Source organism: Corvus moneduloides, chromosome 3 (genome assembly GCF_009650955.1).
Source record: "Corvus moneduloides isolate bCorMon1 chromosome 3, bCorMon1.pri, whole genome shotgun sequence".
Lineage (NCBI taxonomy): Eukaryota > Metazoa > Chordata > Aves > Passeriformes > Corvidae > Corvus > Corvus moneduloides.
In genome coordinates this window covers 72,817,815-73,075,118 of record NC_045478.1, presented here as the reverse complement: position 1 = coordinate 73,075,118, position 257,304 = coordinate 72,817,815, and the positions used below count along the sequence as shown (strand labels likewise).

Sequence of the window (257,304 nt, the reverse complement as noted above, 5' to 3'; positions counted from 1 at the left end):
TTATAATTTACTGTTTCTTTCACACTTTTCACAAATTTTTGTGTTTGAAATAAACAGACATCCTCTGTTTATTTCAAACACAAAACTAGACACTGGATCTCTATCCTTCAGACAAAGGGGCAAAATGTAACTTCATCTGTCCTCTTAACAAATCCTAGGCAATGAAAAAGGAGGGGAAAATAAACTGTTAACTATGATGGTAACAACTGTTTACAGCAACTTTGTATGGAAGCAAATTTTCTGTGCTCTGATAAAGTAACAAGACTAAAACAATACAACTCATCTCATAATACTGGCTATCCTATCTGTGCAAGGGCTACACCCTAGCTTCTTGGTAAGATTTGAAGCTTCAGCAGCAATAAGACAAGATTTTCTTTCTGTTAGTGATCTACTTTACTCCAAGTTTATTCAAAAATATGTCTACAAGGCCATGAAAAGGGATGAACCCTTGTTGGCTGTGCTCTATTGATATAAGCATTTTCTATCTTGGGGACGAGCTACTGGCATACAAATACTCAGGTTTATGACTACATGGATAAAGCTTCCAGACAGAAGCTGGTTTATATCATGTTAGAATGGCATGGAGCCATACTACACACACACATAGGGAGCACACGTGTCTCAGTCACACTCAAAAGAAGCATCTCTGGCACATAACCTTCTACTTCCTGCTGGTTAGAGCACAGTTTGTGAGAGTACTGCAGTTAATATTGAAAGAAAGTATGCTTTTACTTTTTCTTAAAAGGAAAAAACTACTAATGCTGGGAACATTCTATTTTTTCAGTTTATATCTGATTCACACATACATCACTCTTAGGCAATTTTCTGAAAACATATCAGAAAAGTCAATAAATTTAATGTACTATTCCAAACATTTAAATTGAACATATATCAAACAGCTATGTCCAACTTTTGTAGCTTCTTTCTATGAATTTGCTTCAAAGCGTTCATGAGACACTTTTAACACTATTAACTTTGAGAATAAGGAATAAATGTATTTTTCTTCACCTGTTAACTTCAGATGTTTATCATCAGATTTAATTCAAAGTACAGCTCAGAATTTTTGATAAGAAATACTGTATTTGAAGAATGAGCCTCATAATACTGATTTGGAAGATTTTTTAACACTAAGTATACATCATACTCTTTCCAGTCATGGCTGGGCAGAGGGTACTTCTTAGAGATGGGTCATGAGGAACAGACCTTGTTTAGTATTTTGATTCTTTATTTACCTCCCAAAAGATACTACAATATGGCAAACCAGTAACAATAATACATGAAAGCCTGCTGACTCTGCACTACTTTGAAAAAAACAACAACAAAACCAAACCTCAAGCAGGAATGAATATAGTGTCAAACACTGACACAGGCTTAATTAAGAAGCAAGAATTCCCCTCTTGCCTGAATACAACTTAGCACAGAATCAGTCAGGCTGGGAGGGACCACAGTGGGTCACTTGGTTCAACCTCCCTGGTCCAACCTCCCTGGTCAGGTAGGACCATACTAGAGCACATGGCACAGGATTGCATCCAGATGGTTCTTGAATATCACCAGGAGGGAGACTCCACATCCTCTCTGGGCAATCCATTCCAGTGCTCAGCCACCTGCGCAGTGAAGTTCTTCCTTATGTTCAGGTGGAATTTCCTGTGCATCAGTTTCTGCCCTTTGCCTCTTGTTCTACTGCTTATCCCCTCCCAGGTGTTAAGGTTGTGCACCCAAATCGATTCAAATAAAAACTAGCTAGAAGCATGCACTTCTTCAGCAATTAAGAGAAACAAAAGAATGATGAGCAGTGCATTCGTCAGACCTGGCCCAAATGACCCCAAACTACTGATCATCCTGTGGTATAACTACAGTAGCCCATATCACGAAGGAAACACCACACTGAAGTCCCGAGACAGCAGTCTGGCTTTGCATCTGGTCTGAACACACCTCTTCAGGGGTCAGGTTTCACTGCACTGTTGTTACATATAAATTTTGATAAAATCATGGTCAAACTGTAGCCTGTGGGAGCCCACAAACATACTTTATTAAGGTACTTGTTCTACCTTACCTAGTCTTGTACTACTCTGATAAAGAGTCACAAATTTTGATGTGACCAAATACATCACCCAACACAAGTACTACCTGTTTATCTTGCACAAAAAGTAAACGGCTTCATTTAAAAATGTGCATCTCCTGTTACATAAGTCATACTGTACCATTATGGTAACACAGATGGGCCTAAACTAATCTACCTTCTCAGAAGATCCTACAATGAGTAGCTAAGCAAACAATAGCAGCCTGCTGTCACTCAGAGGGGTTCCTTTCTAAACACCACTCCAGAGCTCTTTTGGCCAGTGTCCTAGACCGCAACTTTTTGTGCAAATGTCTGAGAAAAATTGTTTAGCAGGACATTATCTATTAAAAGCCAGCACATTACCTTCTACCAGTGAGGTTTCTTCATCTGTTTATCATGTACCAGTCATTTTTCCATGCCCTCACACTGCCAAGCTCACACAGCCAGGCTCAACAGGCTGCTGCTGCCACCTGCCGGAAGAGCTTTACTCTCCTTTCTCCACCACAAAAACTTCTCTGGATCTTCTGCTCACTGGACACTTGAGAAGGGGAAGTCCATTTGCTAGGTGATCAGAAAGTGATTATCTGGCAGGTAATGGGCAGCCTGAGTTTGTCTATAGCAAATGGAGCTGGTTAGAAGAGGGACCTGAGAAGTGCCAGTACAAGCCCACGTGTAGGGGAAGATACACTTCATTTGTTAACAGGAGGGAATTCTTAGACTGGTACTGTATTACTTCCAGTGACAACAAGTAGAATGACTGCTGAACTCCCAGAGCCAACTACCATGTTGCTAGTTATAAATAAAGCCACCTACTGTTATCATCAACAAAACTAACCATATCAATGTTGCTTACAGAAACCATAAAAGTTGGTTTCTCAAAGCCCACCACTTCCATACACGTTTAAAGACACCTGGGGCCTTTGAAAGTAAAACTCTTAGCTGACTTTAGGTACCTTCTAGAATTCTTGGTCTTGCATCACTTTGCAATGAAAATATATAGTCTGAAGTACTGAATTAATATGAAGTAAAGATCACATATATTTGATTTCAAACTTCCAATGAATCTCCAAGGAGTTGAAACAAACTACTCCATTGTTAGCAACTGTGTTAACACCCATCAGTCAGGTAAAAGAACAGAAAACCAATTTATCTGTCCACTAAATTCCTTCACATTTGAATTAAGTCCTCTGAAGTTGCAAGTGAAGTAAGGCAGGAAGCATGAACAAAGTAACTGAGCTGTACAGGTAATTCATAAAGATAACAGCTTCAAGCTTAGCACCAGAGTGCCATGGCGATGCATTAGCTTAGATCTGTATTTCATCACTCAATTGTGAAAACCCTTCAGAATACCAAATTTTCAGCTGGGTAGTTTTACGTTTTTAACTTTACGACAAATGTCATTTTACATTAATTGTAGTCATCAGCAGCATGAAGCTGACTGGAAGTGTTCGGAATGTCAGTTTTAAAAGTAAGAAACAGTCATCCATACAGATGACCATCTATAAATAGGCTCTCGTTTTCTGAAAGACTTCAGAAGAAAATCTGAAAGAAGAAAGAGAGGATTCTTATCAGTACAATTTCTTTTCCTTTCTTACACTTTGTTTCATTCAAAATAATCAGCAGTTATGTCAGCTGTGTTCTTCAGCCCTGAAGGACAGAAGATTGTGTTTTAAGAATATTCAAATTCTATCTTCAGGACTGGGCAGCACTAGGCAGCTCACTGCAGAACCACTGGAGTTGGCAGAGTGCTTCTTTTCCCACTTATTCCTGCCATCTCTTCATGTACATCCTACCAGTGAACAAAAAAATATATTTAGAAACCAACACTTTAATCACCCTACATCCCTTTTTGTCTAATCTCTCATCCATTAAAGAGCAATCTTGCCACAGACAGCAAGACCAAACCAGGTAAAGATGTAGTCTGAAATAGGTCTGGCACTGTAGGCTGGAAGAAAATGTTAAAAACAGGTACAGAAAGAGCACAGTGCAGATTCCCTTGTAGGACACTCAGGTATATAAAGAAAGGAGGAGAAAGGTCCTGAGAAACACCCCACTAATGAGAAAAAAAATCTCACACAGCAGATACCCAGTTTAAACTGCAGATCTTCATTTCCAGTAGGCATCATCTGTCCCTCTCCAGTCTTTGACTGCCTCTGTTGTGTTCCTTTACCTTACATTGATACAAACTCTACAAAGGATTGTATAAAACTACAGCATTCTCTATTTTAAAGTCCATATGCCTGCCTACAATGACTTGTTGATCCAGTTCTTGGCAATTACATCTGCTCTTGAAAGGTAAGTTTTACTGCCTTCTCTGATAAAACTTTTATCTACCGCAAAACATACAACACCAGCATAACAAGACTCAAAGCTCAGGCTCTCCCCCTCTAATTCCAGCATTTACAACATCCTAAATTTCATTCTTTAGGACCAAGAAAGATGCGGCTGAGCTGCCAGGAGAAAACTGCTACCTACATGAAGCTGTACGATGCATTTAACATGTAGGGGATAATAACAACAAGGAAGTCCCATTTTTGTCAAGAAAAAAAGTAAACATGATCCTAACCAAGAAAAGAGGAGCAAAAATTTCAGAACAGATTATCAGAGAACACTCCCCAATGCACACACAGACTCATGCTCCTCACTTGCTGTTTGCTCAAATAAAAGCGAATGCCTGCTTTTTATGCATGACATTAAAGGCAAAAACCAAATACCTGAAAGCTATAAACATGGTCCCTTAACAGAGCAAAGGTACTTATAATATCACTATCCCTAACTGCTGAAGAAAAAGGAAAGAAATCAAAAAACTCCCTCCTTATGAACATCTGTGCCAATCAGGCTTCTTAAAAAAAAAAAAAAAAGTTAAAATATTGGTGTCAAGAATCTACCAATTCCTTTCACTCATTTAAAAAGTGAAGAAAGAACTTTGAATTGGAACTGTCATAAGATGTGAATCTAACCGTAAAAGATATCCATTGAATTATTTAAGCCTAATCGAAAACCAGTTTGTTCAGAATATCCAGGCAGAAAATTAGGTTCTCCAGCTTTTCAAAGAAAACAGTCTGTCTTTACACCATTCACACAGACCATATTTCCCTTTGCTCAAGAACAGCTTCAATTAAAATTTTTCATTGCAGATAATAACCATTTCAAAACGTTCATAACTACACTTCAATCCAGAAAATAAAGTCAGTATACTAAAATGTTTCATACATCAGTTAAAGTAAACCACAAAAAACTGTTATACGTGTCACAATTTAAATTTTTTATCGAACTGAAAGACAGAAGTCAAAGAAAATCAGGTTTTTTGCTAAGGCAGAATTTTTGATTACGTAGAAAATGATTGGCTAATGCTATCAGTCATACGCTTCTCTTACTTTAATGACATATAAAGCAGATTTGTTCTAACAGAGGCAAACAGCTTTGGTTATTTTAAGGATTTGGGGACATTTCCACCCAGGTGTTTATTCATGGGGGTCATCTGAGAACGGCAAGATCAAAGATACAGTAATAACCAAACATACAATTAAAAGATATGCTTGATGATAGAATAGAACAGATCTTCTGCGCATTGCTGTACTTCATTTTACCCATATTTTCCTGAGAAAACGGATACAATTATTAAAGAAAATTCCTTGAATTTTTTTGCTAGGCTTCTAATCCAAAGTAAACTATTCTTATTTCATTTTGCCATGCTTCAAAGTTTTTGCAATTCCACTTGAAACTGGGACAGTAGGACAAACCTCAAGGCAGCATCAAATGTAACTCTTTCACTCTTCTCTGGCATAACCACTAATACCTTGTCCTGCACACTCCAAAATGTTAAAATCTCTTATTGTTAACTCCCATTCCATAGAGGTGGGTAGGTGGAAAGAGGCTAATGAGCAAAGAAAAGTATCCACCCACTCTTTGGAAGTACAACGATCATTTTCTAAACACTTCCACCTTTCATAGTATGATGATATCACCTATCACTACCAAGAGTCAAAACAGTAAAATGTGCACCCACTATCAAACCCTTGGGTACTGCTTAGAAAGCCCCATAATCCTACTTCCCACACAAACAGATGCAAGCAGAATGGAAGGTCTGAAGCAGCTGGGCCAGGGAATATCTAGTTAGATAACTAAGCACCCAAGTACCATGAGCTCCAACTTCCCTCCTGTTCCCTAATCACAAACCAAGTAACTATAGGGCAACTTCTACTTCCTTCTCATTTACGCTGCATGAGTCATCCTGAGAAACATCTCAGTTTATTTCATGAACTTTGAGATTTGATTTAATTTCCCAGCAACCCTCACGGTATTCTCTCCTGGTCACAGAGCACAGAGGATTGTGTCTTACACACACTTTTACTTCTGGGTTCATTGAATACTTTCCTTTACTTCTGGGCTGGCTCAGTATTTTCTTTTCCATTCCTCCACTCTTTACAAAGCTCAAACAATTTCCTTAATTGATGGGAGAGGTGCCACTGGTAAGTCCAGTGTTTGCGTAAATACGTACTGGAAGCCAGGCTGGCAAAACAATAAATTCCTTTTTCATCTTAATCAAGGGCTTGACTTGTTTACCAATATATCATTTACTCACAGTGTTTTAATGACAGTAAGGCTGGGTATTTCAGCCACTCCTTAAAATGCTGTTCCAAAACAACTCAATACTGCCACTGTCATTCCTCCTGTTCCCAGGCATGCATTACCCCTCTCCCTCCCCTCCTGTGAGTGCCCAATTCTGGCACTCATCTGATTCTGCAGCAAGCCAGTTCATGGAGCAAAATCGGGAGAGGGAATAATGTCGTGGCAATTTTCTGCTAGTTTAGCTTTGAGTCAGATGAATGCCAGGGTGAACACAGGGAAAGAAGAAGAGACAACTTACACAGATTTACAGACCACACCCTTAACATTTCCTAAGGACAATCTTGGAGAGGGGAGAAAAATCAAGGTTGTACTCAACACTAAAATAGACTTTTCTGATTTTACATTACCTTAGCACTAGAATAAACATTAAAAAATCTAAAAACCTAGCCCAATCACACAAAGCTGCCTCTGGCAGCTGTTACAAACAAGCAACAATGCAGGCCCATAGGATAAGAGGAAGGAGGAAATATACAAGTGCTAGAGAAGCAATGCAAAAGGGTAAGTAACAGCAAACCACTTCCTTCAATTGGTAGCAGCTAACTGGAAACAACTGTGTCAAAAGGCGGTACCTGAAGTGAGAGGCAGTGGAGAAGTTTCAGAAAGATTGGTAGGACAACACCAAGAGAGAACCTCCCACCAAGAGTTAAAACACCTTTAGCTATTTAACACAGTACCATAAACAAAAGAATGGCCACGGAACTCCCCTTTTCTGTCAATCGCCTTCTCTAGAGGGGCGATTGAGGCCCTTGGATACAAAGGGTGTCCATATTAGGAAGAGACTTGCAGCTGGGCTGCCATAGTTTTAGGCTAACAGAGCTTTACTTTGTATCTGCAGTTATCTTCACCTGTGAAACTGCACTGGCAGAAATCCCAGGGGTAATGGTGGAGGACTTTTGACAGCTGCCAGGAAAAAGGGGAAAGAAAGGGTGAAGTGTAGTCATGGAAAACTAGTTGTTGTTTTCTCTTTCTTCTCTGTTAGTTCCCAAACCAACACATATAAGGACAAACCCAAGAGCACGACTGCAATATTTGGGAGGATGCCTCTAGTTTCCACTTATTTTCTGCCAAATTCATAGCAGTAGACAAAAATAAACAAAAATCCATCCATTAACCTGGAGAGAACCCTCCACCAACACCAAGATGAGGTAACAGACACTGATAGGCACAAGTCAAATAGAAATACTCATGGTGGTGCCCATACAACTTGGTTTTCCTATGGCTTTTCTTCCAAGGCCCTATTTGATGCACAAAGACAGAAAAGTAACAGACAGATGTCTAAGCAGCTATTCCTCTAGCTCCCAGTTAGTTTCCCATACTTACCTTCTTCTACAATAAGATACAGATTTACAATCAAGGAACTCACAATATGTAATTTTGAAATTTGCTATTTTTTTCTAGGTTTCCCATGTTTCACTATGAACTGTTGTCAAGGAATATAAGCGTGCTAGCTGTTCTCCATCCTTTTGTTAAAGAAAAAAAGATGTGATCACTGCACTTGATGTTATGTAAGGGACTAATAACACTGATCCTTTTTTCTGCATTTTACTCCACACAGGATTTGGGAGAAGGAGATCAAAAAGAAAGGGGAGAGGAAATCCGGGAAGAGCTGAAATGTCTCCAGCGTTCACAGCTTCTCAGTACCTATTGTTTCCTGCTGTTACAACCTGTAATAGACGACCACTAGCCCTTTTACAAAGTAACCTATCATCTACTTTTTTCCTACCTTAACCTAAAAACCCTTACAAGAACCCTGACGCTAGCTGCATACTAACAAGACAACTAGCTACTCAAAAGGAAGAAATTGTAAGTAACCTGCTCTGAAAAAGGTGGACAAGGAAAGTAACAGAGTGAAGTTGAGAAAAAACAGAAAAGATGTCTCATGGCACCAGGTGAGTAAAGAGCTTTTAGCCTTGTAAGGTCTTCCACTTTGTCACTTCACCTGGGAAGAAGAAAGACTCTCACAATAGCAGTAAGATTTACACAAGACTAAAATTCGCCAAAAAAAAATCCAGATGACTTGCAACTAAGATTTTGTCCTTGTGTGATCCCTATTCCAGGCGCTCTCCTGTAAACTGCAAACAGAGAAGCAGAAGAAAAGTGCAGAAATAAACCATTTCTACTCAGAGTTTGACTTGCCACGGTATTTTCTGGACATTGTATCAGCTGGTAGCCTTTTATTAAGAAAAAAATAATTGAAAATATAAAAGGTACATACAACTAAGAAGAACTGTTAAACCTTGGTGTTTATCTTCTCACCAGAGATACAGCCAGATAGTGGGAATTTTCAGGAAACTAAAGAGAGCTGAGATAGTATTTATAAAATTAAATATTAAATTAAATCTTAAATTTAATATTCATAAAAATAAATATTAAACAAGTCCATGGTGGTAATTCTGCTAGTCCAGATAGCTCTTCACAGCTTTGACATACTAACGCATTTCTTGCATTTGCAACAAAGATAAGAGGCCTGTTAATAGAAGTAGACCAGCTTTTGAAAGATAAAATGAACAGTGTCACACAGATAAAGAGGCAAAGGATTTGTAATTATCTGGCTCTGTATTTCACGAGAATTCAATTTTTCACTCATCCCAATTTTCTAATGCTTGTCCTGCAAAAATAGTAAGCCATTGGTTACAGGCAGGCATAATTAAAAAATGCAGATGGGGACTTTTCAGAGGAACTGGCAAGAATCAAGATATAAAAAAAACCCCTCATGCCTTAATTTTGTGATATCACCACCATTTTCGCCCATAAATAAATAGCAAATTAAGTACTATTCCTTCCAATTACATATAGTTTCATTCTCACAAGAGATTCAGAAAGGATGACAAACGAGTGACAATGAATTCTTAAGTTCACAAGGCAAACAAAGCTGCACTGCTAGGCTTCTCCTAAATCAATTTAAAATCCTAGTCAATCCATATATACCAGAAAACAAAGCTGCAACAGCCAGAGAAGCTAGCAACAGTAAAACATAAAATGAGAAAGGGCTTTTGAAATCAGTGAATTTTGACAGTCTGCATAGAGTAGGCATTCTGCAGCATTCATTGATATAATGGTGTAAGGTGATGACTTGCCCTTATCACAAACAGGCAGCAGCCTGAAGTCACACAGACAATGCTGAAATACTATTTCGTCCCAGACTCTTAAAACTTCAAACATGAAGACAACTTTCTTTTTAACTAACAAGATCCCATGCTAGTATAACTCCAAATATTTTTCTAGCTGAAGTATTCCTTTCAGTATAACCTGTATTACGTTGAGGCAAGTTGCAGGTCTCAATCTCATTTGTGTTGGCAAGAATTTCCCCACTCATTGATGGGGAGTGGAAAAAACATTCCAGAGAGTTGCCCCTGGCTCTGCACTGAAGAAACGTAAGCTTCAGTTTGGCCTGTTCTTTTGGCCAGTTTCAACAGGAAGGAAGCCTGTAGCTCCATCAACTCTGGTAACACCATTAGGTGGGACTTTAAGATACTCTCTTGTCATAGCAGAACTACTGGCAACCAAAACCCGTAAGAAATCAAACAAAACCAATATAACAAACACAACCAAGAAAACCAGAAAGAAATCACAGCCTAAGCTTTAGCTTGAAAAAGTTGTTAGTATCTGCCAGCCTAGAATCTGAATGTGCAGGCCAGATTAGCAACTACTGTTGAGTTCTGAAGTCCATCCAAAACCAGCAGCTGAAAGAAAGAGAACACCTACACACTAGTTTTTATTTACTCATCTTCAAATGAAGCTTTATATTCATTGATATGTTTGAATAGCAGATTGTAATTTAAGAGATTCACTAGTTTTCTCTTATAACTACTAAAGGTTACAAAAGGCTCCAACTCTGGGCCACAAATAATGCTCCCTTGTAGTACACAGGTGAAATATGAACATCTTTACAAAACATCTGCTTTGCTATCCTATTTTAACCACACTTTTCCTCAAGAGTCAACAAGTTCTGCACCTTTTCTAAACAATTCTCTCAATCTCTCTTTCCATAGTTTACATAACTCATTGCACTTATCTATTGGCCACACTTCCACAAGTTTCAATAGGACCTCAATTTCCTACTGCACTGCAAAACTGGACTACAGCATTTAAAGATCAGAAAACCTTGGAAAAAACTAGCCGTTTTTATTGACAAAGACTGCTAGGATTCTTGCAGGCACCATCACTTAAAACTAATTAAAATACATCTGCTGAAAGCATTTAAGACACCTTGATTACGTCCAGATAAGAGGAGAAAAATTACTGTTACCACCTTTCATCCAGGCAGGTCACTAGTGAAGCTTTTACACTGTGGCAGAATCCACATACGTCAGTTCTGTGGTGAAGTTAGTTCAACTAATTCCTGTTCTACTTTTTGAAAGGCTAGCTTTTAATTTACACCATTTCAGTATTTCAGCTGGTGACTCTGTGAACAGCTGCAGTGCCACAGTGTGTAGAGATAATTCCCTGAACTGGTCTTCCTGCTTCTCTGTCATAGGACCACTCTTAGGTCTACAGTTTCATGAGGGACTTTCATCACCCACAATACCAGCTTAATGAACTCTGATTTCTTCTATATATCTATTCTTCTGGTTTTTCTACCATATCTCAGTTTTGCAGAAAAACCTATTTGTGGGCTCATACTAAAACCACACCAGTGAACTCAGGGGAAAGGACGGCAAATCCATGCCCTGTCACTGATGTAGCACAAACCAACCCCCTAAGTGTGAAGTTACAGGAGACTACCAAACTGATCTAACAGCTCCTTGGCGCCCCAGGGTTGGTCTCACCCCACAAGATCACCTAATTTAAATAGCAATCTGATTAATTTTCTAACCACCCATACATAAACTGCCCTGGCTCACAGACAGATGAGACCGGAACAAGGGACCAGCTGCTTGTGTCAGTGAAAGCAATCTTCCCTGTTCAGTCACAGCAAAATATCAGTGGCCCCTGATGCTCACAAACACTCATGTTTTTCCATTTTTTTGCTCTAAACCTCCTATCTCAAAGCCATTTTGTTGTATTACTCCAAGAGTAATTAATTTATACAGAAATATATGGATAAAATAGCGAAAGCATTCCTTTCATGGCAGCACAGGCATATTTTTGTATCAATAAACCAAAACTACTCACTCAAGGTTACAGCTCTTGCAGAGAAATAACACCATTCTGCACATGTAACTGCACCACACCAGCAAGCTCCGTATGCAGACTGCTGCATTATGGAAGGATGACACTCTTTCATTCATCCAAAATTATGCAGCCATGCTGGCACCTTTCCCAGCTTTGACAAGATCAATATCATCAGAATAGTGAAGATACCACATTGTAAAACTGGTATTTTTCCTCCACAGTATATGTATGAAAGCACTACTGGGAGAAACTATATTTTCCTTTTGATCTGGAAACCACAGGGGTTTTCAGCCCCATGCAGGGGAAAAAAAAGCAAATAATGGGTATTTTCTCTGAACCTTGCTGCTTAACTCATCACCTGCTAGACACAAGAGACTGGAAAGAACAGGAATTTCCACAATCCAAGTGACAGTTTTCACCTGCTGCTTACAATTTATTTTACTCTCCTTCACCAGATATTTGGCAAGAGGAACAAAAAAAAGTGTTGCCCTTTATGCACGGAAAAGAAAGATCAAAATGTGCTTTTTGTAGAGGTGCAAAAATGAATCCTTTAGCAACCTTTTTTACACATACATTCATACTAAGTCTTAACTCAGATACACAACAAAACAAATTGTATTTATTAAGACACTGCTTATGGTTAAATTTTCCTTGTATTCAACTCATGCTCCAAAGAAATAAAAAGTTCTCAATCTGAGTGAAGTCCCAAGTGTGTCACAGATACGATCCAGTGTGATAACCTTCGACTCTCGGCTTTGACACATCGACCTCTACCCTCAACAGCTACCAATGAATACAAGCTAATGAGGGTCTAGCTCAAGTAATTTCGTAACTCTTCTATGAATTTTCCAGACAAATATTAAAAGTCATGTCAAAACACCACTAAATGAATTACAGCTATCAAAGACAGTTTTAATTAATTTTTAAAAATTGGGACAATTTAAAAATGACTGGAGAACTAACACACCTAATAAATGAAAGGTAACAAAAATGCTTTGCTAAATGTCTTTGTCTAATCCAATACATGTACCTAGGTAAACAAACTTACTATTCATGGGACTGCAAACTCTTCTAGGATAGACTTATTTAATAAATATTTATACACTGCCTTGCACGGAAGAGTCTAATCCAGGTTAAACTCTAGTCAACACAATATAATAATCTGGTATTGGCAGTTATTCCAGTAAGACAGTTTTAAATATACAGCTTGTAACATGCATACAAAATAATCTTATCCCCATTTACCAAAGACAAGAGTAGTACTTAAAACAAAAAGAGAGCAAGACACTAGATTTTTACTGCTTTGCACTTACCAACCTAAAATGCCTTTTTAAGCACACTTTTGCTGAGCCCCTGGAGATTGTCTGTTCCCAGGCTTAAGGCTGTTAGACTTAAGAAGGCTCTTTAAGAAAAATAACCTACGATTCCCTTTAAAAAAAAAAAAAAAGCTTGTTCAACAAATGGGAAGTTACAGTTTGAACCATTTGAATGAACTGAAAGAAATCCAAGTACAGAACTCAAGACCTTTTTTTTTCTATTGCTCTCTCAGGAAAGCCTAAATGAAGCAGGGGCAAACTTAGCAGTGATACTCTGAAGAAGAGACAAAATGGGAATGAAATGCAAACTGCTGAATGGATCTCTTAAGAAAAGTATCCAAGAACGATTAGAATAAAAAAGAATGACAAAGTGTAAACAAGAGTGCACTAATGCTTCAGCTATAAAGTACAGATCAGCATGCCTAGGCAAGGTAAAGGCAGAGGATATGAATGAACATATTTCTTCTTTTTAGCTCACCTACACATATGATAGGATGTCAGTAAAAAGGTGGTTGAAGGAGATAAATTCTGCATGGCACAGATTTGTCGAAGAGTAAAGAAAAAATAAACAGAAAAAACAAAAAAAAAAAACTATGAATGCTGTAAAAAGACAGGAGAGTACTGCAAAAAGAGATCTGTAGCACAGCACGAATGCAGGAAGGGGAGACTTCAGTTCTTAAGAATTTAAACACAAAATGAATTGACGAAAGTTACAATTACAGACCACACTGTACAACTTACATATTCTTTTAATTGTGTGCTTTTTTCCCTATACATAGGTGAAACAGTTCATTTTTTTCTACCTAGGGAAATCAGGCTTACAACTTACACATGGAAAGACTTTTCTGCATTTCTAGCCTTCAGTACAAAACAGAAATCAACTTCCAAAACCCCAACAACTTCAGGAAAAGAAATTATTTATCTGAATGTACGTGTCAGTGACAGCTTCTGAGGCACCAGATCAGTAACTAGTGTCTGTGGGGTAGTTAAATTTTGAAACTTACTGTATTTTTTTAGTTACTTTACCCTGTTAAAAAAGACATTCTGAGAACACATTGATAAATGGATGGATCAGCAAGAGATTTTACACACAGTGCGATTTCCTTTGAAAAATGCATTCTAAAACCCTAGCTTTGACAGTCTCTAAGAGTTATACCCTAAATATATTTATGCTTGATCTTTGTACAACTAACTTATGAAAACACCTGATAACAGCAAAGCACATTCTTGAACAATAAAGACATGCTGCAGCAAATAAAAAGGTTGCTGTTAAAGAGTATTTCTCATCTGCCAGTGATTTCTTATCAATTTCTTCTAGCATTGCAGACAAAATAGAGGCGTACCAGGCAAATACTTATTTCAAGACTCAAAAAATTCCATAAAATCTTCAGTCTGTAATAAATCTATATTAAAAAGCAAATAATTTCAGGCTTACTAAAACAATTTGATACTACCATGGCTCACCTTCACAAATAAATTAGTTAGACCTGGGAGTACATCACATGTACCACTGCATGCAACAGCCCACAGAGAGATGACTGAGTTACACTACCAGCATGCAACCAACATGCAAGTCACATTATCTAAAGAAACTGTAGCTATACATGATGTAATGATAAAATAATGCTTTTGATAATGTATTTTGAAAAAAACATACATGTCTTATACACTTATGTAACTCCTCCCTTACTCATGCACGTTCTTGTCCCATGCTGCTTCATGCACTGTGTCAGTCTGGGCACTCCTGTTGAATCTGACCCACACAAACACACGAGCAGGCACAGCTCAAGAGGCTCTGTAATGAGTGGAAGCAACAACATCACCAAACATCGCTTTTTTTTTTTTTTCAGTCTTCATCTTCTTAAGAACCTATTTTAATGAGATTTTTGTTTAGGGCACTGATCCATAAATAGCAAAATGTATAAAGTCCCATTTCCCATAGATTTTTTTTTCTGTCTCAGCCATGCCCCGGTGTTCCAATTAATCACATTCCACCTCTATCCCAGATGCCTATTATCTTACCACTCTCCTTCAAGCACTAGCCACAATATACTTAACCTCTCATGTCCTTTAACTGCTGACTGAAAAAAAGAGTACTGCACATCATACATGGTTCTTACCCCACAGACAACTGGCAGCTAAGTACAGGTAACTGCTAAGTTCATGCAAAACTTTCCCCTAAAGAGATGATCTTAATGAAGCCATCAACTTCAACAAGTTTCACTTTTGTTCAACATTATTACAATGTAAATCTTTCACACCTTGCCCCTTGGCTAATTTCTTTGCCGGAATTTTGATGAGCTCAAAATTTACTGAGATACAAGATTAAAGGAAATACGATTGCTCAAGATTTGTGACTTTAGAAAAGCAAATTAAAGACACTTTATACACTACACAAATATACAAAACCAGCAACTATTTCTTAAAAAAAACCCAAAACACAAAGAATAGATGCATCTCAACATCTTGTCCACAGAAGAACAGCTGATTCTGAACTCCTGAACTGCAAAAATTTATTTTCTAGCATGTCCGGTTAACTAAGGTTTCTTAAAGAAATTGCATTTATGTGGGTTTTTTTCTTTTTAATAAGGATTTGCACCCTCTGATCAATTTCAAGTGCATTTTAAAGGATGTATAAAATCTCACAGATAAAAAGGATTCTACAAATTTTGTGAAAACTGGTAGCTTTGTAGAAAAAAGTAACTTGAATTCATGCTTTCAATGAGAGTAAAAGCAGGTGGAATCCTGCCTTCTCTATTGGCAGCCCCAGAACACCCACCAGCCAGCACTACACAGCACCAGATCCGATTAATTTTGGAACAAGCATAAGATACTTTGAATTTAAGTGTTAATCTACCTTAAGTTAATCATCAAAGTAGAGAGCATATAAAGTGGCTTTGTCCCATTTTTAGTAAATTCTAGCAAACCTAACAATATCATGACTAATAGGTACACAGTCCTGGTTGCTTGGGTGATTATTTTTTAAAAACTCATAAATATAACCTACGGTTTTCTTCTGCCACGGAGTATTCCTAAGTTAATGCTTTGCTAAACACTAAAGGGAGCACAAGGTTTAAATCCCTGCTGAAACACAGATTTTTAAATAACAGAAAAATTGTTCATAGTACAACCAGGATCTGAATGAGTTTTAAAACACTCATCATTAAAGACAATGAAATCTGATCTTCATCTGTGCTCAGAACAGAAAGGAACTACATATTTTGAATATTGCTACAAAAATTGGTTCCACATAGCATTTTTCTAAGAGTATAATGCGTATTTTAAACAAAAAAAATCTTCTTCTGGTAAAATTCTCTGACTAGGTATTAACTTACAATTCATTTAGCGCATTACCAAATTATGCTTGACTTCCTGCAACCAATGAAAAAAATTAATACATTCTAAAAACATTAACTATTTAATTGCACCTATGGCAACAAGAACATCCCAAGTGATGCCATTCATCCAGCAACAGTCATGTTCCAAGAATATTGGGATACTATACACAAACCCCACAGATCTTTTAACTTTACTTATGTCAAGCTATTTCACTTGGTTTCACTAGAATTCAATTACTACCAATTAAGGAACACCACCTAAAGGCAGTGTAACACAAACCAGAAAACTCAGTAAACATCTGTATAGCATTTGCAGTAATTTCTTGATTGAAAGTTGAGCTTGCTAATCCGTTCAATAAAAATAAATCCCTAATTTTACTATAATTAGGATAAAGGTCTACAAAAACTTCTGTCAGGGAAAGCATCAATATTATGCCAGTGATTTTTTTGTAAGCATTCTCAAGAGAGGGTGAAACTGAAACAACTATTATACTGAAAAACCCCTGATGACATTGAAGAGTTTATAAAAAAATATTATCCAATTGTAAATCTGACAGCTTTCTTGCTTTCACAGTTGCATTTAAATATGTGGAATCCAAATCAGAACAGGTTGCTAAGCAGGGTTCAAGATACCTTAGAGCATCCAGCAGCATTTCTCCTCCTTGAAACAGAAAGCACACACTTGCCCAGTTGAGATAACCTACTACACCACTAAAGTGAGAAAAACCCAACTTGAATCACTGTATACATTCGTGGTAAAAAAGTTAACTTCCATTTCAAACATTTAAATATTTGAGTTTTGAATACAGGTTTAAAAAAATCCAGTTCCGAATCACTGGAATTTTTGTTCTGTTTTCTGTAAAAGCACCAACAGCAACATCGTTCAGCATTCCACTTGCAGCAGTTCAGAAAAGATCAGCCTGATCCCGCAGTCCTAAATTTACAGTCATTTCATAAACCTGAGGTCACATTTGATCAACCTATTTCTTCCAGTGTTTCCAGCCATGGAGATCATGATAAAGAGGAGGCACTTGCAACGGGATGAACAGTAACTTAGTCTTATGTTTCAAAGTACGCTCTCACAAAGAAGTAGTTTGCCAATAGTTCTTTAAGCTGCCTAGCAAAAAAAAAAAAAGTTTGCTGAGAATAATCTCTTCAAAAGATGACAGCTTTAATTCTACAAGGCTCAAAAAACATACTGGTTACCTATTACACCAAAAACCATTACAAAACAACACAAGACCTAGGCCTTCAAAAAAATGTCATGGTGAGGAAAACCACTATCATCTTCTGTTCTGTCACTGGTGGAAAAGAGAAGTTTCTACCAGGACACTGTCACAGGAAGAGTGCCCAATTTTCAAGAATTCTATTATTGTATCAGCAGATATAAAGGAAAAGAGTAGAACCTTTTGACTTCTCCTGTATTGAGAAAGATAATGGTTTGCATTTCAAAGTCTTGAAAAGCAGGCATAAGCAAGGGTAGCATAGCACAGCATAGCAAGATGGCACTGCCCCCACATGTAATGATAGGGATGATGAAGCTTTACCAAGCATCTCTTAAACACAAAATTGGGATGACCCAGACTGAGTAACTCCCCCAACCACCTTCCTTACCTCTTCCCCTTTGCAGGCTCTCTCCCCTGTGAAACAACATGAGAAAAACCACCCAGGTCTCCTGAGTTTTTTACAAGAAATTGAGACTCAACTCAGGGTCCATTCTGCTGCAGCACAAACCAAGGTACTATCTACAGATAAGCATCCCCAAGTTTAACATGTGGATCACAGCCACAAATGACTGAAATTTTCATTTAAAATAGAGAGCAGAAATCACTGAAGCTGATGACATGTCTCTCCTAATGTGTCAGTGGAACTTCCCTCTTGCCAAAAGCAGGTATCAGAATTCTGGGGTTTGACAAAATCCCGTTACAACAGTATAGGTAAGGAACAAATAATTGAAATATGCATGTGAAACACAAGTGCCTAGTTATATGGCAAATCAATAGCTAAGCTGAAACTTATTCCTGATTTCAGCAAATTGTGGCCAGTTGTGAATATAATGCTATTGCTACAGTATCATTAGCCCTCCTTATAAAGTAGTGCATGAACAGTACCATTTTGGTGGGTAAAATTAGGACACGAACTAATCTGAATAGTCTAAGAGAAAGACTCTGACTTACGCTGATGTTTAGAAGGCAGATGTTAGAGTATTGAAATTTATATGCAGTACCATTTTCAGTGTTCTACAGGTGAACTCCAGAAACTGCTCTATTCAGTCTGTATCAGACATCCCAAACTTATGATGACTAGAAAACCACACCTGAAACCCACTCCTTGCCAAGATGCATCCCTTTGGAATTCCTTTTTTATGTATGTGCTTACTATCATTAATACAGGAACACCCACACGTCTTGGGAACACACCAGGCGCTGCCGAGCCACCAGGCACAGCACAAAGAACACCAGGCTCCTACCCTGAAGGCCTTGCTACATCTAACAGGACTGAGCATTCAGACTTTTCATACGAGCCTTCCAATGAATGAGACAGAGTACTACACACCTCTGCACAGCGTTCCCATGTCTCTCAGAAACCAGAAAAAGGGAAGAAAATGAGAAACAGTATGCATCTCCTCTCTGCAAACCCCCTCTTATCAGAACCATTTCAAGAATTTCTACTTGACAATTAAATTGACTCAAATAATAGAAACCAACGTCCTAAATATACTATATATGGAATCGAGCCCAGCCAGCCCCCGCAAAGGCACGGAGCACCAAAACTCACACCTCAGACACTCGGGTACTCATCCTCAAATGGCGGAGTCTCGCCCAGCGCACTCACACCTGTCACCTGCCAGGCGCCGGGCCAGCCCCTCCCTCCCTCTCTCTCTCCCCCTCCCTCCCGCAGCCAGGCGAGCCCGCTGGCAGCTCCCGCCCCTCCCCGGGCAGCCGCAGCCCCCCGATCCCTCCCCGCGCCGGGGAGCTCCAGCGACTCGCGAAGGAAAAGAAGTTTCCATCTCTCGCTGAACGCCCCGCTGCGCGGTCGCTTCCCTTCCCGTCCCTGCTCTCCCACCCCGCCCCGGCACGCCGGCACGAGCGGGGTGCCGGGGCTGCTCCCTCCCCGCGCGCAGGCCTTCCCTGCCCTCCTCACCCTGGCACAGTCCAGGGCGCGCAGAGCGGCCGCGGGAGCCCCGGGCCCCCGCCCCTGCCGGCCCCCCGCGCCTCTCCCTGCAGCCCCCCGCGGATGGGACCAGGAAACCGGCCCGGGGAGCCGCCACCAGGCCCGCCTCGGCGGGGTCAGCCTTACCCTGCTGCCGCTTCTCCTCCTCCTCCTCCGCCTCCTCCTCCGCCGCCGCCTCCCCCACCACCACGGCAGCAGCCGCCGCCACTACCGCCACCAGCGCCGCCGCCGCCTCCGCCCGGCAGGGGAGACCCCGCCGACCCGACCCTCTCCGCAGCCTCCCGCCGCCGCCGTTCCGCTCCGGGGGGGGAGGAGGAGTAGGAGGAGGAAGGAGGAGTAGGAGGAAGGAGAGCAGGGGGGTCCGTGCTGCCGCGGCGGCGGGCGGGGCGGGGCGGGGTGGGGTGGGGGTGTGTGAGGGTGTGTGTGCGGTGGCTGTGGCGGCGCCGCTCCCGCTCAGCCGGAGCCGCCGCTGGGGCCGCGCGCCGCTCCCGGCCCCCTCCCCCCGCGCTCGCTGCGCTCCGAATCAAAATAGAGCGACAATATGGCGGCGGCGGCCCCAGCATCGCGAGACCGCGCCGCGAGCGCTAACGGGGATGCGCCGCGCGCCAATGGGCGCCGGGGCGGGGGCAGCGCGGGGGCGGGGCCTCCCCAGGCTCCGCCCGCGGGGCGGGGCGGGGGTGGGGACGGGGCCGGCGCCTCAGCGCTGCCGGAGCGCCGGCGGGACAGCAGCGGGACACGGGGATGCGCGGGCACCCACAGCGGCCCCTTCCTGCCCTGCCGCCACTGCTCCGCCGGGCCCGGCGCCAGAGGAGGGAGAGGGGGAAGCGGCGGTGGCGGGTAGGTGGGCTGCCCGCCTGGAAAGCGAGCAGGGTCTGAAATGGCTGAGGAAGGAAGGGCAGCATCTGCAAGGGGAAAAAAAGCCCTAAGAAAATGATTATTAATTGAAGCCCTCCCCCCCCCCCCCCCCCAGTTTATATTCGAAACGGTTGTTTCGAGGGGTTTGCCAGACGCTTTCTAGCAGAAATAGCAGCCCTTTCTCCACTTTACACAGAGTACGTGATTTCCATCATCCCTCTGAGGTAGAGCTTTAACTAATTATCTCCCCAAAATGCCGCCAGGCGGGCGGGGCCCGGTATGCTGGTGAATCCCTCTTCCCCTCTCAGCTCCACCAACACCTGCAGAAGGGGTCCCTGGCCCAGTCCACGACAGACATCCTTAATTTTAGTCGGGTATCCAAGCAGGTCTTTGTATTTCTGTAATTTGGGAAGTTTTGTCTTAAATGAAAAGACAAGTTTCTCATGATTTTGTAAAATCATCCAGTAAATCAGATGGGTTTCAGGGTTGTGATACCTTATACTGTCTACTTCTTGCTCTTTCTGAATTTCCTTTCTCCCTGCAGTGAGCAGGTGCTGTCCATGTTCTCTAACAACAGACAGTCCATCCATCCATTCTTGAGTCATCTTACTCTGAAAAATACAGTCAGACACAAAAATAATTTTAAAGTAATGTTTATCATCTATAGCAAAGGGAAACTGTCTGAAATCCTACAACCTAGAATGGGCCTGGCAAGGAATGGGATGTGCTGAAGCTTTCATTTCCCCATACAGTGGGACTGTGCTGGAATCAATAGAGAGAAAGATTTTCTCCGCCACCTTAAGTCCCAGAGGCACCAGTAATTTCCAGCACACGCCAGCGTGTGAGAGGTACTACAAAATGGCCAGGCCATAATAATTTCAAACCGTTAAACTATCCCTTGCGGTACCCATTTCAGTGGTGTGACAAGAGAGAGCTGCACTTTCTCTGCAAGACCTCAGCTGTTAGACTGGCCAATTAACAATTGCAACAGCGAATGACATAAACTAATAAAAAAATCTAGTATCCTGTAGGCAGGAACTAAATTACTTGTGACAATTTAGGCTAAATGTTCTGTTACAAAAAATAAAGTCAACTTTGCCATTGAAACAATGGTTATTTGCAGCAATGATTGAAAATAAATTTTACGAATGAAAGCATTAACAAGTGAAAAAAATCCCTCTCAACTGCATTTAGTTAAAGCTGTCAGAATCCCAAGGGTGGCAACTGCAAGGACTGACTGCTTGCAGTAGGCAGGGAGAGAGAGAATACTACACCAAGGAGTCTAATAGTGAGTTGTTATGCTGTGGGGGAGGGGGGAAATAGATAAAAGGAGAAGAGGAAGACATTTTTTTTTTCCCTCACAAAATGTGGAAATGTAGGGGGGGGTGTGTGTATGTATATAGATTCCAATAAGAATCAGTTGTTTTCATAAGCTGCAACAGAGAAGTCTGCAGTTCTTTTGTACATCAGCAGCATGGAGCATGAAATGCATGTGTTCAAAGCTTCTTACTCAGCCTATCTTGTGTCAAGCTTATACAGGGTTGAGAGTCACTGATACTTGTTTGTTCGTTGTAAATAAAACAGTATTTTCCCAACTGAGTATTTTCCCAAAATGAGACAGTCCATTACAAAAATAAGTAATGGGGCATCTAGAAAGAAGATGCAGTGGGAACATCAGATCACAGCTGTACCAGGGTTTGCCTCACTCTAAATGTCCAGGTACATTAATCAAACCTTTCTCTTTCAAGAGAGACCACTGTGCTGTAGGCAGTTCATGGTCTGCCTGGTCATTGCTCAAGCACCCTGCTCTTCAGCACTTCCAGCACAACTGTTTCAAACTTTGTTAAGCCATTCCTGACCTCTCAGACAGATAGGATGATATACTTACACAAATACGTTTCGTGCGCAAGAAACTTAGTTTATTTTGCTAAGTTTAATACCAAGTTAAATATTTGACCCTTTTGCCTACAGTTGCTAAAACAGGGATTTACCACAGGAAAGTGAGACCACCTCTCAATGTGCTATCAGCAGCATTTACTGCAATGCTTAAGCACTGGGATCATGATAGTGAGCTGTACCATCCCTTCCCCCCTTTTCCAGGCTCCCCACACCACATCTATGTCTGAGCCTGTTGCTAAAGTAGCTCTTCTCTCCTCCTATAGCAGCTAATTTTGAATCAGTTTTTAACACTTTTGCAAAATCAAAAAAACAGCTATTTAGGAAATTAGGTTTTTGTACTGAGATTCAGAAATGAACTGTTTCCCTATATATCTGAAACAAGAACTAGGCAGATCTAACAGTAAATTCTGTGTGTAACTCTTACTGTGGGGCAAATCAAAGCTCAGTCACCAATGAGGCACAGGCCTTGCTTCTTTCCCTGAAGATTTGAGAGATTACCCACCTTTTTGCCATAAAAGGTATGAGTTCATGTTTTTTAAACTTTCATCAGACTGTTTATATTTTTCCCTGCTAGAAAATGAAATCTTAAATAGGATTGGGGAATTATTCTAACCATATTGTAAGAAAAGCTATTTCTACAAAGTACAGTCAATTTCATTAGCTTGCTACTGACTATTCTGATGCTGAAATTTCCTGAAAATGCTCTTTAGAAAAGGTAAGAGGATGAGTCCAGTTAAAATCCACAACAACTGGCATAATTATTTCTGAAATTGAGTTTAAAAGTCATCCTCCACAGCAGAAGAAGGTAGCATTGGCAGCTTTAAAGACACTTTTCCATTGAACATTGAACTGGCAATTTTTTTTTTGTTCTTCTAGATAGGAGGTCTGTCAGTCCTATTGGGAGGGTGACAAAAACAGAAGTAGCATTCATTGGCCAAGGACAGTCCTTGCAAGCTCCTAGTCTGAGGCTGCAACCACAGCTTCTCCTACAAAAACAATTAGAATTTAAATTAATGACATGACAAGGAAATACAGAAATTCACCTTATTTCACAAGAAATTTCACACGCTGTACTTCTCCCATTCCATGTGGAAGTTACCAGCTGTGTGCAGTTACGAAAAGCTGTTGTGCCCTGATGTTTTGCTTTGCAATCTGCAGAACACAAAAAGCTCCTGCTATTAATGTTGAGACTCCCTCCTTTTCCAGGTTGCTGCCATCCTTTCTGAAAGATAGCACCAGCTTTTTCACTTCCCAACAGCTCATCTATTTAGGAGTAAAGCGCAAACATGACATTTGAGATAAGGATGTGATTAAGAGGTGCCTTAGTGGTTCATGAGTTCTAGCAGCTTCACAAGATTTGGATAAGGCCTTTGCTGAAGGAAAATCCACTGAGATTTTGAGGACAGCCAGCCTACCAAGGCTTTTCTATTGTAAAAGCATAGGGACCTGTGTTACAGTGGAGCATTATTGTAGTCTATTTATTAAAATGACATACAGAAATAGCATGTTTTTGAGACTTGGTAAGTTTGGTTTTTTTAATGCAGTAAAAAGCCACACTTGTTTATATTGATCATGAGCACCTTAGGAGAATGTTTACACTTGAAGGAAGATATCTTTGTCTACCCAAAGCAATTCTGAAGTTTTTTTTAAAAAATTGTTTTAAAACTGGGAAAGATGGTCATATTAAATCAATCATATGAGTAAGTAGGGAAAAGTGCATCCTTGACACATCTTTCAGTGCTCTGAATAAGAGAATTACAAGTGTGTGAATAAAAGCTCATATGTTCATATGACATACAATTGAGTCAGTGTCTACTCGGGAGACAAATTTAGTATTACTTAATGATCCCATAAACCTTTTTATTAAACTATTTTATGATAATTCAGTGACATAAAATATAAAAAGCCAAGACCATTTGAGGCTTCAAAATACTTCAGGAGAAACACAGATTATGTTTCTTTCCAAATCCACTGTTTCCTATGCTATGTGGGAAATGGAGTAGAAAGTAATGATAAAAACTTATTTACACTTTTCTTAAGATTTATATAATACTGGTATATAGTTGCTGCATGTCTCTAGGGTCTTGATCAGCAAGACACCTTTAGTCTCTTGCTAAGGTCCATCTTTATTTGAATACCTTTCAATCACTTGCTTAAACTTTATGCTGTGTTGAAACCTGAGACAAAGAAAGGGTTTAAGTGTTTCTGGACAGGTATAACTCGCTGAGTTGAGACAGGAAACCTACCTTGAAGTCCAAACAAATGACTTCCCTGTTCCAGATACAAATCAGGCATGAATATTTTTATAGTAAAAACCCTTGCAGAATGTCTTACAGCTCTTTCTTTTCCTAGCTACTGATTTTAACCTCTTCTGTCTCAGTGACTTCAGCCACATCCCTTTCCTTTACACATTTTATAAATGTGAGAAGTGAGAGTGCAAACTGCAATATACTTAATCTTATTATATGTTAACACGCAAGGTGCAATAATTATATTGTGTTTAAATTTCCCTAAATGTGCAGGAGGCTGTTGGTAGGCGGCTAGTATATTTTAAAAAATAACCTGAAGTACTCTCTAAACCTAAATGTTTCATGGTATTAGATTTCTCCGTTTCCTTCTGGCCTTCTGCCCCACTGCTGTAATTACCTTAACTTATCACCCAATAATAAAACTCTCTGAACAAATCCTGTGCCTGCTATTAAGGAAAATTAAAGCTTAGTACAAATTCTCTGCATTCTTTCTTCTCTTTAGCGGCAGTACTTGACAGCTTGCATGGTACAAATGAAACAACAAAGCCCTTAAGCCATCCCACATTGAAAAAAAAGGCTACTCAGAGCTTTCTAATGCTGATAGGTATCAGAGTCAATTTTGAAGAAGAGGGGTACTGGATCCCCCTTTTCAGTGGAAAACTCACTGGTGTAACAAAACAGAATCGGTCATGTGAGCTTATATACGCACTGTACCAGTTTGTTTCCTTCTGGGTCTCATGCAAGCCCTTGTAAGGAGAAGGCAGCTCTGATTCCAGGTCCATTATGTCCTAGAACTGTCTGAGATTGCCAGCAGAAGTGAAAATTGCAGGAATACATTTCACTATGTAACCAGTTGTCCTCTAGCTAGTCCATCAGAATCCTCAAGTTCCTGTTCTACTTGTGTGACTTTCGAGTTCCAGATTGAGCTATGTGTCAGTCATAATCTCCCATGGTTTCACCTTTCTGTGGGAAAAGATCACTTGTGTGTACCCACAGTTAAAAATTTCTCCGTATCATAGGACAAAACATTAAGAAATACTAAACTTCCAAATCATCAGTGCACTAGCATTAAGAAAGGTCATCTCTTTGCCAAGGTAAAATTCTCAATACAACTAGGAAAACCAATACAGAAAAGAAGGTGGTCATTTGTGAAAACAATCAGCTACCACCGCAGCTGTTTTCAGCTATGACAATGTCACACAGAGGTAGAAGAGGAAATTGTGGTAAGTTTGTTAGGAGATGCATGACATACATATTTAAAGGAATGCATTCACGTCCAAAAAATTTAGTGTTAAGTTGTTAGCACTTTTTTCATCTCAAGATCTTCTGATACATAACAAAATACCTTAAAACTCCACAAAACTCTGTTCTTCTTTCAAGAGGGCGTCCATTCTACAAAATACACACAGCCCTCTAGATCACAGCCCAGAAACTGTAACCCCAGCTAAGCCAAACACGAATTTGTACTTAGATTTAGGCATAGGAAAGTTTTGTTGGCTTTATTCAACTCGCTTAAAATTAAGCATATGTTTTAACACTTTACTGGATTAGGGCCCATGTCAGCAAAATAAATTTCTTGGGAAGAAGTAATAAAAATGTAGGTTGCAGTGAGGGACAGCAGAACCATTCACAGTTACAGAAGCTTTAAAACACTGGCTGGTATTTATATATTTAGAAAAGAAATCAGGCATTAAACAAAACATTTTAGATAGCAAACTAATTAGTCTGCTACAGAAGCACTTTTTTTAAATTTTTCATTTGAAGAAAAACTTTTTTTGCATCCTTGGATCCCCAAAAGCAAATTGATTTGCGCATCAAGGAAAAACACTTTTTGCAAGCACAAGTTTCAAATGCAATTTTCCCACTGTTTAGTGACAGCCTCACTGTTCCAGATATACCATTGCATTCCTTGGAGAAGAGGACAGACAGGAGGCCAAGCTTTTTAAGCACAGTTTCATTACACACATGCACCTGAATTTGCTCATTCAGGTGTATATAATTGCAAATACACTATAAATGTCAGCTAATTAATTCTCTTGTATGCATTGTGCACTGATGTGTATTTATTTTTAATGCTAAGAATCTCTCTGAATATTTGATGTTGTAGGTCTGTCCTTTAGAGAGAACTTACATCATTCTCAAAACCAAAAGGAATACAATTCTACCAGACTGTGTCCATGTTAATTTTAATTTTTCCAGCAAAACCTTTCTGTTGCTAACAACAGTGGGGCAAAGTATGAATTCTAGTGTAGCTATGGCATTTAAAGCACAGGGCTATCTGTCATCGTTCAGAACTGCTCTATCTTGTGTGAAGGGCCACACACCCTTCAGGAAACACAGACCAGGGAAGGGCAGTGCTGGACTTGCCCTCTATGCAATGAAGCAACACTTGGATTGAATTGAGCTCTGTCTTGGGTGGATGATGAGCAAGTCAAGAGTTTATGGGTTGGGTTTAAAGAGCAGACTGATAAGGGTGACCCTGTGTGGGTGTTTGCTGCAGGCCATCTAATCATGGGGATGAAGTAGATGAGGCCTTTTACAGGCAATTGGAAGCAGCCACAAAGTCACAGGCATTGGTTCTTGTGGGGGACTTCGACCACCCTGACATCTGCTGGAGGAACAATATGGCAAAGCACAAACAGTCCAGAGGGTTTCTGGAAAGTGTTGACCGCAACTTCCTGACACAGGTGCTATAAGAAAAAACGAGTAATGGTGAGCTGTTCGACCACGTACTAGCAAAGAGGGAAGGTTTTGCTGCAGATGTGAGGGTTGGGGGCAGCCTTGGCTACAGCGGCCATGAGATTCAGTGTGTTGCATGGAGGAAGAAAGGCAGCAAGTAAGAATGAACTGTGCGCTTCAGGAGAGCTAACTTTCAGTGGCCTTCTTGGAAGAATCCCATGGGAACTGGTCGTGCAGGGAATATAGTTCCAAGACAGCTAGTCAATATTCAAGCACCACTTCCTCCAACCTCAAGGACAGTGTATCCTTAAGAGCAAGGATCATAGAATCATATAGGTTGGAAAAGACCTCTTGGATCATTGAATCCAACTGTTAACTATCACTCACAAGTCCAGCATTAAACCTTGTCCATAAGCACCAGATCTACATATTTTTTGAATTTCAAGGGACAATTCTGTCACTTCCCTGGGTTGCCTGTTCCAATCCTTGACGACCCTTTCACTGAAGAAATTTTTCCTAATATCCGATTTAAACCTCCACTGGTGCAACTTGAGGCCATTTCCTCTTATCCTATCACTTGTTACCTGGGAGAAGAGATCAGCCCCCCTGTCTATAGCCTCATTTAAGGTAGTCATAAAGTGTGATAAACCTCCATTTCTCCAGACTAAACAACCCCTGCTCCCTCAGCTGTTCCTCATAGGACTTGTGCTCCAGATCCTTCACCAGTTTTATTTGCAGAAATTGATGCATGGGAATTTCCACCTGAACATGACAAAGAACTTCCTTACTCTGCAGGTGACTGAGCACTGGAACAGGTTGCCCAGAGAGGTTGTGAAGTCTCCCTCCTGGTGATATTCAAGAAGTGTCTGGACACAATCCTGTGCCATGTGTTCTAGGACGACCCTGCTTGAGCAGGGAGGTTGGACAAGATGACCCCCTGTGGTCCCTTCCAACCTGACCCAACTCTATGATTTTGTGATTCTGTACTTTGAAGCACCAGTGGTCACAGCAGGATTCTGCATTAATACTTAGGCTGTTCCCAGCAGCAGTGGAGCTGTACCAGGAACCCTCTCACTAATATCCTTGCACAGAAAATGTGTTAGACTTCCACAGTAAGTGTAATCTACTCCTTTAGCATTGCTTCACACCTGAATCACCAGGCAATGAATGTGCATTGTATTTTCTGCCTTTTCAAAGGGAAAAACCTTTATTCAGAAAACATCATAATTTGTTTTCAAATTAGGTCTTTTACTGATCTTTAGTAGCTTTGTCCTTGTAGCCAGTCTTCCAAAAGTGCAAGGTTGCTGAGTGCACAGCCTGCAAGTGTTTGTGCTCATTCTGCATTCCCAGCTACAGCCCCAGAGCCCATTGAACAGTTTCAGATAGACACATTTCTAGTTCAGGATTTTTTCAGAAAATAAGTGTCTGGGCTGACAGTGGTGTCCTTACAAAAGGGAAGAATGAAGATGGATCTAATCTCACCCTTTTGACACATGAGGGAATCCGTTGGAAACACCAGCCTTGAGGCACAGGCAAAACAGGTTTCATTACTCCACTGTTAATAAATTCCTGATTTCATGGGGTTTCACAGATCTGGATCCACAGTCTTCTTTTCATATCTTATTTGCATGGCCCACTGCTTAGTGAAGACCTGGTCATGGTCCCAATGCCCTACAGAATAAACAAACAAACAAACATTAAACAGTAAATTTATTGACTGCATGAAACTTATGAGACCACAGATGGCAAGAAAAAATGGCTCCAAAGGAATGTTTTGTCCATTAAAAAAAAAAAATAAAAATCCAGCCTTCTTCCTACCTCTTATGTCAGAGGTTGCCTTTTCTTCAAAATTCACCTCTTCACCAACTCTTCTGAGGTCCTGTGTTGATTTCTGCAGTGTTGTATACAGATACCATTAATCAGGTTAAAGTTTTTAATAATTTTTAAAATTGCACACTTCTAGTAAACCCCAGAGCCAGCTGTTCAGCTGGACACAAGCACTGTGCAATCCGTAATATCATGGAGAATAATGACATATGAGTCACGTCTCAATTCCACTGTATGGCTGTCATCTGCTACTGTTGAACAGGAGACCTGAATGCAAATTAGAATTGTGCAGGTTTTGTGCTGAGATGGGACTGCAAAGAAGCCTTAGCACTTACCTGCACATTGGCTGAGAGTGTGGGAGAAAGGAAAGTTTGATTTGTTGGCAACAGCAGCAATGTTGAGGCTAAGTCAAGCTGAGCAGCCAAGCTAAGATGTGCTGACCTGTAAGAGAAACCAGCCCCAGGGAGCAGGCTAAGGTACGGCATGGCCGGAATCACAGTTCAGGTTCACCAACAGTTAACTCAGCACTGTGTATTTAAAAGAGCTGTAGTAATGGAACCATAAAAACTCCCACCAGTTGAGATCTCAGTTTGGGAGCTTCCTAATGCATGACATATTTTAAAGTTTAATCATCAGCCCTTCTCCAATCAAAACTCCTACTCATTTGAGTTAATCTTTGTCAGAATCTGTCCCAGTAGTAGGCAACGCTCTGCAGTTAAAGCAAAAATAAGTTTCTAATCCCAGAAATGAAGTTCTGAAATAGTCTTCCACCAGTAATGGTGAGTGAAAACTAGTTTAAAAATGTAATAAAATGTAATAAACATGTATTACTGCAGCTTTGTGGAACAACGTGCAATGAACCATAGAAGTCTCATCTGGTTCAATTTCCTAACTACCAAAATCAAGTACCTAGTAGTAATCTGAAATTTGTACATGCATTGAACTGTTATTGATTAAAATAATTGTCACTAAATATTTATTTTAGCGAGACCATCATCCTCAGGAAAAAAAAAAGAGAAGGTTTAAACCAATGTTAGTAACTTTTTTTATACATCATTTTTCAGCTTGCTTATAAATACTTGATGCCCAAAAGCATAAACAGACTTTGTTTCTAATTTAGAAAGTTTCATCTTATTTTTTAGGAGTAGTGTTTCCATCCAGAAATCTCGCTGGAGTACTATGCGCAAATTTTCGTTCTGAATAAGGAAGGCCTACAAAGGCAATGCATGCATTAAATTGCCAAAGAACCTGTGCATTTTTGAGGCAATAAATATTCGAGTAATTAGTGTGTTTCAAAGGAACTTTGGGATTTTACAAATCAGTATTTTTATATCTAAACTAGCTTTTATGCATCAGCTTATATAGGAGAGAAGAAACTCCAAAATAAAATACAGGAAAGGACTCAGAAAAGAAAGCAGGTTTTAGTTATTGTTTTGATTATGATTATCCTAACCCTGAAAAAAAAACCAAATGAAGATCACAAGAAAACAAAACAGATGTGAAAACTGTTAAACGACGGTGTTAGGGTAATGCAGCTGAGACTCATAAGGTACCTGCATAAAGAACAAGTAACACATGTGCTGCACAAGAGTTGAGTATTAAAATATCTAAGTCAAGATGTCCGAAATAATTGGTTTCTTTTTGGTTGTTCATCTGTGATAAAACATTAATTTATCCAGCTTTTAGTTTATGAATGTGTAAGTCATTAATTTTGAGTTGTGATTTCATCTAATTTAATCTACAGCCTTTCTCATACCTGCAGCATAAGTCAATTTGTAGTTTGCAGCTTAGACAATGCAGCTTCAAAAAAAGAATTATACAGAACACATGGCCATGTAACTGGGCAATTTAACTACAAGTGCTCTCTGTTTCTTTGAGGCATGACAAATTATAAAAGAAAATTATATATATGTAGTCACCACGAAGCAATGTAGTCATGAAAAAACAATACCGGGTATCATTTCAGAGCGGAACCAAATAGAAATATTGTAAAAGGGAGGAGAAAAAAATTGTAGCAAAGTGTGTAATTTTCTGCTGAAATGAAAGAACATGCAATCTTCAATGATGCAATAAAATAATAGTGTACAGTGTTAAAATACCATGCATTGCAATAAAGGAGTTGGCTTGCAGATACTACACCTACGTTTCCTGTAAGGTGTTTTGTATTGCAGTTGTCTCTCTCAGAATAAGAACTTTCATGGATATCTTGGGAGAAACAGTGCCTTTTATTCATATGGATTTGTAATTCCTAGAGAAACAGTAAAAAGTGGACAATTTTGAAACTGCAATAATTTGATAAAACTTTTGAAGAAAAAAATTAGGGTATTACATTGGGAAGTACTTTTAGCAGTATTGTGGTGGCATGACTTCTAGGCACTGAAATTAGGCTGAAAATAGCTATTGAAATACAGTAGAGTTCAGTATCCATATCAGTTTATGTCTTCTTCAGATAATCCAGTGCCCTTCCTTTAAATATGCAGATCAGATAATCACTGTGTTCAAATGTACTCTTAAAACATTTTGCTGAGCAGAGCTCCAGTGTCCCTGTAATGTAGCTGGCAGAGATACCTTCTGATATGGTTACTTGGCTAAGTATTAAGTTCATACAACTTTTAAGCTTTGTACTTAAAGGAAAATATCAGTAGTTTGAAAAAAAAACAAAACACCACCTTGTTTAAGAAACCAGTTATGTATATTAAGAAGCCTCATTACTGTGTTTTTTAAACAAATAATAAACTTTTTAAACTCCACAAAAGTCAGCAGAGCTGTGAGCATTAATTCCTGGTTTAGTGCTAGGTAAGAGAGCATTTCAAATGTAAATCTGAAGGCTCTTGGTCCTTGACCTTGTGGAGCTGACTAGTGTAGATTGTAGTGAGGTCTTGTGTTCATGGCATAATAACTCCAGGTATTATTGGGCAAAATTGTTCAGAACATCATCCTGGCTGCAATGCTATGCAGACCACCCTGCGCAAGCAGGAACTCTTCCATCTGCCTTATAATAACCCATGCAGAAGTTGAGGCAGGAACACAAAGCTGCAGGAAGTATCAAGCAGCAGTTTGTGGTGCACAGCTACAACCACAGCTGGCTCTACAGCCCATCTCAAAATAGAGCCCTCATTAATCAAGATAATTTTATGAGCAGAGTTCTTTCCTGTCTCTACTCAACACATGGTACCTGGACTGTGGTGGCAACAGGTGCCTTAAAGATACCCTACTTAAGAGTGATCAACAGATACTGAAAGCAGTACCATGTGTCTTTTAATCATGTTGCATAATGCCCAGCAGTTACCTATGTGTGATCTAAAGCAAGTACTGTTTATATTCCTGCCCTGGCAAGGTAAAGGGGGCATTGTCATATCTTTCTGGTAAAAACAGAAAATAAGAAGTAAGCAACAGGTTTCTGTCAGGTGTAATGCCTGAAATACTGTTAATAAAGTCATTTACTGAGGATTGTAATTCCTAACATTTTTGTTCTGTAGGAAGATGTCTACCTTTAAAGTATTTACTTATTCCTGTGGTAAGAAAATTAAGTGCCATCCACCTAACTCAGAGACGTTACAAATGCCTTAATGAAAAGGCAAGCACTAGGACAGCACAGCAACAAACTGATTTGTTACAAGCAAATCTATGTGTAGAAAAACCTCTTCAAAACCACAAACAGCAGCAGAATTAACCTGGGTAAAGGCTGGGTCCTTCCCCCTGCTGCAAAACAGGTTCATTGGAATGCATGAAGAAAACCTGGTCCTGAATGGAAGCACATTGGGAGCATGGAGCCATTGCCTTTTGGCATGCATACAACACAAAACAACCTGAAAACAGAACCCCCCCTTGTCTCAACAACAGCAGAAGCTGGGAAGTAGGTCAAATGCAACACTGCATTATTTCAAAATGCGTAACAGTTCCATTGCATGAATATTTTTTCTCTTCCATGATACTCTCAATGTAACATTTCTCCCTTCTACTAGAAAAAATTACAACTATTACTAGAATTCCTTTGGTTTCCAATATGTGGAAAACAAAAGAAATTAAATATTCTACTCATGCTTACTGGTTTATTTCTACCAGGGTATTCTCCCTAGTAAGTTCCACTCTTCCACAAAGTTTCAATCTGATATTGAAATTTATGAACAAACAACTGTCCTTGTTATTTGTGCTTCTATGTTTCCCTTTAAAACTCAAAACCTCTGCCTTTTAATTTTATGGAGGTTTTTTTTTTTTCTTATTAACAGCTTATTTAAAACATTTCTACTGAGGGCCAGTTCTTGCTGATCACTCACATTAGTTTGTTTCAGTTCTTTGTTTCGAAAGTGCCTAGCTGGTCCATGTTCTCATCTTCATGAAATGATCCTTTTCTAAAACAGGAAGAACTTCAGAGTAAGCAGTGTCATATTAGGCTTTACAAAGAAGAGTAAAGTCAGCAAGATACAGAAAGTAATCTTGCCCTGCTCAGCACTGGCTTAAGTGAACCTTTCTAGACAGTGAGTGCAACAAAAGCATTGCAATAGCTGGAGTAGTTCACACAGTTCCACCTTTGGAGACATCTACAAAGAGCTTAATGTACAAACATGTGTCAGGAATGCTGTAGGGTATAGTTCATCCCTCAGGGAATAGATTAAAATGCTTCTCTAAGTCCCTCTCCAGGCCTATTTCTATTACATGTAATTCTGGTTATACAATAAAAATGTGTATTAAAAATGCAAATGTTTTTATTAGTTTATCATAATTTTTATCCTTGTGATCAACTCGTTTATCTATTTAAAACACTACCATGTTAGAGATATGCAAAAGAATGCTGTCCAATGTAAACAGAAAAAACATCTGCATTCTTACAGAGTCCTATGGCTCACAAAAGGTTATACCTCTCTTCTCTACATCTTCCTTCAGAGTAACAGGTGATAAAGGAACAAGTCACTTCATTTTTTAATGTTATTTTTCATAACATTAATTTCTTAATGTTATTTGGTATTAGAAACTATTATCTCAAGCATTATCAGTTAGAAGACTGGTCAACAAGTATCCCAGTTCCTGTATTCCAGTTTATAAAAAAGGATTGGAAAGGATCGCCTGGTTCATCAAGACTGTGTCCCTGTTACCACAGTCAGCCTTGTAGTCTATAATTTATCAAACTTCAATTTGTTTGCAAAGTTCTGTCTTAAAATGCTACTTCCATTATACTGACTAGGCAGCTGTTCCCCTCTCCTCTGATGTTTCAAAATTTCTGATGTTTTCTAAATATATTTATTTAGGGCAGTTTGTACTACTGCACTCTTGTGCCAGTACTGACTTTCATGTTTCTGTCCACCAGAGAGGGAGATAGCAATCCTAACCTCTCTTTGGTTTTAGGTTAAATTTTTTTTGCCTCTTCTTTACCCAGTCCATTAGCTACCTTTCATTTTCTCCTACTAATTTTCATCTTTAATACATTAATTTTTCTTTTCCTTGATGTGTTCTTCAACATCCAAAGCAGTTGGTTCTAATGCTTTCCTTATCAGCAAGACCTTTACCACTGGTAAAGATATATACCTCATCACTATTATATAATCTATTCCTAAAGTATATGTTGGATCTTATTTTAAATTTTTCTCAATATCTTTGGTTATATTTCCTTCAATATTTACCAGTCTTGCAGAGGGTTGAGATATGATCAATGGATCCAACTGTTTACATTGTAGTCTTGCTTCATCCTAATTATAGGCACATGTTTGCTATTTATGCCCTTTCCTTACTATCTGACCAAGTCAGAGCCTCTTATTCAAAATCTTTACTTTTGGATCCCATTTCACATGCTAGTTCTTCAAATATAGCGATTATTTTAATTTATTATCTCTGCCCCACCCTTCAAATGAGCATATTCAGGTCTTTCAACTTTGCTGCTATCTTAGGTGTTCTCATTTTCATTTCTCAGTGTTGAACGCCCTTCTCCTTAAATGATTTATTTCTCAGTAGCTTAGAGGCAATACAATTTCTTACCTCTACTTTTACTCCCTTTACTTGTTTCCATGCGCTCTCTCTCCTCAAATTGTTGGTTATCGGCACTTATTTAAACCAGCGGACACAGCTCCATTTTGTGTAGTAGCCTACAGCACTCACCAGGAAAGAATCGACTAGGATGTGGAGTCCTCCTCAGCCAGGGAGGGCCCAAGTCATTCCTACATGCATGCTCTGATCACCCATGCCACTACAGGAAATTCTAATGTAGGGCCTCCTGCATCCCACCTGGTTCCTGAGTTACTGCATAGTTCAAACAAAAAAAAAAACCAACCTTCTTCTTGGCAGCCAAAGTGGAAGGAGAAAGAAAGAGCTTGTGTTTAGAGCCCAGTATCAGAGGTTTTGGCAGAGGTGATATCTGAGGTGTAGTCCCCAGGCTGGTAGTGCATTTCACTCTGAGGGAGAGCAGTACACAGCACTGGCTGTCTGTACCAGCTCTTTATGGATCAGATGCACAGAAGTGGATGATGCAAGATGAGATTCACAACAAAACACTGAATGAATGGTAAATCTCAATCCCATTCACAGTTCAGTGCCAAATGATGGTGAGGAAGAGAGAAACCTGGCACTGTGGTGTAAATTAGCCTGCCTTCAGATGGAGAGGCAGGCAAAGAAACTTACCAAATTACTTCATTAGCAACAATTTGCTGATAAAACAAATTCAACAGAACTTAAAGAGAAGCTTTATGGCTGTGGACTACATGACTTTTCTAACCACTTCAAACTCCCTAACCTCTGCAGCTTGCCTGTCTGTAAAGGAGCAGTATCACCCTAGCAGACTTTATGTAACTGCTACTCAATATTGCATTAAGCTTCCTCCATCTGACATGTAAAACTTCCACCTGCTCAGTCACCCAAGTCCTGACTTGAACTAATGACTTTTGATACTGCTGGGCTATATTTGCTCCCAGCAGGCTGATAACAAAGTGTACAGAGGATTACCTGATCCAATTTATGCTATAGTCTGAGATGATAATTATTTTACACTGGCTGGTTTTACTTAGCAGCAGAATCAGTTTAAGTTTGTTGCTGTCTAGAGAAGAAGGAAAATGCAAATGCAGTGAGAAAATCATGTGCTGTGGTGTTTTAAAATGCCAGAGAGCCACTACTGTATCATTAGCTATAATTTTAAGCTTTGACAATGCTGTCAATGAGCCTTGGTATTTTGTCATTGCTGTACTATTTGAAAAAATCTGTTCCTCTCCATTGGCTTCTTCTTTCATCTCTGTGGTTGGCAGCCTTGTTATTTGTTTTTCTCTCTAATGGAAATTCTAGAACTACTGGTAGGAAGAAAAGTATCGCTATGAAAAAGACACGATTCTCCCTCCTTAAACACATCTCTCTTTCTCTCTGTTTAAAAATTAAGACTTTACAATGTAAATGAACACTGCTTCCTCCCCCTCCCAATTTGTTCCAAAGGCAACAGGAGCTTTTAAGACCTGTTTCTCCCTAGACTTACCACTGATACAATTTTGCATCACTGTGAAAAGTTTGTTTCTGTCCACTCCCTTCTTTTTTGCACAGAGATGTCTTCACAAATCTCCTGTTATCAGGCAGTGCTGAGAGTAGAGCAACTGTGGAGTCTCTTAATGCCAGGAAAGATGATCGAGTTTGCAGTGATAATGTGGAGGAATAAACAAAACATTGTAGCATGCTTTAAAGATTCATTCCTGCACTGCCTTTGAGCATTTTCTGTGCCTGATCCACACAAAATAAGTATAAAATAGGCCAGCAAGTACAAGATAAGTCTGTGTATTCCACTAGGGCAGAATAAAGCAACTCACAGGCTTTCTGTTTAAGCAGTTGTAATGCCCTGGTTACCAGGGAGGTTTCCAAGCTTCTGAATCTGGCAATTTTTTTTACTACTGTTATGCTTATTTAATCTTGCATTATTTTATTTAATCTTTGATCGATGCTCTAATCTACCCCGCCCCTCCCTTAATGCGTGTCCTGTTCCTGCTACTGTATGCAGAATCAGCTTTCTGGGCGTTTCCTCAAAACATACCACACAGCTCACCTTGCTACGTGTAGATAACTCCATCTGCTCCAAAACAACTTGTATCTAAAGAGAAGTGAAGAGACAAAGAGCTCCATTCGCCTTGCTAGAAGTTGGTCACTGGAAATCCATACCAGCAGATCCACAGACCAGAAGATCCTTGAGAAAAAGTGGATCTGGCACTGCTGTGCTGAATTCAGTGTATCCATGTGAAACCAAGCCTCTCAGACGACCAGGGATACCTGCCTGGGGAATTCAGGTTGGGGTTACAAGGAAGCAGCTGTGGAGAAGCTCAACTGCACCAGTGGCAGCCATCCTGAGCAGATGTCAGCAGAACCAGAAAACCCTGGTTTTTCACCCGGGCTTCCTCAGGTGTGTTTTGTGGATGGCTCATTAAATTCCACTTCAGCAATGTTTTGCACTTTTCTTTTTGTATGTGGCACTGTACCAAAGGAGCAACATTTTTTAGTCGGTCTAGGAACTGCAGAAGAGAGGTGGGGTAGAATGTGGCAGCATCACCCTGGCTTCTCCTGCCTCCCAGGTCGTATACTGGTGTGCACTCAGCAGGGATTTTACCCACAGTCCAAGGGTCCAGTCCCCAGTGGATACCCTAAATTCAGTTCTTCCAAAGAGCAACTGGATACTTCAGTTCTGATTCACAGCTAATTGGATAACCAAAAGAATAAGCACAAACCTTGCAGGTGGCTTTAAGCCCATCCTTGGGACTTTGACTGGGGTGTGAAAATTTCCAAGAAAATGTAGAAAACAGAAGTTCAGGAAAAATGAGATGGCATCATGCAGAAAATGACACAAAGTCACATGCCTGAGTGCTAGATTTCATCATCAGGGCTCCAATTTAGATTACAAGTTTGGTGATACTTTAGGTAACCACACAATTCACTATTCCCAAAGTTCTCCTGCCCCCATTCTCAGGAAGAATATGAACAACAGGCAGATAGGATTAAAACAAGTAGTGTGTAATGAAAGCCAACTTATTCTGTTGATATTAGCAAGGACTTCATATGGAAAGATTTTATCTTGTCAGAAAAAGAGTTTTGTGCCCAGGTTACTTCTAAACTGTAGCATACATCTATGTCCCATACAAAATGGCGTGTCTGTAACCAAGGGCCAGAATGAGTATTTAAGAGAGAAAAACATAAACACATCAGTGTGAAAGAAAAGGACTGGGGAATAAGAAAAATAGTTAGCTTTCCATTCCTAGAGGCACAATGAAACTAAGTGCTTTGCATGAGCTACCCTGTCAATAGCTTAAAAAGATTAGGAGCGGGGCATTCTTTTTGTGCACGCGACCTTTTCAGCAGCTTGGCAAATAAAATAAATAAAGAGAATAGGCCAACCCCAGAGGTGGGTTTATATTTAAACACAAAGTTTACATTCAAGTTCCTAGGAGAAGAGTTGGAACAATGTGATGATGTGATGTAAGCTTGGATCTTCTAATTAAGATCAAATTGCATAGTATTTTTAGACTTTAAAACTACATGTTTTGACCCAAAATGCAGTTCAAGTTTTCTCTTGGATCTATTGTGAATTATTAGCACTTGACATTCTATAAACTGGGCCTGGCGTAGACTTCAATGGACATAAACCCAGAGTCAGAGTGGGGCTGCTGGGTAGGGTTTTTTCTCTTTTCAGTAAACACAGATTTATAATGTGCCAAAAATTCTACAGATCTCTTCAGTCCAAAGTCAAGGGGGAGGCTTTCAAAACATTCTAGGCTTTTTTATTTGAGCCACCTCGTAGCTTTTTGTGTAGGCATTCCTTCCCAGCAAATAGCACAAGAGCTAGCATGCTGAACAAATAAATACAAAAAGGTTACTGAGTGTATAACACTTTCCCTCCAAGCAGCCTTCTACCTCGCATGCACACACTGCAGGTTTGAATTGTAAGTGTAATTTAATTCCCACAAAACATACCAAACAAGGCCTGCAAGGATTCAGAAAAAAAATATTATTGAGTCATGGCAACTTGTTTCATGCATGAGCTTACTGAAGATATAAAGGCTCCAAAAATAACTTCTGCTTGTTGAAACCTTCGTTTAAACCTCACCTTAACATTCGCAAGGAGCTCCTGTGCATCTTGACCCCTCCACAAGGAAAGATTGAAAGATTACTCATGGAAACAGCAAGTTCATCTTCTTGTGAGATTTTCTGACTTGCAGTAAGTTTCTAATAAATGTACCTAGCCCTAGTGGCATCTTGTTCATTGCTGTGGTTTTACACCTGAGGCAAACATGAGGCAATAAGGCAAATAGTCCTGTGCAGTAAGGTAAGGTTTTTTTCCCTAATCTTAAACATGTAAGGCAGAGTTCATCTCTTTAAAAGTGAAAAAACCAAACAGTTCTAACAAAAAAGTTGCTTTGGACATGCTTTTTGCTAGCATACATCATGTTTCACTTACAGTGTTACAAAGCCACGCCGCTCAATCTCAAAAACCAAGCTCACTTTTTCATAACTTCCCTTCTCTGAAGCAGGTAAACAAATCCAAGGAATTAAAACTACCTGCCACTTAGCCTAAGTGGACTTGGTTCACTGTAGTAGAAAGATGAACCTTTGTGCCATAAAAGTGATATACTTTTGGGCTCCTAAGGACTACACCAGCAGTTTTCAGCTTAAAAAAAGAGAGAAATAGAAGCGTCATTACAACAGTGTTTCACAGTACCATATCCATCCACAAGGTTCACAGCCAGTTCAAGTCCAATGAGAAGCGGTGATCTGTAGCACACTATGCATTGTCATGCAGCAAAAGCCACTTCCTCATGTACATGCCCAGAGCCCTGTTCTGGCTTGCACAGGAAGAGAGGTGAATGGGTTAAACCTCTATTTCCACTGCTTCTCAATGAGGTTATATGAAGGCTGAAGGTCTTAATGAAGTTTTTCTAAGGTTTTATGTCAGACATTGGCTTCTTTTTTTTTTATATGGTTCACAAATGGAATTCAATCTTTGGAAAAAATATTTTTGTAGAGCTTAAAACATAGATGGTTAGAAGAATCTGACCTAGATTTGAAGATTTCATGTGGAATTGATAAAAGCAGACTCTTCTTGCCTTTTCTTCCTGCTGTGAAAGTGGAACTGGGAATTCACTGGATGTGACAAAGATCCTTTATCTATTACCTAAGCACATTCACCATCTCCTCTTTCTCCAAGAGACCATTCTCTCCACATGTCTGCTTGTTTGGATGGTGGACATCATTGACAGGGCAGGCGTGACTGGCAGAGGAAATTCTCTATTGCAGCAGTCACACAATATGATACACCCAGTGACAGCCTTTGAGACAGTGGCTGTATGCACAGGAAATCCTTAATGTTTAGGGTTTGTTGTTACATTTTCCCATGAAACCAGAAATGAAAGAAGACATAGTTACCAAAAACCTTTTTAACTTAGCCTTATGATCTAGAAATTCACTGTTAATCTGGGATTTGAAAAGAATTAGTAATATGTCAGATGATACAGGTATATATAAATCCTACACTTTTAATTATCTCTGTGTTCACTCCTATACTGTGAATTTTCAGAATAAGGACTGGTAGGGACCTATCACAGTGCAGCACAGACATTTAGAAGAAGTGGTATCCTTGGTTAAGGGGTAAAGATGTATCTTAAGGATGTGAGATCTAAACCATTTTTTGCCTGTCAGTAAACGTACATACTGCCACTAGTATCTTGGGACAGATTTCTCACCTCTTTTGCCATGTTAGTGTTGTTCAATGATTTCTTGCACTACTTTCTCTACACTAGTTTTAGGTTTCATTTATTTTCTCACCTTGTGTATTTCCCAAGGCTCAAGCTGCTATTCTTCCATTAAACAACAAAAATATTAATATTATTTTAATTTTCCATTCTCTCTCCATTTGTCTTCTGTTCTCAACTTCATTTCTTCCCACTGTGTTTTCTACTTCCCATTTCTCTGTCTCAGTTCCTGGCCTCCATCTCATCCCAGTCTGTAATCTTAGCTTCTTTTCCTTCCCTCACCCCTTGCTTTCACAGCCTCTCTTCTTGACTTTAGCTCAGTCCATTGTCACTTCAACAAACCTGCTAAGCTCTCTGAGGATACATAAATATATATGCACACACACTTTGTTGCCTGATAGCCATAGCTTATCTTTGGGTTCCCCCCATTCTCCATTACTATTTCACCTGATCTTTGGGACTCGTAAATGAGCTAAGGAGGCTGGTTCTGAAAGTACCCTTAAAAAAACCCCTCACTCTTCCCCTTCCACAGACTGCAGCTTTTGCCTGTCAGAGTTGTCTTTCAGCCTGTTAGCATGCAGATAACCTGCTCCCTGATCTGCTGTACCGTGGTGGTAGAAGTCTCTCCTCAAGTGGTACCTTACACAATAACCACATTCAAAGGAATGTGTGGGAAACACATACTTTCTCCCGAGATGAGATTTTCTAGGGTTTCTGATCCATGCAAACAAAGCATTAGCTATGAAATAGTCTAGTCCATCGTTCACATCAGTTCTTGTTGTCTCTCTTAAATGATCCAAGTCATCTGCTTGCGTTTGTCCACTCGCTGTGTCCTCAAGCCCTGGACTCCCTGGAAAGGCTCTACTGTGCCTGGCTGCAGTGGGAGCATCCCTACTACCATGACTACGAATGCCCATTGCTCTCTTGCCATGTTCATCTCAGCTATTCAGAAATGAAGGCCACCCCAAGAAGAATTAGTAGCCCCCAAATTGATCCTTTGAGCTCAGTGTAAATACAGCCGGGTGGGAGAGAGAGCTGGATCTAGTCCTTAATCAGGCAGTGAGCACAGTAGTGTAGCTAAGTATAGAAGCCACTTAGTTTACAGTACAGTGACCCAATAATTATGCAAGATAATACTGTATGCACTTAGCTCGCCTGTACCATTCAGAGCACTTGCCAATAATACATGAGCATATTGCATTATCTCCTTCCCCAGCTCAGGGCTCTCTATAAACAGTTTGTTTTTCTCCCAAGATTGCTGGAGCTATGGCACAGAGCCCTGTCTAGGTATATTTAACCCCACGGATCATTCCAACATGCTTCTTTAAAAGAAGATCGTATTGTTTTTCCTGCTTTCCATTTTTGTAAGCCTAGGCTTTGGCCAGAGGGTACTCTACATATCTGGCTGTAAATAGACTGCTTGGAGCCAAGCAATGTGGTGCCTTGACTAATTTCAGCATTCACTTAAGCTAAATTATTTACGATACTCTCTGCACAGGCTTTTCTCTGTTGTTGTTGTTGTTTTAATGTTGTAATCTCAGCCAGAATAAAGGCATAATTTGCATGCATTTTCAGCTACTGCAGTAGCTAACACATGGCTCTGAAAACTGAAGCCAACTACAATATATTTGAAGTTTGAACTGAGTGGCCAGAAAGGGGAAATCTTGACATGCCACTAAATCATGTCCCTAATGGTGAGAAAACTTAACATTTTTACTTAAGCAGCTGAAACAACATCAGAAACATTTTCCAATGATACAGTTATTCACTTGTATCGAGCTCATCACCTTTGCTGCAAGAACGTAAATCAGGAGGATGTTAAGCTGGGAATGGTCTATTTTCACCTCTATGCTGATATTATGAGTCCAAGTTCATCACCAGCAGAGCGCGTCTCCATAGTCAGGAGAATGTAAAACACCGCACAGGCAGAGGGAAGAAATACAGCTGCGTTTTAAGGAGCCTCTGAGTTTCCAGCAGGCACAAGGCATAACAGATAAGAAAGAGAATAAAAGTTAGAAGGGAGCGCAGAGCAGAGAGGTACCTCCTTCTCCACCAGCTGGTGGCTTGCCAAAGAAAACAACAGAAGTGGGGATTAGAGTTTGCAAGGTTGCGCATTAGAAGAGGGCTACCTATTCCCTGCCTTTTCTCCTCTGAAAAGCTGCCATGTGGGGAGAAACATTCCTTTTATTATTTATGGGGACAGCCACTGTTGTTTATTATGCTCATGTTACTATGCTACATGCCAAGTACAGGCCCTCTTTTTCACAGAGAGGTTTTTCTTTATACAGAGGGGGGAAAAAAAGAAATGTAACACGCACCCCCCCCCCCCCCCCCATTTGTAGGATTGGTGAGGAAATTAAAGTCAGGGTAGTTAAAGGAGGTCTTTCTACAGAGTTGTGATTTTGCTTAGAAAGGTGGCAGAAGCAGAGCATTGCAGTGGCCTGACACCATCGTGCTCTGAGGGATTAGCAGGAGATCTGCTTCAAGAGCATTTCTGTTTGCCCCAGCACTGCTCAAGCAATCACATCCCTTAACAGCCCAAGGAGTGGAGAACTCACAGCAGAAGAAAGATTAAACAACCCATAATCTGAACATCAGTATTTGTACAGCTTGTAGGAGATGGATATTTTTCCCCCCCTCTGGGTTTGGAGCAATGTTGATAGGAAAGAAAGAAAAACAAGTCTATTCCTCACCCCCTTTATATTTTTTTCAAGGCAGCTGAAGGACAGCTGACCTATTTTCTGAGTTCAGCAATAGAGCAGGCTCCTCAGCACCTGATCACTTCTTTGTGCCTGTCCCCTGAAGCATGTTTAATACTGAAAGGCCTGGCCCTGGTCAGTGACTGCAAAGGAGGAAACCCTCGGCTGCACTTGGACTGCAGCCTTCGTACTGAATGCAGGCAAGGATTTGAAACAATCCACTGAATGCGAAGTAAATCCCAAGGCAAAGGGAAGGGAAACCAAGCAACAGTACTTTCTGTGGTAGATGGCAGTTCACAAACTGCCTACAGCTGGGGGAAATTGCTAGTTCAATTCTCCCATGTTTAATGTGATTACTGGTACTGGTTCATAGGCTTAATTTCATTCCTTTGAATTCCTTTCCACTAACAAAAACAAAACAATCAAACAGAAAAAAGGTACTATAAAATCTCTTTCAAAATACAGAATATAAATGTATTTTTCAAACAAGGAAACTTCACTCATTCTGTCTTCAGTGTTTTTCTTATTTTTAACCAAATTATACACAGAAAAATCTTATTCTGAAGAATAGATCTAGCATGTTGCAAAAAAGGAAGAGAACTCTTTCTCCTTTCCCGATGGGGTTTTAAAAGATAACACTGACAGATGCTCCTTGAGTTTAGAATCTAGGAATTAAATATTTGGATATAGGAGACAGCAGCAAGATAATATATTTGCAGTGGCCAGGTAAAAACCTGACTTAGTTGGATGGTGAGACAGTACAACTCTATCCTATGAACAAAACTCCAGACTTCAGCATTGCAGCTCCCACACAGAAGCTTGGCTCTTCCAGGAAGGGATAAGAGAGCAAACACATTAAAAGAGCGAAAAGACCCCTATCTCACACATAATTTTTCAGACTTTAGCCTTAAAATACAGGATATAGCCACTTAGTTCTGTTTCAGAAACCGTTTATTGCTTCACAATTGGCGTAGAATAAGATGCTGAGCAAACATTTTCCTGTTTATCAGCAACATAAATACCATGTGACAACAGCAATACTTCAGGTGGAGCCTTTTTCTTTATTGGGCATGGTTTGAGTCACAGGACAATTCCCAAGAGCCAAAAGAAACATACCGTAAAGAAATATATTCCAACAAATTGCATTTTTCGTGCTACAAGGCCGCTATATAACCACTGTAAACAAACTATGGGTTTAACAAGCCAATTTACCCTTGTTTGCAGTAAGTTGCTGAGCTTACTTGGATTTCATCCTTAATACAGTATTAACAGTTGTTGCAAACAATGTATTTAATGCCTTCTCAAGGCAGGTTATTGAATCAAAAAGAATGATAACTTTCCATGCCCTTTCAGACTTGCTGTGGCAAATTTTGCAGATATGGTTTCTTTCATGGAAAGAACATGGATGTTCTATTTTTTGTTTTTCTCATAAAGAAGCAGAAACAATTGCTTTGTTATAAACAAAACATCTGATATATGGCAATGCAATACTGCTCTCCTAGTGCCTGTACTGCCCTCCAATCCTGTTGCAGAACGCGGTTTTACTTGCTGATTTTATTACCTGTTAAATATATATTTTCTGTCACTGAGACTGTCCATCTGACTTAGTTTACAGCTCACTCTGCAGCTACTTCATTATTTAAACATTTATAATTCTGTTTGCCAATAATTGTCTCCATGTTTCTAATTTGTTAATTAACATTTATAACATATCATATTTTACTTATTGTTGGCTTAATTTACATTGAATAAACCATAAACTGTTCTTACCAGTTATCAGTTTAGCTCATTACAGGATTCATGTTATGCCATTGTTGACATAAAGCCACAGTTAATGATTCACTTCATTCCCTTCAGCTTCACCACCATGGCAGGCATGGAGTTATTCTCCTGCTGTTGGTATCCCTGACTGCACAGCCCTGTCCAAGCCAGACATTATTCAGCAGGTTTAAAGATGAATTATTTTCCAGAGATCTTTTTTGCATCATCATCATATTCTTTCATCCCCTCTCTGTCCTCACCTAATGAGCATCACACCAAGTCCATTAGCTTCCAGGGAATTACTTTTATTTATATCAGGAGACATCTGGGCTTTGTGATCTCTACCCTCCTGCTGCATCCCAACATTCATGTCTCACTCCAGTGCCCCAGCAGCCTTAGTTTCTTTACTCCTTCATTTCCTCCTTCTTCAGGCTTACTTCTGGCTTTCCCCACTTGTTTTACCAGCTGAGCCCTCACAGTCCTGCCCAGCGCCACTTTTACTGCAAAACCATTGACCCCTGTGTTATTCAGTCCTGACATTTCTACCTGTATTCCTTCTACTCAACCATTTCATAAGATTTGTAGTTACTGTATTCTAATAGAGGGTGTCTGCAGCCTCTTAAAACCTTCCTTCCCAACCTCTGTGTATTTAAAAAAATCACAGATATAATTTCTGCTGTACTATCTGAGATTATCTTCCCTCCAAGTAATTAGACTGTCTCACACAGAAGAAGTGAGTAGGTAAGGAAATCTCTTCCCAGCCTCAGTGGACCTGATACCTTCCCTCCTTCCACTAAATTTCATCACTTCTCTCTCAATCCCTCCACACTCTCAAAATAGTACAAGACCACACACTTCTCCTCTAAGTCCTCCCAAACTTTATCCACTGGTATAACTGGTTTTCTAACTTCTTTTTTGTTTGTTTAAGCTTCAAATCTGCGTAAGTTCTTGCCTTCACAAACCCTTTCCCTTATTAAAGCCCCATGTTGGTGACTCCTACTAAAGCACTCACTAGGACAGAAATGTACCCAGGCTCCCAGAACAGTGGCTGGACCTTGCCCTTCCAGCCTAAGTCCTTCCTGTCCCTGCAGAGGGGGTGACACACTGTGGGGTGGCCATCAAACTCAGCACACCTGCTGATGCCAGGCTCCAAATTTCATGCCCAGTTGGGCTGCTGGGGTACTGTTCACGCTCCCCAAACCCACAGTCCGAAGGTACAGAACACATCTTCTCCAGAATCCGGTCACTGGCCACTTCTGCAGGATGAATAAAAGCCTTTATTTTGTCTGAGAAATACCCCTTTCTACTCCAAGAAGAAGGGATAAAATGGTATCCCCACAGCATGCAGACCTGAGTCTTTGCCAGCAGTTTTTCAAAATCCTCCCTGGTTGTGTTTGCTCATAAACGTACCCCAAAGCCTGGATGTGATTTTACTGTATTGCACTTCCTGGCTCCAGGTCGGCTGACTGTGTGCTGGGATTCCTGATGGAAGCAATGGTATCAGCTTGTCTGTTTGTAAATCGTGCTGCAGCATGTCCTTACGATCGTCATGGGGATGATCTGGGCACCACTACAGTACTAATAAATGGTCAGTAATAATAAAAATAAAGGAATAAACTATAAACAAATAGCAGCAGCAGGAGCTGGCAAGAGTCAAGAGACATGAATGTTTTCTTTTCTTTGACTTTTTATTAAACTTAGTAAAAAAATTGCATATGAGGAATCTTTTCCAGCAGAAAATGCCTCTTTTTTTTTGCTTTTCCCAGAGTGAAAACTCAGCAAACAGAAACACAAATGCTCCTACACCACCATATTCAAACTTAGTCGATTCACAGGTTTGTTCATTTACTGAAACAAACCACTTTAGGCAAATGCAAGCATTTAATGGGATTTTAAAGGTGATCCTTTAAAAAAGTTTAATAAAAATTATAAAAATTAAGAAACCTCAAAACTTAATAATTTTATATACTGTCACACAGACCCAGTTGCACAGCTTCTGCTAAAAATTGGCAACCTCTTTGAATACAAAAGTGTATGTGCATGTGTACTTATACATGTATAAATATATACAAATACCTACATGTACTTAACTGTTTCATGGCCTTTAAAAAATGTCACGAACCTCTCAGATGCCAAAATTCACTGCACTTGTCCTGAAGCAAAGTCTCTGGAAAGATAGCACCTGTCAAGCACTCACACTCTGACTATCACGGGGTATATAGAGCCCAAATCGGTTGGTATCTGTCAAAAGTTCATCTGTCTTGAAATGGAAATGATAAATGCGTGGCTACACTGAAACAAGAGCTGCTGTTTTTTCACTCCATTTTGCAAAGTGCTTCAGTTTGCAGCTTTTCTTGCAGCAGAACCCTGTGAGGGCCACCCATCAGCCAGGCTCTGCTCTGTGAGAGTGGTGCCTTTTCCCCAGAAGAACAGTAGTAATTTATTCAGTGGGAATTGACCAGTTGAACTAGCCTATTGGGCATGGACTTCACCCCATTTGAAAGCTTTCCCCACAGGCTGTCATCAGCATATCTATCTCAAAGCAGCCTTAAGTGACTACTTCATCTCATATCTGAGCCTTGTTTGGAAGGGCTTCTCCAGAAAAATCCCACACAACCAATTTTCTGTTACCAGGCACACATTGTCAGAGATATTCCATGTTTTCCAGGAGCTCTGGACACCAAAGAAAAAGTTACAGAAGTGAAGAATTTTACATTTGCAATGTGAGGATATAGACCACGTCAGTAAACCCAAAACCCCAACCAAAATTAAGAGTAGAATTCAGTTCATCAAACTGCTTCCTAGTTAATCTTCTTTTATTAGAGCACAAACACAGCAGATCTTCATATGTGAGGCATCTCTGGGAACCCCTGTGGCTGAAGGCCTTTACTGCCATAAATTTGTATCTCTGCACTAGGTATGTTACTTCCCTGGCTCCTTCACCACATGCCCCTTTAAAAGCTGTGCTTCTTCCCTAATACCACTTTGCAGCACCTATTTTCTGCTCTGAAATGACATATTTCACCCCTCAGCTGCACCTCTTGGCTCACATCTAGTTTTTGGTCCTTGTAGAGGACAAGGCAGCTGTGATGAAAGTATGATCACAGCAGCTGCTACTTAAGAATCTGGGAGACAAATGAAGATTATCTGAAAAAAAATCATTTCAAAACCCACCATCTCTTGGTTACACATTATGAAATTACAAATAAAATATAAAAAAAACTTAATCCCAAACATAGTGGCTATAGATACCTGCAAGCTGAGATGAGCTGGGGCAACCCCCAAAGCTGGAGGCATCTGGGTATCCCATAGGACAAAGTGTCAGTGTCTTGAAGGCTAGGATCCCCAGGTGCTGAGTTTTAGGGAAATCCCTCCTGTAAGTACAGACCAGCTCCTCCTTAGCAGTCTGAATGCAGCAGAAATGGTCTTTTGCTTGGGGAAACCAGGTTGCCACACATTCTAAACATATATTAAAAAGGACTTTTGTAAGGCTATACCCTCATTTTTGAATAGTTAAAGCGTATGACTAAGGAATAGGATCTAATTCTCATAATTATTATGTGAAGATACATGGCTTAGTTTCTTGTAACCATTTCTTCAAAACGGAGCCACCGAAACTATTTTTAAAAAACCTTTTAAAAGTAAGTTGAGTAATTTAACAGGGGATCTGCTTATTTCAAAGACTTTGAACCCAAAAAGTTACCCTAAAAGAAAAGCTAGTTTTCACAGCCACAATTATGCTACATGGGTCCTAGAGGAAACCAAGGCAAAAGGCAGCAGCCCAGCATCAATGCAGCCACCCCATTCTGGGGCAGACAAACCCATACAGTGTGAATTTGAGCTGGTGTTTACCACTTGGCTCTGGAATAATAATTTCAAGTTAAGGTTATTACACTGTTTGTATATAGCAAGAAAATACTTCAGGAAAGACTCTTAAAGCAATTTAAGAACACTGAGCTTCCAGGGAGCCCTGTGAAATTCCTGTTAAGAGTTTTGGAGATAATGAAGCAAGGTGCTGTAAGTTTAAATTACTCATTCATCATCACGTAAGTTATTTAGCAGCAGAAGCCCAAAACCCAGAACCCTTTCTGATACCTGGTAAGCCTGTAACAAATGTTATGAGATGACAGAGGGTTCCTGAGGCAGGGGCCAGGAGCTGATAAGGCAAGAGTTGCATTCCAGCCCCCTATCTCGTGTTTACTTCAATCTGATCACTGGGCAGCATTCTTTCTAACGGAAGGAACAAAGTGCAAATCTCCTTCTTTCCTTCATTCTTAAGGGCCAGGCTCCGTTTCTTCATGTTCTGGGCAGAACATAGAGGTTTACCTTATCAGGAGAAATTCCCATGTGGCACAGCCTGACAAAGAGCTCAGCCATGTACAACGTGCAGTCATGTGCTGCAGTGAGAGGAAGAGCTGGTGGAAGGTGCACTACTCTGCAATATCTCAGGGACAGATAATACTGTAATGACAACAAAATCAAGTCTGAATGGTCTGGAAGCTTTATTGAGTTGTAACAGAGCTCTCCAGTTGGGGTAATGTGGTGACAGAGTTTGCATGGTCTTCATAGTTCAGAGCATTCCCCAGTGTCTCAGCCTGTGCCAGGCAAACAATGCATGTTTTAAACTCTCTGGAAAATGCTTTCCATGTCAAAGTCACTGGCCAGGGTTTCCCACTCTGTTTCTTGAATGCAGAAAGGGATGGCCTCTCCTACTGGTAGCAGAAATAATCTTGGCCTTATGAGGAATTGTTTTTCTCAGAGCTGTCAGGAAACCTCAGCAAAAGCATTGGCACCCTGGAAAGGTCTGAGGCAAAGGCCATGCTGCTGTTAATGTGTTCAGACAGTGCCAGCCCCTCGCAGAGCAGGAGGTGCTGAGCGTCTCAGGACATCTGTTGGAGGACATGAAGGCTCTCACCAGCCCCGGGTCCTGACATGCACTCTTGCGTGCAGTGGATCCAACTGGTTTGGTTGATCTCACTGTATCCATAGTCTACAAGAGCTTTTCCTCAGCTGGGAAGAAATTCTCCTACTTAAAGTTCTGTTGTGGCTCCTTTTCAGGACCAGCACTGGAAGCCCCTGCCTGCATCACAGCATGATGCAGTCACTTATATCTGCCCATCCTCTATCTAAATAAGTCCCCATATCAGCTACTGTGTCCCAGCCAGAAAGGAATGATGTTTTGGTTTAATTAATGTGGTACATATTTGCTACTCTTTGTGGATTTTTGTCAGTTTATCTCTGTGAGAGGGGAGACCTAACTTTTCATCTGTACTTGAGTCTGCAGAGATTGGATTCCATTTCAGCAGGAGTCTGCAGGCTCGTGCAACACTGATAAATAATTAGGCACATTGGAAAGTGCAAAGAGCAGCAATTTTCCTTTCAGATTGTACAGTGGTATCTGCCAGTCTTTTCCAAATGTGGACACAGGTAGAATGCTCTAAAAACAATGGCAACTGCATATTCCTAATACCCTTTGAAAAAGTCTACAATATCATCTGTTAAAAAGCATCTGGAAAATCCACCTTAAAAAAGCCACACCAATGAAATGGCCTGCCAAGCTGCAGCTTCCCGATCCTTCCATTATAAAGAAATTTGCTTATGGTGCAATTTATGTAGGCTCCATATTCCAGCAAAAATACATCAAGTTGTATCAGGTTACTAGAATCAGTCCTAAAGCAACTGTTTCCTAGAAGGGGAGGATAAAAAAATGAAGCAGCAGCTTGCTTCACACTCAGTAAGTTGTTGTGACACTGATCTCTCAGGAAGGCAACAGGAACGTGAGAAATGATGGTGGGTTTTTGGTTGGGTTTCTTTTTTGTTTGTTTCCTTATGAAAACCTAATGTGGTGACTAAAAGCAGAGGAAACACCCACTTTCCAAAACTGAACTGTTACCAGTTTTTCACCAAGGACGATGTCTCTGGCCAGCAGTCTATCTGCCATAACAAAACAATGACAGTAGTAATACCCTTCCCTCTTCTTTATGAAATTTATTGGAAAAAAACTTTGTTATATGTTAATCTTCAAACACCCTTGTTTGAGAGCTTTGATGACCAAAATGTTTTGACCCTCTATTTGGGGTCAAAGAAGCTTCCTGAAAGAAGATCTAATACTGCAACATCCCACTCACCATGGATAAACTTGTGTTCTGTCTTCCAGCAGAAACTCACCATTTCAAAGACATGATCTGACATAAAAGTAAAGAAAGGGTTTACATCTTTTGCTGAACTGCTTAGGTATTACTGTAAGGGAAGCAAATATTAGCAGAAGCCAATGCAGCTGCTACAGAGGGTTAGTGGGGTTTTTTTAAAAGAAGCTACATAGATGCATGAAACAAAACTAAACCACATGTTCAGTTAGTGGGAGTTAAAAAGTTTCACTAGAATCCACAACCATATATTCATCAGCTGAAAACACCAATTTTTATACAGGGAGTTTTTCCTTACTTTCCCCACTTTTCTGGGGCAGAAACAGCAAGCTCAGATGAAAACTTGAGCCCAGACAGTTCTTTATTTCAGAGATTAACCTGAGTACCAGAAGAGTACTGTTACACAAAGTGGAAGTGACCTACTTAATGACTGTGACTGATTTCCCTCTTTCTTTAGGCTGGTAGTTAGCTGCCATGCCCCCATTCCCCTCACTCCCCGAGGAAGGGATCTTGTTTTGCTGAGTGTATGTGTATAGCTTTAAATATGAGGCACTGCAAAATGTTCTCTGGAGACAAGGGTGAACCTGAGGTATCTGGAGCTACATAAAACTTCAGCTTCACAGGAGTCTCATTTCAGCAGACAGTAATTCTGCAGTTATACAGATGTGTATTATATTGTCCTACAGCATAAATCTAGGCAGGCATGTGCTTGTTTAGAACATTTTAAAACATTAGATCTGCAGAAGATACTGGCTCGTCTACTTTCTCAGCTGATGTGATCACCTGCTCCCATTACTTGACTTCTTGAGCAGTAAGAACAAGGTGATCCTGAAGAGTTGACACCCATGAGAGGTATTTCATTTACAAACTGGTAACAGCAGTTGAACTTTTAGAGTTGATGCTGCATTATGAGTTAGGATAAATGTGAGTAGGAGCATGACACTGGTCAGAAAACATGAACGAGGCTGCAGCCTGCTTGTGCTATCCAAAATTGCCCGTGACTTTTATTCCTGTGGCCACTAGATCCTAAACGTGCCTTTTAGTTTCAGGATACCTCACTGTAATCCTCTCATGAATAGTCATTATACATGCAGAGGAAGAGATTACAAAAAACATGGTTGACTCACATCAATCTAAGGCCTGGCACACTGCAAACTCATTAAGGAATAGCTCTCCAAACTTCCCACACAAATACTTGCCATGTGTGACTCTGCCCTTTCTGAGACTCCCAACCTGCCACTGTGACTTGCAGCTGGGTACCCTGTTCTTCCCTCACATCCAGGCCTTCCACTCCCCCATATAAACTCTCAGGAACCCACCATGTCCTTGGCCTGACCTGGTCTCTGTCTTGCCACCACAACGACTAGGGGGGCACCATCTATTCTGCTGAGCTGTACAGCCACAGATCTGTTATTGCTGGCAGACCCAGGGATGGGGCTGGGTTCCCCCTTGCACAGCTGTCTGTGCCTCAGAGTGGAATGGTCAGAATCTCTGCATCATGTCCTATGCACACAGTCCTTTCAAAACCAAAAGGAAAAGAAAGGCATTTGTATACTTCTCTCTCTTGTTCATCTGGACCCATTGCTTTAAATAGGTACTGAGAGAGTCTTTAGTACTTTCCAGACTAAAAATAGGTAAAAGCCAAGACTAGGGGCTAGAACAGCCTTACAACAACCAGTGGCATTACACGGCACTAAACTGAATGAACTAAGAATTTAAAAATCTGTATGTCTCTTGAAGTTTTTCACTAAAAGAGTGCCTGTGAACACAGTTACTTTCTTATGTTCGCATATATTTACCAGCTAATTTCCTACATGCAATTTACCTTTTTAGGAGTCTGTGTATGATATAAGATTGAATTGTCTTACAGTATTTACAAAATTGCTACAAAACACCATATCATATGGTAAAATCACCTCTCCATTTCAGTTTCTCTTTCTGCCAGTGCTTCATGCTTCTTTATCTCATCTCCAGGAACCCTTTCTGAAGAGCTTAATTATTCTATCCTTCTCTGATGACCACAGCAATCTCCTCTATGGATCATTTCTTCCAGTCATACCCTGTGCAACTCTTAAGATATTTAACATTAAAGCTAAATAAAAACAAAACGAAAAGGAAACTAACCCTAAAAACACGGCCAGGGACTTCTCTTTACGTGGTGCTCTTTCACCACATACGTTTAGTGCCAAGCTGGTCTTAAAATAAACTTCCGTTGATGGTTTATATCCTCCACCCCCTGCCAGATAGCTCCCTCTTATCAGCATCTTTCATTCTTCAGCTGAGTTTTTAGATATCATATAATATAAGCATCTAATTAAAAAGCAATCAAGTTAAAATACTTAATCACTGAGTAAAATGTGTAAGAGCCTATGCTGAGAGTGTGAGAATTCAGAGATTGGCAAAGTGCTAAGAAAAGCAGATACACAACCAAGCCTCAGTGATGGGTTTAGTGATATTTTCAAAGTGATAGTTTCAAAGACCTTCTCAGAGGAGATTTTGTTGCAATACAGAAAGTTCCTGAGCTGCTAAACTGAGAGAAAGCCTGAAAAAAGGACCTTTTCTGCCAGCACATAGCAGGCAAGAAGGAATTTTGTTTCCAAATGCTTTTATTTCTGTTTTGTCTCACTCTAAGTTTTATCTGTTTTTCAAGCTACGGGATCCAGTTTCTGTTAAAATAAAACTTGAGTTTGTATTTTAAAGCTCTTTTACAGTTTTGAGAACACCCAACTTAAGAAAAAGGTTTACCCAGATCTGCCTCAACATTCTAGCCAACTTGGAGTCCTATCACACCACCTTAGGCTGTGAGGAACACACCCATCTTCAGTGGAAAGTAACAAGAAATAAGCGTTTCTAAATGCCACACTTCATCAAAATGCCTTGCAACTTGTGACAGGCATCTGTGTCTCGCCTTCAAAGAGCTGCAGTGTTTTTGCTTGGGGAAGAGACACTTGCTTCCTCTGGAGAAACAGGACATAGATTCTGTCTCAAAACTTTCAGAATAACCAAGATACAATACTGTACAAAGCACACATCAACCTTTACGTCTGCATTTACTTGCATGACTCTTACTGATCTTTGCTATCACATGAGGTTTGTATCTTGTATTACAGCAGGGAATTGGAATAAGAAGCATAGGAAAAAGGTCATTGGAAGAATGAACAGATGAATCAAATGGCTTATTCAGCCAGTTAAAGACAATGGGTCTGGGTCTTACAATGCCATTTTTGCACAGAAAGACAAAATGATGACCCCGGTTGCCTGATACACTACACAATTCCTCAATTTGTAAACATGGACTCATTTGTACTGGGCTCATCACCATCATATTTGACTTTCAGAGCCTTTTTTTTTTAATTTTTACTTGGCAGCAGCATATCCAGTTCAAAGAATGGCTGGGAGTTTTCCATTTGTTAACTGAAAAGAATATGCCTTTTTAATACATCTGCATTAAGGTGCAACAGAAATATAAAACTAATTCAGGTAGAAAGGGACCTTTGGACCACCCCACCTCTGCTGCACAAAGCAGGGTAACTTTTAAGGTTTCTTAAAGCTTCATCCAGTTAAGTTTGGAAAACCTCAAAGGATGCATGTCATTTCAGTTAGGAGTTCCCTGTTCCAAAGCCAGGCCCCTGCCAGGACTAGGAATTTCTGAGTATTCCTACTCCAAAGAGATTTTTGAAGATCAAACAAACATGAAGCTCCTTCACAGTGCTCTACGACAGCCTCCCATGGTACCCTGAAGAAGATGAAATCTGCTCTCGTAAAGACCAATAGTATCACCCTGTCGTTCTTTCTTTCCTTATAGGCTTAAATTTTATCATCTCATGGTCACAGTAATGTCAAATTGTAATGTAAAGGCAGGTTGCCAGGTAAACAGTAGAACAGCCACAATATCAGCTTATTTCATTGTTTCAAGGCAATCCTGTATAATGCAAATATCAGACACATAAAAGCATTACCATGATGCGATGCCAATGAGAGTGACTAGTATATATCTTCCTATTACTTGTCAGTCCAGTTTTACCTTGCAAGTTTTACCCTGCAATGAAATAGTTAACAACACTAAACTGTATATTGCTTCATGATTTAAGTAATGACATGCCATCAAGATGAATGGCAAAAATTCAGATCTTTGAAGATCTTGCTCCACCTGCCTCTGGACGCCTTTGTATTGCTTATCTTTGGCTTGCACTTTCACAGCCATCCTTACAGTCATTTGAGGGCCAGCAGGATGTTTGTGAAACATTAAAGCCAGAGGGTAGAGGACAAAGTAGCATCCTCTGTGGGACAGATTTATCTGGTGCTGCCTGTGAGCCAGCCCAAACTGCCCACACAGTATGTGTCCACAAGATTTGTTCACTTCTCCTGGGTCATATACTCCCTTGCTCCTCCCTCCATCTCCTATAGTTTTTCAGAATTGCTTTTAGAGCCATTTGTACAGATGGAACAGCAGAAAAACTACACTTAGAACAGATACGGCATTATCTCACTTGTGAAAATAAACACATGGGTACGTGCTTCTATATGTATGCACATTCAAGTTTAATTCCGTGATTCTTGTTTTCCTGCCTTCCCACTCCTGCCTTGTTGACATCCATATAGATATTGCCATTAACAATAGTTCAGAAACTAGTGAGTGTGAGTTTATGAATAGAATTTCATTGCTGTGCTATTTTGTCAGTTGTCAGTACTTCATTTTACATGCCATCCATAACATCTCCAAACCAGAATCTGATTGACTGAGTATGTTATGGTGTCAGCTAATAATAACTATTCCGTTTTAGACACATAAACCATTGATGCTAAGGTGTGGTCCTAACAAGGAGTTTGAGGAAATCAAGGTCTTGATTTGATCAGAGCAGGGAGTTACAGCCAAAACACTTCTAACCTTTTCTTCAGTTTGCCAAACAAGATGTTGCTGTATTTGGACAGCCAGGCAAAAAACCATCTAGAATTTCAAGTTACTTCCAGTGTATATACCACACATAAACCAAAACGCAAACATTATGAAATAGGAAATAAAAGCAGGAGAAATTCCCAATAGCATCCTGAAAAATATTGACAGCTCAACCTTTCATGCTTCCTCTCAAAGTGGAAGAAAAGCAGTCTGTTAAGAAGTAGCTTAGTAGACTGCCAGCTCCTTTTCTCTCTTTCCACACTGTGGCTGAGATCTTAAAAGTTATTCAGGCACCTGACTCTCATTTGAACAGCTCTGGGGGGTCTGGGCTGTGGTTTCTTCTGTCAGGGTCATGTAGATCTCTTTCAAGTTCCTCTTTTTTTATTGACGTTCATAATTTACTGTTTGAATTAATTACTGTTATATTTAACACAGCAGCATTTGGTTTAGCCAGTGCAGAGCTCTACTGATTATACAGACACAGGCTCTCCTCCTTCCCTCATCCCTCAGTGTGACTGAGTGGTGCCCCTGCAGCCTTCCCAAGTCCCATGGTAACCACAGACAGATCGAAATCCCCAACTTTAAAGAGGTGTCAGCTGTCCCCACAACCCACCTCTGTCAATGCAATAATCATGATCTGTTTTGCTCCCAGCAGCCCACAAAATGCTTCATCTACATCTTCAGCTCTCATCCACTGCATCACTCACAACTTTCAAATCTAGTATTGTAACATGATCCTTTGAGCAATTGCTATTGCTTTAAAAACCAATTTATTCCATATTCAAGTGCCTCTAAACTCCCATAATATTAAGATTGGTGCCTACACATTAAACTCTCATTGCTAAAAAAGGTCTCAGAAAACTCTCTGGTTACACGTTCAAGCTGGTGCAAAAACAGTGAAAAGAGAAAAGAGAGAGGCACATTCAAACTACACTTAATAGTCTATCTTCCCAAACTGAAAAATTCCCTCTGTTCTAAGTTAAAGACAAGCAGTTCCCAACACACTTGTGCAGTATAATGGCCATTCAAAAGCTCTTTCTTATCATTACCCAGTGTAAAGTGCTGATCTTTCGCAGCAGTTCTGAAAACAGAAAGTAGAAAGTTTTAAGACATTTTTAAATACACTTAATACAGTATTGCAGTTGTTGGATGAATTTAAACTATGAGGGAGGTACAGTAACTCCATTCCCTGAGCATTTGAATCTCACTGAATAGTTCAAGAGTTCAGAGGAACAAGGGCTTACACAAAGCCCATCTGTCTGTCAGGCCTCTCCCCAGGTACCCTTGAATCTGGTGGTCAATTTCAATCATGTTTGACAGAGCAGAAGCCTCTTAAAACCAGTTTCACAGCAATCCATGTGGGAAGAGGAAAGGGGGAAAGAGAGGCACCCCAAACCAGTGCACTTCCATTTAGCAAGGAAGAGGCAAGCAGAAGCCAGCCCTTACCCTGCGGCTTTGATGGGCATGCAGTTCTAGACTTCTCCTTGCACACACAGCCTCTTGCTCACCTATCTGGTAAAAGTGGCAAATGGTGAGAATATGAGGAAATATTTGAGTTGAGGAGCAGGATAAAGTGAAATTATCACTGTAAGGGAAGATACTGAGGACATAGGATGAAGCAGAGGTTTAAGAGAACCAGAGAAAGAATCATTCTGGGGACATGGGAAGAGCCTGGGGATATTGTTATGGGGAAGTCTTCAGATGCCAAGAAGAAGACAGGGTCATTTTGGTCTAGACTATAGGAGTCTTGCAGTTATGTGGGAAACCAGAGCTCCAAATTTATGTCTCTTACAGCTCAGTGTGGAGTGTACTAACATGCACGGAGATAACTTAGGACCTCATGAAAAGGATTCAGTCACTCACTCGTGGGATTTCACTGTATTAGAAACAGGACTGATTTCAAAGCTAGACCTAAATATATAACTACATTGATACAGGGGCTTGGCCTTGATACTACTTTTAACCACTCCAAATGGCCTGAGGTACAGTTCCCCACCCCATCACACTTCACTGTCCAACTCAAACTATCCACATGGCCTTCCAGCTACTGTGTGACAAGGACTCTTAGTCAGGCCTCCTCAACCATTTTTATGCTCCTAAATGTATGTCCTGGGGTCATGACACCACACAGGCTGGTTGCTCCCTGAGGCAGGGTGATCCAGGAGGATATGGGAACCCAGAGCTAGCAGGACCCAGCCTCCCCAAACAAGGCCCGTCCACAGCACCCAAAGGAGGCAAGCAAGACAAACCTGGAGACGATAGCTGGAACCAGCCAAGAGCCCAGGTCATGAGGCAGTATCATGGTGATGAAACAGAGCTGAGGTCAAGCTGGAAATTTGGTCCATAGGTCAGGGTTAAGATTAAGGTCCAATGATGGCCCATCTGTCTGAAAGGTCCACAACAACCAGGCTGGACCAAGCCAGGATATCAGGCTGCTGGTTGAAGTCTGGATCAATTAGGCCCATAGTGGAAAAAGGTGTAGCCACAGACATGGATAAGAGAGTAGCACACCTCCCTTACTGCTCAGCCAGAGCCTGATAGCCCTGGGTTGAGTTGAAATGGGGCTTCTTGCCCCTGTGGGTGTGGATGTGGCTGTGGCTGGAAGCTCCAGCTGAGGTTGATCAAGGCTTATTAGTGCACTCAGGGGCCCAGCATATGCAAACTTAATGAAGAAGATGGGACATAGCTCAAAATGGTGGCACAGGCTATTTGAATCTCTTCAGGAATTACAAATAGCCAGTGACAATACCCCACAAACAACAAATACATTATTCTGGCCCAGAGGCTTGTGTGGCCAGGCTGAAAACGTGCATTGAGGATGGCTCGCTGCAGGGGTGGGAGTTGCATTCTTCTGCTCACGCTGTTGTTGTCTTTGCATGTCCCCTGTGAAAACATACTGGGAAAAGCAGGGCTAGTGTCTCGTTAGGTTTAAGAACTTCCTCAGACCTATCTGAGTCTTACTTGAGAGAAAATAAAAAAACCAAGAAGCCCACTTCAAAGACCCAATGTGCTGAAAACACACACATACAACACACATGCACCCATGGTTTATTGAACTTGGATCTACAAATGTAGATCCTATGTGAGGCAAAGCAGACAAGGGTCTCTTCTTGGGACTGCTTTTCTACTGCAGTTCATTTTGATGTCTACTGAAAGGATGAGAATTATATCCATACTGTGAGAGTGATTATGCCAGCTAGTTGATGATATGAAAGTGACTAAGTTGTAGCTTTTGCTTTCCCAGTGTGAGCTCCAGAAATGTGAGAAAATTCAGGGTGAGCTGAATTGCTTATTCTGTTATTTAAAGTGCCATGTCTCCCTGTCAGCCAAACTCGGGGCTCAGCAGAGTGCTCACTATCCACCCTCTGTGCAATACTCATAAATGTTGCAATCAATATAAAATTTGGGACGTGTGGGCAATACTGGAAGGTAAAAATATTCTTTCTTTGCCAGATATATGTTAATTGGTTGTTTCATTTTGCACATATGGGACAGTAAAATGTATTTGTTTTCTTGCCAATAAAAGAACATTTTCCTAACTCCTTCATCACAAGGTATCTACGAAAGGAGAAGGCTCTGATGTTTCCTGTTGGATTTATGGTTTACATTACAATTCATACACAAATGCTTTTTGGCATCTAAATCCTGAGCTAGAAGTATTTTTAAAATTATGTCCTGAAATAGGAACTTCAGAACACTGTGTCGGCATCTGGCAGATATCTCAAGAGTGTCATGAACTATTACTACTTGAGGAACTTGGCAGGCACTCCATGAGCCTTGTGTACCTTACAAGTGTGTAGGAGTCCAGCTTAATCATTGAGCATCTGTATAGCTGGGCTCTGTAATGGGCATATGTCCACCCATCAACCTCAAAAACATGTGGTGGTATGTCTGGATTTCACAGGATACATCTGAGCCCCTGAGGAATGAAGGCTGCTCAAACACTAGTGACAGCAGCCCACTATTTTATAAAAGCAAGCATTTCCTCGGGACAAACCTTGAATCACTAATCAGTCTCACTGCTCAAAGAATTTGGCATGTGTGTTTCCATCCCCATGTGTTTTACAAAGTGCTGATACACATGCTAAGGCTGAAGGCCCTTTATAAAGTGTTTGGGATCTCATGTACAGTAGTGTTTCCTGGTAGGAGAGCACAGTAAGCATTTCTGGGGCCCTTGGTGAGGTACTAGGAAAGCAAGTGGGACCCTGGTGGTGACCACCATTCTTGCTCCAGGATGGAAGAGGTTCTCACCCCTGGTAAAAAGTGGCACCATGGCGGGACTTTGCCCCAATCTAATTGACATTGTAGCCATGCTTCATGACCGCTCAAGAGCAGTAGCAGTGTGTTTGTAGAACAAAATTTGCCTGTAAAGCAGGTTTAAAAATGTCTGCTTAGTGAGGCCTTCAAAGAGGTCTTTTGGTGGGAGTTTTATAAGTGATGTCCTTCAGAACATCTCTGGTCTGCAAACATGCTCTTTCTGGACAAACATTTGCTGCTTTAAGAAGACACACATGTACCATACACTTGCCGACAGTTAATGACAAGACAAGACTTTTACCATTTTTGAGGGTCTTCATGGAAAAAGTTGCATAAGTCTACACAAAAATGTTAATATTTTTTCATGGTGTACTCATAATTCCAGCACAGAAACCACATAGCTCCAGCACAGAAAACAATGGCTTTGGCACTGCCTGAGCCAAGGAACTAAGAGCTGCAAACCCAGGAGCCCCACTGGGGCGAGCAGTAGCACCAGAGACCCAGGAAGGGGAGTTGAGGCAGATCACCAGTTTCAGCCTGGGCATGCATGCCATCGCAAAGCATAAGACAGCTTTCCTCAAATGCCTCAGTGACACTTGATTGCTGTGTCTTCTGTTTTTTTAACAGAGCATAGAAATCCCCCAAACTGGGAAGACTCTGAAGTGCAAAGGACGAAGTATAGACTGTCAGTCCCAGAGCCCACCTCCCGCAGAGAGCAGGAGAGCAGTACAAAACCAAAGTATTGGAAAGATAGGGCACACAGTGAGAGGTGAGTGCTCCTCTCAGTCCTTATTTAAGATGTTGCTGAAGCTGAGTGCCTTATCTGACCCATCCTCTCCAGCAGGCGCCAGTCTCTGTCCTGGGGCTGTCCAGTCTTTCCAGTAGTTGAAATGAAACAGAATGCTCCTGGTGTCTGTCTCTGGGCCTGAGCTTCCGGGACCAGGCAGGAGGACTTGTCCCCTGCAAACCCTTGGCTCTGGCATTTATTGCTTCTTGACACAGAGTTTGAACAGTTGTAGAATGTGTCGCAAGACAAAACTTTTAACTCTGGAGTTTATTTAATTTGACACTGGGTGAGGCCTTTATTCTACATCCTTCTTTAGCAGATAGAAATGTGTTTGGTCTGTATTAATTTTTTGTTCTGTACCAATGGTTGGCATTGATTAGTTTCATTTTATTCACTACAAATGTTAAAATAAACAAACCAAGGTCCCAAGTGGTGGTCAGGGATTTTGCCAGACCACGGGAAGTAGTGGGCCCCGAGAGGCTCTGAAAACCACCCAGAGAAAGATCTGCACCAAGCAGGGATAATAATCTGTTCCAGAAGCTAGAAAATATTTTCCAGGAGACTTGGCAATTGTGGCTTAAGATGGAGAAAGAGAGAAAGAGAACGATGGATAGAGAGAAATTGCCCTTTTCCCAGGACAAATGGAGAAGTCTGGGAAAAGAAAAGCTCCGGCTATTGCAGGGTACTCGGCCACAAGGAGAGATTGCCTTTGCATCTCCAGAGATGCAGAGAGAGTTCTTTGCCCACCTGTGGAGTCCAGACAGGCAAAAGCTGGAAGAAGTCTTTGTTTACAAGAGAGATGACAAATAAGGCTGGTAGATAAGAATTGAAAAACTTAAACTAACCTGTACCAGCCTCTTAGATACACAAAATGATGGCTAGAGAAGTCAGTAAATCATCTGGTCTGAATTTCCTGAAGCCAGTTAAGTTTCAGTCCTTGGGATGGGCCATTAGGTTTTGGACAGTCTTTCCCATAAGGAGCCAAATGACTTGTCTAACAGAAACTCATCATTTAGAAATGCCTGGAGATTTGATGTGATGATAGTTTGATATAAAGAACCAACCACTTTCTTTGGCAATTTGTTTTAATGCCTACTCTCATTGTTAAACATTTCTGATCATTTTCTCATTTGAAGGTGCCAGGCTTCCATTTCCAGCTATTGGCATTTGTTGCACATTTCTCTGCTAGATTAAGAGCTCCTTCATCCATGACATTTCCTGCCAGGAAACATCCTCTGTAATCAAATAATTTCTCACTTTTTATAAGCCTTGATTAACTCAACAGACTGTGTTCTCCAAGTCTTTGCTATGGCCTTTTTCTCTAGGCCCTGCACAATGTTTTGGCTGTTTTCCACACCCATGCCAATATTTCAACAGCCTCCTAAAACTGTGGGCATTGAAACAGTATCTCTAATACTGTACACAGAGATAAAAGCACATCCCTGCTCAAACTGGATTGGGGTAGCAAACTCTTCTGTTTCTGTGATTTTTTTCAGTCGCTGTCAGAAGCTGGCCTGGATTCCTTTTACTAATGAGGTCCCACTCCCCTAGGTGCTTGGATGGTGTCTCCTGCTCACATGCTTCAAGTCATAATGATCACCTGACTTGGTTTCAAAGGTCAAATCATCAAGGACATTTGTGAAGTTTTTATCTCTTTTTACAGCAGAGATCAGTCGTGTGCCTCTCACCTGAAGAGTTTCTTGCCAACGTTGGGAGATCAATTCTGCCTTGGTCTTGCCTGTGACCTACAGCTGATGATTAAGATGCTGTAGTCAAACCACAACTTAACTGCTTGTTGGTTCAGTCTGGTTATACCTCAGCAGCACTGAGTAACTTGCTGCATACAGATGGCTGCCTGAAGGGAACCAGCAAGCGAGCTCTCTGGAGGGGCTTCAAGCACGACGTTAATCCCTTTGGAACAAACCACACAGACATCGTGTATCATTAGTTTCTTGCAAGAATGCTATCTTGTAAATCAGTGTAGACTTCTAGAGACTATGTTCCCATTTAATTTCATTAACAATTCATTTTTCTGCTGCCTAGGATCCCTTTTCAGGCACACCAAGCTTCAGTGCTGTAAAGTATGCTGATGACCTACTGTGATGTTGGCTGAACACTCTGCATTGTTCTAGTGTCCTTCTGGTGTTTCAGGATTCAGTAAAAATGAATATTTCGAGGCCAGGATCGGCTCCGTCATCTCTGTAGGTCTCTTGACTGCAAGTTTTCTAGATCTGCTGTTTTTCAAAAAAATTAATTCTGAGTCAGTGTGTTTTAATATAGTCCTGCTTCATGAGTGGAAAGAAGGCATTCATGCTCATTAGCTTTCTGGCTTCCACATACAGTTAAGAACAGAAAAAAATCTATCTTTTCTACATGACAATTAATAATTTTATAATTTTTATCTATCAAAGGGCCACTTACTTCTTTTAGTATGCCTTGCATCCTCGCAAAGTAGTCACATTGTTGCTTATGACACAAATATGGCTGCCCCACTCTTACCTGACTTCAGCTGCTTTTTACATCTTCCATGTTGCCTAGCCTCCAAATACCTTTCTCTTTCTCTTATCAATGCATAGTTAATTTCACTTGAGTATTTCTCCTGATGACTGGAGAAAATTTTCTGAGAGACATTAAAATATTCATACAGTCTGCAGTTTTGGCGTCTGGGTCATGCTCAAAAAAACCCTGTGTTTTTCAGTAAAAAATTCAGGCTCTTTTGTGATGTGCTCTGCTTTTCACTGAATTTTGAAAACCTAAATGAGAGCGAGTGTTGCAACTGTATGGATCACCGTCGATCAGCTTTTGGTGCTAGTTTATTTTCTTTTAATTCAAGATTTCTTACTCTCTTCAGTTTTATATGAACATGTATACATTTGCCTTTAAGTTAGTCATATTTAGTCTTCTGACTATTTTTTTCCTCCCAATTCCTCTCAGTTCCAGGAAATGTTTTTTTATGAAAATATGCCTACGACTCATCAGCAGTGTCTTCCATTTACTCCTACTGAGTATCATGCTGCTACAGGCAGGCTACTATCAAGTTTCATCCAGTGACTAATTACCTTTCTCTAGTATAAAGAAACCGAAAGATTTACCTCTTTGGGCACAATACCCTTTTGTTAGAAATTCTTTTCAGACAAAGATTATCTTGTAAGGAAATCTTACCTCTTCATAACTTTTTAAAAAATAAAGCAGTTAATCATACCTGCTCCTCCTCAGCCCTTCAAAAGTTTCCATCTGCGGCCTTCTGCTGGAAACAAGAGCAAAATGGGAGGAGGAGGGATAGAGGCAAACAGATGGAGTAAGACTGACTGAGAGACAGACAGTGAATGTCCCATATGGACACTCTTCTCAACCCTAATCTATTGCCTCTATTTACCCCAAGCCCTGTTTACTTCACACTCCATGTTATTAAAAACTCAAAGCAGTATTGCTTAGACTATTTTCAGTGTTGAAAGCATCTTCTTCAGTGTACAAATCTCTGACACTGTTGCAATTAAACATCATGAGGGATATAGTATTCTGATTATAACTCCCCTGATTGCCCTGCGCAATGCAGGGTTTTTGGTTTTGTGTTTCCTGTAACAAACTATTCTTATCAGAATGGGGAGAACTTAAAAAAAGCCTGTTGCTGTTTACTTGTGTCTGAGCTTTAAGCCCCCATACTGGAAAGCAGAAGAAATAGAAAATGTAATGTAGTTCATCCAAATTTTTGTGTAAATAGACAGAGCTGTCCCGTGATGCCTCTGGCTAAATACTTTCCTTAGTTGCTGATGAAATTGAACATATAATTGTCTCCTGTACCCTGCATATCAATATTTTTTCTACCATGGTGATGATAGTTAGGGAGTCGTTAAATTCAAAAACAGGAACATAACTGGATAAATAAACCTACAGGATCCCAACCCATAAAGAATTGGTATCCAGGTGTTCTGCCAACTCAAACTGAAAATGTTTGTTTAAGAAAAGGACTTGTATTTCTTGTTCTGTGCCAGGCCCCTCAGTAATTATGTTCCAATACAAAACTCTTCATTCACCAATGCCATGCACATGTCATGTGGAGCTCTTGCAAAACCCTTGAGTAGTCCTGAGCTCAGTAACAAGCATAAGCTTGAGCCGTCCAATGCAGGTTTAACTGGAGCCAGAAGAAGCAGAAGTGAGTAGGTGATACGAAAGAGAAGGGAGACAGGATAAAAGGTATAATTCAGGTACAAGGCAGCTGAAAGTAAAGAACTTGTGGAGAAAACAAAGCAGCAAATAACCTTAGATCCCAGCACAAGGTCACCTCCAAAGGAGAGGACTGCATCCCACACAACTGCTGACTAATGATTCACACTGACATGGCCAGAGAACACTCAAACACTCACATCCGGACAACTGTCTGGTTGACAGGACTCCACAGAGGAGGAATCAAAGCCAGGAATCCCACTGCCAATTGCAGATGTACGATTGCATTCTTCTCCTTCCCTCCTTCCTAAATCCTGAAGGCAGCAGGATGGGCAGGTGACAGCAGGCATGCCATCTGAGATGGTTATTTTATTGCTGAAAAATGGAGGGGTATTTTGAAGCAAAGATTGGGGTGGCCAAAACTGAAGGTACTGGGGAGACTTGTCAGAGCCAATGAAGCCCTGTAACAATCCCTTACGCCAAGTATTTTGCACTTCCAAAGTAATCACAGAGCTATATCCATGAATGCACATAGAGTGTCTGCAGGGCCTTGCCACAGGAATAAGGAAGGAAGGGAAAGTCACTTACTGTGGGACCAACAGTGTTTGCTGTCTGGCAGATACGGCCTAAAACAAGCCTGGAATTGAGAAATTTATCTGTTGTGCCATTTTTGTTTGTTTTAAGAAGCATTTGCCAAAGAAGATGCCACATTGCCAGGAAATGACTGCTTGACATGATACCATATTTTCTGCTGAGTTGTTCTGGACAAGTGACTGGACTGAATGCCTAGCTCCACGAAAACAATCGAGATCAGGCCTCCTGATACAAGGGAGCCATGTTCCATAAACACAGGCTGCTTTTGAAAAATATTTATGAAGGTACAGTAAGCATAAGTGACACTAGAAAGACTGGTGCCAGGAAGGTTTCTAACCTGTGTTGTTAAGCTTTTCTCAACATAAACCTCTTCATTGCATCCCAGTGCAACACATATGTGGGAACAGCCACTTTCTCTCCTTGTTTCACATGAAGCTGCTCTCTGAGCTAGATTCCAGGCACAGGGTGGTCCCTAGAAGATCCCAGGAAGAAGATTTCTCTATGCTGCATTAGGGGCAGAATTCGGCCCATTCAGTAGTGGGGTAGAAAGCTGGGCAAGCACACAGGCACACCTTTGCTTGGTGCTTTCTTTTGGCTGGTCCCTCGGAAGAATGTAAACAATTGCTGACCAAGATAAGCACGGAGAGAAACCTGCTGATGGACATATGGATATACCTGCGCTGCCTATAAAGGGAGGCAGCACGACTTGTTTACTTCCACCCTGTGTGAGTGAGCTGTCGAGTCCCAGCTGCGCTTGTAGAGACAGTCCCACACCAGTGTGGATGGAACCCACACTGTGCTTCTTGTATGTGCCTCACAGGCTCCACATCAGCTTCCTCCCCTATGTGCTGTAGCTAAATCCCAAAGAGCCTACCAGTGCTCTCTCATGGGCCAAACACAGCCATTCCTATGGGAACCACCTGCAAGCTACTATCCACATCCACAGGGAAAGAAAGACCTTGCACTGTAAAGGAGTAAGAAAGATGTTTGTCTGCCCTTTAAGGATACAATACTTATTAGCAAAGCAGGGGTAAAAAGACTATATTTTGATCAAAGCAAGGCTCACTGCTTTGTAAAACATGAACTGAGTTTCTCTTGCTAACAATTTTCATAGGATCTGTTTGGGGCATATCTATCACATTTTCTGTAAGTTGCTAAAGATGTACCAATCCACCATAGAGGCTGGTTCTGACACAGTTTCCTTCTCATAGCTCAGTCATCACATGGAAAAAAACACAAAAAATCTCTTTTCAAGATTAGTGCACTCATGATGTCCAAGGAGATAAAACATTTAACTGGCATATAGTAAGAGTAAGAATGAATATGGTTGTGTATTTTGTATCTTTTTCACATCTTGTTCGGAGTGAAAGAAGAGTTGAGTGCTTTCTTGTGTTTCACAATAACTTCAAGGAGAAGGAGATAGTTAGATTTGACCTGCTTCATCAGGAGTCAGCGATTTCTGAAAATGTTGTTTGGCTAGTTTGCTCCAGTGGCTTATTTGGCTCGCTATGAAAAACGATCATTTACACATAAACTTGGCAAATGTCAATTGCTTCCATTCTTGTCTAGGAAGTTTTATTGCACTCTTGAGAAGCGTGGCAGTTGGGTGAATAAGGCCTTTTAAGTCCCACTGGCAGCACAGAAGGCGCTAAATTTGCCCTCTACCAAAGAGCAGCAATTTTCACGATTCTTAGAAGCTGATCTTTCACTCAGTCTTGAAGGCATGTCCAAGAAGCCCTGCTGGATTGTTATTCCCAGATTCTGAGATAACAGCTTTGAGGCGACAGCAAGTGCCTGCTGGTATGGAGCATCAGGCAGGGGCATGTGGTGGGAGCAGCATAGGTTGGGCAGGTAGAGCAGGCCACATGAGCTGCACATTCCAGAGGACTGGAGGTGCAGGCACTGGAACATGAGTGACAAAAGGGTAAGACACCCATGCTGAGAGGGACAGACACCTCCATCTGCTCAGCAGAGAGATCAGCTGCATAAGACCATGGGCTGGTATCAGTCTGTCTCCTCTGCTACTTGGGTCTTTCTGAGCTAAACGTGGCGCTGGCAGGCAAATGGAGTCCCTGGGAAAAATAGAGGGAAAAAGCTTCACTGGATTTAGCAGTTGGCTTTCAACCCTTGTGCACAGTAAGATTTCTTCCTGATACTATTTTAACAACTCAGCAAACATAAACCAAATAAGCAGAGGAAATACAGAGAATTTCCGAGGTTATCTAGAAATGAAATGCAAGCAGTGGTGTCTGTGGGGGAGGAAGCAGCCTTCTGTTGTAGCAGCTCCTGCAATTTGGTTAGCATTTGGAAGGCTCCAGTCCAATCCCTGCTCTGTCACACCAGGGTTTACTGGTATGTCTGAGATGTCAGTGAAGAGCTCACAGGCCAGATCCCAGCCCTGGGACTACTTCTGACTCCCAGCAGTTTCTTGTTTTTGATGGAAGTAAAGGGAATAGGAGCCAGAGCAGCAATGTGAGCCATTGTGACTCTGAGAATGAGGAAACTGTTACCACAACAATGGTGGAAAAATATTTTTGATGCCAGCATCAACTATAAAAATAAAAGTTTTGTTGGGGCACAAATTTGATGGTCCTCTAGGATGAGTATGCTACAAAAAAATACAGCGATAAGAAATTACTGACTGCGTTGCTTGAGATGGCACATGGAGAAGGGAGAAGGCAAGAGAGGTAATGTTAATAAATCATTGTCCTGTCCAGCGGGCTTCCATTATTCATAGAGAAGGGCAATTACGAAGGCATACCACTGTCCCGCTTCCAAAGTTTAACATTCCTGTTTGATATCTGATCTAGCAAACAGTGTTAGGAGGTATCCAAGCAGCATGCACAGCACTTTAAATGATTAAGGGAGCAAAGTGCTTGGGCACGTTGGCATTCTAGGCCATAGCTCTCTGGCAATTAAAGACATACATACATACGTGTCTCCTTAGGTATTTATTCATACAACCCAAACTTGTTTTCACTGAGAAGGGAAAAACCACATTCCAGGCTCAGTGTTGAAGTCGATGTGAAGTCTGAAGCTGATGCATCCCTGAAACAGGTAGGCTTATGCCGCCAAAATCAGAAGCTGCCTCCACTTCTTTCATTTCTAAAGCGATGATGGTGCTCCCACTGGACTCCAGCTCTCCAGATCTAGGGAAAGGTCACTGAAATATTGGCAAGATCGAGTGGGCAGTTCAGACACATTCACCTCCTCACCCTCCACAAATAACAGGCTGGTTGGCTCCAAATCCAGGACTCTAATCCTATGGGACAGATTCCAACCTAGAGATACTTTGTGCCCAACTCATTGAGTGTAATGCCTACTCCTGAAAATAAACCACAAAGCTACAAGATTACTTCAGCACAAAATTTCAAATACTTCAATTTCTGCATTAGCACATGTGCCCTCCTGTTTCCCATGATCATTGGAGGGCTGACCATGAATTAGAAACAAAAATATTTTATGTGATTGCATGTTTGCCCATCATAACCTCATTTCTGCAATGGTTCCAGTAACCTCTGATAAATTGGAGAACGTTGTGCCATGGGTCGGAGCATTAACACTTACCTGGAATGCTTCAAACAGATCTTGGGTATGAGCCTGGCATCCTACCTTGGCTCTGAAGCCCAGCTACAAAATAGGGATATAAAGACTGATCTGACTCACTCAAGTGTGCATTTCTCTGTGTGTGATGCAAAACACAGCACCAACACTGGGGTTAACATCTTCTAGTGTTGTACACTGGCAAGTGAGAAGGGAGTTAGATGGACTTATTGAGATAGATTTTTATAAATATGTACTGGCCACAGAGTCCAACTGACTGGAGAACCCAGTATGAACTGGGAGCTGAAACATCACATTGGCTTTCCTGACTTTTAGACTTACATTTTTATTTATGGTTTGAATCACCTTCTTCTCCCCAGAGTATGGTCAGGGTTTAATCACTGCGAAGAACAGGACACTCAGAGTAGCTCTAGCACTGACTGGGTAAGGATAAAAGCCAGGCAAGCTTTGCAGGGAGAGGTACTTACTCTGTAATTTTCTTCTGCTTTTGAATGTTTCAACTTTCCATGCCACTTCTGGGTCACTTACCAAACCTCTTGTGGGTTCAAAACTAATTTACAGAGCAGAGGGAGAGAGAGCTTCCAGGAACCAGCATCTCTGTATCACAGGTCAAATGCTGCTGCTCCTTTCATCAGTAGCATGGCCCTTCCCTTGTTGCTGTGCTCTGCAAGGGAACCTGGAGTGGAAATACACAGATGGACATACAGGGTTTCAGCCTGCTAACTCTGAACTCGTTAAAGCTGATGAATGCCTTTCACAGTACCTCACATCAGCTTGGGTTGTCAAACTCATAGCTAAAGGTTGTCATTGATTCTCTGACCAAGACATCCATTTCATCCAGCTGCTACATCTTTCCTGTGGTTTTTGAGGAGGACCCATAGAAAAGCCTCCTTCCCGTGGAAAGACCCACTGATCTACCTGGCCTGTGTTTATTCCCCTTAGTCTGTCTGTTGCAGATATCCTCTTCCTCACTATTTTAGCACAAGAAAGCACAGGGCTGACTCTACTCTGAGGGACAACGTCTGGTCCATATCAGCAAAAACCAACAGTGGAGATCAGTGGAAGCAGATGCCAATAGAGCCTTCATCTCCTTGGCATTCGCAGCCACTGATGACTTGTCAGGGTGAGCTGGAACTTTTGGCTGAACTATCACAGAGAAACACTGCCATGCAGCACCTGAAGGGAAAGTTTTTGTGATTCTAGAGACGAAGCCATAGGTGCAGCATCTCATATCTGAACAGGATATGCAGTCTAACCCAAAACAACTGCAAAATATGGACTGTCCATGCCAAGCCTTTATGTTCACTGGACACGTTCATGCATGCAGATGTGCATGCATGCATCCAAACACTGCTAATAAAACAGGATTAGTTTTCATACAAAACACTAAATTGAAGAAGAACCCTTTCATTATTCTTAGGCTCAGAAAAAATCTCCCTGAAAGTCTTAATTGTGGCTAACCTACTGTTCAAGATCAGTAACCCTGTCATTGGGTATTTATTTCTCTGTTGTATAGTGGTACCACTGCTTCTACTGTGAGGTGCACAGTGCAATCAATAGATGAAGACCTAGTCCATGCTGCTGTAAATTGTAGATGTTCTGTGCTTGGGAGCTCAGGGCACACTGCTGAGCTTTGTCTGCTGAAACCCCTAACAGAACTGCCTGTGTTTTAACAGAAAGCAAACCATTTTGAGTTATCCTGACTCTTTCATGCCCCAGGAAAAGGTGCTGGTTTATACCTCATTTTCTCCAGTCAAGCAGCTTGTTCTGCAAACTAGCCTCTGAGCACTTCTGTTTTAACCACTGCTGACCTCTGAACCCCCCCAGTATTCACTCAGTGGATATTTGGAATGCCTAAGTGAAATGTACCTAGGAGGAATGCAGGTATGAGAACTTTATTCCAGGCTGCAGATTATTAAATGATTTTACCCAGCTGACAGTGGCAATTTGGTTTTCATCACTCAACATCCTTGCCTCAGAAGAACAAATGCACAAATTGAATTTTGGCAATGTGCACCAGAGCTCCATTCCAGAAGATGTTTATTAGCTGTCTTACCAGCCAAAGAGCAGAAAGAGGCTTTTCAGAGAGGTTGCATCCTGTCCTCTTGAGCAATCCTTGAGTTATTATCTCAAGATCTCACATTTAAAATACTGTAATAAATGAAATTATTCATCAGGAAATGGGCAGTCAGTCCATGGTCACCTTCTGGTATCTCTGACTGTTCTCAGGGGGGGCAGGCTCAGTGAGTCTCTGATTTGAACATGGAAACCTTTTCCTTTTTTTACAGCTGTAATAGACTCATTGTGGCAGTGAAGATCTGTCTGGACTGGCTGTACTTTCTTGGAGGTATAGGCTCAATATTTTCCCCACAGCTGTGAAGAGTATTTGCAAGGTCTTCTCTCTCCACCATCCTGGAGACTGGACTCCCTTAATCCACCTTTACCTTGGATGGGCTTTCCACAGTCTGGTGAAGTGCCACCATCTGACCAGAGTTTCCCAGGCCTAGATAAAAGCTCCACTGCCAGGCACCAATACCCCAGCTTGGCACACATCAAATTGTTTTTGATGTCTTTTGAAAGAACACATGGCAAGATAAGGAAGATCAGGAGGAGCTGACATTCTGGCTCCTGGATTACCTGGAGTGTGCAGCTTGGTGCAAGGAAGGACTTTGTGTCTTCTATCTAATAAGGCAGGAAACAGCCTTTTCTGAAAGGAGGGTTATGGGATCGCTTCAGTGAGGCCAGAATTTTACCCTTCTGCTTCTGGAAGCACCCTGTGAAAGAAGCTGCAACTGGAGATGTGCTCAGGTGAGAAACAAGGCTGCTCCACTACTGCTCCTACACCAGGGATAGCAGTGGGCTGAAGGCACAATGGGAGCTGCCAGCCTGCTGCATCGTTTTCAGCTGAGGAGATCCCTTCCTCAGGTCCTGCTCAGTGAGCTCCATGTTTCCAGACTGGGTGCAGAAGTCATCATATTTTCCTAGAAATAATTTTCATAAGGAAAGGACTTTATGGAAAAACTGCATGCAATTGACTGATGCTACCAACACCTGTCATTCTATTTATGTCTCTTTTTAACATCTCTTTACACAATGCTTATATAGCACAATCTCTATTCTACAATAACCTTCCTAAAAGCTAACCTTTGCCAAGAAATTTCACTCAGCCACATGCAGAAATAACCAGATAAATCTCCAGCAGAAAGGGATGAACTTTTCTTTGTACTTTTTGGTGGCTTGAAAGGTTCTCTCTGACCTTAACATCCAGGTGGATGCCAGCATCTTATGAAGAGAGAGGGAAGTTCTCAACACGCTTTCTGCCCATGGGCACACTCCGATGCATGAAGGACAGCCAAGCCTCTGACCACTGCAGCTCCTCACAGTGAATGACAGCTCTACCTGCTTGGGAATGTGCTGAATTTCTCTGTCCTGATCAATTACATCCCACCTGCTGTGAATGACTGACCCCCTGAGCCATTAGGGGCAGGACAGCACTGTTTTCCTGCAAGGGTCAACATTACTTCTTTTTCCCAAACCAAATTCCAAATCTTGACTCGTAGCTTACACTAATTTATAGTAACCTAAACAGCAAGACTCACAAAAGTCTTGCTTTAATTTAAATTAAATGCAAGTGAAACAACTTGTTCTTGAGCTACAGCGATATTAGCGTGTTAGTAATTCTATATGAATTAAATCCATGCAATGCAAGCAAGTACTTTGCCTCCTTCCTGATAAAGCAGTTTTAACATGTTCTTCTGTTAGGCTTTTGCTGAAGATGAGACTTTAAAAAACCTCCATAGCTATTCAGATCATCTGCCTCAGTGCAACTGAGCTCTGTGATTCCCCTTTCCTGGTCCTGACAACAGAATCTCTTTTGCTTGTTACTCTTCGCTTTGTAGCTGCTGGTATCAACTACCGAAACTATGCCAGCTTCTCCAAAGTAGGTCTTGTTGGTAGCTTGTCACAGTTCAGTGGTGACATGAAAGCCTGCATTTTGGAGCAAGTTAAAATGCTATGTGATATTTAGGGAGCCTTTGTCCTTTAACTCATATCTGTTTGTCATTGCACTTAGGCAGCTATTTTGGATACAGCACAAAATGGTTGTTTCTGTAGGAGGCCTGAAGTCCTGAATTCTTGCTGCTTGTTTCTGCTGTGCCATGGTGGAAGATGCTGTTGGGCCTTGCCCTGCCCAGGTGAATCCAATACTTGCAGGTAGCTCTAGCTCTCTAGCTGCTGCATGCATCTGTGCCCTTCTTTCCGTAGTTCTTTCCATTCCTTTTCCCCCATGCTTCCGGCCCACATTCAGACTCTGTCTTATATCGCCCATGTCCAGGATCACTTTTTAAGCAGCCTCCAGGTGACCCAGGTCCTCAGCTCTCTCTAAGGTCTGTAGAGAGGCTGTTGTGACAGCCCTATACCTCTTGTGACAGTTGTTTCTCAATCCCACTTTCAAAATCCAAACAATCCTCCTTGACTCTCTCTTTTCTGTGGTCCCCTATCTCCATCTCAGGCATACAGTGCTACTTCCATGCTGCTCCTTAGCTCATGGCCTCCAAAGGACTGGCAGAAGAAGGCAGCAGTAAAAGGGCACTGCAGGGCGTGCCCCTCAGCAAACAGGATAGCTGATCCCATGATCCCATGGGGCACCTCTTCCACCAAATGGATTCGATGACAAAAAAGGAAAAAAAAAATCCCTTTAAGACCTGCACCCTGCAGAGAGAGAACAACCAGCTGCCCAGGTCCTCCCTTCTGTCATCCCTGCAGGCCTGGAGACAGGCTCCAACATAGAGAAGCTGGAGATAGAGGCTAATGGAAAAGGAGAACCAAAGCCCTCTTCCTCTGTTCTGTTTATCCCAGAAGCCATGAAATATGTGCCTTTCAAAGACAGACATTGCTAACACATTCCTTCACTAATACAAATTAGTGTAGGCCCCACACCAGATCCTTCTGGTAAAATCACTGTATTGTCTTAGCTTCTGCTTCAATAGGACTCTCCAAGGTCTCAGATGCTGGCAAATTGCTTGTAGCACTCAGTGCCTTTGCTGCATGGTGGGTGAGAGGAGTGGCTGCTCCACCCAGATCCATTTCACTACAGCATTTCCATTGTCATGTCAGGAAAACTACAAGCAAAACAAAACACCTTTCAGCACAAATTCTTTTTGTTATCAGGCAATTGTATTTGCCAAAATGTCCAAGCAAGAGACAATCAATGCCACAGCTTGGGTGTTGCCTCTGGAATTTGGAAGGATGAAATCACCACACATCCCACCACCGCAGTGACCACCCTGCTCTCTTTGAGACATTTCTGACTAGGCTCATATGATGTAGCTGCCTCCAATTAGAAGGGACTGGGATCAGTGAATCAGGAGGTCACTTCCAGTCCTGCAGCCCTTAAATAGTATGGAAAGAGTTACTCTGAGCTTGCCAGTAGAAAGCAAGGGTAATTGTTAAAAATGGCTCAGGGCCTGGAAGTGTGTGACGAGGGCAGGAGACGGGAGATTCTGGTCCCAGCTGCTGCTTAACTCAAGTCATTAGTTTTGGTGATCTTTAATACCACTGCCCTTTATGATCTGAGTAGGTTTGTCCCCTGGGAGCGATGGCTCTTCCCAGCCTCTGCAAGGCCCTGTGATCTCTGTGTATATTGACTCATGCTGGCTACTGGCAGTCAGTCTGGGTCAGCAGCAACACACAGACTGAGTGACTCAGTGCCACTAGAAGTGGCCAGTAGCTGGAGTTGTATCAGTTGCTCTCCTAGGTCAAGATGGATATTCTTGTGACATATGTAATTTTTCTCTCTCCTGCACTCTGATTCTGTCCTGGGAACATCTCCTTGTAGGATGCAATAGGCACCATTGCATCTTCTGTCCAACCCTCTGCAGGGCAGTTAGAGACTCAGGAGTATGCTTGTGTATTGCAATTAATTGGGAAGGCTGCTTTAGGAGCCTTTGCTTCTTCAAAACAAACACAAAAGCCAAGTAGTCTAATCGACTATCACAAAATAAAGCCCTTCCCTTCTTTCCCACATGCACAGCCAATATTAAGTAACATCCTCTTGTCCAAACTGGGACAGATCCCTGTTCACCTTGGGCACATGGAGCCTTGAAGTAACTTTCTTACACAGGATATTAGACCAAAAGTACTTATGCAGACAAATGTTTATATGGATGTGTTTATGTTCACACATAACTATGCAGCAGTGAGGCATATTATGGTCTTGTCCTCTCTCTGTCTCCAACAAAGACTGCCTTTAATGTCTCAGTGATGTACCAAGTCAATGTTTACATCCCACTCTATTGTGAAAGCAACTGTGTGATGTCTGACAGCAGTCTTTCCTGTCTGTTATAAGCAGCACCAAAAACTGATTTTCATTTCCTTATAGAAGAAGCCCACATTTGTGCTCCCCAAAGGCAAAAAAAATGGTGCAAAATGTGTTTCCCAAGGAGTAATTTCTGGGCATGATATGATGCCAGCCTGGAGCCCTGATGCTGAAAATTGTTCTGTAAGTTATTACAGCAAGTTCCTCCTTTAGCCTGCAGCTGAGAGCACATACTAGTAACTCAGCAGAGTAATACATGTGGTAAGATATTCAGTAATATTCAGCTTTACCCAGGCATTCCTTCTCCTCTGTTTTTCTACAGAGTTCCCCTTCTTCTTACAGTTAAGCCTGGACATATTTTTCTATTTTAAATTTTCCAATGATTTGTACAAGAGAGTATTAAATTGCTAAAGGGCATATTAAGTATTACTGCTCTGTTAAACTTGAATGAAGCAATGCAAGTCTGGAAAGCATTTAATCTGCATCCCGATAAGGAAACTTTCTTCGCCAAATCTGACATTCCTTTGCACTAATCACCTACGTGAAAGAACTGCCTCTAATTCTTTTATTCTTTCAACTTTCTCGCCCCAGAACTAAAACCAGCTGCAGACTTCCCCTTCTTTAGGCACCATATAATTTAAAACCCTTTTCACAGCCTTCAGAGGAAGGTGTGCAGGAGCTGGACGCTGTAGAGGCTGCAGATCTGTCCACATGGCCTCACTGGAGCACCCCTTGCTTACATTTTTCCAGGTTTTTTGGTTTTTTTTTAGTTGGAAAATGAGCACATAGCACAGTCAGCTCTGAGGAGGGCTCGTGGTGAGTATGTGGAAGCTGTACCAAGAAAAGACATACGGCAGTGAATGCAGGGGGAGGAGACCAAACCAAGTCATCCAAAATTGCCTGGGAAAGCTTGGAGATTTAATACTGAATATTGTTTTTTAACCTATTCTTTAAAAACTGGTCTTTTACTTGAAAAGCCCACAGGTCATCTCCAGGGTGATTGACCTCCTTAATTTGATCCACAGGGGTAGTGGCCATTGGATTAGGCTCCATGAGGACAGAATTTGTGAAATGTGAAACCATTACAGTGGCAAGGTAAGGTGACAAATCAGTTTTGATGGATGACAACTCTTCTAGATGGCTTTGCTTTGCATTTCAGTTTCTTCTGGTACTGTATCCCTTCACTGCATCTGTCCTTCTCACTTGCTGCACCTTCTTGCCTCACAGAGCTGTTCTGGTCTGTCTGCTGCATGCTACATTTATGTTTAGCATATTAAATGAACTAAGTCAGGAAGATTATGAAACCCATTTCAACAGAGATTTCAATCCTTATGAGAAGCCTGTATAAACTTTCAGACCTGCTGATAAAACAGCAAAGAGAAAACCTCCAGGTCTCTATGATGAAAGCTCCAGCTTTCTCATACCATATGATAAATAGCCTTATTATAGTTAGCACTTCTTGCCCATGGTAGCCTCTTGCACAGCCCTTGACTCACTCCTGATCCTCACCTGGAGGGAAAGGGTGACAATGGCAGAGCATGTACACAGCTACACTGTACCTGCTGCCATGCTTCTGGAACTGCTCCTAACAACTGCTCATCCACTTGACAGCCTGCCCAGCCATGTGCCACTGTACCCAGGTACCACCAGGGTACTCAGCCTCATGCCCAGGAGGAGCTGGGGAACAAGAGAGGAGGATTAGCAGGCAGAGGAGATGATGGCGTGTCTGCCAGGCAGCAGGAAGATAGGACACCACCTTTTATTCAGGAGGAGAGGAGGACAAATGGTGAAGGCAAAATAGAAGCTACAGGATTGATGGTTGAGTCCTGGAGCCTAGAGAGAGGAAATTGTGTGTCCTTCTCCGTTAAAGTGAACGTACAGTAAAGGGTACCCATGCTGTGTGCCAGACTGGCAGGACAGAAAAGGAAAGCCAGTCCGTGTGAAGAGGGCAAGTACTGTATTGACAGCGGGAGCACAAGGCTCCTCATACTTTTCTGATGACACGTTTCAGCCCAGATCAAGCTCTTTAGGAGTGAGCTGCCTCATGTGTCACAACCCTCAAATCCTTGGCCTCTGCACTGAGACTACCAACGAGAATGCCAGCTATGATGGTGGGTTTATTTTCACTGGACTGAATGGACTTCCCTCTCATTCCACAGAGAGCACGAGACAGCTGTAAGTTAGCAACAGCTTTTCCTTGGAGAGGGGCCCGAGGCATAAGATTTAAACCACCTAATCTCTCTCTGTGCCCATGTCCCAGAATCCATGTTCTGTCTGGACGAAAATAGCGAGTTCACCTAATGAAAACTGCACATACCCCTTAAGGTGCTGCTGGAGGAGAGGTAATGGGAAAGGGGGAAAATGTGGGAGAAGGCTCCTGTCTCAAGTGAAGGAAGAGATCCAAGTTCCCACTCCTGAAGTGAAGACTGGGTATGTCATGTGCTTCTAAATGTGCCCAGCAAAGCTGGGATTATGATAGTGAATGATCTCTCAAGAGAGCGATAAGGTTTGGGCTATTAATCTTTTTTTGGGCTTTGATGTCACCAGAAGAAAGGTACCATCTGTGTCGAAGTTTATTTTTTTCTTCCCACAGCCAAAAGTCAATGGGAATACGGTTTTGCAGGTTTGATGTTTGTTCATCAAAGGTTGTTACAGCCCCAGCTTGAAAACAACTTTTCGCAGCTTCGGTTTCTTTGGTTAGCTTTTGAAAGCAAGCTGTGTATTATCATTTCAGTACTCAGCAATGCGCTTCCTCCCTCTTCCTCTCTCCTCCAGCGTACCTGGCCTTTGCCCAGATCTCGAGACGCGGCCACTCCCTGGTTTTCATCTTCTAATATCCCGCCACATCTCACACCACCTCCCGCCTGGAATCTCTTGCACTCCTCGGTGCCTGAGCGCTCGCTGCCAGCCAGAACCTCTCGTTGGGCTGCCCGGCTCCGTCGCGGCCCTCTCGGGCAGTTCCCTTCCTCTGGCACCCCGCCGCTTCCCCCGCAGGTGCCCTCGGGGCGCAGCCGCGGAGCCAGCGCCGACAGCGAGCCCCGGGCGCTGCTCCGGAGCGGGAGCGCTCCCGGCGCTGCTCCACCTGCCCGTGCCGGGCCCGGGCGGGGATGGCCGCGGCCGCGGCTCCCTCTAGTGCCCGCCCGGCTCCGGGCACGGGCCAAGCCCGCTGGGAGCCGGCATCGCCCCCCGGCAGCTTCGCCCCGCCGGCTGTGCCTCAGCGGGCACCGCGTTTCTGCCCGGAGAGCACGGCTGGGGACACCGGCTCTTTCCTCCAAGGCAGGAATTCCGGGGAAAAAATAGAGTCCACCCCAAAAGCCCTGGGGGAAAGGAAGACCTTCACCTCTTGCATGAAGAATCATTTGTTCAGTTTCCCCTGCTTCTCATTATAAAAGCTATTTTTCCAAAAACAGGATGTTGGGCCAGGGGAGGTAATATAAACAGATGCATTCTTTGAAAGCTTGCGGTGCATTTTTGCGGAGCACAGGCTCTGCAATGGAAATGCAGAGACCCACGAGGTATGGGAACAAGGGACCGCAGCAGCAGGAGGAAAAACCCTTCCTCTGACAAAAGTGAATCAGCCCAGCGCCTCCCTTGGCTTTAGTACTTTTTGTTGAGAAGCAGAGGGCACAAGGTTGAGATAGAGAGGTGAAGAAAAACTTTAAACAAAGCTGATATTGGTAGCTTGCTAGAAGAAAGCTTAAATCAGTATTTTTGGCAGCCTTGCTTCCTTTTAAAAATATGCTGCATTAGTTGATTTACACCAGCACTGACCTTTGATGACCAGAAAGAAAAAGTACGAACAGATTCCATCTCTACTCATTTCCCTCAGACTGGCTCCAGCACCTGAAAGCCAGTGACTGCCAGGGTTATTAAGCAGTTTCACCTGGATCCATCACTTCATCTGGGCACAGGTTGAAACTTTTCCCCGTTGCTGTGTGCTCCTTTTATCAGGTGTGGGCTTTTCACAAAGTGTGCCCCCACCATCAGGGGCAGGAAAGGTGGAACCAGAGGCTGTGACTGGTCTCTCTGACAGCTCCCTTATGGATATCCAGCTGCTCAATACCTGCACCAGGAGCAGCTTTCCTCAACCCCTCTTGTACAGGGTTCTGCTCCTTATACCCTGCCATGCATATCACCTCTTTTTTGGTTTCTCTGCTCTGATCTCTAAACTTCTCTTAAACCTTTTAGAAGCAAAACCCTTCTCTGTTTCGTTCTAACCCCCCTGTGGAGTTCTGGAGGGCCATGGTGTTTTGAAGCTATGCACATACACTTGCTTATGTTCCTATACAGGGCACAAACCAAACCCATGCTGACTGTGCCACTGCAGTGCTATGGTGGGAACTTGCCATTGCTGCGTAGCCAGGCTGGTTTTGCTCCCCTTGGTTGTTTCAGATTGTGATCCCGTTTATGGTGGCACCTTCATGCAGGTTCCACTGGCCCTGAACAAAATCACCATTTAGAGAGTCTCCAAGCCTGCAGTCCCGACAGTCAATGCAGTGGTTCCCCAGGAATGAGCTACCAAGTGCTGGTGCAAGGTTCTGGGCTTGTCCACACCGTTTCTCTGCCAGATCTCGCCTTGAGCAATGCAAATGGGAATGATGAGTAAGGGAGTAATACCTTTTGACTCGCTGGACTAAAGCAAACTACTTTTGGAAGGACAGGCTGGAAAAAGCAATGGATACTTGGGTTTGGTTTGGCTTGGTAATTTTTTCGGTTTCATCTAAACTGAAATGAGTGGCATGCACTGGAGAGGAAGGAAGAAGGGAAAGCTGGCTGTTCCCAGGCATTGAGCACTGCAGTCTAGGCCGCCTCAGCAAGAGGCTTCTGCAGTTTAACCTGCACTTATCCCCTTCTTGCACAAGGCTTCCTCTGCATGCAAAGCATCTTTTTTTTCTGAATCTACTGTTTCAATTGAACACTGGGAAGTAAACACAACATTATTATCATTACTATTTGTAATTACTATTACTATTTGACCTTAAATATTGCTGGTAAGAGGAGTCTTCAGCAATATGACGTGTTGGCTTCACAGTACATAAGGGCTGGCCAAAACCTGAAGGGCTATTCTGAAGAAGGTGGGGATTACCTATCCTGTTTCAAATTACTTTTCCCAGCTCACTATCTGATAGGATCACAATGAAGTTTTTCTCATGGAAAATCTCCCCAGGGAAATTCTCAGGACCTCCTTTTTATTTCCAACAACTAGTGCAAAGTCCCCAAGTGGTTTAGAGAGCTACATTCAGCTGTCTTCCAGTGGTGCCCATGCTCCTTTCTGAGCCTGGGAATGAAAGAGAAGGAGGGAGGTGGAGGGTGAAGTGCTGGAAGCATTGAGCAGTTGCACCTCAGCTGGATTGTGAGGAGTCTGGGGCACTTTCCACAGGGACTGGTGGGAGGCAGAGGAGCACAACTCCTCCCTGAACAGACTGTGTGTGAGGCAAACAGTGCAGGCATTTGGGTTTGCATAGTCTGGCTCCACTGCAGCTATTGTGATCTCTGTTATTCAGGAATTCTACAAAACCGTACCAATTCTCATAAAAGTTTTGCAGAGTAGATAAATACTACACTCCAGCATTGGCGGTGAGGGGAAAAGGAAAGCTTTAAGCAATTAGGCTGGGCCACACAGTGATTCGGCAGCAGGCGGGGCCGCCAGCTGCACAGGGCTCCCAAGGCGTCCTCATCTGCCGCCTGCCACAGCACCGGCACGGCCCCATGGCCCGGCAGCTCTGCAGGGGGGGCCGGGGGGGGACACTGCAGCACCACATCCCTCTTTTAGGGGAAGGAAGGGTCTGATCTTCCTTATGTTAGCAGGAGCAGCAGCTTTTGGAAAAGATGCTGACCTGCAGCTAGATGTGTTTTCCCTTGATTGCCCCAGTAAGCTTTGCTATCTATTTTGCACTTTTCTATTTTATAGAGAAGTTAGTCTTAACTTTGGTCAGAGCCGTTCTTGGCCAAGGTTTTGCTGATGCCTCTGTTCCCTTTCCTGTGGTGAGAACAGAGAAATGGGTTGGGTCTCATCTCACCTTCCTTGCCAGAGCTGGCTGACATAGTGCTCTACCTACAAGAGACGAAAATGCTTTAGGCTCCTTTGGGTTGACCAGTCCATGTCCACGACAATTTAGAGAAAGTTTGAGAAGAAGCCTTGGCCCCTGGACAAAAAGAGGACATTGTATTTTCTTTTTGAGAAGTAAAAAGCTTTTTTAACTCAGAAGATACTGTTTTGGAAAATCAGAGCTGACTGCATTCTAATTCCATCTCCTTCTCCCCATTTTGGAGTGATAAAGCATGCATGATGCTGCTTGACACTGATATTTTTAAGACAAAGTAGAGGTCAAATTTGCTGAATGTTTTCCAAATTCCAGTGAGGTTTATCACAAAGAGCCCCATGCACAGACCCAAGTGGTGTGACTGACAAGGGCTGGATTGTGGAGTCACTAGAAGGCTCAGTTTCCAGACAGTGCTGATGGCTCAAATCATGTTCTTTGGGGCAAAACCTGATGGAAAGCTACAACCATGCAGAGGGACTCCAGGGAGCTTTCCTGGCTAAGTTTCTGACACGAAACTCCATTGTGAGTAGCTGAGTTTTCATGCTTCAAGGAGCAGCACTGTCCTCTACCAGCACCATCCTGCCTAGGTCTGATAGAAAGAGCTTGGAACCCAGCCCCTGTGGGGCAGGCAGGAGGCTGCTGCTTTCCCTCCCCTGCACCCTGACATCTCCCCTGGATCTCTGTAGCTTCTATGGAAGAGAAGCACTGCTAGGTTTTCTTTGCCAGCTTCCTGTCCAAAAAGTGCAGGAAAAAAGTTTCTTTCCCAAGTGCTGACAAGACTAGCAGAAACTTGTCCAAGGGAGATTGGCAGAAGTGCCCACTAGCACGCCACGATTGAGAAACCGGCTCCGTTTCCCCCACCCCACTCAGACACCAGCCCCAGGGCTGCTGCTGACACCGAGTGCCTCTGCTCACATTGGAGGACTGACACTATGGAGACTTCTTTGCACCCTGATGGGCTTACCTGCCAGTGCATTTCAGCCTCCCGGCCCAAAGCCAGAGGGGACGGATTTGGTATTGCTAAGCCTCAGTTATTTCAACAGAGACAGGCCAGCACCCGCCCTAATACTCAGAAGAGAAACTAGATCTGGAGCAGGAATGAAGCCGACATCTGCAAGGTGGGCTCAAAATCAAAAGCCTTCCCCCAGTACCAAAGTTCAGAGCAAGACTCAGCAGCTTGTGCATCTCCACAGACACTTGGACAGAGCATTGTCCACATCTGCGCAACCTTCCTTAAGATGCTTCCCAGAAGACATAGGCAAAAGTTTTAACAATGTGTGCTGTCCAGGTAAGGGAAGGACAGGGAAGAGATGAGAGGAAAGCACCAGAGCTCTCAGGTGAGAGGCATATGCCCCTGCCCAGTCAGTAGAAGCTATCACAAGTTCAGGTTTATGAGTACATCAGACAAAACCGACTACTTGGTGAGCTGTGTGAGAGCTGTCTTTTCACTCCGTTGTAGTTGCTGAACAGCGAGGCATTGCATCTTGTTCTGGGTTTTTAAGCACTGTGGAAAACCAAACAAAAACACAACTTAGACCACATACATGAACAGAGGTCTGATAAATTTTCAGGTAGGCTACAAGTGCCATATATAGCAGGAGAAAATGTGACCATATTCTTGTGAATGGCTAAATTTACAAGATGTGACTTCATCTATCTGCTTATCTGCTTATCTGCTCTTAACTGCTACAGGAACACTGTTCCCAAACATAAAGCCACCTTACACCATACCATTTCTACAGGTGTTTATTATGCAACTGAACAGATAACTTGGAATTAATCTTTGTCCTAAAAGGAAATAAATGGTCTGCTGAAGGGCTAAAACATAATTTGTATTTAGGCAGTTAACTGAAAGGTGTTCCCAGTTTTAAGGAAAAGACTCCAAGTAACTAAAATTTTCCATGGTTGTTTTGCCTTCTGAAATTTAGGGCTGATCTTACAGCAGAAAAGAAAGTTCAAGAATTAAGACACTTGGCTAAATTATCATCAGTTCTTTTTCACAGCCTTACTGCGTGACATTTGGAATATCACTTACCCACTTACTGTATCCATTCCCACTGTATGAAATGGCGGTAACAGCACTTCTTTACCTCCACTGTGGATCAAAAGGATAAGCATTTTAATCATTTTCCAAGATGCTCAGACAATATGGTTAGTGAAGAAATAGGCTACACAGACTGACCTCGGGAAATACAGCAAATACAGCCAAATACAGAATGGAGAAAGTGAAAATGGAAAAGGCTCACAGCTCTTCTGTGAAGCACAGGTGCCTCATTGCTGCTTCTGTTAACACGTTTATCCAGCATGATCTTGAGAATCTTGTCTTCTTTGAGGAGTCAGAGACTAACAACTGCAGCTGACTTCCTCTCCCTGCACTTCCCACCACAAACTAGATAGGAGGTTCCAAGAAGAGAAATCCCTGTGTGCTGCGGGAAGCCATACCCTGGACTGTCACTCTTGTGTCTCGTACGAACTGTAACCACCTCTGTTTCTTTCCTGCACCTAACCTGGACATGATCATCAGTTCAACACTGGGACATGCAATCGGCTTTTGCTACCTGACAATGGTCCCGTGACCCCTGAGGTTATCCAAAGTCTCCTGTAGTAAACTGGAGAACTACAGGAATACTTTCCCTTGTGGCACAGTAACTAAATATTACTCTGCCTGTTAGCAGCAACACTGTGCCAAGGATTTGTTTCACTCTGCTTGTCACTTGCACTTGGAGAGAGGTTTGCTGAAGGATCAAATCCATGTCTCTGATGAGCTCCTGCACATCAGATACAGGAACAGGCTGTGTGCTTATGCTCTGCCAAGTTTCTGAGGTGAAGTGGCAATTTAAAAGCATATGGAGAAAATAAAAAAATCAGTACTGTCCTGCTAACAGTACAAATCACAAATGTGAAGCAGCATTTGATTTTGAAGCACCATCTCAAGTTTTCCAGATAAGTCAAAGCCACAGAGTGAGCAGCTTGTATGCCACTTTTGCTGGTTACTCCATATCATCCTTGTGTTTAGACCATTAATCTTAACTCTGAACAGCATCACCTCTATGTATTCCTGCTAATCTCTACTTTTCACAGCGCCAATTGCCCTGCAGTATAGCTGAATTCTTTAGTTGTATTTTTTTTTTTGCCCATTGCCTCCAAAGAAGGGGACAGAAAGATGACAAAAGTCTGCATAAAGCACACTCCTATGTGCCTGCCTGGCAGCAGTGTTACTAACTTACCCTTTCAGCCACAATCAGTTAAATACAAAACCAACTCACATTCTTCCTTTACACACTCAGAAAAGGAAATCCATGTGTTTATACTCAAAATCCACATTAAAATAAACCAACGGTCAAATCTTGCCATCTTACAGTGTCTGAAAAGCCAAATTTGTACTTGCAGAAAGCTTTTTCCTTCCCCCATCCCACTGCCCCAACAACAACCTTCCTGCAGGCTCTTCCAAGATGACAGGGTCAGACATCGGTGCCGAGACACAACCATTACAGTGTGCTGGTGCTCTCATTACACACACCCTGATTTTATAAAGCTTACAACTGAGATTCGACATCCACTGCACGCTGCAGCTTGGCACATAACGCCATTTCCAGACAAACCAAAGAAAACTTATGACTGTTTCTCAGCTGTGAGACATCAGGAATTGATTTATGCTGGTTGCAATTTAACCTGCAACCTTCAAACTTCCCATCCACTTTAAATATTTTGCAGGGAAATTTTTTTACCCTCCAGTGGCCATTTCTTATGGAGTTGCCTTCCAGCACCTTTCCTGCCATACCTGTGGGTACTTGAGCAGAGCCTAACTTTGCAAACCCTCCCTTGGGACAGACCCTGCAAAAGTGGTTCCGATGATTCCAATGCCAGTAGACACGCACTTCCAAGGCTTGGTAACACCCCTGTGTTTCCCACGGAACCTGCATATGGAGGTCTATACGAAGCAACACTTAGTTATTTACTCTGGTCTTGGCTCATGCAAGCAGAGTGATCAACAGTGTTCTATGTAACTGTTAGCTGAACTCCTTGCAAAAATGGCAGAGTCCTCAAAAATAAAACAGAAGGAATGCTGTGGTACTGTATTATAATATTTTAGCTCTCAAAAATGTTGCTGCGTTTTAGGCTAATGTTCTAACATCACAGATGTTCCCTTTCTTAGAATGGAGGGAAAGATCAGAGCACCATTACTCTCAGCTGGGAATTAGAGGTCTTTATTTTTTAAGAGAATGTAGATTTTTATTCTTTGGCAGACAATGTTTTTTCATTTGATAAGAGGACAAAAGTTGGCATGCAGTGTGGTTTCCCTTTTTAGTCAAAAAACGTACCTGTACATTCAATATTATTGTATCAAATATTGAAAGGAGGAAAAATTCCATGGCTTGAACTCACAGACATGTTTTCCAACATTTAAAATTTGTGGCTTTGCTCATGTGTTTATGATAAAATGTACCATTCTATATCATAACATTCAAATGATTCATCAAAGATTCAATGATAAAAGAATTGCAAAGAAACTGGAATGCTTTAAATACACCATCAGGTTCATGTACTTTCAGTTCCGCCGAGCTACTTCTCTACATACAAGCAGGAAACACTTGAGATACTTGGACTTAGCCCTGCATCACCAACAAAATTTATGCGGAAGAGAAGTAAATTGAACAGAAACAAAAAATGGCACAATTCGTCATTGTCACTTGAAACTTAAGACTAAAATTTATTTTTTTCCAGAATGCTGCATTTAAACAACAGTTTAAACAACTCTCTTTAGTGTGAAAGCACTGATACTTCACTTCCATTGTAACACCACGCTGACTGCTGGAGCTTTTATGCCTGGCCATCAAATACCATATCCAGTAAAAATGCAGTGTATGGAGACTAAGTTGTTTCTCTCCTGGATAAAACTTCTACTTAGAAGCCACAGAGCACTGGACAATGTACTTCAATGTACTGACCACCCACCTCAGGTGAGTAAAACAATTCTGACTTCACTCTCACAGGTTCAGATAGTTTAGGAGATGCAATAACCCAGGAGCAACCTGCTCCAGTCTCACTGCTCAAGTATGACTTTCAGAGGATGCCTTGTGCTGAATCCAACCCTGTTCTGTTGGGTGCAACTCCAGCATCCTACCCACAGCCACTGTATCCAGGCAGGAAAACTAGTGTAAGCAAGAGGACTATGGCGCCAGGAAGAAATGTGCAAGTTTTATTTTTAAACATCGCTGGACTGAAAAATAAACTCATATGGCTTATTGATATTTCAGGAGATAGTAGTGAATAAGTTAAAGAAGATTCATTCCAAAACATACGTTGCTTCATTTATAACTAAGCTAATGTACATATATATTTTCTTATTTTCTTAAGTGTTGAACAGCCACCTTTTTCCCCCCCACAAAGATCTCCAAGTACATGCATGGCACTTCCTACAAAGCTGTCATGGGCTAGAGGCTTACAAACAGTGATTTTTTTTTTTTTAATAAGAAATATTCATCAGACCCAAATATAATCATTTAAACCAACTTCTTCCTGAGCAACTTAGAATTTGGAATGTGCTGAAAAGTTTCAATAAATAAGTCAAAGATTAACCAGCTTAAAATGTACCTTTTAAAAGTTAAGCAAAATATATTTCATGACAGAGGAATAGGCCATAGGATCAGGAATATTAGATGCTATGTGCCAGATAAATTTAAGAATTGCCATTTGAGGAGGAGAGGCCAGGTTGATTGTTACGAAAATACAACAATATTAAAACCTAGCGAGTAAATCATTAAGCAGCTTTTGTATTTCGATTATAAGTAGTGATGGCTGAAGACACCATTAAATAAACAGATAGAAACAGACTTTACTGTAAGCAGCAGTGAACTTGCAGGAAGGGTGAATGGTGTTAAGTGACTATACTCTGTTAAAACATTGGCAGAAAAAGGATTCAAACAGAATTTCAGAAACATGAGAATACTAGTTTTCTTTCCAAAATATAACAACTCCACAGTGTGTAAACTAATCATTACTCTTTCAATGTAATTTCATAGAAACCACTTAAAATATACAATGCAGCAGATTCATATTTTAGCTAATATGTTAGTTACTATCTGTGCCATTTTCAGCTTTCTTTAATGTGCTCCCCCACAGTAGTGCACTGCTACCACCAGCCTGGGATGTTAATAATGAATCTTCTTCCTAGTATTTTCTGTAAGTTAGCATCTTGTCTCAACTCTTCTTTATTTTCATTCTCTGTATATAGGTAAAGACTGAGCAGTGAAGAAGACCATAATGTTTATTGGCTCTCAGCAGGCTCATGGAAGGGAAAACCTTTGGAAAGCCCATTTCAGCTGATCCCGAGTTTATATGCTTCATCCATCACAAAATAACTTTTACTTGTTATAGCAAACTGAAGTATGACCTTGCAGATGGCAGCCATGGAATAGGAACCAAAAATTTTCTGGTAGGTGTTTTGAGAAAGGATGCGAGATAGACAGAGGTGGATTGTCCTCATCCTGGCAAGCAACTGCAACATCTTGTACCTGCTTCTTTCCTGTGCTCTAGGGACAGGAATTTATTGCTCTTATTCTCTATTAGTCCAGCTTTTTCTGGCAACATAAGAGGCCAAGGCCTCATCAAGACCCCAAACTCCCCCCTATTCTGCTGTGAAGCAGAAGGACAAAGAGCTGGGCCCAGGGCTGCCTGCAGGTCTGTCACTTCTGCACCACCAGCGCTGGCAGGCTGCCCAAGAGCCAGCATGCCACACGTCACAGGGAACCCCACCCCAGGGACACCCACCCGAATAACAACAGCACCTCACATATTGGTGCTACTTCTCTTTCCCCTCCCAGCTTCCACCGATCCCCTTTCTAGTGTTAGCAGATAATATTTGTAGTGATTAACAAGGGCAACTTTCACAGTGACTCTCTTAACCACCTATCACTGAATCGGCTTTGGTTTCAGAGAATACATCTTCTATTTGTTTGATGATTCTGAAGTATTTCAACTAGAGAAGCTGTGTATGTTCATATTGTTAATTTTCCTTCTAGGCACGCTAAAAGTAGGAGTCTGGTGTTTGTGCTGGTGGGGATGCTGTGTTCAGCTTCAGATGTGAACAACTAAATTCTGCAGCTGCAGAAATACAGGTTGTACTTAATAGGAGTTCCAGATCATCTGAGTTTTTTAATGAGCAGCTTTTTCTGTATCTCTTTGGATTTGTGACCCAAAAGAATAACAAAAATCTAAAAATACCATTCTTGAACATAAACCCCACGTTACACCTTTTCCTTTAGAGTCTAATAGAAACATACTCAACTGCTGAAACAAAGCCCTGCCTGGCCCTTTTAATTTGTTGTTGCCATTCACCGACCTGGTAACTCTTCCCACTCTATGAACTAGAAGGGTTTACCAAAAACAATCTGGTTCCTGTAACTTGCCTTACACTCACTAGTATTGATTTGGCAGAATAGCAGCCTCTCTCCTCCAGCACAGGTGATTTGAGGAGCTGTTACCTAGCCCCTTTCTGAGCCCGTTATCCTTGGATTCACAGACACAGCAATGGCTCTGACCATAACACTGGGATACCAGGGTGCTTTGGACAAAAAGAGGCACTCTTCCCAAATGGCTCACTGCCTGTAGTTCCACTTGCTCGTAGTTAATGCCACAGTGTTATGCCACAAAGACTTGTTTCTGAAGAGAGAGAAAAGAATCTGTAAAAGTTACTTTTCAAGAATGCTAATCTACTCTCTATTTTTATACTAATTTTGCAGGTTCCCAAAGGACTCCTGTGTATTCCAGAAGTTATTTTGTGACAGATGGTAGATACTTCTCTCTTGAACTATGCTATAGCAAGGATGCTATAGAGCCAACACTGTATAATGAATCAAACCTGCAAAATCAGGTATCTCCCAAAGGCTCCAGCATGTGGGAATGGTCTGTTTTGTTCCATTTCAAATCCGCTGCACGTTAACCCAGTTCCTTAAGGAATTACTTTTCATAATAATTAAAAAAAATCTTAAGAAAGCTGGAGGGGTCACCAGAAGAGAAAGGACAGCTCTTCCATCCATCACCTTTTATAGATATCCTCTAGCCACTTTTCATCATCTTCTTCCTCATCATCTATTGGTTCCTCAGTTTCCAGGGGAGAAGGGATGAAGAACTCAGGTCTGGGACGTGGTTTCCTGATATGAGACTTCAGTCCAAACTTGCGCTTTAGCAGGTGGAATTGTTCTTTGACATAGTAATAAAACTCATATTCATATCTCATGCGTTGGTAGAGGATCTGTATTGCTTCTGGAGAGGGGACGGTCTTTTTCACTGTCACAGTCAGATTGCCAAGTTTCCTATGTTCTGTAAAGAAAGAACAACAAGCAACATGGTGGGTGCTGATCAGCAAGACCACACGTAAACTTTTAATTTAAAACATTAAGGCATGGCCCTACTACATTACTGATACAAATGAGTTGCTTTAATAATGGATTTACTTTTAACAGGATATGAAAAAATACAGATGTTTGAATTCAGGCTTGCATGTTTAAATATGGCTAGTTCATACAGGTCATTTGGCTTGTCTGCAGTCACTGAAGATCTTAATTGTCACTGGTTATGAGAAAATGCAAACCACATCATATGAATTATGAGCATAAGCATATCAGTAGAGAAACCCACAATCTTGCCTAGCTTTGGAAATTTTGTCAGGCACACCACCGAGCTTAACTAACCAATTATTTCCTATGTGGCATATGGTGACCTGTCTCATTTGTGCTTTATTATAGTTCAAATATTAACAGGTATTTGTCAACCTGAATCCTTCGGCAGCACCGAAGGATTGTTGGCAACACCACATGACACCCCAGGAGCAACTGTGCCTGTTAACTTTCTTGTCCTGTTATGCCTGTTAATGGAACTAGACTCATCTTCCTGTCATGCCCTGGAAGATTTCACTACTTTTTTGCTCACCTGACAACTTTTGCTTTGGTAAACTGAAATACAAACCTTTTATTGCTGATAAAGAATTAGAGTTACTAACAAAAATACTGAATTGTCTCTTTGCCTTCTCTCTCAGTAGATAGTAGAGCCTACCATTAGAGATGAATGTATTTGAATGAGGTGTAAAGCAAACTCTGAAGGCAATCATTTTGCTCTTTTCTAGATGGCAATAGGCTGCCTGAGCATCCTAAGTATTTTCATCCTGAGTATATAACACGAGAACCTGTATCTTCTTGTAACAGCAGTTCTTCAAGTCAGAAGTATCCAAAAGGGTCAGGCCATGACGGATGGCAAAGAAAAAGCTTACATGGAGGAAGCAGACAACAAAGAACATTTCACGTTTCCAACTGGCAGCAACCACCCTCAATTCCAGAGGGACTCCTTGAATCAGAATGTGATCTTACCATGGGCAGAGTTCTGCTCATGTGAGCAGAACAAATGGAGGTCTTCTGAAGCACCTACCAGCAAAGCTTAACATATGCTTAACATCTCTAGAGAAACATGTTTTCATAATTGCTTACGCATAAAGCTAAGGGATGCAGCGATGGTTCCTAGCAGGAAAAGTAAGCTGTTCTTGGGATCCCACAAGCAATATGTTTATCCAAGAGAAATAATCAAGAAGAGCTTTTTAGGGAAGAGAGGAATTTTAAACAAAGAAAAACCCTTTTATCCCAAGAGGTAATAAAATATGAGTAAGTCCATCTAGCAAGCAGAACAGCAATGATCTTCAGACAAAAAGCTGGTACAAGATTTTAAATCTTGAAAAGTACAACAGATGGGCAGAGAACAGCAGTGAACATGAACTGCTTTCTTTAAATTTTGAAAGATTAATATTCATAGAGCTGGAGGTATCAACACTTGCAAATAAATTTGATTTTCAGTCTGTGGACACACATTTTCCTCCTTCAGAGTGAAGGAAAACAAGGAACATTTTAATAATACTACATGAGACCAATGCTCTGGGCTGAACATGCTCTTACTCACTGGACTTCATTGTGTCACACCCACCTGGTGCAGAAGAAAAAAGTTATATCTGAAATAACTATATCTGAAATAGTCAGTTGTGCTTATCAACTCCAGCAGAGTAATTTGAAATGTAGGAAGAATGATACAAAGAGAAGATATGTTGAGTAGCTTACCCAATGCAACACTGTTCTAAATCACGAAGTATTTAAAGCATTAATTCTATTTTGCATCTATACTTTTAATTCTTTCTCTAAAGGAACAATGGTTTTTATTAATTGGTAACTATTAAAACATACTACTGTGTAATTAAATGAAACTTTTACACCAAAGTTAGTAGTTCTTTACACTGAAATCTGTCTCTACTCATATATCTAAGTAATTAAACAATTGATTACACAGAGTTCTCTGTTCTTTAGTTACAGTGATGTATGGTGAAACATGCTGTATATTTACTGACTGTTTATCAATTTGCTCAGTTTATTTAGATAGTAGTGAAATGACTAAAATATACAAAAACAGAAAGAAAGATGCAATTTTTAACATGCTATTTATCTAAGAAAAAGTGTAGAGGGAGGATCAGGAAATGCTGAATTTCAAACAGACATTAGCATACAAAGCCAGGACCTGTAGTTAGTGAATAGTGTGAAATATTTTTGGTGAAAATGTCTGGGTTCCCCAAGAGCTTATTCTGGTCTGCACCACCTTTACTCATAGACCGGAATAGACTAATAAATGTCTTATCTTCTTAAATTTTCAGTCAAGTTGTTCAAGTTACCTTCAAATTGCCATTGATGGCTATGAAATGACTACACTCCAGGAAGGCCACTGTACTTAGTCTGTCCCAGGGTGAGAAGAAAACTTTCTTATGATTATTGAGCACTTCAAGACATTCCTCTTTCTTGTGCTTAGCTGATAGCTCCTGCCAGCTTTACGGTCTGGTTTTCTTTACAAATTCAGCAGCAAATATACACTACTAAATATTGCATTTATTAGCTTAAGCCTTTATACTGCTTGCCAACTTCGTTTTTATTTTACGTAAGTTATTTCTGTTACAGAAAACTCCATTTAGCTCACTGGAAAAAGCTCTTTACTTATACGGTCCCTCCAGGACTCTAAGTGGGGAAAGCCACTTTCACAGCTCCAGCTCCCTTTGGTGGCTGCTTCTCTCAGCAGAGAGAGGCACTTGTGCTTAGCCCAGGAACGCTGCCAATGATGACAAGGTGAAAAGCATGAGACTGTTTTCTTTGGGGGGCAGTCTGTGGGGGCAGGAGTGGCCAAAGGCAATGTCCTGGTGGTGTGCCAGGCAGGGAGCAGCCCGGTGCTCCATGCCACCCTCGCAGCACAATACACTCCTCTGAATTTTCTGTTGCAATGGCACAGGGGTTTCTGGATGTGTGCAATTCTCTGCTCTGTGCACACACCTATGTCTACAGAAGGACACATACGAACAGACAGAAACACCCACACTCTGGAAGGCTGCAGGGGCAGTGTAAATTTTCTGGCTCCTGTTTGCCTTGCAGCACAATCATCAGAACTGCAGAGCATGAAGAGCTGTGAGGTGTGGGTTGTTGGATGGCGTGAGTTGGGCCTGCGCCTGGCTGCAGGCTCAGCCTTTTGATAAAACAAGTGAACTCTGCTTTTTTTTGTACCTGAACTTTATTTAGACTGTGTTTTAATCTTAAATACTCTTAAAAGGCTCTCTAATACAAATATGGATGAAATCACAAAACTGCCCCTTGAGGTCACCTCAACCACCTCTTCTCATCATAGAAGCAAAATGGAAAATTAGATCTGGCTTAAAGCCAAAATACCAATCTGCATATGCTGCATAAACCCAGCTGGCCCACCAAAGGACCCCCATTTTATGACCTTTGAGACAGCTAACCACATGGAGGGCAACAAACTACACCATTTACTTCTCAGGGTTATTTTTTTTTTAAATGTGTTTGCTTTGGCATTCTTTTAAATTGCTAGAAGAATGTACTATACAGCAATGCAACCCCCCAGTGCAGCCTGCTCATACCTTGAATTAAAACTAAACTGGTACGTAGATAGGAATGAAGAAAATTAAATTCTTTTGGGTTACCAGTTGATGAGCATTTACTGTTACTTTCCACACTCTCACTTTTTTTTTTTTTAAAACTAAGAAAAGGACATTACTCACTGGAGCAATCCAAACCATAGGGAAAAGTGAGTTTTCTAACTTGTGGCTCAAAAAACCTTGAATTGCCATATTTAGACAAAATGATCCTAAAGGCATTCTCCACCTCAGAAGAGCTCTTCAGAATGATGTGCTCTCCAGTGTCCTCCTGTTTTGGGGGGTGCCATGCCGAGGCTGCTCCTCAGCGCTGCTCCTGGATGAAGCCACAGGGAGCCCAGTGCCCCTGGGGGGCCCATGTGGAAGAGGTGAGCCAGGCTGGAGGCAGCTCAGGGTGGCTGCAGGCCAGCAGAACTGTGGGTTTGCTGGGCTAACGCCGCGGTGCAAGAACGCCACGCTGAGCTGTGCTGCGCTGCTCTCATGGCTGTGCGAGCACGACGGCTGTCACAGATACAGCAAACTCATTTCCTGCAACCACACACGGAGGCCCCGCGTTTCCATCGTATGCAGCCGAGCTACAGCACATACCTACTTCTCCAGAGTTTTAAATGGAAATAAACGTATGTCACTGTGGTTAGATGTGACGTACAAAGGGGCGAGGGTTTCTGCTTGATCTGCCTCTCGTTGCTGCAGTGCCAACCAGGGCTCTTATGGCTACACTAGAAAGATCTCCCCCAGAATATTAAACTGCAGCTTAGCAAAGAATTTTCCAATACAACTGATTTGCTTTTCAAACTCAAAATTTTTATCCTGGCTCTTGAAGGATATCTGGAAAAGGACAGTGTGGGGAGAACTGATGAGACACTGATGTGCTGGGCTCACATGTCTTTCCAATGGCCACAGGGTTAGTGCTGCTCAGGAGTCTTGGTCCAGGGCAGGTCCCTGGATCCAAGCTGGAGGAGGGATGGTGTGCTGCAGCCACACTCTGCGATGGAGCACCTTGCTTGGGCTCATGTTTGTTAATGGGAAGCAGGGACGTTGGAGAAAACCTAACAGAGACACCCGCCAGACAGAAATATATTAAAAATCAAAACTGATAGAAAAGTTAAGTAGCAATTTGTCCCACAGCATCTACCAACTTTATCTGAAATACTGTGAATCCCAGTTACTAACCTCTTCACTGCTAGTTTACTCTCCTCTCGGTTATTCACACCAACAAAATACGGTGTAAGTTGTAACAACATGTAGATAAAGATTAGACCGCCATGTGCATACTGGGGACTTATGCCAGGCTCACAGCAATGCTTGCTTTGTTTTAGCACTTCTGTCCTGTATTACTGTGCTGCTTTGCTGCCATGGAACAACTCCCAACTCCAGGGGATTACGAGAACTCTCACACAGTGGCACACAGCCATTTCCTATCTCCTAAAGGTCAGGTATGAAACTCTCTGAAAGAGCAGCGCTCCAGAGGTCACGGAAACTCCCAAAACTTCAGGGACCTGCAATCCTAGGAAATGGAACGTCCTATTATTTTTCAAACAGGGATCTTGGGAGCAAATACACCAGACTGTAATTAGCACAGATACTAAAATTATGGCTGTCAGTGACAGAGATGGAACGAGGTGAGACAGCAATGGTCCTTCTTCTTTCTTACCACTACAATGAATAAAGAAACTGGAGGAAAGAATAGTCTCCCTGTTAACCTTATATAATTTCATTATTTATATTAACATAGACAAAATGCAGGAAGCTCTGACAATGATAAGCTGGCAGAGAAAAATTGAGGGATGCCTAAACAGAGATTAGCTAGGAAGAGCTCAAACAGATAATCTGAATGACGTGCAGTCAAAAAACTACTAATGTTCCAGGATGTAAACACCAAGGAGGCATGACATAAAATCACAGCAAGGAAGAAAAAATGAAGAAAAAAGAAAAAAGAGGTAGCGATAAGTGATAAATGTAAGAAGTACCTTGGTCTGATAAGGCCACAAATAACAAACATCTTCCTACACCATGCAAGTAACATATATTTGGAAAATATTGCAGAAGTCAACACTGCACTGGTCTGGCTGTCAACTGGACAATGCAACAGCAATACGCATTCAACAATGCTCTTACATACTACTTGAGCTGTTAAAGGCATTACATCACTATTATGAAACACTTGCCATACAACAAACTCAGCAATACAAATATATAACTTTCCCCAGTTACCACTCTCTGAAGTCTCTTCTCCAACCAGTGTATTTATCATGAAATCTCTAACTCTCCTCCTGGAAACATCACAGTGCTGTGCCTTTGCTCCTATGAGTTCAGAACTGTGGATCCAACAACATGGATTTCCAGCTGCATGGGACACCTCAGCCAACCTTCCTGTACCACACATTGCCTCTGATGCTGCCCTCACCCTGGAAATGTGCTGTATCTCACATAAGATCAGATAACAAATCTCAGCAGGATCTTCTAATAGACGCCCTCCTTTGGTGCATTTTAATATTGTATTCCCAGTTCAGGTAGGTTAATGCAGAAGAAAAAGAAAAGTTGAAAAATAACCCACACTGGTAGAATGAACAGGCAGATTCTTATGAGAATGTGGTCAGGTACTTTTATAGCCATTAAGCAACTTTTAAGTTGAACTAGACAGAGTTGGAGGTGCCAAAACCAAAGTCATCTGCAGAGGAAATGCCAGGATTGTCTAGTTTGAGTTGCCGAAAGAACTGCTATGGTTGCAGCTCATATGCAATTTCTAATGTATTTTTTATAGCTGTTTAAGGGTTACTGAATGAATCCAGTCAAATCTGGATCTGACAAAACCACAATTTAAAAATAGCTTCTTACAGATCGCTTGTGAACAGGGCTGCATAGTAGGTTATGCAGATACTAACATTATTACTTTACTGCAGAGACAAGAGAGAGCTGCAGTGACCGAGACAAATTTCAGCAGCGCTTATGAGCAGGAAAAGCTTCACCACAGCTATGTAATGCAGAAAATCTGCAGAGATATAGCCCAGGACCTGAGAATCTAGAGCAGGCATCTTGCCTTTGTGCTTCGAGTCATGGTAGGCTGCTATCTGTGATTTTTGTCCACAAAAAGGAAATGATGAAGAGGCGTGCTGTGCAAGCTAAGATGTCCAAGAGGGATGGAGAGAGGTGGAGGTATCTTTATTTCCATATATAGTATTGGTAAGTGAAACACTGGCATATAGCATCCAGTTTTGTAACCACATCCTAAATCAGACAGACTATGAAAACAGCCTCAGAATGAACACTGGGGTTGAAAGGGACACTTTGGAGAAAGATGATAAATTTGTTCTGGTCAGCTTACCAAAAAAAGATGATTGAGAGGTGACTTGTTTATAGCATCTGCATATTTTCATGGTGAGAAAACTATGGGTACTGAAGAGTTGGAAGCAGGAACCAGACAAATGGGGACTGGAAGCATGGCACTGCTTTTTTAAAGCGGTGAAGGTAATTGATTGTTAGTACAAAACAAACACAGTTGATTTGCTATCACTTGAAAATTTTGCATCAATGCTGGATAACTTAATGAACTCCAGATACTGGTCTCTATGCAGAAGAGAGACTCTGTGGCCTGGAGCACATAGGAAGCCAAGCTCAATGATCCAATGATCCATTTAAGTCTTTCACAGATGCAAGTTTCGAACGTCTTGCTTGTGTCAGCTTCCAAATCAGAAGCACCACATGCAAAAGACTTTTTGTCACTGCTTTTCAGATATCTCAGTGTGAATGTCATTTTTGGAAGATGTCTGGACACCCAATTTGCGACCTTTTCCACTTTTTTACTGTTCAAACCTAGTGGTCACCACCCTCTAGTACTAGGCCTTGCAGGAATGGGAAATAATCCTACATTTAAAAAAAAAAAGTTGAGATCATGGCCTTAAAAATTGTTAGTTCTAAGTGCAGGCTCTTAGCCTCTTAGACTTAAGCCTAAGTCTTCCAAGAGCATACATATGACTGCTTATTTCTTTATATAACTACTGAAATGAAAAATGAAAGCAAAAATACTATGATGCAAGTAATGTCCAGTAATAAAATTTATGCACTGCCAAGGTAAAATCACAACTGGTATGAGAGACAGTACTGGGAAGATGAGTGGTACTGTAAGAAAGCTGCTATTAAAATGGGGGGGAAAAAGGTGCTATTGGTTCTTTTCTCCCTTGTGAGAAAGATGCCAGTTCTAAGAAGATTTTCTCCCAACCATGTCTGCACACAGACAACTGAAAGCCCCAAAATGGTTTTATTTCTTATTATTTCAAGTTACAGGCAGTCAAGAGAAAATTGTCTCTTTTGCCCTTAGGTTCTTTTGTGTATAATGAGTGACTGAAGGCAGCCAGGGGCCGAGACACTGCTGAAGAAGGAAGAATGCTACCAGAGCAGAAACAACACACTGTTCCTTTCAAGTTCACCCCCTCCTGGCCCACAGCCCGACTGCCTTGGCCAGCTGCCAGGAGATCGGGACAAAGACTTCCTCCTCTGGCCAAAATCGAGGAAAAGGGTCTGTTGTTTAACACAGGCAGACTTGTTTCAGCAAGAGAAAAAAATAAAAAGAAGGGGAATTATATTAACTAGAAGCCCTGGGAGAGGAGAGTAATCTCATAGTGTGGCTAATGCAATTCTCACCCTGTTCTTTTCCTGGAGAGGGAACATCCTGATTTTCTACTGTTCAGACTACAAGGCAAAGTATAATGTCCCAACAGGGCTAAGCCCTAAGGCTGCCAGGGTCTTCACGTCCCCTGAGGTCACTATGAACCAGAAACAAGAATGCATCTTTCCTCCTTCCAGGAAGATCCAGGTAACACACTCTGCCCTCCACGCCTCCACGAATAAGCTCAAGTGAAGGGTGAGTGTCCTCACTCACGGAAAGACGGTAATTCCTATGCACCCAGCAGACCTCCAAGAGTCTGACAGATAGATAAGCCAAACCTTTAGGTATCTCGGGACTTCACATTGACCAAAGATACTGCTGGATTTCCACAATGGCATCAAACCCAAGTCAAGGTGAATTCATGCCTTGGCTTTTCACTGCCTCTGTTACAGAGCCTGCAGCTGTGTCGGCAATGAGGAACCTGGGACACCTGGGATTTGCTGCAATTTGAGAGTTTGTGTCTGTCCTGGAAATCTTGGAGGCAGATGCTGTTACAGAAGTTACAGAGATACACTGGCTCTTCATGCCAACCTCAGCACTTCTTTAGCAGTGTAGCTACAGGCAAGGAAAGGGGGCTTGGAAAAGGCAGAAGAAAATCCCTAGGTCTGGGGTGACCTGTTTGATCCTGAGCACCAAAGTGCTCCCTCAGAGGCTGTATCACAGGATGTAGTGTCTCAGTGACCTGTGGCAGTAGACTTCCCCTGGCAATGCTTTATATGCACAAGAGCTTTTGGAAGCAGACCCCAACTCAAGGATAAGTATGATTTTAATCTGTTTGGGTTAATATAAATGAATATAGGACATTTTTAGGTGCTTAGAAGCTGTTCAAACACTATCAAGATTTACACATGCATGTACTTGCTCTGTATTCCAGGCAATATATTTTCTTCCGGAAGGAGTGTGGAAATAGCATTTCTGACATACTTATGAGACCAAGATCTTTGAAGATAAAGGCTTTCCTATGCACCCTATGCATCTGTCCCAGCCAGTAGCAAAGACAGCTGCCTCTGCAGTAACACTCACCTGTCTTCAGTCACTGACACAATCAGCTCCAGCACACCTTTTACCATTCTTGCTTGTGTGTCAGCACCCGGAACAATCCATTGAGGAAACAGAGCTTGCTCAATGATCTTTTAAAATTCAACCTCCATTTAACATTAATGTGCAGACAGGGAAGAGATACATGGGCACATCGTTCTGCCATCTATCACCTTGTTTACAGGAAGTAGCCTTAACTCTACTGCTTATTAAAGAACTGAGCTGAGTACTCTGAAAGCGCACATGAATCGGAATGAGAGACATACCGGGTATGAAAAGCCATTGCTCCTGCACTTAATCCTGCAAATTGTCTTATGTCTGCAGTATTTCAACCAGTAGTTTCATGCCAGTGTTAGAGAGACTGGCTAGTATCAAAGTTTCCAGGATAGTCTGCACATTAGTTTAATGACAATACTAGACCTGACATAATGACTACCATGCTTCAAAGTTACACTGCACAAACCTTTCCCTTGTGATTAACAAAACAGGAGATAAAATGACCTGCTGTCTTTTTCCATTTCAGTGTTTACGGACACTTATAAATGTTAACACCTCAGAATAAGAATAAAATGAGACAGAAACCAGGAAGGATGTGACAGCAATTAGGAAAAGCTCTACAAGATAAATCAATTTTGGGAGGGAACGAGGTTACTAAAAGGAACACTAAATGTGCAACAACCTAGGCTTTTGTTGAAGAACATTGCAATTTTCTACATCGCAGTCTTCAGGAGAGGTGGAATAAAGGCACTCAACATTACTCGCAAGACATGCAATGTTAAAAGTTTTATCAAGATAAAGAGAGAAACGTGTTGAGGCAGGCTGCTGCCCTAGTAAGCAGTCAAGCACCCATGCGGCCATCTGCTCTCACAGTGGGAGAATGGAGACACCAGGAAGAACAAAAGCAAGAAAACTCGTGGGTAGAGATAAGAACAGTTTAATCTGAAGGAGGTGGGGAGGGAGGGAGTGATGTAAACGACAGCCCTTACCACATTCCCCAGTCAGTGCATAAGCAATGGCCAACCTAGAAGCCAAAGATCCCACTCCTTCCTCCACCTCTACTTTTATTGATTACTGAACATGTTGTTATACGGTATGAAATATCTCTCTGATCAGTCTGGGTCAGTTGTCCTGGCTGTGTCCCCTCCCAACCTCTTGCCCATCCCCAGCCTACTGACCAAAGGGCAGAGTGACAAGAAGAGAAGGCATTGATGCTGTGAATGATGCTGTGAATTACAGATGAGTTCTGGAAGTAAATTTAACTTATCTGATAACATAACACAACACAGAAAATACCATTAAGAACCAAAAGTCAACATTTCAGGGCCCAATTTCAACACCTATTCCTCTTAACAACAAATCTGAGCCTGAATCTACAAAATCCTATTTAATTTGCTAAGCTTATTAGAAGAATTTTTTTTTTAATACAGAGTATTTTAATGAAGTTCTGTGGAAAACATGATGAAAAAGTTATCTGAGAGAACAGTACACTCAGGGTTTCCATAGTAAGAAAAACAATGAAAAAATAATCAAGCCAACTTTAGACAGGCCTGTCCAAAAAAATAAAAAAATCACCTCTGGGAGGCTCAGTGTACATTTATGTAGAAGGGACAGTGACCGTGTTGGATGTGTATGTGCACTTAAACATAACAACAGGGCTCTGAGGCACATGTTTTCACCCAGGCTCAGGGCTCAGTGGGTGACCAATGCACACAATCAGGTTTTGTCTTAGAATCATAGAATCATTAAGGTTGGAAAAGACCTCCAAGTTCACTGAGTTCAACCTTTGACTGAACACATCATGTCAACTAAATCATAGTGCTAAGTACCACATTCAGTCTTTCCTTGAACACTTCCAGGGACAATGACTCCACCACTTCCCTGGGACATTTCTTCCAATGCTCAAATACCCTTTCAGTGAAGAAAATTTTCCTGATGTCCAACCTGAACTGTCCCTGGTGCAACTTAAGGCCATTTCCTCTTGTCCTGTCGCTGGTTCCCTGGGAGAAGAGACCGACCTGGCTACAACCTCCTTCCAGGTAGTTGTAGAGAGTGGTTAAGGTCTCCCCTGAGCCTTCTTTACTCCCGGTTAAACACGCCCAGCTCCCCCAGCTGCTCCTCATATGACTTACCCTCTCTAAACCTTTCACAAGCTCTCTTGCCCTTCTCTGGACATGCTCCAGCACCTCAGTGTCTTTCTTGCAATGAGGGGCCCAGAACTGGACACAGCACTCGAGGTGCGGCCTCACCAGTACTGGTGAGTACAGGGGGACAGTCACTGCCCATGTCCTGCTGGCCATGCTACATCTAATCCAGGCCAGGATACCATTGGCCTTCCTGCCCACCTGGGCACACACTGGCTCATGTTAAGCCAGCTGTTGAACCACCATGCTCAGGTACTTCTCTGCTGGGCAACTTTCCAGCCAAAAAAATCTATTGGGGAGGTTGTCCTCTGCAACTGAGTGTGCAGCTTTGGGAGAGACACACATGGAGCTATTGAGGGAGGAAGGGGACACCTGGCCTAACCAGTCCAAGAAGTAGAACCAACCCTGGCAATCAGTGGGGTGACAGATGCCTCAGCTAGATTGCCTTCACATCCAGTTTTAGTGCTGAGTATGCAGGTCCCAGTACCCAATTCAATGTCTGGATGGGGCCAAGTTCTCCAGTAAACCCATGCGTGCTAGGAGTATGAAATTGTGACTCTGAGCTCTTTAAAAACACATTCCTCACAGGCTACTCTAGTATGTCCAGTGACTGTGGTCACCAGATTCTAAATAAACAAAGTAACCTGGGCACATCACATTCAGCTGGAACTTCATCCATCGGCTTGCCATAATGGCTGACAGCATTTCTGGCACATTCCCAGAGCATTTAATTTTATTAAGTACATTTACTGAAGAAACAAAAACCCTTAAACTGAGCAAATATAGAGTCCTCATAAATGTAACTAGTTTTTTTTTTTTCATTTTGTTTGAGTAACAGTGGGAAATGAAAAACTGCAAGGCTAAAGGAAGTGAAGGGACTATTTATATAGCATGGGAAAAATTAAACTGAGATTCAACACTTTAAAGTGGGTGACATCTGTTTATCAAAATACTTCTGTTGTATCTTTTGCTTTTTGTCTTTTCCTGCTAAGAAACAAGGATGCAGTGCTAGATTCGTCCTTTGATTTTAGCAGCAATCTGGGCAAGTTCTGCCACTATTTCAAAATCAAAATATTGATCTGGCATTGCCAATTGCTAGTAAAATATACTAACGTATCATGTGCCATTTCTTCACTAAATTACTCACACATGTATATACAGTATGAAAAGATGTGTGGGACTAGGAGGTTTTCCCTTTTTGCACATGAGATACAAAGAGGCTATGCACTTAACTTCTTATTACTTTTGAACAAGTGGGATGCACACCAAGATGTGGTCTGAAAGGGTAACTGAAGCAGTCTGTGAACTGAGCAGCTGAATTAAGCAGGAATTCAAACCACTGATTTCTACAAGTAGCTTGCAAAAACATGCACCAAGGAAAATAATTTTCAATGATTCAAAGCAGAACCTTTGGCTAAGTGGTAAGTCTGCCCTTAAAATAGGCTAAATAAGGTGTTCTGCAAATGCACAAAGTACTGGGGCCTGCCAGGGACCCAATACCATATTCTACCACCAGCAGAAGGCAGTGCTAAGTAAAATCTGAAATTTAATATACAGACAGATATGCTTTGCAGTTTCACTGCTCTTCTGTTAGTAAAAGTTCAAGATGAACTGGGCTGACATTTTTGGTAAGCTGTTTGGTAATGGGTAAGACAACACTTCTTGCTATCAGCCACTTGCATTGGCGTGTCTGCACCAAACAGGCAAAGTTGTACAAGATGCAATTTTTTCTTGTTATTTTCAACTAATAAGAGCTAAGAATAGCTGACTACAAAAGGGGTTTATTGTCCTCCAGGAGCTGTTCTTGGTATATCTGGATGAATACGCATGTATATCAGGATGTGTGTATATGTATGCCCACCACAATAATGTATTTCTTTCAAGGGCTTGGACTAAGAGCACTCATCTCACGCTTTTTCACTACTCTGACTGGAAAGAACAATTTGCCACTTGCAAACAAAACAGACAAAAAAATATTAACACAAGAACTCTGTTTCATTGCACTTATGAAGAATACACACCCTCCATGCTAAGCATCTCACCTGGTCATTAGAGAAAATCAGTGAATTGGTTTGGCACACAAAGTCATGAGCTAGACTAAGTACCCAAATTCGGGAAAGAATATGAACTCTTCAAAATGCTATTTGGTGTGGAAACCTAGAATGCAGAGAATATTTCTCTGTTTTGAAAGGTTTTACCCCCCTGGACAGTACTGGTTTTGGCCTTTGTCCATGGGAAAATTTGCCTAGCCTCTGGGAAGAATTTGAATCTGCAGTGGTGTGAATTAGGTGATAGAATACTATGTGAGATTATCACAGGGTGAAAAATTTAGAGTTTTTAGGTCTATTTGCATAGTAAATAGAGAGAAGTAGAAAACCTCAAAATGGAGGATAAGTTGTAGTTAAAAGCTTCTCTCTCCTTCTTCACTAACTCCGTATTTTGCAGCAATAGTGGTTTGGGATGATTGGATACAGAATCCCGCAGTTCCTGTCTATATGATTTAGGAATTTGTTGGACATTGGTAAAAAAGTGAAAATATCTTGTGTTTTAAGTTTTCATTGGGTAATTTACCTTTAAAAAGGCTGTGAGATCTTGATAAGTTGTCGTCTTGCTGCATTCTCTGCTCTGTGCTATGTCTAAGCCATGCCAATGGCTTGTACTCCTTAGATAAGAATTAATAAACACCTACCTGGAGACTGAGAAGCATGAAGTCCCATTTGCCTCCTTTTTTCTCCTGGCAAAAATCTACACGTCTCCCCCATCAGGGAAGACAACAATTAATGATGCGGACAGCATTATTCGGTATCCAGGATTCCCAGCTTATGTCCTGACTCTAATAGCTTTTAATTACCATCAGAGACTCAAAATTTACCACTGAGTTTACCACTTACTGAATTAAATTAAGAATGGGAATAGACAGGATAAGAATCTAGACTGGAAAAAACCCCACACCTGAAATATCCACAAATGCTGAAATAATAACCCTAAGGAAGATGTGGAAAGCATGTGATACTTCTGTGGTGAAACTGGACAAACACTAGTCCCTATGAACCAGGTTTCAGTGCAGAAAGACAGACTGAGGACTTCTCGAACACTGAAACACAAGCCGTGCACAGAGAAAGACCGGAGATATATCTCACATGTGCTGATCCAAAACTCTTGGAGAGAATACGGAGGAAGCAACTGGTGAAATTACCTCACTGCCAAATACCTGAGCAGGTTTGTTCAACCATCATCCCTTACCCCAGCTGGTCCTGCCATGCTTCAAGATCCCTTCATAGTTTTACTGTCCAAAATCCTTCCCCAGGTTCCCCATCTTCTGCAGTTCACTCTCTAGCAGTTGCTTTGGTCACCATGCAGGGGTTTCTTGAGAGTTTACTAGAATAGATCTTCCTCTTCATTCACCTCCTTTGCTCTTGGTAATGGAGTCCTGGGCTTCTGCTGTGTTTCTGTGCACCACAGGGAACTAAGGTCATAGACTTTGTTCCTGGAATCACTGCAGGAAAATACAGCGGGGTGCTAAAAAAACCCCAAGTGAAGCCCACAAGAAACCCCCAAACAATTCCACCAAAACTTAAATAGGACTCAATGATGCACAGATCTCTCTATTGGATAGGCAAGGAAAGCATTAAGAAGGATGACATAAACTTTGTTTTCATATGCATACTTCATCCTTGCTCCTACAAACACTACTGCATGTCAACTCCTAGCCAGCATCCTTCTCTACCCTACTGTGTACTGTATACAGCACAAGTGAGGAATATTCCTGCTGATGAACTCCAGACAGCCACTCAGGGCACCAAACAACCCCCAGAGAGATGAACAGCCATTTAACTCTCTTCACTGATCATGCAGAGAGTTCAGCTCCCCAGTACATAATTTGAGCAGTGCCATTAAATAATGTCAATATCCAGTGAAGTAAGCCAGGTTTGTCTGAAGACCCTTCAAGGACAGTCAGACTACTGTGAAATAGGCAGAGCACTTATGGAACAGTAGAGTGGAAGAAAACTTCAAAATAAAAATAAGACTTCAATGTCCAGAAAATATTTAGTGGTTTTTAGGCTAAAACAGAGTTTTCTGTGAATATTTGCATTCAGTGTTTTAAATAAATTTGCTTTGGCTATGCTGTCACTTCTGTCATTTCCAATTTCCACTAGCTTTTGGAAGATGTATATTATGTATCAGTCACCCATTAATTCCACACTCTCATTTTATGTAACAGAAAAAGCATGTTCGTGTCCAAGCAGTAAACGTCCAAACTTGCTAACATCCTGAAAGCCACAGGAGCACAGCTCTGCAAAGCACTGGGGGCTCTGGCCGACTGTGTGCACCCGTGGCTCCCTGCATGCACCAAATATTCTGCTGCAGCAACATCCGTGTGCTCCCTGTCCCTGTCTTCCCTCCCCATGGGCCCAACACAACCAGCCACTGGACTCTCCCAGTAACTTCTGCCGTGCTTCTTTCCAGTGAGAAAGAAGCAAAACCTTCTGTCCTCGCTTCTTTTTTAGATCCAACAGTATTCTTTATCAACCTCCTTTTTCCCCCTTCCACTGCACAAAAACTAAGAGATCAAATCATGTAGCTGATGGCTTGGAAATTAATCGAAGCAGTCAAGAAGCAGGAGAAGCAGAGACAAGACAACCAAACAGTTTTTGTTCTAAGCCCTACATTTGCATGCTCTGCAACGCCGAAGATGTGATACCCATAACGACTTACAGGTACACGTGTACCCCAAGAACAGAAATACATCACACAGCAACACAACTTCACAGGCCCTGCAAAATTCAGTTGAAGGGAACAAAATGGAAGAAGACGAACCTCATTCAAAATTTCCATTACACAAAAGGTATTAGATAGAATCATATTGCAAAAGGCACAACAGGATATATTATTTTATCATTAATCTGTCAGAACGCAAGAATTTAGGGTTTTTCTTATGCTGGATGCATAGAGCTGAATAATCCCATATTACAGGGAAGCCAGATCAGAAACAACAGCCATGAGGAAAGCAAACTGATTGTGAAGAGAGTATTTCAGGGCCTGAGAACAGAGCAGGAGTGCTTGCGTGGGCAGACAACAGATGCCGCTCCAGACTTTCAGCAAACAGCAGAGCAGGGAGGGATGGGTAAATGCTGGTATTTACTTGCTGTTTTAACTTAAGCAACTGGAGGAAGATAACAATTTAAGACACTGCCCCCTGGATAGCTTTTGTATTTCTCCTGAGTCTTCAATTATTATATTTTTCTCTCTCTTCAATATCCTCATTTCCCCTGAGTATGCACTGACCAGCAACTTGCATTCCCTAGAAATCCTCCCACTAGCTATCTGGAAAGAAATTTATGCTAGAGGGCATAACACTCTTCTAACATGTAGATGCCTTTAAAACCACAAGTCATCTTCAGAAACCAAATTGAACAGAGGTGCATAAAGAATTCCTCCAAGACCTATTCTGGAGGCAAGTGGATTCAGCCAACTCACAAACATCAGCAGTAATTTCAATTCAGTAAGCATGTTTGGCATTCTCAAACCTTCACCCAAACCACACACCTCTTTGCACGTGCACTTCTTTTAAAAATACTTTTTCTTGGTCTGTTTTTGTGCTCACTTTTTGCCCTCAGCCTGCATGATAAGAATTTTCTGGGTGAACCCTGGAGAACTGAGCAGACCAAACACTAATTCTCATATGGAATTTATTTAGAGGAGGAGAAAAAAAATCCCTTAAGTTGAGTAGTTACGTTATTTTGAACTGGTTTTGTATTTTATGCGTACATAGCGGAGCTGGAATTTCAGGGCTGGCTTTTGTTTGCATTCATCATGAAACATTTGTTATATGAGCTGCTGCTACTGCTACCAAAACAGCTGCTGCTCACTGCTGGAAAACCAGAGGCCAACTCAACAGTTTCTTTCTTTCTCTGGTAAGTCTAGCTGGAAAATGAGGCCTGGTGTGTCTGCAGAAAATTACCTTTCTTTGGCTTCACTGTCATCCTTGCCACCTTTTGCTTGCCCAGAATGCAAACTTGAAAGAGAACAGATAAATCAGAACAAGAGCAGGCATGTTCTGATGCTCCTGAATCACCTACCATTAAACACAAATCAGAAGTACAGCTGCGTGAACTCCCTGCTTTGCAGCTAGGGCAGCACCTCAGATGTGAATGTCTTTCCTTCAGCTGCTCTTGAGATTCAGCCAGGATTTAGCCCTTCTGTCCTGCATTATCATTTTCTGCCATCTGGAAAAATTGAGTCATGACTTGATCTAGCTTTGCATAAAAATTTCTTCAGTAGGAGACTGCTTCCCTGTGCAGAGAAAAATACCCACCCATCTGACAATCTGTGCACTTTCCTACCAAGCTCCACACAGATCAGGACCCAGAGCATCTGTGGACTGCAGCTCTGAGTGCTGAGGACAGACCTTCTCAACTGCACATGAGATGAATTTTAATGCTTTGCTTTATTATGATTCGTAGACCACTTCAGTGTTGTTTTTGTTGCTTCCTGATAACTTCATATCAGCACTGACCTCTCTTACCTCAGTCATACCTTTTTAAGAGAACATTTATCCCAGGCTGCACCATAGTCCCTGTGAGACTTCCTTGTTTTTTTCAAAGTAAGGGGACACTACCAGACAATGCATGCCTACCTCTTTCACCAGCTTTATCCTGCAGGAGAACATTCTTTCTCCTATCCTCACAACTGGTTTTCTTAAAGAGCTTTTAGACAGAGATCTTGCTGAAAAATCACACCTGTACCATCTCATATCCCTGTGCTTGCTACGTCCTTCAAGGAAGTAGTTGATTTTTGAGGTTTTACAAATGCCATACTGACTTTTCCCAACTGTCTGTTAATCACATCCTCAATATATTATAGTTCCTCCCAGTACATCAATTTGATTTTTTCATCTGTTATGTCTAGGTGACAATTGCAGCCCTCTAAAAGCTTGGGAGTCATCTTAACTATTCTTCCAAAATAGCTGCAGATTGAATCAGGGGACATACCACAGAGGTGGCGATTTCAGTTTCAAAGAAATCCTTGATGAATGCTAGCTCTCACAGCAGCATCCCTAACACTGCCAAGGACTCAAGAGAGCTGTGGAGTAAAAAATGCCACACCCTAACAGTTACCTGTATTATAGATGGCATTTGCAAGTAACTGAGAAGATATTCAAATGGAGTGCAGATAGCTGTACTAGTTTGAAAACAAACCAGTGGGAGGCACTAAGTCAGAATAACAATTTAATGGCAATTAAAGAAAAGGGAAAAAAAAAAAAAAAAAAAAAAAAGGTAAAAGAAAACACTGTCAAAGTGACAGAGTCAAGGTACAACCTGACACCCTGTTAGGCAGGGTGGTGGTAGCAGTCTGGTAGAATGGTGGCTGCAGTCCTCTGAAGCAGTGATCCTGTAGTAAAACAGTCTGCTCTTCCTCAGGAAGTCCAATGGTGGCTGTGTAGCTCCTGTCCTCTGGAAATCTAGTGGGAAGCCAGTCTCTCTGGTGTTCAGCCTCAGCTTATATCCACGATGGGATGCTTGGTTCCTCCCTCTGGGTGGAGCATCTCACAATGGGGTAACGAGTCATGAGGCAAAGTGTTGATTAGGCTCATTAACAGAAGATAGTCCGGAGGGAGTTATCTCTGAGTCAGGCGGCAGGACAATGATGGGCCATTAAGAGAAAGATAGTCCGGGGGGAGGAGGCAAGGAAACACTGCCCCACCTGATTTCAACAGCTGATGGGGATGGTAATAGAATACACTGCAACCCAGGACATTATCCACCCCTTATTCTATTACCATCTACATTATCCCAAATCAATACCTTCTTAAACTCTAAAACACACATACATATATATATATATATATATATACACAGTGAAACCTACACACCGTTCTCACCTAAGATTAGGTCTCCTTGTGGTACACAACGGGTTTCCCCATCTTTCTGCATTACCCACCAAGTGCAACCAGGTCCTTGAGCAAAGACAATCCCACGGATGGGTTTGTCTTTGCCTGAGGTGGGATTAATCCAAACAGTCTTTCCTAAAATACCTCTCAGGTGTACCGCAGGGACTCTATCTCCATCCACTGTGTGCAAGGGTTCAGACTCGGCAGGACCAGCTCGATTGATGGACCCTCGGGTATTGACTATCCAGGTGGCCTTTGCTAAGTTCACTTCCCAATTTTTGAAGGTCCCCCCACCAAGTGCCTTTAGGGTAGTTTTAAGTAGTCCATTGCAGCGTTCAACTTTTCCAGCAGCTGGTGCATGATAAGGAATATGATATATCCATTCGATACCGTGTTCTCTGGCCTAGGTGTTGATGAGGCTGTTCTTAAAATGAGTCTCGTTGTCTGACTCGATCCTATCAGGGGTGCCATGTCTCCACAGGACTTGCTTTTCCAGGCCCAGGATGGTGTTCCGGGCTGTAGCATGAGGCACAGGGTAGGTCTCCAGCCATCCAGTGGTTGCTTCAACCATGGTCAACACGTAGTGCTTGCCTTGGCGGGTTTGGGGAAGGGTGATGTAGTCAACTTGCCAGGCTTCATCATACCTGTACTTTGACCATCGTCCACCATACCACAGAGGCTTCACCCGCTTGGCGTGTTTGATTGCAGCACAGGTCTCACAACTGTGGATGACCTGTGAGATGCTGTCCATGGAAAGGTCCACCCCTCGGTCACGGGCCCATCGGTATGTTGCATCTCTCCCCTGATGACCAGAGGCATCATGGGCCCAACGAGCTAGGAATAATTCTCCCTTGTGCTGCCAGTCCAGATCCACCTGTGATACTTTCACCTTGGCAGCTCGGTCCACCTGCTCGTTGTTGCGATGCTCTTCATTAGCCCGACTCTTGGGTACGTGCGCATCCACGTGTCGAACCTTCACGGTCAGCTTCTCTACTCGGGCGGCGATGTCCTGCCAAATCTCAGCAGCCCAGATGGGTTTCCCTCTGCGCTGCCAGTTGGCTTTTCTCCAGCGATCCAGCCATCCCCAAAGAGCATTAGCTACCATCCATGAGTCGGTGTAGAGATAGAGCCTCGGCCACTTCTCTCGTTCAGCGATATCCAAAGCCAGCTGGACGGCTTTAAGCTCTGCAACCTGACTCGATCCACCTTGTCCCTCGGTAGCTTGTGCAACTCGTCGTGTGGGGCTCCATACTGCAGCTTTCCACTTCCGGTTAGCGCCTACAATTCGGCAGGAACCATCAGTGAAGAGGGCATAACGTCTTTCAGTCTCCGGTAGCTCATTATATGGTGGGGCTTCCTCAGCACGAGTCACTTGCTCTTCCTCTTCTTCAGAGGATAATCCAAAAGTCTCACCTTCAGGCCAGTTTGTTATAATTTCTAGAATCCCAGGGCGATTCGGGTTTCCAATACGGGCACGCTGTGTGATGAGGGCGATCCACTTGCTCCATGTGGTGTCGGTGGCATGATGCGTGGAAGGAACCTTTCCCTTGAACATCCAACCCAGCACCGGTAGTCGGGGTGCCAGAAGCAACTGTGCTTCAGTGCCAATTACCTCTGAGGCAGCTTGGACTCCTTCATAGGCTGCCAAGATTTCCTTCTCTGTGGGAGTGTAGTTAGCTTCAGACCCTCTGTAGCTTCGGCTCCAGAATCCCAGTGGTCGGCCACGAGTCTCACCAGGCACCTTCTGCCAGAGGCTCCAGGACAGACCATTGTTCCCGGCTGCAGAGTAGAGCACGTTCTTCACCTCTGGTCCTGTCCTGACTGGGCCAAGGGCTACCGCATGAGCGATTTCCTGCTTGATCTGGGCAAAGGCCTGCTGCTGTTCGGGGCCCCAGTGGAAATCATTCTTCTTGCGGGTAACCAGGTAGAGAGGGCTCACGATCTGGCTGTACTCAGGAATGTGCATCCTCCAGAAACCTATGGCGCCTAGGAAAGCTTGTGTTTCCTTCTTGCTGGTCGGTGGAGACATCGCAGTGATCTTATTGATGACCTCAGTGGGAATCTGACGTCGTCCATCTTGCCACTTTACTCCCAGGAACTGGATCTCTTGGGCAGGTCCCTTGACTTTGCTCCTTTTGATGGCAAAGCCAGCTTCCAGGAGAATCTGGATGATTTTCTCTCCTTTCTCAAACACTTCCTTTGCTGTGTTTCCCCACACGATGATGTCATCGATGTATTGCAGATGTTCTGGAGCCTCACCCTTTTCCAATGCAGTCTGGATCAGTCCATGGCAAATGGTGGGACTGTGCTTCCACCCCTGGGGCAGTCGGTTCCAGGTGTATTGCACACCCTTCCAGGTAAAAGCAAACTGGGGCCTGCATTCTGCTGCCAAAGGAATGGAGAAGAAGGCATTGGCAATGTCAATAGTGGCATACCACTTCGCTGCTTTGGACTCCAGCTCGTACTGAAGTTCCAACATGTCCGGCACAGCGGCGCTCAATGGTGGCGTGACCTCATTCAGGCTACGGTAGTCCACCGTCAGCCTCCATTCTCCACTGGACTTACGCACTGGCCATATAGGGCTGTTGAAAGGTGAATGGACCTTGCTGACCACCCCCTGGCTCTCCAGTTTGCGAATCATCTCATGGATGGGAACCACAGAGTCTCTGTCGGTGCGGTATTGCCGACGGTGCACTGTTGCTGTGGCGATTGGCACCTGTTGTTCTGCAACTCTTAGCAGTCCCACGGCAGAGGGGTCATCTGAGAGGCCAGGCAATGTACTCAGTTGTCTGATATCTTCTGTCTCCACAGCAGCTATCCCAAAAGCCCAACGATGTCCTTTTGGGTCCTTGAAATATCTATTTCTGAGATAGTCTATGCCGAGAATGCACGGGGCCTCCGGGCCAGTCACGATGGGGTGTTTCTGCCACTCGTTCCCAGTTAAACTCACTTCAGCTTCCAGTACAGTCAGCTGCTGGGATCCTCCTGTCACCCCAGAAATAGAAATGGGTTCTGCTCCCACATACCTTGATGGCATCAGAGTACATTGAGCACCGGTGTCAACCAAAGCCGTGTATCTTTGTGGGTCAGGTGTGCCAGGCCATCGGACCCACACAGTCCAAAAGACCCGATTCTCCCTTTCCTCTACCTGGCTAGAGGCAGGGCCCCTCTATTCCTGGTCATGTTGCATGTTGCTCCCTTCCGGTGAATACGTTCCTGAGGTCCCTTCAAGAGGATCGGTCATATTATCATTCCGGTACCGTCTGGAGTTCTGTGTGCGGGAGACCGGAGCAATGTTGACTCTAGATGCGCTTCTTGTGGTAGTTGTCCCTCTTTTTAGTTCACGTACCCGAGCTGCTAAGGAGGAGGTGGGTTTTCCATCCCACTTACTCATGTCTTCTCCATGTTCCTGAAGGAAAAACCAGAGGTTACCTCGTGGGGTGTATCCTCTCTCCCTGGTTGGGGGTCGCCGGCTCCTAATGGCAGAGACTCTTGTTGGTTCTGGTGAGATCTGGTAAATCTCTTCCTTAAGTTCCTTTTTCAATTTCTGATGGCCTTCTTCAATCAAGCTCCGGACTTGCTCAGCCAAAAGACTTGTTTCCACGGATGAGACATGGGTGCGAAACGGGGCTGTGACGGTGTCCTCGTAAATCCTCAGTTTGTTGACCAAGACGCCCACCCTGTCCTCGCCTTCCCTCCATTGCAGCGTTGCCAGGTAACGGGAGTATATCTCTGGTCCAAGGCGTGCGAACCTCAACCACATCTGTGACGTGCACTGGACACCATCTGGGCTCTTAGGAAATCTCTCATCTTCTGAGAAAATGATCTCCAGCACAGCCAATTCCCTCAGGCACCGGATACCTTGTTCCATTGTGCTCCATTTTCCTTGGTGCACCTGGAGGTCTTCTTTACAAAGGTACCTGTCCCTTACACTTGTAAGCAGTCGCCGCCAGAGGCTGAGGGTTTCTTGGGTTCTCCCGATCCCCTGGTCAATGACCACATCCCGGGACAGAGATCCCAGTTGCCTGGCCTCACTTCCGTCCAGAATGGTGTCATTGGCTGCAGCGTCCCAGATGCGGAGCAGCCAGGTCAGGATAGACTCGTTTGTCTGGCGGGTGAATTCCCTCCGCAGGTCTCGCAGCTCACCCAGGGATAGTGACCGAGTGATGATCTCTGGCTCTGCCTCTTCTGCTGGGTGCGAAGGTCCTGCTGCATCCTCGTCAGTCACTATGCGGACTGATTTGCTTTTTGATTTCTTCTTCTGAACGGGGGCAACTGCAATCGGTTTAGGCTGTTCTGGTTCAGTGATGGTTTGCATGGGGACGCTGACAGTGCTTTTGGTTCCCTTCTCCTCTGTGTCAGTCTGCGTGGACATGGACGCTGTTGTCTTGTGTCTGGGTTCTTTCTCCTCTGTGTCAGTCTGCGTGGACATGGACGCTGTTGTCTTGCATCTGGGTTCTTTCTCCTCTGTGTCAGTCTGCGTGGACATGGACGCTGTTGTCTTGCATCTGGGTTCTTTCTCCTCGGTGACAGTCTGCGTAGACATGGACGCTGTTGCTTTGCATTTGGTTCCTTTCTCCTCTGTGTCAGTCTGCGTAGGCATGGTGTTTGTTGCTCTGCTCTTTTTCCCTCCCTCATCCTGAGGATGCTGTGCCATAGCTCTGATTCTAAGCATGGTGTACATGGTGCAGGCTGTACAGAGAAGACAAAGCAGAACTGACAGCAAGTTTATGCCGTCTTTGACATCCAGAGGGAATTCAATATTTTCAAAAACTGCTGTGCCTGGCCTGAAAGGCTGGAAGAAACCACTCTCTACTCCTCCCACCAGGGGCTGGGTGCGATTGTTGAGGAGATCCCAGACATAGGAGCCCAGACTAGGACAGCCAAACAAAACTGAGTATATATTCCGAATGGTATTCATCGCCTCACAGGTTATTATGCTGTAGACATAATAAACCAATAAAGCAATTCTCATACCATTTCCTGGTTTTAACAGGAGTAATACAACAGGCAGGTAGTTCCCCATGTGAGGAAAAATATAGAGAGCAAGATACAGTACCCATGCAGACCAGCTGAGCACCATGGTGAATAGATTTCTGTTTATACAAAATTGTAATTCTGACTTTTTCTCAGAGCAGGCCCCACGTTGGGCGCCAAATTATGTACTAGTTTGAAAACAAACCAGTGGGAGGCACTAAGTCAGAATAACAATTTAATGGCAATTAAAGAAAAGGGAAAAAAAAAAAAAAAAAAAAAAAAGGTAAAAGAAAACACTGTCAAAGTGACAGAGTCAAGGTACAACCTGACACCCTGTTAGGCAGGGTGGTGGTAGCAGTCTGGTAGAATGGTGGCTGCAGTCCTCTGAAGCAGTGATCCTGTAGTAAAACAGTCTGCTCTTCCTCAGGAAGTCCAATGGTGGCTGTGTAGCTCCTGTCCTCTGGAAATCTAGTGGGAAGCCAGTCTCTCTGGTGTTCAGCCTCAGCTTATATCCACGATGGGATGCTTGGTTCCTCCCTCTGGGTGGAGCATCTCACAATGGGGTAACGAGTCATGAGGCAAAGTGTTGATTAGGCTCATTAACAGAAGATAGTCCGGAGGGAGTTATCTCTGAGTCAGGCGGCAGGACAATGATGGGCCATTAAGAGAAAGATAGTCCGGGGGGAGGAGGCAAGGAAACACTGCCCCACCTGATTTCAACAGCTGATGGGGATGGTAATAGAATACACTGCAACCCAGGACAATAGCACAACTCAAAAGATAATATTTATAAAGTGCAGTAACCATTGTGCAAATGTTGGAGATAGACAAAGATAGAAAACTGGAAAGAAGATAGTAATAAAAGAACACAATGAGAATGCAGTTTGGAAGAAGAGGAGGAAACTGGGAAGATGAGCCAAGAGAGAAGCAGAGGGGAGAATGCTCTTTCATACTACATTTGAAAATTTGTGATTCTACTCCAAGAACAGAGAAAAAAAACAAAAATGGAATCTTCATAGCTATATTTAGTAAAAACCTCTTTTCTCATTATAGCTTCTTGGAGAGAAAATTTTCAAGAGGGATGGACCAAAAAGGCTGGGAAATTCCAACAAGGAAAGGAAGTAGGGAACATAACTCCAAGGAAGGAAGAGCAAGGGGTCAGCTCTCCAGCACCATAAACTGCCTTCAGGGCAGGGAAAGCAAAGGGGTTCAGAGGGAAGAGCACAGGCATGGTTTGAAGCTGTGTTCAAGAGAGGAGTGATGGCTGGGAGACATACCAAAGCGACTCCTGTGTAGCACCTGAGAGCTACACTGCTAACATATTTACTTCATTTCAATTCTTAAAATTTTGTCATCAAGAGCTGACCCTTGCACTTTGCTGAAATTCACGTTACTAATTCTCTCCCTTCTTTTCTAATAGTAGCAACAGGGTCCTTAAGATGATTTTAGAGCACAATACACTGTGTCCTCTGGGAGCAAGTGGTCCCTTTACAGATGTACCTGGGGGATGTCCCTTCCCTGTCTCCCTGCCACTTCTCCCAGCTGCCCACTGTCTCTCTGCCTGACTCTTCTCGGCCACCTAGCCCTGATGTGTCTGGGAAAAACCCTTTTGATGTTAGCTTTAATGCCTTTAGCAAGCTGCATGTCAGAAAGTGCCGTGCAATAATTTCCCACCTAACTTGTCACAACTTATGCTCTCTCATGTTTTCCTAATTTTAATTATTATAACAGTTTAATTACTATAGCAGCTAATTTGCATCACTTTAAAAACTAGATTTTAAATTGCAGCATTTATGTGAAAATCTAAGTAATTCCTAAGGGATGGCTGCTTGTCTCTACTGTAAAAAATTACAGGTAAAAGTGTCTTAACAATTAAATTGCTTTTCTATAGTCACCTTACCTTTAATGCTTTTTAAAACATTTCTGAGCCATCAAAGATGCTGGCTCATGGTACTTGGCTTGTTCTTGCAAGATGCCTTGGAGATAAGAATAATCAATTTAACCTGTCGCCCATTCTACCATTGATACAGTGATTTAGTCTAAGAAAAAAGTACAACAGCTTTATTTGAAGACTGAAAATACGATTGTGCTCCTAAAAGCTAAGTGAATAGTCAGCTCTGTGATCTGCTCCATACTGTTCCTGTGTCTTCAATGCCAAATATGATTAATTTTCAATTAAGAGACGTTTCTCGCTAAACAGTGGCCCTGAAAACATACTGTGGGACACAGTGATAATTGAGCTAAATTCTCAGTTGTTTTGGTCCTATTATTAATAAAAGTTTTTTATATTCCACCCTCAGCCACCTTGTGCAGCTTGCTTGTTTCTGTGTAGGTGAAATGAAGACATCTTCAAATATACCAGAGCTGCACCTGGGAACAGAACCACACCAATTAACTGGGATTTAATAGCTCCTTCTGTATGCCTTCTGTTGCCTGGAGAGAGGTCAAAGTTGTCAAAGAAGCAATCTGCATAATCTGTTACTGCTGTAATTTTTGTTTAAATGCTATTTTTAAAGCAGCAGCAGCAGTAACAGAGGTTTAGCTGAAATGCTATTGATTAAAATAGCATTATGATTTTATTTAGGAAGTTATTCAAGAAGGAATGAACTATCATTGCAAGCTTTAACTGCCTGTCATTAAAATCTCTGTGGTATATTGTCATCAGTAACCCTGGATTATTTATGAGATATCACTAATGTTGTATCCGAATGCAGCTACCCCTCTGTGCCAGAGCTTTAACAAAGCTGGCTATCCATAGGTTTTCCATTTTGTGATACTAGGAACAGGAAATATTCAAAAGATGCATCAGGGAATCAACCTCAGATGAGCAGCAGGAGTGCACTTATAAACCGTAACATCTTTAGTGACTGATATGCTCATTAGATAAACACAACAGTTGCTTGGAAGGTATTAGCACCAAGCCTTCAAAATGATCTGACTACACATGAATTCATACACAGGAATTCTTGATGTGTGAGATGTAAGGGCTTGTCTGACTGGTCCCTTGGGATTTAGAACATAAATACGTTTTGTTTTTACCGCAACATGCCATGAAATTACATCTTTGCAGCTTTAATCCAAAACCAGACAGCCCATCAATAGATCTGATGAAAGGAAATGGAATGCAAGTGACATGAATAGGTGGGATGAAATGCAAATTCTGTAGGCTGAAATCATGGAATTGCACTAAAAGACAAAGATGATGCATCAGGCGGTCTCAGTCTTCATAATCCTACAGACGTACAGAAACTTTAGAGGGGAAAACTCTGTTAATGATAGAGAGGCTCTGATGAGCATGCAAAAAATAAAATTTGTTTGGCTTCAGGTAAAGACCCTGCCATTTGACAGGAAAGAGAAATACAAAAAAGGTGCAGGAGAGGAATAGGAAAAAGGTAGCAGATTGCAGAGCACAAGCTCGGTATACGCACATGTTATAGCTCAAAGAAAGGGAAGATGAAGTAATTCTACAAAAAATGCTCAGCCTGTCTCTACAATACATTGTAGTTTGTCAGAGCCAGTCTATGAACTCATGTGTCCAGAGACTTTACTAGAGGAGGAATATTAGATCTAGGTTTTTCAAACAATGATTTAAGGGAACATGGACTTCACTTTCCACTACAACTGATTCTGAGCAGAGCCTTTGCAAATACAACTCCCATGAAAATCCAAGCCTAAAATAAGGATTTAAAATCAGTATTGTAATTAGCAAGAAGAGAAACCATATCCTTCTTTGCCATCATCGGTGATGAGATCTGGAAGGCAGCCAACCTCCTTGAATGCCAGAAGCACTGGGAAGGGGAACTACGGATCAACAGTAGCCTCATTCCTCATTTCTCCAGTTCATGAACCATGCTCATGATCCTGGCCTGCCAATATGAAGTATGTAAATTTCTCACCTGATCTAAGTGATTACTGCTGGTGCTGCTGTACTTACCAAGTCAACCACTGCTCTTGACTCCAGGAGAAAGCAGAGCCACAGCAATGTGTTTGGCAAACGGACATATAAATCTCACTTCCCTGCACTGTAGGCTCAGGGAGCAGATCCACCCAGACTGAGCACCGATGTCACGTCAGGCTGTCAGCTGCCTCACTTTTCATCTCAAAATGCCAATTCATTTGGGGCCACAAGATATATTTATAGGCAACTGCTCTGCTGTGTAACCATGCACGTAACAGCTAACTCAATCTGACAAGTACATGCTAGCAAGGAACAGTAAACAGAAAGGACTTGAGCCTGGATGTATACAAGCTCCATGTGGACTGGAAAGCCACACCAAACTCTCTTGCCACACCTTTACTCCTGATTACATTTTAGCAATGACACTGATACTATCTTGGATAAATCTTTTAGTGGCACAGTTATGGTTTTCATGTCACACACACATTGTCTGGAGTGTCTTCACCTTCCTCAGCAGAACAAGAACCACAGCTGTTATAACGCTGTCAATCTTTGCTTCAGAACTCACCACAGAGAAGTTTTGTTTCTGAGACAAATATTTCGAAGACCTACAGGATCTTTTGAAAAACAGAGTCATGAGAAAGCCCAGAAGTGCTCAAAACTTTCCAAGAGCTCCTAGTTTTAAAACAGCTTAGTTTATTCACAATAAGATTTCAAACCTCTGGAAGACAGAAAACAACATATTTTTCTTTTATGGGACTGAAAAAAGAAAGGATACTTTCACTGACTATGCTTATCACTCATGGGTATATCCACTATCTTCAAGGCATCCTGGATCAGGCAGCAAGGTTTTGTCCCTGCTCTCCAAACCTTGTATTTTCATGGCTGAAGAGCTAGATAATAAATCTACAGCTTCTGATAGTGACTTCAGTTTTATAAAACAGACCAAGGAACACATTAGTTGTGCAGAATGTCCTAGATGCTATCGACCTAATAAAAAAGAAATGTCCTCTGGGATATGCACTGTGACTCTTCCTCTTTCCCTGACTGTCTTGCACACAGAGAACAGGGAATTTCTTTTACAAGAAACAAACATACAATTAAACACTCTTCCTAGGTCTTAAACTGTTACGTTTTAGCATACACATTGTTTCATAGTGTTCCTCTATGCAATATTGAAAGTTGAGACTTCAAAGGGAGAAGAGAAGAATGGTCTGTTCACGTTTTCTATTTTCAGAAGAGGATGTTGGGTGATAAGAAAACGCCACCCAGGCAGAATGTAAAACCACATGTGCTGTTAGCACTGGGATCACTGCAAACATGGGTAGATCGCTCCACCTGCTGGACAAAGCTTCTCTGCTCACACACACAGTTTGCCTGACATCAGAGATGGGAACCTGCTACAGAAGTGTTACACACGGAATTACTTCCCAAATCCAACCTCATGTTCTACCTCCACGTGAAATTTAGAATTTTCCTCTTCGGTAGAAAATTTTCAGTCAGTGACTCCTCTTCAAAGTATTACTTAAGGAAAACACAAAGCTCTCCCAGAGGGCAAGGCAAAAGAAAAGACAGCGTATTTGGAGTCTCCAAAGCCTTTAAACATTTGAATGCGTTCAAAGTTTTAGAAGTGATGCAAAAAACCAAAAAATAACCACCCACCCAAAACCAACCCAAACAAGAAAAACCCACCACAAAACCCCCTCAGTATTTAAACTGAAACTAATCCATGCTGATTTTATTCTCACATCAGGAGTGCAGGTGCTTGTAGGAGAGAGAGGGTTTAGCACAGAAGATGAGCCAGTGTATTCCCTTTCCACTTAGTAGTCACAACCCTTTCAGAAAGTATAGCTCACAAGAAGCCAGCAGACTAAGAAGCCTCAGATAATTTGTCCTAATTTCTTCTTTCCTTTCATTTTGTGCTGAACAAAGGCAGAATGTAAGATGGTAAGATGATCACTATTTAAAGACACCACACAAAAAGCACTGCCTCCTTCCACAGAGTCCTACGATCATTTCTTTCTCAGAGTTTTTGCTCTTGGAGGTGGTGCCTGTAAAGACATTCACTACAATCTCTCTGAGAGAAAAAGCCCTTGGTTCCTGAACTTTTACACATGCGTAACATCTGAACCATCTGAAGGCACGTCCCACCTTCAGTGCTGGCCTGGCACAGGAGTGATTTCGGCACAGTGCAGAGACTGCTGAGCTTGATTCCATCCTTCTCCTAACTCCATCAAAAATTCCCTGCGTCTTAGGACCTCAGCTCTCCAATAAAGACAAATGGCAGCATCCTCTCCTTACTGAGTTTAAAGAGAAGGGGAAACTTATCAATAGAAAATGTCAAGACTGTAACATTAACATTCATGAACATAACAGATTTTTTAAAAAAAGGTTTCTATTACCTGGTATAATATTACTACTACAGTTTAAAACATTCCCTGTAAGTGCAATTCTTAAGAGAATCAAATTTTCATTGAATTAAAAAAATATATACTTTTTACAGTTTGTTTACCTGAACAATATTATTTTCTTTCAGCTGACAATGTGACTTATTTCATTGCACTCAATAAAATTCACTGTCTGAAAAGCTTAAAGTCAGTCTTCTTGTTGTAGAGTAAGGCCTACACATTCTCCATGCAAAATGCAACTTTGAGGAAACAAAGGGGTTTTTTCCTGGTTTTGGGAAGAAATGTTTTTATAGGGCTTCTGGTGCCAAACAAAATTTATGAACTCCCGCAGAGAGGTGTGAGGACATGGGTCATTTCTGAGGTGATAAAAAACCATTTTATTGCCTATTGTTTTACACTAGATGCTGTTAGCTTTTACCCCATACCATTGAAGTTGACAAGACACAAGAAAAGTCTGTTTTGCTGAGCATAGTATGTACTTTTTGCCTCTTAAAAACACCAAAGATATGAAACCCACATGTGCCCATTTCAAAAGAAACTCTGTAAGTATTCTCTGTGTTCTGGCTACCAGACAGGTTGCAGAAATGAGCTACAGCCAGCAAAAATGAACAGGACTGACCAATGCTTTTTTTCCTTTAGTTGTGCTCCTGGCGAGTGAGGATTTTATATGTCAAGTTTTATTATAACTATTTCAGACCTTTCGAAGAGTTAAGGAATACTTTCAAATTTTGCAATAAATAAAGTCTAAGACTCTGCAATTGGATCCTATCTGCTTCAATGCTAGTGAAAAAAGATTTTGAGCAAATTTTACTGTGTTAGCAAATATCTTCTTAAAATTTATTCTACCCATCTATTCATCCATCAGTTTCACAATCTGTCTGCTGCCCCCATTCCTGGCCTTTTAGTCTCTTGTCAAAGCCAGTTTTGGCTGCCAAGGCAAGACAAGTTTGTAACTTTAGACAAGACAGGCATCAAAATAGAGTTCTTTTGCAATTTCTTGACTTGGTATTAACATTAAGAAAACACTTCATTTCAAGGAGAGAACGGAAACGCAGAAAAACAGGAAGCCCATGGCTTTAAAGTATTGTACAAGATAAAACCAGATTGGTTCCAATGAAAACTTTAGCACCACAAAGAGCTTTCACATTTTGTTATACATGGTTATAAAACACACAAGTCAATATATTTGGCATATGGAATAGCTGAAGGCAACATTTTGTTAATGCAATGAAGGAAGTTATCCTCCTAGTCTCCCCTGACATTTTCTGTCATGCTGAATTGACAAGTTTTTAAAATATTTTACCTTTCTTCACAGTTTCCTTCTGCCAGCTTATGTCAGACAAATCATTAGCATCAACAAGAAGAGCACTTAATTCGTATTGCTTTAAGCAGTTATCTGTGTCATCAGGTATACAGATACACAATAGCACTCTGCTCTCTGATGAAAATGTCCCACTATCTCTCTGACCACAGAGCCACAGTTTTAATGATCTGCTTCAGAACAACAGCAGAAAAATATTTTTGAAGCTAAAACAACTACAGGCTTTGTTTTCTCCTAAGAGAACACTGAGCAAGAGTTTCTTGATAAATGTTATTATAGTGTTTCAGATGAGAAATTTTACTACAGACACAAAAGAAACAAAGAATTTTGAATATGGCCTGCACAGTTCAAAGGAACAGAGATGAGAAAAAGTTTTCTAGATTTCCTGATTTCTATAGTATCAACCTACACTGAAGGTTTCCAATACTAAGAAGTTTGCTTAGATGGGAGTTACAGTGATCTGGTGACAAGCCAAAGCACCTGCATGTGAGCAAGGAGAGTCCCAACTTTGGGAAGAAGGGGTTTAACCCACAACTCCTGCAGATGTATCTTAAATGTGTATGTGGTTTTATGGGTTTGAAAACACCAGGCATTTTGCTTCCTATAGCAGGAAGGTGCTTTTAATATGGTTTAGATTATGATGGGACAGCAATCACCGATTTCCTACTGTGATTTCTAATCTATGTAATCCTAAAAAGCAATACTGGATTGAAATTGTCTTTCTTCAGCTACTTTTTGCTTCGAGGCAGCTCTATAAGTCCAGTTTTTGAATTGCCCCTAATCCAGAACTGCTTATTGCAGTGGACTCTGGTGCAGATATTCACAGACTTGGAAATGAATCACGTTTCTGTACTCGTCCTTCACTGTGTTTTCCTCATCTTGTTATATTTAGCTGATGAAAGTTAAATTGAAGAAAAACTTTCTTTATGCAGAAAGAGGAAAGACTGCCATAAGAGACTAAGAGCAGCAGGTCAGCAGACAATACTTTAAACTGTATAGATTTAATCTGCAAGTGTTAGTTGCAAGAAAAGGTCAATTTTGGCCCAAGTTATCTGCTGATTTGTGGGACCACCACACAGCTGGCAAAACAACATGTCTTCTTCCAAGCACTGCATGATGCAACAGCAGAGGGTGTTGCAGATCAGGCCTAAGATGCCCTGAGGAGAACAAAATAGGACTTCTTACACACCACTTGAATACTTTTTATTTTTCTGGCTGATTCTGTTAAGGTTTTTTTTGTAAGCACCAACTCAGAAATAACCAGAAAATAATTATGATAGAAAAAAAACCCTCAAACATATGTATGCATGAAAAGAGGAGGAGAGAGTTAACACAAGGAAACTGTTTTCTTACTAGTATGCCCAGTCAATAAGTGAATGGGAAAGATAAAATAAAGATTTAATCCACCTAGGGAATACTGAAGTAAAGTGGTGAATCTTTAGACATGACACAAGACCCGTCTTACACATGAAATCCCAGAGGAAATCACTGTCCTGAAACAGGTGATCAAATTTCCTTCAGATACTGGAAAATACACAGAGAAGAGAAAGATTAACCAGCACTTAATGATTCTGGCAGATTGCTTATTTCCCACCTGACAATTTCTAGGGCACCCCAATGCAAATCAAAACCCTGTGTGCTGCTTATAAGCTTCCCCCATAGTAAAAGAAATGAAAATATATGGTGCACAGAGCAGCTAAGAAGGCATATAGACTCTCAAAGGAAAGTCTCATGGCAGAGAGAGCACATCATTCTATTGATCCCCCTGCCTTCCTTTTGTCTAACATCCCTACAGGGACACCTCGGAGACCAAAACGTGCAAACGTTTAGGATGACTTCCACATACTACAAACATAGGTATTTTTATTTTTTAAGTTATAAAGATAAGGGAAATAACTGATCCCAAACTGGGCGTTGCTCTCATGTCAGTACAATACTCTCTTTATGTCTGTTATTGAGCAAAATCGCTCTAAGGCTGGACATGACACTCCCACCTTCCAAACAGCTGCCTTAACTGCCTTATTGCAAGCAGATAATGACCCTCTGCAATCATATTCAGAGAAGGAATGTCATTTCCCTAGTATCTGTATCACTGCTAAATACAGAATTTCCAAAGATGCATCCCGGGAGAAGGGTTTGGTGAACAGTCACGCATAAATCCTGGTTATGGATAGAAACCCATAATTTCTCCAAAGTGATTGACTACTGTAATTTCTGTTCACAGTCAGAAGCCAGCCATCAGCTGCATACATTACAAACTAAATTCAATCTTTGTTCCATGTGCTTTTAATATACAGCTTGGTACAAAACACATATTAATGGCTGTAGGCATTTCACACTGACACAAATGCAACCGAATCACAAAGGAAGAAGGGAAGTTTTACCCCTGCTTGGTTCATACAATGTTGATGAGCCAGTCAAATGTAAGCAAGAAATCAATTCTGCTGGAATGACATGCACAGCCCTCCAGAAGCATCATATTTATTTTTAGGCATAGGACACAAGACTGCCTTTTAAAGAAGTCAGCAATAAATAAGTGTTGGAGGGATGAATTGACAGAGGGAACCCTTTCAGAATGCCCACGGGGTGCAAATTAAGCAGTAGATTGAGTGCCCTCCATTTTCATTTCTCTACTCCAGTCTCCTAAGCCTCTTTCCTCAGTATGCTTTGTACTGGAAGTGCTGTAAATACACATTCTTATTTGTACTTCACCTAAACTCAGCTCAACTGAAGGTTCATTTCATTTCAACTCGTAGTCAAGGCTGAACTTGGTCCTAGAGAATCTCCAAAGTGTCCAGCTCCCCAAACCATTTCTTGAAGGTTTCTTTAAGTACATATTGCTGACACCATTTTGGGAATATTTTGACAGTATTATTTGAGAACTGAGTATGACAATTAAAAGAAGGAAAAGCCACTCCAGTGGAAAATGGGAAGCTTTCTAGCATGTGGAAAGATCACTGAGCAACAAGTGCTTGCAAGGAAAGAAAACCACACAGTAACATTAAAGATAAAAGTGGAATATGTGACCTTCCCCATTAATCAAATCTGCTCCCTAAAAGGGAGATAAACTTCCTCATTGACTGAACAAGAAAGAAACATGTACCCTTCAGCAGCCATTCAGATTTTGCTGAAGTTTCCGTAAGAATAGCTTTTTAATGAAAAAAGTTACCTGGATTTTTGTAGATGCTAAGCACATCCTTGAAATAATGAGGTAAGAATCTTTCTAATAAAAGCAGCACATCCTCCAACTCCTCCAGAATGCCCACAAGCAGAAAATTTTCATTAACGTTCAGCTTTGCTCTTTCAAGGGCCCATTCACCAGGCTCCCTGTATGAAATTGATGGGGGAAGAACAGATGGAGGAGGGAAAAAGAAAAGTTTAATTATGCATTTACTTCTCAAATTCAAGCCAAGAACAAAAGTGAATAAAAAAAATATTCAGTGCTATACTTAGAACAAAAAAAGACCCCCCGCCAAACCTGAGCAGCTTACTGAGCTTTTCCCCGCAACATCTAAAATTGGCTTGGCATGTAAAAACAGGATCACATTAAAAGGAGGCTAATCACTGTGTGAAAGTACTCCATTCTGAAGACATCTTTTGCCGAGCTGTTTATCAGCTCGAACTTGTGAACTTTGGTATTTCAACTTGGAAGCAGCACAAATTGTCTGATGGGAGGAATGACTGCCCTGGGTGTTGGAAGGTGCTGAGGGGTGGTGGTATCCCTAAACCACATCAGCAGAACTGTTGGGACCAACGTCCACTGCCTGCTGTTACTTGGTGAATCCTACACAGGACACTATCATTTTCCACCTTGCCCTTCATTTTAACTTCTGCCAAAGTCTCCAGGATCTTCCCTTTCCCTGTTATTACCCCTGATTCCCCTGTAGTTTTGCTACAGGGTTTGCTTTTTTTTTTTTTGCTGTGACTGATACTGGTTTTTAAGAACAGTTTAGGGTTCTTCTATCTTTTCTCCCAGTGGGAGAAGCTGGCAGAACCTCGGTACATCTTTACACTTCCCTTTTCCCAAAAGCATAATGTGGTTAGACAACCTTATGAATCCCAAATCCCATATACTAATTCATATTAGTTATGTTCTGGGAGCAGCAGTGTCCCGGTTTGAGACAAGTTCGGAGGAACGTCCAAAATGGATGTCCTCTGATAGAAGGCAGGTTACAGCCATCCCTCCCCCACCAGGTTCGGGAAAAATTTTCCTTGGAGAAAAGTGAAAGGGAAGAAAACTATTTATTTAACAGACACAATGCACAATGGGAAAAGAATAATGCTAAATAATAAAACCTCTTGCTGTGGAGAGAACCTGGTAAATTTCAGTCCTTTCTGTGTGTGTAGTCTCTCTCGCTCTTCGGAGCTGGGTCGGCCTGGGTCCCCCTCCAGGCCTCAGTGGAAAGTTCTGAACAGTTCCAGAAGAGGAGAATAAGAAGAAGCCAAAGTCCCAGGGAGAAAAAATGTTTAATTCTCCATCTCTCTCTGGAGAAAACAGAGCCGAAAGCTGGCTGAAAAGCAGCAAAGGATGCTTCCTCCGCTCTTGCTGCCGCAGAAGCACGCAGAGAGATAGAGAGACCTTGGAGCACAAACTGCTTCAAAAAGTTCGCCTGGCTTTTTTCTTTCTCTCACACCCAGATTTAAAAGACTCGGAAAGGCACAGGACTCATGCCTGGGCACAGAGTGGCAATAGGGGATACACATCATAAAGTCACTCCAAGACATTCCACCTCTTATCCCATATCGTCGGCTCTACACACACACATTAATACATACATATACATATACAGCTGTGTACAAACAGTGACAGTGACACTCAGCAAGCAGTGGTATACAGGCATTCCACATTACAGGTGGTTTTCACCCTTCACATGGTACACAGCATGTTATTCCATCTCTCTGCATTACCCACCATGTGCAATCAGGTCCCTGAGCAAAGACAACCCCAAGGATGGGTTTGTCTGTACTCGACGCAGAATTAATCCAAACAGTCTTTCCTAACCATCCTCTGACATGCACTACAGGGACCTTATCTCCATCTACTGTATGCAGGGATTCAGACTGGGCTGGACCAGCTCTATTGGTGGAACCTCGGGTGTTAACTAGCCAGGTGGCCTTTGCTAGATGCTGCTCCCAGTTTTTGAAAGTTCCCCCACCTAGTGCCTTCAAGGTGATTTTCAACAATCCATTGCACCATTCCACTTTGCCTGCAGCTGGTGCATGGTAAGGGATGTGGTACACTCACTCTATGCCATGTTCTCTAGCCCAGGTGTTTATAAGGCTGTTCTTGAAATGAGTCCCATTGTCAGACTCGATTCTCTCAGGGGTGCCATGCCTCCAAAGGACTTGCTTTTCCAGGCCCAGGATGGTGTTCCGGGCAGTAGCATGAGGCACAGGGTAGGTCTCCAGCCATCCAGTGGTGGCTTCTACCATTGTGAGCACATAGCGCTTGCCTTGGCATGTTTGAGGCAGTGTGATGTAATCAATCTGCCAGGCCTCCCCATACTTGTATTTGGACCATCGCCCGCCATACCACAGAGGCTTCACCCGCTTGGCCTGCTTGATCGCAGCGCATGTCTCACAGTCATGGATAACCTGGGAGATACTGTCCATGGTTAGATCCACCCCCTGGTCTTTTGCCCACCTATAGGTGGCATCTCTGCCTTGATGGCCTGAGGCATCATGGGCCCATCGAGCTAGGAACAACTCTCCCTTGTGTTTCCAGTCCAAGTCTATCTGTGACACTTCTATCTCTGCAGCCTGATCTACCTGCTTGTTGTTTTGGTGTTCTTCATTAGCCCTACTCTTGGGGACATGGGCATCTACATGGCGGACTCTCACAACCAGCTTTCTTACTCGGGCAGCGATGTCTTTCCACTCTTCAGCAGCCCAGATTGGTTTTCCCCTATGCTGCCAATTAGCCTTTTCCCACTTTTCCAGCCATCCCCACAGAGCATTGGCTACCATCCACGAATCGGTGTAAAGGTAGAGCTTTGGCCACTTCTCTCTTTTAGCAATGTCCAGGGCCAGCTGAATGGCTTTGAGTTCGGCAAGTTGGCTCGATCCACCTTCTCCTTCAGTAGCTTCTGCAACCTATTGTGTGGGACTCCATATGGCTGCTTTCCATTTTCATTTCACCCCTACGTTGCAACAGGATCCGTCAGTGAAAAGAGCATAGTGTGTGTCTTCTGATGGCAGTTGGTTGTAGGGTGGAGCTTCTTCAGCACACATCACTTGTTCTTGTTCTTCCTCATCACTGAGACCAAAGTTTTCACCTTTGGGCCAATTTGTGATTATTTCCAAGACCCTAGGGCGATTCAGTTTTCCGATACAGGCACGCTGTGTGATGAGAGCAATCCATTTGCTCCATGTGGCACTGGTGGCGTGGTGGGTAGAGGGAACCTTTCCCTTGAACATCCACCCCAGCACTGGTAGTGGGGGTGACAGGAGGAGTTGTGCCTCAGTGCCGATTACCTCTGAGGCGGCTTGGACTCCTTCACAGGCTTGCAAGATTTCTTTCTCTGTTGGAGTGTAGTTGGCTTCAGATCCTCTGTAGCTTCGGCTCCAGAATCCCAGTGGTTGGCCCCGAGTCTCACCAGGCACCTTCTGCCAGAGGCTCCAGGTCAGACCATTGTTCCTGGCTGCAGAGTAGAGCATGTTCTTCACTTCGGGTCCTGTCCTGACTGTGCCAAGGACTACTGCATGAGCGATCTCCTGCTTGATCTGGGCAAAGGCTTGTTGCTGTTCAGGGCCCCAGTGGAAATCATTCTTCTTGCAGGTAACCAGGTAGAGAGGGCTCATGATCTGGCTGTACTTGGGAATGTGCATTCTCCAGAAACCTATGGCACCTAGGAAAGCCTGTGTTTCCTTCTTGTTGGTTGGTGGAGACATTGCAGTGATCTTATTGATGACCTCGGTGGGAATCGGATGCCATCCATCTTGCCACTTCACTCCCAGGAACTGAATCACTTGAGCAGGCTCCTTGACTTTGTTCTTCTTGATGGCAAAACCGGCTTCCGGGAGAATTTGGATGATTTTCTCTCCTTTCTCAAACACTTCTGCTGTGCTGTTCCCCCACACAATGATGTCATCAATGTACTGCAGATGTTCTGGAGCCCCACCCTTTTCCAGTGCAGTCTGGATCAGTCCATGGCAGATGGTGGGACTGTGCTTGCACCCCCCTGGGGCAATTGATTCCAGGTTTACTGCACACCCTTCCAGGTGAAGGCAAACTGAGGCCTGCACTCTGCTGCCAGAGGAATGGAGAAAAATGCCTTAGCAATGTCAATAGTGGCATACCACTTTGCGCTTTGGACTCCAGCTCGTACTGGAGCTCCAGCACATCTGGCACAGCAGCGCTCAGCAGTGGAGTCACTTCATTCAAGGCGTAATAGTCCACAGTCAATCTCCATTCTCCTTCAGATTTTTGCACAGGCTAAATGGGACTATTGAAGGGTGAGTGGGTCTTGCTGACCACCCCTTGGCTCTCCAGATCACGGATCATCTTGTGGATGGGAATCACAGCATCTCGAGTTGCCCGGTACTGTTGGCAATGCACTGTCAAGGTGGCAATTGGTACTCTTTGTTCTTGCACCTTCAGAAGGCCGACTGCAGACGGGTTCTCTGATAGCCCAGGCAAAGCGTTCAATTGCTTAATGCCCTCTGTCTCCACAGCAGCTATCCCAAAAGCCCACCTGAGTCCCTTTGGGTCTCTGAAATACCCACTTCGGAGGAAGTTTATGCCCAAAATGCACGGGGCCTCTGGACCAGTCACAATGAGATGTTTCTTCCACTCTTTTCCGGTCAGGCTCACCTCAGCTTCCACCAGGGTCAAATCTTGTGATCCACCTTTCACGCCAGCAATAGAAACAGATTCTGCCCCCACATGTTGCGATGGGATTATTGTGCACTGTGCACGAGTATCAACCAAGGCATCATATTTTTGTGGTTCTCATGTGCCAGGCCAATGAATCCACACAGTCCAAAAAATACGGTTTTCCCTGGTCTCTACCTGGCTAGAGGCAGGGCCCCTCTAGTCCTGGTTATCCTTCCTTCCCTGGTCATACATTTTAGAGGTTCCTTCAAGGGGATCAGACATGTCATCTTCTCTTCCCTCATATATGGCAGTTCGGCTATGGGCAACTGGAGCTACTTCCTTTCTGGTGGAACTTTCTTTCTGAGTCTTGCACTCCTTCAATTCACGCACTCGTGCTGCCAGAGCAGAAGTGGGTTGTCTATCCCACCTCTTCATGTTTTCCCCACTATCGCACAGGAAGAACCACAGCTCACCTCATGGGATGAACCTTCTCTCTCTAGCTGGAGGACATCTGCATCTGGTAACAGAATCTCTGGTCTGTACCACCGAGATTTGGAGAAGGCCCTCGTTGATCTCCTTCTGGAGTTCCTGGTGATTCTTCTCTATCTTATTTTCCACTTTCTGCAGATGTGCTTCCACAGCTGCAATTCTTGCATGTGCTGGGCCATGCACGGCATCTGCATATGCTCAGAGCTTTGTCACCATATGCCGCATGGTCTCATTCCCACTGTCAGCCAGTTTCATTACTGCTAAAGCAGAAGTGTATTCTTGTGGCCCAACTTGTATGAGCTTTCACCACATCACTGGATTAACTCTGACCCAGTCTGGACTCCTCAATCCGGGGTCATCTGTGCAGACAATCTCTACCACCGTTAGTTCTCTCAAGTGTTGGATCCTTTGTCCTATGGTCTTCCACTGCGTTTGCTGCATATAGAAATCGTCTGCGCACAGGTATCTATCCCTCACGCCACTCAAGACCTGTGTCCAGAGACTGATAGACTCAGCCCTCCTTATTATTGCTTGGTCAATAGCTGGATCACGTGACAGGGATCCCAAATGCCTCGCGCTTCAGCACTGTCCAGCATTCTATCATCTCCTGCCGTGTCCCAAATACAGACCATCCAACTTATTATGCATTCATCAGACCATCGGGTGTAGTCCTTTGTTAGGCTACAAAGGTCCTTTATGGACATGGACTCAGTAATAGTTTCTGTGCCTGAGTCAGTTGGTGGCTTTGAGGTTCCTTCCCCTGCATCATCATCATCTTTCACTGGGCGATCAGTTTTGGTTGTGTGCTTTTTCCTTGTGACAGGAGCCACTGTCAATGGCTTAGAGTCTCCATCTGGTTTGGGCTTCCTGTCTGGTGTGGCTGCAGCCTGAGTGACTGGGGTGTCTGCAGGCTTTGCTGATTTATCTTCCTGCCCCTCTACCTTTAGCTGCTGCTCTACAGTACCTAGCAGTGTGCGATAGGTATATGTCAAGGCCCAACATATTGCAATGAGCTTTTTCTCATTAGAATTGTCATTGCATTTCTCTTTCAGGTATTTCCCCACCTCAGCTGGGTTCTGAATTTGCCCAGGGGGAAAATTCCAAGCTACTGGGTCAGAGAATTTCTTCAGGGTTTGGCCCATATCCTCCCATTCCCCACACCACTCAGGATTTTCCATGCTGGGTTAGGTGTCTCATCAGTCACCCTGGAAATCTCAGCCCTGATTCTAGACAAACTGCAAACCATATAGAGGAAGCCTACCAGATAAAATACCAGGAAGGCGGTCTCTTTAATATTCAGGGGAAACTGAACATTCTCAAAAGATAATGTATTAAATTTAAAGGGGAAGGAAATGAAAGGATGGGAAACCCCATCTCCTCCTCTAACAAACTGGGTGCAATTACTAATAAACCCCCAAAACAGGCTACTGAAACTAGGACTGGGATTAGGACGGAGAAACCACAAATCATACACATTTTGAACAGCTGCCTGTACCTCTGTTAACTTCTTATAAATCATTATCACTGAGCACAGCAAAATAGAAATCTGGATTCATGACCCTGCTTGATAAAAGTTACATACCAGGGACAAAATCTGAGCAATCTGTGGATAGGCAAACAGGCCTAGGGACCAGAAAGACATTAGTACCTCAAACCAGAGAGACAGTATGAACTCAACCAACATGGTGACTACTCTACCCCAATACAAAGCAATTAAAACCAAACCAAAATGTAATTACTACCGTTTTTTTTCATTTTCCTCTGAGCCACGCGCTGGGCACTACTAATTATTTGTCCCAGTTTGAGACAAGTTCGGAGGAACGTCCAAAATGGATGTCCTCTGATAGAAGGAAGGTTACAGCCATCCCTCCCCCACCAGGTTCGGGAAAAATTTTCCTTGGAGGAAAGTGAAAGGGAAGAAAACTATTTATTTAACAGACACAATGCACAATGGGAAAAGAATAATGCTAAATAATAAAACCTCTTGCTGTGGAGAGAACCTGACAAATTTCAGTCCTTTCTGTGTGTGTAGTCTCTCTCGCTCTTTGGAGCTGTAGTCTCTCTCTCTCAGCTTCTTTGGAGCTGGGTCGGCCTGGGCTCCCTCTAGCCCTCAGTGGAAAGTTCTGAAGAGTTCCAGAAGAAAAGAAGAAGCCAAAGTCCCAGGGAGAAAAAAAATTTAATTCTCCATCTCTCTCTGGAGAAACAGAGCCGAAAGCTGGCTGAAAAGCAGCAAAGGATGCTTCCTCCGCTCTTGCTGCTGTAGAAGCACGCAGAGAGATAGAGAGACCTTGGAGCACAAACTGCTTCGAGAAGTTCACCTGGCTTTTTTTTTCTTTCTCTTGCACCCAGTTTTAAAGACACGTAAAGGCACAGGATCCATGTCTGGGCACAAGAGCGGCGATAGGGGATACACTTCATAAAGTCACCCCAAGACAAGCAGTCATCATTCATACTGAGACAAGGTGTAATGCCAGTGTCCCAAGCCAAAAGAAATCAGTTGCCCACACTGCCTGGGAGCGGCTGAAAATCACACCTCTTCCCTGACTTCATTAGGTTATTGTGGAGCCTACCAAATAGTGAATTTAACATTTATCTGAATACTACTTTCTACTCCTACTAGAGCAGACTTGTAGGAGGTTTTTCATGCTCTACCATGTTCTGTGCACTGATCTGCTTTCTGGAAGAGCAAAGTCTCCTAACAAACACTATGAGCCTCCTGTTTGTAGCTCCTTGTGGGATTAAGATGTAGGTGAAGGAAGTGCAAGGACATGACAGGAGACAGATCTTCAACAAGGTATAAAACAGTACTTCAATATGCTGCTTGGGAACCTCAGAGAGATATGTTGTGAAAGTATTCAGGCATGTGACTGTTAATGGAATTACTCATGCACACAAGTTCAATGTGCAATCATAAGCATTTGCAAAAAAAGCCAAAATATGTTAATAAAAAATGTGTAATGTAAATGAAGTAATAAACCTGTTTTGTTTCTTATATATAACTTCACTTAAGCCAAAAAAATAAGGCAGGATTTTACAACAAAGATATTTAGAAATGAAGACAAAAGAAGTAACACATTTTCACTTGTTTTTGCTGCTACCAGAAGTATGGCTTTTGAAAGAAGTTCTGGAAAATGTGCAGTTGTTTCATTATGGAGAAGCCTGAATAATACAGAAACAGAATACTCTGAAGTTGAACAAGCCTAACAAAGAACATTTGTTACCAACAGTAGAAAAGTATTTAAAACCAAAAAAGTATTTAAAATTATTCATATATTGTTGCATAAAAATTTACTATGGTATCAGTAATACAGCAAAATGAGAATGGCATACACAGAATGTTAAAAATGAGGTAGCTCAATTAAAGCAGTAGAAGGCTGCACTTTACATAGTTTTAAGCATGATTACGGTTTCTTACATGGACACAGAAACTTGTACTCCTCATATGTAGACTTGATACAAGCATCTGAGCAAATCAAAAACATGTATTACAAAGTTACAGCGCAGATAAAATGAGCAACCCAGAAAAAAATTTCACATAAATACATTTGGATTTGATGAATTATTCATGTTATGAATCAAGAGAATAGTGCTACATTTGCAGTGCCCTCCTTACTTCAAAATAAATGCATGCAGTTACCACATACAGTGCTACATTCCTTGTACTTACATTTCTCTCTTGTACTTCAAATAATGTCATCTCTTTATTACCAGTTTCTGACAAAATGTTGGCAATAGCTATTGCTGAACAAATTGAAATACCTTGCATATATTTACCTGCATCTTGGATGTTGTCCACAGAAATACGGTATGATGTAAAATAACCTGGGATTGGAACATTCAGGGTAGTTTTCAAGGATACATACATTAATGTCCTGTGGGGGAGGAAAGAAAAAAAATTACTGTATTTTCCTTTCTCTATTAGACACTGTTTTCTTTATCTCATACTTTCTATAGTCATCTCAGGGTCAAAGAACTGTGCTGAGGCTGTAACAAAAATCTTAAAAGTCATTTATTGGTCCATCTATCTACTTCTAAATAGCAGCAGGGGAAACAAAAAGTTATTTTGTCCTAGAATGCAGAAAGCACTTTTCTCTTCCTTGCTGCAAACCCCACAATTATTATACTGAGATTAGTGTATGATTCAAAGTGGGACACATTAATCAACTCTCATACTGAGTAATATTTAAAATATGCAGGAGATTATTTGCAGGCTCTTCTTTGTTCTAAATACACCCTGGAGGAAACCTGAAGTAGCAAGAATAAATGAAATTCAAGCAACAATTATTACCTGTTCTCTCTTTTTTTTTTTTTTTTTTTTTAAATTCTGCTTCATTCAATGACTGGAATGAAGATATGTAAGCTGTAATTCACACATCTCACTCAACAGTAGAACATACATCACTTTTGGTTACAATTCTGTAAACTTCTCAGATTTTCAGAACTGAGCCTACTGTGCAAAGCCCCACTGAGAAAAGGGGTTATAAGAAAGCATCATTTTCATGAAATATCATTCATCTAATTAGAAGCTATTTATCATTTTTCAAAGAGTAGGCATAGCTACTGAACCCTGAGGAACTGCATTCCATTTATAGCTTTACTTCAGCACAATAAGAAACACGTGGGATTGAATTCCATTATCCTTATCTAATCTAATAGAGCCTTACTCTGCAAGCAGACACACCCACTCCAGAGACATACAGGGCAAAAAATGTGTAAGACAACAAAAGCAAGAAAGGAAGGATCTCACCTCTGCAGAATCAATCTTCACTGTTATTCAGATGTGTGCTTTCACAATGTAATAGGCGTGATACACATCAACATAAACCAACAACTAAACAAATCCGTATTTTATCAAGTAAATAAAATGGGATAGAGAACATTCCACAACATAGATGTGCTTGGCAGCATGGAAGACACAGACAGCATCCCCTGCTCTCCAGGGGCAGGGCAGGGCACAGGCCTCCAGCATCTGCATCTGAGGCCTCATCAGAGAAAAGCTCTTCCCAGAACTTCAGTTCTCTCACCTAACTACATTAGAGCCCCATTTGGGTGTGTAAGCCTTTTAAAGTACATTTCTGGTTCCTATTCTGTCTCACACTAACGTGAATCCAATTTTATAAGCACATCAGAAGACCTTGGGCTAGGAAGTAAATCACATGGTGAGGAACCATTAAACAAAACAACGTAAGAACTGCCAACAGGGATACAAACAATCAATTTCCCCTCCTCCCCACAGTCTATTCAGGGCTTGCCTTAAACACACACCAGAAGATTTATGATCAAGACCTGAATTTTGACATTAAAGACTCTGAGCTGAAGCTAACCAGCCCCCCATTCTCAATGCTATGATTACTAAGAAATCTTAGTGTGGATGTACAGATTGCACAGGCAATGTGCCTCTCTCCGATCATCCCAATCGAGTTTTTTTAACATGAATTACAAATTGCACTTCTTTAAAGGCTTATTGTGCTTTTTACTATAGACACCACCAGAGATGCTTTCAGGGATATATATTTTTGCCTTTCACAAGAACCTAAAGACCTGCAATGAATTAATAAATTGCTTGGATTTTAAAAAATCTGAAATATTGCCCTGACAATGCTTTAAATTATGTCCAAGCTGGCTTGCACTTGATTGATGGATTAGATGGAAGGTAGAGAGAACACCTACATAAGATTTAAAAATCTGTAGCAACACCCAACTAAGTACATTATCTCTTTTCTCACTCTCATACAAAGGCAAATGGACATTAGCTTCCAACAAAGAAACTTACCATTTCTTTGCAAGAATAATGAATATGGTGGGTCAGAAAATATTCTCCGAGAGGAGTATCAATACAAAAGTGTAACCGGGACCTTCTTGTAATTGTGAAAACAGTATTTGATTCACATGGCCAGAGAAACATCTGTACAATAAAAGCAATGCAAATTCACATGGAAAATCGTGCAGCTTTAGCAAGTGAACAGCTGACAGTAACTCAAAAAGAGATTTTTAGTGTCCTTTTTAGAGTAAACTGGTGTAGGATCACTGAAACAACCAGGCGGACTCTAATCTAATCTTCCCCGCTCCTTGTTGATGACTCAAGGTTTAATACAAAGGCCAGGTGAGCTTTCCTACAAACTTACAATCTTTTGCCACACAAGGACATGCATTTCACCTTCCTGACATCAGAAGCACCAGGCTTTCTTTGCAGTAGAAGCACCGCCCCTTCCCAGGCTTTGTTTGCCACCACTGCTGTGATCTGTATTCCAGCTGCTGGAGTGTCCTCATGCATTTGTAGCACATGATCACTCCATGAGATGTGAAATCAGTTTTCAACCAAAAAAAAAGGGTGAAAGAAAGATCAGATGGAGGTATGCTAGTCATTTAAAACTTAAACACCCCTAAAGGAAGATGCCTTTTGGTGCTAGTGGCACTCAGGAATTTCTGGGGTTTTCCTGGTGCATGGAAAACCAAGGTGAAACGACGCTACTCTAGGCACTGTTACTCTGCTATCCTAAGCAACATTAATTGAACCACATTTCCCAGTAAGAACATGCTTTCTCAGCAGAACACAGATCTTTCAGGGCAGAAATGTTTGTGTGTGAGACAAAAATTTGCAAGGTGACAGATGACAGCCTTGCTCATTTAAATCACTGGAGGAGCTTTCTAAAAGAATTATTTTAACACAGTCTGGAAAGATACAGAACGAAACACAGAGGGGTACTTTGATCATAACCCTTCACAAGAAAGAAAGAGGTATTTTACTTTATTCTTCAGCTCCTGGCTACAATTCATATCACTCACATCCCACTAGGCTTGTGTCTTCAACAGGGCAGTGGGAGGCCTGGGAATCAGCCCTGGGGCTCCAACTAACAACAGAAACTGTCTTTCTTTTAAACAGTACTATGTTTTTCTACTCATGTAACAATTTTGTCTGAAAAGTTAAGCCGGTAATTTCTGCTGCGTTCTTCTGTAAAATTGTCTTTGAAATAAAAATCACAACATGCCTTAATCCTTTAATCTGTCGATGAGTCAGACTACTGATCTATCAGAAATAGATCAAAGGTGCATTATTAATATGTTTTTCTGAGATTAATAATAAACTATTTTATTTGCCATAGTGAGCTCATACATGCTATAAGAAGAAGTCAGCACCCAACTAAAAATATTTCATAGAATCACTGAATCATCGGGTTTCGAAGAGACCTTCAAGATCATCTAGTTCAACTGTTAACCCAGTACCACCACAATCACCCCTAAATTATATCCCCAAGTGCCCCTTGGGGCACATATCCAGATGCCTCTTTAACACTTCGAGGGATGGTTACTCCATCATCTCCCTGGGCAACTTATTCTGATGTCTAACACCTCTTTCAGTGATTTTTTTTTTTTTTTAACTATCTAACCTGAACCTCCCTGATGCAACTTAAGGACATTTCCTCTCATGAAACCTCCTTTCAGGTAGTTGTAGAGAGTGAAGGGCTAAAAAGTTCCTTTGGGACTTCTAATGCCATCACAAAAAGAGAAAACTTTAAGGTGTTCTTTTTTAGAACAATAAACAATTTACTGAAGTTAATGTCTTTAACTTATGACAAATACTGTACCATATACAAAAAGATGTGCCATAAGATTTGAGAATTTGATTTTTTTTCGTCCTAATACAAAATCCTAACAGTACTGACAGAAATAGCAACTTTTTTTTGTCCAGTAGAAGGAACACCCAAATTTAAAAAAAAAAAAAAAAAAAAAAAAATCTTAGGCTTCAAGGTATTCCCTATTTTTTGATTATCAGTGTCTCAACCAAAAATTACAGAAACACCAAATTCTGTCATGGATGCATTACAATTCTTAGTAGCCCTGACAATTTAAAATACGGAATCATAACTCACATACATGCCTTGCAAATAATTTCCATTCCATTCCATCTGTTCATCTAGAGAAAACTACATAAATATCCTTTCTCTCACAACCAAAACGAAAAATACACACCCTCTTTCTACGCCCTGCCCCTGTGGGATACCTCAACTTGTGTGAAACCAGGAGACCTTGCTCAAAGCCCAGGAACAGTCCATGCTCCTTCAGACTGGAGGGTGAAGATGTGGAGGTGTGTCAGCAGCAACCTAAATAAATATCTTCCAAGTTTTCATAAAAGGAAATGGAATAAAATGATGTGGAAAACCAGTGACTGAGCCCAGTCTACGGTGACTTCTCCTGCTTACAATGCTGCTCTTCATATACCGCTACAGTCAGCAGTGCAGTCTTGTCCTTACTGTTGCCAGCCAAGGAAAATTCTTCCAACTCTCCAGAGAGCCACCGAGAATCCTCTCACAGCTTGTAAAGTGTTCTCTCACATACTTGGTGTTTGTAAAGAGGTCAAACTGACCATTACATCCTGAGGACAATGTTGCATCATATGAACTAAACACAGCCACGCTAAAAAAACCCCAACATAATTCCCCATCTTTTCTGGCCCCAGCTAGGGAACTCTGGGGAAGAAAATGTAAACATGATGGCTCAGGAAAGGGCTTGTGAGTAAAAATATGAAATGAAAGAAGGAAAAGCAAAACTTCCTCCTTCAGAAGGCTGCAGAAAGACACTGAAAAGTCAAGGTATAGGTGGCATGAAGGTTTCCAAGTATAAATGTAACATGACTTGCTAAGTCTTACTTAGGAGCACAAATTATTTACACATTTAATGAAACATAAGATACAATGCAACACACTTTTATTCCTAATTAGAGAGAGTTTTACTTCACCAGGTGATATTTAATGTTTCTATTCAATCTCAATCAAGTATTTGGATAACTAGAGCCACACAGCAGCAAGATGACTTCTTTCTTTCAAATTCTGGAGGCATTTGGTATCTGTTTGTGCACCTATGCCAACATCACTGGCAGCAGATTGCTGTGGAGCGGGCAGGTGCTGGGCATTGCTTCCCAAATCAGCACTACCAACATAGACAAAGCCAAATGTTTCTCATGCTGTGCTGTTGTGGTGCTGAGCCTCTCCAAGGTGGGCTGCCAGGTGGGGTGGACTGTGCCAAACTGTGTGGGATGATTGTCCTCTGGAGATGACAGTAAGCTGGACAAGTTTATTGGGACACCAGTGGCAGCTGCAGAGTGACCAGTGGGCATCCTGGGGAGAAGCTCCACAAGATGGCAGAGCAGATCCAGCTAACCCTAGAATGCAGGGTTTCTGTCTCCAAATGCCCCCCTGCACCAGCTGTGATTGCCCCTTCACTTCTGTGAGGCTCTGCCAGCTCAAAAAGCAACAGAAACCCTTTTCTGTTCCTCCTCCACTGCCTTCTGGTCTTCTACCAGAAGAGCAAACAACACGGGGCTTGCGCACATAAATACCACAACGCCACCACAGCACTCCAGCTGCACAGGGCGACACAGGCCACAGCGGATGACTTCAGTCACTACTTTAATGTCCTTCACAGCCTCCCGTGGGCATCCACCCTCTCTTGCCTGGGGTCCTCCACCGGCTGCAGGTGGACACCTGTCTCACCATGGTCTGCACCACAGGCTGCAGGGGAATCTCAGCTCTGGTGCCTGTAACACCTCCCCTCTCTCCTTCTGCATCGACCTTGGTGTCTGCAGAGCTGCTCCTCTCACATATTGTCACTCTTCTCCAGCTGCAATTGCTCCTGCGCAGTAACTTCTTTCCCTTCTTAAACAGATTACCCCAGAGGTCCTACCACCATCACTGGAGGGCTCAGGCTTGGCCAGCAGCAGGTCCATCATGGAGCCGGCTGGCATTGGCTGCACGGGACATGGGGGAAACTTCTGGCAGCTTCTCACAGAAGCCCCTCTGGCCCCCCAGTACCCTGCCACTGCTACCAAAAGCTTGCCACGCAAACTCAACACATTTTTGTAGAGGATAATTCTGGGGTTTCTTTGAATTGACTTTCCAATTTCTTCTGGCAAAATACATGTTTTTACTTCCCCCCCCCCCCAAGTAAAGAGGCTGCCAAGTTTAATTCCCACTTTTTTTTTTTTTTTTCAATGGACTCTTTAGCCTGGGCTAATTTGCCTGACTTTTCAGCCAACAATGTATTACACTTTTCTTTCTGGCATCTTAGCAAGTGAAGCAGCAGCTAACAAAACAGCATCTTCTGCTAACCATCTACATTTTCATTAAGTGCAGACATAAGTTATTCATTCATATACAAATTTTTGCTGGCATTGACATAGCAAAAGTGATGAACTATGCCCACAATGCCACTATTCAGATGTGACAAACATTAAACACATTTGTACATCATTATTTTCTAACTTAAGATGATGTACAACATCAAGAAAATACATAGGTGGATATATTTCTCTCTTTTCTGTTATCAGAAATCATGTTAGTAATTTGTCAAAGGTAAGTTTTACTAGTAAGAATGGAACCACTTCACAGTTGTAAGCAGACACCTTATCATATCTTTCTTTTCCATTGCTTCTGTATTTTTCACCTCAAACCATCTTAGCATGGGAAATACATAAAAAAAAGCAGAAAAAAATTATGTCAAAAAAAGGGCGAGTGGCTGCCAGCTGGAAGCAGTGTGTAAGCATTAAATAACCATCCTGTTACAGAGGGCACAGATCCAGGGAAGACCAAAAATGAAGACTGTTATACTGTAATCAAGAACGAATCCCACTGGCAACTAACAACAAGGAGACAGTACCTCTGCTAATTCTGTTTACCAACACTTCTTCATAGAAGAACCTGGAAAATTTGTCTGCTTGGATGATGAGCTTTAATGAAATCAATTAGGAATGGCATATATTCAATTCTGCAAATGCTGAGCAGGAAATACCCACCACCTCAAGGACTTTTCAGCCCTCCCTAATGGAGCGCACGAGGACTCCAGAAAATTGATGCCTATAAAAAAGCAGCAAGTCATAGAATGGTTTGGGCTGGAAGGCACTTTAGGATCACCTAGTTCCAATCCTCCTGGCAAGGCAGGGACACCTTTCACTAGATCACGTGCATCAAAGCCCCATTCAGCCTGGTCTCCCCAACACTTCCAGGGATGGGGCATCCACAACTTCTGTGGCAACCTGTTCCAACAACCCTCACAGTAGAGAATTTCTTCCTAATCTCTAAACCCACCATCTTTCAGTTTAAAGCCATTGCCCCTTGTCCTGTCACTACATGCTGTTTTTAAAAAGTCCCTCTCCAGGTTTCTTGTAGGCCCCCTTCAGGTACTGGAAGGCTGCTCTAAGGTCTTCCCTTCCCTTCCCTTCCCTTCCCTTCCCTTCCCTTCCCTTCCCTTCCCTTCCCTTCCCTTCCCTTCCCTTCCCTTCCCTTCCCCAGGCTGAACAACCTCAACGCTCTCAGCCTGTTTTCATAGGAGAGGTGCTCCAGCCCTTTGATCATCTTCATGGACATCCTCTGGACTTGCTTCAACAGGTCCATGTCCTTCTTATGTTGAGGGCCCCAGAGCTGGACTCAGCAGAGTTGTAAAAGAGAAAGTCATAGAAGGTGGAGTCTCACTTCCCTTGACCTGCTGGCCATGCTGCTTTTGTTGCAGCCCGGGACACATTTTGCATTCTGGGCTGTAGGTGCACATTTCTGGCCCATGTCCAGCCTCTGATCTACCAGCACCACTAAATCCTTCTCCCCAGGGCTGCTCTCCATCTGTTCATCCCCAACCTGTACTGATACAGAGGGATTGCCCTGACTCAGCTGTAAGACCTTGCACTTGGCCTTGTTGAACTTAATGAAGTTCACAAAGGCCCACTTCTCAAGCTCGTCCAGGCACCTCTGGATGGCATCCCTTCCCTCCAGCATGTCAACCACACCACACAGCTTGGTGTCATCAGCAAACTTGCTGAGGGCATGCTTGATCCCGCTGTCACCCACAAAGATGTTAAACAGCGCCAGTCCCACTACTGACCCCAAGGAATGCCACTTGCCACTGGTCTCCACTTGGGCATTGAGCCACTGACTGCAACTCTTTGAGTGCGACTGTCCAGACAATTCCTTAACCACCAACTAATCCATCCATCAAATCCACGTCTCTCTATTTTAGAGACAAGAATGTTGTGTGGGACAGTGCCAAATGCTTTGTACAAGTCAACATATACAGACAGTAATTTATGCTCAAAAAAGATAGTTCTAGAGTACAGATAAAGTTAATTTCTGACAGGTGACAGCCTCAGCCTGGAGCTGACTGTGAGGCTGAAGTCAGTGGGCTGAAAGAGGACAGAGATGCTGCTGCTGGGTGATGGTGCTCCTGGTAGGGTGGTCTCACCATTCCTGGCAATGCAGTTCAGCCTTGGCTGCCCCTGTCCCAGCAAGAAAGGCAGAAGACTCAGGTTGTTGAGAAGTATTTTAGACCAACCTTTGCTAAAGGAGAAGCAAATTTATCTATACCAGGTTACCATTTATCCAATCTCTTAAAAAAAAAAGTTCATATCCACTGTAATTCATAGCAATGCTTTACTGCTCCTACTGTCAGGAAACCTTTACTAGTATCTGATACAAAACCACCTTAATGTAATTCAGAAAACTGCTTTGTCTTGATCTCAATGAACACAAGGAATAGCTGCAGGACATCGGCTTTATAGCACATCTTTTATTCACCTGAAGGTTTCTATTTCCCTGCAGCAATTCCTTTTTAAGACCATCTTCTGGACTCTCTTCAATTTCTCAGAAGCCCTAAAACAGAACTTTTAACTTAGGCTTTTTCACTAAAACCAGAAAAGACCCTGCCAGTGCCTTACTAAGTTCTCATCTGAACAAGGTAGTGCCTGGGAATTAGGGAATCATTTCATGTCTCTGGCTCCTGGAACCCAACATCTTTTGTTTACCTTGAAATGCTGGATCCCAGAAAATACTTGTGCTAAAACATTTTTAAAAAAACAAATTGGAGGAGATGCAGAGGAAATCATCAAGTAGCGCTGTGGATCATCACCTCTCTAATACATCACTCTTTTAACATTAAAAGCATCTATGTTCAGCCAAGTATACTGCAATACTAAGACTCTGTGACCTGTATTAACAGCAAGTCCTGCTCACAACTGAGCAGTAATATCCATTACCAGATTGCTCAGAATGAAAAATCATATGAGAAAAACCATGGGACATCACAGAAACAGAATGGTGTAGGGACTCTGGTGGGTTCGGTCGGGAGATCTCTATAAGCAGATCTTGGGACATGCGGTTTATTGCAAAGGGCGTGGGTATAGGGGCACTGCTTAGAGCTGCAGCTGGCAGCTCTGAGCAGGCCCAAGAGAGCAAGAGAGTAAGCGGGTAAGAGAGAGAGAGAGAGAGAGAGAGTGTAAGAGTGTGCGAAGAGTAAGAGAGGAATGGAATGGAATGGAATGGTGAAGTCCTGGTTACAATACAATAAATCATCTTCTGTACTGAATATTCTAATTGTCACTAACCAATCTAATACAAGATACAAATCCTATAGCATTTACATACAGCCTATAAGAGTTCTTATATTACCATAGTGTTACATTTTAACTTCTAAAAACCACTCTTTGGACCCCTTCTGCTGAGCCAGTAGGGTCTGCTCTGACCCTTGGACCTGTCTGCAAGCAGAGGGTATTGTTCAATCAAGAGGGGATTACCTTCAGTCGGCCATACCATTGTTTTCCAGTTGTTCAGTAACTAAGACTTGGTATTTCAAAAGTGGCTTTCATTTCGATGTCGCCTGTAGTTTTCATATTCCCAAAATCTTTTGTCAGGCAATCATATTTATAAGGCTTTCCTGTTTCATCTTCCCCAACAGAATGGTATGGATTGGAAGGGAAATTAAAGAGCATCTAGTTCCAACCATCCTGCCATGAGCAGGGACACCTTCCACTCAACAGGTTGTTTGCATACAGAAAAGGGCTCTCTAGAAAAAGCGTAAGTCAGAGAAAAATAGTCTCGAACTGAAGTGACAAGCAAAGACACTTTTGAAAAAATGGATAAAATAAACAGAAGATTGCCAGAACCTAGCTAGTATTAGACAACATCGTAATGAACAACACAATCAGCAAGGAGAAGAAAGAAAATCAGCAGAAAAAGCTTCTTTATCTTGCAACAGGATCTTTGATCCAGTCACTAAAGATGTGATAAACACAGTCCTTTGATCTCAGGAAAAAAAAAAAAAAAGGGGGAAAAAAAGAGAGGATAGAATGATTAAGGGTAGGAAACTAAAGACAGGAATAAAATAGCTGGTTTTCTTAGTGAAATGAGACACTGAGTAAGGGCGCACAGCATCTGTGCTGAGACAATACTCAAGAATAACAAAGAAGGGTTAACAGTAAAGTAGCAACTTTTTCAGGGAGTATTAATGACAGCAGATAAGAAATCTGACCTCACGGAGATACAGAAGGACTCTATAATGCTGAAAGACATTCAGGGCTGGTAAAACCATAGATTCTTACAACAGGATACTCTGGATGACAAGGATGTAACTGGATTTGAAAAGAAAAACCCAAATCACCAAAAGAATAACAACAATAATAATAATAAAATAAAAACTATATATTTATAGAAGAGAGATCTGTCAAAGGCTACTAAAAACAGATATGGCAGCAATATCTGTTGGTAAGCTGAAGGACGTCAGAACCTGGGAGGACACTCAAGGGGAAGCACCTTTTAGCCTGTTCCCATTTTGTACTGGCTTCCCCAGATGGGCTGGATGGTGCTCATGTCTCAAAAAGGGCCTAATGCAGAAAGTTCACACCTCCACATATGACACAGTGTCATTTGCACAGATACCAAGGAATTTAAATGTTTCAAAATGTCACATTTCCTACAACACAGGAAAGCCTATTTTAATAATGAGACATTTCTGTAGTTCACATTTTTCTCCCATTTTCTTTCCCAGGTCAAACGTTCCCATTCCTTTAAAGCCTGACTGGATACACAGAAATTATACTCGGCAGATTTTAGCCCTAACCTCAAAAATGCTTATATTAACAGAAACACATTTAAGTTCTATGAATGCCTCAAAATCTTGAAGCTAGCATTACACATTGTTTTTAGCAGAGGTCCACAAAAATAGTTTAAACAATATAAAAGTTTAAAAGAGGCTTATTAGAACAAATATCAGAGGTCTGCATACTAAATATATCACTGGAGAAAAGAAATCCATGAGCCAAAAGGAAATTAATTTTATTAACAATGAGCATTAGATATTATTGCTTTCATACACCCCAAAAGGACAGAGGCAAAACAAACATAAGAGATCATTCCATTTGCCTTTTTTTTTAATAGGATTTCATGTGACAAGAATTGGGGAGGAAAATGCTTACTTTCTACAATATAAATCTTCAAAATAAAAGAGTGAAGAGACGGAGAAGGAAAGACATGGACAAGGAAAGATATGCCCCATGAATCCAAAAAAATTATTGCAAGCATCAGGAAAGAAATAATTTTTTAAAATTACTAAGCTTTTCCTAATCTGCAGATGTAGCAAAATTTTCACTTAAGAAAATAAGCACTCGCTAGCTAATGCATGTTTTATTTCAACATACTGCTCGGTTACAGCTTAGGCTATGTGCTGTGACAAATTCCAGTGATACAATTCCCTTTCGCTGAAGTTAAAGGGAGAGAGGCTGTATCCAACAGCTCCTGGTATGTCCCTGAGATAATCCAGTCACATCAAGTACACTGTCCAGCAAAAGAGGAAAATAAACCTGCTGCTGACCTCTGAATTAAAAAAGAGAATATATATGATTCACCATACAGTACACATTTTAAATTTCTTTGGTACTGACTTTTAAGAGAAAAGTTCCTCATGGCACCAATATCTAATGTCTTTTATGTCCCCTTGACCTACCACATTTGTGGTGGCACTTTAACACAAACCTGTTGAATGGCGAGAAAACAGCTAGAAGTTTGACTTGTGGGCTAATTTTGCTTTCTTATCAGTCTTCTGCCTAGTGTTGACTGACTTGGAATCTCTCCCTTCATCTCTCAGGGCTGAATTGCAAAAGGAGCTGCAGAGCAGAGAAGAAGATCATACTGCTGCTGCATGTGGCTTCCCTGCTGCTGCAACTGGAGATGGTTTCTGCTCTGCTGCCCCCATCTAATTTCCCTAGTTAAAATCTTCCCTGCTGAACAGTTCTAATGTTTTTCTGGAAAATTACTAACACTTTGCATTATTCATAGCACTGCCATTCTGAACAGCAGACACAAAATGGAACATATTGATTCCACTTTTCAGTTTGACAAGACTATCACCGTACTGACAACACCAAGTATTAAAAACCTCCTAAAATTAAAAGGTTCAGAGGCATAAATAATGTTCTTATTTGCATTTTTTCCTTTTGTTTTTCACTTTTTAAATCTTTAGTCGTCTGCTGAAGTTCTTTTCTACAACTATGAAAAACAAAACCATACTTAGCTCCCTACACAGAAACCCAGAATCTCTCAATGCCTTCATCTCAGGTGCTATGGCTTCAAAAAGCTCAGCAAGCAAAAAGATCAAGTATAAAATCATGAAGGTTAATAAATCTGCTATGAAGAGAAAAAAAGTGTAAAATAGGCTTTTTTCCATCTCCTTTCTGTTAATCAAAAACATAATCTCTTTGGATTACATTCTGAAGAATTTTTCTACATTTTTTTCCTTCAGTCATTGATGAACACTTTAGTTTTCTTTTTTCCTTTCAAAGAGAACAGAAAATTAATTTTGAAGAAAATAATAATCTCATTTAACAATCCATCTTCACCATGGAAAGTTTCCTATTTGCCACCAGTTAGTGGATTTTTCCCCAAGAAAAAGGAAATTACTCTTGACAAGCTCAGTTATGAATAGTGGCTGGCTTTGCTTGGATCAGAGTTCATAGGAAAAAGCTGTGTTCAAGGTAACCTGACTAGACTGTGTTTCAGTAATTTACTGAGCAGTAGCCAGTTTTGCTGAAACAATGGCAGTCTGTTTTCCAGAGTCTGGAACAACAATCAATCAGCTTAACACCCATTGTCGGGGTTTTTGGATGGTTTGGTTATGATTTTATGTAAAGCAACTATATTTACAAGGGATAGAGGAGCTTTGAAAAGTCTAGAAAACAAGAAAAGAAAGAAAGCAACACTTAGAATAATAGTAAAAAAAAAATGAACACTGCTTTTACTTCAAAGGAGAATTTCACTACCTTGTTACATAGGGAATGTATTTTCTCAGTGGACACAGCAGGTCTGCTGCTTATCCTGAAAGATGGAGTTGCCTTTTCATTCAAGACATGCACCCACCATCCCTGTGATAATTCACAACCATGTAATATCATCAGCAAACTGGTGAGGGACATGTATTTATCAAAAAGGTAATTCGACTTCAAATAGCCATCTTAAGGCAAAAACCAAAAGCACATTTGAAACAGTTGATGCCTGTTTCTTGGGGCTTTTTTTTTTCACATTTATTTCTTTAAATAATGTGGAATTACAAGGAAGACAATAAAAAATTATTTCCTGGCAGCAGTACTCTTCCTTACTTGACTGTTAAGGAAAAAAAGGCGAAATGCCCTGAACCCCAGCTCAGTGACAACAAATACAATTTTACAGTTTATCACACTCTGTTCCCACACATTTTCTCCCGGCAATGGTAACTCACCAAGTTATGAAAAACTGCTTTTATTTTTTCTTTTGAATTTGATTAAAATCCACCACAAAAAGGCTGAAGGAATCAGCTTTCTGGAGGACTTCCTCTGACCATCAGTATCCTTCAGATGCCTGGGGTTATTTCTATTAGGTTTCCAGTTCATTAAGGTGCCAAGATGCCTTAGAGCATGTGGCTTGAATCCATCCTTGTTTCAGGGAACAGAAGCCATTAGTCCTTCCATTGCACTGAGCAGCAAAACTTGTCAACTCTTTTGATTGCAGTTGCTTATCTATCTGGCAAAGAAGCCAATCGGTCACCTCACTGTCTGAAGTCCCTCGTCCTTTCACATCTCTTCAGGAAAAGAAGAGAAGGGAGGTCACCTAAAATTAGTCTGGAGCCTCTGTACTGAAACTGTTACTCTAATAGAAGCTACTGGTATGCCGAGATGAAGAGAAGAGAGAAGAGAGAGAAGAGAGAGAAGAGAGAGAAGAGAGAGAAGAGAGAGAGAAGAGGAGAGAAGAGGAGAGGAGAGAGGAGAGAGAGGAGAGAGAGGAGAGAGAGGAGAGAGAGGAGAGAGAGGAGAGAGAGGAGAGAGAGGAGAGAGAGGAGACGGTGGTAATACCTTCTATGACAAGAGGGAAAATCTGATTTCTGGAATATCTGACACCTGAAGAGCACTCCTGAGGGAAAGCACAGCAGCCACTTGCCAGGCAGGGCCAAGCAACCAGAGAGAACATTACAATCCATCTGCCAAAACAAACCTATGGCATTTGGTTGTTTTTGGAGAAACACAAACACCCATCTCTATGTCATAGGAGCATACTGAAGCAAACAAAGCAAGAATAGACAGACTGCCTGATTTTTAGGCAGACTGTTCCCCAGTTCAGATCTGTTCATTCTGTAATGAGACAAAAACAAAACCTAGATTTGCACCTCTGTCCTTCATCTTCACTGCTGTACTAAGGGTTCTTTCCCTGCTGGGTGGGCTGGCTGGGAAGAACCTCCCACCTCCCCAGTGGGACAAGCAGCCCAGTTGTGTCCCACAGGAGATTCTGGCACCCCATATGTCCCCTGGCTCCAGGGACATGAGCCTTGGTGCTGACCAGAAAGGAGCAAGCACATGGTGCTCCAGCAGGTCCTCGGGTCCCTGTGAGCTGGGACCAGGATAAGGCACAGGATTTTACTCTGTAGGGTATAATAAACCTTAAAAACTTCAGAATAACTGGAATAAACTAAGTCTTCAGTATATCTGGGCACTGATATCCCTTTTTTCCACAAAATGCCACCTCTGCTTCCATATGGTTTCAACATAAACTACATCAGTCTTAAAAATACAGAATTCGCAAGTGTGACCCAGCCATCCTGCAGTCAACAGAAGAGTCCACACCAGCACCAAAAAATTACATGATAGGAAAATATTTTGTAGTCAACAAACACCTAAGGCCCAGGACAGCCTTGGATGCTTGTATAAAGACATGCCTATCCCTCACCACGTCAGCCGTGCACCACGGGTGAGCAGTTCTCCTAAATCTACTGCCCTGCGCTCTCTTTGCCATCTACCACCTCAAAGCTTCAGCTTTGCTGTAGCTGAAGGAAGTTTTAGAGATCAGGATCTCTGCTTATTTCACTTTGCTGGCAGCTCTGACAGCCAGAAAACTTAGGTATAAACCACAAAAAGGAAAGAGGAAGGAGAATGACAGACAAGGAATAAAACGGCCTAATAAATTCAGTTTTATTTTCATGGATTGTCAGTTCCTGCAGGTTTTGACACCTAGGGAGTGAAGTGAGTATCTGACTGCTTGAAATTACAGTATCATGCCACAGCCTGAACACATTCAATATGCTGGCAGTAAGAGGAGGGCTGTCTCTCTCTGCCCTTCTTCTGTCAGGAGGAGTAAAAGGTTCTGCAGTTTCCTTCCCCATCCGACTGCCAATAAAAGAGCTTTCATTTAAGGTGGTTAAAGCATAACACAACAAGGAAGAGAAAACAGGCTCACTCTTAGCAAGGAATGTATTTAGGAGGTTTTATAGGATGGTTTTCTAGGGACACCTATCATGATTTCATCAGACAAGTCTTCAAAAAATTGTTAATTAAGCATAATTTCCAAAAGTCTGATTCCTACTGCTAAATACACACACACACATGCATTATTACACCATATTTTTAAGACAGACTATTTGCTGGTCAATGCCCCATCTCTGTTATTTATGCAATGTATAAACTGTAACTTTAAAAATATTGATTTAAAATTTTATACTAACAGAAATTGAAGGCATTCTTTTTTTCTGGATGATAAAACATTCCAGTTCTAAAAACCACTGTATTCCAACTTAAGACAAACAAAATATCAATCAATAATTAGCTTTACTTGAGGACTATTAAACACTTCTTTCAGGTTCATAATGCCCAAAATGCTAGACTATGCACTGAAGATAACATCCGTATCACACACAGATCCTCTTGTTTTTGTTCACCTAAAATAGTTATTTGTCAGCTAATTATCCTTGTTAAATCATCCCTTACTGGGAATCATGTAAGTGTTATCCCCTTAGATGTGTCCTCCTGTTACTTTCACATTAACAAAGTACATGAGAACTGAAAATGCAAATACTCAAGGCTTACAAAAATTATCAAACACCTGAAACTCACCCATACTGAGATTACTGTAAATAAAAACAAAGAGACTTTGCATTTCTGAAAAGCATGCACTGAAACAAATGTTTAAACCCACTATTTTAAGGATTTTTACATCTTCTCTTCTGGTGTCTTTACTATTACAGTGCACAGTGTAAAACTGTGGATGCAGTTCATACTTTAAATGCATTTTTATCTTAGCTTTTAAAGATAAATTTGAGAATAGTCATGACAGTGTTAACAATTAATAGCTTCAGCATCAGTTTGGAACTTACAAAAATTCATTTGATTGGCAGAGATGTAAGACAACAAAGTCTTAGCCACTATGGCATATACCCAAGAACACTCAACTACTTCAAAGTCAAGAAACAACACATTCAGCTGGAGATGTCTATAATTTTAACTATCTTATATAAATCACCTAGTAGTAGAATTCACTTGTAAGCATGTATAAAGTTTGCTTTTGAGTCACCCAGAGAAGAAACCAATTTCAGAAAATCAGTACTGGCTATAAGGAACATTTACTATACACACAGGACCTTTCTCTGGGTGCCCCTGAGGCTCTAGATATGCACTGGTCAGATATTTTCTGATGAAGAGGTGCTGCTTTGATAATTAACAGCCCTTGGGGGCTACATAGTTGCACTTTTAAAAACAGACTAGAGTGGAATATTTCAGTTGACAGGGATCTACAAAGATCCTCTGGTCCAACTGCCTGACCTATTCAGGGCTGACCGAGTGTGTTGTTAAGGGCGTTGTCCAAATTGCTCTTAAACGTCCACATGCCTTGAGCATCGACCACCTCTCTAAGAAGCCTGTTACAGTGCTTGACCGCTCCCTCTGTGAAGAAATGTTTCCTAAAATATTTCCTTTTTGGATACATATAAACTTATTCACAACAATGACCAGCAAGGACTTCCACAGCTTAATTACATGTTGTCCAAAGTATTGCATCTTTCTATTTTTTACTGGATCCGGCAATTACCCACTCCAGTTGTGACCTTCTATTAGTCTTACACTGAAACAGCCCTCAAGCAATCATCCTTGAGGTCACTTTTTCATGCCTCCTGAAAATCTGCCTTCTTGTATCCTTTCCATTGTTTACTTCGTCCTCTTTTGAAGAGTCTTAACCTTTGTCATTCCTCATCAGGAAATTATTTCATCATCGCTCCTACCCATTTCTGAGGCTTTTCCAGTTCTTTCAATCCCATTTTGGGAATGGGAGATCACAAATGTCAAATGAAAGTAGTCAAGTGCAGACACACTAGAGATTTATACACAATGAAATTCTCTGTACTGATCTCTATTGCTTTTGGTTTGCCTTTTTTGACTGCTACTGAGGACCAAGTGGATGCTATGATAGAACCAGCCAACACACACAGAAGATCTCGCTCCTAATACAGCAAAAGGCTTGTGAGAGTCCATCAGTTTCTAGGTGAAATAAAGATTATCCCCCGCAAACTGTTTTCCCACCTTCCCTGAAGGCAAGGCTGGCTTTAATCCCTGGGCTGCCCAAGAATGTTCCTTTCTGTTCTTGCTCAATCATTCAAAAATATATCTCCCGAAAATATAACACAGACATACCCTCTTCTCTTATACAGTTTACATGGCCTTAGAAAGCTGGTATCAATATATTAGAATCTTTGTCTGTGGTTGGGATTTTCCACTCTACAAACAGTATTCTCCTACAGAGAAGCTAGAGAAAACTAGTTCCACAAGCTACCACAATACATAAAACCCAAAAAAGAACACAAAAGAGAACATCAGGAGCTGTCCTGTATTCACGCTCAGAAAGGCACAAATAAAAAACTTGGCTTAATCACCATAAAAATGAAGATTCATCATTTTAAACTTAATACAGCAAGGTCCTTTAATAAAAGATTGTAAGTTCTTATGTATATAAATGTCCTAAAAAGCACTACCGAGACATAGTATATGGTAAGACCCTGGATTAATGTTACATTTAAATAAGATTGTGGGTACTTAGTGCTTGGACCTCTACTGCTACTGGGTTTCTGGTTTCCTGTGCAGTTCCTTAACATTTGCAACAGCCAGAAATTTTCAGGCCACTACAACACTGCAAGAAAAAAACCCTCACCTTTTTACATTCTGAAGCAACATGTTGTTGTTACCCTGTATCCTGTCTCCACAAAAAGGAGAATGGCGATACAGAAAGGTATCATTAAAAAAAAAGCGTGGTATAAATCTTATATTTGCTATTAATGTAAGTATGTATTGTGAATTACATGGAAGTTTTTGGTGTTGCAATCTTATCCAATGCTATATTGAGTATTTACTAGGTGCAATTGACTCAGACTACTGAATGAAAACAGATTAGGAAGGCACATTTTTCTTGCTCTTGTATAAATGCATAATGCTGCAATGTTTGGAATGCAAACTCCACAGGGGAATATTAAAAAAATACTGGTTTGTAAATTAAAGTCACTGAAAAGTAAATGTCAGCCATGAAAATATTTCCTTTAATATTATGTTTTATAAGTTGTTTAATCAGTCCCTTCTCCAGCTGAGGTCTAAATTACCATTAACTTTGTGGTTCAATAAATTATTAATACAAAATGGGAGAATCTAAGGGGAAAAATGGTGTTTTAGAGCACACACAATAGATGAAGAGCTGCAAAAATGGGCGAGAAATTTTGCTGTGAAGAGGTAATGCAGTAAAAGGGAACAGCTGGAGACTATTAAAAGCACTCATTAGAGGGAAGAAGCAGTAAACTGTTCTAATTGGGTCAGCTGACAGGTGGCTGTACTTCAGCAGTGCCCTCCCAGCAGCCCTGTCCCAGCCACAGGGATTGGGGCTACTGTGTGATCCCCAAACCAGATCTACAGCTGCAAAGCTGCACTGCAGCACATCAGTGACCAAATCAAACTGCCCCCGCAGCAGTTTGTAACGCAGGCACTAAAATGACTACTGTGTGTCTGGGGGTATGTCAGGGAAAACACAGAGTGCATAAAATGTTTAGCCTCGTAACTACAGCTAGGAATGCAGTAAGTGAAAAATGTTCTTTTTAATTTATATATTCCAATCCCTAGTATCTCGTATGCACTGCACAGACAAAGGCAAATAATTTTAACCTCTGCATGCCTCAGATTTCCAGTCTAAACAATGTTAACAAAGTTATCAGAGCCTCCCCAAAATTTCCCACATTCAATCAACAGACACTTGTAGCCCCTCAACAGGAAAATCAGAGTCATGAACCCTCTATGGCCTCACTGCACCAATCTGAGGGCAGGCAACTCTCTCCCTGCTTTTTTTTTTTTTTACAGAGATATACACGAGAGTGACAGTCAGAAGATGAAGGCATGGGCTCCCTACCATGGTCTCTCCTGGAGGCCACGTCTCTGGCAACTGAAAAGCTTCAAGAAACTTATCTAAAGTCATGCAGGAGAAAGCTCAGCGATGACAACTGATAGCAACTACTGATGACAATTCATAATATAATTACCCACGGTATTATGCAGATAAACACAGGAAATAAGATAGCCAGCTGCTGTCCAAAAACCAGTGCAATTGGTAAAACTATTTTTTCTTGTAGATAGAAATTTGAGGATATAAATAATAAAACTGGTTAAATATATTTAGTGAATATTCTTATATTAATGAAAACCATGGAAGTCACAAAAAGAAATTCTCAAGATTCAGGAATAAAAAAAATTGTTCTGTGGAGTTTACCCATTCAGCTTTCTCTATAATTTTGTTTGAAATTTATGAAATAACCTAAACAACATTAGTTTAAATATTTAGCCATAAAAGGTAACGTTGCAAAAGGAACGTTTTTTTTTCCCTATTATAAGAAATTTGGTGTGCAAGTTCCCTGACAGTGCTTGAATTTTACTTCCCTCCTTTGCAGCAATCCTAATACACTTTTAATAATTACTTTAACGTTTCATTTAAAAGACAAAAGGACAGATGCTCCTTTATGGGATCCCTTGCATGAGTAATCTTTAACATAAATGAGGCTGAATATTGTTAGAATATTTTTAATTTTTACTGAAAAAAGCTTATTTATTTTCAGAGATGAAGTTGATAAGACTATGCAGAGCCACACAGAGATGCCGTGCAAACAAATTGATAATTATAAGGAAAATCTGAAACATTCTATAGGAAGGTGACAAGTTATTATCTTACTGAATGATTTTTTAAATTCAAAGTGTCTGATTTCTAATATATTAGCTCAGAGATCTTTTACTGGAGTGAGCTAGGAGCCATGATATTCATGAGCCTAACAGAGATCAGAATCCCACGTAACCAGATTTCCTGTAATTCAGGCAACAACATGCTGCTTCACACACTCATTCAGCCTTAGTGGTCTTAGATCAAAGTTTTACCAAGTATTAAGAAAAGATGAAAACCCTATACATGCCTTTTTTTATATTTGATGTCTCACGCTGAAGTTGTAATAAATACTAGATAATGACAAACAAGCCTTCTGGAAGGAACAATTTTAATATAAACCTTTAAAATATTAATGGTAGTCCCTCTTCATCAGGGGTGCTTCCTACCTTCTGCACTTCCACAAGCCCTGAACTAAATCGCATCTCATGCGTATTTTTCTTTTGCTTGGTACCTGCAGCACTCACAGCTGCACTGAAAAGGGTTTCCTTGCTTTACTGAAGGGCATTTACTCTAAGAACTCTAGTTCAACCTGAAACACATTCACTACAATGAATGTAATTTAACTTCTGTGAATTTATCTCATCTTACAGGACCATAATGTAGGACTGACAGTCACATCAGTGTGCTTGAGACTCAACTCAAGGTGCTCGCCATTAATTACCTCTCTGCCATACCCCACAATACCACGCTGCCACTATTTATTTTGGAGAAGCTTGGAAGTGATTTCTTCAGGTGACTAACAGTAGCTCGCTCCAGCAGAGAAAATGCCAGGTCAGGGCAAGGAGCTGGTGGATCTGGGTAAAAAGTCTCACACTGCAGCAGGTGCCTCTACCACATCCGACTCATGAATAAAAGGCTTGTTTTCTATCCCGACTTTCAGTTGAATTTTGATAAACACAGACATTTACCAAAACGTTTAGAACAATTTATTTGACTCCTGAATGAATGGCTGCATTTCCTGGAACAGAGTCAAAGCCTGAAGCTGTATTCTGAGAAAATTTCAAATGATCAGTGAACGGTGGAAATTTCTGTCTCCATTTCTGACCTTTGCAATGTCAGCAGTTCAGATTTTCAATGTTAAAAAACCAGCATGCAAGGTACTACCAGACTTCAAGATAGTTTGGGCTTTTTCAACTCCCTTTTTTTCTTAAGGATCAGAACTGAGGGGAGGGAAATCCTTCCATCAAGAGCATCACAACCTGGTGCTCATCAGACACAAAACCTGATCTTTAAATGCTTTTCCTCCCTTAAGAGCCTGCTTTCTAGAGCAGCTGAGCTCCCACACCTTCACACTGCAGTTTGAGGGAATATGGATGTTGCCCTCAGCTTTTCAAGGGCAAAGGCTAGTACTGGCAGCTGTTGATGAAGATGCCAGGATAGCCTGGAAATGTTCCCAGTTGCTCACACAACCTTCCAAGAGATAGGACGCCAAGAACGTCATGGTTGATAAAAGCACAATCAGTTTCCAAGGCTCAGTTTCCAAAGATACACACCTTTTGCCTGCAAACCCGTCTCTTCTGGTAAAACAGAGAAGTTATATTTACAGTTTCTCCAGTCCATTTTTTGGTAAGCCTATAACTGCTGTCAACACAAGGCTTCTCAAATACTCCAGCAATGAGCCCAGTGTCATGGATCAATCCATGGATCAATCAGCAGTTATGTATTTTCCTAGCTGTTCATCTGAGGCATGATGGAAGAAGAAAAGTAAAAGCTCATATCCTCCCCCTGCCTTCATGTATCTGCTCATGGTCAGGCACACCTCACTCCAAACAACTTATGTTTGATATTGTGATCAATGTTGAAACTATTTAATATGCTAAATCTAAGATTATACTTAAATAGGCCCCCATAAAAAAGAGTAATATTTCATGGTGAGTTTTGCATTTAGAAAAATATTAGGAAGAACTGCAAAAGTTATGAGACCTGCAATTAGGCCAGCCATCAGTCCTGTGCTGAAGTGGCATACTGGCTCAGGCTCAGAGGTAAAATCAGCTGCTTACTTTCCTCACAGCTAGATCAGACAATCCATTTTGCAGATTTCTGAAGCTATGATTCCAAAATCTCTAATACCTGAATTTTAAGAAATATGCAAGCAGATTTTCTTGAACCGCTGAGGAAAAGATTAAAATGCGGGCATGCAATATATGATGTGGTTGGATGGCTCAAGCATTACAAATGCTGAACATTCAGAATGCATGGCTTTCATGAAAATTAATTTCACTGGCAAGAGCTCTATATGTTACTGTCACTCTCTCTGAGGAGTGCAAGTGACTGCCAAAGTCTGCCAAGGAGGGATGGAAAACAGGTTCCAGAAACACTTCCAGGATTCTAACACTGACTTACCAACAGAGAAAATCAAAATGAAAATGCAAAAATAGTTTTTATTAAGGATGCTAATGGTGCCTCAGATTATCAAACTGCCTTTTGAACAAAATGATAACTGACCTCAGTCAGACACTTTTTATTTCTTTTTCATTATAGCTTTTGTACTGATCTGTGTAGGCATCGATATCTGCATATGCATATAAATAATTACCTTCTTGAAGAACATACCAATGCCAGTGAAAATGCAAGGTAATTTCTATTAGTTTTTAAACCAACACACCATTAATTCGATCTATTTGTTTCAGTTCTGCTTGAAGTACAATTTCACTGGCTATACATATCATAAGGTGCACAGTCAGTACTGAAATAGTACCAGGTTTTACAGAGTCAGTCGTAAGAGGTGCCAATCACTGCATTTCAAATGAGAAGGCGCTCAAAATAAAGTACAGACTCTACCACTCACTTTTAACATTTCCAAAAAAGAAAATGTAGCCGGGTTAAAAAATAAAGTTGTAGTAAAAACCCCCACCCCTCATTAATTTCCTCAACCCTCTTGTCCCATTCAGAGATGATGAAGCAGAAATCCATGCACACACTACATGCAAAGTCTTCTAACTCTGCACACCAGGAGGTCAAGACCCACTCAGCTAACATAGGGACCTCTTTGGGGTCTCTATCCATATAGCAAGTAAGATACCTTTCGCAGTTCATATCTGTATAGCAGATGACATTAAATTTAAGGCTATTAGACAGTTACACTGATACCTCCCCCTTCAATTACTCATAATTTATAAGCTTGTCTGTTCACAGGGCTCTGCATGACAAACAACAGAAGTAAAGACAAAAGAAATCATAACAGTCCTGTAACACGTAAAAAAACCCAGCCCTCCTTGGATTCATCTAACTTCAGCTAGGGCTGAAAGATGTTGTGTGGCAGCTGTTCAGAGCTGTGTTCTCTATGGCTCATCACATATCTTGTACTCTACTGCCTCTTCAAAACATCACAAAAACACCCTCTCTTTCTCCTCCAAAAGCCACAGACATCTCCTGTTTTGACATTGTCTGGCCTGCAACATCTCATAGCAGACCATCAAGCTGTCCTGTCACTGCTGTTTCACTGACCCCTCTGCAGGTTCAAGTATGGCTGAAGGCTGAGTCCAATCAAACTGGATCTCCATCAGAGAGAGGGCAAGAAGCAATTCCCCCATTGTGTTTTTTTTGAGAGGTGTCAGTGTACATGCAAAGAGATCAATATAAAACAAACCAATCACCTCCCTAGTTTCCGTGTTTCTTATTTAGCATTCATTGAACACCCACTGCCACAGGACCTTGGTATGCAACAAAAGCTGGCAGGTGTTCAGTAGTCGTACAAATTTAAAACTTATTATGAATAGCTTATTCAGCATTATTTCCATAATCTTAACCCAAAAAAGACAAAAGACGACAAAACCAAAGCAAGAACTGAGATTAGAGCCCTGGTATTAAGAACATTACAAACAACTTAGAGACTTGAGCTCACTGAATTGCTCTGTTTCTCAATTTTCCTCTGAGGCTGCACAGTTACAGACATAGTCTGAACCTAAAACTGTGTGTGAATATTCACAGTGATAAATATAGGCAGAATTATTATATTACTATACAGTGCAAATCCAACTCAGTGGAAGGACCATAATTCAACGGTGGCAATCTGGAACTTGCTGTCAGCTTATTCAAGATCAAACTGAATTCATTGGCAACACTCCACACAGTAAAGCTGAGCAAATTAAGGACCAGGCAAGAATGACAGAGGAAAAACACAAGATGGAAGATGCATCTGTCTCCCACGATTCAAGCATCCAGTTTGAATAACAGCTTTACATAACAATGAGGGGAAATTGGTAATTGAAACCTTTAATTTGAACATACCAGGTATCTTTCCTCCTGCCTCATGCTGGGGGTACGGATCATGTGATTCTGTTCTCCTCTCCAATCTCCAAAACGTCGAAAAAAATAATTGGATAGGAATCGGTTGACAGGATCTCTAATAATATTGATGTAGACCGGCTGGTCTCCTCCAAACCTGGTGGGAAGAAAAATAGGTGAATCTCATCACAAGGTTCCACACAGACACGTATCTATTATCTCTCATCTGAATGCTTTCAAATTACTTCCTACAGAAATTCAAAGCTTTTACAAGGTAAGGAGTGAAACTGAGAATCTTACAACTAGTTTCTAAACCTTTGTAAATGCATGTAAGATCTCTTTAGGGTGAACAGTAAATATGGAATCACATTAAGCTATATGCGTACTACAAACATTTTGGTCAAAAACCTTTTTTTATACTGTATCAACTGTTTTGCTTCTTGAGTTCTCTCCTTGCTCATTTCAGATGAAGAACCTTCTGCAGATGAATCAAAGAATGATCATTTCTGCTTCTCAACACACTTTCCATCTGGGCAGTCATGTCAGAGCAAGCACCACCCAGCAGTAACTGTTGTAAGGCAGCCCTGGATCACCTCTGCCTGCACAGTAAGTGTAGTAATGTGCAAAGGATTTTCAGCTTACTTTGAAAGCTTTTTTCCAAAAGCTTCCTCTGGATGAACTGACAGATATGCATGGTATTTCCAACTTTCTATTTGCTGGAACTTATGCAGATCCTTGTCCCCTCACCCCCAGCCTGCACCACTGGCTGGATTTGAGGTTATTTCATGGTTATGCAATACCTTATCCCTGTACTGCACTTCATGATTTTTTTTTTTTTTTAAAGTCAATACGAAAACTCTTGCTTCAAGAAAGAAATTAAGTACCAATCTCAAGTACATGCAAGTTCAAGGAAAAGGAAAGGGTAAAACCAGCTGTGACCAGGCTTGCACATAAGCAAAATATGGCATAGGTACCTGCAACTTAAGAGATGAGAAGATAAACCAGAGCAACTTCATCACCTTTACTTTACCCTCTTGTACGTCTCCTCCCGGTGCTTAATGACAGTTCAATAGGTGAGATAACAAAAGATGAAAGGAGGAAAAAAGAAGCTTGGGTAGGTTTCTGATTACACTGTATTTTCAGAATGTTAAAATATTGACCGCATATTTTAGATCAACACACAGCATCAGGAGAGCAAGCCTAACTGGAAGAAAAAACAGGAAGCTGCTTACACTGTTCCACGGTCAAAATGAAAAAACTGGCCTTCATGGAACAGACTTATGGACTACAAATTCTGTGAGACAAAGAATAAAATAAAACCTTCCTGGATTGAGAAGTTTGTAGGATAAATTCAACTTGGAATTTTCCTTATCTAAGAACATGGATTATGCTTCTCCCTTCTGTTTCCCCAATTTAGGTGAAAAATTCTCACTTAAGCACTAGCTTATGCTTTATTTTTGGGAGCTTGAGGACATAGCCATATTAACGTATTTAAATGCTATTCTGATGATTTTCTGAGTCACAATTTATATAATTTCTTCTAAAATGTAAAATACTAGATTAAGAGAGAGAAAACTGAAGACACTCTTTAAATTAAAAAACTCTTCTCAGTTTCTCCTCATTTTTTGAGTCAATGAATAATTGAATTTGTATAATAAAAGACCAGGGCTCCTCCTAAATATTACAGAGGCAGCAAAATTGTTTAAAATTATGGATTCTAGTAAAAGACGAGAAAAATCTCAGAGAGTTTAAACCTGATTTTCATTCTGCATGATTCCCCAGACCCCTAAATACAGTCTGCAAAGGCTTGTCTCATGATTAACTATGCATATCAGTAATTTCATTGACCTCAGTGTTGCAGGATCACTGCCATAATTTGAAAATGCACAGACAGCATAAAATTTTAAAACAATCGAATTAAAAAGGCAGATGCTCCTTGCTTCCTGATTAGTGCACAACCCAATTCGGACATGGACGTGCAAGTGAAATATCCTGAATTTAGTATCCTGAATTCTTCTCTAAGCTTATCTTCGCTGCTTTTTATCTTTATACAGAAATAAAACCTACATTTAAAAAAAAAGGCATTTCTGCAAATATCACAGGACAGTGTGGGCATAATGCTTTGACAGTATTTACTCAAACAGAAAGCTTTGAGTGGATGCCTTGGCCTGGTAGTTTTGAAGTAAACTTTTCAAGTGAAATTACTGGAAAGAATAGATTGCATCTAAATTACTGAATACATTATCTTCCTGCTGCTTGATGCAGATAGCAATAATCGAAAGACAGAAGGGAGTGGAGGAGAGCAAAGAAAAGGGGAAGCAATAGAGTCAGTAAGAAGGGATGACAGCAGCAAGTTGCCTTAAGACAAAGACGAAAAGATCACAAGATTCATAGAAGCAAGAGAGCAGGGACGTCCTGCTCCGGGTTTTGTAGAGGATGTTAAACCTAAATGCTCATCAGAAGAGTGAAAAATCCAAACCAGACAGGTATTAGCTGCCTTGATAGAAAATTTCAATACATATTCTCTTTTCTGAAGTGAAAGGAGGGGTGAGATTGCATAACTGACTCATCAAAGTCCCAGAGCCCATCCTTTTGCTGGTAAGGTCATGTCTCTGAACACGAGAACAGTAAATTCAGGACCAAAAGCCTGGAGAAAGGAGGCTCACATAAGCTCATTCATCCCAAGAGGACAGCTGAGATGGGAGGTCACTCTTTCACAAATGCTACAGAGGAACTTCCCTTTCCGAAACAGAGAACTGTGTGTGCTTCCCACCTCCCCAAACACAGGACAGCTCGAATTTCTGATTTTCTGCACTATGTAACCGGTTGCTATACACCCAGCTGTGGGTTGCTCTACCAGGGAACAAGCAAGGAATTATTAGAAAAATCGAGTCTGTTCTGGTCCTTATTCAAATGTGCATTTTTTTTTTAAAACATGGTTTATAATACTTTAGATTTCAACCATTTGTTTCTATGGACTCTACTCAGAGTCTTTTATGGAAGCTAAGCAGCACTCACATAGCATAAAAAATCCTAACAGTTAAAAAAAAAAAATCAATTACCTTAAGCTATTTGGAGAAGAAAAGGGCAAATCAATGCTCCATTTGTTCAAGTATGTTCTGCATATTTTTAGATACCTATCAATCACAACATACTAAATGCTCTCTGGGGTGAAACTTTTCAGATTAACAACACCCACATGAAAGTGCTCTTGCAAAAAAATAGGTATGTGCCCTCATTATACATCACATCACCTTATTTGCACTCAAACACCTATTGTGAAGGATTCAAAATGGGACACATATTTTCTAGGCTTGAGCACCAGGCTTGCCTTCTCTGAATGGGATCATGATTGGATCCCACATGATGAAGTTGCACAAATATTCTCATGCCCAGCAGCCCATCAGTGCAACTGGGAAGAGTGGGTCAGGACACCACCACACTAATGGATACACCAATTCCCACAACGCTCTTCCTGTACTTAATGTCTCCTGATTTATTTTATATATACTAGTAAATCCCATTAGTTTTAACTGATCTGTTGTTGAAGGTATATTTTTGGAGTCCTCATAAAAAAAAATTATTTGCAGGCTTCAAGCAATGATACTTAGCTTCATTAATAATATATTCCCCGATGTCTTTTTTAATAAAAGCAAAATAAAATAAAGCCTCAGAAGTATGTGAGCTTGCCCCTTCACACTTCTGATTAATTCCAATTTTATTATTCACATGAGCAAAATCTTTATTTAAAACCATTTACAAACCACTTGCAAGTTAGGGGAAAAAATCAATCAAAGTGATTTGCTGGGCTTTAAAAAATGGAGGCTCTCTTAGCTCCTATTATTTTTCATCTCACTTCAGGAGGCTGCTGCCTTTGCATTTAATACAAAACTCTACAAACAAGGAGAAGATGGTTTCTTCATCCTTGCAGGCAAAGCAGGAAAAATCAAGGAAAAGATGACTCCCAACCTGTTCTCTGTAAGAGCTTTGTCTGCCTCTTACTCTTTTAACATACACTGTTTCTCCTTAAACAAAAAGGGTGCTTGCTAGAAATTCAGTATAATGGAAGCAAACAAGAACCAACAGCCACCTAACATCAATAGGGACAGGCATATTGTGTCCTTCTTATAAAGGAAGCACAATTTCCTTTTACAGTGCCATACAACTGAGAATCACACACTTAGAGTACAACTGCCCAGCAATCTTTACTCATCAACTATGTCAGAGGTCAATTACCTGCCCTGCGGCATAGCTTCATGGGGAGGTCATGTAAAAGCTCTAACATAGAACTTACACCTTTTTAGGACTTAAATAAGATGCAGTTACTTCAACATTTATCTTCTGAAAAAGGTATTTTGAAATGAAGTTTTCATAACATCTTGCATTAGCATGAACTTGTGGCAAAGCAATCCTCTGCACATAAGGCACCGGGGACTTCTGGGATGCTCCAGTGATCCTCCTCAAGGATGAGCTGCAAATAGGAGTGGGCTGAGGTACTGCCTGCCTGGGACTACATGGTATTGCCAGCCTCTCTAATCAAGGAGTTTGTTTATCTTCTAACTTTTGTCTGTAGTGCCTCTCTTGTAGCCTTCATCCTTATGTTGTGGTCATGTTTTCAACCTTTTCTTTAGAATCAGGAGTGTTGATATAGGGCATTTCTCTACTGATACACCTATGTCACCTATACTGTTATTTCAGTCACAATAGTACTGGCATAGCTGAATTGGACTATACAGAGCTATATAGCTATACAGGACTATACAGAACAAGGACTATATAGAGCAGACTTCAGTTAAAAACTTTGGCTTCATGAAGCCTTTTTCCTTTCTTGCAGAGTACTAGCTAGACTGCCTCTCCACAGCAAGCTGAACTAAATGTTATGCCAGTCTGCTTTTTTGTTATTGCTCTCTAGTTTATCCCAGACACAAAACAAGCAATACAGCAAGGTGATGTAATTATTATCCCTGGAAGCATTCAAAAACATGTAGATGCATCACTCAGGAACACGGTTTAGTGGTGGACTTGGCAGTGTAGGTTAACAGTTGGACTTGATGACCTTAGAAGTCTTTTCCAACCTTAATGGATCTATGATTCTATGAAATAAGTATTTTCATTTCAAAACTGCATCTATGCCTGGCCTGGCCTTCAATAGGAGGTGTGTGCAGGGATACAACATGCCCAGTGGTACAAGGCTAACAGTAAAATAGTGCACACTTGCAACACCCCTCATCAATCACCCTTTCTGGACCTGGTATTTCAATAGTAGAAATTTCAGCTTCTGAAGTGATGTGTCTGGGTCACGTCATTGTAAAATTACAACAGAGTCCTCTAGGAACTGTTTAGTAAGCTGGCTCAGACCAGTGAATGGCTAAAAGATAACACTGTAAAGCCTTGTATTTCTCTATTTCACTATCCTGTAAATCTACCAGAATATTTTAGGCTGTATTTTGTCAGTCATTCATACATGCTAAACAATGCGGTCCTTTTTTTTTACCCTATACTTTTCATTCTCCTGAGGATATCAAAGTAGTTTAATATATAAATTCACAATGAACAGCACCAACACGGGTAAGTATCCTGCGTGGGTCCCAAACAAGGGAAATACTAATTATGCTTTCATTTATGTAATGCAAAGTTATAGCTGGAAACAAGTAAGAGAGTAAACACTAACTCTCCACAAAAGACTATCAGCAGCTAAACTCTGCATTAATTAAAATCACCTAATTCCAGATACCCTGTATTTAAGACTTTCTTCCAAAGGTCTGGCCCAGGATCTCTCTGGACCTCTGATTAATGTTGCACTGTAATTCAGAGATGCAAATGTTGCACATTATATAGGAGAACAGAAAAACTAATTAAAAAGTATTACAATAAATTTCCCGCAAATAGTAGAATAGCTGATGCAGCTCTTTGGAAAGTATTAAATCAACAAACACGACAGATAGAAGAGATGTATTTTCAAAATTGAATGGGACCACAGATTTGGCTGAGATCGTTACATTTGCATAAAATCTTGGGACTTGACTTCTTAGGAAAGTATTATGCAAAGGATGCTGCAATGCACTCAGCACTGCATATTCAGCTTCCTGTACGAATATATTTATCAAGGGCAGTATGGGTGACTCCAGCTGTCCTGTGGAAATGGCTGTTCCAGAGAGCAACTCAATGTTAGGAGTGTCCATATGGAAACTGACATACAGTAAACTGTGTATAACAAAAGAATAACTCACTGTGACTTGGCAGTATATATCATGTATACAATCTATAGAATTTAAAAATCAACGTAAGTGAAACTTATAACATGGCTGCCCTGTCACAGATGTGAAATTGTCCCATCAAAGAGGGATTGTGGACATCACTCTGCTTGAGGCTCTGAATCTACACAGTTTAACATGACAATATGTGATTCAGAAGATAGGAGAAAACGGTTAATATTTTCAGAAAACAAAGCTGCAAAAGGAGAGAATAATGAAGGAAGTGGTTTGCTGGTGAAGAGCCACTTTAGCCATCAGGCAAGAAAGACATCAGATATCTTGCACCGTAGTATGGCAAATGAAACCCAAAGCATCTAGAACCTGAGGCAGAGCATATTCACAGGGAAGGAGTAGTTCTGGCAAGGACATGCATACTTCCACATACTATCAAAAGCGTGGGAGACCTTACAGGCCAGAATAATCCTAGTTTCCCTTTTTCTGAGAAGCAGGACAAGAGAGGAGCAAAGACCTGACATAGCACTCATGTGACCATTCACCGAGTCCGTTTTCAGCAAAACATGACCAAAGTGCAATACAGCATCACAAGAATGATGAAAAAAATAACAAGCCTTCAGCTTGAAAAGAGAATGAGAAGGAAAAAATACAGAGAAGGCTGAGAGTTGACTGCACGACAGTGTGCAAGAAATTACACATGAAAGTCTACACAGGAAAAATTTGATGAGTCTTTACATAGCAAACAAATGCACTGTGAGATCCAAGGAAAAGGAGTCAATTGGACTTCTCAGAAAAATTAGGAGGAAAAATAACTCATAATTTACTATCTGACAGAACAATTCACTATTGAAAGAACTTATCAAGTGCAGCGGATTCTCCACTACTGGTGATTTAGAATCAAGACTTCCATTTCCTTCCTGAAAGATGAAAGTTTTAGGTTTAAATCTATTTATCAAGGGTAAAAAAGACTCAAAATGACTGGGAACTGTCACCATCCATCTTTTTGCCTGAAGGCAGGATCAGCTATTCAAATGCCACTACCAGCTTCAAAATCCTGAAGTATAATCTATTCTGTTGCTTTGCTGTCCTTGTTTAAACCTCTTCCTAAATATCTGATCTAGAACTCGATACAATTCAAGTCCACCACTTGTGTTATCATTACTGATTAAGAGCAGCACAGTTCCTTTATCTCTGCAGAACCTTTTAAATAAAAAAGTCAGAATTGTTATGACAGTCCCCTCTTTCCCTGTCTTCTCTATTTGTTTTTATTTTCCTGTGATTTTAGGTAAATTTTTAAAATCTCTGATCATTCTTCTTGTTTTCTTTTGGACTCCTCTGGATTAATCGTCATCCTTTTTAAATTAAGTTACTCCCAAACTGGTAATCTGCAGTGTGAATGTGAGCATGGAAGCTAAACAACAGTAAAAACAGGATAATTCAGGAGTTATGTCTAATCCCACCTTCAGTAACTAGATTTCAAGCAACAATCTCTATTCTGAGACTATCATGTTACCAGCTGAATGAAAGATAAAAAGTCCATTATGCAAAGAACACAGGAAAACTAGGGAAATAAATTCGAAATTAAATAATCCTAAAATGTGTGGAAAAACTCACCATAAAGCAATGCTATAAAAAAAAAACAAACACCAAAAACCAAAACAACAAAATACCCTGCTTAGATCATACAAAGGTCAAACTGCACATTAGATTTGTGCTTAGCCTTCCATCAAGTCACAGTTAAAAATCATCATTACATACTCACATAATTTAAAAAATGTAGTATAAAAAAGGAAAAAAAAGATGTAGGAGGGATTACAGCACCATGTGGCCATTCATGAAATGTGTACTTTACAAGGCAGACCTCACATGATGGTAGAAAGTGTTTCATGATGTGTTAGCAAAAAGTACAGATTATAACGAACACACATAAAGACACAGTGTTAAGGCCATGCACATGAGTTTAGATGACAGTTCCCTACTTTTAAGAGCTTACCCAGAGGGTAACTTTTTTTTTCTTTGGTTACTAGACTTTTAATGACATTTTCCTAAGTGTGCATGTTTTGGGTGGTGTTTTTTTGGTTTCTTTTGTTTTTTTGGGTTTTTTTTTGTTTCGTTTGTTTTGTTTTTTTAAGGAGAAAAAAATCCCACAACATAAAACTACTTCAGTAGATAATCTTAGGCTGCAATCATTGTTTCAAGATGTTGATTCAAGGAGGCATTCAAAGAGCCCAATCCCTCCCACAGCTGAGCTGTATAGAGTCAGTGCAAGCTGACTAAACTATTGCTCTTTGTACAAAGTATACCTGAGTTTGCATTCAAAGGGTCATGGACATTCAGCATCTTATTATGCCAGCTCCACACATCTGCTCAGCACACTCTTTTCAAATGCTAGTGAAGCATGGTTGACATATAATAGGCAGGTTCTGTAAAACATGAACATGCTGTGTGTCCTTACTTGCTCCAGAGAAAAGAAGAAACAATAATTCTCAAATTACTAAAAAATCTGAGTGTTGCGACAAAAATCTCATGACTCTGTCTTAAGACAATGAAAATGGCATCACAGAATCCCTCTGGTTTTACAGACCTCCAGTCAGTCTATAAAAAAAAGTGAAATTCTATTTCCAAATCAATGGACCAAAGATCTACATACGTAGGTTAAGTCATTGCAAAGCAAGATGTTTATTGGCCAAAGAAAAATTGTAAATGTGTCATCCAAACCTTCCAAATGATCAACAAGCTAACATGCAAACATTCCAAACACAAGCTGCCAGCACAGAGTGTGCTTCAGCTTTCAAGCACGCAGCTTATTCACATAACAAAGTTAATTCACCAAGATTTACCTCCTTTTTGTTTGTTAGCTATAGATACATTTTGCAAGAACAAGAGAATGGTGTAACATCAAAGTGCTGTGTTAAAATGTAATTTTTGGAGCTGCTTCTGCATGAGAAAAAACACAGAACCAATGACTAACAAAAAAATCCCAGCAACATTCAAAAATCAAGTTTAGTTTTGGGCTTATCCAGACTGAATTTCTCCTTGTCCATTGCTGCCTTCATACAACATGTGACTTATTGCTACCCAGTCAGAATTCAGGTCAGAGTTGAAGGAAAATGGCCAAACTGACCAGCACTGCTGCATGTGACACTGTCTGCTGCTACAGCAACTCACTTTATGAATTTTTATTAGTTAGTGTTGGCCATTGTATCTGTGCAAAAAAGTAATAAAAACAAAATTTCAGTAATGCTGATACAGACTGTCTATGAAAAAAGGCTTTTTTCAAGAAAAACAAGAACTTTACACATGAACTCTGCTAATGAAAACCAGAAAACTGGAAATATTTCTTATGTTGATTCTAGGGACTAAAGGCAAGCTCCTTCCCAGGCAGAAGACCCAACAGATCTTTCCTCCCCACAACCTGTCTCCACACACCTCTCACACTGAGCAAGAAGGACACAACAGAGCTGGGGCTGGCATCCAAGCAGGGCACAGGGAGGTGACTGCTGGCTGTGGCCCAGCAGAAAGTCCCCCAGCTCTGTTTTGCATGGCTTTCCTTTCAGCAGATGTACCTGCAGCAGTGTGGTTGTCTCAGTCTTCTACTGACCTTCTCAACGTGGTTTGAAAGCGGCCAACATGCTCAGAAATTATTTAGGAACTGGGGAAGGGATGGAAAGACAGGCAGAACACCTGGAACTGCTGCATGGCTCTCATTTCTTTAGAAACTTACGCCAAAAGTGAAGTGTTGTCCCCTCCCCTCAAGCACATGCACATATATGCCAAATACACACCCTAGATATTAAACTGCAGCTGAAAGGAAGAAGGCAGCAGCCTGACAACGCAGAAAGGATGACTCCTGACACAGCAGTGCTGAATGATAATTCATCCCGGCTCCAAACAAATAAGATACACTGAACTGAATTATAAAGGCTAATTAAACTGTAAAATTAAATAGTCAGTGCTTTATCTCTGCATCTCCTTAGCACATCATAGGAAATTTTAAAGGGGCTAATTCTTCAGTGGCCTATAGCTACTGCAGAAAGTAAAGAATTCACAGCTCCAGTGAGACATGAAAAAGCCTGTTTCACTTTCTGGGTGGTCATTTTAATGCTTCTCCCTCCTCTGACTTCACCCTGACCTGATCAGCCAGCTTTTAAACAAGAAAAACTCCCCAGTCACTGACAGAGGCATGTCATTAGGTTTTACACACTCGCCTGCAACACTCACTTACCCCAACACAGGGTATGTGTGTTGATATGACCAATGACCAAGCTTCCTGCTCTGCCTTAACTGGGGTCTGTAAGTGCACGCTCGGAAGGTAAGAGTTTGATGTTGGAGAGAGACATGCTGCCTTCCCGTGACCAAAACAGGAGTTGTGCAATTCGCCACATCCCTGACTCATCCTTACCCAAAACCATGGCCTTGCCACCCACCTCTGCATTCCTGCAAATGTTCTTCCCGTTTCTCTGAAATCTGTGACACTTGGAGCACACACCAAGTGTCTTGAGTCACTGCCCAATGACTGTTACAGTTCATTCAGCAGAAGATTACTAAGAAATCAAGTGGAGCTTTTCCACAAACTTGAAGCTTCTTCCTGCTTCATTTTTTCTCAGACTAAATAGATGACAACAGGCATTTATGATAAAGCACAGTGAACAAATTGCAGCTATTCTGAAATAGCCTTTTATCTCTCTGCAGGTTATTCTGCTTCTTCACCACTGTACTGCCTGGAACTGCCAGCAACATCTGGAGTCTCAGCAAATATATCAACATATAAATCTTTACCTGCTTAGAGACATTATTTAATATTTATTCCTGATTAACACTTTGGATGTTTTTCCCAGCAACCTTAGCATATAAACTTCAAATCAGAAAAAGACAATAAAAACCCCAAAACCACAAAAAACCAGCACCACCTTCTAACAAAAGAAACAGTCTCGAAATGGACTGGATGGAGTAGTCGCCCTCCAGAAGCAAGGGGTCATCTCCTACAGCTAGCCCTAACTGCACGGGATAGACTGGGAACAGAAGCTGCAAAACACTTTGAATAAAAGCTTTTTCTATGACAAGGGTGATGTAGAAATTCACCAACATGAAAGAAGAACAAGAAAGTTTTCTTTATCTTCTGTTTGAAGCTGGAATTAATTTGAGTTATGTGTGTGAAAATTCACATAAGATTTGCTTTCACGTGTCCTTTTAAGATTTATCTTTTTGTCTGCCTCTTTGCACTACTTCAGATTGAGAAAAAATAGTACTGAATCAAAAAGATGAAGATGCAGGACAGTAATAGAGGATTAATTTATTCAGCTGAACCAACAGGCAATCTTAAAAAACGTTAAAAAATGAGGGGAAAACGGCCTTGGCAAGCATTCAGGTCAGGATGAGATTTTCAAGGTTTTAGAACATTGTTCAGCGAAACTAATGGTGCTTCAGAAACATGCATGTACTCAAACTCACCACTGAGGGCTTAGCTCACTTCCACTGAAGATTTATTCTGGAAAGAAGATATAACCTTTTTTTGTTTTCACTTGGAAACAATCATAAGTAAATGCTGTGATACTTTTCTGAATAATCAGAGAGCTTTAAGTGCTGGCAGGTTTATAAGCAGATACAGGACACAAAGGCAGAAAATTCAACTGATTTGTCATTGCTGCTACTCACATCAATAGCAATGTGATGTGATGTTAAGAAATGTTAACTTTGGACCCCCATTCTTTTAGTCTGAGGAGTTTTGCATGACATTTATGTTGAGCTGGCAGAAAAGCTGGGGCAAACTGGAAGAACAGTATTACATTGACAATCTGAGTCCAGCTAACTACTGGAGATAGGAAGGATTCTATAAATGAATAGTTTAAAGAAATCAAGCAAAACTGGAACACTTTCACAATACTGTCATATTTATAATGTGTATTTAAATCACATCCTGACATTTCTGTAAATGCAATACTTGACAATCCATTTCCTAATGAAATCAGTTTTAAAAAAAAATCACCCTAGAATTAAATAACCGAGAAAATATAAAACATGCTACTTCACTGTTAGGTATAATACTGCTAATAAATTTTGAAACTAGGGACTAAAACTTCCAAAACCACTTAATTTATCAGAAAACACTAAGAAATGCTATACCACTAGTAAGCAATGTTAATGCAATTCAATGCTGTCTCATTTAGAAGACTCATCGCCTTTTCACTACTCTACATCTACTAGTTAAATCAAGCATACTCTCAATAAAACAAAAGATGTGTTTTTCAGGTTTGCAAGGAAGAGCCAAAACAGAAGCTACAAATAATTTTATACATCTTATGTAACGGTTTTGTATTTTCACAAATTGGTATTGTAAGAAAAAGGCAAATACATTGTAGATACATCATGTATACACTACAGAAGAAACAGGAAACTTATGTGGCAAGGATGGTATAGAAAATGGGATCTATAGGGAAGAGCAAGAGGTTAAGACTGTTGATCTTTTTCTCGCATACCTGATGTTGAATACTATCTCTGAAAAATCAGTCTAATCAGAAAACATCCCTTTGACCCTCAGCTGTGGATACTTGTTTGATCTTGCAGTTTAGAAGAGAAAAGAGAACGTTTACCAAAGGTGTAAAGTCCTAATGATTTTTATTCTTTAAAGGTAATATGTTAGAAATGAAACTCTGATGGAATCAGAAGAGAAAACACAGAAGATCAAAATTTTCTTTAACTCTTCTTGTTTCCATGTAAAAAAATCATGCCTATAGTTAAGTTCTATATCAAGTGAACTTCCAGTTGCTCAAAATATTTTATTTTCTGAGAAAACAAAGCTAAGAACGCCCCTCCCCCAATTTTATCATTTCTTACTACACTGTCAACCGACGCCTGAAGCCATGTACTCACGTTACCATGTAAACAAAATGCTGAATATTTAGGCAAGCTCTTGCAAAGATCTGCAGTACATTCGTAATTCTACAGAATTTTTAAAAATCTAAATGCAAGGAATACAATTTGGTGGCACAGATAGCATGGCTCCTGAATATCTTTTCCAGATTAAATTCACAGCCTGGGCAATAACCATCTACAATCAGCTTTAACCTCTGTATCCTGGCTAAATGCTAACTGGAATCACTCATTCAAGTCCTTCCAAAAATTCCTTAGAAGTTTCATCCAAATTCAATTTTCTTCACATTCTGTGCTATAAAAGTCTCTAGAGTCTTGCTGCATACTTTTAAATATCTGCCAGAAGAAACTGCATTCCCATGATACAGAACATAATCTGTTTGCATGGTTTAAAAATACTTCCATAGCCTGTGGAACGGGGACTATTTTGTCAGAACAAAATTAAATTGCTTGAATTGGTGAAGAGTCATTCCAGGCACAAAATTAATGAACTCAGTTCAGTTTTCAATCTCCTATTAGTATGTGGCTATAGAGAGATGAAACTTTAACAGAAGTGTTCTGCCACTTTTAAAACACAAGTGTAGAGTTTAAAGGCCTAAGTTAGCATCTCTTTCATGTTGACTGGAAACACTGTAAATCACAAGCATCTAAGGAGGCAAAAGCATATAATAGCATCCTGGCTTTTCACAAACATACTGTACATAATCATGCTATATAAAGATGAGTATGCAGTAAAAACTGCAACAACTTCTGAATGTGAATTCTAGTGCCAGAAGGAAGAAAAAAAACTGCATTGTATGGTTTATGAGTAAAAGAGGGAAAATGTTTTATGTATTACAATTAATAGAAATCAAAGAAAAATATTTTTGACCAAAAAAATGCCTTACCTTGAAAAGTTGAGGAAATGAACATGTCTAGTGAATAAATAGGGCTGCTCAGCAGTGCTTATGTTTTTAATCAATTCCATCTAAAAAGAATTAACAAATCAAATTTTCCACATTACATCAATGCACAATTTGAGACAAACATAAAACTTTCAAACAACATATAATGATATAATTTTCAAGTCTGATAGAATTACTCAGGACCTCCTTCCCCACTATCCCTCCCAAACACTGTCATTCAAGATAGCATGATGAATACTTTATGTCTAGGCAAGAAAGGTTGAGCTGCAGACACCATTCTGCTACCATGGAGCTTATGTACTTCCAAAATACTTCCAGAACTGGGTATCAGTTTAAGCAAAGGCATAAACTAAAGGAAAAATTGAAACTCTTTCTAAATCTGCAAGAGCTTTCCAAATAGCAGCTGCCCTCTGAAGACACTAGGTCTATTCACCCCAATGCCAAAAACATAAAATGCCTGAAACTGTAACAGAAAGTGGGAGCTGAGCCAATGGCCATTTTCATGTAACAATAAATGCTCCCAACACAGCCAAGACACCCTGATTTGCTTGTTTAAATATAAAAATCAGGACTTGCCATTCCTTTTCCTATTACAACAAATAAGGAGTAAAAACTAAATGGGAACTTTTAGAAAGATGATACTAAATTCTAGTTCAGGCCCATTCACATAATGTTAATTTTTTAAAAATTAAATTAATAATTTGGATTTTCAGATCATTAAAATGGAATAAGGTAAACAACAAAATGGAAATTATCATCTATTTTGTGTAAGCTGAGCTCTAGCTATGACTTACAAGAAACTGGAAGTGTCTAGTGAAGCATCATGCTAGAGAATCAATGTTTCAGTTAATTTTGCTTACTTCTTATTAATTTCCTAAGATTTATTTTCCTATTTTCTGTTCTGTTTTCAAATGCAGGCTGTGTTATGGACACTGAACACAAATGCACTTGAAATGACAGGTTTATAGATTTTACAAACAGGGTAGTAGAAAGCAATTCACACACTGGGAAAAATAAGAGGTAAATCTGTGAATCACACGTTCTGGTTTGAATCATATTAATTTATGCACCAAATTTAAACACCATTAAGGAGACATTAATTAAACAAATGTATTTCTTAAAACTTGAATGCTAGAGTTGACAAAGATAAAATAAGCAAAAACATGGAATCCAGCCTGTTGTGTGGTCAAAATAAAGTGACTGCCATGTGTAGAGTTATTAGCAGCAAAAAGAGCATGGTAAAAAATTCTGCCCATGCCATAGCAAATGCCAAACCACATTTAAGAGACAGCAATTGCCAAATCTTCTCCCCTTCTATTGTCCAGTTTCAATATACTGATATTTTGCCATGGTTTTTATAATGTGTGTCACATCTTACTGCTTCTTATCCATCTTTCATTCTCCACTTTTCCCCAGAGCACATACCCTGCCTTCTTCTTTCAGCCAACACAAGCAATAGCCATTGAACTTCTAGGACTGAATAACAAAGTGCACACACTTAACGTATTTTCTTTACTTTCCCTCTGTCTTCAACGGTATTATACACGTACATGTATGATGACCACTGAAGCAAACAGTTCAGCTTGTCCATCTTTTCAGGATGGACTTTTTCCTGTCAAACTAGTTTCAGTACATTGAGGCATATTAGGTACAGACCTTATACATCACGACATATTAGGTCTGAGAAAGTATAGCAAGGTATATTATCTCTGAAAAAGGCTGTAAACCCAAAGAAAAGGAATGTAAGACGAGATCACCAAAAGAAAGACAGTATAAAGGGAAAAGAGAAACAAGAGAATATGGAGAGATGATGTGCAATTAAAAAATAATTTAAAAAAAGAAATTAAAAAAAAAGAAGTCAGGAAGGGAATAGCTTTCCGTCTTTAGTTAGTCTTATATGGAATCTGGACTGTTTGATTCAAGCACAAAGAGGTCTTTGCACAGCTTCTTCAGTAAAATATAAAGGCATTGAGCAAGAAATTTATAAACCTGAAGAGCAAAGCTTGTCCAGATCAGAATCAGAAAGCCCAGGAAGCTTTGCAATACTTAGAACAAATAAATTGAGTACTGTTTGTTCACGCTCTGAAGAGACAAAGGCTTTCCTAGCAAACCCAACATGTAAACACTTCTTTAGAACTGGTAACTCCTTATATTCATTCACCTTTCAGAATCAAACAATAGGAGACCCTGGAGCCTATGTATCAGGTGTCTAAATTGGATTTGCTGTTGTTGTTGTTGTTTTTGTTTGTTTTTCTTTTTTTTTTTGCTGAGACAAGTTACAGGAGAAGCAAAATTCTCAGACCAGTATGAAGCTTTGTGTCATATTTTGCATTTTACTGGTGTTGCTCTATCTGCATGAAGTAAGGAAGGAAGATGGCAGAAGGAAGTTACTGATCTGGTACAGAAACTCTATTCATGCCCCCATGGTCATCACTGTAATTCCATCTTGGAATAAATGAGAAAAACCTTACTAGAGTATAAATATGGAGATATAAAGATACTATACCCATACAAAGTAATCACACTAAATCTAAAACCACAGTAGAATACTGCTAGATAAACTTAGCTGGGGGTATATGTGAGTGTTACAAAGCACCACATGAGCTTCCCTTGGGGCCCAGCTGTCCTCAGGGCTTGCAGCAATTCGCGCTCAGGAGGCAGATTCACATCACAGCACTGCCACGTTTCTCACTCCATTTCACCTGATGTCAGTCTCACATGAACCTGCTGCTGGACAAGCACAGGCACTTCATCCTCAGGAGGAAAGGGGGGATGGAAAGACGCACACAGAGAGCATCTGGCTCCTGGCTTTTTTTTTTCATCTCTTGCTACCAAACTCAATCTCTTGAGCTATGATAACAGCTTGCCCCAAAGCAGAAACAGAATTTTGTTTTGACTTAGAGTACCTTCATTTTTAGACACTTAATGATCAACCGAACTTGTAAGCAGATGTGGATAAAGCTACAATGTGCATAAGAACAAACAAGCAAAATCCATTCTTTTAAAAACCCTGCCAAAAGGGTAAGTAAGGCTCAACTGAAACAACACACAGATGTCAGGAGGGAAAAATAAATAACTGTAATGGCTCATGGCCACATGCAAATTGTGGCCATATTTCCCATGGGCCTCTCACATCATCCTGTCCTGAACTGATTTCAGTCTAACAATCCAAATGTATTGCTCAGAAAGACATCCTTCCTCCTTCTAAGATGACGTTACAGGAAAAAAAAAAACAAAAAAAAGAAAAATCTTCCAGTGTCCCCCAGAAGAGTAAGTTTGGTTGGCTGGTTTTGATTGTTAGATCTTGTTTGTTTGTATGTTTGTTTCTGTAAGATTAAACTAGAAAGAAAGAAAATAAGATGTAGAGGACCCACAGAGAGGAACGGTGAGCAGAGGATGAGGGCTGAAGAAAACAAGTACTTTTGGATGGAATGGGTGATGGAGGAGAATGACATACAAGTACAGATTATCATGTCATCCTAAGTTTGAAAAGAAATAAAGAGGTACAAGCAGCAGAAGATAAACAACCCTGGCAAACTCTGTTAGGGAAGAGATGAATCAGAACACATCCATGGCTGGAGGGAGAAGCTGTAGAAATACCTGGAGAAGTCCGAAAGGAGCATGTACCTGCTAGGATTAGGGCCCATAAAGAGCCATTTCTCTCTCTCACTGCTGCCCAGAGCTCTCCTGCAGGAGCCAGGCAGCTCAGTGAAAAACTGCCAAAAAATACACTAATTTGCTCTTGAAATGAACTAAATTGCACCATGGAGTTAATGCTGCTAAAGAAGGATCCAGAGAGACGGAAATAGCAAAACATGAAGAGTGTGTGTGGAAGCGAACCACAGCAGTGGGTGCACCGTGCTCCCGAAGGAAAGAGGAGCATCACACTGCATGGCTGGAGTCTGCGGAGATGCTAAGCCACAGCAAGCAGTTGCCAAGACCTCTGTGGTGTGATCAACACATTTGCTCATTCCATTCATCCCCCTCAAATGCCAATTAATTTTAATGTACAGTGTCTTTTCTAGAGTAACATCTTTCTACCACTGTGACTCCTTGCTTTATCTTTTCTTCTAGTTCTTTCTCCTTAATTCATTTTCTGCACTGATTTTTAATGGGGCCCTTTAAAGAAGACCAGATCCACAGAGGCAATCCTGTAAATCACAAGCTATTTTTGAAACAAAAAGCCCACCTGAGAAGGAACACCAAGAGGCAATTCTCCAGGATGAAAGGTTTTCCCTTAATCTACAGTCCTACACTACCACTGTAGGATCTCAGGTGGCCATATGGAAGAAATCAAACAAATTGCTCGACATATATGTATACTTGTAATGGGCTGGTGCTGCATTACAAACAACGCTCCAGCAGATGGCACCGTGAAGTGACTCCAAGAGGGCTGGATGGAGCCCTCCCTGAGAGGGGAGAAACGTGGGGGATGGACTTTCTCTAGCCACGGCATTGTTCCTGCACAAAAACTCAACTCTGGCCTTGGAGAGAGGACACCTTTCCCTTTTCTGGAGATGGCTAGTCCAATCCCTGTGCTCAGAGCGGCCCCGCTTTGTTTGAGATTTGCAACAAGTAAGTTCTACTGGGAACAAAAGGAAATAAGCAGATAACAATCTCACCCCGACAACAGCCAAAATGTTACTTTTTTTAAGATGCTGTATTTCACAGTGAGAATTTGAGGTCAAAATGTATCAAAATGGTGAGGCAACTGGGATTTTCCAAGTGTGGTCTGCTGGATCACACTATGATCTCCACTAATACTGACATGAAAAGGACAAAAAAAAAAAAATCTCTCTATCTCTCTTCCTTGTGAGCTCTTTACCTTCTGCCACTGCTTTCAGTCTCTACTGAAGGCATGTAGGGCTCAGGAGGCACAAGCACCTACAAGAATTTTGGTATATCACTTTTATCTCAGCACTCATTTCCATAAACAACTCACAACTCCCAGGAATGAGACTAGATCTTCATTTTCAGCTCTCAAAAGCTTGGAATGGTTTCAAGAATTTATTCACCTCCCCAAACTGGCATGACCAATTTTCTGTCTTTAAAAGCATTTAAGAAAAATTAGTGATGGATTTTTAGTGCATTGAACTGAAATTACATATAAAGTTGGCTGCACAGCCATAATGATGGGTGGTAGAAGTAAACAATTTGAGGATAAACTACCAATTACTCTTGTATGTGACTGATATTTGTGTATCTATAAGCATATTCATTCTTACTTTCCTGAATGCAATAAAATGGGAGTGGGGGACATAGGGCATGGGAAGACTTCATTTTGCAGCAGTTCGTGTGGCATTTTAAAGCCACATCAATTAGATTCACTTTAATATTATGTGTTATTTCCTGAATTTAATTTACTTGAAAATATTATAGGAAATGGCAAGGCACATATTAATACATCTGTTTCCAGAAATCACTCCCTTATGCCCACAGATGTTCAAAGGCTGCACTTCTAATTGCTGGCAGACACACATAATTTGGGAAAACTTCTTAGTAGGAAAGGAGACTGGAAAAGGCAATGAGAATATGGGTTCCAATTATGTGCAATCCCCACAGTCATTAAGAACACCTACATGCTTAACTTTATTTAACAACAGCAGACTGCAAAAGCTAAATATTTACAGAAAAGTCTTGGCTGGATCAGGGCTTTAACCAAACACAGGACAGACGAATGACAGAAGGAAGAGAGACATATCATCTCAAGTGAGAAGCCCATGCTCATGCTGAAAGCCTACAGCCCTGCCCAGCTCTTTTTTCTTGTTCCAATGCCTGGAGCCTGAAATCATTCATTCCCTTAACTTCCTCTTGTGTAGACCACATTAAAGGTGGAAAAAAAATATTTTTTCATATTCTGCTCTTAAAAACTGAGAAGACAACTAAAAATGCCCTGAACAACAGAATAGTTACTGTCTCCAAGCACATTTTCTGGTGATCAAAGGCACTTTTCAGAAAAAGTACTCATTAAATTATGAGACTATTGTAACTATGGAAATAAACCATAAAAGAAAATAAAGAAACATAAATTATGGTAGGGCAATCTATAGAGTAAATCATCAGCTCTGTAGCAATACTTCCAGCACATTTGTTGTCTAGTAACTTAACTGCTTAGGGAGTGCAAAAGGTAATGCAGATAATTATCTGTCAGTGTAGTGGTTGCATCAAAAATAAGTCTGGGCCTCTCTGCAATCTCTACATGCTGGACTAAAGCACAAGACTGTGAAGAAGTGATCTTGTATCATGTTTTAACAAAGGAAAATCCACCTACCAGAGAAAGACAGAACAGAACCGAAAGGAAGAAGCTGATGATCATGGTGAAAGCTGGCAATTACTAACAGCTGACAGACTTTTGGGTTTTATGACATGTCTCCCAATCAACAATGAAAATTGATGAAAGATACAACAAAACCCAAACAGCCCAAAACACAAAAGCAGCCATACCCACTGAAATCCCATATCCCAGCAGAAAAACTAACCAGACAGGCTCTGCAGCACAGGATAGTTTGATCCCTTTCTGATGGGACCATATTGCAACCTTCCCAGGCCGCATGGTGCTGCTGGTAGGATACACAGAGGGACGCTGCAGCAGGCGCAGAACAGGCCTTCCCTCGGCCACAGGAGGGGCAGTGAGGGGACACTGTCCCCCTCTGCAGCCTGTCACTGCTGCGACACACCCAACCGCGCATAGCAGCCGCCTTTGGGCTGGAGTGGCAGCCCTGGCTGGCTGGTCCCCACCCCTGGCTGAGCTTGACTATCATGGAGTGTTAGGTCAGCCAGCTGAGGTGGGACCTCAATGGACATCTCGAAGGGGAGGAAGGTGAGACCTGTAGGAGCAATATCAGCTCCTAAATTTTCATCTGGAATTAACTTCTGCATCTAAAATAACAAACTTGTGCTCATGAACAGGCTGCAAGTAAACGACCCCCAATCACAGCCAATGTCACTGGCAGGCCCACATCCGTATTTTGATCATTGCACACATCCTTTTGTGGTTTGCAGGCTGCTATTTCTAGAGGTGACACAGGCAGCAATTGCACCCTTTACCTGATCAGCAGCTCAAAATACCAGCAGTTGGCAACCTATGCAACATCTGACTACAGTTGTGTGCTTTGAGTCTGAGGTTTTCCTGCACTACTTGTATCAATCTACTAACAGAAGTGATGCTTACAGTGGGTACATGGTTACCCTGAAGAGAAGAAAATTTAAATAGCTGGATCTTTCATAGAAACAAAGCTGCAAAAATAATCCTTCTACAACTCTAAGGGAACATAAACAAAGGTGTCTGGGTAAAGAGGTTTTATGTGGTATTTTCACTTCCCTTAGTGAGGGTTGTGCAATAAACATGAAAAAGACAGATAAGCAAGAAGCTGAGATAGGATCAAGGACACGTCATATTATAGTAACATGGGTTAGCATGGCCCTGGGAAACTTTTTGAAGCAACTGATTACTAGAAGTGAATTAAGAAAGTCATCATAAAAGACCCTTTTGACTATTATTTGCTCCTGCTCCTGTTTAAGACCCAAGTTAGGACTGAATACGCTGTCCTGGTTCTATGACAAATGGCTGTGCCCTGCAGATACATTAATGCATGTCCCAGATGCTGTTAGCACTTCACTGTACTAATCTTTCTTGCCTCACTGGTAGTCTAACTGCTAAGCTGACTAAATTCAAGAGCTGTCTCACCGGAAGTTAGTTTTTCTGGTTAGCTTCCACATCATGTTGTTCTTGGCTCTGCTACCCATTTCTCTTATTAACTGAAGACACTTAGAGAATGATGAATTCTGCATGAGTACTCAGGACAAAGTAGCAATACATCTTTTTAATAGGATTTCTGCTAACATATGCCTTTGTTTCTAAGTTTTGTACACATAATAAGAGAACAGGATCTAAGAGGAGCGGGAGTAACTTACCTGTTCGTTTTTGGTCAGTCTTGTTTTGTTATGTATGTCAGATGTAACCAGGTTGAATCCATGTTTCTCTGATAAAATTCTCAAAAGCAAAACCACAGTTCGACTCCCACACTTTCCAACTCTGTTGTAGACCACCTGACTGGGGAAAGGAAGTACCTAAAGAAAGATTGAAAAACATGAAGTCAGTATATCATTATTTTTGTTTCCATGTACCTCTGAATCACACGTTTCGACCTTAAGCCAACAGACACAGAGAATTTCTAGGGCCCTGCCCAGGTCAGAAACATCCACTTCCTCTAGCAAGATAGAAGCTCTTCAGAAGAGAAACAACACCGCTCAGGGAGGTGGCAAGGTGAGATTTCCCCCTTGTGATGCAGTTACATATAACAGACGGGCAACTACTCCAGAAATACTATGTAACTGTTGATAATGACCTAAGCTTACTGCTTGTAATTTCAATGCAAACACTCATCTTCAGTTGACTATCTCCCGTAAAAAGAACTAAAAGGAGTGAATTTCCACTACAGTTTGGCAACTCAAAGTCAAGCTGACATAATGCAAGAGGAATGCTTGAATTGCATAACTTCAGCTTAAAAAGAAACAAAAGAAACCGAACAACAACCATTTGCACAAAGCTAAAATTAATCAACTCTTTTAATTACAAATATAAACGTGAATCTTTCAAACAGACTCAGAGAACAAATCATGCCACTGGCCAAGGATCTACATGCAGAATAATCAACACAGGGCCACAGGGGGCCTGAGGCCAACTGGCACAGTCTGATCACCTCTGTACAGGTAATGTTCATTAAATCACAAAATAGAACAGCCACGTCCAACCTGGCCACTGGGAATGGTGCCCAGACCACACTAACTAGAGAGCACCCTGCTCTCCTCCTCAGGAAACCAGAACAAGCGAGAAGTAATTCAGTGTCTCATAGTACGACACACGCAGCCTTATTTTGTTCCTGGATGATGTCCATGGGTGGTTGTTTCAGCAAAAGGCATTCTGAAATCACACTATTGCACAAGACAAGTATTTGCTGTATAGCATAGAGCAGCATGTGATAAGCTATATTTATTTCCCAGAGGAAACTGTTTGCAAGCCTTTAAATTGGCTAACAGAGTCAGAAGCTCACAATTTCACCCACAGTGGTGCATATACAGCACTTAAGATAATTTTTCTATTAAGACAACGGCATAAAATGTTTCCTGACACAGGGCCAGCACCTGGGTTCCAGCAAAATGAATGGACAAAGTGATGGCGTGTCTCAACATGCAGTTACTTCTACTGTAGATGCCATCATGTTCTCCCAGCAGAAGAATTTCTAACATAAAAGCAGTCAGATGAAGCATATGGCACTTTTCAGTGCAGAGTACTTCTTCACTGCATTTGAACAGCTAATAGATCTTTATCAGGGAAGCAAATGATTCCTCAGGCAACCCTTCAGACTACTTTCAAAGATAACCGCCAATTAGAAAGAAAAAAAGAAGGAAAAAAGTCTGTATTCTCTTATATTTGATGGGAACTTACTGGCACTTTGCTCTCAGTGTTCATGACCAAATGAATATTACTACTGTTGCTGGTTGCAATGTTTAGGATATCCTGCACTGCAACATAAATGTGGAGGCCATTTTTCTCCAAATTACCTTGGGAAGGAGTAGTTATTGGATGATCACAGCCTGAGTTAAGCTTTCCAAGTCACAGGACATCACATCTGCTGATTCAGCAAGCAAAGAAGGACATCTCAAGGCTCATACAAACCCCACACAATGCATCAAGCCTTACTGTTTTCTAACTTTTTAATAGGGTTTTCTGTGAGAAACATAGCCCCCATATTTCTTTATCAATCTTTCCTTCAGAAGCCTTGCTTCCTATGAAATGCAAAATCTGAGCCTGAATTATTAGAGAACTCCAAAGGTGATCAATTTAACATCTCTGTGCTACAGCTGTAGCTAACCTTTCCCAAAACTACTGTTAATGATGTCTGGAAGGTTAGTATTTGAACACATTTCTATCACACCATAATGAAAAAGAACATGAGCCCTATTCCAGATTGTCCCCTTTTTGGTTCACTTCTCTGCATAACAAACACTAGCACCACTACTTGTCACAGCCCTGCAGCACCATCCACACCTCACTTGTGGAATGGGAATTTCTCCTCTGCTCAGACATACAGTTTTGGAATACTTTGCCGTGTAAGTAAGAGAAAGCCTTCAAAAGAAATGGTAAGTAGATGCTGCCAAGTGCCAGTGAAGGAGCAAGAGCACATACACTATATGTTTGCCTAGCATCCCAGAAATTAGGTGAATAATGAGCACTGGTAGAGTTACGGAAATATTTAAAAATGCTTCATAATTATTGGCTGTTTTGATTTTCCTAGCAGTTTGGACTAGGCAATATAGTGAGCAAAATTTTTTCTTTATTGGTACTTCAGTCAAGTATAATTTTGCTGCATAGATTACACTCAAATTCTAATTAAATCTTTCACTGGATTATCCAGTAACTTTGGGTGAATCTTATAATTCTTTTAAAACTAAATGAAATTAAACCAGGCCTTTGTAAATTCTCTATTCTAAGTGCAAAGAACTTTATCAGCTTGAAAAACTGACAGTAGTTACCAAGTTTGGCCAGTTCTAACATTTGTTTCTGAAACTCACCTTCCTAGGTAGCACAACTCCGTTCTGCACACAAACAATAACCATGGTAACCCCCAAAAAGAAACCACAGCAAATACTGCAGATAAAGGAACCTGAAATAAAGGGCTATTATTTTCAGACACTTGTTCAGCTTAAGGAGACCAGTGGATCAATGCCTTGGTTCAGTACATAGCTGAATGCACTTAGGTCCACTCGTACAAGATTCAAGATAAAACACTACAGCTCAAAGCTCGCTTCAGAAGAACAATCATGAGTGGTAACCAAAACTTCCCCTGCAGCACTCCTGATTGTGGTTGGCTTTAGGAGTGCACTCCTGAACCCCTGCTCATGTTTCGTCCGTTTACGTCACCATTGCACTTATCACACCCAAATGCCCCAAAAGGTGTGCCCAGTGCACAAAGCCATGCAGTACACAGGCTTGTGCTGTACAAGCAAATATTTGTTTAATGTGACCAGTTCCCTCAGGATGTTGCAAATCTGCTTTCTGCACTTAGATAATGCCAAGGTTATTTCCTAAGAGAAGAATTATACCTCTTCCAGAAACATGAGTTTGTATCAGGCAAAACTAAAAATGCAAGAAATGGAAAACTTCTCCAGAGAGGAACTTTCTTTTCCCCCTCATGATACTCACAAGAGACTCAGACAATACAAGAGATGGTGGCAGAGAAGGCACTTGAAAAGAAGGCTCCTATTGTATTAGCAGAAACAAGGTGGAAAACAGCAGTTGGACATTTACAAAATGCTAACTGGATGACATTTTATTACAGTAAGAGTATGTATCATGTAGACTAACTGCTAAGGTGATGCTCTGGCAACTTGATATTCATGTAACAATATACACAACTTCAAAATAATTGCAGAGTGACTTTATTGAGCACTGCATCAAAGCCCAGAGGTAATATAAACAACTGAAACATGTAATTCACTTTGGAGTTACATGAATTAGCACTTATAGCCATAAAAAAAGTAAAACCCATGGTATAATTATAACAGCCCTCTCCAAGGGTTTGGAAAGTTATATGACAATTTACTTGTCAGTTCACACAGGCTTTTTTTTTTTCCTTTTGTTCCACAGTTAAAGAAGATGTCAAGAATCACTGTGAATGAAATCAAGAAGAAAAAGCAACTTTAACCCCAAATGAACTTGCATTACAGAAAATGACTGTCAAGTACCTCTGCAGAGAGGTCTGCCAGTCTCAGAAAAGGAGCTATTCAACAGATAGCCTGACAAAAGCCCAGGCTTTCAACTTCACTGGGGGCTTTGTCTACAGATAAATCTTTGCACCAAAAAGAAAAAAAAAATTAGGCTGGATAATTACTTGCAGTGTCAATGATGTAGGGATTCACCCACAGGCCTAAATCATTCCAATTTTACTGAGACAAATCGAGTACAATTTTGTCCATTTGCCAAAAATTTCCCAGTCTCATGTAAGAGAGACGTGTTCTCAGAAAGCAATCCATTATATTCACAACTTCAGCAAGTAAGTGACCTGTGTCCTTGTACACAAGTAGGGCCAAAAGCAGATGACAGAAATGACTTTTCCTTTCCGACCAGACACTAACCTGTAGTCAGGCAGTGCTCCATGTTTATCAGGTGAACAAGGCCAACCAACACAGACAGTACCAGTAAGACTGTGAAAACAATTAAATATTTGCTGACATCACACATCTTTATACAGCATCACAGCTTCCCAGTCCAACCTCTTCATTTTCTTTTCCTGTCCAACTAAGACAGAATTATAAGAATTTAAAAAAGAGCTTAATTGGTCAGAGGAATGGTCCATTTGACTCATGAGAGGAGGATGATACTCATAAGACAACTACAAACCTGAGAGCTGTCAGCAGTCCATTTCTCTCCAGTGTTTCTCCTCCTCCTCCTTCAGCGTTCCCAAAGATTACATATGGCATGTTGGAAGGCACATCCTTTCCGGCCGCCTGAAGAATTTCTTACGCAACTTGTTCCAGAATTTTGTTACCCACCATGCATTTAATTTTTAGTTCATCTTCTACTGTTTCCAGATAATATCTATTCTCACATTGTGGATTTCATGAAGACAGATCAGATAATTCAGTCATCACCTTTGAGATCTTCTTAGATACATTGGATACCTCTTTTTAACTAGGGTTTTTCAAAAGCCTGCCGTGGTCTTTAAAGACAAACTCAAAGGCCACTAAGAGATAGCCTTCCAAACTTAAGTTCAGGAATTGCTGCTCAAAATCTCATTCCAAACAAGTATCAACTTGCTCACTTTTAAAGCAATCACAATGAGAACTTGCTAACACAGTTATGTCAGCAGAAAACACGACTGAAGAATGAACAAGGGAGTAAATAAAATAAATTACTAGCTAGCATCCTCCTTCCCCATCTTAACCACACAGGTCCAGTTCTATCAACATTCACCTGTAGAGTGTAGTGATGCTAGACAGTAATAAGCTTTTTGAATTAAACAACTCTAAAGCAGACCAGACAGCATGGTCTTCTCTGTGGGTCACTGAAAATACACTAGAAACCACAAGAAAAGGTAAGGATGAAATTTGTTTATTTTCAAAGTTCATATGCCATGTAACTGCAGCAGAGCATTGAAAACAAGGCAGAAGAGGAAACAGAATATTCTTCTGCTGCATTTTCATTAAGAAACTAATTTAATTGAAAAAGGATGACTTGCCCTCCCCTCCCCCTCCCCAAACCAGTGCATTTCATCTGTTAGACAGATGACATATTTGGAAGACTAGGTTAAAATGCGTTCTCTAATGATTCAACATCCCTAAGCACCAAGCTAAATTAAAAACATAAGCATGGAGCACAAGCAGCAAAAGGAAACTTGGTTGTAGGCAGTCCTCAAATTTATTAAGGCTAAAGAAAAGCATTACTATGAAGTGTCTGCCAAAGCCTATGGGCCCTGAAGTCTCCCACAAGACAGATCTGTAGAGCCAAAATCAAAATTTGCCGTAATTTTTCTGTGAAGAAGCACTGTACACTTACAAATCTAAAAAGATCTCAGTTCAAAGCACAGCAAAGTATCCCCATTAAGTCTCAGATCAGGTCCTATTACAGGATACTGTGGCTATAGAAACAACAATAATATCAATAGCAACCTGGGAAAATCACAAAGAAAAGGTCAAAGAGCCAGTTTTTAATTTTTAATGTTTCGGATGCATCCTGTCAACACATTTGGGTTTGCTCATCTTATACCTTACCCCTGATTTACTTCTCTACAACAGCAAGTTGCAGCAGAGCAGAACCTCTGCACCTCCAATGTACTGCACAAGACCCCCCACACCACAGGGAGTGCAGAACCAGCTTTATTTCAGGCAGGTGAAGTTACAGCAACATAGCAACATTCCAACTTGGCACATGTATACAAAGTCAAACAGGCTGGTAGAGAGCAGATACTCTGTTCACTCAGCAGTTTCAGATACTCACTGATGTTAGGCAGCCTCTGGAGGTGGGAATGGCACTCCTGGCTTTCATCACTCAGCAACACTCACTTGTACTTAAGTGATGGCAGCTCAGTTCCAGTTCCCTTCAGAGATGAAGCAGGTGAGAGGGAAGCACCCTACCAAAGAGATAATTGCTTGGGGATGGGGTACAACTACCGCCTCTAGGTTGATCAAAACTTTTCCTTTCGGCCTTTCTTAACACAGCATACTTTTCAACCTCTTCATTCTTCTTGCCTTCCTCTGCAGTTTCTAACTGCAGTTTGTTCACCTCTTTTGGGACCAAAATCAGCTACAGTGCTGTATCTTGTCTCCCTGGTGCCAAGGAAAACTGAACAGTTATTGTTCACGTCTTGCAGACATCTCTTTTTAATACATCTCAGGATAGAATTTAGAAGAATCAAAGCATATGGTACTATCACTACTATAGAGAGGGGTGCAGAACAAAGCTATCGCTCTTTTTCTTCTTTACCCTACATGAACAAATGCAGGTTACAGCAGAAAAAGAACTGTAAGACCCTTATTAGCTTTCTTATAAAAAGCAGTACATTTATCTCTTTTTAAGTTAATCACTTGGTGGAAATTATCTTTCTGGTATGCACCTACCTCATAAGAAGATAAAGGAAATGAATCATCTTAGAACATGGTTCACTGATACTGGTATTTGTTGAGAGAACTAGCATGAGTTCAGGTAGGTTAAGAATTTGAGCGTCAGTTTAATTACCCCATTTTCCACTGGAAGGTTCACCATGTAATCAAAAAACCCTTAAGCTGCAGAATTTGTGCAGGACTGATTTTAACTCCACAGCAGCATCACGTTATATGTATCTTGGAACTGTAAAGTTTAAAACTTCTGTTTTTCCTTCTGAGCCCAGGGTTTTGTACATTCTGTGATGTGCTCAGAACACACTGGCACAGTTACCCTCTGTTTAAGTAGTAAATCCTATCACATTCAACCCACATGTTTATATTGGATACTTGCAAAATGAGAGATAATAAGTAACTAAGCCTGGTTTTAAAACTTTTTATAATACTTCACAGCACTGGCATTCCCTTAAGTAACCTCACTACCTTAAGGTTGCTTCTATCCTTCCAATGCAATATTCACGAATTCACCCTGGGAGCCAATAATACTGGATTTGAATGTGGTGAGTGGTAGACGGAATAATTTATTCCTCTGTATGCACTTGTCTTTCTTCACATTAAGGTTTAACTCTCAAAATTGTGGTTGGCTATTGATGAGGCTGCAGCTAGTGCAGCAACTCATGGTTTCACCATTGTCAAAGATCTGTCATGCTGCATTTCAGTTTGCCCTTTACTTTAGGCTCCCTTTCAGTAACTCCACGTTTTATTTTAAAGTCTCTAGTGTGCTTGTCTTTTCCACTTACTTTGCACAGACATTTTATAAGTCACAGTATGAAAGAAAGGCTGTTTATAGCCATAACTGGATATTAATTTTGTAAAACAGGCCAGTTCTGCTGGACTGTAACCCACAGCCTCTTCACCGATGAGCTATCTCTGAGGTGCTCTTGCTCTGCATGCTTGCAGGAACTCAAACGGAGTTCCATCACGGCTCCTGCAGGTAACAGATTCAAATCTAGCTCATGGCATGGTCTCTTTGCCTGGAAGGAACAACATCAAGAAGCACAGCATGCTGCTAGTGAACTCCTCCAGCAGAACCAGAGCTCAGCAGAAATCACTGCGTCATCTAAAATGACTCAAAGGCCCAAAATACTTTCCCTTACAGATTACAGTCCACGTCTTGAGTCACAAATGGATCTTGTGGTGTTGAAGACGACAAGCCAGAGGCAATAACAGAGGAGGCTCAGCATAAAGTGCTCCCATTTCACTCTTCTGCACTTTGAAATCATTAATCTGACTTGCTCAGAGGCAAACCAAACCTCATTCCTGCTGACCAGGGCATGACTCCTTTTCATTTCAATGGAGGGAGCTTCTCCTTGCATCTACTGAAAATCCCCAGTAGTGCCAGCCACAAAAGCCTCCACACTCCCCCAGGACATCAGGATGCTGTGGGTGCTGTCCTGAGAACTACCTTTTCATAAGCACACTTGCCCAAGCTCCTTCTTCACCCGAATCACCATGATACTGCCACTCTCAGACTTCTTCAACCCAGTCATGCAAACCTGTCCTCTTTGCCTGATGTTTTGACTCTACTTTTGACCACGTGTAGGCACATTCACAATCTGTTAAGATCATGGCTCTTATCAGAGTATTTCACTGCTATTCACAGTTTCCTGAACTAAGCTTAATCCTTTTTTAAAGCCTGAGTAGAAGGCTGCCAGGACCTACCAGCTCATCTTCAAAATCACAAGGCTTTCAAAATTATTATTTGGTGGTTGTTTTCTTCAGTTTTGTAAGACTCCCCAGCACCACAAGTTCCAGACTTTTTTTCCTTCAAACATCAGAGCTAAGAAAATCCTTTCAAATCAGGAGTTAAGAATACCATTAACAACTATAAGACTTGTGGTAGAAACATGAGTGGTACTCAACTGAGTCTCAAGTCTTAGCAAGATTAACCAAATCAATTTGTCAGTTTCAAAAGATACTCCATCATGTTACTCCCAGGCAGAAGGGCAGATTTTTGTTTTTCCACGGAAGGTTTAGGTCATCCAGACACAGATGCAATTGGATTTTGGTATTATAATACAGTCCTGCCTCAAAAAGATAATGAAGGTGGTTATGATTGAGTTGCCATGACCTTCTTGTATGATGTGCTAGCTTATGAATAACCTTCCTATCATGGAAGGAAGGAAAAGAAGAGAGGAATGTACTAGACAGCTGGAAATCTAAAACTGTAATCTCTAAGAGATATTCATGTGCTGTATAATAACCTGCACAGATTATCTGCAGGTGAACAAAGATAATCTCAGAATGGACTATGTTCTAAATTTCAGTGAAAGCACAGAGCTTTACTATCTTCAGAAATGGTGACGATTATGCCTTGTGTACTTTTTTAGCTATAGTATGTGACGTAGAACAAAACCTACAGGTTGCAAATTTGGTGATATTACAATTTTTTCATTTTGGGTAACAGTGGGTAGGCTGCGGTGTTAATGCCAGAGGCAAGCAAGATTCACCTTTAACCACACACACAGTGTGGCAATTAAACTACCAACCAAAAGACAAAATATTTTCCAAGCGTCTTTGAAATAAAATGAAAACTACAGACTACTGTAGTAGTCACTAAATCTGCATACCTGCTGTCTCCCTAAGTCTTTCAAAATTTAAAGGCTGCAAATGTCAGGCTTAGTAAAATCCAGCTCACTACTAAATTTTTGCAGGACATCAGCATGCACAGTATCCCTCAAAGATTTATCTTCTTGTGACAGGCAATCTGGCTTTAATTTCCCAAGTCCCTCTGTACTTCCACTTACAATCAGTCAGCCTCCCCATATCAACACCTTTCTGATATACTATAAACTCAAGAAATATTAAAAAGTAAGTAATCATCTCTATTTTGGTAAATCATGGAATCAAGTGATTGTTTTATCCTTAAGACTCTTGAGCAATAAATTAATATGAACAAAACAAAGAAATTCGTGCTTCAGTACAATTCAAATATTTTTATGATCCAATTCACACTTATAAGTACAGATATGTATCTCCATACTACTACTGAATATATCTCCATACTACTATTATGCTATATCATTCATCACCTACTTCAGTAGGATTGTAAAGAATTATGTATAGCAGACAATCGGAAAATCCTCCATAAAACCCAGATTTTTCTTCTGTTGAGATACTGTCATTTAGAAGGAACGAAAACACAGTTTTAAAAGAACATAAACCAATTATTCTACAAATAGTTTACACTGTGTGCTGGTTTTAGCTAGGGTAGAGTTGATTTTCTTTACAGTGGCTATTACGGGGCTGTTTTGCATTTGTGCTGAACACAGCATAAATATTGAGACATTCTGTTATAATATAGAGATTTTTTGTTATTGCAGGGCTTACACAGAGCCAAGGTCTTTTGTGCTTTTCTTTTGGCAAGTACACTGGGGCTGCCTGAGAAATTGGGAGGCGATACAGCTGGGATAGCTGACCCCAACTGGGATATCCAAAGGGATACTCCAGACCATACGACATCATGCTCAGTATATTAAGTGGGGAGAAGAAGGAGGAAGTGGGGATGTTTGGAGTGATGGTGTTTGTCTTCCCAAGTAACTACTACACGTGATGCAGCCCTTCTCTCCTGGAGGTGGCTGAACACCTGCCTGCCCATGGGAAGCAGTGAATTAATTCCTTGTTTTGCTTTACTTGTGGGTGTGGCTTTTGATTTCCCTATTAAACTTTCTTTATCTCAGCTCATGAGTTTTCTACCTTTTACCCTTCCCATTTTCTCCCCAATGCCGCTGGTGGGAGAGTGAGTGAGCAGCCATGTGGGGCTCCACTGCTGGCTGGGTTAAACCACAACACACCGCTTCTAGTAAAAAACTGAGGGAAGTAGAGAAATACTTCACAGGTTTTTTTAAATCATAGCATTTTACTGACCATACTAGGCTTAAAAGCTCAGTTTTACTGTAAAACAGTGCTTCAAGCTGTAAAGGGGATCTCCATGGTTAAGGCACCTAATGAATTCTCTCTTAGTATTTGATCAGCCAGGTACCGAGTCTGGTGTCCATAGGAAATTACTCTATTTTAGTGTTGCTAAATTCTGACAATTTTTGCTAGCTGAAAATTTGTACACTGCACAATAATCTCAACTCCTCAGTTTATAAGGAGAATAGAATATTTTTTAAATCACTGAAATCCTTCCCAACCTGCCCTGGATTGCTTTAAAGATTATTCACCAATTTTTCATTTACAGCTAAACCGAGGGTTTCAACTCTATCAGAAACACATATACTACTATTCATGCTCTTAAAATCCCTAGTGAGCATATACCTAAAAGGAAACAAATCTTGCTTGCTTCTAAGTGTTGTGGGGTTTTGTCTTGGTTTTTTTTTTTAATTGGGTTTTTTGGTTGGTTGGTTTTAAATCGAACACTTCATCCCTAACAAATCCATCACTTAAGACTGTAGAGGGCTGAAGGGTTAAACCACGTTCTCATAAGGGATGGCTAGAACTAAAACACTAGCTCAAACGAAACAGGAAGTATCCACTAAAAAAATAAATAACCAAAACTAAAAAAAAAAAATATACAGCTCTTGGCTGTTATTTTAACATTGCTATCAAAATACTTGGAAAAAATAACACTGACATAAACCTGATGAACATAAAAAGTCACTGTAAAGGGGGCAATGCTGAAATCATCTTTTAGTAAGATTTAAAGTCGAATAAAAAAGAATAAATAATCTAGTTGATAATGGAGAGTGACAAGGACTGGGTTCAGTATATACATACCAAAGGCCACTCAAGGATTCTGCTACTTTTTCCCATAGGGGTGAACATGGTGTTGGCTAAGTTAAGGATTGGACTTGATGATCTTAGAGGTCTTTTCCAAATGATTCAATTATGCTACGGTAGGCTTGCTCCATAAAAAACCATGAACAATTAGCACATAATTACTAGCTAAGAACTGAAAGAATGGTGAAAAGAGTATTTATCCACTTTCCCGCTTTAAATCAATAAAATCAGATCAAATTTATTTTGCGTATGCCTTTATTTCCATTCATTTTGACCTGATCCTGACCCCCATCCATTTTTGTATTCATTTAAAGCTTTTAAACACTGTCACATATGCCAAGCACAGGGTCTTGCTGACACCTAAACAGCTGCCAAAAGACGCTGGGTCCATGACAGGCATCCAAGGGAAAACCATCAAGAAAAGGTGAATAGACTACTTCAATGTAATTTATCTGTAAGCTATGTGCACAGCTCCCTCACAAATATATGTCATCTCTACTGAAAAAGGGACATATCCTGATGCTCTTGCCAAGTTCTCAGGGAAAAGCTTTCAATCAATAACAACAGTAGGTCTGATAAAGTTTGTATCCTTTGTCCTCCAAGGCCAGTTTCACCATATTGGATAGAGCAAAAAAATCTTGGGAAGATTTGATAAGGATTTGATTAAGTATTTGGTCCAAATACTGGAAAAATACATCCGCTTTATTTGCAGAAATGCTCAGACATTAAATATATCAAGTGAACACCATCAGTCATTAATGAACATCCATTTCAAAGGTGTTTTTAAAAACCAAGCTAGCTTCATCTATAGGTATCACATAAACACCAATCTACAGAAAAAGGATAAACAAATGATCCCTTTGCAAATCTTTAACAATTTACATTTTCAGATGCTTATTTAAAAAAAAGCCAGGAGGTAGTGAGATAGAGATTTGAAATAGGAGAGAAGAGCCCACTTTCATTGGCATTGTAGAACCACTGGCAGTGGTTGTTTTGCTCAACTGTATTCCCTTTTTATCTGCCAAATTCTAACACCAGAAACACCAGAGGTGTGCTAGGGCTACTGGAAGTTGCGTCTACCTGCAGAGAAGCACATACAGATCTGTCTTAGAACTCATGAAAAATCTAGGATTAGTCAATCTTGCGAAGTCTTCGGTGCCTAAGGACCAAGGAGGAGTGGCCTATGTTTGTGTATTGGGTTTGCATGACAAAGTTCTGCTATTGGGAAGGGGCCTACAAGAGTGGCTTCTGTGAGAAGCTGCCAGAAGTTTCCCCCATGTCCAACACAGCCAACACCGGCTGGCTCCTAGACAGACCCATTGCTGGCCAAGGCCAAGCCAATCAGGAATGGTAGTAGAGCCTCTGTGATAACATATTTTTTAAGAAGCAAAAAAAGATATTGCACAGAAGTAATTTGTGGCCAGAGAAAAGAGGCACGAGAATATGTGAGAGGAACAGCCCTGCAGACACTCAAGTGAGTGAAGAAAGAGGGAGAAGAGGTGCTCCAAGTGCCCAAGATGAGATTCTCCTGCAGTCCGTTGTGAAGACCATGGTGAAGCAGCTGTGCCCCTACTGATCATGGAGGTCCACAGTGGAGCACAGATCCACCTATAGCCCATGGAGGAGAAGGCTACTGGAAGGACATGTTGACTCATGAAGAGAAGAGCCCACACTAGAGCAGGTTTCCCAGTAGGACGTAGTGACCCCGTGGGGGACCCATGCTGGCTGGATCAGTCTGTTCCTGAAGAATTGCACCCTGTGGAAGGAATCCGCATGCAAGCAGTTCATGAGGAACTGAAGCCTGTGGCAAGGACTCACACTGGAGAAGTTCATGAAGAACTGTCTCCCGTGGCAGGGATCCTGCACTGCAGAGGGGGAAGGCCTCCTCTCCCGGAGGAGGAAGCAGAGGCAGAAACACCATGAGTAATCCCCATTCCCTGTTTCTCTGTGCTGCTGGGGGGGAGGAGGTAGAGAATTGGGAATAAAGTTAAGCTTGGAAGGAGGGAGAAAGGCCTTTTAAGATTTGTTTTACTTCTCATTATTCTACTCTGATTTTGATTGGCAGTAAATTCAATTAATTTCTCCTAGTTGAATCTGTTTTGCCTGTGACTGTAATTGGTGAGTGATCTCTGCTTGTCCTTAACTCATGAGCCTTCTGCTATATTTCTGCTTGTCATTAACTCATGAGCCTTCTGCTATATTTCTGCTTGTCATTAACTCATGAGCCTTCTGCTATATTTCTGCTTGTCATTAACTCACGAGCCTTCTGCTATATTTTCTGTCTCCTGTCTAGCTGAGGATGGGAGAGACAGAGAGGCTTTGGTGGGTGCCTGGCCTCCAGCCAGGGTGAAACCACCACATCCAGACACATTATCTTCATATCACTGGCAAGGGTAACTACTGCTAATCTTCAGCAGTCAAGTAAACCTTTACTGGGGGAACACCTTAAAAGCTGGCTCACCTGGTCTTCAAGGAAGAACCAGAACCACACCAGCAATACTCAGGTACAGAAGCGAGCCAGGCTTTTTGTTCTTTGCTTGCACTGAGAAAATTGCTGCTGCTACCTTCACTTGAAAAAAGCAGACCAGTACCCTGATCTCCTGAAATGTGATGATGCTAATTCCTTATTCAGATAACAAGTGCTATTTTCAGTTCTTCCACTGGGAAAAAAACCCCACATGGGTATTTGAAAAAATCCAAAGCTCTGGCACCTAGCCATGACAAAAAGCCAAAACTAATACGATTTCCAACAAATACTGGAATGTACTCTGCAAAACAGCTACGGTCCAGTGCGTATCAGCTGCTGGTGGCCTTCCCCTACAGCTAACTACACACTGCCCATATTAGCTACCAGTCATTTCAACCCCAGGCAATGCACTGTTGTGCATTATCACCACTTCTAGTTTTTAAGCATTTTGTAATGAAATAATTTAAATGTTGGAGTCAGGACTGATTTATTCTGACAGGTTTCTATATGTTGAATTAAAGCATGCATAGACCTTAACCATCTGTTAGTTTAAATGAAGGCAGCTATCAAGTCATGTGAATGGAGGCTACCTGAAAGACAAAAACACAGCAAATTTCATTCACACCCACAGACTTCACAGTTCAGATATGAAGCTGTAAGAGGGTAAATAACTGCACTTAGCCAAAAATACGATGCATGAGATTTACAAAGCAAGAGCATCTTAGTTCAAAACACGACCCCAAGCAAATACCAGGAATTATCTGGGGATCTACCAATTCCCACCCATGTTTTGATTACAGGAATAAAAAAAAAAAACAAAACAAAAAACCCCAAACCTCAGGAATAAGCAGGCTTGTCCAAGGGATGATCAAAATGATCCATATTTTATCAATGTTTTTGAAACATGGGCAAATACTTCAAAAAGCAAAATGCTTTTAACTTACAGAAGGCTGTATAGCCTGTTACTCCGTTGAGCTTTTCACCAAGCTTTCAAGAGTGAGGATGATTACAGGAAACCCACAAACTTTACTGACTGGAAGTAGCTAATCAAAGAGTACCAACCCAACCAATCAATCATGTACATATCTATTCAGCTGGGCTTTCTACAGACAACTGAGCTGCAGCATCCAGCTGCAGCTGGATGAGGCTGTGTGAACATAGCCCAAAATTACATGTTTAGACAGGCAAAAGATATTTCCACAATGTAAAGAGGAAAGTATCTGGGTTGAATAAATCTGTCCAATTGCTACTGCCCATTGGAGTATGGATCCCATCCACAGCACCATTAATTGGTAAAGCAAAATTCCTAAAGAAAAAGTACCAAAATCTGAATAAAGTTTTCAAGGTTAAAAACTCTTATCTAGACGACAACATTTTCCTTACTAGAACAGCTTGGCATTTCTGAATGCTAATCCAAGCATGAGAAATACAGGTTTGGAATAAGCATTGCTTTATTCTTCCAAGCAGAGTGCTCACTCAAGACACGACAAACATAATTCCTTACTTCACGCAGGCTGCTGTACTCCTGGACAAGAGAAGCAGCTGGTACTAAAATTAAAAAAAAAAAAAAAAAAGTATTTCAAAAGAACCAGAGAGTACTATACAGATTTTAAGTGTTAAACATTTGCTTAGCCTTAGAATACCCGTGTCCCATCTCAGTTTGCAATGATAAACACAACAGGTTGATTTTGCCACTTCTGTCTACAACCATTTGATTTTGTAATTGAGTACACAAAAAATTGAGTAATTTGTGTTGACAGGAAGAAAATCAAATGTACATCATTTCTCCAAGTGAGCTGTCTGAATTTTAACAGTGTACAAATACCCATATATCAGCTGAAAATAGCAGATGTCATTGCACAGCTAAAAGGTGAAGAAACCCAGATTCCTGTCTGTTTTCATTGATAACTAAGCTAAGCGGAATTGCTTTCCACATTATCGTCCTTCTGCTGACTGAAAGCCAACTGTTTCACTACACTGGTACACACTGTGGTTGATCATTTCGACTCAAGGCCTGCTGGCTCATGATGTGACTTCATGGTCAGGTGAACAGCGATGAAGGAGGGCTACCCACCAGAGGTGGTGTTCACATCCACCCCATCTCTTACTACTCACACTCACCTGCTGCACTAGCATCTATGGTGGGCCACATCAGTGAAATAATCTGTCCTTTTGCACAGTACATGTCTGTACTGTGCAAAAGGAGCTATAATAGGCTGGAAAGACAGGTAAAATATAGTATCAAATCATGTTTCAGAGAACAAACCAACACAGGGTAGAACAAAGGAGAACAAAACAGGAAAGCCTAAGGGTCTGCTTCCACTTTTTTCCTCTTGAAGAAACTATCACTATGCCCTTCCTAACCTGAAATGTCATCAGGTGCCATGGTGATGTGAGGGAAAAGCTTATGCAGCACAGTCATATATGATAGGAACAGTGAACCTTATTCCTAAAAAAGGGCTCATTACTCAGATTCATTACATTTTTCCTACTGACTTGCTTCAAGTATTGTGTTCATAGCAGCACCCATGTTCCAGGAACTGCTGCCAGACAAAGGCCACCTTCATCTGCTGGATTAGCTCTAACTGCAGTGTCTTGGTTTTTTACACAAAAGTGCTGACAGACAAAACCACTAAAACCCTGCCTACCCTTGACTCAATGACAAAAATTCCATCAGCCTAATCACAATGAGTTTTAACCCAAGTTACTTACAAACACCTGAAAACACTTGGGGTGGAAAATGTCAGAAAGGCCACGTGCTGTTGATGTAAACTCAGCAGAGTTGCTTGGCATACAAGTAGACATAAAATACGTTAAAAACAAAAGCCAAAAAAGTAAGGATAAAGCAAACACAAAATAACAGCAGCTTACCTTTTGAGGTGGTGGTCCGTGGTCATCCAAATAAGTGGAATTTCCTACAAAAAGAAGAAGGATGGAGATAAACAAAAGCCATCCAATGCAACTTCCAAACTTTCCAATTCATGGAACCAGTACACCTCTATCCCACTGGTTTTGTGGTGCCAAATAATTCAAGGAAAATAAATTCCCTCAGCTTTAATTTTTGATTAAAAAAGTAATTTATTTTGACTACATTTGTAATACAAGATTAGATGCACACTGTCATCTTACCAAAAAAATTATATGGCCCAAGGCAGTTTTAATTAATCAATCAATTATTATTCAATCATTTGTATGACAAAAAATTGCCAGGTGCATCCTTGTACATGTTAAGCAAGTAAGCACAGTTAACTGGAAAAAAGTTTTCTTAAATAATCAAGTATCAAAGGCCTTTATCAGATTTTGGTCTGATGGAACTGACAAGCATTCATTTCTCTCTCTTCTAACTGTTTTTCCAACCTCCAAGCTACTTTTTTGTTCTCAAACAGTACTGACTGAATGGGAGTTGTATTCTGATGTAATTGCACCTGCCTTTTCAAGATTCTCTTTTAATTCAGACAAAAAGCTTCAGGGAAAAAAAAAGCTTCTAAACAAGTCCACCCTTCTTAGTAAGCTACAATAGAAAAAGGCAACAATTTCAGACTTTTTACCCATTCCTTACAAACACACACCAACACATAAAATACACACTCCCTCACACACATAGACCGTCTTCCCTGTAACTGCCCTTCCCGAACCCTTCTCCTGAAGTATTAATCACATGCTTTCCCAACATCTTCCAGCAGATGATGAAACCTTGCAGCACGCCTAAAAGTTCCCCTTGGGCCACACATACCTCTCCTCTCAGTCATCCTCCTACCAAAGACAGCAAAAATACCTCTGCTCTAACCTTACATCAGTATGAAGTAAGAGAGTAATTTTTACAGGTGCTTACTAGACATCCAAAAGTTACACAGAAGAGGACTTTAAAAAGCTTGTCCTGCTCATGAGCATCTCTGCTCCTGGGGTGTTGAATAGGCAAAAAACCACAAGCTAGTGGAATACAGCATCATTTCAGAACCAAAGGACTTTTTGCTTGACAATCTAGCCAAACCCCTTGTTTTTCCAAGTGCCAAAAAATGCCCCCAGAGGTTTCTGGATCCAGGAGGCAGGAAGGAGATGTTTGTGTGTGTGTTATGGCTACAGAACAAGGAAGTGAAACTTTAGTGTGGAATATTCAATAGCACCCACACCAGTGCTGGGAGTTGTTTTCAGCAGGAAAAGCAGGTAGCTGGAAGTGGAAGGGCCCCCATTCCCTTGCCCGACTCTTGGGGGAGGTAGCTGCCACCTGGACCACACCATCTTGGGGGGAGAGAGCCTGCCAGCCACCACTGCTGCCACAGCATGATGAATTTCTTTGTACAACAAAAAGTTGAGATTACCTCTCAGAAATATTTTGCTTTCTGTTTTTCCTCTTGTTTTCTGGCATATGTTATAAAGTACTGAAAACTTCAGTCAGAAGGCTTCCAACTCATCTAAAGGGAAGTCCCAATACCCCAAACACACTCTTTTACGTTGACCTTGGAAGAGTCTGAGCAACTACAAAAGCCCAAACAGTAACTTTTTGATGGTCATTTGAAATCACAAATCATCTTCTGACGCATACCAGAAACTATCTCTCTGTACATTTGACACAAATACCCACCCTTTGAACAATCCAGTTACTTAATTTAATGCCATAGATAATATGGCTGATGCCCTACATTCAGGATAATTTCTTTATTCATTCCTCTGACATGATTCTAATTGCCAGGGAAGAAATTCAGCTCCCAGACTACTGACAGAGATGGCAGTCTGGTTTTCTGTTAGAGTAGCTACTCCACACACAGTGACATGGACTTGAAAATAAGCATTTCTCCTCTCAGTTAATCTGGGAGGAGAGCAAGGAAAACTTCTCATTCAGGATTTACCTGAATCCTGTAGAGTCAGGCTCTTACTAGTTCATAGCAGCTTCCTCCTCTTTGCAATTAGGCGAGCAGAAAGACACTGTTGTTGATAAAAACATTTCTGATAGTTTTCTCATTGTGTCAGGAAAATTGTTTGATTTTGATACATAACAAAGTGATGCTCGTTGTCTAAACAAGTTAACACACTTGAGAAGTCAAACATTAGATGAAAACTACTAATTTTTTTTTTTAAATTAGCAAAACTTTAGGTTTTGTAATTGGTATTAAAGTGGTTACAGGAGTAACAATTTTTTCCTTGTCTCCCCAAAATATATGCAATTTATGCTTACCAAAATAAAAGGAATATTAACTACATATGTATTAACCACCTTTGCCAATCACATATCACAGCCAATTTTGCAGTAGAGAAGGACTTGAATTACCAGTCAAGAGCTTACACAGCATCTTATAGAGCAGCATCAAGAGTGTCAGAGTTATATTACAGAAATATTTTTGAGGTATTCCTTAAAGTCAGAGAGCTTATAACTAATTCACCTCTCTGTATCAGTAATCTATGTTCTTAGTATGAAGACTGCATTTTCCTTCCTTGGAAATTTTTTAATGATCAAAATTACATGAAAATATCTCTAGCTTTGAACATACAACCTGCAGATTTGATTTCTGTAATCAAAATGTTGGTTTTTTCACAGCGCAGTCTAGTTACTACTGTATCCACTTAAAAGACAAGAGTACAATTATGAGTCATTTTATAAAGGTTTTTTTCATGGCAGTTGTTTGCTCAAATTCAGAAGCTGTAAACTGATAGAAATGAATTGCCAGGCAAACACAAGTGAAGAAGGAAACAGATTTGAAACCTGGTCAGAATAACTCACAATGAGCAGAGGATGCAAAAGCTGCAGACAGTCTCCACACCTTTACACTGCCCCAAACTCCATGTGCAGAGCTAGCTCCTCCTTCTGCTCCTCAAGCGCACAAACCAGAGTCAATCTTGGCGTCCACGGCTCACCACATCAATTTAACAGTCTGAATTCTTTTGGGTTCAAGTTTTAAATGAGAATTTGTTTTCAGTAATAAAAGCAAAACTTTTTGCTGCACATTTCATACACACTAAAATAACTCCACAAATCCAGCTGCAATGGAGTGCAGCAGAAGCCTGTGAGGTACACCAGCCAGCTCAACCCCATGAAGCCCAGCATGTGCCCTCGCTGACCATCGCATTATAGGTCTTGGCTTGCTTCCATTCTGTCAGCAAAACAGGGGCCACACTACAGGAGCCTTCATGAATGCAGAAATATAATGAAAAATGTGCACCTATGCAAAAGGCCTGAAGGAAAGATGATGACTTTAACACAAGAGGCCACGAAAATCTTACTAAGTATGACTCCCAAGCTGGGTACTTACAAGTTTTACAAACCTAAAACAGGGCACCACTTCTACACATAGGGCCACTTTTCACACAATCCATATCAGATTAGGTTAGTTTAAAAACAATTCAGCATTATAAAAATTGCAACCATGGAAGCATACAAGGTAAAGCCAATCTATGAACCACCAGCTACTAACAGCTGATGTAGTAGGAGAGCTGCACAGTAAAAATCAGAGACTTAGGAACAGATACCAAAAGCACCAAAGGTACATAACCTCAACTGTTTATTGCAATTGCATTAACAAGCTTATCTAAGATGGAGAACATTATCATGCAGCTTTTATATGCTATGGCACAGACAACATGTGTTTGATGTTACTAAGTGCCACAAGAAGAGAAGAGGCTTTCTGCGGTGGAAATGATAAAGTCATAGAAGAGAGAGTCGTGCTTCCTCATTAGGCATCTTGTCCATTGCCCCAAAGCAACCTATGGCATTAAATTATTAGGATGACTTCTCTCAAGTCCTTTAATAAAGCTTATTAAAGACATTATTACTCTTGTCTGCTGACCAACAAGATTATTCTAGATTTTTTTTTTCCTGGAGAGGAGTATTTACTCTTCAAAAAGGAAATTTTCTGCCTTCTAGAAGAAGTCTTTTGTAGACTTCTGAAAGTCTAAGGCATTAGAAACAAGTCAGACAAAATAATCAAGTCTCAAAACAAGTGGTATTATGCATTCCATAAACATGCTCCACAGCACACTTGGGCTGGCTGAACACGTCTCCTCCAGACTCTGCCAGAGATTAAAAAAACCCCATCAGCTTTATTATAGAAAATGGTGAATACATGGAGGCCGTCCAAATTTTTCCATAATTTACTATCCTTGAGGTTAAGTGAAGCAGCTGTATGCAAAATCTTTGGGGAAACCTTGTGGTTACGTTCCTTTTTTCTTGGAATCACTGAAGTGTGGGGGTTTTGTTTGAAGCAAGCCAAGTTTAAACAGAGATAGATGGTCAGTCAACCAGGATTAAGGACAAATACTGCTGTGTACAGTTCAGAACTACAGATAACAAAATAACTGCAATTCTGGAAAAAAACCTTTCCAAAAAATGACTGAGGAGTACAGGAATAGGAAGTAAATGGACTTACGTGTGAACTGAAGACTCTTTGATAGTAACTGAAATAGCATAACTCTACTCGAACAATTCTGATATCCCATGGAAAGAATTGTGTAAAGATAGGGAGAGAAAGCCAACACTGAAAATGTGGAGTTTGGACTATTTTTCTGGAGCAGGGTTTTACCTTGTAGGGAGTCACAAGCAGCAGTCTAAGGGAGCTGGGACCCAGCTAATGACAAAACTAATTTGTCTTGTAAAAATCCTTCTTTGTTCTTTTCACTTGGCCACCACCTCACACTTCCAGGCACCAATACAGCCTCTACTGGCAAACAATCCCTTAGACCCTCTGATGTTTAAAGGAAAGGAACAATTTAACAGTTGTCTGAGGAGTCTTCTGGTCTGGAAATCAGACTTTGAAGAAGAATTTCCCCACCAAGCACCTCTAATCATTAAGAGCTGCACCTTCAAAATAAACTGAAGTGCCAGTAAGTTATTAGAAGAGGATAAACTCTGCTCTGTTTCCTTTGTTATTTTTTTCCCTCCCAGTTATGCAGTGGACATGCTTAGAAATTTCATAGATGTTTACACATCTGAAATAATATGATTTTCTTGGTCATCATATCATCACATCTTGGAGCCCTTTGTGGTCCAAAGGCAGGAAAAGGGTTAGGAACTACAACTTGAAAACTAGCAGACTAGCAAAATGATGTTTGCCCACAGCTCAAATCTAACTTAAAAGGAAAATCCCTGCTATTCCTGAGGTCAGCACAGTCACACCAGCTTTCACACAGGAAAGTTTTTCCAGGGGTGTACACAGAACGTTAACACAGCAAAACAGCAAAACCCCACTGACCAATCTGCTCTAGAATACAGAGTGACTTATTGCTGTTTCTTACATCATATGTAAAAAGCTGTGTACCTACAATTGGTTTCCTCTGTGCAAGACTAACATCCTATCAAAATTTTCATTTCTGACCACAAAAAAAAGGAAAATAAACTTTATTTTTTAAAAACATTCCTCAATGGATTTTTTTTTCTTCCTTTCTTACCTTTAAAATAATTTTAGTTACTCTTAGTTTTTAAAATCATAAATGCAATAAAACCCCCACTACCACAAACCAACCTACAGGCAAAAAACGAAACCAAACCAGCACCAAACCCACACATTCAATTCATTCTACATCACTGCACACAATGAAGGAAAAAAGATGGAACATGACAAAAATACCTATTTTGCTTTATTACCCAGTGAACGGAACCCTAGAAACTTCATCATGATATAATTGAGATTTGTTTACCTACAAGTTTCATAGTTCTAACACAATTAGGAGAGAAAGTGGCACATTCAAGGAGAGTTTTTGAAAACTTACTGGCAATTCTGCATATGCATTATATATGGAAGTACCACTGATACGAATACAGATACGAAGGGTTTGAATAACAGGAGGTTCTAAACCAACGCAGAATATAATATACATCAGATGGCCCTCCTCTTGCAAAGAGAGGAGACTGCAGAAGGCAAACTACTCCAAAATCACAGATCCACTCTGAATTGTGAGCATTTTAAAATGTATAGAGAGGTGTTTCATTTAATTGTTTTGTTAATAAACTGCTTTACTAATACTGGGGGAAGGGAGAGGGGAAAAAAATTAACATTAAATAAAGAAATAAAACTAGCCCCAACAGGTACTTTCCCGCACACAAAGGAAAAGCACATATACAGCTCTTTTGAGACACTGTAGAGAAAACCTACCAAAAAAAATAAGGTGCCATTAAGCCAAACTTTAATTCCTTTTGCTATGAAAACAAAGACTGTGATCTATCTTTGTGGCCAGGCAGCTCTTTACTAAATGCACTTTAAAGACCTATTAACCTGTTGTTAACTTCACTCCAGTTTTCAGATGGTTCTTAAATTCAGCATTCTGGTATCACGTAGCAAGTGGACACAGATTAAATATGGTGTCCTTTTCTTTCCTCCTCAAAGATTTTTATCTTACCTTCTGTCAAAAAGCGTGCCAAATATTTTGTAATGACTTCTATTCTTAATTTCCTCAGCAAGACTTACCTTAACAAAATGCAGAGTCAGTTCTATAAATACACACAGCTGTTCCTGAGGAAAAAAAAAACTCTCAAGATGTGTGGTCAAGTTATACCTACAGCTAGGCAGCTACCAACAAACCTGTTCAAAATTTAAAGGGGCAAGTTGGGAAAAGCTCACAGTTCAACAGCTGAACTGCCACCCACCGAATAACACAGACAAACGCTTGTCTCTGACTTCATTTCTTAACTGGATAACATGAGAATAATGGTGAACACTGTATCAAATTATCATGGCTGAATACAAAAATGAACAGAATAGCACAGAAACTAGCAAATCAGAGAGTAGTTAGAAACACCTGATAGTTGGAAATGAGCTTGACTCCATGACATCCAGGTAGCATACTTGGGAATCCGCCTGTGGAAGGCTGCAGTAACAACTGCGTCTGAGAATTAACAGGGAATGAATGAGTGAAAATACAGCTGAAAGAAAATTCTCTGACAGTAGCTATCAAAACCCAGCACTTTTAAACTGGAAACAGAAAAATGTTGCAACAATCAGGGGATGAGGACTGGACAGCACTGGAGATAACCAAGAGGAAATAATCAAGCATATGCCAGGAATATCACACTGCTTGAGAACCAAGAGGCAAATTAATCCAAGTCTTATTCCAGTAATATTTCTTTTTAATGATTACCTCATTTTTTTTTATTTTTAATCAGGCAAATTTCCCTTAGGTACTGTTCTGGATCCTACCACTCAATATTCTCATTCATTACTTGAAAGATGCATTAAAGAGTACCGGTATCAAATTTGATAACAATACCAACTGAAGGGACTTAAAATCTGCTGAAACTCTGAAGAGAACAGGAAGATACTGATCAGTTAAAGAAATTGTCTGAAAATGCAAGATACAATCCAGTAAAAACAAGCATACAAATTTCAATATGGATAAAGGCAACATCTTCATAAAAGCAGAATGGAAACAAAGTGGAAACTGCAGAAAAGAGCCATGATGGGAGGTGAAAACCAGTTCCCTCCCTTTGCATCTCTTTTAGCACTCTGTGAAAGCTTTTCAGGAGGATCATTCCACTCCAGCTGAATGTACAGAGACAGCTTCATTAGCTTGGCAAGAAGTTTAAACTGGTTGTCACATGAAGAAACTTTTTAACACTTAGGATTACTCCATTTTCCCCTTTTCCTCCTAAGTGAGAGAAAACTGCAAGAGTATTTGCAAGCCATTGGACTTCTTCAGAGAAAACTTTTTTTCTCCTCTACCCTGCAGAACGCATAATGCAGAGGAAGAAACTCTACGGGAGTGATGGTGACGGAGCCATGACACTTTCCCTTTCAATGCACACTGCCACACAGGGAACAGCACAGCCAACGCAGGAGACTTCCCTCCCTCCGTGCAGCTGAAGTACAGGACTGCAGCTCCACAGATGAACCTTGTCTTTACAAAGCTCCCCTTACCAAAGTGAAGACAGTGAGGCTGAGGGATGGACAAAGGACATAATGATGAAGCTTCAATGAAGACCTTGTCAAGTGCAAGGCCTCTTAGTCTCACTTCACTCTGCCATTCAGGCTACAAACTCCAGGGAATCTGTATCTAACCAGACACCTTCTCAGATGATACCAGTCTCAAGTTTCCTGTTACATCAGTGACAGACATCAGCTCTACTCTTTCACATGATGTTTTTCCAGAGACAAGGGTTTTATTATTTAATCTTAACCCAACTTGCAAGCTTTATTCCTGTCTGCTGCATTTATGCAGATATATTTCTCTCTTTTTCCCCTGCACAGGCAATCTTGGCAAACAGCAAGTCAATGAATTCTGGAAAACACCCAGCTGGCAAGTCACCAGTTATTCAAGGAAGACTTTTATTACTATTATTAGTATTATTAAGTACTACACTGCAAATACTATCCAGAAGGAGTTGTTTGTTGGGCGTTTGGTTTGAAGTTCCTGTCCCTGGAGGCACATTTCCGAGAAGCTGCCTAGGTCTGTGGTCTGACCCCAGCGGCACCTTCCTAGCAGAGAAAAAATGAACATGCTTCACAGAAAATTGGTCACATACATCTCTAAAGAATTATTCATATTTTTATTGTGCTGAAGCCAAATGAGTTTTCCTTGCATGTGCTTTTCACAACATCTGAGTCATATGGTTGCTATGATTTTGTCTCACTTCTTTACAGAGGCAGCTGCATTTAGGATAATGGACCCCCCATATGAGGTAGTCTGCAAGATCGAGCTGTAAGTCTGTTTTCCACTTTCTCCATAGTTCAGGTTTTCTTAGTATTGGATCTCAAAAAATAGAAATGAAAATTTTAAAAAGGAACCTTTTTACAAGTCTGTGTCATTTTCCTCTTTACCAATTTTTTGTGCCCCAGGAGAATCACTGTAAAACTCTTCCCTATACTTCTACGAAAAGCAAGAGCACTCTATGTAAGAAGCAGCTATCTTTGTATTGCTTTCTTTTCTCAATATACAATTGAAAAGGAATTACAAGCTGTTTAACCATTATTAGCTTCCCATCCTCCAAGGTCTTAACAGACACAAAACTGGAAGTAGCATTTCTTGCCAAGTTTGTTAGAAGCCTGTAACTGCAAAACGGACCATGTAAGTAGGTCAGATAAGGAACATACTGTACCTAAATGAGCTATTTCTTCTTTATGACATTAACTTAAAATTTTATTAATCTGTACTACAAAAAATACTACAGCTTCAGATGGCTTTCAAGACTTCAACATGATTTAATAGAAATATTTTCCATTACTATAAATCCTTTGGCCAAACTGCTCATTTTTCACACTATCCAGCTTCTCTTCGTGAAGACATTTTAACTCCTCTCTACCCCAGTCTCAAAGAGATGGATTTGAGTGACACAAAGACTTCTCAGTGCAGGAGTTTTGTATTTTAAGAACTTCTATATAGAAACTGCATGTTCAAAAACAAGAGCCAAGTTTTAGCAAACACAGAGCATTGCACTAGATTTAAACCTGCCTTTCTATTTCAGCATCCTTTCATCTTCTGCAACTGTAAAAGTACAGGATTAACCCCATTCCTGTCATTCTGAACCCTTGCAATACGTAACTTCTACTTCAGACTTCAGCCTTTACTGAGAAAAGTATAATGGAATAGATAACTTGAAAGTCAGCATTTCTGAAAGTATTTTCTTCCTCTACAAAGCACTGCAAGTGTCTAGCACAAGCCTTATGATTCCTAGAAATATTACTTTTTCTGCCTTTTGCCTCATTTCTCATGATCTTAAATAAGATTTGTACCTATTTTTGTATGGGTGCGTGATTTGTTAGATTGATTCGTAAACATTCAGTAGGATGCCCTACAAAAAAAAAAGAATGCATTGTTATAAAAACTTTGCTCTTCAAAATCTAATGCTCTTCTAATCTAATTACTGAAGCCGAGGACCCACAATGCATACACCAGGCTTACCTGTGTGAAAGACACTACACAGCCCTCATGAGCTTCCTCAACTCAAACACATCCAGCAGTAAAAACAAACGTACCAATTTGAAACAGCAAAAATTTGGCTATCAGTTTTTTGATAAGCATTTTGTATGCTTTCAATTTTCAAAAGTTTGAGTGAAAATATTTGGAAGACAAGTTTTCAGATGTGTTGATAAATTCTTGCTGCCTTAAGCTCTCCAATGACTAAAACAGTGTCCTGAAAGTGTCAGCAATGGCAGATTCTGCATTAACATCTTTATGTGGAAAAGGTTAACTACACTGTAGCAGTGCCATACAACCACTGAAGCAGACCAAGTGTCAACAGCCTCAGCAGAACTCTTCAAACTGGCATTATTTCTCTCGTGCTCCCTACTTGTCCCAGAAATACTTGCACTTTATGTATCTACTAACCTAACTCAAAAAAAGCAAGGAGCTCAAACTTGACGAAGGTAACTAAGAGGGTCGTAAATACATTTTGACTCACTGGGATAACTGTTTACTTAGGACTGCTCTTAGATGCTTTGACCGCACTCACGAACTCTGAGTTGCAAACATTCACTACTGGTAACAATTACCTAGGCGTGCTCTTTCTTTTTATATCATTTTCCTGTGTTTTATTTAGCTTGGAGAACCACATCAGGATGTCACCACTAAGATGTGGTAGTTTAATAGATCTCTAACTGCCACTCACCAGCCCTCCTGCAGACAATGTTTCTTACAAGGGACATCTTAAAATATATGAAAAACATCTGTGCCATGTAGACTATGACGATATAGCAGCCATTATCTAAATTCAAATTCTCAATGTGCATGCGGATTAAGGTAATTTTTTACTACATCTACATATAACTAAATATATATTTATTTATATAAGCAACAACCACTGCTTTGCTTCAGTGGTTGGGAGATTTCTACACAACATTAAATAAGTTGTTTCAAAAGTTATAACAAAGATATTCACCTTGTCACACGCTACAGACCAGTATAAATTAGATGTACTATATTATGTATGATGGTGTAACATTTTTAGGATGTGCTTGTCAACCTTCTGTTCAAGAGTAAAAACGATTTTCTAATGCCAGAGCTTTACGATAATGCTTTAAACTTTTGCTGAAAGGTAAGAATAGGCTTCTTGTTCTAATCATACAGCAGGCAGAGTGGTGTTATTCTACATTTCACAGGGTGATTTCAGCAGCAGTATTTCATTTCTACAAATTTCCATTGAGTTTGGCTGAGACAGAGAGTAAAGAAATTGCAGCATACTGAAATCAACATTCAGACATACATGAAAAATGCAATTCTTTGTCCTTTATTCTGCATTAGTCTACATTTCTCAGAAAGATGACATTATCAAAAAAGATAGAGAAATCTACCCAGAGAAATCTAATCTAGAGAGTTGTTTATATTGTTTTACATCAAAAAAAAGCTGAAGACCCTCCAGAGCTAAGCCAGACTACTGTTCAATGCTATCTGTCAACAGCAACCGTGGTACCAGGAAAAGGTCATAATTAACTATTATTTATATAGTATGTGTTTATAATATTAACCATTAAATGAGTTCTTCTCTTTTATACCCAAGAATGCAAGAAGAACACAAAAAAAAATCTTACACAAATGTAACACATAAGAAGTACCCTCTCCCCTATTAAAAAGTTAAAGAGTTGTGATTTTCTGTACATTAGAAGCTTACATACTAATTACATACAGATCAGTTTACTCTTGCAAGTTATGCATTTCCTTAAGTAAAAACGTTCTTACATGGCAAGAACATCCAGATCTCACTCACTAATTTTCTTATGGCTTTGTCTTTCTTCACATGGGATTTCAGTCCCTTTACAAATGAGGTTCTCCACGTACTTCTGTAATTGGTAACAAGTAATTCTGGAGCTAAATTATTGAGTTCCCTAGGCAACAACAGATTGCAAAACTCACTTCTCTTAAGTGAGCCCTATCTAGGATGCAGTCTTCACACAGGAAATGTATTCACATAAGCACTACAGAAACAAAATCAAATCTCACTCCATTTATTCAAGTGTTCACTGCTCACAGGTTTTGTTTGGTGGGGTTTTTTTTGGTTGTTTACGGGGTTCTTTGTTGGTCTGGGTTTTTTTAATGCTTGTGTCTTAAAGCCAGGTACTTAAAAATTAAGGAACCTAGCATCTTCAGACATAGAAACAATGGTCTACAGTGTAAAAATCATCAGGATAGACAAACAGCTATGGGGATGGTGCCTGCAGTATTGAAATAAGTTATTCATGGAGAATTTAACACTTCTGTAAATTATCCTGACCTCTGATCCAAAGATAGAGGGTACTTTCTGAAGAATACGGAACTCTCCCCTTTGAATGGACTCCCGTGGGAAAGAGATTCTTTTCCAAAAAACCACTCAAAAATCACTTTAATGCCAAGACCAAATTTGCTTCAATCTGATCACAACCTACACACTTGAAAGGAGCACAAGCAGGGGACTGCAGTGCCATGGCAATTTGCTACCCTGAGAAGAACATGAAATAACCTTTCAGCAAAGTTGCAGCAGTTTGCTCTGGGCTTCCGTGTCTTTTGGCCTGACAACGCTCTAGGCTTTGGGACACGTGTCAGGACTTTTGTGGCGTTATTTTCCTCTTCAGACCTCAAAAATTCATCTCAGACTTCCTACCACAAGTCATTTTGTTCCAAGTCTTGACATCCGTATGGATCTGCTATCGGCAGCTCTCATGCTATGGTCAGCCAGTGTCAGCTCCTCAGCTCCCCTAACTCCAAACAAAATACAGCTGTGAAAATACCTCCTCTCTGCTGCCACTGCAGCTTCACACAAGCTGTTTAAGAGGTCTCCACTGTTTTCTTCTCGTTTCCCAAAGCAGTTTTCACTGTATTACATTATTTAACAATCAAGAGTCTTCCAGAATTTATTTTTGACAAACTCTAAGAAACGATGCAATTCCACTAGCTGCCTTCTCAAAAATAGTACATTATTTTTTAATCAAATTGAAACAAACACATAAGAAAAAAGAAAACCCAGCCCTAGGCATTTTTCTCACGCTGAAAATATACCAGCCTAAATTATTGAAAATTAGGAAGCTGAAAATGGGACCTTGAGAAGGTAAAACTGAGGTAGAAGACAAAATGCCATGGCACTGGGATTGCCAATACTTATTTCAGAAGGCACCAGTATATTTACTCAGGCTGAGATGTGAGTTCACAGCCAAGGCACAAGCAGTAAAGTGCTTCAAATGACTTGACTGGGCCCAGAGTTCCTACTCCCATGCCAGGCAGCTTTCCTCCCTTCTTTGCAATCCTCCCTTAAATAAGACAAAACAGTGTCATCACCTCAAACATCTCTAATAACAATTTTGTCTTCAGAGTCATCCTTAAATACAAATCATTGTTGACATATTTTGCAAGAGTAATAAAAGTGAACCGTTATAAAAGCCCTGTGATGGGTTACTTTAATACAACAGCTCCTGGAAAGCCGTGAGAGGAACTAATATTTTAAAATAAGGTCTACACCAGCAACACTTGCAGGACTGAGCCTTAAGATTAGCACCTCTTTGGAAAGAGGATACAGCCTTCTGACATGCTCATGTAGGGCCCAGCACTCACTAACTTCACTATTAACTAAAACACATCAAGTTTCCAACATCCCTACAAGTTTACTATTCATTTATTTAAGCCCAGGACTTCATAAACTCTTACACTTTTGACTCTTTCGTTGGCATGTAAAGAAGCAATGCATTTAGCTCCTAAGAAGCCCTGCAATATACTGCCATTTTAGATCATGGAAACTTTAAAGAAAGAGGCATAAATAGAGTGCCATCAGCTGGAACATGCATCAAGTGAGCACAAACAGGATTTTGCATAGGCAGCTATATGAGGCATATATAAAACTACACAATTTTACAGCAAGACAGAGAATCCTACATACCACCCACCCCAAGTGGAAACCAGGGTGGTTGTGTTGCTTTTGTGTCCTTTTTAAAACAAATGGCCTGGTACACGAATCACAGCATGAAACCAGTGCACACATACCATCACCCCACTCTCCTCAATAACACCAGAAAGTTTAGAGCTTGACAACTGTCCTGGGGTGACGTAATGAAGCCGCTTTATTCCTTACCCACCCGCTCATTGCCCAAGGATGCTGTGCCTTTAGGATGGACCCGGGGGCGGGGCCGGAGCCAGGGCCCGAGGGGGCGGTTGAACGGTTCAGCCCAAGGGCTTCAGGCTCCGGGCAGGGCTCGGGAGGGAGCGCGCCGGGAGCGCTGTGCTGCTTTTTGGTTTCCTTTGGGTTCCAGCTAGCTGGGAAAAGGTTCTGTTGGGGTTTTTTCTTGTTCTTTTTTCCCTTTCCTTCCCCTTGCCTCACTGCCTCCCTTCCCTCCTCGCTGGTCCGGGGAGCCTGTGGGGTGGCCCCGGCTGGTCTGAGCCTGCGTGTCTCTGGGAATTCCTCTCTGGGAATTTGTTTTATTTTGAGGGTTTTTTATCCTGTTCTACCCTGTTTTGTTTGTGTGTTAATAAACAGTTTGTTTTTTTCCACTTTCACTTGTTGTGACCCACTTGTCTTACTGGTAGAGGAAAAGGGGGAGGCCCTTTTGCCTTCAGAGGAGACACTCATCCTGGAGTGCTTCCTCCTGAAGTTTTGTCTCCAAAACCGAGACTACAGCAGAAATAGGAAGACCAGTTTTGTGCTCATATATCCTTTCTGGTTTCGGTTTGTTCATTGTTTTTCTATCTCACCCACTATTTCAGAAGTGTGTCTTTATTGTAATGGAATCATATTCTACATACAATCTTGACAGGAAGAAAAGCAACTTTGCACTTAATTCATCATGTCATATTAAGCTACTACATTTCTGCTTGGCCTGGGAAGGATGCCAACAGGCTAAGCATACTCCTGCCACCTTCAGTTAAGGAAAAAATTTCAGGGTCTTATGCTTTTTTCTGCACTCAACAAACCATAGCTTTGATGATATTCTCCCTTTTTATAGTGCAGCTGAATGACAGGATCCATTTTCACCATGTATTCTCATGGCACTCGCTGAATGCTTAGCCAAATTTTAAGTACCATGCCTGAAAACTATTAACTAACAGAAGTCATCCCTTATGAATTCCCTAAGAGAAGAAAAAAATAAACAAGCAGAAAGATGGATATCAGCACCTCATCACCAACATTGCAAAGTCTCAGTTCTATGCTGCATCGTTCTGGGCTACTGCAGGTACACAGACCCCAGGAAAAGCTCAGACCCCATGCAAAATGCCAGCCTTATTCAAGGGATCAGACTATGCCCTCAAGCTCTTCCACCATCACTGCTGAATCTGGGAGTGCTACCAGCAACAAACAGCAGGACAACTTCCTTTAAGTTAAATGTCTACAGAGTCTGAGACAGTGTTCACAACTGCCAATGTCCACAGCTCCCAGGAGTCACAAGTCTTGGTTTAGACTGCAGAATCAAAGAACAATTTTGGCTGGAAGAGACCTCTAAGATCATTAAGTCTAGCCATTAACTCAATACTGCCAAGTACACCACTGAACCATGCCCCTAAATACCACATCTACATATCTTCTAAATACCTCCAGGGATGGTGACTCAACCAGCCTGTTGTAATGCTACTGGTTCCAGTGGAGAAATTTTTTCTAATATCCAATCTAAAGCTCCCCTAGCACAATTTAAGGCCACTTCCTCTTGTTCTATTGCTTGTTACTTAGAAGAGATGTACCCCCAGCTTGCTACAACCTTCTTTCATGTGGTTTTAGAGTGATATGGTCACTTCTGAGTCTCCTTTTCTACAAGCTAAACACTGCCAGTTTCCTTAGATGCTCCTCAGGACTTTTTCTCCAAACTTTACACCAGGTTTGTTCATTTTCTCTGGATGTGTAATTTGGACACATTTAAATGTCAAGACATTCAAAGCCAACAAGAAAAAGGACAGTGCACATCAGTGCCAAGAAATGTGGAGCGAAACATTACAGCATCAGGTAGATCCCTTTCCTCTTTTAGCACAAATGAGCTACAAAACAAATATTAAGATGAACAGTGGCTAAAAAGTTTTTGGACTTCCATAGCTGTTTCTCCAAGTTGTAGATTCAACAGAGCCAACCCTATTCATTGGCCAACACTGGTACCATTGCTGGGGCTAAGGCAGATGATGCACCAGAAGCAAATAGGTTCATCACATCAGATAATGGTGCTCTAGCCACAAACTACAAAAACCCCCAAAAAACAACATCCACAACCCAGAAACAAAAAACTAATGAAAACCACCATTTACCTAGGTATTTATTCCTGATGCTAATTTCTCAGCCATTCTGCAGAACAGATATACTCAAATTGTCACAACCCAAACAAACATTCAGAGTAATTTCTGCTGGAAGCCAGGGCCGAAATCATTGGAAACTTTCAGCTACTTAAGTTTGGTTACACAGAATAGTTTCTCCTCTGAAGGAAAGAGGGATTTCCTGCACAGACCTGAGCTCTTACAAGGTGGACTTTTCTGACACTTTACTTTTCGTGCAATATTCTGACAATGTTAACACAAAAATATTAATACAAAAATAAGGCAGTCAAGGCACCCTTTCCAAAGCAGGTATACATCTGTAAATGTACAACACACAAATAAAAAACAACTCTCAAGTTCCAAGAACTTTAACATGTTTGTAATACTTTATACAATATTGCTAGTCAGCAATTAATTCGCCCAGACAGAACAGGACAGCAATGTATGTCAGTAGAAGTTAGGGAAGGCTGGGAAATGTGATTTCATAGCACAACTAAAATCTAGGAGCAATTTAGTCACTCCAAGATCACAAAGGGGAGAGCAGTTTTACTCCTCCCAGCTGCTGAGCAATATCCTGGAGGAACTATGGTTTCTGTTAAAACGATCACAGAGAAACAGGCATTTTACAATTTCAAAAATTGTTTTCAGTACAGAAGTGAAGGTGGTTAACACTTTTCAGGAAACTCATAAAGGCAGTACAGAAATATCAGAATCCCACTTACGATGTCTTCAGTGATTAGAAGTTTTTTTGCCGTTACAAATGGAAGAGTATCTTCACATCTAGCAACACTGTTTTCACAGAGTTAAAATTAGTCTTTTTTACTTTCTTGCAATCTGGCATGAAATCTAGTTTTCTACTTGACCCCCGTTCTTAGTATGCCATTTAGGACCCAGAACACGATGCAATTTTTGCATTTTAACTATTTTTCTTCAATTATGACAGTTCCATATTTTTTCCACAACCGACCTATTATTTACTGTCAACCTATTACTGCTACATTATTCTGAAACGTGTCACTGCCCTTACTGGTATCCTAACGCTGTCCGCATCATTAATTGTTGTCTTCCCTGATGGAAGGGAGACGTGTAGATTTTTGCCAGGAGAAAAAAGGAGGCAAATGGGACTTCATGCTTCTCAGTCTCCAGATAGGTGTTTATTAATTCTTATCTAAGGAGTACAAGCCATTGGCATGGCTTAGACATAGCACAGAGCAGAGAATGCAGCAAGACGACAACTTATCAAGATCTCACAGCCTTTTTAAAGGTAAATTACCCAATGAAAACTTAAAACACAAGATATTTTCACTTTTTTACCAATGTCCAACAAGTTCCTAAATCATGTAGACAGGAACTGCGGGATTCTGTATCCAATCATCCCAAACCACTATTGCTGCAAAATACGGAGTTAGTGAAGAAGGAGAGAGAAGCTTTTAACTACAACTTATCCTCCATTTTGAGGTTTTCTACTTCTCTCTATTTACTATGCAAATAGACCTAAAAACTCTAAATTTTTCACCCTGTGATAATCTCACATAGTATTCTATCACCTAATTCACACCACTGCAGATTCAAATTCTTCCCAGAGGCTAGGCAAATTTTTCCCATGGACAAAGGTCAAAACCAGTACTGTCCAGGGGGGTAAAACCTTTCAAAACAGGCAGAGAAATATTCTCTGCATTCTAGGTTCCCACAGTATCCTTACAGTATCTTTACTTCAGAATCATCTGCAAATATAATCAAAATGTTACATCTCCCATTTCTCAGCATTAAAGCAGATATTGCACAAAACCAGAGTACTGATCCTTAACAGACGTCTTCCTTAACATGTACATACGTCATAATAGCTGTGGCATCATAGTATATCAAAAATATTGTACTCATTACAATAAAGAATATCTCCTAATGGAGACTGAGGGTTAAACACAGTAATGGAAACTTACTTCTATATAACACTACCAGGTTTCTGACTGTAATTGCAGTACTTGCACTCTAGCACATCCAGTAACCAGACCCTATTCCAAACCATCATCGCCCTCAGCACCCCAAGAGACCATCGCAACCAGCGCATGGCCATCCCTCTGCCTTCTCCAAACCTGCCCTGAGCTGTACCTGGCTGCAAACACAGCACCTGTATCCCTGAACTGCCAGTGCCACGCTGCAGCCCAGGTGACACCCTGGCAGCAGCCTCTAGCCACCTCACCTAGTTACAGTGACCAGACCAGAGAGGCACCTCAGCAGTGCCACTTTCCATTCTTAAGCAGCACCGGAAGTGCCACATCTCGTATTGCATGAGCAGCTTTCACCACGACCCCCGAGTGCTGAACAGTTGCATCACGACCATTGTTCCCAGCATGCAGGATTCAGTCTCTGGCTTCTCCACACATTGTGTAAAGCACTTGAACAGTAACATTTTTATGGCTGATAGCAAACTGTGGGACACTAGAAACAATGGTGTTTTCAAACTTGAATTAATGACCGAATCAGCAAATGCAGCTTTGGATAGTCCAAAACTACAATGTGACATATATGAAATCATTCAGTGAATCATACAGTTCCTGACTATATTTTCATTTCTAGCAGCCCTGAATTGAAACACCGCATTTTGAAAGTAGGAATCCTGATAAGCTGCTTACTTCAGAGACCTCTGTTTAAGTCTTGAAGTGTGAAGGAGACACAGGGATTACAAGCTGCTTTCAGATTTTCTTTTTACCCATCTTTGCTTCCACATAAACTGAAACCTGTTTGCTTTCTCTTCCTACTGCTGCTTCTAGAAAAACTCAAATTCACACTTTTATTTAAATTCCTGCCTTCACTTTAGCAGAAATTCCTACTCTGCAAAATACTCTAAGAAAAAATACTTCTTTACCGATAAGAACATCCTGTGCCATATAGTAGGAGAGCTGTGCTACTGCTACTAATGTGCTTCTTCCCAAAGACCTCTTGATTCAGTCATTCATCTAATCAGCAACAACAGGGGAAAACAACAGGGAGAGGAAACATTCAAAGCCAAAGTTGAATAACCCAAAGTTGAATAACCCACTACCACTCAATGGCATTTGAGATTTTGCCAAATTAAACAGAAGGCCTGCTAAATTGATCTCTCAGTATACTCCATCCTCCAGTTACATTTCCAGTGAATGCTTTAACTGTGACAATTTTGCACCTTCTTCAACTGTTAGGAATGCTGTTTTAATGAAATAACAATAAAGAAAAGCCCCAAACCAGAACTCCAATGATGCAATATCTAAGACTGACAGCCTTCTGTCAAGTGCTACAGACACACCTGACCTGCAATACAAACCAAACCTAAACCTCTGAACAGCCTCTTGCTGCACATCACGGCAAGTGTACAATCCGTGGCAAGTGGGTATCAATTCATCCTTACAGTTCCATCAGCACTCCTGCCTCCCTACTTCACACAGGAAGTGGAGTCCCCAGCTGAGCTGTCACACTCTCCTCCAAAGGGCCTGCATGAGCCAAACCCCATGGAGCCCTGGCTGGGAGTCCCACGGCAGTGTTTTGCAAGCCTGGCCACGAGAGACCCTTGTGCAAGGCCATCATGGAAAACAATGCTCCCCATGCTCACAGATACCCTGCAGGAATCTGTCTCACAGAGAGGCACTATGGTCCTACAGTAACTCTCAGACCTGTTGCCACCGTGAGTTTGCAGCAGCCATGTGAGCAGCCACAAGCAGCAATTATTCTGAGGAAGATTCTTCAGGGCAAGCCAAGGTACAGATGCCACTGAATAGCATCAGGATGCGTGCAATCCACACAATGGTTGCTGGGGTTATGGAACAGTCAATAAAACAATCTTCCTACGATACAGGGTAGACAAACATCCTGCCTGAACTGCAGCTTGGCATCATTCATGCACCTAAAGCTTCCAGAAAAGTGACAGAAACTTCCTCCTTTCCAGGTCCAGAAGATTGCACACTGAGTGTTCCTTATCATCTACGAAAATGCTGACAAAACCAAGCTGCCCACCAGAGCACCCACTGCAAAGGCAAGAATGAATGTCAGCCTCCAGTGGGGCACTGGTGCTGCCAGCAGGAGGCTTTCCTCTAGCACCTTCCTACTCTCTGCCTCTTTTGGGACTGCTCTCACACCAGCACCTCATGAAGCTGAGGGCAGCCTGGCTCCCTGCATCACTGATGCAACAGAGTCCCGCACCCATTCTCCAGCTTCTCTCCTGATTTTACTTCCTTGGTCCTTGGCAGTAGTCCTGATGGCATATCAGACTGCCCAGTGACTGCCTGGGTGGTCACAGGATATCTCTGGCTCTCAGTGATCTTCCCAGGCTGACAACAGAACAACTAATTATGAAGACTGCTACTTTTCATGAAAACTGTGAGGGAAACATCACCAATATTTCAACTATTGTGTGTCTGCAGCTTCATATGGCACTATTACAACTAAACGCTCACTTTTACTCACCTCCACCTAAACCATTATTTTCATAATGCCAATACCATTTCTGGCATCAAGTAATTGTAAAACAAGGTCAAAGCGAATTTTTATGTATGACATTATTTTCTGAAATCTAAAGACTGCAACAATTGAACACTTTCCTTCTAAAATCTCATCAGTTAAGAAGACTTGTAAAAACAAAGAACACCTATTTTGAAACTGACTCTGAAGCTAGACATACAAATTAGAGCTGGAAACATAACCTGTTTTTTTGACTGAGCAGAAAAAAAGGAAAGTAAGACAATACAGACAAACGAAATCTTGATACTGTGCTACCCAGACAGTTTTCAGTACACATAAGAAACACAATTATACAAGAAGAAATTAAAACATAAAAACTCATCTTTTCACTGAACTAAAAATTATCCTATTTTTGTGCTTAATTGAATGTTCTCCAAACAAGACATCTGAATTCAATTAACAGAAGTTTTGGTTTGGGGGTTGCATTTTTTTTTTTTAGTGGTTTGTTTTGTTATTTTAAATACTGAAAATTTAACTATGTGAACTCATCATTGTTGAATGTCAGAAGAATGTCACAAGATGTTAAAAGCATAATCCAAGTTTTGAGTAAGTCCTTAGGAAAAGTTGTGTGCAAAATAAAAGTGGAATGTGATCACATGGATATACAGCAGTGAGATGTAAGAGTCATGCTGTTACTATTTCATATATTCTGAACTTAGGTAGTTGTTTATCCTCAAAGTCTTGAGCATACAGATGATTTGCTAATTTGTTCCCAACTTAATGACTTTACTTCAGAAGATAGATTAAGGTTCTTTTCATCCTTGGCAATATAAAGGCCACTCAAGTGAATCTATAAGCTTGAAAAATGCATGTAAATTAAGAGTTCTTTTTTGCCTAATATTTACACATATAATTTTGCACGTGACATGAGGATAGTGATACACAGAAAGTTCTTGTGCAAGAGCACAGAAGTAGTCTGTAGTTTCTTTCTGATATCACTCGTGACAATTTGGGTTTCTCTGTAAGCACAGCTCGTGTCCACTTCGCAATTTTTATCTGAAGTATGTCTCAAAGGCAACTTACAAGCTGGAGATGACCTACAGGAGGCTGCCTTTAAGAGGTGTGGATTTTAGCTGCTGGAGCAGTCAAGTCATTCAATACAGATCACAGAGCCATCAAGGTTGGAAGAGACCTCCATGATCAGCTAGTCCAACTGTGATAAAGTATCCATTTCAGACATTTTCTACACTGATTCCTTTATTAACAGATCATAACGGACTTTTTAGGTGTTTTACCCTGGATGACACTTGCTATGTAGTATTCTGCATCATGATATCCTTCCTCTTTGAGAGGCTGTACTTACAGAGATGTCTCAGGCTGTTGTGCCTTGCACAGGAGAGTAGGAGCCATGCTTATTCTTTCTCAGAAAAAAAAAATTACCATTCTCCTTTCTAATGTCTGACAAAAATATACCAAAATATTTTTTTTACATCAGAGACATATTCTTTCCCAGAAGTATTTGTTAAAAAACAAGATCTGAGACAGAAGTACAGATCTCATCAAGGAGAGGGTGAAAGCAAGAAGGCTTCCAGCACTGTCCACGTAAATACTTTCCTTTGCACAGCCTGAGCCCATTAGCTTCTTTTGTTGTCTCTACACTGTCCAAAAAGTAACTAAATCCAGCCTCATTTGTGGTATCCCATTATTGAAATGCAGGCATTTATGCCTTTTTTCCTCCAGCTTTTGCTTGCAAATTTTCTTGGGCCAATAAACTGGTAATCCAATTAGATCTCCAACTTTATAGAAATAAAAAGCTGAGTTACAACAAGAGTGGGGATTTGCATCTTTTGATCTGTGACTACTCTGTAAATACATCACAAAGTGCACAACAAAATATGCAGATACAACATCACAACACCTAACAGCCATGGTAAACCCAATCCTAATTTTAAGGGATTATTTTTTCTCCAAAGTAGCAAATGTCAGTTTCAAAAAAACAAATTCAGAATTTGAGAAACTAGTTCATGCTCACTGTAACCAGAGCATACATATTCAAATGAGATGATCAAGCACTACAGAACATCATTAATTTCCATATAAATCTGGGAAGAAACACTGTACCATGTGTTTTGGGGTGTTTTTTGTGAGAAATAACTATTATCTCTAAGTTTGGGAAAGTAACTTCTCTGCCTTGTTACACACAGTTTCAAATGGTAAAACATTTCTTTCCAAACTGTTACCTCTTTCATCTGACTTAACAGTACTTTCACATGAACAAGTATGTTCGTTTTTCTAAAACCACTCCATATATAGAAAATTAGCTTGTTTGGTGACCCCAAGCTAAAGCAATACAGCCTATCTCCAGGCAGATTACCAGCTAACACTGGTTTACACATTACTCCTGAAGCATGAGACCCTAGAACTAACTGCAATACTCATGAAGAGAACCTGGGATTATTCAGTTGTGAAAGAAGGCTACTTTCCTACTTCTCCCAGTATCTTAGACTAAGGAATAGAGAAGGAAAGAATCATCACTCAGTAATTTTAGTCCTGTTGTTCAAAACACTAAGAACAGAAGTATAAAATACTCAGCTACCAGTATGAGAAAAGAGTGACTGGCATCCATCTGAAGAGAGCTCAAGTATTGTAAGCCCAATTCAGAAATAGCACTATCTCTGACATTGGTATTTGGCACTGGTTTAGATTTGATTGGAAATATGTAGTGCTTTGGGGAGGTATATAATATTTAACTGGACATCTGCTCTTAAACCACAAGAATTCACATGCTTTGCTTTTGGATTTTCAATTCCCCTTTTTCAGGAGGTCAAACTCCCAATTCAATGCGATGCTAACTCTCTTGCTGTTTTCTACGAGAAGCTCAAGACAGAGATCCAAGAACAGCACAAGCAAAGCCTGGCCCTGGCATGTACAAGAATTTCCCAGGAGCAGCTGTGATTGTTTCACTGTTCAGTTGGCTCCACATCTGGGACAGTCCCGCTCCACTGCTGCTGCCAGCTGCAAGGCCTGGCTGGCTGGCACAACCAAAGGTGACCCTCACTTGCTGGTTGCAAGTGAGCAGCACCTCTGCCAGCCTGCCTGGCTCTTGCTGCCTCCTCCCCAGCCCTCTTCCTCTCTCTGCCCTTATCTGCAAAACCCAACTCGGCTCCATCAGCTTCAGGCTCAGTAAAGCACCATCCCTTGCCCCCATTTCCCCCGAGACACGTTGCGCCTGCAATATTTCTTCCTCCCTTGCAGTCAAAAGGGATGAATCTTGCCAAAGAAAAAACAGATAGGAAACCATTCTCATTAAAAAACCTGCTCAGTGAATACTTGCACGGCTTTTTCAGAGCTCTCTTGAGGAACTCTTCCACGACATCTCTGTAGATCTTGCAGTAACAATGTCTGCCAGAGCCCAGGAGCTCTGCTCTGACTCCAACACAAGCTACTTCTTCAAGGCTGTTTTATGAAAGCTATCATCCACAACTGTTCAAAATACCAAGCTCCACAGCACCCTTATTTTTGTAAAGGGATGAGTATCCAGTTCAAGCACACAGAGTGTAAATAACCCCTGGGCAAAATACATAGAGTGAACAAACAAGGCCAAAAATACTGCATAAAGTTCAGATTCTTTCCTGAAATCAGACTTCTCTACTCTCCCAAAGGCCAGAAAAAGTTAGTCTCGTATCACAGTCGTGTACAAAAGGTTTGGAAATTTTACCTCAAATTTTACCTGTCCTCCCACCTGTAGAGTATTTCAAAGCATTTACAGAAAATTCCTTCTTTCATGAGAGCTGCCACTTTTGAAGGCAGCAGAAAATCAATTGATCATTCTCAAACAGTTTAAGACTATTTTGACAAAGATTATTAGTCAGATTTATTCCAAAACTTAAGTTCTCCACTGAGGTTGTACTAAAATGACTGATTTTTGAAGTGCCAAGTATTATAACTCTAGCATTTGCCAGAACATTTGCATTTTATTTTTTAGAAAATATGTATCTTTTGAGTCCTTGCCACAAGAAATGTTTTTGTCCTGCATTTTTGATAACCTCCCAGAACATTTTCTCCTCCCTTAATTAAGAAAAGTGGTTTTTTTTCCATAGCTTCTACACAAACAGGATATGAAAACCAAAATGTTTCTTGTAACTTTTTACAAAGAACATGCTACTGATAATGACCTCGTTACAGACAGTTTCTCCACAACAGATTTTTCTCGTCACATATCTCATGATTGTCCCCAGTTCTCCACATAATCACATTATCATTGCTATTTCCAATTCAAATTTATCTGACTGCAGCTTACAGCTATTGCTTCCTGTTATTCCTTTCTCACATACTGTAATTTCTTTGGAATTTTCTCCCTGCAAAGGTACTTGAACACTGTGAGCCAGTTATGTTCCAGTCTTCTTTATGCGAACTCAATACCAAGTTTCACACTGCAAGGTATTTTTCCAGCCTTCAATAATTTTTATGCTTTTTTTTACCCTCCCACTACTCTTTCCAATTTGTTTTACCCTCCTAAAAATGCGGCTTTCAAAACTGTACTGTGCACAGAGATTAAGTGTCATTTCACTGTTGAGAGGTACATCTCACATGTATTAGGAGAAAAGCATTCCTCTATTACCACAGCATCAGTCTGAAAGGCATGGTGATATACAGGAAAAAGACAGTTATATATAGCACAAGCTTAAACTTGAATATTGACCTACCCAGCTGCATTATTTTATGTATTTAAGTATTGCATGTATTCTAAATCTGAATGGCACAAACATAGTAGTGAAATAATGACTGCTGCTCAAAATTTTTAAACGTGTATTTAAGTATGTAAAATACCAATCTATCTCTGCAGGACTGAGATGATTCTTCAGATTTAAAGAACCAAATCAAGTTGTACTCCTTAAATGGCTATACTTGATACCAGCAACAATATCCAAGTAGTAGCCAAAAAAAGCTTAACAGGGCCATGCTGTTTATTAGAGTCTACAAGTATTACTTGTATAGTTGATTTTCAGGATCAGTCTTTACATATTCTGCCTTTGACTTATGGATTGGGACTAATTTCCATTTGGTTACAGACACAACACTTAATATCAAATATTTTAGTGAAATACATAGCAGGTACTGACTGATTCCAACTAGATACCTCTCTGTAGCAAGTTAATAATAGCTATAATTTAAAACTGCTGTTTTGTCAATAGCCATAATGACACACTGAGCACTGTCATTAAGTATTTTTGAAGTGAAACAGCACATCTACATTTTAAAAAATTAGGTCTATAGTAGTAGAAGTCAAAGCATGACTTTTAATGAAATGTTATCATCTTTGGTCATCATACAGGCATCACCTTTTGTATGAAAAAAACCTGTTTTACAGAAGAACTGCATATGTCTTCCTCACACACAGATATATATATATATTTCCGCAGAACTTATCTTCATGATTTATAAAAGGTCTTCCTTTCTTATAGAGGAAATATTTGAGTGGACATAGCCAAAAAGGATACACTGTCTTAAATACCAAATAACTTTATTTGTTGCATTTAATTATTTTACCATTCTGCAGATTCTTATCTCCCCCCCCTTCCTTCCCATATTTACATTTCAGCCACCATCCTCATTAAAAAGAAACTGAAAAGTCCTTGATTTATTCTAAGCACTACTTAGTACAACTAAAACATCAGTGTTACCAACATTATTCTCATACTAAGTCCAAAAGCACAGCACTATACCAACTACTAGGAAGAAAATTAACTCTATCCCAGCCAAAACCAGGACACACGAATAGCAGCAGCCATGAGACAACCACCATCACAGTCCTCAGAATAAGTCTGTCAGGGTGAGCAAAATTACTTGTGTGAACAAAGACTGTATGCAGGACACGTGGGAAGGGAAAGAAGGTATTACACCTCCTGAGAGGACCTGCCACAATGGCAAGTGTCACATTCTCTGCAGCTTGGTCTCCTAGCATCTCTTCTTGCATCTGTGTGAGCTCTCTCCTGCAACAGCCAATTCAACCTCTTCCCCCCATCTCCAGAATACAAGAGTGCAACGGCGTTTTTATTGAAATAGATATTCCCTAAATAAAGAATTCAACTTTTTCTTCCTGCTGGGAAACATTAACTGAAGTAGTATCTTTCATTATTATACAGTCTCTTTGTTGTAGGCAAATTATTTGAATTTACAGCTAGACTTTTAGGCACATGCATGAAATCCCACAGCCTACAGGTTCCAGCAAGTGGCACAGTTTATTGCCTCTTCGTTGCTATTGTAACTCTCCTACACAAAAATATGAGACACACATGCTGGGTTTTTCATGGTTAGGGGATCAGGTATCTTCAGACACCTCTGACCTACTTCATAAGCAACTGCAACCAGCACACTAATAGCAGAAGAGCTTTCTGCTGGCTTCACACAGTAGTAATTTTCCAGAGAACGAGCAGTAAAGGTAACTGCACTCAAAAGTCCCCCCATTTTCTGCCATGCAAAACTAGAAACACCAATAACAAAGAAATAGTAACTTGCAAAGAGTAAAAATCTTGTTTCAACAGAGGAGGCCTTCAACTGTTTGACAGAAGCATCACCTCTGATCCAGATCCACTGCTATTTAAATCTCTCTCACCACATGCAAATAAACAAGAGAAGCACATAAGTACGCAAAAGCTGAAGTTGCATATGCTCAAACACTTTAAGGATTGTTACAACAAGGACTAAATCTTTACTGTGCTCTCTACCTACTGGAGTACAAAATTCTCAGCATCAGATAGGACATTGCCAGCTGGTCTAATTCTCTGTTCAGAATGAAAGGAAGAGCACCTGATGGGACAAAGCTGCAGCTCAGTGTCAGCAGTACTGAGCAGACTGCTTAAGTCTTTCAAAACATTTTATGCACTTCCCAGCATCTAGACAACTTTTTTACCATTTAACAGTTAGAAACAACTGCTGTAAGAAAGCAAACCCAATACACTTTAGACATTTTAGAAAGTTTTCTAACAGCAGATGTTATTTTCCAAGCAGCCAATTGTCATGTTATCATTGCTCAATTCAACAAGCAGAACAAGAGCTGATGCAGCCATTCCAGGGCTACATCATAATTAGGGTGATTTAGGCCAATCTTGCACAAAACATACTTGCAAGTCTCTTTAGCAGGGCTTTCTTGCCCCAGAATGAAACTCATCCTAGCTCTCCCTCTACCTCCAAATTCAGGGACAAACACTTCCTATTTTTAGCACAAGAAAACATCAGAAAGCTTTTCTTTGCAATAAAACACTCAGGTACTTCAGCAACCTTGGAAAACTCCAAGAGGGAAAACAGACCACCCACATGTTAAAGTTCTACACAAAGCTTCTCTTGCAGATGTGCAGTCCTTCTTTTCCATAACAGATCAGATCTCATGGGTTCTATGAGGTAGAAATATCAATCCTTATCATGCACAGTTCATTTGATTCAGCAGACATACAAAAATAGGAGGAGACAAAGGTCAATGGTTAGAAGTATGTCACATTTTTAAATTATGAAAAGAAAGACACTTTGATATCTCACATAAATGACTCCACATGTTTCTCTGAAAGTCTTCTGAAGGCAACCAGTAATATCCAGAGTCAGATGCATTATATCTGGGACATGAAAGGAAAGATGAGCAGTTTACACCTAACACACTAATATTTTACTTGTGGTATTTATTCATAAATGAAATCAACAAATTCAAAGACCTTATAGCAACTGTTGAAATGGCTTCATACCACCAAGAAGACTTTTCAGCACATGAAGGCACAAAACATTTCAATCCTTTCTCTAAATCCAAACAACATACAAAGAAACTGCCACTCAAGAAAAGTATTGCTCACACTTAGTTCAGGTATCTTACTCCTTATCATGATCTTCTAAGACTCTGGATTACGAAACTAATCTTCCTTTAATGAGGTTTACCAAAAACATCACTTCAGTATTTTTAAATTAATTAGAAAAAATATTAAATACCTGTAGTTCAGTGATGTACTAGATTTTTCCAGCTATAAAAAAAAGCAGTGTTGGGAATTAATGAGTATTTCATGTTTGTGCTTGAAAAATAAATAACTAATGGCTTGACAAATCTTTCAAGTTCCAGTCAGAGCAATCACCCATGCACGAATGTCATCCTTTTAGCTCGAATTTGGTCTCCTGTGAGCTCTGCCAGGGTTGTGGAAGGAACACACCGGACACAAAAGCTGCCACAGAGCACCTTCAGGTATGGGGCAGAAAACACACATGAAACAGAGGGGAAAAGCAATGACAGCACTTATCCAGTTCAAATTAGCAATCTTAAGAGTGTTCCCCGCTGTCATCCATCTCAGATTTACACAATTTCCATTTGTGTGTTCATATATTACAAATAAATTTGCAGTTATAAATAACTGAATTAGCAAGTTCAGAGGGAAGAACTTGTTTGATCTTAGTGTGATACTCAAAGGAATACAAAATTGTTACAGTTTCACATATTTGCTGTAAATCAATATCAAACCAAAACACAACAGAATTTGGCCCTCTGCTATGAACTTAATCACTTCTACCCGAGAAGGAGAGAAAAGAAGTTTGTAATTGTGTAAGAACCAAAAGTTGCACCACCTTAGTTTGGACATGTTGCGGCCTATAATCAAAATGGCGTAATTTTGGTAATTACTTTGGAACAAAGGTTAGGACAGCTATAATGATGCTCCCTGGTGACACAAAGCTGGAAGGAACTGTCAGCAGAGGTGGATTACCACTTGATCTATGGAGAACTGTGGTAATGCTGAGAATCAGAATAACAGAAATGAGATGCACCTAACAACAAAACCTCACACCAAGAAACGCTCCCTCACAGGACATGAGCTTTCCACCTGGGAAAAACAGATCAATCAACATGTCCATATCTAGATGACAATGAATGTTAAAAAAAGCGAACAGGAACATAGTGTGCCTCAGGAAAGTTATGTCCAGTGGAAGAAGGAAGAAATAATACCACTTAAGTTTTGCATGATGTTTATATATAATGTGCTGCATAACATTATTGTCCATTTTTCCAGAAAGTAATTCACCCTGTAACGCGTGCAAGAAGTGTTACCAGCACCATCAGATGAAAGGAGGAAGTCCTGCCAGAAATCAAGTGTGTTGTTTTGTTTTGGTTTTCTTTTATGAGAAAGGACTACATCCGCTTTTACAGGCTCAGAGAAACAAGAGTTACTTACACTACAAAAGCACTATGGCACAAACCCAAAGATAAATAAGGATGCCAAAGCAAAAAGTTTCAGTTGGATATGAGAGGAATTTTCTAAACATCAGAGCAGTGTTGTTTAGTGACAAGTTTTCAGTAAGAATGCAGAAGTAAACAAATCTACCTAGTTTTAAAATAGTTATTAAATTGATTATAGGAGATAATTGCTTTCAGTAGTACAGGATGGATTGTAGGGTTCTACTCTCCTGTATTCCTAGCTCTGATTTCTGTATTGCATCCCTCCTATCTCTAGCTCTACTCAAGAGAAAGATTAAAACAACATTCTACAATTTTATCCTTGCAGTTTGGCAGCTGGACAATCCACCTCACATTATTAGTTATTTTTTTTCCCCAGTAAGCTGGTCTCCATAAAAGCATCCTTGAGCACAGCATTTAGGAACAAACCTGTAATCTTTATTTCACAGAATATGCTGAGATGGAAGGGACCCATCAGGATCATCGAGTCCAACTCCTGGCCCTGCACAGCACTGTCCCCAAGAGTCACACTGTGCCTGAGAGCATTGTCTGAGCACTTCTTGAACTCTGTCAGGCTTGGTGCTGTGACCACTTCCCTGGGGAGCCTGTTCAGTGCCCAACCATCCTCTGGGTGAAGAACCTTTTCCTGATTCCTCCAACATAAGCCCCCCTGACTCAGGCCATTCCCTCAGAGCACCACAGAGGAGAGATCAGTGTCAGCCCCTTCTTCTTCTCTCACAAGGAAGTTGTAAACTTTGATGAGGTCTCCCCTCAGTCTCCTCCAGGCTGAAGAGACCAAGTGACCTCAGCCACCCCTCATACAGCTTCCCCTCAAGGCGCTTGGCTATCTGCACTGCCCTCCTCTGGGTGCCCTCTAATAGCTTAGTATCTTTCTTAAATTGTCATGATTTGTTTATGGATTCATGAATATTCTTAGAAGAAAACACAAGGGCAGAGATTTCAGATTCTGGGCTACACCCACCCCATCCAACTCCCTCCATGCTGTTGTTCAGGTAACACCAGGAGTTAAAAGACCTGCCCTAAAAAGTTTCACCACTATTACTGCTGCCACTAGTGTTCATGGCTTACTGCTCCACCTATACCTAAACAGTCAGAGCAGGAACTCAACACAAGACCATCACCCACACAAATCCAGTCCTTCACCTTACAGCTCAATCAACATGGAGGCATCAAATGGTACAAAATGTACCAGAGCCACAGCTGCCTCAGAGCTACAGACATTAATCTTCATTTCAATAAAACCTACTTCAGATACTTCCAAAATATTTATCACCAAGTTTTTCTCTTTAACTTGTGTTCTCTCCTTCATTATTTTCAATCTGCAAATAATGTATGGTGGCCAGCAATAAAAAAAACCAACCAACCAACAACAACAAAAAAACAAACAAAAAACCAAACAAACCACTTGTAACAAGAAAACATTACAAACTTGCAGACTTCTGACAAACAGTGGCTTCCACACTTGATGATGGCCACCATCCCCACAAGCAGGGTGGAATGTCTCTTCAAAGACAGCACCTTGTTTATGCCATTGCAAATACCAAACAAATTTGGCATTAGTTCAGCATTAGATTTTTCTTTTACTTATTTCTAGCTTTCTACTCTTGACAACACAAGAACTAACAAACAGGAAAAAAACCAACCCTCATGTTGCCATCAAACTACTCCACATCATCTTGAAACTTCAGTTGAATTTTAAAATTCAAGTGTAAGAAGACAAAGTCAACAACTTCTGAACAGGCAGGTCTGCTGATATGTGCTATTAAAAGCTGCTTATTTCAGTCCAGTTCAGGCAATGCCAAAAGAGTAGGTTTGATTATGCTCGGAGCCTTTCCAGTAATTACAGATCTAGAACCACCACAGTGTGGCTTACTATTCAAAAACAAACAGCTTAGCCCATATGCTTATCGAAAGGGAAAATAAAGGTAAGTTATTTTAAACAGCATACAAAATATATCCAGTAGTAGAGGTATATATAGAACATGGGTTGTCTCCCCCATCCCAAGCCTCTAATCATGTTTTCCTCCACTGAATTGTTGCCATAAAAATTCCTAAAATGTCAACAGCCCTAACATACAGGAAAAAAATTGAAACAAAACATCTTAACCACAGTACAGCAAAGGTTTTTGGGATCCAGGCAGATGTACATGACAGAACACTGTTTTCAGTCTTAGCTTTATGCTACAAATGCTTCCATAAAACTACCGTTCGATGCACATATTTTCAATGCTTCCATATAATGCACTAAAAAACATCTGACATCTGCAAAGTTCAAAAGACAAAGACAGCACTCCAAGGGGACTTGGCAGCACTCAAATCAAGGAGTTTGCTGCAATCAGGTTTCAACTGAAAAGCATCTCCAAAATTCCAATTCAGTTTACCATCTCCAGCTTTTGTAAATGCCATTCTTGAATATTGCAAAATGGGCTCGGTCATTCAATGTAACAGATTCCTTGAATTTTAAATTCCCAGTTTTATTATCATCATCACAAAAAACCCCAAAAAATCTCTAGTAAACATTTACTTTTGCATTCATTTGTTAACACAATTTGAAGCAACATGATGAAACCAGCTAGGACACATGGGATCTGGTATCATAATCAAGGCCGATCTCCTGACTTTTGACAGGCAAGAGATTAATTGTTTAGAAAATTCAGCAGTGCAGGCTCCCAACATCTGCCAACTAAATCCAAAGTAAGATAAATGTAAGTAAATACAGTTTACGCATTTTATATTTAGCCAGCACATGGTTTATTCCACATCTCACAAAGTAACCCAGTGAATCTGTTCAGTTGCTTGTTAGTTTGCCACTGGTAATTCCATGACTTAGGATAGGAAGAAAGAACACATGCCTGGTGTGTTTTAGGACCAATGCAGGTGTCCAGGTGTTGCATGACACAGCATCCTCCTCAGCCTCCACACCCCAAGGACCTTGTCAACAGCTTCTAAACTCACTGCAATATACGACAACTTATTGTCACACATCCCCAAAAAGCTGATGCAGAGCTATAGGGTACTGGTCCAAACGCAGTCAGTGCCATTGTGAGAGGTACTGGCTAGCCACCCAGCCTCTCAGTCAGAGCCCAGAACAGACCGGGGACCTGGCAGAAGAGGCACGAAGTGTTTTGGAGGGAGACCAGGATTCTGCATGTAGCTTAGGTCTACTGTTGGCAAGACCGAACAAACGTCATCTGGTGAATAACCCACAAAGTCCTCGTATGTTTCCTCCCACAGCCTTCAAGACATTTTCAACGCTTATGGTAGCATTGAACAGTGGAAGAACTACACACAGCCTACAATGGGATCTCCTGTCACTCTGCAATGGTCAGCAAAAATTATTCAGCATCCATCCAACTAGTATTACTCAGCTAATATAACTCAGTATTTTAGCAGATAATACTGATTACACTATTATTCCTAAGTAAATCACTGGCACCACCAGAAAAATGACAGCTCTGACAGGCAACCTTAGCCCAACACACGCTACTGGTATACTCCAAGGGAAGCTGGCTTTCCTTCGCACCCATCGCATCCACTTCCGGCTCTACAGGCGATGCTCACCAGCCACCATGATCAGGACATGGCCCACAATTACCAGATGACATGGCATGGCATGTTCAAAAACAATATTCTGCTCTGTTTATTCTGGTTTTAAAACATCTGCATTTTTGTCCAGCTGCTCAGTATTACTAGAAGCTTTACTACAAAAATCTGTATTACATTACTGATATCATTTCACAAAACTAAAGAGCTTTCTAATTTGTCAAAGATGTGCCTAGCCCAGGAGCCATCCAACTTCCAGAATGTCAGAAGAAAACAATGGAGTGCATGCTAAAACCCAAGAACAGACAAAACTCCCAAGTAACTACAGTTCCAGAACACTGAAGTAATAGAAAACAAAGAATCTGAACTAAAATACAAAAAGCTAAAACACTGCAATTTCTGAAAAACCTTCAAAGCTTTATCTTGCTACTGCCAACCTTTTTCTTTTCTTCAGCTTTGCTTCAGAATAACTTTTAGCACAACACCTACCATTTTAACATTTTTAAATACTTTTCACAGAAAACTAGGAGTGGACAATAAGACTGAGGTTCTTTTTTCCCCTATGACTAGAATTCAAAGTAAAAAACTTACTCATTTTCTTTCTTCAGAGAAGCACCTATCGTATCCATATAATAAATATAAATTTCCTGTGATGTATAATACTAAAAACAAATTAGTAGTTTTGAGTCTCTTGTAATTGCTTTTTTCCCTCTCTTCCTAAACTGTCAAATGTTGCAAACCCAATGTTACTGCAACCACAAAAGATGGTGCTAATTAAAAGTAAGTTTACCTTAAGTATTCCTTTTGTCCCAAACTACCATAATTGTGATCTCAGAAGAATCATTTAGGACACTATCAACTGAAATACACTTTCAATTAAGTTTACTAGTGCATCATGATGTTCACAGAAGTCATTACTAAACCCGGATGCCATTTTTTACATATCCCTTGAAAGATTTGTTACCAAAGACCAAGTTAACACTACTTGTCCATCTATGCGGGAACTTTAACGTTTTAGGTCACACAAATTGTCCTTAAAACCACACTCAGTGATGAGGTCCACTATTCTGACCAGAGGGTGCCCCAGAGCCAGGTGAGATGAAAGACCCAGTGCCACAAGGCTGGGGACAGCCTTTGTCTGCCACACTCCCAGCGAGGAAAGACTTTCCAAGAGCAATATGTCAGTGAAGGAGTAGGCAGACAGATTCTGGCTCCATATTAGTGTCAAAAACCCTGTCAAAAAACAATGTATAACATTACTTTGTATGCTTGGCAACAGCTGCACCCAAGTTTCTAAAAACAGCAAACAAGTTGCAATTGTCTTGCCCTTGAAAATTACTAGGTTTTATGCAGAAAACAACACACCATATGCTCCCTAGGAAGAGTAAAGCCTACTCCCTCAGTAAACCAGAACTTTGTAACATGAACCCAGAAACAAGTTACCTCTTAGGAAATCAAAACAATACACTTCTTTTTTTCCTGAGTGAAAAATTATATCCATACTACCTAGAAAACACCAGTGTTACACCCTTTCTAAAATACAGTCCATTTGCTAAAACATAACAAACAGGAAATAAAGGCTCTTTTGGCTTGAAGCAAACAAAGCATTAAGGCTTATTTTTATGGAATTCAAAAATAAGATACTCTATCCTGTGTCATCAGGAGCAAAACACACAATAGCAATGGAGAAAAAATGCTTCCTTTGTCAGTGGTAACTGAAGGATATATTACACAAAAACCCAGAGCCCCCTAAAGAGTCATTTGAGTTAGATTTTGTGTCAATATTAAACTTACACTCACTAGAACATACTTTGTCAAAAGTTTCTAGTATCTAACAAATTTCCTTCTCTCTAACAAGCTCTATGTGAGTTTCAGTAAGATACAGAATGGTATCTGGCACACCACAATGCACACCAAAAGCTGCATGAATGCACACCTTCATTCTTCTCTCTTCACTCTTCATACTCACCACTTTAATTTTTTTTCTGTTAGTGTAATTGACCTAATTTTAGCCACCACTTGCCATCTTGTTTTACATCTGCCACATGCAGATTCAGCTCCAGTCCCACCTGAAACACGACACATACTACTTTCTCTCTAATGAGGGGGTCCCACTTCTCATAACATAGAAGCCCATCATGCAGAAATATTTTATTAGGTAACTGCCACCTATTTCTAGGTGGTACTCCTCAAAATCCAGGTGAACCAGGCATAGGACCTTTTTGGCCAACATGCACTCACCAAGTAGGTTCAGAGATGCTGTCTGCATAATACTGGACCTACAAACCCTATTCAATAAACACTAACTGTTACAGAAATTTGTAAGAAATTTTAAAAGGACAAAGGTAAGAAAAAATGGGATGAAGTTACTCTTAAAATCAACATACTGTTACTTTGTTTTTTTCCCTTTTTGAGAAATCCTTAATCCTACAGATCGCCTAGAAAAGCTTACTTACACATATAAAAGTACCCCAAAATGTGTAATTCTAGCCTGAAATCAAATACCAGAGGAGCCGAGGCGGGTGCTGCTGCCTTTGAGCTTTGCTGTTTTTCAGAGCGCAGCTGTTCCCTCTCTCGGTTCTGTTTGTACATTAGCTGGCAGCTACAGTCAGCTGCATTTTTGAGAAAGAGAGAAGGATTTTGATGTGAGTCCAACAGTAAGCAGTAGTTATTTGTTCTCTTTAGATCGTGGGGTTCTCTTAACTGTTAGTAGTCACTGTCAGCTACGTGATGACAATTTCAATGTATTTCAAAATTAATAGACCATATTGATATTTACTTTCAGAAAGCCAGACTCAAATGAAGATCCAAGATTCAAATTATTTCTTTAACAGAACAGCAAAAGTGATATTCAAAAATTCCTACAATTTCAAACATTCCTCCTTGGAGCTTAAACCACTGCTAACTTTTTTGAATACCATTTGATTCGTAGTTGTTTTTCTAGATACTTGTTCATGTGGTGCAGGGAAGAGCACACTGGCAGAAATAAGCTTAAAACTTGAGTAATTTCTTTTTCTTCCCTACAGCTATAAAAGGTGACTTCTTCATAAATTCTTGTCTATCTAAAACCAAAGTTTGCATTTCATGAAGTTTACTTTGTATTTAATAATGATGAACATCATCTCTAGACCCTTTCCTCTTTCTGGTCTCAAACATTCTTTTTAGGATATTGGTGCTAGATTTTAGCATTAGTTCTGATAAGCATTGCATCTATAACATTGCTCTGACTATTTAGATTTTTAACTTCAAGCTTCTCCCTTCAGTTTGTGAGGAAATTACAATCCAACTATGGCACAATTAATTAAAAAAAAAAGTCTCCTACATGTAACAACAAGAAGTCCCATCAGCATTTTTCAAAATAGTAAAACTAAGTCACAGTGTAAGGTACTGTATGTGCATTACGTACACAGATTTTTAATTTCCAGAATAACTTCAGAAGAAATTCTTCATCCTGTTGCTTATACTCCTGCCTTCCCAAGAAAGGGTAGAATAGAAAAGCAAACAGTGGATAAGGGAATGCTTGTTGCCAGCGTACCATAAAGTTGCCATCTCAAAGTGCTGAGAAACTACTCTTACCCAAAGGTTACTCGAGGAAAATTTCCTATTCCTTGCAAAAGTCTGTACAGTTCCACAGGGAAACAAAGCACAGCCTTGTAAAAATGGCATACAAATCTACAATACAAAGCAGGATTTAATATTCACTTTACAGTATCAGTGTTTATCTGTATTCCCAACTCTCTATTGACACTGTTTATTTTTAGAGCAGAGAATCATCAACTTCAAACGGCTGCTGGGCAGTGGTGCAGTACCACAGTTCCCTCTCCTTCTCAAGAAGACCCTCTTGGCCTGGTTTGTGCTAGCACCCACTAATGTAATTAAGGTTTGCATCAAAGGGAGTGAAAAAAGCAGAACAACTTCCAATTTCATTCTTAAGTAGGACAATGCACCCCACTAAAGGAAATGTACATTTTGCATGGCCTGCAGCTAAGAGCCAGTGTCCCCACTCCCAGGTGTGACAACATGTTTTAAAGGGAAATTACACAAGCCCCTTATCTGAGAATTGCTACCCTCTTGTTTAAGCTACTCAATTAAAATACAGACAGCCTTCCACTAAGATCACAAGACATCTTTTAAGTATTCAATCCTTTTTATTTTCCTTTGTTTCCTAGTTTTGGTCTGTTGATTTTTTTCAGAATTCCTTCATCTCTCATCCAATGGTGATTCAGCAGCAGACTCCATGTTAAAGGGTGAGAAGTCACTATCAGCTGGTTTCCCTTTTTCCTGCTACTCAGTTTTTTCAGAGGTTTAGGCAATCAGTAGGCAGCCCAGTGGGGAGAGGTACAGAGAATGTCTTTACCTTTTAAAAGTATTTGGTATCTGTTTACATGGAGACTATCACAAGTGAGACTTCTATAATCTATTTAGATACTTGAGGAAAAGAAAGTGGGCAAAGTTAAGAAAAATCAATTAAATGCACTTACATACCTTAATTCCATATCTTAAATTATTCAAATGAATTCTTTGTCAACTTGCAACATCACTGCATCCATTAAAGTTCTGCAAAGATATTGGAGCCTGCCCTAATACTGTTAGTCTTGACCCTTTAAAGGTTTCCTTTAAAACTTCCTCAGAATCTTTGCCAGTTAACAAGATCTAGTTAACACACACAGTTACAAGGGGGCTGTAGGAAAGGGAATGCACAAGTATTCAAATTGCTCTTTCTTCACTCCAGCAAACAGAAGTGCTGCAAAAACCAAGAAAATTTCATTCAGATAGGAATGCTTAACAGTGCCAAATATAAATGTCATTTGTGCGAAGGAAAATCTCAGAACATTGCTGCTCATCTTAGTAAATAAATTAACACAACAGCTCTCAACTCACATGTACTTTTAAACTCAGTTTATCTTTTTTAAAGTTAAGCTCTAATTGAAAAAATTATTTGTTTTCTTTTGTCTCCTTAAGCTTCAGGACTTCCATCCTTGGCACAGCCATCTGAATTAGATCCAACTTGCCAGAGGTATCAATTTCATTGAAACAAATATGCTTCAACTTTTTTCACTTGAAAGAATTAGACCATGCCTTTGCAAGATAAAATCACATTGCAGTAAGAGGGAGAAAAACCCAGCAAACAAGCAGGCTAGATTCTGTCTAACTTTCACTAGCAGACTGAGGCATCGTATCTTCTGAAGTTAATACATCCTAGAGGCACAATGGATTTACTGTACTACTTCCAAGTAAAGTTTCTAAGAAACTGCTCTCCTACTGACACAGGAGGGAAAACATACCACAAAGGGGAAAAAAGCAATTGTGCTGAAAGTGGTAAATGATAACCAGCATTGCTAAAGAGCATTCCCTTCCCAACACAACCATATACATTCTCTCTTGGATTAGCTATCCATTCTTCTTCTCCCTCATACTCAGACATTATCCAAGACTCTTTTTGGAAAAACTTATTTCTGTAGAATACATACAGAAGCTCATAAAACAGTATTTCTAAATGTTTTCAGCTATAGTATGTTATAGGCGTAAATTATCCTGATTCCTAGGCTCAAGTCCAACAGGATGTTTAATTGTGTGTAAAGCAACTCATGGTTTTTTACCAAAGTTACTACTTATTTTTCTCTTTAGCCACTTGCTGTATCCTTCATTGAGAATGACACAATGCAAGATAACAGATAGATTTCACACAGCCACTAAAAGAAACCTATACAAGGAACACCCCAATCTGAACACCCCAAGAAAAGTTTGCAGCAGGATATTCCACCTTCCAGCTTACTACTTAGCAAGTAAGATTTGTAGTGTCTAAAGTTACACAGTTAGTAGTTAGATAGTCTGTCTTTCCTTTTGCAATACAAAAATTATGTTCTTGCATGTTATAATTAATCAGTTCTCAGAAAATAATTTTCCAGAGTCCTGGAGAAGATTCAAGTCTTACAAGTGATTCATAAACATGACATGCAGTTTTGACATATTAATCTCCTTTACACTGAGACTGCTACTAGGACCCAACCTCTGTTCCTAGAACTGCCACTAATCAGCAACACATCTATCATGTCCCTTGCATTTTTTCCATGCTTTACGCTAGAGTTGACTTTTCACTCCTACTCCTAACGAAGTTTCTAAAAGGACAGCACATGCCATGAGATCCCAGGCACAGAGGCCCATTGCACAGTGGGGCAGAAAGGCACCTCAGCAGAGCCTCTCATCCACTCCAATCCCCTGCTCAGAGTGGGGCCAGTTGGACCAGGGTGCTCAGGAACTGTTTTGAGTATCCTGGGAAAACCTATGCCAGTGTTCAATCACCCTTACCTGAAAAGGGTTTTCTGATGTTTCAGTGGAATTTCCTGTATTTCAATCTGTGACTATGGTCTCCTGTCCTGTCACTGGGTATTAACAGGAATAATCTGGCCCTGGCAGTGAGTCTTTGCCTGGGATTTCTGAAGGCAAATCTCACCAGTAAAGGCGGAGGTGAAGGTGGCTTTGAGTACCTCAGCCTTGTCTGCCCCTCTTCAGCAGCAGGCCCTCCTTCTCCTTGCTCTTGCTGCTGATATGGTTGTAGGAGCCCCTCTTGTTCTCCTTCACATCCTTTGCTAGATTCAACTGCAGGTGGGCTTTGGCTGTCCTAACCCTATCCTTGCATGCTCAAACAATGTCTCTGTACTCCTCCCAAGGAGAATTCAATACAGATCTTATCAGAAAGACATCAGTAAGTTCACATGCAGTAACGTATGAAAATATTTAAGCAGTTGGAAGCACAAAGCACATTCATTGCTGCCTGAGCTCCCAAATTCCAAGAGGAGAGCACCCAGAGAAATCAAAGTTACTTCAACAGCACCTCATACCAATTTCTTCATAGGTACATTCATGGGCAACCTGGCCTTTTCTATTGCTATCTATTACCACAGATGCACGAGAAACATTACCAAAACTGTCTCATCTGAACCTCATGCATAAAGGAGATCCAGTGGTAAGAGTTCTAATTCTTTATATCCATTCCTTTTTCATTTTTACTGTAGAGGGAGGACACAAATTCTCATAAGCAAGGTCAAGAAGAAAGCTCAAAAGGTTTAAACAATTTATTACACATGCTTCAGCTTTATGTCATGAATGAAAAGTGTCATCCTTATCATGTTGATAAAACTATGTGTAACCTGGAATATTATTTCTATTTTCATAGGTATATTCACATACATGTATTACAGATCTTGTTTTCTCCAGAAGGAGACTATGTCTTATTTCTCCTACAGAAAAAGTCCTGTAATAACACAGCATCTAAGCTCTGCACTACCTCTACACTAAAACACATGCAGGAAAAATAGTACTATTCATGAAACAAATCTAGCATGCCTTCCTCCTGAAAAAGAAAATATGGCACTACAGACTGATCTCCAAATAAAACAAACGAAAGATAGAGTTGCATAAATAAAATAATATTAAATAATGAAATGCAAATTCTAAGAAATTTCAAGATATGCCAGTATAATAACCCTACTTTGGTCACACACACTGTTATTTCTAGTAAAAGAAAATAAATATCAGGCTCTACTGAACTGTAATTCTTAGCAGGAACCTAACTTTTGTGTCACCGACAGACTGAAGTAGGTAAGACTAACATAAGAACTATCAATGCAAACTCTGACTTTCATGGCCAACTACAGACTTTCCCAATTCTAATCTATTTTCTTTCCAGGGTTTTTAAGGCAGTAAAGCAATTCTTTTTCTTTCTCAAAGAAATTGCAATGCATGAAAGAGAACACAAAAGAACATTTCACAAGTTTATACTTTCTTTAAACTGTTTTTTGTGGTTCAATAGTAAGCACAGCTTCAGGAGTCTGAACACATTAAGTCTCACAATAGTGCTACCATTGCTTTGTTCTAAGTGTCCATAAACACAGTGAAAGAAGGAAAGTGAAAGAATGCTTACTATTCTCCTCTTCCTTGTTCTTCCCTCCCACCTCCTTTCCCAGCTGAGCAGGAGCATTTGCCAAACCATAGAGCTATGACTGGCACAGTACCACAAGGCTCTGCAAATGCAACATACAGGTTTGCACTAAGAAACCCCACTGCTCATGTGGCATAAGCAACTAAAAGTTCTCCCTTCTGCAATCCATGAAGCATTCATTGGCCACTAAAGCAAATAAAAGAGATTCAATGAAAATAGGAGAGATGCCTCGCCAGCAAGCAGACCCAGCGCAGTCAGGAATGAGGCGTTCAAACAGTCTAGAACAGAAGTGAAGAATGGGTTTTTGTAGAAACTATAAACCATACTTATGATGTTATTTATAGAGTATGAGTAAGGAAATATTTTTAACCAGGGCCATATTACATATTATATTTAGCTGAATAGCTAAACCCGTCATTTTTATCTCAGACTTAACTATGTATTTAATCAGTGTGGGTTTCTTATTTTCTTTGATGTAGACCATATTCAAAAAGGATTGCCTAAGACCACATTTATTTCTCCCAACAATTAGATTTCAAGCTTGAATGCGGACCCAGAGTAGCTTGTACGAAAATTTTCTGTTTTCAGGCTTTGCGAGCCAAAACAATCATGTTGCAAGAGCATCAGACATTCAACTGATCTGCCTTGAGTTTCATAATTATTTTGTGCTCATGGCATGGTAATGATTCTGTTAAGAGTGCAAGAACAAGTTCTCTGGTCATTCTTCTCACACAATGCAACTATTATTTCTGAATCAAGGAAAAATGTGGATGTAAAATTTCAGTTTAAAATATAGTTTAAAAAAAACCAGTTAAAATTCAGTTAAAAATACCAGAGAGCTTAACAGATGGATAAAATTTGCCTGAGCAAATCAACTCCCTTGCATTATGAGCTCCTTTGTATTAAAAATATTTCTGTCTTGAGACTAAGCAAGTTAAGGAAACATTTCTGAAGCTTTTAAGCTGTGTTGGCTACATAAAGCAGCTGTTTTAACATCTATTCGTGCCACAAATACAACTTTTTCCACTCACAGTAGAGGCTTTGGTGAGCAAATTCCACAGAGGTTGTTGAAGACAGCTGCAGAAAGGAACAATAAATACTTTTCAATAGGAATAGGTTCCTTAACATGCCGCTTATCACTTGTCTGCTCCCCCAGCACTATTCCTGCCTCTCACAAGCTCTTTTTAAGCAGAATACATTAAAAGGTGTCCCTTTTCTAGCTTAAATCAGGAAAGTTTTGCCCAGCAACTTGTGCTTCTCTTACCCCGCTTTTTCTTGTCCCAGCTATCACTCCCTCCCACATGCTTCCCTGTCACTTTGAGAGTCTCAAGCCCAACATACAGTTCTGCAGTAGCAGGCTTCCCTACTGAGGGGAACAGGGTGAGGAAAGACTCTAAAAAGTTGCTGCTCAGAGACAGGAAAATATGAATTTATGCCTGGGCTGGATGGAGGCTCTGCTGGGCAAAAGCAGCCCACAGTTTGGTAGACCTGTTTTCACAGTTCCCTAAAATTCCTTGTGCTTCGAAAGTCCCATCAGAAAACCAACTTCATTACTTTTCAGGAATGCTGTGCAGATATAAAGCTCACAGACTAAACAAACTCAAACCATCCCAGCCAGGAGAGGCAGGCAAGTGCTGAAGTAAAGGCAAGTAGAAGCATTTCCGTGTTGCTGGGCATTCAGTGTTTTGTTGGACATGGTGCACAGGTTTCTGGGAAAATCCCTGCCCTTCTAAGAGTGAAGAGAATCACAACCCTATTCCTGATACTGCTATCAATTAGACAAATGACACCAAAGGCACATCACCTCTCTGTGCCCTTTAAATTAAATAAAAAGTATTCATAATTACTTTCCTCCTTGACATGCTAGATGAAAACAGGCATGAGGATAAAAACCAGAGTTGTACTCTCCAGTCAGTAGTGACTGAGTGAAAAGGAAGCAAGAAGGACACTTAGCAGCTTCTTTTACAGAAGATGGAAAGATTTCTTTATGACACTTGAGCAGAAAATTTCAGGCTTGCCTTTTTTTTTTCTTTTGTAAAGAATAAATTTATTATTGATACAATAGCTCCAAACAAACAAGTCCAACTACTAGGGTAGTACAAAGAAATTCAGCATGCAGGCACAGCTCTTATCCTGGGGACAGCTGGGTCCATGCCTCCCTTCCCAAGCCCTTCCCTCCCCCCCCAAGCTTTGTAACCCTTATTAACATCTTTCTGAATCTCAAGTCCCTCTTGCACTAAGCGTGAGCAGGACACACACCATCACTAGAACCACAGCACATTTAAAAAGAGGGAGAAAAGTGCATCATTTCACTGGGACCCCTAGCAGGTAACAGCCATTGATCCTCCACTGGTGCTACATACTCTCACACTGGCATGACAGGCAGTATCCTTGAGCCAGCGGAGTGAAGAAGGGAGTCCAGTATCACAACCACCTAAATGAACCTACTGCACACAGCTAACTGAACACCTCAGCACAGTATCAGTAAGATCCAGTTACTGCCAGCCTCAGCTGTATTTGAGCTGGGGTCAGAAGGTGAAAGATACCATACGCTATTTAAAAATCTTTCAGCTTCTAAAATTCATAACCAAAGTGTTCCAGAGGAAAAAGAACTGAAGCTGTCAGCTGTTTCCATGTAGCATAGTGCAAAAAACAAAGTGCTGAGCTATAAAGAATCACAGAGCTTTGCCAAAATTTGCTTCATTGATTAGATGAGACAAGTATCAGATTCAAAACTAGACAGGGAAAAATGCAACAGGCCTAATGAAGTAAGGCTGTTCATCAGAAGATTAAATAACTCCTGCTGAATTTGACTGACTCCCCAGAAAGATATTATTGAATGGATGATATTAAGTGATAGGTTTTGCTCATTAATAGTGAGGCAAGGTAGAGAGCATGCAGTTAGAGGATGAAGCATTTTCTATTTCAGCTTTCATTTAATCACACTTCTGAGAATCTCTACTTCACAAAAACAAGACCCCCCCTGCCAAAAAAAGCCCCAAACCAAATCAAACCAAACCCCCTATCACAAAAAAACCCCCACAAAACCTCAGATAAACAGGTGGTAGGCTTTAGGCTCTGCTATTTTATTATTCACCCTAATTTACTTATTGTGCTATCTCCCAACAGGCAACACAAAAGAGATCTGCACATTTGTATGGGGAGTTCTGCTAGGAAAAAAACAATCAGCTGCACACATGAAAGGAATTGAGAAGTCAGCAATTTCACAGCCTTTGCCTTACAATATCTGCTGCAACATTTCAGATCATATCAAAGCTGTTGTCGTGCACCATTTTCATGGAACTGCAAGAGCTAGGGAGAAACAAACATGGCACCAAATCCACCCATCAAGCAGGGGTAGATACCCCCTGCAGTGCTATTTTTCCAGTGCCTTATGTAGTCATTATTTTTATGCATCCTAAGCAGTCAGGTTTCAATGACCTGCTGACATGAAGTGATGACCTCTCTATTTAAAAATCTCTCTACTGTAACGTCCCAGCTCCTCTCTCCCTGCCCTATCTTTCTCCATCTCCTCTTTGGAAGCCTACCACTGGTCATCAACAAGTGTTTCTGAGAGTAAGTACCATGACAACTCAGATTCTTCCCAAACTTCAAGCATTTCTTTGTGCTTAAGTCGGAGGTTTTGTCAGCATAGACACATCAGAAGCCTGAGTTAGTCTTTGGAGATACCACTGTCTCTCCCTGCTGACTTCAGAGGGAACCTCTGAAACAAGGAGTAAAGGTCTTACAGACAAGCCATGCATACTCTAAATCTTGTATAATTTTTACTGATCAAGACACCAAGTCTGTCCCCTCCTCCCCCTATAGTTCTCTCCTATTTAAAGCAACCTCTTCTTGACACTGTATTGCCCAATCTGAATACAATTTCTATCTGTAATCTCATCAAACTTGTACAGTAGAGCTCTACCAACATCACACCTCCAAGATCTTTCTGTGTATTTCACAGTACCTCAGCCTTTTTCCTTACCTTTTAAGAATGCAAAAGTATGGGCTGCTTATGGGATGCTTCTTCTAAGATCCCATTTTTTTCTGATTTTCAATGCAGAGGTTCAGGTGGCTCTTCTCTAGATGTAGGCCAGCAAAAGAGGCAAGAGTATTTGCTCTGTGATGCAAGCCACTGAAAAAAGAAAATCTGGTTGAAGGAAATAGGACCACCAGTAATTCATGACTGGGAAATCTCCATCTGCTAAATGTGGTTTGGTGTTACAGAGGAACAGAGTAACAAAAGGACTGGGAAACTACCTGTAAACACAAGGGGAACAGAAGGACAAAGAGGTTCTTGGAAGGTAATAAGAGAACAAAAAAATAAGACTGAACAAAAAGACTGCATCAATATTGGCCGTACTTAATGCTCTCTCCTCCTAATTGCTATGAGATAAACAGAGGCATAAAAACATTAATCAGTTTTGTAAACATTCACAAAATTACTGTGTCACCTGAAATCTAACCCAAAACTTGTATATTGTGAGATAATTCTCAAATTCTTTCTGAAACAACATCATAAGGCTTCCCATGCTCCAATCCCTTCAGGACTCATGGCCATTTCAACACAAGTCACTGCCATGAAGGAAAAGCATAAAACTTCATAACCCGGATAGAATAAGAAGACCCCCCAGTCCCTCACAGAAACAATGCAAGCTCTAATCTGAATTCCCAAAGAGTTCCCAAGGTAAAAAGACATATAACTGGAATTTAGATTTCAAAAGCAAGCTTTGAAATCTGGGCTGAAACACCATGTAAAAATCTTTGAGAAAATCAAAGGTTCCTCCAAAGAAATCTGCCATTCCATTAAAAGGCCAAGCAATGACAGAAGCTTGACAACAGTCTCCAGCAGTAATTAAGTAAAAGCTAAGAAACATTCACTTATTCTAACAACTTTGTTGTATGCATTTCAGAAATATCTATTAACAATAACAGTTGTATGGAGCAAGTCCTCTCCCAGGAATGTCCACGACATTCCACATTAGAAAATTAAAAAAAAAAAAAAGTGAAAATAATAAATCAAATCCCCTTGACTAGCAACTGTTCATCCAGGCACCGGCAGCTCATCTCACAGAATTGTCACTTGCCAGAAGTTAGTAACCTTGTAAGAGTACAATGTTATGCTGGCATCCTCTCTCTGGGGCAGCTACATTAAACTGAACCAACCATCCACTTGATCAGCAGAGATTTTTAAAATAAACACTCTCAGGGGTGCTGAAACATACTATTTACTTATGGCAGAGATGTACTGCTTCTTCACTCAAACAGGCACAGACACTACGATCCCCATCCCAGTCTCCTGATGACTTCTACTCTGAATCATTAAGTATGATAAGTAGCAAGCCTTGGCAAGCATCCAAATGTCTATTTCTAAAGCATTAGTACTCAGAAACTGTAACACACACCTAATCATTCTGCTTCCAGGCTTACAAACAAAGCCAAACATCTATTTTCAACACAACAGGGTCTGCTTCCCTCAGTGCAGCTCTAAAGAGCAGGAGAGCAAAATAAATTTCAGTTAAATAATTGCTCTCCATTTCCTATCCACCCCTCCAGTCTCCAAACATCCTCAAACCCAGATTCTAAAACAAAGAAAAACAAATGCCTCATTACATAAACACAAGTTATGCTTGAAAATCTACTTGCCTGCTCACCAATAACAATGAGGAAACATTCCTAGTTGGAAAAAAAAAAATTGTGTCATCACTTTCCACAGCTTTCACTTGAAAGCCATAACCCCCCCCCCCCCAAAAAAAAACCCCAAAAAACCCCCCCCAAAAAACAACTTGAAGAAGCATAAGCTAAAAAAAAGCTTGTGGAACCACTGCTGTACCAGTCAGACTAGGTCTCTTGCAGGCAAGCACCTCTGCTGCCCAGGGAAAGGCAGCAGTGGCTAAGGCAGTGGCAGCCCATCCCAACTTGCTGTTCCCTTCTAAGTTAATGTCAACAGGCTAAATAGACATCTCCAAAAAGGGCTGATCCTGCTTGTATCATGTCTATAATAAACTGTAATGGCCTGGAAATGGCTCTCTCCCCCCACTGATGAGACAGGAAAGGCAGACAAATAGCTGAGAGGATTAATCTTATAGCAAGATCCAAAGAACCTAATTCTCACCAATCTCGAAAGAATTCCTGTCTTTCCTGCCCCCATGGTATGAATGAACAGCACCTACACCCTTGCAAGCCCTAGCTCCAAAACTTACTAGTCCAAAAAAACCCCAACAAAACAGCACAGAAGGGAGACAGGAGGACCTCCCCCTACCCCCAGTTCTTCAGGAGAGACAATCCAAATAAAAGCATCCTCAAGTTACTACAATGCAGTAGCTGATTTTTGTGTGCTCATACACACTCGCATGATCACACAGAGCGGCTACTGACCTCCTTGGCTGTACTTGTAACAGAGGAAACACAGGGCTTTCTTCCACACCACTGCAACTTCAAACAGAGCTCACAGGTGGTCAGCAGCAAGTGCAAAGTCACAACTTCAAAAGAACCCTACAACAGACCTGTTTGTCCAGTCCAAGATGAAAACAAACCCCTACACCTTACCCGAAAACTTGTCTTTGCAGAGAGGGACAGCTATGAAAACAAAACAAACAGCTCTTCTTGAGCAAGTTACAGGAGCTGGAAGCTAACAAAGTGCAAGTAATTGCACATGAAGCTAAGAAAACAACCCAGAAAGAAGGGTTTCCTTAAGTGCTCAAAATTTACTTCCAAAAAAATGCGGTGACTATCATACAAAATACACTAAAGCAATTTCAGTAATCCCAGATTTTTGCTAGACACAAGAGAGAGCAGACGCACTTTTTATTAATGTATGAATTTAAATAATGGGACAGAAAGAATCAATTACCATCTAGAAACAGGGGGTAGAAAAAGAATACCTGCTCAACCATTTTACAGAGTGTTCCCACCAAAAATAATGTAAACCCCAATTCTCTCAGTTATACCCTCATCATATGTTCTACAAATTTTGATAAAAGAGCCCTGTACTTAAATAACAAATGAAGAACTTCCACTTACTGTCACTGGTGATTTTCACATGTGCTACTGATTTCAAAACAGTTTTTACCAGAAATCACTGCAGTACAGTTAGCACAAACTTTAATTCATCTCAGACCCTTTACCAGAGGTAAGGGGGGGGAAAAAATTAGACAGTCTCTATTTTCCCCACAGAGCATGAAGTGTTGTAGCTTCTGTATGAGTTACTTTTGCTACAGTCTCCCATTCTAGCACCCTTCAATGTTTATCATTCTTAGTAAAACCTCAACCAAAAGCAACCTTCCTTCTCCCTAATTTCGTATGAAAATATGAGAACCACTGCAACAACCAGTTTTTTTCCTCCTAACAGTCACAGTTCCTTTTGGCTCAGTACTCTGACAGAGAATGAAGTGCCTGCCATTCACTTAGGGTGAACAAGGCTTCAAGAAACTGCATTTTCACAAATCAAGTCTAAGCAGCGCCACGGGAAACAAGAAATAAATGATTTGGTTACCTTCTCCTGGACATGAAGTCTTCTAGAGGAGGATACAACTAAAAACTGAAACCCTTTGATGAGACTCTGGAAACCAAATATAATAGTAACTCCTGAAGTGAAACTGCACAGAGACTCTGACAGTCAACAGTGGTGACATCCTTGAAAGAAAAGCAGCTGGACCACTGACTTTGCCTCAGTCTACACAGGAGCTCCCTCCTAACACTATCTACTTTATCTCTTTCATACAGCCAGAACCCATCCACAACAAAAGGATTTATCAAAAGCATCTCTTTCCTCTCGGTATTTCTGTGACTGTTACACTACAATATCTCAGACTATCACATCTTGTCACACATTTATCTTCAAAATGTCATGTGGACAAAATGGGGTTAAACACAGAGAGAATTAATACATGACTTGTTCAATGTCACATGAAGTCTGTCAGGGCAGGGAACTGAAGCCTCTCTTATCTCCTCAGGCCCAAGTGGAACATCCCATTTAACAGCAGACTTGCTCCCTCACAGGTGTATATACCACACTGCCATATAACCTGAAAGTAAACCAAAAAAATAAATTTTTGAAAAAGATGTAGTAATATTCCCTTTCATCAGGGACTGAATTAATCCTTTAAATCCCTTGTCAAATGGCAAAGTTGACAATATGAAAAAAGAAATATATACACAGATGCCTATATGCAATTCCTGATTCCCAGACTGGAGTCTGATATTAAAAGCAGAAAACATATTCCTGAATAAATGCTGCCCAATTTTCCAAATATATTTAGAATATTATCACAACACATTCACACAGTCTTAAGCATTTTTTGCTTTGACTTCACTGTACAGAGTGTTTTGGCCAGCCAGCATGATGTAGTCCAGAGTAATCTTCTTGAAAGGAAAAGGCTTGAGTTTTATGACCTTGGTCATAAAATGAGGTGCATTCTAGTTCTCCACAGAGTATTTCTTGACAGCACCATGGGTTAGGCAAAGCTTTGTTAATCTTACCATCAGACAAGCTGTGAGTGATGAGCAGTCTTTTAACAAAAGCTACTTGGAGATGAGGCTCCTCTTTTGTCTTCCAAAAAAGCTCACTTATAACTTGAGAGTTTAGCAACCTAAATGGAAGTCCAAACATATTTTATCTAAAAGATACTATGTATGGCTCTCACAATAGCACAATGAGGAAGTCCAAAGAGGACAGAAAAGCTAATTAAGAAAGGTATACATACAGACTTGTGATTTAGGTTCAGACCATCTCTTTTCAAGGCTTTCAGGAAGCAGCTTCTAAACTGACCTTTCAGTTCCCTACAATGTTAATGAATTTTGAAATGTAATTAATTTCAAGTGTATTGCAACTAAATAATCCTCTCAGGCCACAATCAAAATGCTTTAGAGTACAGAAGAGTTCTCTCTTTTGAGAACAATAAGAAATAAAATCTGTCAGTAAGAACATAACCCGGGCCTTTTTAAAGCATAGGCATTTCAGAAATGGTTATTGTGTCACCACACAGTCAATCTCACCTACAGACCTGACTGTCTTTCCTTGAGGGTGTTTCTCCTACTCACACACCTGAAGAGCCTTCAAAACTGTAAAGGATTCCTGATCCATGCATGTGCAAAACAAAACTGGATGAGACAACCCTTTTCGGCCATGTAAAGGCAGCATGCTGTCTACCTGAAAAAATAAAGATTGCTAGGTGCTTCTATTTTTTAGAAAAGCTTGCCCTGAAGAATTCTGTGCTTTACATCATTCTAGATATCAATGCAGTATTACTAGAATAAAAAACTCAACCAATCCCTCTCAAAAAAACCCAAAAATCCTACTGTTGTTCCTCCCTTCTACAGCTTATAAAAAATTTGTATACAAAACACTGACAGTCACTTTTACTGTTTTCTTTGGATAATCATTTTGTTGTGCCTCTCTTAATAGGTTAACATGAAAAAGTCACACAGGGAAAAAAGAAAACAAAACCAACCAACCAAAAAATCCAACTGCAACACCCTACCAAAATAAAGCAAATTCATACTTCCCCGATTTATGTAAGAAGTTTCACTTGCTGTTTAGTTTAAAATATTTTGGAGATTTTTCTAACAGCCTCCCCAAATACTCAGATTTCTTTCTTCTTCTGTTATGGTTATATTCCCCAAATAAACATAACTGTTTGTTGTGACAACTTTCAAGCTACCAAGCCCACCAAGCATAGCAATTGTTTGAGGAACACAAGCGGACACTTAAGACTTTCATCTTGCACAGGCAACCAAAGCACAAGCAACTTTCACATGCAATCAACCCAGCGTACTTGCTGGCAGGCTCCCAGCAAGTTCAACAGGTGAAATGTTTTAATTGACACAAACAACAAGTTTGCACAGCAAATACTGAAGATCCAAAGGTTTTATTTTTTTATTGGCCATTAGAGGGTTGCTACAAGCCCTCGGAAATTCTCATTTCTGTAATTTGAAGCATGTATGTATCACAAGCCAATGCAGGGAAGAATAAAGCAATACAAAACCACTGCAGTTGCAGGGGAGTGGAGTCCCTAGTGCATTCTCCAAAAGCCACTGGGCTGTTCAAGATTTACGATTTGTGTCTTACTCATCTGAGGGAAGACTCTTCTCACTTCCTCCCACTGCTGGAGTTGGTTTTCGATTAGTGAGCCAGGATTACCTTGGCAGAATCAACAAGCAAGACCTCATTTGTGCAAATCCCAATACCGCAGTTCATTACTGGAAAACCTGGCAGTTTTTAAACCTTCCTGATTTTTGGAGCTCATAGATGGTCCAAGACTGGTATGCACCCCCATATAGCAAATCTAAGCCTACTGGCGACAGATGTGCTTTTAAGTATCTTCCCCAGATTCTTTAGAAATAACCCACATATGTCTGTGCCCTCTTCAATAATTTAATGCTGAAAAACAGGACTCTAGATCCCTCCTGATGGGATGACTACCGTGTGAAACTTGAGCCGCGTCACTGCAAGCCACATCCAGAACAGACAGCAGGAACCATCAGCTTTCCACAGACCTTTCTGTACTCTGAATTACTGTAAACTTGAAGTCAGAACAGAATAAATGATGAAACACAGCCTCGTATCTACTACTCTACTCTCATTTGCTCTGGATGACTCTGGTATAAAAGAGATGGCGATGTGAAGTGGAAATACTGAATACAGTTACTGTCTACCCTACAAACTGCCATAATGTTTTTCCAAGATTCTCTCCAATCAGTATGGCAACCAAACAAAAAGAGAGGCATATATGGACAAGACACCAGAGAAGCTGGCCTGGGAGAGGAAAAAAAAATTACTAATAGTCTGAATATTCTGAAAACACACTCATCTTCCCCACCTCCAAAGGAAAGTTAATAGAACTAGCAAACTTTCACACTTCATTGCTTTGAAAATCAGTGTATACCTCCTCCACAGCATACGATGCAGGCTTAAGAAAAAAATGAAAGTTTTCAAACCAAGTGTTTTCACAGTCTTGATTTTCTTTTATGTACACACCTGCCTGATGCAGGTGTGATTTCTATCCAGACCACTACTGACGTTTTGTGTTGTTACTCAGGAACTTTCTTTCAAGTTCTGAGGTAAAAGAATCCAAGCATTCACCTCACAGTAACATAACTAAACTTGAGCAATGCACTGAAACTTGCAAATGCAAATAAAAACCCTGAAGTCAGACAAGACAACCCCTCCCCACACTATGGAAGGCACAAAATAGCTAGAGAAATTAATACTCCCTTTAGGCGACTCCTTGATTTTGTAGATTTAAACACAATGAGAGCAACTGCAAAATTCAAGCACTGCAAACACAGTTTACAAACTAACTGCTCATTTTTGTTCGGAGATGTAAATTTTAACACCATATATTGTGGGTTAGAAGGACTACAAGGAAAGAGTTGCTTGTACACTGAATCTGTGGCTTCAGAGGGGAAAAAAGTTTAATTTTTTTTAATGTCATGAAACTTCCAACTGCTGTATAAAACACACATTTACACGTACAGCTTTGGTAGTTAGCAGGACTGGATTTCCAATACCTATTCCTCCAAGCAGTTCTGTTAGCTCCCTGGAAGACAATAAGCCTTCTAGTCACAAAAAAAATTGTTCCTAATTTGAAAGCCTTCCCAGATGGATACCTCAAGGAGCACACACCACTCTTGTAGAACTTGCACTCACTTAAAAAATTTAAAAAATAAAACGTTCTGCAATGTCACCCACATGGATCAACTTTGACAACCCAAATGAAACTGTAGACCAAGGAAGTATAAAGTAACTTCATGAAGTTGCATGCAAACAGACACCTTAGCACCCAAAGTAGGTCCCACTTGTCTGCAGAGGCAGCAGCACAGCTTGCTTAGTGGGTACTAGGACTCCAACCAGCCACGAGGACTCTGCTTCCCTCTCAGCCACCAGCCCGGTGCAGGATGTTAGGCAAGTCTGTATCTCCTTAACATGCCAGGTCACTCAGGCACAGAAAAGAAATTCCTACACTAATTCACAGAACAAGTGCAGAGGTTCATTGACAGAGATTAACAGATCTGTCTACTTTTTCCTGTGAGAATCCTGCACTTCAAAAGAACCCCAAAACATTTTCAGTAAGACTGTGCTCCATCCCCAGAGGCTCATCACATTCAGGCACACACAACAAAAGGCTTTTCTGCACTTGCTGAGCACCTCACAAAAATTATCATGACCCATTCTCCAAGACGCAGTGATTTCCAAGCCTTTCATCTGCAGGTGTCAGAAGATGTTCCAGCAGACATGCAACTACTGGCTAGAGTGGTTAGGGTAGTAGATGTTAGTTTTACTTCCCCCATCCCTCAAAAGCAGTCAAAAGGCCACGAAGTAAGAAGCTGAGTAACACCGTTTTTCTTGCAGTCTATTCTCAGCCAAGCTAAACAACATTTATCCTTGAAGAAGATTAAAATTTTAAAAATTGACAAAAACTTCCCTCTGAAAACCAGAGATTGTGTTTAATCCCACTAAAATACCAGTCAACTGCAAACATAGTCTTCTACCAGCTGTGCCTCTTTAGTCTAGAAAAGAGAGGACTGAGAGGGGATCTCAGTAATGCGTGTAAGTATCTCAAAGATGGGTGCCAAGATGATGGTGTCAGACTCTTTCCCATGGTGCCCAATGACAGAACAAGGAGCAATGGCCATAAACTGAAACCCAAGAAGCTCCACCTCAACATGAGGAAGAACTTTTTTATGTTAAGAGTGGCAGAGCACTGGAACAGGATGCCCATGGAGGTTGTGGAGCCTCCTTGGCTGGAGACACTCAAAACCCACCTGGATACATTCCTGTGTTGACCTGCTCTAGGTGACCCTGCCTTGGGAGGGGAGGTGGACTAGATGATCTGTAGAGGTGCCTTCCAACCCTAGAAATTCTGTGATTCTAGGGTGGAAAATTTTTCAGTTTCCTCTTCAGTGAAGGAATTTCTTCCTAATTGTAATATTAAAGGAAAAAAAAAAAAAGTCGTTAAAACTCAAGCCAAAATTGCTGTTGTGTTTGTGAAGTAATATCCAAAGCTTTCTTCTTCTTCTGTTTTCACTTGAATTTTCACTGGCTTTTTACAGCTGAATCACAGAATATAACATTATCTGGAAGTGACTTCTGTTCTCCGGGTCCTACTTCCCCAACAAAACACGGACAAATCAACTTGGGCAGCTCAGGGGCTTGTTCTGAATATCTGCAAGGACATCCCAACCTCCCTGGGTAGCCTGTTCCAACATCTCACACACTCACACACATCTCATTCCAGCTCCTCTCACACTGAAATTTTTTTCCTGATATCTCACTGGAATTTCCCTTGTTGCAACTTGTGTTTGTTGTCTCTTGTTCTACTGCCTCTTCATGCTCTCTCACTAGTTAACTGAAGACTGAAGACGTGGGATAGTTTTCCCATAAAGAAAAGAAACACACACACACAGGGCTGTATTCTCAAGATGTTCATAAAATATGTACACATAGAAAAGGATTTTATTTTTCTGAAATACACGAACTGTATTTTTGTTTGCAACCTAACATTGTCTCTTACAGCTTGTCCTTCTGCAGCATGTACCACCAAAGCCTTACCTTCACAGACAAGTAAAACAGAGCGGCTAATGTGGTAAAAACTCACACCACAAATTATTTTGTAGTAATCCTCTTATATTGAGAAACACTCCAGTTTTGTTCCCTATTTCATATCACAGAATCACAGAACTGAACTAAATGGTCTTTAAGGTGCCTTCCAATCTAAACCAATCTCCCTGCTATGGGCAGGGAACACCTTCCACTAGACCAGGTTGCTCAAAGCCGCATTCAGCCTGGCCTTGAACAATACCAAGGATGGGGCATCCACAGCTTCTCTTGGCAACCTGTTACAGTGCCTCATCACTCTCATAGTGAAGAATTTTCTCCTAACAGCTAAACTAAATCTGCTCTTTCAGTTTAAAGTCATTCCCCCTTGTCCTACCACCACCTGAACTAGTCCTGCCAGTCTAAGGTACTCACTCGACCTCACGATAAACTCTTTTTCACACAACTCTGCTGAGCAGGGAAGCAACATTTAGCAATGCGGACACTGAAATGAAAATGACAATGAAAAATCACTTGAAAACCCGTGGTCAGCATGAGGATGAGAACTACAGGCCACAGCGTGGGGCTTGTACCCGCTCCTCCGGGGCACCTCCTTGGGGGTTGTGCAGGCAACCAGGTTGGCAAAGTACCAGAGTGAGCTCGAGTGTTTGAGCGCTGCTGCACTGACCCTGCTAGCACACCCTTCTCTCCAGACGCAAACCTGCTGCACGAGGATGGATGCTTGGTTCACAAAGTGCAGCTGGGGTTTTTGGTTAGTTGCGGTTTGTTTGTTTGTTTCTTTTTTAGTAACACCGTCTTCTGCTGTGGGCCACCCGTACCCCGCCCCTCCTCTCCGGGGCACAGCACACGGTGGGGAGGCGCTGACAGCTCAGGGCGACTGCGCCCGAGCTCCCCGCGGGGTGCGACCCGCAGGCAGCGAGCGCTGCCCTCCGCTCCGCTCCTCCTCGGACCGACCTGGCGGCCCGAGCAGCCGGCACACCGCGCTCTGCCACGGCCACCGGGAACACAAAGAGCCGCCCTCGGGCGCAGAGCGGTCTCGGGGCTGAGAAAGTATTGAGGGGACTCTGCCTTCGCCACCAGCATGAACTTGTGGCAGGGCGCTCGGCTCTCGGGGCGCCGCCGACCGGTCCCACTCCGGTGTCAGCGTTTACGGCCCCGCGTCCCGCCTGCCCACCCTGCCCGGCAGCCCCGGCCTCTGGCCGCCCCTGCCCCACGGCCGTGTCCCCGGCGCAGGGAGAGGCCCCAGCCCAGCCGCCGCGGGAGGTGAGGGAGAGCCGCAACAAGTCCCCGCCGCCGCCGGCCGCCCTTACCCAGATAGTGCCGCAGGTCCAGCAGAAAGTGCGGGGGGCCCCCGTTGAGCTGGTAGAAGAGGGAGCCCAAACAGAAGAGCAGCAGGGCGGCCATGCAGAAGCCGTAGTCGCGCAGCGAGAGGAAGGGCAGCAGCGAGAGGGGCCGCCGCCTCTTCAAGCCCCCGCCCTGGCCCGGGCCCCCTCCCGCCGCCGCCGCCGCCGCCGCGGGCGACCGGGGCGCCGGGCATTCCCCGCCGCCGTGCTGCTGCTTCTTCTTCATCCTCCCCTTCGCCGCCGCCGGCTCACGCAGCCCGCCGGGGGAAGCGCATCCTCCATCCGCCTGCCCGACTCCGGCTGCCCGCGGCCGGGAAAGTTCCCGGGAGCTCAGGGGATCCGTCCAGTCCCCATCGTAGGCTGCCCTCGGCTCCGCGGCAGACAAGAGTCCCCGGTGCTCCTGCGGCGGCGGCTGCTGCTGCTGCTGCTACGGAGCGCCGCTAAGGGGAGAGGAAGGAGGTGGTCACCATCTCGCTCCCTGGGGCTCTGCTCCGCTCCTCTCCTCCTCCGCCGCCGCTCTCGCTCCTTCTCTCCGCTCGGCCTCTCGCCCCGGTGTCAAGTTACAGCCAACGCTCCGCCGCCGGCCGCCTGCAACTCGCGGCCGACTTGTGTGCGCTGCCCGGCCCCGCCGCCCCCGGCCCGGCCGGCCCCGGGGCCCGCCCACGCCGGCCCGCCCCGGCCCGCCCCGGCCTCGGGTCCCGCCCCGGCCTCGGGTCCCGCCATGCGCCCGCCGCCTCCGCGCCAGCGACCCCTGCGGGCGCCGCCGCCGCGCGGCCCCGCCGGCACAGCCCACCTGCCCCGGCCCGCCGGGCTTGGGCATCGCGGGGTGTGGAGCAGAGCCTAACGCGGCGTTAAGGTCCGCTGCTTTTATCGTCGTGTAACGTCGTTCATGGGGGACGAAAGCGGCCACTCTTCTCCTTGCAGCTTTGTTAGGGTGATTAAAGCGGAGCTGTTGTCTACTGGGGACAAGGCTTTAGACAAGTACAGAAATTACAAAATTAAGATTGCACACACAACCTTAGTTTGACCCCCTTGTACATATGGCTTATGATACAGCCTCTAATTACTCGATCATGCTATTTTTCCTAGACAGCCGCTTCCAACCATGTGACTGGCAGATGAATGGCATTCTCTCGGCACTGAGCTGTGTAATAGCTTCATCTTCTTTATACAACATATGTCTCCAATGTGTCCTTATGGCTTATTTGAAGCTATTCTTGTTCTTGGGCATTGTCTGATGTAGAAATACATTTCATTCCCCCATGCAGCTGTGCTGCCAGTGTAGAAGTGGAGGGAGAAGAGCTTGGGGTGGTAATGCTGGTTCACCATTTTGTTTTATGGACCTGGCTGAGATTGGGGGTATTTCCCAAGATCCCACTCATGGAGTCACATGAGACTCTTAATTTCTAAGGAACAGAAAAATTCTATTCGCTGTGGTTTGTAAGAAAAATTGGAAATCAGGAGCCAAGTGTAACTTGCCATGTCGGAAATTAAAAAGCAATCACACTTTCCTTTTAAGGCTTAAGAAAAAAGTATTCTGGTTTAGGGGACCTGACTCATAATCTTTGCACACTTGCAGCTGGAAATTTTGCTCAGGACACGGCATTCAGATGTTTTTGCCCTGGAAGGCTTGGGTAAATGCTACCTATGCTACTGGTTTTGATTCTTTGGTTGGCAACCAGCAGCAAAGGGTAATATATGGAAATTAATCTTGCTGGTGTAGTAAGAGTACAAAGACTCCAATGATAAAGAACCATTCCCATTGCATTCCTTGATAAAAAGTACATACTGCCTGAACAAACAGACCTTCTTAGTTTGGAGAGGAATCTCCTGGTTTTAGTTACACAGTTCTATGACATCAATGCACAGATCCTCTGCAATCTTACATTAAACCTGTAGCAATGGCAAAATTAGGTATGACATACCATTTCTGAAAAAGAGACAGTAACAGGATACAAAAAATAAGCCCACTTTGGGCTAAACCTTTAGGGCTCCAGTTCACTTAAAACAGAAATAGCCAACACCTATCACCAGATAAAGTCATAACTCTAATTGCATGGTTAAACTACCACTTCCTAATTCTCATAAACATGTCTTTGAAACACTTAGGAAGTACTCGGGGGCTTGCTTACCATGCTCTGCTTCCATGAACGTTTTAATGTTTTATATTCTTTTGAATAGTTCAGTATCTACTGTCTTGTTTGGATGACGGCACTGCAGATTTGGTTAATAGTGCTCATTGCTGTTGCAGATGAGAAACAGATAAGCACTTACACTGAATGTTTGAGAAAAAATGGATGCTTTGATGAGAAGACAGACAACACCTGTAAGGTGAATCAATAAATCTTTATTTTTCTGGTTGCAAAGAATGTCTTTGATCTCTAGGCAGAGATTTAAAAAAAAGGATGGAAAAAGAGACCAATCAATGGAGCAAAATTAACATGGGAAGACTGTACTATGGAGAGTTCTTGCCATATTTCTAAGCATCAACAGATTAAAAAAGAAATCTCTTGTGAGGAAGACAAAATAGAAATCTTTGTTGTTGAAACATATGCTTAAACATGTGAATTAGCTGTAAAATTATTTACTTTCATATATACAAACTATCACACCTATTATTATAATGCCTGGCTAGGGCAATGTGCAGGAAAATAAATGCAATTACTTTCTACTATAGCTTGATACGATGCAACTGTTTTCCTATTTTTAATTCCCCTGCTACTCATCTGCTTTAACAAAACCAGTATGATTTTGCATGCACAGCATAAAGCACTTAAAAAAAAAAAATATATATATCCTTAAATTATTATGTTCCGTTCACACAAAACCCCCAAAGAATCCAAAACACAAGCCCCACATGAAAGTAATATTATGGTTTAAAAGCCAAGTATTGACACTTTAGAGTAGGCCAAAGGTAAGAGTTTTCAGACGAACTTGTTGTGACTTGTAGAGGGTATGACTTACAACTTAGCCTTTAACTGGGTGATGATACTGTTTTGCTCAGAGGACCCCTGCCTTGCAGAGTGCATGGGACAGACACTGTTCACTGAATGTGCAGCCTTTCAGTTTATGTTTAATCTCTTTGTTCAGCATATGTCCTCAAGCTTTGTTTAAAGCTGTTTAATCCTGCTTGTAGTGTG

General features: G+C 41.1%; 1 protein-coding gene and 1 long non-coding RNA gene across 3 annotated transcripts; one reads left to right on the top strand and one right to left on the bottom strand.

Annotated features, from left to right (window-relative positions):
• Positions 1-79,450: 79,450 nt before the first annotated feature.
• Positions 79,451-254,807, bottom strand: UST (uronyl 2-sulfotransferase). 2 transcript variants are annotated; one of them, XM_032102171.1, is made up of 10 exons: positions 254,132-254,807; positions 197,889-197,932; positions 181,082-181,237; positions 173,150-173,229; positions 159,187-159,340; positions 134,450-134,547; positions 125,540-125,697; positions 90,108-90,387; positions 84,101-84,160; positions 79,451-83,569 (listed from the first exon to the last, which is right to left on the bottom strand). In XM_032102171.1, exons 1-10 carry the CDS (start codon positions 254,388-254,390, stop codon positions 83,563-83,565), a joined length of 1,296 nt encoding a protein of 431 aa, XP_031958062.1. In that variant the 5' UTR covers positions 254,391-254,807; the 3' UTR covers positions 79,451-83,562. The 2 variants fall into 2 exon arrangements, with proteins under 2 accessions (XP_031958062.1, XP_031958063.1); XM_032102172.1 differs by lacking the exons at positions 79,451-83,569; positions 84,101-84,160 and having other exon boundaries at positions 86,258-90,387; positions 254,132-254,390.
• LOC116440873 lies at positions 182,734-194,665 on the top strand. Its single transcript, XR_004238790.1, has 3 exons — positions 182,734-182,745; positions 185,514-185,520; positions 194,554-194,665. It is a non-coding gene; the product is annotated as an uncharacterized LOC116440873 (long non-coding RNA).
• Positions 254,808-257,304: the final 2,497 nt, after the last annotated feature.

Coding starts and splice junctions, on each gene's coding strand:
- UST (XM_032102171.1), bottom strand. CDS start 254,390: ATGAAGAAGAAGCAGCAGCACGGCGGCGGGGAATGCCCGGCGCCCCGG. Junction 173,230..181,081: donor GACTGACCAAAAACGAACAG/GTAAGTTACTCC, acceptor AATTCTTTTTAG/ATGGAATTGATTAAAAACAT. Junction 84,161..90,107: donor CTAGAGGATATCTATAAAAG/GTGATGGATGGA, acceptor TTTGATCCACAG/TGGAGGTAAAGAAGTGCTGT.